This window comes from Halichoerus grypus, chromosome 9 (assembly GCF_964656455.1).
Source record: "Halichoerus grypus chromosome 9, mHalGry1.hap1.1, whole genome shotgun sequence".
NCBI classification, from domain to species: Eukaryota; Metazoa; Chordata; class Mammalia; order Carnivora; family Phocidae; genus Halichoerus; species Halichoerus grypus.
In genome coordinates this window covers 18,560,545-18,848,902 of record NC_135720.1, presented here as the reverse complement: position 1 = coordinate 18,848,902, position 288,358 = coordinate 18,560,545, and the positions used below count along the sequence as shown (strand labels likewise).

The window sequence follows — 288,358 nt, the reverse complement described above, 5'->3', positions numbered from 1 at the left end:
GGGTTCCATCCTTATCATTCACAGGCTCTCAGAAAAGACTTCTCATATAGGGATAAAAGGAAATGAACTCACAAAGTCCTTCAAAAGGCACCCAAGTCAACCCTAAGAACCCCTAATAACACTAGAGAGTCTGAAGCTTAAAGGAGAAGATATTATGTGCTGAAAAGAGGACACAGGATTAACAGTTAGACTTATCTGCATCCCGCTCCTACCTCCTTCACCGACTACCTGAATAAATTATCTAGACTTCATAACATCAGTTCTCTTATTTGTAAATAGGGAATAATAATAATTCTTGACGTGATTTTTTAATGAAATAAACTATGTAAAGCATTTGCTCCAATGCCTAGAACATGGTTGGCACTAGAAAGCCTTCAACTGAACCAAAAAAATGAAGTCTGAGCAAGATCTAAGCTCTAGAAATGAGGAACTAACTGGAAGGGAAAGGAGAGAAGTCCTCCACTTAAAAGTTTTAGGTCCTCAAACAACTATGGTGCCTTCCCACTTTGGAGATCTGCTCACCTTTCCTACTGCTGAGAAAGTAGGGCTAAGGCAATTTATGAGAACATTGACTCAATATTGCTGCAAGCTCTTTCTTCTTAAGCCATTCCAACATTTACTCTTTTCTCATATCTGAAAACTCTATACTCTACACAAGTGACATCTTGGTTCTGAAGTCAGGATTAAAAGTGAAAATATCAAATGATCAAATATACCCGTGAAAATCCCTTAGGAAGGTTTAGCATTGGAATAGTCTCTCAGGAAGTCCCCCATAGGCCATTTCTCACCCATTATTGGCACAGATTGCTGAATCTTCAGTTGAGCCCGGGTGATTGAATTGGCTTGACTTTAAGATCCATGTCATCTCAAAAATATCTGCATAGACATAGATATAGATATAGATTCTGATAGTAGATTCATATTCCAATTAGCAACATTCTCATAATCCATAGGAGGTAAGTGGAACTGAGGCCAACAGATGAAAGGGCAGATTCCCATCTCCATGCACACATTGAATGGAATAACTGGTGGAATAGCCTACATTACTTATATATTTATTTTAGTATGTTTTTATTTTGCAAAGCAATATGACAACATTTGCATATGTTGAATATGCTTTAAACAAATGCAAGCACGATATTATGCCACATTTTGTTTTTGGGTTACTGAAATGAGATTGTAGTTAATGGTAAACCCCACTAGCCAGGCCACATATAAGGATTGGTAACTGTACCGCTCAAGATAAAAAAAGAGAGACACATTCACGTTTTAGGAATTAAGACAAAGCTTGGTCACCACAAGTAAAAATCTGGAAAGAACACAAACACATGGAGGGTAAATAACATGCTACTAAACAATGATGGGGTCAACCAAGAAATCAAAGAGGAAATAGAAAAACACATGGAGACAAATGAAAATGAAAACACAATGGTCCAAAATCTTTGGATACAGCAAAATCGGTTCTAAGAGGGAAGTTTATAGCAATACAAGAAGCAAAAAAAAAAAACCTCAAATATTAACAACCTAAACTTACATCTAAAGAAGCTAAAAAAATAACAAACAAAACCAAAACCAGTAGAAGGAAGGAAATAATAAAGATTAGAGCAGAAATAAACTAAGTAGAAACTAAAAAAATAGAACAGATCAATGAAACCAGGAACCGGTTCTTTAAAAAGATCAACAAAATTGATAAAACTTTAGCCAGACTCACCAAAAAAAAAAAAGAGAGAGAGAGAGAGAGAGGACTCAAACAAAATCAGAAAGGAAAGAAGAGAAATAACAACCGATACCATAGAAATACAAAGGATTATAAGAGAATATTATGAAAAATTATATGCCAACAAATTGGACAACCTAGAAGAAATGGCTAAATTCCTAGAAACATATAACCTCCCAAAACCAAACCAGAAAGAAATAGAAAAATTTGAACAGACAGATAACAAGCAATGAAATTGAATCAGTAATCAAAAAACTCCCAACAAACAAAAGTCCAGGACCAAATGGCTTCACACATGAATTCTACCAAACATTTAAAGAAGAGCTAATACCTAATCTAAAAAATAAAAGACGAAGGAAAGCTTCCAAATTCATTCTATGAGGCCACCATTACCCTGATACCAAAAACAGATAAAGACACCACTAAAAAAGAGAACTGCAGGTCAATATCTCTGATGAACATAGATGTAAAAATCGTCAACAAAATATTAGCAAACTGAATCCTAAAATAAATTTTAAAAATTCAGCAGGATCAAGTGGGATTTATTCCTGAGATGCAAGGTGGTTCAATATTTACAAATCTATCAACCTGATACACCCCATCAACAAAAGAAAGGATACAAACTGTATGATCATTTCAATAGATGCAGAAAAAGCATTTGACAAAGTACAGCATCCATTCATGATCAAAACCCTCAACAAAGTAGATTTAGAGAGAACATACCTCAACATAATAAAGGCCATATATGAAAAAACCATGCTAACATCATAATCAATGGTGAAAAACTGAAAGCTTTTCCCCTAAGGTCAGGAACAAGACAAGGATGTCCACTCTCACCACTTTTATTCAACATAGTATTGGAAGTCCCAGCCACAGCAGACAAGAAAAATGAATAAAAGACATCCAAATTGGAAAGAAAGAAGTAAAATTTTCACTATTTGCAGATGACATGATACTCTCTATAAAAAACCCTAAAGACTCCACCAAAAAACTGCTAGAACTGATAAATGAATTCAGTAAGGTTACAGGATACAAAATCAATATATAGAAATCCATTGCTTTTTTATACACTAATAATGAAATAGCAGAAAGAGAAATTAATAAAACAGTCCCATTTACAACTGCACCAAAATTACTAAAATATCTAGGGATAAACTTAACCAAGGAGGTGAACGACCTATACTCCAAAAACTATAAAATATTGCTGAAAGAAATTGAAGATGACACAAGCAAATGGAAATATTTCCCATGCTCGTGGGTTGGAAGAACAAATACTGTTAAAATCTCCCTAATACCCAAAATAATCTATACATTTAATGCAATCCCTATCAAAATTCCAACAGCACTTTTCACAGAACTAGAACAAATATCCCTAAAATTTGTATGGAACCACAAAAAGACTCTGAATAGCCAAAGCAATCTTTATAAAGAAGAACAAAACTGGAAGCATGACAATCCCACATTTCAAGATATACTACAAAGTTGTAGTAATCAAAACAATATGGTATTGGCACAAAAATAGACACATAGATTAACAGAACTCTGGAGAGTCTAGAAATAAACCCATGATTATATGGTTAATTAGTCTTTGACAGAGGAGGTAAGAATAATTAATGGGAAAAAGACAGTCTCTTCAACAAATTGTGTTGGGAAAACTGGACAGTTACATGCAAAAAAAAATGAAACTAGTCTACTTTCTTACTCCACACACAAAAATAAACTCAAAATGGATTAAAGACCTAAGTGTGAGACCTGAAACCATAAAAATCTAGAAGAGAGCACAGGCAGTAACTTCTCTGACATCAGCAATAGCAGCATTTTTCTAGATATGTCTCCTGAGGCAAGGGAAACAAAAGCAAAAATTAACTATTGGGACTACGTCAAAATAAAAAGCTTCTGCACAACAAAGGATTCAAAAGAAAAAGACAACCTATGGATTGGGAAGCAATGTTTGAAAATGATATATCCGATAAAGGATTAGTATCCAAAATATATATAAAAACTTACACAACTCAACAACAACAAAAAGTTCAATTGAAAAATGGACAGAAATGGCACCTGGGTGGCTCAGTCAGTACAAATCAAATCACCATATGATCCAGTAATTCCACTACTGCATATTTACCCAAAGAACTCAAAAACACTAATTTGAAAAAATATATGTACCCCTATGTTTATTGCAGCATTATTTACAATAGCCAAATTTTGGAAGCAGCCCAGTGTCCATCAATAGATGAATGGATAAAGAATATTGCTCAGCCATAAAAAAGAATGAAATGTTGCATTTTGCAACAACATGGATGGATCTAGAAAGTGAAATGCTAAGTATAATAAGTCAGAGAATGATAAATACCATATAGTTTCACTCATATGCAGGACTTAAGAAACAAAACAATAAACAAAGGAAAAAAAGACAACAAAAAACCAGACTCTGAAATACAGGGAACAAATTCATGGCTACCAGGGGGGAGGGGGGTTGGGCATGGATGAAATAGGTGAAGGGGATGAAGAGAACATTTATCGCGATGAGCACTGAGTAAGGAATAGAATTGTTGAATCACTGTATTGTACACCTGAAACTGATAGAACATTGTAGGTTAACTATACTGGAATTAAATTTTTTAAAAAAAGACAAAGCGTGGACAGGATGCACAACCTAGTCACTGTTACAGTTAAGCTAGCCCCAGAGTCATAGCTATCCGTTTCTGTTTGTCTAGCTCTCTGTCGTTGCCTGGGTTCTGTCTGTCCCATTGACAACATCTCTTCAACTTTATTTCATTTCTTTGGGAAAAGGAAGGAGAGAAAAGAGAACATTTTCCTCTGACAGCCGCATCAGATTTTGATCCAGAAAACTTGAGATACCTAATCTTTTGAATCTGTCTCCAGATCTCTATTTTGTTTTCCTGCAGCTCCCTTCCTTCAGCTCTTGACCTTTTCACTCCTTCAATCTCGATGTGGAGGGAGAAGGACAATAAACATATATGGATCACATGCAATTTTTAATATTAACTCCAATCTAAGAAACTATGCAGAGATTCTGGTGTATCGTTTTTAAAATAAACCCAGCTGCTTTGTGCTGAAACATGAAAAAAAAAATGACCATTCATTTCCTGAAAAAGGAGAAGTAAGTTGTTTTAAAATTCTTAATTTTTAATTTCTATTTTCGATATGAAATATCTAAAATGTAAAGATGCCATTTTAATAAAATAAAGAGGCAGAGATACAGTGGCTCTAAAGATTTGTTGTAAATATTTTGTAAGGAAATTGCCCTCACATTATCATTAAAATTTTAACTTTCATCATTAAAGCCACATTTAATCTTCTACAAGGACTCTGTTCCTCCTGCAAGCATAATCCACTGCTGCCTCCTCCGTGCTCTTCTTGTGCATGTTTATCATAGGTGATGATACTAACATGTGATATCTTATATTTCAAATTTATACACATCTGCTTCCTCCATGTGATGGTAGAGCTTCTTGCTTACTTTGGGGATGTAAATTCAGTTTCTTGCAAAGAGTAGAGGCTCAATGAATATTGATTGGGCTTTATTTGAATTATTCTGTTTTGAACTTTGGAACTGATGAGATCACCTTTGCTTCCTCCACCCGTGGCCCATCCCTCACCCTCTTAATTCGCTGTTTATTGCTGTTTTCTGTATCCACCACCTCTTATACACCAATTCACAAGCTCTCGGCCTCATGTGTATTTTGTTTCAACTGCTCCTGCAGTAACCAGCTCTGCATGGGTTGGGAATGATTTCATTCATGCAGAACTTGACAGAACCTTGCTTTAAGGCCAAACCACGAGTTTTTTACCAACCCAGAATTTCTTTGTTGACACTGAGGTGTGAGTGCTCTTGTTTAGTGTCCACAGTTGCAGTCTGGACCTTCTGGGGAGTTAAGTCCCAGGACAGCAAACTTTTAACCGATGGTCAGCAACAGCAGCAAAACAAATAAATCCTCCCTCTTCCTCAAATGTCTATGGTCCTGAGATGCAGTTGATGTGGCCTTTCAGAGGACACCCCTACAATATGAAGCAGTCTACATCAGTGTAGCACACCCCCCAGCTGGCTCTTTCTCCCACCCTACCTCAAAGTCTTTTACATTCACTCCTGCCTCTCTTAATAAAAACATTTGCATAAATTCTTACATCGGACTCTGCTTTCTGGGGTGCTTGGGCTAAAACACCTGCCCGCATCACAGCCCCCTGCCGAGGGGACATGGTCCAGTCTGCATCAGATAATCCTCTCTGCTTTTTAGGGGAGGATTTCACAGGAAGGCACACCTAACACAAAGGCTCCCCATCCACTAACTAAGCCAGCAAGCAAGCCTCGAGACCTGGTATGAAAAGAAGCTGAACAAGTTGAAATCCTCTCTAGGGAACTCAGAAATGGCAAAATAAGACATGAAGCTAGGAGCAGCAGATGATGATATAAAGACAGAAGATGGCAGGGCAGCCATGATGTTCTAACTGCTCAATTCGGTAGCAATTCTTACTGGCATGTTGCTTCCTTCTCTCTCTTTCAATTCCTTCTTAGATGCTACCAATACTTAAGTCAGAGAATGGTGTTCATTGCCAGGCCCTAGTCCTCATCTTAATTCAGCGCTTTCGCCATCATATCTGATTAATTGAAAAAGGGCTTCTAACCTGGCTATTCTGAACTCAGGCTCTTCCTAACTCAGTTCGTATTATTTATAATTGCCATCCTGTCCAATGGCTCTCATCATATCACTTTCTCTTCTAGGAGAAAAGATTGATAACTTTTACTTTTTTGATAAATGTAACATTAAGTGACTCCTCTCCTCATTAATCCATCAACATTAAATTCAGCTTCATTTTTTCCTCTATTTTTCACTAAAATTCCACCCCTAAGCCTTATTCCTAAAATGCAGTTTAGGGATTTCTAATTTAAAGAATACTACTTTATCTCATGTGTTCAACAACCCTGTATGCTAAAACTATTGAAATGACCAACAAACCTTAAAGCTAAAACATGTATCTATGTTAGAATATATAGAAGGTTTCCCTTAAAAGATGGAAAATTTAACAGTTTCTATAAAATATGGTGCATGACAGGTCATATTAAGGGATATACTGAGCACAATTCACAACAGCCAACAGAGGATTGAAGAAATTAGTATGTCCAGAGAGTTTGAATGACATGATACTAAGGCTAAGAAAGAAAGAGGGAAAGAAGCATAGAAAAAAATGGACAAACAGAAAGCACAAATTACGATCATAGAAATAAGTAAATATACATCACTGATCACAATATTTATGTATATAGACCAAACCTTCCAGTTAAAAACAGAAATATTAAGGCTAGATAAACAAAAATTCAGCTCTATGCTCTGTATGAGAGACACACCTAAAATATAAAAGCAGAACATGACTGAGAGATATATCCAGCTAATAATAGTCCAAAGAAAGCTGGGAGAGCTGTTAATAATTAATAATTATTAATTAATAACTATAATAATTAATAACTATTAATGTTATAAAAATAGTCTTTAAGGTAAAAAAAAGGCCATTATCAGGCAGAAGAGGTGATGCTCTGTGAAGATTAAAGTTTCAAATTACCAATAAGATTTAACAATTAGATATGTATTATGAACCTATCTCAAATTACATAGAGCATAACATTCAAGAACTAGAGAGAGAGACTGACAAATCATCATAATAATATGAAGATGAAACACACGTTCCTCAATTATCCATTGTTGAAGCAGGAAAAAAAATCTATAAAAATATCTTTGGACTACCAACCTTGACTTAATGGATATATATAGATAGAGAGAGAAAGAAAGAGAGATTCCATATTTTCCTCTCGAGAACACAATGTACATTTAGCAAAATTGAACACATTAACCCATAAAGCAAAGCTCATTATGTGTGTGTATGTGTGTAATATATTCACTACATTGTATAGAGAGAATATATATAGTCTTCGTATATATGTATGTATGTAGGAATATATAATTCATACATATATACTCTAATCCTCTAGCCACAATGCAACTAAATCAGAAATTATTTGAGATAAACTTTTAACATCTTCTTATGAAAAGGGTCTCTCACACACAAGAGTAAATGGAATAGTATATGGAATGCCCTTGTATCCTTCAGTTGTCTTCAACAATTATTCCACTCTTAGTCAATCTTTTATCACATATATACCCACTCCCATCTGAATTTTTCTGAAGCAAATTCATTCCATAAATATTTGTAACTCTATTTATAAGGGACACTTTTAATATAACCATAATACCATTATATATTTTTTAAAATATATAAAAATTCCTCAAATATCCATTCAGTGTTCAAGTTTCCCCGATTATCTCATATGTTTTCTTAAATTTGTTCAAGTCAAGATCCAAATAAGGGTCACACATTGCGTTTGATGAGTGTCTTTGAAGTCCCAAGTAGATACATTATTAAAACCCCATAGGATTGAAATTTTAAAACCACACTTCCGAATAACTCATAGGTCACAAAAGAAACAACAATGGAACACTGACAATATTTGTAACTGAACAAAAAGCAAAATATCAATATAGCTAAAACTTTGAAATGCAATGAAAGCAATAATTGGAAAAAAATGTTTACCCTTCAGTGCTTATAATAGAAGAAATGTTGGAAATTAATGATTTGAACATCCAACTTAAGAATTTGGTAGTTGGGGAAACGATAGACTATAAACAAAGAAAACAGAAGGAAGAAACAAAGAAAAGAATAGATTATTGAGGGTGCCTGGGTGGCTCAGTCGGTTAAGCACAGACTCTTGATTTGGGCTCCGATCATGATCTCAGGGTCGTGAGATCAAACCCCATGGTGGGCTCCACACTCAGCAGGGAGTCTGCTTGAGATTCTCTCTCTTTATCTCCTTCTACCCCTCCCTCCCACATGTGCACACTCTCTCTCTCTAAAATAAGTATGTAAATCTTTAAAAATAAAAACTAGATTGTTGAAATAGAAGACTAAAATACAACACTGGATCAATGCAATGGAATAAAGATAGCTCCGATTCTTTGACACTCATTCCTTTGATAGGAGGGATCCATTTCTCCTTCCCCTTGAATCTTTGTTCTGTGACTGCTCTAAGAGTATGGCAGAAGTGATGTTTTGCCGGTTCTAGGTCTAGACTTTAAGAAAACTTGCAATTTCTACTGCCTGTTTCTGTGTACATTTTCAGAGTTCTGAACTGCAGTGTAAGAAGTCTCAATAACTCTATTGAAGAGGCCATGTGGAAAGGCCCTGTGCTACATGGACAGAGGGATAAACCTATCTGAGCTTAGGCTCCTCAGTTTCCTTTCCAAGGCATCAGGCACCTGAGTGAAGCAATCTTTTTTTTTTTTAAGACTTTATTTATTTATTATTTGACACAGAGAGAGAGCACAAGCAGGGAGAGCGGCAGGCAGAGGGAGAGGGAGAAGCAGGCTCTCCACTGAGCAGAGAGCCCAGCATGCGGGACTGTATCCCAGGACCCTGGGATCATGATCTGAGCCAAAGGCAGACCCTTAACTGACTGAGCCACCCAGGTACCCCCTGAGTGAAGCAATATTAGACTCTCCAGACCACACCAACAACCGACAGAATACCACCATGTAAACCTGGCCAAGACCGCAAGAAACAAAAGAATGACCCAGGCAAACTCTACCTGAATTCTTGACTCACAAAATCATGAGATAATGAAATGGTGGTTGTTTAAAACCAGTCTATATTGAGGGTAGTTTGTTACACGGTAAAAGGTACATGACAGCAATAAACAAAGCCAAAGTTGGCTCTTTGAAAAGACTAATAAAATTTGTCGATAATCTCTAATGAGATTTTCTAAGGGAAAAAAATAAAACCAAGAAAACTAAGAAAAAATATATTAAGAAAAAAAGGACTGTGTATCAGACTATATAACAGGGAGATGATTGGATTCAAGCCTCCAGGCAGAATCAGGACAATTTGATGGAGCAGAACAAGTACTTGGTTGAGGTACGTATTCTTCCACCAGCTAACTTTGGGCAAGTCATTTAAGTCTACTGGACCCCAGTTTGATTACAAAACAAAACAAAACAAAAAATGAAAGCTCCTTCCATAGGTTGATTCCTTGATGTGATCTCTCAGTGTATGTTCATTCCCTGCTATTTAGCGGAGTTGTACTTAGAAAATGGTGGAATATAGAGCAAGGAACAAAGTAGAATTCAGAAGGGAACCAACCATCATGGCTTCCTTTCTTTGCTTAAGATGAAAAAAAAAAAAAAATAAGTGGAGAGTGACATGATTTTTTTTTTTTTTTTTACAAAATTTTAGTATGCATATTCAGGACCATCTCATGGTAATAAAGTCAATAAATATCTATTGGGAATTAAATTCACACAAACACACAAAAAGTCTTTTTCCCAGTATAAAAAACAACCACATTAGCTAGTTTGATAAACATAATGCCTATAAGGAAAGAACTAATTTTTCTCTTATATGTTCTATAAAACACTGTATAGTAAACTCTAGTTTTTGAAAGATTTTGCAAGATTTTGGGACTCTTACAAATGACTTGTGTTGTGATATGATGTGGAGTTCAAATGGAATTAAGTACTTATCAAAAACATGGCCCCAACTTCTACCTTGCTCTACATTTTTCAACAGTAACTTAAAATTTTCCTAAGACTTGAGCAATTATTTATGTCTTTCTGAGGGTTATTTACCATGGAATTTAGCTAATGAAGTTTTGTAGTGTGTTAAATCTTTGCTGATATTTTGGAATGATTTTGAAACATATGGATAGAGGGGGTGGGAAGGGCCATAGTCCTATCAGATTGTTCTAGCTTGTTACCTTAGATAAAATTAAAAGCTACATCATGTTATCACCTTAGTTTCTGGAGAGGAAGTTTATTAGTTTAAATGCCTTTTCAATTTCCAAAATAAACTCAATTCTGAAATTTACTGTATAATAAAAATCTAGACCAATTGACATAATGAACAGGTTATAGGCTCCAATGGAAAGATTAGGCCTGTCTAAAAAACGGTGTCATTGAATTTTTTTAAATTTTATTTTAAATTAGCAAAGCCATTTCACTTATTCAGTTGTTTTTTTAATGAGGATAAGCATTTGCATGGTAAAATAAACATTTATGACTTAACATACCCAGTATAAACATGAGAAGCATGCTACCCATCAATAGATACAGATTAATCTTTTTACTTCTCCACTCTGAAATATATAAAAACATCTTTAAATAGATATAGCTCTATAATATGACATATTTATATATGAGTTCTCCACATTATTATTAAAATGAAGATTAGGACATCAATTATATCCTTTATCCATTATTATTTCAAAAAATAAAAATAAAAAAACCCTAGCTATATGCTTGTTTTAACTTCAAAGTGTCCTCTTCATCTTTGTGAGCTAGCTAGTTACCTACTACAAGGCATTAGTAATTCCTTTCTTTCCAAGTTATTTTTAGGGTGCTTTAGCTTTATTAAGATGTCCACCAAAGCTAAAACATTAAATACTGAGTTCCCTCTTCTATGTCTACCCCACAGAGAGGAGATTTCTTGCCTCAAACCTCAGTGCACACATGTAAACACAATTACTCAAAACAAGGCAACAAGTGAGAAGCAGGGTTAAAATAAGAACTCAGACAATCTGACTCACAATCCAGCATTCAACTCCCTATAACTTGCTGTTTTCCTTTGTCCTCTTTGCTGTGAACCAAGATACTTGTTCTTTAGCAGGGTGTTTCTGCTGCAAATCCAGTTGCTACTGCATTATGCAATGAAGTCAGAAGCCTGAGCTTGTGACATCAATATAGGTTGCTATGGTAACTCTTTCCATAAGTATTACAGGTTCATTGTAGGCTCAAAAAAGAGGACTTCAGCACAGTAGCAAAATAGCTGGCATTAGTCAGCCTAAATTACAACAATAATTGATCCAAAAAAAATGTTTTATACTATCTATAATAAATATAGATTTTTATATTTATGTTTTGTGTCATTATCAAAAGTCATTTTTCAAATACATTAATTTTTAAAAATTAAATTCTCCATAAAAATAGCATTGCTACTGACCTTCTGATATAACAGATCCAAAGATCCAGGAAGAAGAGAGTCTCACTGTAACACAGCTTATTATTCCATGCCTTGTGTCATTCCAGAAGTCAAGTAATGTTATGCATCATCTGTTTGGAATTAATTCACAATAGCATGATTTAAGTAGTTGTCAGATTACAGAAATTATAAAAAGGTTCTAAGGAGTTGCACATATGAAAGCAATTTTAGGTGAGAAGTTTTCCCAGGTAATGTGTCCATTTTTAACATAACAATAGTAAAGATCACTTTTTATTCCACCTGTACACCCTTATCTCCCTAAAATGTTTTCTGCCAATGCCTCAGTTCAAATGATTAAATCCACCTCACTGTGTAGGAGATACTTAGAAAGAGTCTTTTGCCATTACATTTTTTAAATCTAAATTCGAAGCACATGGCCGAATAATTACAAAGCCTGAATTCCTTTCTTCCATAGCTCTTTTTTGTTTGCTTATCACCTACCATCAGCAGCATGAGGATCTTAGTTCAATTCTGTAATCATGCCTGGGCTAGGCATTGCAGTTACATGTGCTGCGCTTTAGGTATAAGATGTATAAGACACAGTCCCTTCCATGAAAAGCTCATACAGATAATAGCAACATCAATAACAAATAGTATTTACTGAGCACCTGCCGTGTGCCAGACATCATGATAAGCACTTTCCGTTCATTATCTTATTTAATCCTCACACTACAACGAGGGAGGGAGGTACTGTTCTCCCCATTACCCAGATAAAAGAACTGAAACTCTGAGGGATAGTCACTGGTCTGAAGTCACACCTGTAGTTAGGGACACAGCCGGCATTTGAATTTAGGATTAACAGACTCCAAATATTTATGTTCTAACAGAAATTAACTATAATTTCTTGTTACCATGGTAAAAATTGAAAAATGGATCATAATCCCACTGAGCAAGGACTGCTTGACATAGAATTAAAAAGCAGAAAGCAGATGATAGTCTTCAGGTGGATTTCATAAACACTTTCTATGACGGACTTTTCTGTTTTTGTAACACTCAGCAGTTCAGAAAGTGTTTGCCTGCAGACATTCTTATTCCCCCAGAGTTATAAATGAAAATATCTCTCAAAAACATTGGTTCTATCACTTTTCTTAGACAGCTGTATTGATATTCTAATATGCTCCATGATACTGTACTTTCTTGAGATCAGGTAAATATATTAGCACTTTAATGTGTATAGTGTGTTGCATTTTACAAATCCTACCAAACATTCATCCATTCAGCACAAATGTATTGAGCCACTATTATGAGTCAGGCACTATGCTAAAGTTGGATATGACCCTACAGCAAAAAGTTGAAATAGTCCCCAAAGGAAAGGAGCATGTAGTCTTAAAGGAGAGAAAGTCATTGATCAAATAACAATAAAAATAAATGTAAAATTGGAACTGTGTCCAAAGAGTGAAAAATAAGAAAGACTGAAAATAGATAACCTAAGAATTCAACCCTAAATGATAAAGAGAACAGAAGAAACACAAAGAAGCAGAGGGAAGAAAACAAGAAGAAGAAAAGTAAAGCCTAAGGAAATGTAATGCAACATACAACAGGAATATCAGCAAAACCAAACTGGCTCTTCGAGAAGATGAATAAAATTGACAAACCTCTGGCAAGATTGCTCAAGAAAACAGACAAGGCAAAGGTAAACAACATTTGAAATGACATAAAGAACACACAGAGATACAACAGAGATTAAAAAAGGAAATAAGATAAAATGAACTTTATGCCAGTACATTGGGAAGCATGATAAAAAGGACAAATAAAATTGATCAAGAAGAAACAGAAACTTGGGTAGGCATAGACACCGAAGAAAGTGAGTTAGTGTGGGTCTTACGTCAGTTCTCGTTTTATCTTCTGAGGAGCCGCCATATTGTTTTTCATAGTGGTTGCACCAGTTTCCGTTCTCACCAGCAGGGCACAGGGTTACCTTTTCTCCACGTTCCTGACGGCACGTGTTACCTCTTGTCTTCTTGATAAGAGCAGTTCTAACAGGTGTGAAGTGATAGCTCATTGTGGTTTTGATTTGTAGTTCCCTGATGATTAAAGACATTGAGCACCTTTTCACGTACTTGGCAGTTTGCCTGTCCTCTTTGGAAAAAGGTCAGACCTGTTCAGGTCCTTTGTCTATTTCTTTAGATTATTTGGTTTTGTTGTTGTTGTTGCTGCTGCTGCTGCTGTTGTTAGAGAGCTATGAGCTCCTTATTATATATTTTGGATGTTAACCCTTTATCAGATAATGGCTCACAAACATCTTCTTCCATAGGTTGCCTTTGCTGTGCAGAAACTTTTTAGTTTGATATAGTCCCACTTGTTGATTTTTGCTTTTGTTACTTGCTTTTTTGGTGTCATATACAAAAAAAAAAAAAACAACAACAACAACACATTACTGAAACCAGGGTCAATGAGCTTTTCCCCATGTTTTCTTTTAGGAATTTTACAGTTTTAGGTCTTACATTTAAGCCTTTAATCCTTTTCAAGTTAATTTTTGTGAGTAGTATAAGATAGGAGTCCAATTTCCTTATTTTGCTTTTAAATATTCAGTTCCCCCAACACCACTTATTGATGAGACTATCTGTCCCCATTGAGCATTTTTGGCTATTTTCTCAAATATTAGTTGACAATATATGGATGGATGGATTTCTGGACTCTTGGTTCTGTTGCATTGGCCTATGTGTCTGCTTTTTTATGTAAGTTTCATACTGTTTTGATTACTACAGCTTTGTTATGTAGTTTGAAATCAGGAAGTGTGATGCCTCCAGCTTTGTTCTTTCTCAAGTTTGCTTTGGCTATTTGGTTTTCTATGGTTTCACTCAGATTTTAGGATTATTTTTTCTCTTTCTGTGAAAAACATTGAAGTTTTGATAGGATTTGCACTGAATCTATTGATGGCTTTGGGGAGTATGGACATTTTTAACAGTATTAGCTCTTTTGATCCATAAACAAAGGATGTCTTTTTATTTATTTGTGTATTCTTCAATTTCTTTCATCAGTGTCTTAAGAGTTTTCGGTGTACAGATCTTTTACCTCCTTGGTTAAATTGATTTCTAAGTACTTTAGTCTTTTTGATGCTACAATAAATGAGATTGTTTCTTCCTTTCTTAAGTAGTTTGTTGTTAGTGTATAAAAACACAACTGATTTGTGTACGTTGATTTTGCAACTTTATTGAATTGATTTATTAGTTCTATGTGTTTTTTTGGTGGAGTCTTTAAGGTTTTCTGTATATAAGATCATGTCATCCATGAACAAAGACAATTTTACCTCTTCCTTTTCAATTTGGATGCTTTTTATTTCATTACCTTGCCTGATTTTCTGGCAAAGTCTTCAAGTACTATGTTGAATAGGAATGGTGAGGGTGGGCACACTTGCCTTGTTCCTGATCTTAGACCTTAGAGGAAAAGCTTTCAACCTTTCACCATTAAGTATAATGTGAGCTATGGGCATGTCATATATTGCCTTTATTATGTTGAAGTACATTCCTTCTATACCCACTTTATTGAGACATTTTATCATGAAAGGATGTTGAACTTTCTCAAATGCTTTTTTTCTGCTTCTTTTGAGATTATACTATTTTTATCATTCATTCTATTAATGTGGTGTATCACATTTATTGAATGGCATATGTTGAAACATCCTTATATCCCAGGAGTAAATGCCACTGGATTATGGTGTATAATCCTTTTAATGTGCTGTTGAATTTGACTTCTGAGTATTTTGTTGAGAATTTTTGCATCTTTATTCATCAGGGATATTAGTCTGTAGTTCTCTTTTCTCGTGGTGTCCTTATCTGGCTTTGGTATCAGGGTAATGCTGGCCTCACGAAATGAGTTTGGAAGTGTTCCCTCCTCTTTTATTTTTTGTAAAAATTTAAGCAGGATTGGCATTAACTCTGTCTCAGCAGTTTCATAGGGCTGCTGACTTGCTTCCCTACTCTGTCAGCTACAGGATGTACTCCATAGACCCCTAGCATTTCTGGCCAGGCTTCCTGGTTTGGTGGGACTGTGCTCAGCAGTCGGGCAAGGCTGGTGAATTACTTCCCTGTTTCTGTGTAGATCTAGAATGGGCTCTGAGATCAGAACAGACTATAAGTTGGGGACCTAAAGTAGGCAGAACTGCTAACCAAGGTCCCCAACCAGACGGGGCCATCCATCTTTATCCTTAAAGCCTTGTTACTTGTCACATCTGCCCCAGATCGTGGTCTCTATATTCCATTTCTGTACCAAGCTTGATTTTAGAGTTATGCTTTTTTAACTCGATTCAGAAATTCAGGCATTATTTTTAGAAGTTTCCTTTATTTTAAGTCTTCATTTTAATTCCAGCTAGTTAACATACAGTGTTATATTAGTTTAAGGTGTACAATATAGTGATTCAACAATTCCATACAACAACTGGTGCTCATCACAACAAGTGCACTCCTTAATCCCCATCAACTATTTAACCCATACCACCCACCTCTCCTCTGTTAACCATCACTTTGTCCTCTATATTTAAGAGTATGTTTCTTAATTCATCTCCCTTTTTCCCTTCGCTCCTTTGTTTTGTTTCTTAAATTCCACATATGAGTGAAATCATTTGGTATTTGCCTTTTTCTTACTGACTTATTTCACTTAGCATTTACTCTCTAATTCCATCCATGTTATTGTAAATGGCAAGATTTTGTTCTTTTTTATGGCTGATATATGTAAATATATCACTTCTTGTTTGTCCATTTAACAATCAGTGGAAGCTTGCATTGCTTCCATATCTTGGCTATTGTAAATAATGTTGCTATAAACATAGTGATGCATGTATCCCTTTGAATTAGTGTTTTCATATTCTTTGGGTAAATATCAGTAGTGTAATTGCTGGATCATAGGGTAGATTCATTTTTAAGTGTCTTCCACAGTGACTGCACCAGTTTGCATTCCTACCAACAGTGCATGAGGACTCCTTTTGCTCCACATCCTCATCACCACCCCGTTTCTTATGTTGTTGATTTCAGCCATTCTGACAGGTGTGAGGTGATATCTCATTGAGGTTTAGGATGATTTGATAGTTATCTAATCATATTCGTGGGATGAAGCCAGCCTACGGTCCATCTACTCTGCCACCATCTTCTCTCTGGGAGGTTCTTGTTTAGTGCCTGTGGAACATATCCATTTGGCTTCCATCATACTTACAATGCAAAATTCTCCTGAATTTCCTAATTCTGCTCTCCCAAAACTCTACCTTTCATCTCAAAACATTGTGTTTTTGAAAACATTGCATCTTTCAGCTCAAAATCTATTGCCTCATCTCCCTTATCCATTCTGGTTCTGGGTTCCTACCCATTCTTGCAAATTTGCCATTTCCCTCTCATGCATTTTCTTCCTCTCTTCTCTTTGCTGCTAACCACATCTGAGCCCTCATCACTTTGTGTGACAGATGTCTCAATAGCTTCCTGCAATGACTCTCTCCTTTAGCCTCTACCCTAAGAGTTCAAAGTGCAGATAACTATAGATTTACTTCCTGAAACATCTAAAAATTTAACTTAATCACATTGCAGCTCCTATACCACCCAAATACTTTTAGTCCCTCCCCTTGCCAGAAATTTGAAATTTTAACTCTTTAACCTGATATTCCAGGCTTTTAAAAATCTGACTACAGTCTAACTGTTCAGTCTTTGGAGCCATCACTAGCCTTCAAGAATTATCACCCAAACCAAATGCATGAACTACCAGACTCTAAATACGCATTTTACTTTTCCATCTTTCTGCTTTGTCCATGCCATGTCACCACTAGAATGTCCCACCTCTCTCCCCGCTTCCCTTTACCTTTTAAAATTCTAAACATTCCCCTAAGCTCAGTATGAATTATTGAGAGTTGTGCTGTCCTTTTGTTTGTTTGTGTGTGTGTCTGTGTATGTTTTATCTTCTCAGCTAGACTGTAAGCTAGATGGATATAGTTTCCTTCATCTGCTACAGTATGATACAAATAATGGCACTTAGTTACTACTAAGTTGATGTCACATCCCAGAACAACAAAAACTTATGCAGATATTTGCTCAGGCAAATATTTGCATCACTAATTGTGTGTCCATGGCTTCTTTGGAACATTGCAGATTCAGATTCTTCTGTTTGTTTTATTAAAAGCCCTTATAATAGTAGAACATAGAATAAGATTTCCTGCTTGACTACATAGAGCAAATAATTTACCTGATATATATATATATATATATATATATATATATATATATGACTTTTAGTGCACTCTCCCAAGAAAGGATAGCAAGAACTATGAGTTATTGTTTGTATTAGTCAAGATTCTTCCAGTTGAAAATAAAAGATACCTAACTTAAAATTAACTTAAGCAAAAAGGATACTGTTGGCTCATGGAATTGAGAAATTCATGGGTAAAATCTGGTTTTAGTAACAGTTAGATCCAGAAGATTCCCTGGTATTAGTAAGTCTTGCTCTCCTTTTTCTGAGCACTCACATTATTCTCTGCAGCTGCAGATAAGCCAACTGTATGTGGTAAAAGCAATGCTAACTATAATTTTGATTTCACATTATGCCAAATTGGCAACCCCAATTAAAGAAGAATCTCTCTCAATCTGTCTCTCTCCCATTCCATAACCACAGAGAAAGTTCAGGGACAACTGTTGAACCCTAAATATGTCATATACCTATCTTAGCAAAGTCACTGGGCCAGAAAGAACACCTGAGAATAATTCAGCCTGAGCATGAGTTCATGCCAGTGGCCAAGATGGTAGCCAAATATATTGACTGGCTGTGTCTCCAAGACCACATGGTGTTGAGGAAAGATAAGGATCAGCTGCTTTCCTTGAAAGAAAGAAAGAAAAGAAAGAAAGAAAGAAAGAAAGAAAGAAAGAAAGAAAGAAAGAAAGAAAGAAAGAAAGAAAGAAAAAAAAGAAAGAAAAGAAAGGAAGGAAGGAAGGAAGGAAGGAAGGAAGGAAGGAAGGAAGGAAGAAGGAAGGAAGAAAAGAAAAAAAAGAAAGAATAATAAAAAGAAAGGATAGCAAAACTAATCATTTCTCCCTTTAAGTCAGGGAGATCCTTTGGGTCCTGAATCATCTAGATTGACTTTAAATTCTGAGGTATTAGTACATCCAATTATCCTCAAATATTTATTCTGTGCCTACTATGTGTCAATCACTCTCAGGCACCATTGAAGATAAAAGATTATTATCTTTGATTTACAAGAATGAGAAATGTAATATACTTATACTAATTCTGATCCAAAGTAGGATTTGGTATGTGTCATAAAAGTGGGGCTAAAGATAAAGATTTAGGAATCATACATATAGAAGCAACAATGTAAGCAGTGTAAATGGATGACACTGAAATTTTGAGGGAGAGAATAAAGATACAAGAGAAATGAAGACTGAAGAGAGAAAGAACTTAGAATAAACTTTCATACCCATGTTCAAGTTGTATGTGAGCTCCTTAAGAATAAAACTTTAATCTCAGGGCACCTGGGTGGCTCAATCAGTGAGCGTCCCACACTTGGTTTGGGCTCAGGTCATGATCTCAGGGTCATGAGATCAAGCCCTGCATCAGACTCGGCGTTCGGCGGGAGTCTGCTTGAGATTTTCTCTCTCCCTCTGCCCCTCCAGCACCTCTCTAAAATAAATAAATCTTTAAAAAAAACTTTAACCTTGCTTTGAGCACCAAAAATATTAATAATAGAGAAATACAATTACAATGTTAATACTAAATAATATTTATTGAGTGTTTACCATGACAGAAATTGTGCTAATTTTCCCATTCAATCCTCAAAACAATCTTATGAATTAGATATTAATTTTAACATCCTCATTTTATGGATGAGAACACTGAGACTCAGTAATGTTCAACAATCTGCTTAAGCAAATGGTAGATGTGCATTCTTATCAAGTCCAAAGTGTGACCTCTTAATCAATATATTACAGTAAACATTTTCAAAGTTTGCATCTTCTCATGTGAGTCAAGGAACAGATTCAGTATAAATTACCCAGAAATGGTGTTCTTTGAGCTTTTAGTACCCTCATGTCATCTCAGCTTCTTGCCCAAAGTAAATCCCAACATCATTCTCTCCTTAGATTCATCCAGCAGACTAAAATCATTCAGGAACTCTGTTGTTTGAGAGGAGAATGAATGGGAAGACCAGAGGAAAAATACATGGTTATAGCATGGTTGAGCTTTGCCTTTGTACTAGCAAAATAAAACTCAATGATACTGTTATGGATTGAATTAATATCACCCCAAAATTAATATGTTGAAGTCCTCACCTCAAGTATCTCAAGATATAACCTTGTTTGGAAATAGGGTCTTTACAGAGATAATCAAGTCAAAACAAACTCATTAGGATGGGCTCTAATCCAGTAGAGCTGGTGTATGCAAACCAATGGGAAATTTGGACACATGTGCATTCACAGAGGAAAGACTACACGAAGAGATACGAAGGAGAACACTATGTGAATATGAAGGCAAATATTGAAGGTGATGTATCTGCAAAGCAAGAAATATCAAAGATTGCCAGAAAACCACCAGAAGCTAGGAGAGAGGCCTGGAACAGATTCTCCCTCACAGCTCCTAGGAGGAACCAAACCTGCCAACACCTTGGTCTTGAACTTCTACCTTCCAGAACTGTAAGACAATAAATTCCCATTGTTTCAACAACCCAGTTTGTGGTGCTTTGTTACAGCAGCCCTAGGAAATTAATATAAGTATCTTCAAGAACCCTTAGAACAAATCTAAGCCTCTTGCAAATGAAAAAAGCAATTCCCAGTACTTTCTTTCATGGGGGTGCCAATGTTAAGAGAGCCAGTTCATAATTAAAATAGCTGGATCAAACTTCTACCTTTGATTTTATAACCTCATGGGGAATGTTTGCAAATAATTTTACATAAATATTACATTTTGTGTCTCCTAATTTGTTGCCATCATTTGCTAAAAGAAGGTTAATATTTTTTCTGAAGAGAATGCTTTTCTTTCTTCCAGAAACCTGACAACCTGATTCATAAGTGATCAATTACATCTTTTATTATGGCTTCTAGGACACATCTAGATACTCAGAACAGATTATTTATCCATCAGTTCATAGGTCAAATTCACATTAAAATGTTCTCAAATGTCAAGAAAAAATTTTTATTTTAATAACAATCAGCAACTCATCTAATTGCTAATTTTAAGGGGTCTTTTTGTAAGCATGGTGGAAGATCCGTATTTGAGGTTTTGTGAAGAAGGTAAAACATGGCATGAATCATAATTGGAATCTATATTCATAGCCACATTACCAAAGAGTATACAGAACTAAAAGTTTAAACATTTACTATGTTCTTGAGTAAACTGAGAATGTGATGAGTAAAATGTATTAGTGTTGAATACCACAGTCCCTTGAGGGAAAAAGTCATACAAAAATGTGCCCCTGTGGGCTTACTTTTCCAGACTGGTGGAACCTGATGGACATTCTAAGCCAGCAGAATGGTCACTCATGTGCATCCTCAGGAAGAAGCATGGCTTTTAGCAAAATCTAACAGAGTCACTGATCCTGTTCCTTGACCTGATATGCTTGCTTTCCTCCCTTTCTGCCTTGCTTCTTCTTTCCTTCCTTCCTTTTCAGTATAAATATGTTTTTTCTATTATAAGATAATGCATGTTGGGAGTTGTAAAGAAGCCCCATTGTTCTGTGTTCAGGTCTATCAGAATGCAGGAGCATTGTGAAGCAGACATCCTGTCTCTAATTTTCTCAATTCTGAGTATGAATGTAGCAGCATCATATATTGGTTAGACACTGATTTCGAAGTCAAATAGCCCTTGTTTTAAACTGACAGGTCCTCTTATTAGCTGTATATAATTTTAGGGGTAGTCCCTAGCTATTCTAAGCTTCCTCACCTGTAAATTAAGGATGATCATCGTACCTCCATCACATGGTCTGAGAACAAAAACAAAACAAAACAAATAAACAAACAAACAAATGTGGTACCTGAAGAGCAAATAGCATAGGGATAAACCATCTGGTGAATACTTCATGTAATGAAGCTAATGTAAGCTAATAATTATGCTTATCAAGTAAAGTAATTATATGACATTCTGGAAAAGTCAACACTATAGCAATGGTAAAAAAAAAAAAAAGAGCAATGGTTGCCAGGGATTTGGGGGAGGAAGAGAGTTAGGTGAGCATTGAATACATGAAACACATTTTGGAAGGTGATAAAACACAATTCTGTATGATACTGCAATGGTGGATATATGACATTATATATGTCAAAATCCCTAGAACTTCCAGGCCATAAAGAGTGAAACTTTCTGTATGCAAATTAAAAAAAAACTATTTTGGAGGTCAGGGTATCACAGGATGGAATGCAGAATTTGATAAACTACCTATATTACAAATGTGTGAAACAAATCTACCCATACTGCAGATATATGAAGCGACTTTACATGAAGGGGGTGGGGGTAAAAGGTAACCTCATTTTGGAAATGAATGGAATCTGTGAACTAAAGGCAAAATAAACTATATATAAGTACTGTGGTCATGTCGATAAAATTGTTTCTTTTGGGGATACGGTTAATTTTGATAGTGCCTACCATATACACTGGAATTGAACAATTAAGTAACTGGGTGCTGGATGTTGGGAGCCAGGTCTCTCAGTGTTGCGGTGGATTACAGAGAGCAAGGGAGGAGGCTAGAATGAGCCATGTGATAACGCATTAGAGTTGGAGACATCAGTGTGAACTCATGGCTAGCTTAGGATAGACACAGATGATTACATATAGAAATAATTACAGGCATGCATATATGAACAGGCTGATATCCACACAGAGAGCACCTTGCAGGGTTCTATGCACCTCAGTGGAGAGGGCCCGGGTGCAGTGTCACCTCAGTACCAAGAAGCACACCTACCACCCAGATCTTGTTTTCTATACCATTTTCCAATGAGAGGAATCAGGGGTCCTTGGAGAAAGGGCCAATTCTAGGACTGGGGTAGAAAATATATAAGATGAGCTCAGAGTATCTTGTAGATACTAGCCAGAAAGTAAGGAAATGCCTTAAAAAAATGATGGTGTAGGCAAAGGATATATTAGACAATTAAAAGAGCCCCCAATGGTCAAAGCTACAAAATTTGAACAATACAATAAACAAAGTAGTATTGGCTTATAACCCAAAATAAAAAATAAATTTTTGATTCCATACTGATAAATAATTGAACAGATAATAAATAAGGGAGAATAAACAAATCTTCCATGCAGATGAATTCTTAATAATTAGCGTAGGTACTCTGTCCTCAAGGAGGTGAAGCGGAAGTCCCCACTGACTTCCTTCCACAGAGTACAATATAGAAAAGGGAAAAAAAGGTAATTTTACAGTGGATAAACCTCACAAACGCTAACTCAGTCACTTGGTCAAGGTAAACATCAACAGTGCTAAGTCATGTTGATAGTATGTACTCTTGATATGATGTGATGAAAATGGCACTTTACCTGTATGGTCTTCCTCCCCAAATCCATAACCCCAGTCTAATCATGGGAGAAAAAATCAGACAAATACCAACTGAGGAACATTGTACAAGACCGTACAAAATCGACCAGTAATTTTCTAAACTGTCGAGGTCACCAAAACCAAGGAAAGTTTGATAAACTACCACAGCCAAGGGGAGCCTAAGGACACATGAGGACTAAATGTAATGTCATATCCTGGAGGGGACCCTCAAACAGAAAAAAGATATTAGGTAAAAACCAAAGAAATCAAAATAAATTGTAGACTTTAGTTAAAGTAACATATCAGTATTGATTTAACAATTGCAAACAAATGTAATATAAATGTACAAATATAAGACATTAATAACAGGAAAAATAGGTATAGGGTATATGAGAATTCTGTGCTATCTTAAACTGTTTTGAGATTTCAAATTTATTTTAAAAAGAAAAAATGTAAAGGTAGAACTATTATATTAAACCTAAAAACAAAATCATTAACCAGTAATACTAAATATTATTTTTTATTTGGTAAACAATTAGTACAAGAAATACCTGGCAACTACTAGAACTTTATTAAACTTAAATGCTTTTAATCATTGTTCCAACTAACCCTGGTCTAATTCTTATACTTTATTCAACTCATGTTGAATCTCTTCTTAAAATTAGACCCTCCTTGAACTTGATCTGGTACCTTCAACAGCTTTACTGCCCACTCCAATTTGCCTATGAGGAAATCTTCTGGATGTCAGTGACTTTTATATTCAATAGTCAATTCCTAACACTCTAAATGCTCCATTATTCAGCACTCTTTGATTTATAGATTAAATGATAAATTGCCCATTTTAATCAGTGAAAAACCACCCAAAAGTAAGAGGTTAGTCACAAATTACATTGACCTACTAGCCACACAAATCCCTCCTGACTATTTTTCCTAATAAAAGTAGATTTCACATCATTTGTGTCTCCTGTGTTTAGTTCTTTGCTTTGAAAGTCAGAATTCACAGATTTAGCTTTTTTTTTTTCAAGTAAATCCTCTTCTAACAAACTTCATCATGTATAGTAGATTTTATGTGGCACTATTTTCTTTTAAAAGGCAGGTAGGTACCCAGGCTACAACATACTTAAACAGTATGAGTGGGGCGCCTGGGTTGCTCAGTCGGTTAATTGTCTGCCTTCCGCTCAGGTCATGATCTCCGGGTCCTAGATTCAAGCCCCACGTCAGACTTTCTGCTCAGCAGGAAGTCTGCCTCTCTCTCTATCTCTCCCTCTGCCCCTCCCCACTGCTCATTCTCTCTCTCTCTCTCAAATAAATAAAATCTTTAAAAAAAAAACGTAAATAAACAATGTGAGTTTTAAAATAATCATATAATAATTTCCTGTATACTCCCAGGAAGTTGCCCCTTCCCTCCCTACTACAACATAGAAATGTACGTCTCTGAATCAAAGTCTTTTATAAAGCCTGTGCTCTGGGGGCTTGAAGGTGAATAATAGAGCAGAGAGATTAAAAGAAACAATAGAGACAGGTAGTTGAGCTCCCCCCATCACACAATGTCCTGCATAAATCTCCCAGTCAGCATTTTTGGGACTTGCATATCAATATCTGATATGAGTATGACATAAGCATAATCTAGAATTTTACAGTTCTTCACAAGTTCCTAAAACATACAGTGACAATGGCCTTTGACACAGATGGGGCAGCTGGAAATACAGATGAAAGAAAATTAAGAAATCTTACCACTTCTCAAAGTGCTCAAAACCATTAAGTTCAAAGCCAACTTATTTACTCTTGAGCTCAGGGGGCTTTCGCTCCACACCAAAAATCTCCGTGTACCTACCACTCTGAGCCAACTTTATCGTACATTTGGAGGATATGGACCATTATTTTATTCAGTATGAGCATTCCCTTTGCCCTTCATAGTAAAGTATAAAGTGATGTGGTAACTTGGTGATCGGCTCAGTGCTCCTGCCTACAGAGTGTGGGTTCTGAGAGAAATGGGAAAAACAAGTGCTGCCAATTTACATACCTTATAATTCTTTAATATATCTGGTAGATCATAAGTCTCACAAAACTTTATGCACCTGAAAGTTTGGGGTCTATGCTGAATGTGTGTGTGTGTGTGTGTGTGTGTGTGTGTGTATGTGTGTGTTGGGCTGGGTTGCCTTTTCATGCATCTAAAAGTCAGTTTCAGGGGAACCTGGCACAGTCTGTTAAGCTTCTGACTCTTGGTTTCAGCTCAGGTCATGATCTCAAGGTCAGGCTCGAAGTTCAGCACAGAATCTGCTTAAGTTTCTTTCTCCCTCTCCCTCTGCTCCTCCCCACCTCTCTCGCGCATGCTCTCTCCCCTCCCCCTCTTTCTGTCAAATGAATGAATGAATGAATGAATGAAAAGTCCATTTCAGAGGAAGTTAAGCTATAATGTGGTACTCAAACTCTTTCGACTACTACTTGTGACAACAACTACTGTGTATTTTATCAAATGACACAGACTTACATTGAGATATATTTTTAAGCTGCTGGGTCTTTTTGAGTTTAAACATAAAAACAAGGTTACACACATGGGAGCTGCTGGATCCCCACGGAAGCATAAGGGAATGTGGTATAGAAGACGGCATATCTATTTAAGCCTTGCCTCACCTCCAATTCTGGAAGCTGGCGTCTGGTCTCAGGTACCTCATTCTATTCCATAGAGACCCTGTAAATCTTAGTTCATCCCTGGTCATCTTCAATCTCTATAAGGGTGAGATTATCTTACAGTCAAACCTCAGAAATGTGTCTTCCCTGGGGCAGACTGAGCAACGCAAGCAATTTAACACCTCAACTTTCCAAGCCATACCAGACCTAACCTAAAATTAACCCTTACATACAAAATGATCCAAATCTGGTGTCTGAATACAGAAAGACTCTGATGACATGGCCTTTGAAGCCGAGACCTGTGGAAGTTGTACGTATACATGACCATTCCGTTATAACGCGGTTCTGAGACTAGCTTTCCCACGGGGTAAATTTGAAATGGGTATTTATGGATATAGGTCTAACCTCCATACCTCTCTCTATGTATCTTTTTTTTTTCCCCAATCTTTTTTTTCCTCTGTCTCCCTATCTAATCTTCCTCTCTTTATAACCTTTCTGTTTACAGGTCACTCTCTTTTTTCTCTCTTCCCTTCCCCTTCTCCCTATATCTTCCATTTCACTCTCTTTCTACCTCTCCTCCACAGACCTTTTGCATCCTCTCTGCAACGTTTTCCTTGACTTCTTAAAAATGTGTCTGTCTGGCCCACTGGTTCCACTCGAGTCTCTGCTCTGACACTTCTCTTATTTCTCTTCCTACCATAAAGCAAACGGAAGCAAAACTCTGTATTGTTTGCGAATTAAACAAATGAAGTCTTATATTTGCTTCTCTAAAGTAGTTATGTCATTCTTCACTTACTTTGGTCCCTGAGTTCTCTTTTGGTGGGTCTTACAAGGAAAAAAATTGAGTATGCCATGTTATACCACATAAATAATATGTAAATATTTGAAAATTTTTACTTATTTTAATTCTCTTGAATGCATGTGAATTTATTTTTTTTTTAATTTTTTTTTTTTTTAGGGAGAGAGAGAGTGCATGCGTGAGGCGGGGGGGGAAGGGGCATGTGAACTTTAAAACACAACACTGTATTTTATATTTGGAGGAGGCATGTGGCCCAGTTAGAGATGAATTTTGACTCTGATATTTTCAGAAGCAACATTTTAGAATTTATACAAAATGGAAATGAACTTTCTTCATTGTATGCTTTTAAATGCAATCTCATTAATGTGTTTCAATTATTTTCTCTACAATAATAGTATGTAATTATCTATACTTATTATTAAAACCATCTTAATAGAACTTTTATTAAAACTGGGAAGGCTTAGACATAATAATAAGAGACACTGAAAATATTTATTTTCAGTGATAGCTTTATAAAGAACATACTTTTCCTCAGAAAGGAACTCTGTACAGAATTATTTTGTATTAATTTCATTCTAATAAAATCAAGGTACATTTTACATTTTACAAATTAATACGTAAAGTAACACATTCTAGTGGATTATTTCTAAATTTAGTTTCGCTTTTCTTCAGTGAAACCAGAAGTTTGAAATGATCCTCAAATTCAAAAAATGACTTGAAAAAGACTGAGTAAAGATGAGAAAGACCAATATTCTTTACCTAATTGCAAAAACATTTAAGCAATGTCCAATGAGACTCCCTGTAAAGGCATTTCCTGCCATTTCACTCTCATTTCAGAAATGTGGCAAATACTTGCCTCTTTATCTGGGAAAGCATACAGTGACAAGACACATCCTCAAACTGATGAAACTCCTCCTCATTTAGATGGTATTACTGCTGACATTATTCTTGAGCCAGAGACTTCCTTTCTATGCTCCTGCAGAGTGTTCGATCTTGCTGATAGGTTTGACCTATTGGAGGTTATATTTGACCTTGTAGCCTAAACAGAATTTTTGTTTTCCTTAAAAAGAAATGACCCTTTGCCTTCCGAATTTAAGGACATGCAGGTCCATTTTCCAGAAAACGAATTATTGCAAAGAGGAAGCTCTAGGTGTGAGGGGACCACAGGTGAGACAGAAGCATCAGTGGAGTCCTTAGGATGGGACAGAGATCTGGGGCATCAAACACTGGGTATTTATTTCATTCCACACCAGGGCTTCAAGAAGTAATTTTTGGACAAACTGAAGTGTTAAACAGAAAAGACTGTTTTTACCATGTTCTCAAGAAAAAAACCTACTGAGTCCTTTCCACTTGACCCTTCTGGCATAACTTCTTCATGCCTCAATCTCCTTGGCTCAAAAATGGAAATAATAAGACCAAATTCAAAGGGTTGTTACGGGGATTGAATTAGCTAATTCAATTAAAGCACTTAAAATCATACCTGAAACACATTGCTCATTCGGTTAATGCTAATTATTGTTATCACTGCTGCTGTTAGGGTAGTTAACAGCACCAAACGCAGTTAGGACACTATGTACATAGTTGTGGGGCTTAATAGAACTGGTCAATCTGAAACCTATAGGCAACCGAGGTGCTAGAAACACACAAGTTTGCCATCTTTTTCCTCAGAGCATCGTCGGATACGTTTCATAATTAAGCACATCTTCATCCCCTTCTAATTACCCAGAAAAAAAGCTTGTAAGTCTAGTCTCATTTAAGGTGACTATGTTTGAAAATGCTTTGAAGGTCAGAGAAGATAAACTCAAGCTGTGGTCCTAGTGTTAAGGAAATAACGAACATGAAAGAATATTATCACTCATGGGAGCATCCTTTAGAAACCATGGGATTTACCATATAGAACAGATTAAGGAAAACTTTGTCCATTTTGGTAAATTGGCTGACAATATGCTTCTCTGCACCATGAGTTGTCCCCTCCTCTGATGACTCTGCGTCTGCCTATGGGACTTGCTTTGGCCAGTGGAATAATAGCAAACATGATGTAAGGAAGAGAGTGAAAGGTGCTTCTATTAGGGTTCTTCAGAAGAACCGGACCAATAGGTTTTAGTATTATATAAAATCTATTAATATATAAAATTTATATCAATATATAATGTGTCTTAATATTATATTTAAAACACAATATTTTTAATATTAGAATAATAAAATAATATGTAGGTATATATTTATAATTTAACATATTATAAAATAATATTTATATATGCAAAACCTATTAGTTCTGTTTATACCTATATAGATTATATATATAATTATTTAATATGTAATCTATATATAAGATATAATCTAGAACAAGAATGAGAGAGATTTATTACATGGAATTGACTCACATGATTATGGAGGCTGAGAACAATCGGCATGATGTTCAGTCAGCAAGCTGGAGTCCCAGGAGAGTTGATGGTGTTAAGTTCCCGCCCAAGAGCAGAAGACTGATGTCCTAGCTTGAAAACAGGCAGAGAGAACTAATTCTCTTTTATCCCTCCTCTTGTTCTATTCAGGCACCCAATAAATTGGATGAGGCCCACCCACCTTGGGGAAGGCAATCTGCTTTGCTTAGTCTATTGACCCAAATGTTAGTCTCATCCAGAACCAAATAGCTGGAAGCCTGTAGGCACGTCAAGTTGACACATAAAAGTTGACACATAAAAGTAACATCACAGTGTTCATACAGTGGCTTCCCTTCTTGCTGCTGGACCCTTCCTCCATCATGTGAAGAAGCCCATGCTAGCTTGCTGCAGGCTGAGAGACCACCTGGCTAGCTGTCTTAGCAGAGGTGCCAGATATTTGAATGAACTCTACCCCAGCCCGGCCAGATTAAACCAAAAGAACCATTCAGCCTACCCATAGGAACATGAGAAATAATAATTTTTTGATGTTTAAATCACCATGTTTTGGAATGGTTTTCATACAGCAAAAGTAAACTGATTTGACAATTGAACACAACTTTAAAAGTTGATGTCACACCCACGGGCGCCTGGGTGGCTCAGTTGGTTAAGCGACTGCCTTCGGCTCAGGTCATGATCCTGGAGTCCCTGGATCGAGTCCCGCATCGGGCTCCCTGCTCGGCGGGGAGTCTGCTTCTCCCTCTGACCCTCCCCCTTCTCATGTACTCACTCTCTCTCATTCTCAAATAAATAAATAAAATCTTTAAAAAAAAAAAAAAGTTGATGTCACACCTAAAAGCGAGGCCATATTATAATCTGTGCTTAATAAATTTTAGCCTAAAACAGGAAATTATACCTATTGCTTACATATAGAAATTTTAAAATATATAAATAGTTTTGATTCTTTGTTATCATCAAAGGAATTATACAAATGGATTTTTAAAATAACAGATCAAACTTTAAATATTGTAGTTGAGTAGACACAAATATAAAGTGAATCTCAAGATCAAGTTTCAAAAAATGGCACAAAGCAGATTAAATATTATGTGAATATTGAAAATATTGGTGATGCCATTCCAATTCTAAAATGATGATCGAAACATTAATTTCAGACATCTTCAATATCCACTAGTAAAAATCTTTTGCAAAATAATTCACACACCATAAAATTCACTATTTTTAAATTGTGCCATTCAATGGACTCTAGAATATTCAGAATAGTGCAACCATCACTCCTGCAAAGTATCAGGATATTTTCATCACCCCCAAAAGAAACCCTGTATCTCTTAATAGTCACTCCCTGTTCTCCTTCTTCCCCTTTCCCTGACAACACTAATCTATTTTCTGTCATTCTGGATTTGCACATTTTGGACATTTTACATAAACAGTATTACACCATCTGTGGCCTTTTATGTCAGGCTTCCATCACTCATCCTAGTGTTCAAGTTCATCCGTGCTGTAGCATTTATCAGGACTTTGTTTCTTTTCATTACTAGATAATGTTGTATGGATAGACCACAGTTGGCTTATCCATTCATTAGTTGATGACCATTTATGTTTTTTCCATTTTTTTATTGTTACAAGTAATACTGCTATAAAAACATCTGTGTACAACCTTGTGTATAAATTTATGTCTCAATTCTTGGATATACACCTAGAAGTGAAACTGTTGGGTCACATGGAAACTCTATGTTCAACATTTTGAGGAACTGTCAAACTATTTTCCACAGTGCCTGGACTATTTTACATTCTCATCAGGAATGTATGAGAGTTCTAATTTCTTCTTATCCTCAACAACAATTGTTATTTTCCTTTTTTATAATTTTTTTTTAATTTTTAGAGAGGGAGTATGCAAGCAACAAGAGGGGCAGGGGCAGAGAGAGAAAGAGAATCTCAAACCGGCTCCATGCTCAGCATGGAGTCCAATGTGGGGCTCAATCTCACGACCCTGAGGTCATGACCTAAGCTGAAATCAAGAGTCCACGCTTAACCGACTGAGCCAGGTGCCCCCCGCTTTTTTTAAATTTTATATAGCCATCTTTTTCGTGTGAGATAACAACTCATTTTGGTTTTGATTTGCATTCCACTGATAACTCATGTGTTGAGCATCTTTTTATATGCTAAGTTTTCATCTGCAAGATTGAGAAGTATCTGTTCAAATCTTTTGCCCATATTTTAATTGGGATTTTTGTCTTTTTATTGTTGAGTTGTAAGTGTTCCTTATACCTTTTAGATATAAAATCTTTATCAGATATATAATGCGTAAATGTTTTATCCCATTCTGTGGGTTATTTTTTTACTTTTTTGATAATATTATTTGAAGCACAAAAATTATAATAAAAAACAGTAAAAAATATTTTTAATTTTGATGGAGTACATTTGTCTATTTTTTCTTGTGTTATTTATGCTTTTTGTGTCATATTTTAAAAACTATTGCTTAAACTAAGGTTACAAATAGTTACTCCTGTGGTTTGTATCTAAGAGTTCTGTCATTTTTAGCTGTTCGCATAAGTTTAATACATTTTTATCTAATATTGTAGATGGTGGAGTCAGGGTCCAGCTTCGCTCTTCTGTGTATGAATATGCAGATGTCCTAATGTCATTTGCTAAAAACACTATTCTTTCCCCCATTGAATTGTCTTGGCACCCTTGTCAAAAACTCAGTTGACAATAGATGTGTGGCTTTATTTCTGGACTCTCGGGTTAAATATTATGTGGTCTTTATGTCTGTCCTTATGTCAGTACCACACTGACTTGATTACTTTGTAGTAAGTTTTGAAATCAGGAAGTGTGAGTCATCCAGCTCTGTTTTATTTTTCCAAAATTGTTTTGACTATTCTGGGTCCCTTGCATTTCCTTGTGAATTTTAGGATTAGTTTACATAATTGCCGAAAAAGGAGTTGGAATTTTAACAATATTAAGTCTTCTGACCCTTGAACATGGGATGTCTTCCCATTTGTTTAGGTCTTCGTTAATTTCTTTCAATAACTTTGTGATTTGCAGTGTACCAGACTTGTCCTTCTCTAGGTAAATTTATTCCTAAATATGTTATTCTTTCTGATACTATTGTAAATGGAATTGTTTTCTTAATTTCATTTTAGGATTTTTCACTGCTAGTGTGCAAAAATATAATTGAATTTTGTGTATTGATCTTGTTATCATGCAACTTTACTGAACTCTTATTAACTCCAGTACTCTGCGTGTGTGTGTATATGTGTGTGTCTTCTTGGTGTTTTTATATATATCTGAAAATATAAAGATACTTTTACTTCTTCCTTTCTAATCTGAATGCCTTGTATGTCTCTTTCTTGCCTATGTCCTGGCTCAAATCTCCAATACAATGGTGAACAGAAGTGGTGAGAGTTGACATCCTTGTCTTATTCTTGATCTTAGAGAGAAAGCATTCAATCTTTCATACTGACTATGATTTTAACTGTAGGTTTTTTTGTAGATACCCTGAATTAGGTTCAGAAATTTCCCTTCTATTTCTAGTTTGTTGAGTATTTTATTCTGAAATGGTGTAGGATTTTGTCAAATGTTTATTCTGTTTTTTGTCTATTGAGATGATCATTTTTTCCTTTATTCTCTTAATATAGTATATTACATTGAATGATTTTCATGTGTTGAAACACTGTTGCAGGGGCGCCTGGGTGGCTCAGTCGTTAGGCGTCTGCCTTCGGCTCAGGTCATGATCCCGGGGTACTGGGATCGAGCCCCGCGTCGGGCTCCCTGCTCAGCGGGAAGCCTGCTTCTCCCTCACCTGCTACCCCTGCTTGTGTTCCCTCCCTCGCTGTGTCTCTCTCTGTCATATAAATAAATTAAAAAAAAGTCTTTGAAACACTGTTGCATTCTTGGGGTAAATCTCAAATGGTCATGTGTACTCTTTTTAGAGTTGGTTTGCTAGTATTCTTTTGAAGATGTTGGCTTCTATATTCATAGGGGATATTGGTCTGTACTTTGCTTTTCTGTGAAGTCTTTGTCTAGTTTTGGTATCAGGGTAATACTGGCCTCATAGAATGAGTTAGAAGAGTTTTTCTCCTTTTCTTTTTTAGGGGAGAGAGGTGAAGAAGTATGTGAAAGATTGATGTTAGTAATTCTCTAAATGTTTGATAGAAATCACCAGTTGTAGCTGTTTGTTTGTTTAGCGGCATTTCTGAATTGATTCTGTAAAGTCTCTATTTTTTTGTCATGTGAAAACTCTATATTTAGTTTAGGGATGATGGATTAGACAAAAATTTCTTAAATACCAGAACCAATAAATATCCCAGTGTTTATTGAGATTTGTGTACATGTTGCAACACACCTCCAAAACTCAGTTTACAACTTTTCCTTTGCTTCCTGCAGAGTTTTAAGGTAAACAGAGGTGAGATCCTAGGGCCTTCTCAGGTCCTTCCTGAGTATGTACACAGCACCACGCATGTAAATGAAACTCCAGATTCCCAGGTAATATGTGAGAGCTCTCCAAAGCTCTGGACACCTCATTCCTCACCTTTTTCTTTTAAGCTCTTTGGTTAGCCCATTTTTTGGGCTGATTGTTAACCATCACTTCAGGCATGGTCATTTTAAAGCATTTGCCTGGAAATATTTTTCATAAATGCCCTCTGGGGAGAAGCTTTTAGCATTGGGCAAGCTTGAGTCAGGTCAAATAAAGGCAAACTTTTCCAGTTGGGTCTTCCAAGGAACCATCTAACAGAACAAATAATATCAATTCTTTGGGAATGAACTTTGGAAGAGCTCCAGCTCTGTTCCATCCCCCTCCAGTATTGGGAAAGCCGGCTCCCCCCGACCCCCCCCAGCCAAGGCAAGGGCTGAGCTGGAGAGTGAAAGATGGGAATTGCTGTTTTTACCAGCATTTGACAGTTTTTCTTAAATAAATACTTCCTGGGTTGCTACAAGTCTTTGGCTAATTTCCAGCAATCTGAAAATGTTGATTCTGACTATTTTGCTACTTTTCTGTTGTTGTCACTTTTATGGAGAGATACATTTTTGGATGTCATTTTCACTACACAAAACTATTAGCAGTAAATTAACCATACCAAAATTGAACTGATAGAGTAGAGTCAGTTCACCAGTACTGACCAGTAATTTTGTGACAACTCAATCTTCAATACTAACAGAGGAAAAAAATAAACTAAAATAAACAAATAAAATAGTAAAGTAAAATAGATAAATAAATAAACAAATAAATAAGTAAATAAAATATACTGAAGCAAATCAAGCATTTCAACCCCTAAACTATGAAATATGACTACAGGTAACAACACAAAAATATCTTCTCTAAAGATAAAGAACTGTGAAGTATATGCAGACAGGTGATATGTACTTGGGTTACTACTTAGTGAAACACTATCGAATGACAGCTCCAGGATCTAAAAGAATCCATCGCAATGTTTTACATTAGGACAAGAAATTAGAAGATGAAGCTAATGAATTAGGGTTGAAGTCTACTTGTAAAGTGAACTCATCAAAATGAAAGCAAAGGCACTTATTAGGAAGAGGCTGTGTAAGAATATGAAACTCACTTTGCACTTAAACTCTTGTCAAGGATGATTGATGATACAAGAATAAACTAAGAGGAAACATATTTTTGTGGCTGTACTTTTATTTGCTGAGACTATAAAAAGTCAAATCTCTACTACACAAAGAATGAGTTCACAATGGAAAAACACCAAAGCACCTACATGTGCATCTATACGGTACTAAGACAAAAGCCAACTCAGAAAACGCTTTCTGTGAAAACCAAGTTGCCTTACTAAGTATTGTATTGATATCTCCTCATCTGCTTTCATCTATCAAGAAGTTTTATTTTTAAATTCAGTCTTCTCTGACTGCAACGAGGTCTTTCAAATCATATCTTTCTTGTGTGTCCTCAGAGCAATCGATGGGGTAGATGAGATAAATAGAACTATTCTGGGAGACACAGAATTCTAAATTATATTATAAAGTATGTCTTAAAATGACATGGACTAAGTGCTCTTTCAGTTGGGTCATTCGGTGTTTAAAAGGCCACTTTAATTTGGTACCTGTTGCGGCACGGATAACAAAGACAGTTAGTTAATGATTGTGCATCATTATAGAGGGCAATTTAGCAGTGTATACAGAGCCAAACCCTCCCCCGAGAGTCATCACAAACCCCATGATTATACTTAGAGGACTACCATTGTCCTTTAGATGACACCACATGGCTTTAAAAAGCTAGTGTTCCCTCTAAGAGTTTGACTCTCTCTCGGGCTATGGGTTAACCCTTAATCACTCATTTATCTGACTTCCTATTGCAATCACAGTAATTTCTACACAAACAAACATTCTGTTGTCCACTACTAGCTTTATGTGCTTTAACCTTCTCTTTTATTTAGATAATCTACTGCTAGATTCTTGGATTTCTGTATCCCCCTTCTCCTTTCCTCTCCTCTCTTCTTTTATTCCTGGACTCCTCTCCTCATTCCATCTCATCTCGTCTCTTCGCTGCAGATGCTACAGCGCCTCCCTCTACTGTAGCAATTCATCCAAACCGTCTTGAAACCATAAAGCCTTCCCCAATTGAAAGAAATTGTTCAACTTTACACTGCTTCTGCCCTGTGTAAAGATCATTTTGAGGGTTTCTCCCTATTTCTTATTTTTAAAAACTAATTGTTCGGTCTTGCATCTCTAGAAGGTCGTCTGTTTTGCTATTGCCACTCCTCATATCTAGTCACGGAAATAGAGATTCTATCCCAACTCTTCCATGGAAACAATGCACACTTTACAAACTTTATCTTACTGGAAGTTTCTGTAGCACTTGAAATAGTTGACCAATCTGTACCTTGAACAGCAGTCCTTTCTCCCACAGACTGCAGACTCATCTCTTATAACTCTCCATCTTGCACTTGCTTACTCCCGCCTTCCAGAATGTCTTCTAGTCCTTCGAGATCACCGTGCCCTGGGCTCCTCTGTGCCTTCTCATATGCTCTTCTGTCCTCTCCCACCCTAGCCCCTTCCCTATTGCTTGGACTGCATCTATTCATCTCAAATTAAAGTTTCTGTTTAGATATTCCTTCCTCAAGGAATTCTTACCTGATCTCCCAGATCTGGGTTTGAGACACATCCTGTGAGCCCTCAGAACACTCTTTACTTCCCTTACAACAGCACTTCTGTTATCATGTTGTAATTATCTCTTTGGGAGATCAGAAACCATGTCTACCTCATCTATCTCATGAATCCCTCCCATAATGCTTAGGACCACATTGTCATCATCATTATCATCATCTTCATCATCTCCCCTCCTCTTCAGCTAGCAAACAGACACTGAGCTAAGAGCTTTACATATTTAAACTTCTAACTACCATATTTGTCCATCAGGAAAATGAGGTTCAGAAGAGGGGTGAGCTAATAATGAGAAAGAAGGATTTGAACCTTCTCTATTCTTCCTTCTTGGGATAACAGTGTAACAGCACCTGCTTTTCCTCTAGAAAACCACTCCTTCTCCACCCATTCCCTACCTTCCTTCTCCCAAGATTTCACTTTTTATATTATACCCCCTCCCATGTACCTGTGGCCATGCTCATTCTGTGGCCTGTGGGAACAGGTTTGATTGTGATCTGCAGAGGTGAAAAGACTATGGCTGGTACCATTCCCAGTTCACCCAGGCATCTCCCTACCATTCTCCGGAGAGACTATCCAGGGTCTTTTCACGGCACAGGCAAGAATGGGCATACATTAGAAAGAGAAGAGCTATCCTTTCTAAGGATTTAAGTGAGTATGCCTCCCTCTAAGTTCAGAAAACACTAGGTTTCAAGAGTAAAGAGAAGTGTACGTGTACTCTTTAAATTTGATAAATTAATAAAGCTAATAGGAAAACAAACAAAACTGATCTGAAATATAAAAAGGAGACATTCTGCTGTTCATAAACTATAAAGCCCATCTCCGGGCCACTCCTGACACTTCCACACTCCTCTACTGCTACACTAGTTACCACCCTGTCTGTCTCCTCAGTGCTTGACAAGCTCTATAACTCTTGAGCACAAGGACTGTTTTTCATCCCTGAAAGCCCAGCATCCAGAACAGTTCCCGACATTACAGTGGTACTCAAAAAAAAAAAAAAAAAAAGAGCATTTGTAATGTAATCCAATGAAGAAAATATATATTTCCATCCAAGGTTTTTGTTCCCTCTTAGCAAGACAGTTTAAAAAGAAATTTGATTGAATAATGTTAAAACTAAACTTGAATCTGCCCGACCAGATGTTATTGTGAGTCTTTCAGAACCAAAAGGGAAAAGTTAAGTTGTCCTCTGTTCTGTCATCTTCAATTCTCTGAAGCAGAGATTTATATAAACTGTCACCCTGCCCCATATTCCATCCAAATTTCTTTTCGCTGCTGTCATGACTCCTCTGCCCTTGGGGTGGTGCTCCCTTATGCCTCCATCAACTTCTTTCACTCTGGGACAGCCTGTATTCAGCCTCTTCTTTTACACACAGACAGGCATCTTAACACCAGTCAATATTTCCTAGGGACCAGGGCACAAGCCCCCTCCTGCGATGGAGCAGAGGGAAAGGGTAAGGTGAAGGACAGCCCCCAGGGCCTATGTGCCATCACTCCCTCTCCTTCTTCATCCAGGCAGTGGGTGGCCCTGGAGAACCGGCACACAGATGCTTGGCCCCCTACGGGAGCAATCTATTCTTGAGACGGATGGAGTTTTTTCTAGTCAGCACTGTGATACTATAATGAGTAGACTCTGGCCTCAAAATTAAAGCTTCCTGAGAAAAGAACATCCTGAAGATTGTTTGAACTATATTACTGAAATTCTTCTTAATACATGGTGACTCAACCCTGTTTGTTCATTGCAAACATAAGCAGGGCTGATTTTGAAGGGTGTGCCTGGTTAAACATATTGTATACACCCTCTATATTAAGGCCAACACCTGGTTAGAAGCTGCAATTTATTTTGTGTAGAGTGTTTAGTTTTCACATAGAATAGAAATTGAGAAAACAGTAATTAAATAAGGTTGGCAGATGTCACATCATGAATGTCCTCCTATATCCTGCATTTTTGCTATAAAGGACATTATTAGGACAATGGACAAAACTCAAATGGAGTCTGAAGATCAGAAGGCAGTTATGTATCATTGTTAATGTCCTGATTTTGGTGGCCGCATTGTAACTATATTGGGCACCGACCATATACAGGAACTATGAAGTACCGAAGAAAAAGTACAAGAATTAACCCCGGTTGCTTACAGTGTAACAGCAAAGGTATCAGGGACGTGGAAAAGATGATGAAAAAATGCAAAGCACAGTGTCATAACAACCAAAGACCAGACAAGAATCTATAGTTCTCAGTATTTTCTCCACCAATGACACTGACTCTAATGCTCATTCTTGGAAATTCATTGAGGTCTAGACCCAAGTCACTGGGAGATGGATATAATGCCATTCCTTTCTCCTCTGCTGAATGAACATTGGAAGAGGCAGGAGTAGCATTATTCTAATATTAGTTTTGAATTTATTCTACCTAAAATGTAAGTGATTGACCATCTTGGTGACATCATCTCTACCTAATTCATCTCAAAAACATTTCATTAAATCTCTCAGTATAACTCCAATTAAAAAATGTTGAGTAAGGGATGATTTTAAATGGGGCAATAAGCACTATCACCACCCCTCCCACTCTCTCCCCATTAAGAAGTATTTCCTGCCCACTCCACCGCAAAAAGCAACACACACAAACTTTACACTGGTAAATCTTACTATCTGCCACTTTCTCAGTAGTGCTTTCCATGTGTGCCAATAACACCGTGATAATAGATTCATGGACAATTCTCAAATTTAACATTCATTCTTCCACAATTATGGAGTGTGCTAAATGGTGAGAGAAAGCTCATTCCTCAAGATGCTTACAGTTTAGTGGAGGGAGATTATAAACACGGGCAAACTCTGAAATACATACACACAAAATACATGCAAATCCCCTTCCCCTCCCCCTCACTGCAAGATTCAGAATGTCCCAGCTCACCTTCTCTCTCCTCTGACTTGTAACAGAATCCCATTTGCCCCCAGCAACCCCACTGTATGGGAAAATTAACTTACAGGGGGTCAGGGAAATGCATTTTATAGTAATAGCAAGTTTCCTGACTTCCCTGGGTCTACTTCCACATATATAAAGCTGGGACAAGCAAACCCAATACCTCAGTAGAGACTAGATTAAATGTGATCATGAACATAAAATACTACACTCGAAGTATTCCTCCCAACTCTCTTCTCTGCTTCTCTCAGGGTGGGTAGGTCTACATCCAGAAATGCAGTGTACAAATAGGAACAAACTGATGACAAGGAGGGCAAATGGGATGGGGGTTGCTGGGGAAGGTTGAAGACCTCTCTCCTCCACCATGGCTTTTGATACTCCTAACTCCAACTGATCTCTCCATTTTTCACTCCTGGGGAGTAGAGAAAAGCTTCTCTGCTTCCTGGTCTCTGTCTGCCCTCCCAGAATCAGAAGTAGAGAGGTACCGTTCACCTGTTCAGGTCCTTTTCAGTTCCTTGATTATTAAAGAGAGCAGGCTCACTCAAGTTGGGTTGATATTGATCTTCCCAAGGACCTATGGGTTTCTGAATTGGCATGTTCTCAGAATCCTCCCCATTTCTTCCCCCAGCACCCTCCAGGGCTGGACTCCAAACTGTGGTCCAGTGCAAAGAGGAGAGTCCTCTACATTTCCTGTCAAGCCACCCAAGGATCCTGGAGCCTCCTGACACCTAGACACCTGCCTGCCCCAGCCCCAACTGCAGCTGTGCTCAGGACAAGTGGATGGGCTGGATGTTGGAACTAGGTGGGAACAAGATGGTATAACCAGGCTCCCTCTTTTCAAACTCATCTGCAAACTCCCAGTAATTCTTAATTCTTGAATCTCCTTTTCCTCTTCCATCCACTTTCACCAAATCCAAGAACTACTCTTATGACATTCCCAAACTGCTAAACCCTTGAGCCCGTCTCACATCACAAAAGCCAAATGAACCCTCCTTAGAGAAAGGCATGAAAGGCAAGGAGGGAGGGAGGGAAAAAGCAAGAGGAGGAAACCAGAAAGAGAGTGTAAGTTGGGAACCCTCATGTGATATCAGATTTCAACTAGCCACAAGTATCACTCTCCCCCTCCTTCAAGTTCTGCCAGCATCATCCTCAGACCCCCACATAAGCACACACTAGTTAGTTCTCCACTGTGGCAGAATGTCCCACTCCCAGTGGGGCAACAGCAGGAATTCTTGCATAAGTACGCTAGAGTCATTTCAACAAAACAAGTTGAGAAGAAATTGATCAAGGACTTCTCTTTGCCTTCTTCGGAAGTTTCTGGATGTCACCTTAGGTACCCCTGAGAAAAACTTGTCTATAGTTTTTGGAATCGGGTAATTTCTACAGTTCACCAGAATCTCTCTTCAGCTATTTTTAAACCTTGACTCTGATATTTTGTGCTATTTTAAGGTACTTATAGAGTTTGGTTTTTTACATTGGAAAAGAAAATCTTAGGCACTATTGCGTTTCAGTGGTATATTCCTCAAAGCCTATCAATTCTTCCTTTGGTTATTTTGATCCTCTAGAAGAAATGTATGGAATTAAAACTAAATAAAGGACCAGCCTGTATAACATTATTTCAGGGACCCCAAACTTGGACCCAAGGTACATGAGCTCCAATCCTTACTCTATTAATAAGTTACTTGTTATGCAAATTTTGGGGAGCATTGACCTGTCTCCTTCTTGAGGTTATCATGAAAAGGATATTAGATGATATGTAAAAGTAGGTTGACAAAATATAATATGCAATACAAAAATAAGGTGTTATATTTAAAGAAATTACTAAAATAGAGAAGATCAATGCAAAGCCTATGAAAAAGAACCCATGAGACCTTTTGCCTAGAATTGCCTGTTTTTTTCCAAATCTTTTTTTTTTTAAGATTTTATTTATTTATTTGACAGAGAGAGACACAGTGAGAGAGGGAACACAAGCAGGGGGAGTGGGAGAGGGAGAAGCAGGCTTCCCGCCGAGCAGGGAGCCCGATGTGGGGTTTGATCCCAGGACCTTGGGATCATGACCTGAGCCAAAGGCAGACGCATAACGACTGAGCCACCCAGGCACCCCATTTTTCCAAATCTTTAAAGGACCTCGGAATGGGAAAGAGTCTCTGAATCTTAAATTCTTCCTTTAAAAGTATAAAAGGTTCCTCTTTTACCATGTAATATTTGAATTACGTCTATAAGTAAATCTAACCCAGTAGGTGTTAGATTGCATTTTTGATTATTTGGCATAAAGGTCCATACCACAATTGGAGTTGAAGCTATTCTCTGGATAATTTGATCAATTATTTCTTAAAACGACTTAGAAACAAGATATGATATAACCCAAAGACCAACTGGCTGGCTGACTGATAGACTAACATCATTGATGGAGGGAACCTAACTGGATAACTGGGGCTCAAAGTGGATATGAGGACATAGGCTCAATTTATTTTTTCTGTGCATAAAGCTTAGTTTATATGTTTCAGCCTTTCATATCACTGAAGTAACTCACAAGAGAATAAGGCCCTTACCAAAAGATATAGGACATTGTTCATGCAGCACACCATAACCATTTTAGTCTTACATTTAATGCATTATTTCCTTCAATTTCATACCATAATCCTTAGCTCTATTTTCTGAAAAACACCATACTACAACACCCTGTATTTGACATTGTTATCTTTTCTTATGTGATGCTTATATTCTCAATATTACCTCTTGTACCGTATTTCACAAAATTTCTAAAGATTAAAAACCTTTGGTTTTGTGGGGTTTTTTTCTTTTGGTCTAAATATTGAAGACCAGTTTATTCAAGCAGCATAGGTTAGATGAGTTTTCTGAATGATTTATTTTTTTTCATGTTCTTTGTAGTCTAGCCAGGAAAATTTATAAATAATCCACCAAGTCACATTACAAGTCATTTGATTACTGGTAGTTGGCATGCAGAGCAATGAAAATGCAGTTTAAAAAAATTAAATGCTGAGCTGCTACTACTAAGACACCAGGCAAATATATACAAACAAGAATCCTGTGATTTTACCATAGGGAGGCTGTTTGTCTTATTTATTTCTGACTCTGATCACAGTAGCCACTCAAAAAATATTTGTTTAACATATGCTGGTGAATGGAAACATCCAGGGGAAAAAAAAAATTAACTAGATCTGAGTGTGGACTGAAGTAAGTTTTCTTTTTTGCTGTTTTTCTTTTCTTTTCTAGAAGCCAGAAATTGTTTCTATATAGCTCATTCATTACAGCAAATTTCCAAATAACTATAAGTCTCCTTAAAATGTTACTTGGAGAAAGTCACTGCTCACAGGGGTTAGAAAGCATTTTGATAAGGCAGACCACAGCTTTTTGAAAGGGATGTGAAGTAATTTGAACCCTGCACAATAGGCTCTTACCTCAGACTGTCCTGTACAGAATTGCTTCTTACAACACTCTCTTCAGAGATGAACAATCATCAAGGAAGACTAAAATAAACATGCCACCATTTTGCAAAGTGAGTTGTTTTTATATCCTGATAGGGTTTCTCTAACAAATACCTTATAACACTCTCTAACTTCACTATCAACACTGAAAAACGAACCCTTAAATATTTCTTTTTCTAGACAATATGTAAAATTGATGTTAAGAATCTATGTTGACTGTGGTTCCGAATTCATCTAATGATATGGTAAATTCTTTAATTTTCTTCCCATTTCCCCACAAAGTGTTATCAAACAAGAATAATTTTCAACTTGAACATCATTATAAATTTAGGGGACGTGGTAGAGACAAATGACAAATCTGAATTTAAATGCAAATGCAGACACAAGGTCTGGAAAACATTGTTTGTCTGTTTTTCATTTGTTTAGGTGGATGGTTGTAGGGTGTGAGGCTAGGAAGGAAACACAGTAAGAAATGTCATGATGATCCAGTTACAGCCAGAACCTGGAGAAATCCGAAGCCTTTACCCAGACAGGTGTGGACAGGAACCACCCAGAGGAAGGCTATTCCAAGCTTTGAAAATGCTGGTGCAAGAAGGAAAAACCACAGAAAACAACTGAGGTAGAAAGATAGAGGATGATGTGTCTGAGAGACAGGAATATGAGGAGGGTGTGAAAGAGACTGAGATACCCCTGTGCCACCCCCCCCCAAAGAAAATAGAGGAGGAAAACACATAAAAATCAAAGATAAATATGTCCATTCCAAAAAGAAATTCCTGGGACCAAACACAATGATCTCACCTAGTACATGGCCAGGAGTGGCCCAAAGCCCTCCTAATTTATCTTTGAATTCCCAAGGGCTTACCTTCTCATGACCCTTTGTCCCCAACCCCTGCATCTATGCATGATGTGTTTATTTCATCCATGTCAGCCTAAACCCAAACCTTCCTATCAAGCATCATCATCAATTTTCATAAAAATAACACTCACCCTGAACATTTTTGCATTTAGTAGAAACTGACTGATGTTCTTAATCATCAGAGATGACTGATGAAGAGAATGAAATCCACGTCACATCACACTCTGCCCTTTTACTGGCCTCCACCTGTCTTCCTATCATCTCTTTCTTTTCAGGAGCAAAACACAAAATCCATTCTCTGTCTCACTCGGAACAACTTACCAATGCCTCTGAAACCTTTAGTATCAACAATAATTAGGTCTCTGGATGTTGGAGAAAGGAGGGGAAAGTTGTAGGTGTCTACTTTCTATCAATAATTGTCAATGCTTTCTTCCATAAAAAGTAGAAAGGTCTGAATAACACATCACTTCATTACATGTATCAAACAATTCTTAGAGATCCTTTGCAGTCACTAAAATGTTATTTTCAAAGAATATTTATGACTATAAAATGCTTATGATATGGTAAGTGAGACATAGGTTATATATGTAATACAACATTTTTTACAGAAGTCGTATATATTTATATTCTTAAAAATGACTTCAGAAAAATATACTAAAATATTAAAATATCTCTGAATAGTGGCATTATGGATGATTATACCTTTCTCCTTTATACTCTTTCTATAAATGTTTTGTCATGGAAAGGATCTGTTCTTTAAATCAGAAAGGAAACCATAATTCTTATTCTTAAAGATGTCTTAGAGTCCTACTCAGTAAAATTGTCTTTAGATTAAAGTGATACCTGGTTAGTTTGAGCTACAGAAAGCAGGTGAGGGAATTGTGAGTCTCCTTTTAAAAATAAAATACACACTTCACTTGTCCTTGAATCCCAAGCAATTTGATTCTTTGAGAACCTGAATTTGATTTCTCCGTGGGGAACTCAATCTTTTTCAAAATTTAAGTCACACTTTTATGAAATTAATACATTAGTTTAAAGGAAAGAGAAAAAGAGAAAGAGATTATAAAAATAACATATGAACTAAAGGTACAGTAGCATATATATTTTAAAGGCTTTCTTTCAATAAAAAAACATTTCTTAGGAAAGATTTAACCAAGTTATTTAGTTTTGGGACTTGCCTCTGATCTACTAAAATTAGGTGCCTGAGGGCCATCTTTTTAAAGAGTTGCTTTTGAAGTGCATGCTGTATTATGATGCTGTATTATGATTCAAAAGTTGCTTTTGAAGTGCATGCTGTATTATATGCCTGAGTATCTAAATCCCTTGCTAATAAATAAATGCCTGAGTATCTTTAATTTTTAAAACAAACATATTTAGGGTAAACTACTGCCATTGATTCATTTACTCACATATTCACAGCAAATATATAGCTGTGTCTAATATCTACCAGGCACTGTGTGAGGCTCTAACAATAATGAAGTGAATATGAAAACTCCCTGCCCATAAGTACTTCACATTCTATGGGAGACACTCAAGATACTGGTAAGAAACCAAAGCTACACGGTTGCTTGTTTGCCCTGACAATTAATGCTTACTTTTTACCTCTGAAAAAAATATTGTTACTGCTTTGATGGAATCATGCCCAGTTTTTTTCCTCTTTTTTTATCTCTCTTTTTTCCTTCCCTTCTTCCTTCACTCCTTCTGCCCTTCCATCCTGCCTGCCTTCCTATAAACTCCACCAGCACTGTGCAGTAAAATAGCAACGAGTCGTATGTGGTTACTGAGCATGTGAAATGTGGCTAAGCCATATTGAGACGTATGGTAAGTGTAAAATACACACTTTGTTTAAAAAATTTGGTATTAAAAAATGTAAAATATCTCATTGATAATTTTTTCACATTAATAACATGTTGAAACCATAATATTTTACATATAGTGAGTTGGACAAAATGTCATTAAAATTAAATTCACCCTTTTTTTACTCATTTTAATAAATCTAGTTAAAAATTCTTAATTTTATATGTGGCTTAAATTATATCCTAGTGCATGTGAATTGCACTAAATGCACTCAGTTTCTTACTCTAGGAGGAAAATAGAGAAGCCTACCACTTCCTAAATCATATTTGTACAAAACATAATGAATGATATGTACTTTAGTTTTAGTAGTCAATTATGAGGGTCAGCCCACGTGAACATACAAACATTCAGGAAAACAAAATCAAAAACAAAACCAAAAACACTAGTATATGAGCACTAATAGTTTTTGTGTATATTGTAATCATTATAAAATACAGCAACATCTAGTAACTTACCTCTAGTTTTTATCTTTGGAGTGGAAAAGACCTTCTTTTCTACCTTGGTAATTTGTTTCATATTATTGAAAATAAGTACTTTATTTACAAAACAAGCTTATATGAGTACTACATAAACAGATCCATTTTTGTGGGTTTTGTAATTTACACTTAGTAATAGGATTAATAGATATTTAATCTATTAATATGTAAGAGTCTACATACATCTAGACATGTACTTATATCAGAGAAGGCTCTCTTATTATAAGAAGGAAATAATATTTCTATTTTCTCCTTAAGAGTTGAATAAATCTAATTCCCTTCTTATTTGCTGTGATTCCGTGTGTTTGTAGTCTCTAGGTGAAATGTGTGGAGCTCAATGAAATGTCACTAGAATTTTTCAAAAGCCTCATTATGCATAAAAAAAAAGATTTTAGTAAGATGATTACTAGAATAATGTCTTTTATTTAATGTTTTCTTTAATTTTCATAAAAGGGATAGTCAAAATTTTAAATTTAAGCTTAGTTTAAAAAATTTTAAATGGCTTGTACTGTGTTTTTCTCAATAATACAACTTACAGTGTCTATTTACAATGTATATCACATTACAAAATATCCCACATAGCTTTTCAATGATCATTTTTATAATGATATATCTGAAATATAATAAAGGTGTTTCTTAAATAATTTTGAATATATAAGAAAGTTTGAGGAAAACACTCCTAAGTGTATCTCACCAGAATCCACTCATTATGTCTCACCTTAAAGTACTTTGCAATGCATCATGATAGCATGCAATATAGTACCATAGCCACATCTCCAGTGTATAAAAGATACATGTAAAAGGAAAAATAGGGGCGCCTGGATGGCTCAGTCGTTAAGCGGCTGCCTTCGGCTCAGGTCATGATCCCAGGGTCCTGGGATCGAGCCCCACATCGGGCTCCCTGCTCAGCGGGAAGCCTGCTTCTCCCTCTCCCACTCCCCCTGCTGTGTTCCCACTCCCCCTGTTGTGTTCCCGCTCTCGCTGTCTCTGTCTCTGTCAAATAAATAAATAAAATCTTTAAAAAATAAAAATAAAAATAAAAAAAGGAAAAATATATGCATACTTCTCTGTCTAATGGAATCATTGCCTTTAACACTAGATCACAATAAATATATTGGGGTTTTTTTGTGTTTTGTTTTTTTTTTTAACACATCCTCTCATATTTCTCTCTTCAGAAGTTCAAAACTCCTAAAATTTCCATCTCTATGCTTTGGCCATTGAAAATTTGATTAAAATATTACTTTCAGTTGCATAAACATTGAACAGAAAAGGAACACCGTATTCACTTTTCCCATGCATTCATCCACTGAATAAATTTTTATTGAGCAGCTACTATGTGCCAGACACTGTGTTAGGCCCCCTGGATATGATGATAAGCAACATATTATTTCCCTTACATTCATAGAACTTAGAAATAGAAGGAGAATTAGACATTTCACAAATAAAAGCACAGCTATACACCATGAAAAATACAATGAAAGAGAAGCATAGGTTTTATAAGAAAGCTTAGGGAACTGTATGTTCTTTCTTTGTTTCCTTTTGAATTTTGAAACATGGGAATGTATTACCTGTTCAAATTTCAGTAATTAAAAAATAAAAACTAGGAGAGCCTGAGTGGCTCAGTCTGTTGAGCATCCCACTCTTGGTTTCAGCTCAGGTCATGATCTCAGGGTTGTGAGATCAAGTCCTTCCTCAGGCTCTGTGCTCAGGAGGGAGTCTGCTTGATATTCTCTCTCTCCCTCTCCCTCTGCCCCTCCCTGAGTGCATGCTCTCTCTCTCTCTAAAATAAATAAATAAATCTTTTATAAACAAATAAATAAATAAATAAGTACTAAATCCAGCAAAAAAAAAAAGTTAAACTCTGAAGGAAACACAAGAAAATAAAAGTGGTTATTGGCATTGAGGGTGATGGTGAACTGGGAGGCTGAAAGAATCAGAGAAAAATTTTTCATTATACCTCATTTATTTTTCTTTTGATTTTGAACTATGTTAATATATGTATTCAGAAGTTTAAATAAAATATATTAAAAATCTAAAATAAATATATATATATATATTTTAAAGAAAGCTTAGGGGGATTAATTTAAGTGAGAGAAGTTAAGGAAGGCCTTTCTCAGGTAGTGAATGGTTTTGGCTGGAAGAAGAGCTAGGCTGCACTGAGACCATTGGAGGAATGTTTGAGGTAGAGGAAACCGTACATGCAAATACCTCAAGCAAAAGAACTGCTCGCCTCTGAGGTAGGGAAAGACAGCTGGGGAGTAGGAACCTCCTGAGCCGGGGGGATGATGGAAGATGAGGCTGGTGAGACTGGCAGACGTCAGGTCACACCTTGCCCCATGTGTTCTTTATTGAGACAATGGGCGCCATCTAAGTGGAGTCTGATGATTACAGAGTAGTAATGTTAATTTCATGGTTTTGATGGTTGTAGTTTGATTGTGTCAAACTACAAGGAAGAATGTCCTTGTTTGTAGGAAACACACACTAAAGTATTCAGGGTTGGTGAGGCATCATATGAACAATTTACACTCAAATAGTTCAGAGAAGAAAAAGTTCTTTGTATGATATTTGCAACTTTTCAGTAAGCTTGACATTGTTTCCAATAAAGAAAAAAGAAACAAGATTGGATAGTGAAAATTCCTTTCTCCTAATCCTCTAATAGTTTTCCATTCCATTTTTGTTTTTTTAAAACAAAACAAAATATCTGAATGGAATAATTTGGATGTATTCAAGGAAATACAATTTGGGGGACAACTTATCTTTCTTATTAGATACAGATCCATACTATATGTTTCCCATATAACCAGGAGTACGGGATTGGGAAGCAATCATTTTCAGTTTAGCTGTGGAAAGGCTACAGCTAGACTGCACTGTGTGGACAGGTGGTTTGGAACAGAGAAAAGGTAAAACAGGTTCTGCCTGAGTGAGTTACTGGTACAGCACCTTTCTTTGGCCTGAAAACTTCAGTCTCGCCTTCCCCCAGCCCAAGCTCTAGAACAGTGCAGGCACTACCAGACCTGCCTTGATATTTTTGGAACAAATAGGGGTCCACATACCAAATGTTGAAATACTTTGAAATTATAAATCAAGCTAAGAAACTGTTAAATGAAATATATTTTGTCCATATCTTGATAGTACACCTTCGTAGCCATCTAGAGGGTGAATTTAAAATTTATAAATAAAAATTCAAAATTCCAACTTCTTAGACTTCTTCCTGGAATATGCAGTTCAGGGGAGAGTGGCCCACTCCCCTTCTCTTCCCACATCAGGCTCCCACCCACCCACAAAGGCCTCCCCTCACACATGTATGGACACCTCCACAAAGAGCTGCTCCCTCTGCCACCACCCCTTGGGTCTAGGAATCAAGTGCAGGTATTCCTGCAGTGTCTCAGTGATTTTCTTGAACTTCCCATCATGTGATATTTTTATATTGTTCCAGAACTTCCACTAAACATACATCCACATCTAATATTTGCTAAACAATAGGTTCGCTAAATATCTAGAGTATTGTTGGCATAAGTTTTTCTTTTTACATGATATGAATAATAACAGTTGTATCCATTACCTTGTTTTGTTGCTTTAGAGTAAGTCTTAGAGATCTACCCAACTTTATCTATGAATTTGCTTTAAGAAATCATAGCCATTGGGCGCCTGGGTGGCTCAGTCGTTAAGCGTCTGCCTTCGGCTCAGGTCATGATCCCAGGGTCCTGGGATCGAGTCCCACATTGGGCTCCCTGCTCTGCGGGAAGACTGCTTCTCCCTCTCCCACTCCCCCTGCTTGTGTTCCTGCTCTCGCTATGTCTCTCTCTGTCAAAAAAATAAATAAAATCTTAAAAAAAAAAAAAAAAGAAATCATAGCCATCATTGTGTACGTGAGACTGAATGCACAGACAATGGTCAGACCATATACAAAAATGGAACTCTGACCCACGGTCTGCAGCAACCAGCTCAGGAACCGACTCATTCGTTACAATATCCAGCCCAGAAAGCCAGCCTGCCATGTGTAAGTCAGACTTGAAGAAGTCAGACCATTATCTCCAACAATCAGTTCAGGAAGACAAACAATAATCCCTGTAACACTGAAACCTAAATGTCCAGGACTTGACTAATAACTGTCAGCTTCCCTACCTTCTGTCCTCCTTCCATCTTAGGACCAACCAGAGAGAGCCAAATATGCACTCCTAACCTATCACATAGGATGCCCCACTTCTAGTTAGCCTACCTACAGCTAGCTTCCCATGCCAACAGCCCCCAATCAGGGCACACCTGAAGTCTTCCTTAATTCAGGATAAAGCTTTCCAGCTCCCGTGCCTGTCTTGGAGTCTCTGCCAAACACACGTAATGGTGGCTGACTCCTTTGAGATAGCAAGCTTGGGGTAAATAACTTTTGCTTGTTCTCATTGGTTAGTCTTTGTTTATTTCCACATGTAGCAGGCAATGATAGTTTGCATGCTTCACTTCATTGATTGCAATGAAGGAACTGGCAAGTTTAATTGCAATATCTGTTTGGCCAATGTGTATTTATAATTTACTAAATTAAGTAAGTAATTTAATAAATATTTATTATTTTATCATTAAAATTTCAGTTGGACTTGTTTCTTTTATAGAACTAGCTGTGGCTCTAATAAAAATGGAATGTAGACTGATTAAGGAAAATATTCACAAGGCTTTATTCATTTCCTGAGTTAGCAGCAGGAGCAAATGTTTCATTAGTAATTTATGCAGTAAGTGGTAGATTCTTTGAGTTTTGCATATAAGGATGAGTCATCACCAAAGGGTATTTTATATGGTGAAAAACAATGCTCATATCTATAAAGTCTTTTTACACAATTTAGTTAACAAAAGGGTGTTAAATCTGAGAATATAATTGATTTTATTACTGCAAAAGCATTTGGTAAGAGGAAGAAAAAGGCGTGATACTTAGAGCAATAGAATTCCTAATCAACAGAGGTTGAAAAGTGGCATAAGTTCCCAGATATCTTCAATCCTTACAGTAGGCTGTTTTTGAGGTCTGTGATGTGAAGATACTTTAAAATTCAAACCATGAATCAGAAGTCATTTTGAAGACAGATAAAGGAGCTGGTAAATTCTAATTCCAGTGTTTTCTGTTTTCTGCAGATAGCAGGAGAAACTGGAGCTCTCCGTCCCTCTCTCCTCCATTGAGTACACATCTTCCTCCCGCCTTCCGGATCTCTCCCAAATTCATTTCTCCAACCTCTTCCTTGTCCCATCATGCCAGTAATTCCTCAAGGTGTAGATGTGGGCTATCTAGAGCAGAATCATCAAAAGGCTCCTATCAAAATGCAGATTCCTGGGCCCCACCCAGACCTTCTGAATCAGAATCTCAGGAGCAAAACCAGAAGAATGTGTATTTTCACAAGCTCTCCAGATGATCCCGGTATACACCTGAAGTTGAGAATTACTGTTTAAAGCATTTATCTAACTCAAAAATCTCACCAAATCTCTTGGATTCACAGAAGGCCTAACATGCTAATGACAAGATAATCTGTATTTTTAACCTTAGCTTCTCATTTGAAATTCAACTGGTTTCTCTAACTTCTGATAAGAACAATTTATCAGATGACTTACTGTCAATCCACAGCTCAGTTAGAATAAAACCAACCTTGTATATTTGCCACAAGAGAAGATCCTCCCCTTTCTTCTATCAGTGGTCCATCAGCCTCCTACTTATTGACAATTTAAAAATTTAAAAGCAAGAGTCATCTTTGACCTTTGTTTTCACATTGCAAATCCAATTGGTCACTAATCATGTAGCTTCTTCTCTCATTAAGCATCTAACTGTAGCTAAATCTATCTTCAATGCTGTAATTGTTACCTGAGTACCTACTATGTGCTAGGAAATAGTGATATGAAGATAATCAGACCTGATTCTTGCTTTGAGACACTTAAAGTCTAACGATCATGAGAGTCCAATAACTAAATCATCCTCTGTGCTAAGTGCTATGGTGTAAACATGGCAAAGGAGCTGAGAGTACACAGATAAGAAACCAATGAATGATTCCTACGTGGTCTGTGAAAGGTACAGAGAGGAGGCAACATTTAAGCTGGTGTTTACTGAAGGATAAGTAGCTTCCCAGGCAGTGAGGAAAGGACATTCAAGAGCAAAAACAGGGGCCCCTGGGTGGCTCAGTCTGTTAAGTGTCTGCCTTCAGCTCGGGTCATGATCCCAGGGTCCTGGGATTGAGCCCCGAGTCAGGCTCCCTGCTCGGAGAGGAGTCTGCTTCTCCCTCTCCCTCTGCCACTCCCCGTGCTTGTGCTCTCTCTTACTCTCTCGCCCTCTCTCTCTCTCAAATAAATAAATAAAATCTTAAGAAAAAAAAGAGCAAAAACTATAGGAGCAAGAACACCAGGATGTGAAAGTGAGTTGGATAGAATAGTTCTTTGCCTGATGTGGGCTGGGGAGTGATTGTGGTAAAGCCAGTAAGGTGGGTTATGCCCAAGTTATCGAATGTCTTGTGTGACATGCCAAATAGCTTGGACTTCTTCTGTAGGCATTGAGAGTCACCAAAGGGTTGTTTTCTTCTTAATTATTATATTTACAAAAATATATGTATAGGATTTTAAAATTCAAATATTACGAGGCTTAAAATAAAACCAGTACATTCTCTCTGTTCCACCCTTCCCTCCCCAGGCCCTGTTCCTTTCAGGCATCTACTTTCCATACTTAAAACTGTTACTTTTAGTATGTACCTCCCTATTTCAAAATAATATGGGGCGTTGAAGAAATTTCATTGTGAAATCAACAAATATCTGTGTCACTGAGTCTTTCCTCTCAGCTGATCTCTTCTGCAAAGAGGAATTTTCTGGTCTCCTGCCTGAGGGCACAAGGTCAAGTTGAGGAGGCTTCATTACAATCACCCTATGTTCTCATTACTTGACTTTTCCCTGGACAGTAGTCTTTGATGTCTAACATGTCCAGGCAATTTTCTTTGATCTGAGGTTATGTCAATTACCTCCTATCAAATAAATCATTACATTAATTTTAGCTTTATACTTTGAAGATGCCAAGCTGCCTAAATTTTTTTGTAGCAGTTGAACCTGGTTTCTATCAGACAGATGAAGAAACTGAACAGACTGAAGTGAGGGTAAAAGTTGGTAAATACTGAAGTCTTCTAAAGCAGAGGTCAGCAATCTATAGTCCAGTAACCAAATCCAGTCTCTCACCCATTTTTGTACTGCACACAAACTACAAATGGTTTATATTTTTTAAGTGGCTAAAAAAAAAAAATCCAGAGGTGAATACTATTTTGTGATGCATGAAAATTATACGAAATTCTGATTTTAGGGTTTGTAAATAAAGTTTTATTGGAATCTTATCAGGATCAGTATTTATAATTTGTCTCCAACTCCTTTCGTGCAGGAGTAACCAGGCAATTGTGTAGTTGAGACAAAACCCACGTGGCTTGCAAAGCCTAAAATGTTTACTATCTGACTCTCTGCAGAAAAAGTTTACTGACCCTTGTTCTAAAGCAATTAGCTGAGGGAATGCAAAGAGCATCAGGTAAGAGGATTAAGCCCCGGTAGTCTGGCCAAGGGAAACAGAGAGATCCCTATTAGAGAAAGTGGGAGGAAAGAAAGCAAACGTGTTTTCTGCCTGTAGGACTTCCTTCAGTTCTGGGTAATGGAGGCCATAGAGCATTAAGCCCCAGCAAATTTCAATTGTAAATACTTCTCCATGGAGTTTCCCATTTCGGCTTCCTATCTTACACTCCTAAATCATTATTGTCTGTTGAAGATAATGATAGTCTGCCAGGCATTATCTACACTTTTCTTTCTCCAGAAAAAGAAAATAAATTCCTACAAAAATGTATTTCCACATTCAAGGAATTTTAACAGGATAGACTTTGATGCAGCTTAAGCTATTAGATGAACACAGTCTGGGAATTTGGAATTCCCATAAAACACGTGTTCTTTGGTTGAACCCATCAGTTCAAAAAGAGACCTTTAGATCGCTCTCAATTTCCTTATTTTGGGGACTCCACCTTCTCCAACACACACACTTGTGCACACACCTCAAACATCCCATCCTGATATACTCAGAATCAGAGGATAAACCTCTTGCGGTGAAATAAAAGTAGAGAGGAGATGTCAGGTGAGCATGTGCTGAGCCATAGAGCGGAAAGAAAACAAAATCCAAAAATACTTCTAGCCAATGTAGTTTGTATCTCTAAATTTCACCCAGGGCTCTGGGGAAAGGGTGAACTGTAGGTTTCATTTAATTCAGTGAGACACCCGTTCGCAGGGTTAACGTTTTCCCATTTGTATCTTAGTTGATACAAATTGATTTCATTATGGCATTAATGGGCTTCTGTCTGGTAGTCTCAATTGTAACCTGTTGCAGGAGTTCAGTGAACAAGTGGTTGAGATGCTGTTAACTGTGGTTTAATGTTAGAAAAGGAAAAAAAAAAAAAAGGAAGCAGCCCTATAAATAATTGCTTAGAAGCTGTCTGAATAGAAATTCCAGAACCTTAAGAAATCTAAACAGAATCACAGATTACACACTTTTTTAATCCCAGATGAAAGAAGTGAAGATATTCTCGAACCTTACTCAGCGACATCATCTATGCATTGTATGAAGGAACCCTTGGTGTATTTGACTTTAAAACATTTCTCTAATGTGACCAAGTAAGGGTAAATTTGGAAGAAAGGGAAAAGAAGCATGGCACATGGGCTGAAGAATTCGCCAGACAGAACACAACAGAATGCCAAAGGCTCTGAGACAGACTCTGAGGAATGAGAGGAGGGGAAGAACAAACTGGCAAATTTTCACAAAGAATAATAATGAGTACTTTCAAATCTCATCATCTCTTCCCCTGCAGTGCCAACAGACTGATGATGCAGAGATGCTAAGTGACTAGGGAGACACTTCTCCTAGCCACAAACTGTGGAGAACAACATATATCTAGGATACTTGCTCCTTTGCTAGTAATTGTGGAACTCAAACGTGAGGCAATATTCCTTCGGTAATATCGGCAACCCCATGCAAACCACAAAATAGAGCAGCGAGCACATTGAGCATCCTCCATCTCCGTAATAATTTTGACTCTGCCTCATTGTTCCAAGTTTGTAAAATACAATAAGGAAGCTGAGGAGCTGGCATGGGCTAGGCACTCAGTACATATCCTCCGGATGAACCAATAGCTAAATATCTGGAGGTTTGAGCTGCACAAATCCTGACGGTGCAGATAAAACAGAGCATAAAGGAGTTTGTATATATCATGGATAAAGGCAAACATTCCAAGGACTCAGTGAAAAGCAGACTTGGTTACAGAATTCTGTGCGGGAGAGTTCTTGGTGAACACATCTTCTATTCCAGAGAAGATCAAAATGTTAGCCAAATAAGCAGAAGAAAGTTTCCAAGGCAATATTGTAAATCCCTCTCTCTCTGAGAATGAAGTCATTGATCCTCCAGTGACTACATACCATGGTATAAAAATATTTCTTTTTGTCATTTTATCATGTAAATGGGATCCAGAATTTGGAAAATATGGTATTCTACATGAACGTTGGGGAACTTGCTCGAGGGCACACAGAAAATTAGGGAAGGGCCAGAACTATATGCCCCAAGGTTTCAATCTGCTCTTTAGTTCTTTAGCTCAGAATGATGCTCTGCATTCATCATAACCTTGTAGATATGCACCAGAAATAAATACCCCTCTCACCTAAAAAGCCACCCTTCTGAAATTCCCTTTTACAAGTTTCAGTAATTGCTTTGTTTCCATTACTCTTTGGAAACAATATTTTTTGTTCAAATGTCACAAAGTCATATGTGTACAGAAGCCCAGGCAGGTAAAATACACAAAGGAAGTGGAATGTATGAGGTGTGGCAAATGGTAAGTGACCTTCAGCCCTGGTTTCTGGGGGATGCAGATGTTGAAGACTGTGGGAAATCCGAGACAAAAACCCAATGTAGAGGCTCCAATTTTCTGAGAAAGAGGAGAAATTCAGATTGGTATATAAGGCATTTAAATTTCATTGTGTTTATTTTGGTGACTAATTAAAATGTGAAACACTGGCCAGGTCAAAACCACAGACAAAACCAAGCATGTCTGTGGGCCTGCGTCTGGTCAAAACCACAGACAAAACCAAGCATGTCTGTGGGCCTGCGTCTGGTCAAAACCACAGACAAAACCAAGCATGTCTGCGGGCCTGCGTCTAGCCAGAGGGACAGCTCACTTCCTTGCTATGTTGCCAGATGGAGCTACTGGGGGTATGTCACTCTGTTTGGATTGGTTTCTAATGTATCAGCAATCAGGCGCATTAAAGAAAGTCCAAGAACATTTTTAATAATGCCAACATAGATGGAACTGTGCAGCCTCCCAGGATGGCTTATCAGTAGGACAATTAATTTAAGGTTGAGAGTTATGTTGTGTCCTACTTAAGAACATAGGCTCTGGAACCAAGTTGCCTGGGTTTGAATTTCAGCTCTTTCACTTACCAGCTCTGTAACCTTGGACAAGGGATGTGATTTCTTCATTGCTCAGTTTCAAGACTGCGAAATGAAGATAATGACAGTTACATGAATATACACCTATTATATATATACACAGACACATATATATACACATATATGTATATATACAAACACTTAAAATAATATCTAAAATAGTGCTATCTAATTATTTGCTTTTATTATTCAGAAATCATAGCATTGGTTAAAACAACAAACTTTCCCCATCTATCTCACATTAGACAGCTACTGATCCCATGAGAGGCCTCGGGAAGCTTTCTTCTTCATATAGAACAGGTGGGGAAATCAGGCTCCTTGCGGTAAGCTCCCACTACTTTGGCCTGAGTACTGATGCCATCACCTCTCGGAAATGGCATGATTGCATATTTCAATGAGATGAATATACATAGCAAATTTTTGAAATACTAAAAATACTAGCAGTTAATGTATGTCAATCTATCTTTTCATTTTTTTTCTTTTTTGGAGATCATCCATTCTAAAGTCAGGGACATTCTGTTCCAGAGTTGGAAGGCAGAAAAATCAAAGGACTTTTATTTTCCTCTTTTATGGGTTAGTGAAGCATGAAACTTATTGGCAGATGCTTGGTCTAGATATAAGTTGCCATGCTATTTCATTCAAGTTTATTTTCACATTAAATTATTCTGGAGGTTTTTATATTTTTAAAAAAGGTACCCCATTTTTTTGAATGCCTAGAAATAGAGAAAACAGATGGTCACATGACATCTTATCTATTTTACTGAAATAACCATATGTTTGTGAATAGTCAGCGATGACACAAAATTCATTTTCTATGGCACGAGCATATTTTCTCACCAATGAAAATCGAGATACACTCTGCCCTTTAAAGATTCCATAACTTTTCTTTTTCACTTCCAATATTCTGACAAATAAATAAAAGGCCCACCATACTTTCATTCCACCAAATTCTTCCTTCCTAAGGCAGGAGAAAACAATAGTGAACTCTTAGGAATAATGCAGGTGGAATTTATTAAGATTGAAAGGAACATCAGCTTGTACTCTGATCTCATCAAGGGCTTTGTGCCCCTATGAAACCCAACCCAGGAGCTAAGAAAAGCCAAAGTGCAGAAGCACAGAATCACAAAAGATGTGAAGGCATTGTAGAAAGAATGTCGTCTACACACTACCACCACCATCCATTTAACAACAAAGGGTCAAAGCTCAAAGAGAGAATATACAAAATATGCAACTGGGTACAATAGGGGCCAGAAGCCAGACCTAAAATTGTCAATGAATTAAAATATCTTTGTATTCTGAACTCTGTGTCTATTAGCTTCTAGAAGTATTAAAATTAGAGATGTATCACACAACATTAACTGTTTTTCCTCTCATAACTATTTCAAAATTCTCAGTTTTTCTTAAATATGATGAAAGGATTACCTGCCTCAAAATCACCTGAAGTCTATGCAAATGACAGATTCCCAAGCTCACCCCAGACCTACTGGGTGGGAAGGGGATTTAGAATTTGGGTACCAGCAGTTTTAATACACAGCTTAGAGGATTGTTATAAACAATAGAGTTGGAAAACCACTAAAATCTAGAATCTGGTATGTACATTAATACAAGTGGAATTATTGGAGTAGGGAAAAACTTTCCTACTTCATTTATTTAAGAAGTGGATATCCTTTAAAATCTCAAACTTGCAAGACTAATTTGCTGTAAAGAATCCTTGGGTTAGGGGCGCCTGGGTGGCTCAGTCATTAAGCGTCTGCCTTTGGCTCAGGTCACGATCCCAGGGTCCTGGGATGGAGCCCCGCATTGGGCTCCCTGCTCAGCGGGAAGCCTGCTTCTCCCTCTTCCACTCCCCCTGCTTGTGCTCACTCTCTTGCTGTCTCTCTCTCTCTCTGTCAAATAAATAAATAAAATCTTAATTAAAAAAAAAGAATCCTTGGGTTATAAATTCCAAATGCACTTTCACATGTGCGCACTCAGTGATTTTTCATAAAGTCACTTTCTCGCCTGGCTTTGTATCCTTGGGACTGACCCTAGAATGAGTCTTATTCAATGTCAGTGAAAGCACTTGGCTTATATTAGGTGTGACAAGTTGTATTTTGCTGCCCAAGCACAGCTAGCATTTAGCTTTGATGTGTTTCTGAACAAAGACTGTATCTACAGGACTAGGGCATTTCAAACCCAAAGAATGACATAGAAAATAATGTTTTTGTATCATACCATTTTCCTTTTAATTTATTCTTTAATCTAAAAAGAAAAATAACAATTAAAAATTAAACGTGAATATAACTTAGAGTTTAAATTGTGTAACAGATTTAGAAACATGACAACTTTTAAAATGCATTAAACCAGGAAATGGCATTTCAAATATAGAAGATGCACAGATAAGCTTCTAGAATTCTATCTTAAGTTTGGTGCTCTTCCTTGTCCTGTAGCCACTCTTTCCCGCCAGCATGGTTCAGTACAAACCTGGCACTCTATGTACTATGTGGGTGAATTGAGGCTTTTTCGAGATTCTATTTTAAGACAAAAAAAAAAAATCTGTTTTAATTTAAAACAGTAATGATGGTAAATCCCCAAGGATTCGTGCCCAATGTTTCATTACAAAGGCACTATTTCTCGTTTTCTGATAATATTACATTATTGTTTTATTACTATTATGGTGCAATAACTCTACTTATCACATTTTTAGTATGCATAGTTCATTATTATTATTGCCACATTAAATTGAGTTGTGTTCTCAATGGAAGCTACTTTTAGTCAACCAAATACCCTGTACTCTACTACTCCTGATACTTACATCTTATAGGAAATTATGAATGTCCTCAGAATAGTCAAAATTAATTTAGAAATAGTCTAGAAAAATGAATAAAGTTAAAAGTATCATTCTGAACTATTGTCACCAGTCCATTTAAGATGATGAATATCTAGGAAGTAGTGTTCACTATCCACTAAGTTTTCATTACTTTTTCTATGCACTTCTTGTCCATTGTCATGTAAAACTAGATCGATATGGTCATACATTTCATTCTTCATCATATTAGGACACAGGTTAGGTTTCAATGATAGCTTTAGGCAAATATTTGTGGAAAGACTTTAAATAAACTATGTAGGGCTGGTTAAATGTTTCCTAAATTTGTACTAGATTGGTTCTACGATGATTCATCAAAACACTGGTTAGAAATCTTGTATCTAAAATTTTGTGGAAAAAAAACAGGCAGAGAAATGCCATCTGATTGGCTGATATTTGACAGAAATTAATGACCAACAATAACCGACCCCCATGAGACAAATGCAAGGAAGCGGATCCTTTCATACCTCAACTGTCCTAGGAATGCAGAGATGACCTGCTGTGAAATGCTACACCTGGGACCACTGTTTTACACCTGGTCAGCTTCACACTTCTTATCAGTAATCTCTTTCTCCAAAGTCCATGCTGAGCTAAAGATCAGAGCTAACATTTACTTCTACATTTCACATTCTTTGGGTCCTTATTTGGTGCCAGGAGTCGTGCTAACTTCTTTACAATTCCGTTTGCTTGTATAATTATTAAATCCCATTTTACAGTTGAGAAACTTAGGGCCTGTGCTTTTAATAACTTTAGCATATATTTGTAAGTATTTTTTTTTATTTTGGTAAATATTTTGATATACTATTCTTTTACATTTAGTTGCAATTCTTTTTCTTTTGTTAAAAATATTTCCTAGGTGCATATGCATAGATATATGCTACCATATTGTAGACAAATAATTTCATATGTCTCTCTTAGGTTCCAAATGTAGATATTTGTATCTTTCTGGGAATGGGAAGCATCCTTTCTTATGTAAACAAAACTAGTGGCTACTAGTGGTTACTTTGGACTGAGAAATATTTCCAGTCAATCCTAGCCAATATTCTACTGCAGAATATTAATAAGGCCTTGTTGTATATAAACCCTTAACATTTTCAAAGTGAACATTTGATTATTACAACTCCAAGGTAAGCAGGAAAGAGATTATGATCCTTGCCTTAGAGACAAGATAATTGAAGGGAGGAGAACTCCAGTCAACTGATTTACCCAAGATTATGTAGTTAAATAATGGCAGAGTTTCGTCTTAGAACTTTGGCCTTCTGATGACTCACTCAGTGTTTTTCTAGTAGAATGTCCCTCAAATAACACTTAACTTTCTGGTCATTCAAGTCTTTATAGCTCATGACTTTTATGAATATGTTCATTTTTTCCAGAAATAAACAACTCTATGTGGGATACAAAACTGAACTGAAAGGGAAAAGATACGGAGATTCAAAACAAAGATGTAATAAGTTCCAAACCATGTCATAAACAATCACAAAAATATTCCCTGGACCTGTACTTCTGAAACAAATAATACATTATATGGTAAAAAAAAAAAAAAAAAAAAAAAAAGAGAGAAGATAGTACAAGGGAAAAATGAAGGGGGGGAAATCCGAGGGGGAGACGAACCATAAGAGACTGTGGACTCTGAGAAACAAACTGAGGGTTCTAGAGGGGAGGGGGTGGAGGGATGGGTTGGCCTGGTGATGGGTATTAAGGGGGGGGCACGTATTGAATGGAGCACTGGGTGTTATATGCAAACAATGAATCATGGAACACTACATCAAAAACTAATGATGTAATGTATGGTGATTAACATAACATAATAAAATAAAATTAAAAAAAAATTCCCTGGAAAATTGGGCTTCAGTCCTCAAAAAATGTGTAAGACTGACCTTCAGAAGACAAATTCTTTAATTTATAATTTGTCTAATAACAGCATTTGAAGCAGAATATCTTTGCAACTACTTGCTTTTATTATTCTATGCTAGCTGTGAAAAAAAAAATTATTTGTGTATGACAACTAGTTTTTGGACATTCCCATTCTGGACTGAATAACTATAAGAAGATCTTAGCCTCAGTCAAAAATGATATCAATTTCGGCTATCTTAAATATTTCAAGATGAATATGTATAAAAGACAGACCAGCATCAGAATTGCTGTGGAGTTATTTTATTAATTAGTGCCATTTGAGTTTTTATTATTTATTCTAAATTTCTACAGTTAAAAAGCAAGTCAAAGTATTATGGGAACATGGTTCTTTTTTTCTGTCATTTACAGAGATTGTCTGTAAATGTAATTTACTGAAATTTTTGAATGAGTGAATCCAAGCTCTAATTCACAAGACAGCTGCTCTCTTGCTCAGTTGGATTGAATAGTCTCCTTTCCATTTCTTTCCAATCATCAATTCTATTCTCCTCTCTGAAGACCCACTTTCTCTGCTTATTCATTATCCCCATTTTTCCAAATTCTGTCTTTGGTTTTGTATCTGAATGGTCTCTTTTTTTTCCTTTCTGAGGTAAGGCATGGACTCTGGTCCTAAGTTTTCATGCTTTGCAAATCTAGCATCCATATTAACCAGCCATAGTTTTGTCTCTTAATTCAAATTTTCAATACATAAAACAAACTGACTCAGCCCAATTTGGAGGCATGTTTCAATCAGATATGATAAATAAGGTGAAGACTCATATATAAATGATGCCACTAAAGCCTAACAAGTCAGGATGGAAAGCCCACCAAGAAAAGAGTGGGCCAGGAAAACACCCTAGTTTATTATTAAACTATTATCCTAGTTGGCTTAGTTGGGTGTTAGAGATACACATAGACTGTGCACTTAGACTAGACCAGAAAGCATCATGGAAAGTTCCTAGAGGAGGTAATATGAGTTGAGATTTGAAGGATAAATGAATAAGAGTTAGGGAGAGACAATGAGGTAGAGTATTTAAAGGAATGGAATCAACATGTACAAAGATAAGAGGTATAAAAGAGTTTGACCTCTTGAGGGAACTGTAGGTTTTTCGATGTGAATGAAGCACAGGGTTTGAAGGAGAGAACAACAACAAATAAATCTGGAGAGTTTGATTAGGGATCAGATTGTGAGGTATTAATTAGGCTCACTGAGGAATGTGCTTTTATCCTAGAGGCAATTATAATCCTTTAAGGAATTTTAAGAAGAGTTTTGATATGAAAATGCTAATAATAGTATTAGCAACATATTTTTGAGTACTGCTCTCTTTCGGGAACCATAGACAATACTTGGCACGCATTATCTCAACTAATTCTCACAAAAATTTAGTAAGGTAGACACTGTTAGTATCTCTATTTTTCAAATGAGATCATTGAGCTTGTAAGTAATAGAAACAAAGCCAAGGATGACTTTGAGGTGAGCAAGATTAGAAACAGAAAAACCAGTTCTTAGATGATTGCATTAATTCTCTCTGAGATGGACTGGGACTTCATCTGAAGCAGACAAGAGGAAAGACAACAGTGAGGGTGTCAGAATCAAGAAGTTGTGGTTCAGGTTGGATATGGGCAAAAAGGGAAGGAAGTGGCCAATAACAACTCCCAATTTTCTGTATTGGTCATCTGGGAAGGCAATCATTCTTGAAAGGAGAAGCGAAGTTGAAGAGAAACAGGTTGGATTCGAGGCATCTGTGAGATACAGAAGTAGAAATATCATCTAGTGAGCAGTTCAATAAATGAGTAGGGTGCTCAAGAGAGATACACACACAAAAAATGTATTGCATTTCTTACTTATGTAAATTCCAGAACAGGTATTTCAGGTTGGTGGGTAGCTCTCCCTCAGAAAAAAAGAGTGGAAGTTTGAGGCCAGACATTTCCTCTTAGGCAAGTGAGGAGGAAGTTGCATGTATCACTTCTAATGCTAGAACTACCATGTGTCCACACCCACTATGGTGGGGCTAGGAAATGCAATCCCTAGCTTAACTGACATAAAACATTTAAAATTCTATTATTATGGAAGAAGAAAAAGTTAAGGATAGTCGTTGGAGAGTTTAGAGTCATGGAAGTGGATTAGATTACCTAGGGAGAATGTTTAAAGTGAAAAGTAAAGAAGGCCAAGAATGAAACTGACATATTTATAGATCCTTTTCAGGCTACATCAGAGCCATCAGGGAGATTTCCTTGTCTTTTTGTATATCTTGAGTTACACTTCTTATCTTGCCTCCCCTCATCCGCCGCTTTTTTTTAAGCATTTGATAATCTGACTCATGATTGTCTACTTCATAACATAAAATACTGTGGTAGGAAATGACCCCATTTCCAGTTACAATTCCAGTGTTCCCCCACCACCAACAGCTCGCTCTAGTCCTGACCTTCTGCTTTATCTGTGGAGATCAGCCAAAGCACATAGAAGGCATATTATAAAACTTTTTATAACAGATAACTTGTAGAGACAATTAGTATAAATAAACCAGGGTTAAAAGAGTTTGAAGGGAATGAATAATGGTCTAGTATTAACAAGATAAAATTTTACAGGAATATACACAGTAATGCTTCAAAAAACTAAATTCATGAGAAAAGAGGTAGCTCTGCTCAACAACAGTTAATATGAATACTTTAACTTTTATTTGACCACTAGATCAATGTTCAGGAACACTGTCATACAGCTGGTAAAAAAGTGACGCAATCTTAGGTTATATTAGTAGGCTTGGCACGCACAACAAAAAATGTTGGTACACAAAAACATTTTATACTGAACTCTTGGGAATGCTATATTAGCATTTACAACTTCTGGTCACCCGTGAGTTCCTCCTCTCCCTTTTCCCCACATCCAATTCATATCAAGTCCTATCTATTCTACCTTTTAAATATTTTGTGACCCGGGGCGCCTGGGTGGCTCAGATGGTTAAGTGTCTGCCTTCGGCTCAGATCATGATCCCAGGGGCCTGGGATCGAGTCCCACATCGGGCTCCCTGCTCAGCAGGGATCCTGTTTCCCCCTCTGCCTGCCACTCTCCCTGCTTGTGCTCTCTCTCTAATAAATAGATAAAATCTTTAAAAAAAAAATCTATTAAATATTTTGTGACCCTTGTGGTATTGAGTTGGAATTGGAGATATCAGTATGAACTCATTATATTTATAATATAATATGTATATTACATATAACATTTAATTATATAGCACACACATATTACATATATAATTTTACAGAAAAATTGTTTTTGTACAACTTTACAATTGTACAAAAATTACAAAAATTTTACAGAATTACACATATATACCTGTGTGTGTGTGTGTGTGTGTGTGTGTATGTATACATTTCTTAGGTCTGTCAAATAGGTGAGCCTAAAAGGAAAGACACCAAAAGAGCAATCAGCACACGTAACACCCAGATCTTTATTTCTAAATATGATTTTTCACTGAAAAGACCAGGGATCCTTAGAGAAATAGTTGAGCCCAGAGTTGGGACAGGCAAACTATAAAATGAGGCTAGAACTGTTTTGTTGTTCCAGAAAGTAAGAAAGTGCTAAAATAGGAACATCTCAAAAAAGACAAGATCCAGCTTAATGAATACTAAAATTAGTGGATGAAATTTTGTTGAACAAAAAATTTACATGATTTCAGAGTAATCACCAGAAATCACTTACTAATTACAAAGAGGGAAAAACTATCCTGGGGATCACTTCCTAATGTTTAAAAATATCGAATCACCTTGATATATACCTGAAACTAAATTGGATACTGTATGTCAATTACAGTTCAATAAAAAAGAAGAAACCCAAATAAAAATTTAAAAATAAAATATTCTCCCTAATATGATGAAAAAAAGGTTCATATGTAGAAAATAGATCATTTAAATCTTAGCAACTTTTGTCTTAACCCAGGAGAAGGATCAAAATATATGTGTATATATATAATATTGTATACATATACATATGTATTTGTGCATATATATTTTATTTTACATATTACTGTCAGAAAATATTTATATGGCTAAAATATTTAACACTATGCTATATATATATATTTACTGTGCAAATGTTAACAGAACAAAAATAATTTTTTTTCTTATTTTCAGGGGTTATATTTGAAATACAATCTAATTTGTTTGTTGCATGCATATCTCAGAGGGAAATTGTACATAATTTTTAGAAAGGTTAAAACAAAAGAAAAATGAAAGTACTTAAAAATTTTAAAGGGGGGGAAAATCAGTAACTTTATAGTAGATTAACCTAACAAACACAAATTTCTTTAAGTTATCAAGGTCAACATTGGTAATAATGAGGCAAATCGACATTATGTGCTTCCTGATATGATATGCTGAGGGCACGGCATTACTTTAATGTTATTACAATCAAAAATACACAAACGAAAGCTCATTGTGAGGAAACATCAAAGAAATCCAAACTGAAAGAGATTCTGCAAAGTTCCTGGCTTTACTCCTCCAAAATGTCAAGATCATGAAAAGAAAAGAAAGTATGAAGAACTGTTTTTAGATGAAAGGAAACTAAAGAAACATGACAATTAATACAACCTGTGATCCTGAATTGTATCCTGGACAAGAAAGCAAGCTATATAATCTATTATTGGAACAATTTGTGAAACTTGGAGAAGAACTATGAATCAGATAATAATATTGTGCCAATGTTACATTTCCTGAGTTTGATAAAAATACTTTGGTTATGTAAGAGATAGTCCTTAGGAAATACATATTGAAGTATTTGTGCATAAAAAGGAGACAGAGAGAGAGAAGAAAGAACAAATGCTACACTAAATGGGGCAAAATGTTAAGAATTGCTTGGTAGAGGATAGAATAGAGTTCTTTGCAATATTTCTTGTAACTTTTAGGGAAGTAAGGAATTGCGTCAAAATTTGAAGCTAAAAAGAAAAACTTTCAAATCCGCCCCCCGTAGTTAGCAATAGATAATTTCAAGAATCTAGTAAATACTTCTAATGCAAGAGGATACATTCTTAATCCACTAATCTAAGAGCTTCCATCTGCTGTGTACAAAAAAAAAAAAAAAAAGGAAAAGTAAAGTCTTTTGTTTACATTAATGCTGTGCTCTTGTTTGAGATAACTTATGTTTTAATACACACTGCGGAGATCCTCTCCTCATCCATAGTCATCTGGAAGGTCAGTTTCAATAATGGAACTTCCGAGAGTAAGGAAAGCATAACACTAGATCTAAAAGATGTTTGAGGATGCTAAGTGTGATCTCAAATAAGCTAAAAATATGCCAAAGTGTCACAACATCTTGGGCAGTTTCATCCTTAGGATAAATCTGCCATAGCTAACAGCGAGTGCTAAAAAGAGAATTCTCAGCAGATCGCTCCAGACTTAGAGTTATAATTCAACTCCACCAGTCACTAGCTTAATTTAAAAAGATACCATTTATATATTTAGTATATTTGTATCCCTAACAAGAGCATTACAAATACTATTATCCCAATTTTACAAATAAAGACACTAAAGCAAAGAGATGTTGAATAATTCTTCAAGTTCACACAGCCTGTAAGAATTTGAGCTAGGACTCAAACCCTACAGCCACCAAAGATAGTGCCTTTTCCCCTATCCCCTTTCTACTGCTGTGTGAATGACATAGAGACCCTGAAGACTGTGAACATTCTCAAGAGAGAATTTGCTCACGCATGGTAGATTAAAAAAAAAAAAAAAAAGAATATATAGAGTCAGTGTGGCTATCCTCACACCCAGGAATGCTTTTCTAGAAATCTACCTTTAAGAAATAATGAACATTTCAAATCAAAATTTATGTTCAAGAATGTATTCATTCTGGCAAATATATATATATATATAAGCTTTAAATATCCACTAATTGGTTAAATAATTCATGGTAGATACAATAGTATAACTTAGTAAAGTATACAACCGTATAAATCATTAATGACTATATGAAAATGAATACCATATAATGTTCCATAAAAAAGAGCAGAATACAAAATTATTTAGACAGTATGGTTCAAATATATGTACCTATATAATATACTTAGTATATATGTCCTATATATACATACATATGTAGGAAAAAGACAGAAGGATGTAAATCAAAATTCTAACATGTTTATCAATGAGTATTGCAGGTGACTTAGGTTTACATTTGTGTATCTTATCTTTATTTTCAAAACTTTCTAATATTAGTTTTAATCACTTTTATAATTTAAATTTAAAAAGGCCAATAAGCAGCATTTAAAAGAAGATTAAATGCAGCCTTTGAAAAGATAAGAAGGAAAATAAGAAAGAAAGTAGAAAGAAATCTGGTAAACTGGGTGCTTCCTTTTGCCTATATTCGTCAAAAAACCATGAAGTAAATAGAGTCCCACCAGTAGTAGGCTCTATAAAGAAGAGATACGGTGAGGCCCTGATAAAAAGAGAGTGAACAATATGGGGGAATTGCCTATCTCACAATCACAGTCACACAGGTTGCCAATGCGCTCCTGGTGCCATCTTCTAGCAAGGGATGACAAAAAAAAAAAAATTTTTCAGGAAAAGTATAATGCGTTCATGGTTCATAAAAATGTTCAGGGAAGGGGCTCCCAGGTGGTGCTGTTGGTTGAGTGACAGACTCGGTTTCGGTTCAGGTCGTGATCTCAAGGTGTCGGGATCCATGCCCGAGACAGGCTCCCTGCTCAGCGCCGAGTCTACCTAAGACTCTTTCTCCCTCTCCCTCTGCCCCTGCCCCACAACCCTCCCTCTCTTTCTCAAATAAATAAATAAATAAATAAATGTTTAAAAAATAAAAATAAAAACATTCAGGGAAAAAAATCAAAAGTAATAAGTCTTTGAATATAGAAATTAAAAAGAAATGAAAACAGCACATGGAAACCATTCTGTACAGTATGATAATGGCAGATACATGTCAGTATGCATTTGTCAAAACCCACACAACGAACAACACCCAGAGTGAACCCTTAATGTAAACTATGGACTCTGGGGCATAATGATGTTGTAACAAATGTACCACTCTAAAGTCAATAAAAGGGGAAGTTGTGTGTGTGTGTGTGTGTGTGTGTGTGTGTGTGTGTAGAAGCTGGGTATACTGGAACTCTCTGTACTTCCCTCTCAATTTTGCTGTGAACCTAAAATTGTTCTAAAAAATAAAGTTCATTAAGTAAAAAATAAAATAAAAAAGAAATGAAAATGGAATTTTCTTTAAAATCTAGCACAATTCTCTAATCATTCCAACTTTAAGCTATGAGACTCTTGAAGGAGATTTGATTGGATTAATTTAATTTAAATTTATTTAATCCAAGTTGATTTAATTGAGTTTAAATTTTAATACAGGAGTCTCCTCTCATCCTCACACTATCACAAGAAGGGTAAGGATAGTACCATAAGATATTTTGAGAGAGAGACCACATTCACATAACTTTTATGACAGTACATTGTTATAATTGTTCTATTGCATTATTACATAGTAGTTATTGTTACTCTCTTACTGTGCCTAATTTACAAATTAAATTTTATCATAGATATGGATGTATCAGGAAAAAGCATGTTGTGGTTTCAGGCATCCACTGGGAGTCTTGGAACATATACGCTGAGGATAAGGAGGGGACTCCTGTATGTGCCCCCACATTTTATGCTTGTATTCCCTAGGAGGTGGGAAAATTAATTTTTTTAGGAAAGTGTGTGGGTGTGTGTGTGGGTGTATGTGTGTAGGGAAACATAGATAAATGATAGATAGACGATAGATAGATGATAGATCGATAAATAGATAAGATAGATAGATAGATAATAAATAGTATGCATTTACAAAACACCTGGTTGAGCACTGGTACTAACTACTGGAGGTAAAAACAATTAAAGGCAAATCCGTGCCCTTTAAGAGACTGTAGGCTAGCGGAGAGGCAGACATGCAAACAGATAGGGCACCTCACCTCCCTACTGACATGCATGTTGTGTACTGCCTTAACCCCAGGGGGGGGCCATCCTCATAGTAAACTAGGAAATGAATGATACAACTTGGAGTTGCTTGGCAGTCCTACAAAAAATTACAAAACGGAAAGGGGTGGGTCCTGGGGGCATAAGTGACCAGGCACCCAGTTTCTCTGTGGGAGTGATGGAGCTTTCATAGGTCAGATGACACAGTACTGGAGACTAATGGGATGCAAAGAAGGAGAGCTTGTTCTAAGCATGAGCAAAAGCAAGATTACGAAAGAGAAGATAGTGTTCCATGTGTCTGGAGAGTAAAGCCCAAGGTGAGTAGTGACAAAAGATAAGCCGGATAATTAGGCAGAGATCCCATGGGGAGGATACAGAGAGTAACAGTTTTCTACTGGAGCAGGGAGTGAAGAGACCTGAAGTGCTTTGAATAAGGACATGACGTGATCAGATTTCTTTATTTGAGAAAAAATAATCCTTGGGTAACAAGGACAGACTCTATATTAAAGACAGGAGAACAGTGAACTCAGTATTGCAAGAATCTAAGTGAAAACAATGAGGGCCCAAACTAGGGTCAGGGGTGGGATTGGGGTAGGGGCAGTGAAGGGGGAGGAGGTAAGAGACCAAGAGCTATTGAGAAGGTGGAATCCTGGGAGCTGGTGTCTCACCGAACATGGTGGTGAGAGAGAAGAAAAGTTCTCCAGTGACTGCCCAGGCATGGGGCTTGGTTGCTGGATGAAATCTTTCTGAAAGAGAAAATGTAAGAAAGGGATCACGTTCCAAGGAAGAGATGAGAAGCTTCGTGTAAGACATGTTGAATTGGGAGGTGCCTGTGTTGGGCATCCACGTGGAAACGGTAAGATGACAGCTGGATGTTCAGATCGTTTCCTTTTCACTGACACAGAAAGATCCTTTCAGGATCTATAGCTCCCCTATATTTGTTATGTGGACACACATCAAAGGACCATTCAACCTGTGGAGGGAAGTGTGCCTGTCAGCTCGGCATCAGACTTCACCCACAGGGCAGGGAAGGACTGATGCTGGCCCTGAACTTAGGTGAGCAGAGTTTTCTCTCTTTAAGGCATCATCCCTTTGCTGTCAGGCTGCTTTTCTGGAGAATCCTGGCAGGACAGAGCAGGTGCCTTATCCGATCAGGAGGGCGCTTAGCTGGTGTCTTCATGCATGTGAAGAACACGAATGAAGTTGAATATGCATGCATTCAACTAAAAACATCCACTTAAGAAAAATAAAGCATTAGCTATCTTTCTATACTAGTATCAAAAAAATTTATTAATAATATGACTGGATAAATCTGTCTGATAGGCGTTCCATAAAAGTCATTAATGTCTCTCTATCATCCAAGAGATTTTAGAGAACAGAAGTTCAAATATCAAATGGCAAACAGACATAAACAACCACCCTCAGGCTTAACATGACTCAACATGGACAAATATATAAATACCAAAGTATGTAGTTTGAGGAAGGTGAGCTCAGAGAGTTACACAGGGAGGCAAAAATACAGAAAAACAGTCACCTCCCTTTTAAACCATCAAGGAAACCTTCACTGTACACAATATTTTAGCTGTGTGTAGAATGATGAGCTTGGATTTCTGGGGATAGCAGAAGTTTCTACATGGAAGAAATAGCCTGGAATGATTTGTAGGAAGGAGTGGGATAATTTGGTGATAGGAGAACTGCATCTGTTTTCTTGGGGAGAGATAATACACTGGATCTTGGAGGTAGGGAGTCGAGATCACAGATGAAACTTTCCCTGGGAAGCCATTTGGTTACTTCTCCTGCCATAATGTGTGCACTCAGCAACAGCAACCGCTACATTGCACCATGTTAGGAGCAGGTGCAAAACCATCTCCTATCCTGGCTTATTAGATAGAAGTGAATTTTTTTTTAAAGATTTTATTTATTTATTTGAGAGAGAGAATGAGACAGAGAGAGAGCACAGGAGAGGGGTTAGGGTCAGAGGGAGAAGCAGACTCCCTGCCGAGCAGGGAGCCCGATGCGGGACTCGATCCAGGGACTCCAGGATCATGACCTGAGCCGAAGGCAGTCGCTTAACCAACTGAGCCACCCAGGCGCCCCAGAAGTGAATTTTGATCATAGTTTTATTATGCATTCTTCCCAGCCTTAAGTTGAGTGTTGTTATTCCTATTGTTGTAAGTTTCCAATTTTCAAGTATCGTGACAATGTGCTTAAGCACGCATATTTTAGGAATTAAAAATAGATTTCTATTTCAGGTGAGAGAAATAAACTGCATGGGAAGAGGAACTCCTAAACAGCAAGGAAATTATTTCCATCCAAATATCCTGAGTGTTTAAAAAATAAAAAGAGACTAAAAGGAATCCAGAACATTTGCAATACTACAGTATTTCTGCCACGAAATGTTGGTGCAATGAGCACTTTTTTAACTGCAACCAAACCACCGTTACCACAGGTAACTGAGTGCAGAACAGGTTTTGCAAACTACAATTTATAAACAGAAATTTCCCAGGCTAGAATTCTTTTAATACTTGTAAATTTAATTATGATGTTTATTTTAAAACAATACCCCCAAAAAGGCAGTGATTTAAATTTTTTTAAAAGATTTTACTTATTTATTTGACAGAGAGAGACACAGTGAGAGAGGGAACATAAGCAGGGGGAGTGGGAGAGGGAGAAGCAGGCTTCCCGCCGAGAAGGGAACCCGATGCGGAGCTCGATCCCAGAACCCTGGGATCGTGACCTGAGCCAAAGCAGACGCTTAACGACTGAGCCACCAGGCGCCCCTGATTAAAATTTTTTAATGTACAAATCAGAAGGACAACATCAATCCCCATTTAGAATTGAGTACATTTTTAAGTCTTCCTCAGTCTGACCTGAGAGGGATTCATTTCTCATACTCCACTGTGTGCCAAATAATAATGAAAATAATAGCAATAACAAAACAATTATTATTGAGCACATATTATGTGTAAGGCATTGTTCTTAAGTGTTTTTCATGTGCGGGTTATCTAAACCCCACAAGTGTCTGTGAGGAGGTACCTTCCATGATGGAAAAAGTCAGCACTATCTACAGTTTCAGACCCTGAAAATTTCCAGGAAAGATTATTTAATGTGTTTTGAGTATTAGCAGGAAACAGGACACAGTCTAAAGAAACCAGTTCCATAATTCAGATATTCAAAAAGATTTTCAGAGTGTACTATAGGCTAGTCATATTAATTGGATTGTAAAAATATTTTAAGGAGGAGAGGAAAACTTGGCAGGCGGAGAATAAGGAAATTTTACAGCTGAGTTAGAGTTGGCCTAGAAGAAGACTCCACAGGAAAAAGGATATTGAAGGGAATGGGGAAAATCTGGTAGAGGATCGGGACCAATTTTTAAAGTAAAGCCCAGACAAAACATGTTCTCATAATTCTGTGTTTTGTCATTTTATAACTCGGGCTATTCACAAAGGCAGTGTGGTGCAGAAGAAAAGATTCTGCACAGACAGAGGATCCAAGGGGCTGAATATTCACCTTTGTTCTGCCATTTATTTGGTGTGTGACTTTACAAGCCACTCTTCTTCCTTGAGCTTTATTCCCTCAATCCTAAACTAAGGGCAATGATATGTAGGTATTGTTGTGAATATTAAACAGATAATATGTTTTCAAATATGTAAAATGCTATTGAAATGAACGATATTGGCTGTATTATTTTCAGGTTCAGTCACTGAACATTATTCTTCCTTTTTTTGATCTTTTGTCTTGTTGACATAACAAGGTATCTTGGCATCAGCTTAGAATTCAGTTATGCTAAGCTTTTGAAATTCTTAAGTAGAAAGGCAGTTAGATGACAGAAAGAGAAGGTGGTTTTGAGCCTGAGGCAAGACTGAATTCCTGAACTCTCACTTCAACGACTTATACACCAAGGTCATCAAGTCCTAAATCAATAGAATTTTTCAGCCAACCCTGCCCATCAACCATCATGGAAATCTACCCTTGCATAGCCTTAGGCAAAGGATGAGTGTGAATTTGGACTCAAATACAACCTAACTGGGGATAATGCCAAAGACCAGCTTAATAAATCTATATTGTGGTAAGAGAGAGTTTATTTTCTGATCCCAATATATAAATCTTGCAGGAGTTTAGGTGTACTGGTTATTCTGGTTAACTGCAGTTTACTCTATAGAGCGATCATAGGTCAATCTTCCTTCTCACCATCATGTCAAGGGGAACTCAGCTGCAACAGTGTCTCTGAGGTTTGGTATGGTACGATGGCGAGTAGGGGAAGCAGAGGTGGCAGGTCTGGGTCTCCTACTTACAGTGCTGATAGCTGGAGTCGGTAGAAAAATATGGCAAGTTGTACCAAAGGGAATGTAAGGCCAGAGCTGGGGTAACAGTAGAGAATCGTGCAATGTATCCATTGGGGGCAGAACAAATGCCTGAGCCAAGATCCAGAGGGAAATAGGACAGAGGAATGGAGCCAGTGAGGGTGGGACGTGACAGCTGGTAGGAAACCAGCCTAACAGAATTTGGGTTTGCTGTGCTGGCACTTAGAGTAGATTCATTAAAAGAGGCTACAATACAAAAGGGTGTAACTAGAGTGAAGACATATACGTATATATATTCCTTTTTCTAACACTTTTAATAAATACCTCTCTATATAAACATTCCAAGAAATAATTAATTATGAAATTATTGATAATGGGGACATCAGCATTAGGCACTCACAAAAACATCCCTATAACCACTACAGCCAGCCTACAGATATGATGCTGAACCTTAGGACTCTTATGGTCAGTTGAGTTTTCTAGTTGTTTGGATGGTGACCAGTCAAGAGAAAAAGGAACATTTTCAAAACTACCGACTTAGAAAAGTCAGTCATCAAACAATAAATAAAATATCAGTTCCAACAAAGGAAAATCATAAAGGCAGAGACAATAAGATATTAGGAGGAATGGTATTTATTCCAGTACTTGGGTAGAAAATCAACTAAAAACTTTGACCAGTGAAATACAATGAAAATCTGAGAAAAAGATAACTGACCCCTGGAGAATGGTTTACTAAACCTAGGAGGAAAGACAAAGTCAAGGTGAATTAACAGAATATTTGCTATTGATGCACCTTATAAATTTGATTGAGAATCTTGAAATTTTCATTGATAATTTGTATCCCCAAATTCTGATCATCTCCATAAGGTTACACACTAATGGAAAAATTTGACACTATGTTTTAAAACAATACTTCAAACGATAGCTTTTTAAAAATGCAATGGGAGACAGAAATTGAAAAGTGGATAAAAAGAAATAATGCTCACTTTCATAAATTCTGAGACTTATTCCTACCTACCCCTAGCCTAGGTACAATGAAAGGGGAATGATGAAGGCCTAGCGAGGTGAATGAGTTACATTCTCCAAGGGAGCATTGTTTGAGAGTTACTATGTGGAGGAGTTGGGCATTCAGGCAGAAATGACCACACTGTCAATGAAGGCAGAATCTTTCATTATTTATGTCAGAGGGTCTTGGTCTGTTATGGAAAAGGAATGGATGTTACATAGCTGACAGCAGCCCTTACCTTACCTTGAATCCATGACTTTGGATAATCTGGATGTCAATATTTTTCCTCCTAAAGGGAAAAAAAACAGAGTGACACTTTTCAAAGTATGCAGGAGAAAACTATACTGAATGTGGGTAACTCTTAGGATTTTTATGATAATATTGTAAAACAAAATTGATGACTTCCTTCTTCCTGGCGTCTATAAAAACTTACACCAAAATAGTAATAATGATATTACAAGGATGTGGAAATAATGTAATATGGCTGGATAAGAAAACTCAGATATTTATCAGCATGATTTTTTTCTCACTCATCATCCACCCCTCCAATCCCTCCCCCCAACTCTCCCCTTGCGTTTAGGCTCAGAGAAATGTACCCCTGTTTGCCCCATTGGGAGATTACAAAAACTTTGCTGGCAATCAAGTGAGACATCTCAATGTGAGCCTAAATTTTAAATAGAAAGTTTTAAGAGGCAGGCAAAAGTGGTCAGAGGAAAAAAAGAAAAGGAATTCTGTCTGCTCTCTGTGCCCTCCCCATAGAGATATGAGAAGGGAAGGCAGAAGAAAGGAGTGGAAGGGTTAGATATAAGTATGGGGAGCCCTATGCCTTGTGCCTTTCCTCAGGCAGAATGGAGAGTTGAGGATGGGCACCCCACAAACATAGTTATCTCTTCAAGTATCTTCTTTCTCCCTTTGTTCCCTTTAAGTCTGATGATCCACAAGTAGAGAACCTGCGCCTTTTGCTCTAGGGGAAGTCCAGGGAAACTGCAAGCTGCTCAGAAAAGAAAGCACCCCCCCCCCAATTCAGTTGGTGCAGACAGTAAACTGCAAATGTAGTTAGACAGTAGACTGGAGAGGGCTACAGAGAGGCCCCTTCCCCTAGTTTGGGTCTTAGAACTGGACAAAGGGGTTTCATATTGGAAGGATATGGCATGGGCATGGATATGGCATCGGCGCTAGAAATCTGTTGAGTCCACTGCTATATCTTGGCTGTCTCCTGCAGGAAGTCAAATTGGCTTCCCCAAACTATCTTTTTACATTTTGATGGATTGTGATTTACTACCTGGGTGGAGGATGTGGCAAGTCACACCAAGGAGAGAGGAGTGAGAAGTCCATACACAGTTTGCCACCATGACAGCAATGTAAGACGGGGACAGAAAGCAAACATCTTGAAAGGGCTGAGTTTAAAACCTGAAATGGCTTAAAAAAAAACAAACAACAACAACTTTAGCTTACCTAATGTGATAAGATCAATTTTCTACAACAGGTTAAAAAAAAATTGAAGGTGAGTTTCAAGTCAGAAAATAATTTAGTCTTTCAAGATGAAGAAAGTTTCATTTCTTGCACACTGTGAACTTTGTGCCTGCTCTAACAATAATGTTTCAAATATGCTCTTTTGAGGATCTCTGTCCCTCTCTCAAATATGCTCCTGGATAATTATTTGGCTGCCACTAAAGCAGCAATCTGAGTTGTATGGCAGCCAAGAAAATCTCAGATCCTATGTTTGCTAATTGGATATAACAATTCATGCTCAGGGGCAGCAAACAAAATGGGCTTTACTCTGCCAGAATTGTTTTGGCTTCCATTTTTTTTGGTTAGCCCCAATCCTTCATTCCAAGTTTTCTGAGCCCTAAAACTGCTTTCCTGGTGAATAGCAATTCTCTGCCCAGGTATAAGAAATGCTCATTCCACTGTATCTGGAGAGGTTAAGTCTTTCTGTGTGAGAAGATGAGGGTTGGCAGTTGGATAGAACTTTATGCTTCTCTGAAACTTGATCACTTTAGAATTAATAAGAGCAAATATTAGAATTAATTCACAAGCAAGTAGAAGTCATAAACACTAGATAATAATATTCAGGCATATGACCTTTCCATTTTAAGTGTCCTATAAATGTAAGTCATAAGTTGCAAATCAAATGACTAAGAGAAAAGTCAATGATTCTAGGTTTAAGTAATTAAAATTCAATGATATTTGGTTCTTAAATTATAAAAGAGAGACCCAAATGATGGTCTCTGCCTGATCTCTGCAGTGGATGCTCAGATTACTAAGAAATGTTTGGGAAAGGGGAAATCAATTAGATTGAATCTTTGTAAGATCTCTGATGATTTCAGTTTTTTTCCCCTCTATATGTAAAGTTTGAAGCAGAGAAAATGACCATGAAGAGGAAATTATTTTGGGCATTTAGAACTTTGCATAAGTCCAAGTTCTTTGACTTGAAGAGTTCTTATACTTTTCTTCAAAGGCATTAGGGTACAACAACTAACAAACTCAACTTTTATTTCTATTACTTTTTACAGTTTTTGTTTTTTTTTTTTTTTTAATTTACCATTCGATTTGATCTCTACAGCATGCCTTATTTTTTCCCATTTTAGAAAGGGACGTTTAGAATGTGAGTGGTTAAGTGAAATGCTAAAGTGTTATACTGACTTACTAGAAGCCAGAAGGAACTCCTGCCTTCTGGCCCAGAGCCCATTGATTCATTCTATTGCAAGCAACTGTTCCATGCCCCAGGGACACAGCAGGGAAGAAAACAAAATCCCTTACAAAGAAATGTAGTGTCAGTGGCCAGTGCTATAGAGAAAATAAGGCTAAGTAAGGGGCCTGGGGTGGGGATGGGAAATGCCTGACTGTGTGTGTGGGAAGTGGGGGTAGAAAGGGTAAAATTGCTCCTATTTCATGGGAAAAAGTCAAAGAAGGCCACATTGTTAAGGTGACATTTGTGACAACTGGGCAGAGATATGAAGGTGTTGGGGAGCAAGAATTTCCTATCCCCTTCAAGGTCCTTCTAGTTAGACTAAGAATCAAATTGACATGAAACAGATTAATAGAAGAAAATCAAATTTATTTTTGTACATATGGGAAGCCACACAGACATGGAAATTCTAAAGATAGTCAGGCAAAATGAGGTATATGTGTCATTCTGAACTAAGGAGAAGTGGGTAGGGATCTGGGACTTCAATGGGAAGGAATGCAATTCACAGGAAGATGAGAATGAGTAAATGTTTGGTAAATAAATGTTTGCTGGATCACAGAAACACTGGGACACAGAAGACTTTCATCAAAGAAGCCTTGGTAGGTTCCTCCCTGTCGACCATACCTAGTTCATAGAATTATGTAGTTATCTATGGTGATAACTCTCTTCCTGGAGCAGGTCCTCTATCTAAATCTTTAGGCAGTTGTGAAGGAGCTAAAGAGCTTTTCCTAAATCTGCTGGGGTTTGATTGCTTTTCAACTCAAAATAATCTTCCTACCAAAGTGGCCCATCTTGGAGTGGCCTGCCTTGGGCCCCAACAAAGGAAATTTGGGAATGTATCACATGTGGAGATCAAATGTGGGGGAAGAGAAGTATTGGCCAGGGGTGGGCCAAAATCTATCCAATGAAGTTTTATTGGAACACATCCATGCTCAGTGGTTAACATATTGTCTATGGCTGCTCCTGTACTACATTGGCAGGGTTGAATAGTTGTGACTGAGGCCATATGTGGCCCATAAAACTGAAAATATTTGCTATCTGGCCCTTAGGAAAAGTTTGCTCACCACTGGTTTATGCAGAGGGAACAGCAAATACAAAGTCCTAAGGCACAAGTGTGCTTAGTGTATTCGAAGAGTAAAGAAAGCAAGTGTGGCTATGGTGGAGTGAACAAGAGAGAGAGACGACAAGAGGACAGAAGGAGAGTAGGGAGCAGATCTTGCAGGGCTTTTCTAGGCCTTTCTAAAGGATTTTGGGCTTTACTTAGAGAGGGACAGGAAACCACTGGAGGTGACTGAGTATAGAACTGACATAAACTGATCTACCTTTTAAATTGTTCACTCTTTTTAGAATAGATGAGAGTAGATTAGTCTGGTATATAGTCCAATGATCCAGATGAAAAATGGTGCTAGCTTGGAATAAGGCACGAGAAATGGAAGTTGTGAGAATATGTCAAATTCTGAGTATATTATAAAGATTGAGCTGATGCGATTTGCTGATGAACTTGAAATAGAGGTGTGCATTTGTGTTGGGGGGTGGTGTGTGTGTGGGGAGACAGTAAGAGAGAGGGTGGTACAAGTTTACTTGTGTGGGCCTGAACATCTAAAGGATAGGAATGCCATTAACATATAAAAGGCAGACTGTGGGAGATGTAAGGTATAGTTTACTATGGGAAGTGAAGAATTCAGTACGGACATTAAATTTAAGTGTCCTTTGAATATCTAAGTGGAGATGTCAAAGAGGCACATATGCAGCACATCGGGGGTTCAGGAGAAAGGTTGGAAACAGACATATACATTTAGGAGTCATCAATGTTGAGATAACATTTAAGTCCCAAGAACAGAATAAAATCACCTAAAGAGTGGCTATTGACAACACAAGAGAATGATTTGAATAGCGACCATTTAATTTCAATATACGTGACAGGTTTCACACCTTCAACACTTTGCTTCGGTAGGTATCTGTACACCTATTTTACACATGTGGAAATGAAAACTGTAGTGTTAAATGACTTGTCTGATGCCACCTAGCTAGTGACAGAATCCAGATATGCCTGCCTCGGTGGCCTGAGCTGTCCCTTTTCTGTCATGACATAAGAAATAGAAAACCAAAAGACTGAACATTGGCCCTGCATGTTTAAATAAAGAGGCAGTCGAATTACCCAAGTGGGTTGCACATGAACTCTGCTCAAAGTTTCAACTGCAGGAAGATGCCTCTTTAAGGAAACCGCTAGACTGGTGAACCATGATAATAATATCATGGAACTTCCTCCTCAATTTCCTGAATTGAACAAACTCTCTCGTCATGAATAAGCAGAACATGTCTAGTTTATGAGCAGATTAAGAGGCAGCCACTGAAGAGGAATTCATGCATCGATGTCATGCACATTTTAAGGCAAAATAAGATTATGGAGGTTAGATGCTCGTACAGGACACTGGACAGATCCTTTATTAAATGAGAAGAAACAAACCTCCTGCCTGAAAACCAGGTATGAATTATGTGAAACAGCACAGAGACAGAGAATATTACTTAGCAACAGATGTGACTCCTCCCCCCCATCCCAATGTCATTACATCCTTATAGTGTGGCATTTACCCTCACAAATGTATTAGCCCTAAGTGAAGGTGTTTTGGTTGACTGGTAGTCTCAAACTACTCTGTTTCCACTGGCTTCTCAAAAGTACAGTCACTCCGGCTGCTAGAAAACAATGCGGAGCCACAAAACACCTGGTATCCTTTTCTTCATACACGCCTGGGCTGAAAGAAATCATCACTTATTTTTCACTGCAAGAATCAAAAGAGGAACATCACATCATGCTGAAAAGTAAATAGGAACTAACCTGTCAGCAAATGTGAGAACCTCCACTTACCCCAATTGTAAAGCCACACCTTGAAGTTACACCCTCATCGTGGTTATAAGGAAACAAAGGAAGGGAAACTTCATTTGGGGCCTGTTGAACAAGATTAAGTCTTGGTGGAAATATTTGGGTCATATTGGTCTGGATGAAACCTAGTGGGAATAGCCAGAAGTATGGAAAGAATCACAGGGAATTGAGTAATCCCAGTGTCTTTTCTCCTCCACCCCATGTTTCCCAAACCCCAGCTTTGCTTCTAGGGAAGCCCATTCTCTGGGGCAAGGTGCCACGAAGATGGGAGAGTGTTGCTATGGAGAGTTTAAAATGATATATGGTGGTAAGCCTCAGGAGAATGAAAAGATGAGTTCAGCATTGGTTCTTAACCATTCTTTTTAGGGATTTTGCACCCTTATAACTATAATGCCATCTTATCGAGTGCCACAACCAAGTTTTACCATCTTTATATTCCCTGAAACACCCAGCAAAATACCTGTCACACTGTGGGCACAGAGCAATGTTTCTGGAAGGGAATAGTAATGATCACCCTGTTGGTAGATAAGCATAAGTGCCAGGATTCAGATTCTTGATCTTCTGTTTTGGAAATCGCACCGGTACTGCACTCTCCTTTTGGTATTTCCTTGCTTTATAGACTGTAGTCATTTTGTGTCCTCAGCATCTCCGGATGTATTTCTGGACCAGGAACAAACTGGAACTAAACTACTGAGGTATACATAGTCACATTCCTCGTCCCTCCCTTGTGAAGAATAGTCTGTGCTTCTGGGCTATTCACACCTTTTCTTTCTGATTAGATGAGAATACTAGCTTCAGAGAGAAGAGGGTAGACAGTGCTACATAAGAAAGTATATGGAAAAGAACCATCTGGGAGGTTTGAGGAGGGGGAATTTGGAAGGACTGAGTAAGCCATCCAACAAAGGCTGGGCTTTCTAAGGAGCCCAGGACTCTTTCTAAGAATCAGGGTATTGGAAAAACTGTCCAGGGTATTGGAAAAACTGTCATGAGGTAGGGAAGAGTGAGATGGGGTGTGTGTGGGGGGGAGGTTATAAATAGGTGAAGAGAATTCTGAGGAAGTTGTCTTATGCTAAGTGTTATATCTTCTTTCAGAAAGTATCCAAATTATTATCCAATTCTTTGGGAACTTGGTGTGTTATTTTGCTGAGAATAAAAAGGCTCCGTTTTATTTGGGGTATAGTCAATATCTTTTACACTGACTTTACTAATGTTTTGGTTTACTAACATGTTAGTAGGTTACTGAATAGAGATATATCATTAAAAATTGCATGCCCAAAGGAACTTAGTTTGTGCCATTGGTCTTAGGACCAGATAGAGTGCAGTGGCCACTGGAGGTAGATTTGAGACTGTGGGTGTGTGAAAATAGAATAATAGAGTAACGTAAAAATAACAGATGACCATGAGGCCATAGGTTACCTAAAAGTTGAAGATGGTTGGCCCAGAGCTGGGGGAAGTAGATACAGTAGTCCCCTTTACCCACAGGGGATGTGTTCTAAGACCCCCAGTGGGTGCCTGAAACCAGGGATATTACCAAACCCTATATATATATGTATATATATACTATGCTTTTTCCTATACAAAAAAACCTATAATAAAGTTTAATTTATAAAAAAGTCTCTTACAGTAAGAGACTAATAATAATAACTAACAATAAACTAGAACAATGATAACAGGACACTATAATAAAACTTATGTGAATGTGGTCTATCAAAATTTCTTACTGTACTCTACTCACCCTTCTTCTTGTGATGATGTGGGATGATAAAATACTTGTGTGACGAGGTGAAGTGAGGTGAATGATGTAGGCATTGTGATGTATCCTTAGGCTACTATTGACCTTCCTATGCTAAGTCAGGAAGATCGTCTGCTTCATACTGTGGTTGACCACGGGTGACTGAAACCACTGATAAGGGGTGACTATTGTACTATAGCTGTAGGTTTGTGGACACATTGTTGTTTAGACTAAGTGTATGGTGTTGGCTAAAAACATAGTCAAGGAATCCATTCTGAGTTTAAATCTAGATACCTGGTCCTATTTTGAGGAACTCCATCCCAGGTTGAGACTGTGCTTACCCATCTAGATAAAACCTCTGAGAGTTAGTATCCCTTGCATGTTTTCACTGTTAGTACTATTCTCTTGACTCTGATAGGTCCTTGGAGAGAGGACTGCTTCTATTATCCTTACTTTAAGGTTTTTGTTTTGATCCTTTTTGATTTCTCAGGTGGTATTCCTTTTTTTTAAGATTTTATTTTGTTTATCTGAGAGAGGGAGAGAGGGAGAGTGAGAGAAAGAGAGTGAGCGAGCGAGTGAGAGAGAGAGCATAAGTATGGGGAGGGGCAGAGGGAGAGGGAGAGGGAGAAGCAGACCCCTCACTGATCTGGGAGCCCAACGCGGGGCTGGATCCCAGGACCCTGAGATCATGACCTGAGCCAAAGGCAGACATCCAACCGACTGAGCCACCCAGGTGCCCCGGGTGGTATTCTTTAAGGTTGACCAGAAAGAAAGGAAAGTCAGAATCTGAAAGTTCTATAGCCAAATAACTAAGAGATGTGACATGGCTCTATGTCCAGCTCAGAGCCTGAGATGGAAGGCCCTGTTACGCCAGTCAGCTGCAGATGACACTGTCTCTTTGGGCTGCCAGGTCAAGCAACACTGTCTGAGGGAAAAAGTGTTCAGTTTTCTGTTGGTATGTAGCACTTAGTTATTGACCTGGTGCTGAGTAGTGTTTAATTAAAAAAAAAAAAAAAAGTGTGGCTTGGCAATTCCCTCAGAATCACACTTGGTATGTATGCTTGATCTCTGCTAAGGGAATACTTTTTAGAAGTATTATGATATACAGTTTATTCTCTTTTTTGGTGTGCGTTGCAGGTATTGGAGGGGGCATGGGGAGGATTCAAGCAGGGTGGAACAGAAGGAAGCAATGGGTTGGGGGAAGGAACAAAATACTAACTTTAACTGCTTTTCAAAGCTTATTCAGTCACTACGGTGTATTAACCATGAGTAATGGCATAAAGTAAAATGAAGTACAAACTTTGATGCTAGCTCTTCAGTCCACAAACCAAATTATAAGGAGTTATTTGAGAAGAAGAGCTGAACTTCTGGTAAAAGTTTAGCAAAATTCTCAAAATGTTTACAGTAGTATTTAAATCCTAAAATAAAATACTGAAATTGAAAATACTATGAGTATTATTCCTTATCTCAAATATTGTGCCATTGTAGAAATAGCATTTGAAATATATGAGAATTTATTGAGGAACTCCTGATTGCCCAGTGTCTTGGTTTTAAGAATTTGACAATATTTTTCACTCATATTATATTAATGCCTCATATTTTACACTTAAGAGTTCATTTGGTTTAATTAGTTTTGTTTTGCACTTCTGGAATTTTCTCTTCACTTGAACTTACTGGTCTTTATCTAGACATTTTTATATATAGTTTAATGATAGTCGTACAAATAATATTAAATAGTGATGGGGTTATCTATGGAATAATAAAAGCTCACTAAAATCTGCCTAATTTGTTTTTCTAGAAAAGCCAGAGCTTGACAAAGAGCACAATGTAGTGGATTCTGCTTGTTCTCAGACATGGCTTGTTTATTTAGCAGATGATATTTGTCCAGTCTACTCAGGTACAAATGGTAATAAAATTATCCAGGATTCATAAATGTGGAAATTAAATTGCAACACCACTCTTTGAAGTGCTCAGGACAAAACTCCGAGGCATCATCCTTGTCTCTTCCTTTCCCCCCCATACTGTCAGCAAATCCTCTTGGCTCTAGCATTAAAATACAATCCAGGGGGATGCCTGGGTGGCTCAGTTGGTTAAGCATCTGCCTTCAGCTCAGGTCATGATCAAGTCCTGCATCAGGCTCCTTGCTCAGTGGGGAGCCTACTTCTCCCTCTGCCTGTTGCTCCCCCTGCTTGTGCTCTCTTTCTCTCTCTCTCTCTGACAAACACATAAATACAAATCTTAAGAAAAATACAATCCAGGATCTGACCCATTCTCACCACAGCCACTACTTTTAACCATTCCACTGTAAACCATCAACTCCTTGCTGGATTATTGTAGCATCTTCTTAACTATAGGGAGAACTGTGAGCAGAAGGTAAAGTTATCAGTGAAAGATGGCTAGAGTATGTCTACATTCCTTTATATTGGGGGCAGGTTGTGTCTAAATTTCTGTCAGAATATTTTGACTCTAAGAACCAGAAACCCATTCAAACTCATTTATACAAAGAAGGAAAGAAAGTTTTATATATAGTTTAATGATAGTTGTACAAATAATATTAAATAGTGATGGGGTTATCTATGGAATAATGAAAGCTCACTAAAATCTGCCTAATTTGTTTTTCTAGAAAACAAATATTTCATAAGGAATAAGGACTGGGAAAATGGAAGATCAGGAATGGGGCCTCTGCTCTCCACTTCTCTATAGAGTCACTTCTCTGTAGGCTGTGTGTCTGCTTCGTTCTACCATGTGCCATCTAAGTATGGGCATACTTAGCTTCAGTCCTGCTCCACATGACTTCCTAGTCAGACTGATTAGCATTGTCTGATTCAACTCCAAATTCCCAGAAGAAGATGATCTCTTGGCTTGGCTTACTTCAGATGTCTGCCTCAATCTGTTTGGACCAGAATACATGATTATCTGGTCAAAACACCTGGCCCAGCAATTTAGCACTTAGCAACTTTAGGGGACCCATTCAGAAAAGGGGGTCTGAACTAGGCAAGCTAACTAATTAATATCTCTCCTGCAATTTATGAATAATTTAAATTCAATATTCTGTTAAATGGTGTAGTGAATCAATTATTGTCACACATACATCCTTTGGGATTCAATAAATTGAAATGAAGTGGATATGAATAAATGCTAGCAGGTAAGGTAGATTTGGTCTACTTCCAGAAAGTTTTTGTTGGTAACATAATTTCTCATTAAAATATTTATTTTCAGTGTTTATTTTATTCCTCTTGATCAGCATCCAGCGGCCAATCACAGAGCTTTCATTAGCCTGGTAGCCTTTAAACAAGGCAATGAGGAGTGGCAGATTCTGGAATATTATGAATCTTTGGTCTTTGGCTTTCCATGCTGAGTAATTTAACGAGGTGCCTTTCTTTTTCCATGTCGATTTTTCTTTCTTTTTTTCTTTTTCTTTTCATTGTATCAGTTGAGTATTGTTTTGAGCTGTCTTGAATCAGCTAAATGTAATATAACTATTTATAATTTGTCAGTGGTATATACTATTGTATCATCATCTCCTGGTCAATTCTTCCAGCAGGTAAGAAAGAATTCCATTTGAGGGAATGTTGCTTGCCCAAAGGCAGAAGCCACTGAATTGTTTGGAGTCAACACACTGATTCATTCATTAAAACAAACAAACAAAAATAAATCTTTGTTGAGAGATTATTAAGGTAAAACTTTCTCTGTGCTAAACTTCAAAATGCATAATATAAATTCAAATTTTAATCATTTTATTCTTCAGTTAAAATTTAATTAATTTTAATTTGATTCTTAAATTTCATATTTTATTTTCTTCTTTTTTCTATCTTAATTTTTTTTTTAAGATTTTATTTATTTATTTGACAGAGACAGAGACAGAGACAGCGAGAGCAGGAACACAAGCAGGGGGAGTGGGGAGAGGGAGAAGCAGACTTCCCGCTGAGCAGGGAGCCTGATGTGGAACTCGATTCCAGGACTCTGGGATCATGACCTGAGCCAAAGGCAGCCGCTTAACGACTGAGCCACCCAGGCGCCCTCTATCTTAATTTTAAAAGTCAATTGACCAATTGAAACTGACTTACAAGAAAAACTGTGAGTTTGAGGATCCATTATTTTATTTTTGCTATCATAAGGTAAATATTTTGGGGCATTGTTGTTTTTTACCTAACAGAATTCTGGATATGTCCTGGTCTCCTTGAGCTTGGAGAGGATGGATTGCAAGTTCACAAAGCTAACCTCCACTAGCCGGTATGCTCCACATTCATCTTAAATGTTATGTGTCCTCTATGAACTGAAGTTTTAGGAATGCCAGGATGAATTCACAATCTGATAAGAGGGATGAGGCATGAAAATCAAAACAAAAATGATAAAGTAAAAAATGGGGGACTGGCTTAAATTGGTGATCACTTGAACTCCCTTTCACCTCAAGGACCCTGATAGTAGGATGGAAACACTGACATTTTTGAGTATCAACACAGTGCAAACTTTACATTTGTTTCTAGTTTTTCCTCACAAAACCCTAAGAAGAAGGGAGTATGAATTTCATTTTACATATGAGGAATCTGACCCTTAGAAAAGTAAGGAATTTGCTCAACATTGAACCTTATCACCAAGGCCTGGACTGAAATCCATGTCTGGCAGACAGCAGAGCCTAGGATTTTTCCACTGCACCACAAGTCCTCTCGGCAAGAAGCTGTCCCTTCTCCGAAGAGTTTTATAAATTTATCTCCGACTTAGATGAAAGGGTGGATCAAAAAATTATGTGGGGAAATGATCTCTTTTGCAATTTTCCTCTGTGGGAGGTTTTGGTATTTTTAAAAAGCTCTCCAGGTACTTTCGATAGCCTCCCCACCTACCTTCCGATGCCCTTCCTCCTCTTCACCTGGTCAACTCCTATTCATTTGGTTTGAATGGTGTGTATCACCACATCTAAGTCTTCTCTGGCTGGTTAAATTACTCTCTTTAGTCCTTGTGAAAGATTCCATCACTGAAATCATCATATTGTTGTACGATTTCTTTTTATGTGAGGTTTGCCCCCTTTAGGCTGTGGTGAGCTTGTCGAAAGCAAGTATTGCATTTTTGTGTCTTGTTACCTAGCGCAATGACTCAAACTCAAAATGTGCTTCAGAGAACTAAATTAGCAAACAAAAACTTCAGAGCCGTTTGGAAATAGCTTAAGAAAACCCCCAAACTTGTTTTACTGTCCGTTGTACCCAGTGAATTAACGGTTTCAATAAATATAAGCAACAAAACAATTTTACAGGTTCCAAGTGTCAGACACCGTCCCTAGATGCGGAAGCTCCAGAGAGAACTACATTCCCCAAAATCCCTAAGCACCTCTCGTAGTTGGTTTGCTGAATATTCTTAAACGCCTGTCACATCAACTAATAGCGTGCCGAGAATTTCCCTGAACGGGGTAGGAGGCGGCCAATCACAAAAAAAGAGGGCGGTGCTTCTGATTTCGGGTCAGGAAACCCTTTGTATCTCTTCCTTGTCTCTTCGCAGGACGGTCAGAGACGAAGTTATTAACGTTACCGAGAGAGTGTCCTCCCTTCCCACCTCCACCCTACGAATTAGAATTAGTCTTTATGCACTTACATCCTTCCTTACGTTTTCCCCAGTTTCCACATCCTTTCCAATCAAATGCCTCTTGCTTCCCATCTACCTTTCTTTCTTGAACATACTCTCTGGAAGGGTACCCCTAAGCATGAATCTCTGCCGTTTCAAACTTGAGCCAGACATTTGTCTCTACCTCCAAGCGAGGTTGTGCCAGTGAAGAACGTAAAAGTCTGAGCAAGCACTTCATCCATCCCTCTCCTCCCTTCGCAAGAGTGGAGAAGCTATTGGGGATTTACTTACTGGATAATCAGCATAACAAGGCGGATTGTAGGTTCTGAAAATGAGTGGCAGTGCGGTGTTTACTTCCACCTTTGCTCCCGCCTCCATCCCCACCCACCTTAGCGGGCGGACTGAATCCAGGGGTGGTGTGTCACTGGCCCGGGCAGACACCCAGCCTTCGACCGGCTCCCCTCTGGCAGCCGATTCCATTCCAGCAGCTACCTGCCATGGCCACGCTTTAATCTGACCAACAGTAACAGATTTAGGAAATAATCCCCCCCCACCGCCTCCCCCCGGCTTATCTCCTTTCTTTTTCTAGTACCTAAGTCTGTCATCCTTTTACCACAGACATAACCGTTGTCTAGAAGCTCTTTTTCAAAAATCAGATCCAAAACAATCCAAAACAAAGCCCATCAGTAAAGCAATATTGCAGCCAGCAGCCAGGAACGTGTACCTCGGTAAAGGGTGAGAGCCTAAACCCCCGCTTTAATGACCGAATTTAAAGTAAAGGCTTCCTGCTGCTCGTTAGTCAACATTTTTACTATCTCAGCTGCCAAAGAAGCAGCTGCATACTCTGTCCTGGCGACTGGGGTGGGAGAAATTTAGCCACGGTCTGGGATTTTCGCAGAGGGTAATTTAAGCCCCAGCTCCACTCCCGCGGAGGGGGCACGCGGGGGGGGGGGTTGAAATGCGAGGCGCATGCGCATGCTCAGCAGCCCCGCTCCGCGGAGGCCCAGCTGCCGCCACCGCCGCGGCCGGCGCTGTAACCGCGGCTGCCGCTGCTGCTCGGGGCGGGCGTTGGTGTCGTGTGCCGAGGCGCCCTGTCAGGCGAGAGGGAGCGGCGGGGCGGGAGCCTGGGGGGCGGCGGCGGCGGCGGCGGCGGCGCCTGAGGAAGGCAGCGGGGGCTCTGAAGGAGCGAGGGCGGGCTGGTCCAGAGGCAGAGGAGCGAGGCGGAGAGCGCGGGGACCCGCCCCGGGCGCCCTGCGTGCGATGCCGGGCGGGCAGCGGCGCTGAGCGGCGGGGAGGCCGAGCGGCGGCCGCGGACGGAGGGCCAGCGACCCCCGGGAGGAGGAGGAGGAGGCAGCGCAGGAGCGGGAGGAAGCGCCGAGGGACTGCGGGGCCGGGGCGGGCGAGGAGCGGCGGGGCCGCGGGCCATGGACGCGGCGGCGGCGGCGGGGGCGAGCCGGGGCGGCGGCGCGGCGCAGAGTCAGCCCGCGGCCAGGTGAGGCTGGGCAGTGCGGGCTCCGGGCGCCGCCGCCACTGCTGTGCCGCCGGGCCGCGGAGCGAGGCGGCGGCGGCGGTGGCTGAAGCGGCGCCACAGCAGCCGCGGCGAGCGGCGACGGCCTCGGAAGAAGAGGGGTCGCCGCCCGGGGTTCTGGTGGCCGCTGCTCTCTCGTCGTCGCAGTATTTCCTGTTTGGATTATCTTGTGCTTCTCCCCAGCTGCCTCCTTCCCCTCACACTCCCACCCTGTCCCACTCCTCCGTGTCCTCGGTGGAAGCTGCCCTCGGCCCGGGCTCGTTTCCCGCGCCGGGGGACGCCCCTTGCCTCCCCTCGCGGGTTGCGGGGGAGCCCCGCCGAGACCATGAGGAAATTCAACATCAGGAAGGTGCTGGACGGCCTGACCGCCGGCTCGTCCTCGGCCTCGCAGCAGCAGCAGCAACAGCAGCACCCGGCTGGGAACCGGGAGCCCGAGATCCAGGAAACGCTCCAGTCCGAGCACTTTCAGCTCTGCAAGGTGAAGGGAGCGCGCAGCCCCGCGAAAATTGGGGTCGTTTTAGGGGGCGGCTCGGGCTTTTCATGGGAGTGCGAGGGAATAGGACGCCACTAATAATTATATCTCGCTCGAATGAAGGGTTCGCTCCTCCTCAAGCAAACATTTGCTTAGTGGGTTATTTTGGAGATTGACATCATCTTACTCCTTTTGGGTTTTTTTTTTTTCTTCCCCTTTTCACATGCAGCAGTCATTTCAAGGTTGCTTCTAACGTATTTTACCGTATTCTTAATTAGTATTCTTTAATTAGTATTCTTAATAACCTTAGAGCCTTTATATTCAAACATTTTAATGTAATTCACCAACTTCGAAGTTTCCTTTGGAAACAGTGTCTAATGAATATTGTTCACCAAAAAGCCAGACCTGTTCAACTGGATATTTGCTTGTCACCTTTCCCTTAAAATGTGGTAAGAAGCTTAAAATACGAAATCACAGGGTCCTTTTTATCATTATGTTTGATTAAAAAGTTGGTACTGTGATTTTTGTCCATTAATGGCACCATTCCTATAGCGGTCTGTAATTCGGAAAGAATGATGCAGCGAATTAATTCACTGGCTGCTCAGTGAGAAATACAAACTTGTCTTGATATTAATACCTGCCATAAAATACCGTGTGTTCATATGTCAGCTTCTTAAAAATGTCTAAATACACATTTTTGTCTTAATGCCCTAAAATTAAGGGTTTAATAGCAAAATGCAAAAATATATGTTGTATCATTCTGTTACAATTGCAAAATTTGGGGATAGATGTTTGATAATTGCCTACTGAATCTTCGACAAAACTAATTGTAGGACAGCTTTCTTTTTTTTTTTAAGCAGTACTTGGCATTTAGCATCCAAATAAAGTAACAAAGTTATCACACTTGAAATAAAGCATGAATTGCATTTTTACATTAATTTACAGAATTTTTGAGTACCGCAAACTTTAGTATTTTGGTCTCAGACATGATAGTATAGAATGTTAATAAGAAATTTTCTTCTATAGAATATCAGTATTGTGGAAAGACAGAAATTAAAGTGTAACATTGGGAGATATATATGTATCTATATACACACACACACTTTTGATTTCAGATTCTTTTTGAATAAGTTTTGTTAATGTAGATTTCATAGGTTTTTTTTTTTTTAAGGCAGTAAGTGCGTGTGTATGTGTTCTGTATCACTTATAATTGGTTCTAGATTCTAATGCCTCTATTGACTTTTCTGTTTTTAAATTCCGCTTGCTGCCTTGGTTGCTGTGATGTCATTTGCCCATCCCTAGACTGTTCGCCATGGATTTCCCTATCAACCTTCAGCCTTGGCCTTTGATCCTGTACAGAAGATCCTGGCAGTCGGAACTCAGACTGGTGCTTTAAGGCTGTATCCTTTCATTTAAGTTTTCTTTTTTTTTTTTTCCACTTTTTCTGTATTTTCTCCATTCTTTCTATACTGCTGATTAGTTGTTTTTTCTGTTTTAATTCCAAAGAAATGGTGTGATCAGGTATATATATTGTGAAATCATGTGGTGTTGGCTTTTCTCTTGATTATGCATCTATTCATGCTAAATGTTGCTGGGGTGTTTCTCATCTCTAGGTTTATAGTAGCTAAATATGTATCCACATACAGTTCTAAAGTTTTGCTGTAGTAACTACTGTCTTTGCAAGGAGCTAGAAGTTTCTAAGGGGTAATCTATCTGCTTATATATATACCAGGGGTATTTTGAATGGAATATGCTTTGGAATGAGGTTTAAAAGCAATTAGCATAGGACACACCTTAATTGCTTTTTAAAAATATTGTGCATTGGTAGATATTGAATTTATGATCTATCATTCTAATGAATTAGAGGTTAAATTTGATTTGGTTGTTTCTGACTTGCCCATTGACAAAAAACATTTGAAGACAGATCCTGTAAATTAATTACATATAAATAGTTATGAAGGGTTAATAGTTCTAGAAGTTTTAGAGCCATTTTGTTAGTATAATGCAGATGGATAAGTATATTCTCTTAGTGTTTTCTCTTTTGTACCTACATTTGTTATGTATATGTAAAAACTGTTAAGTTAGCTGTATTCTGAGGCATTAATATAAGGAGAATTATTTTTCCTGACTGCATGAACTATAATAGTTTTGTCATAGCATAGCATAGTTTTTCCAAATACCTATTCATTTTTCAAGATCAGTTTTTTAGTCTGAACAGTGGAGACTACTTCTCACTTTTATACTATTGAGCTTGAAATAAAATTGTTTGCTTTTATCATGAAATTTAACCATACTTAACTAAAATACCTTTATTTTTAAACTTAAACATGAGACTTTTAAAAGCAAATGCTTTGTTCATCTTTAGGATATTTGCTTCCGCATATTAAAGTAATGTGTTTGTAAATAAAAAAAAATCACTAGATGATCACAATAGAATTACTATTGTCAAAAAAATAAAGAGAAGGAAGGAACTTTATCCCTCACATTTTAAATTTATCTGGCTCCTGAGAAGAGAGGAGGGGAACCTGCATTTTAGTTAAACATGTGCCTTGATTTTTCTTATAATCTTTTAAAATCTTTATTTCAAAAAGTGCTGTATATGGTATCAGGATATGCCTCAAGTTTCACTTATGATTAGTGTGTTATCTTTCAAAATACTTATAAAACTTTTCAGATGGGCCGTTGATATGTATTGAGTGAAGTCTACATTCAGTGTAAATACCAGTAGTGCACACATTCCTTTTAAAATGGTAAAATCTGACCAGGCTAGTTCTGAATCTGTGAATTTCTAAGAGTATGTCTGAAGGGCTCTTGCCCAAATATCTACATATTTGAGACTAGAATATTTTTGGCTGCAGGTGTTCAGTTGTTTTTATTCCTAAACCCAGTGATCATTACCTTCTAGTTTAGGGTTCCTATTTTAGTCTCATGAAGATGGGACAAAAGTTTAATTTTGTCAGTGTGGGTACTAGGTATTCAACAAAACTCCATGTAGTGACAAGAATAGTGCATTGTTGGATCTAGATGGACTGTTTGGAACTAAAAGCAGATTTTTTTTTTTTGTTCCCCACAAAAAAAAAATATCACTGGATTAAAAGAAAAGAAAAAAAAGAGTTAATTATTTTTAGATTTTGCTTTTCTTTTAAATGGGTTCAACTTTTACTGTTGCCTCAGTGTAGTCTCAATTTTCCAATGGTATATTAACTTTTTTCTTTTAACAGCAAGTCTGCCCTTTTTATTTTTAATACGAGTGAGTACCACCAGTGAGTCCAATTTTATAAAACCAAATATGTTTCTTAGACAAGACTGTTACCCTTAATGCATTTGAGTAATTATGCAAGTTGACACAAAGGAGTTAAAATATAGGCCTGATTCTAATTGCCAAATAAAAGTAAGGATTGGGTGTCCAAAATTCTCACTTGTACATGACTTGCTTATGCGTTGCTTATACGTTTTAATAGCTAAACACTAAATGACAGTGAACCTGTAATTATAGTTTACAGTTATACTCTAATTTTTTTTTTGAATTTTAGAATCTCTCTTACTGTATTTAGAATGAAGTCAGGAAAACTGTTTACCAAACATGTTTCTACTTTTTAATGAGATTTGTGTGAACATTCCAGAGTGATAAATTGGTTTCCCTACCAGTAATACCAGCTAGTTATTTCTTCTGTTAGGTTTAGGTATCAGATAAGCTAATGAGCTTTATTTATTGCAGCTTTGATTTCTTGAAAATGACTAAGACCTTTTTATTTTTACTTAATTTCCACGTATGTAATTTAAGATCTATGTTTTTCTGTTTTGTTACTTTCAAAGCTAAATTAAAATTAATAATTTCTAATTTCAAAGCTCTATATTGGCTTAACATGCAGACTTATTACAGGTATATTCTGTTGCTCTTGCTCTTTTATATTTTTTGCTATTTCAGTTGGTTTCTTTCAGTCCTTTTCTTTATTTTTCTTTATTTTCTTCTCATATTAGGCTCTTATAGCCTAAAAAAGTGTCTTTGGAACAGAAATATACTTGTAGATAAAGTGTTTTCTTTCCTTTGATCGTGGAGCAGAAAGTAGATGTTTTCAGAAGTAGGATTGGGCTATTTAGAATTTGCATTACATGTCTAATCTGACTAATAGAATGTCTTCCTGAATGTTAGACTATATTAAATCTACTTTGAGGTATTAAAAAAACTAGATGAGAAAGTTACATCTGATAGCTAATGTTTGCAGACAAGAATTAGTGAAAATCTGAATTTTTAAATAATCTTCTAACCAGTAATGAGGCAAGATAAATTTAATGTTTCCTGCATTAATGTATAGCAAGTGAATGATACTATAAAAATGCTTTATGTTCAATCTTCTTGGCTTCTGGAAAGAATGTGAGGTTGGAATGTATTTACTGATGGGAAGCAGGAAAACATAATTTTATATACTAAGTCATATAGCAGTGATGTGATTTAATTATCTTAATTCTCTTCTTTTTGTCATGTAGAAATAGGTATAATTTGATTCTTATGATTAATCCAGGGTTGAAAATTATTGGGATAAAATATCTAATTATCTATTTTCATATCAATATCTAGAAAGGGAAAAAAGTTTTTAGCTGAAGAATGAAGGCATTTCTAGTAATGTTATTGTTGTCCTTATCTAGACTTCTGGTTTACTAGTATAATTTTGAATTACTGTAACCATGGACTACCCTGATCTTTGTAATGTATTTTTGTCTAAATACAATGAAGTCATTTTGTGTGTGACTATTTCAAGGACTAAGCAGAAAAATGAAACTTCAAATTTATTGAATTTAAAAAAAAATTGTATGAATGTTTGTTATAATTATCAACATTATTTAAAAACCATTTATTGTCTTCTTGACTTGTGGAAGATAGAGTAAAATAGGCGACCTCTGATAAGGCTTGGATTGTCTTTTTTATTTATTTGAAGGCATGGATTGTCTTTTAAACTGCAGTGTAATGTTGCTGAATGCAGGCTCACAAGTTGATTTTTGTATGTAGGAGTTCATTTAACCAACACTTATTAAGTGCTAACATTAGATTATAAACTGTGGCCTGAATTCTGGTTCTTTTCTTGCCACTAAGGAATTAGGTGTCTTTCAGTGGTTTTTTTCTTTCAAAATGAAGATGCCATATTAGATGATTTCTTCAAGAAATAATTCTGTAATTTCAAGTGGCTATATATTGTTCTAGGTGAGTATTCAAAAGAAATGGTGAATGTGATTCTTCAGAAAGTTTCCAGTCCTAACTAAAGGACTAAACTAGTTAAACAATTGAATTTAGAGTATTATTTAGGACTCTACTGACATTCTTAAATGTCACATTGCAAGTAAAGTCATTGCATTTGATGACACATTAGTAGATAGAGATCACATAGAGTAACAGAGAAGAGGGACTGGGAAAATTATTCTAGGCAAGCAGTATGGGCAACAGTAGAGAAACGAATTAGGATAGTTAAGAGGAGTACTAAAGAGATAGTTTGGAATAGCGATCCTAACTGAGTTGGAGACAGAAATAGGAGCCAGTTGGTGGAGAACTTTGAATGTTAACCTGAGTTATCTGAGTGTTATTTGGTGAGGAATCATTGTAATTATCTATTCTTGATCAGTGTCTCTCAATAGTGGTAGCATTTTGGACTAGATAATTCTGTGGGTTTGTTCAGCACATTGCAGGCTATTTAATATCCCTGGCTTCTACCTGCTAAATGCCAGGATTGCCCCTGCTGTCAATATGGCAGCTTAGCCTCACACAGTTCCAGGTGTTCCTGGACTTAGCCCAAGTTGTTCACCAATTAAATAGGATAATAATCCTACTGAGGTCATGAGGTTAGCATCAGGATTAAATGCAGTAATGCATGTGTGTAGCTTTTAAGGCCATGCAGAGACCGTTTTGGTGAATATTCAATATATGATTTTATGAAAGTTTTTCTGTAGTTTTAGTATTCAGGTCCTTCATTACTTTATTTTAGCAAATACTTGTTGAGAGGCAATTAGGTGCCAGGCACTATTTAAGAAGGCCTTAATTTCATTTATTTTTGTAGCTAATGCAGTCTTTTAAAAAAATCTTGAAAAAGTACTGTTCTTTTTTCTTTAAGGGTCATTGAAATGGCTCTGTTCTCAATCACAAGGTTGCAAAATTGCTATTGAGATGTAATAGGATAATATATGTGAAAGTTTTTATGCATAGTAGGCAATAAATGTTTAGTGATTCTGCACTTGTAAGATAGCATTAGAATGTTTGACTTGCTGCTTATTAGTTGTATTTTGTAAAAGAATAACAGTATTGGAAAAATTTAGAAATCTGATTTTTATTCAGATTAGTTAAAAGTGAAACAGTTAAAAGTGAAATTTAGCTAGAATTAAGCCAGATTTTTATCTCCTCTTCTCTCCTGCCATCCTTTTTGTCCATGGTAGAATTCTAGTCATTTGGAATTCTAGCTCCAGAGGAGAAACAGGACTTTGAAATACTTTTACGTCTCAACTCTTAGCTCTTTATTAAAGAGGACTTTGTATAAAAGGAAGAATGAGTACTGTGTCAGCAGTAGGTTGTGATTCTCAGCATGAACTACTGCAGCAGGAGGAATAGGCACTTTTACTTTAGAAACAACCAGAAATGATTCCTGCCTGGAAGCAGTTACTTTGCAGTGAATTTCTTTTTGAGGGAAACAAGGTATGATAGAATCTGAATGGGATTGAAAATTTGTAGGGAATCAAGTCTGCTTAGTAAGCCTTTCTGCCTTAAGTAGATGGGTTTTTATTTGTTTGGTATTGTTTTCCATTTGCTTTTTAGTATCATTTACTTTTAAAATCATAACCTGACTTTGCCATCCTGAAGGGAAGAGGTAAAGGAATTTTTGAAGGATGACTTTATCTTTAGAAGATTTGTGTTCTAGTCTTCAGACTAATTTTGGTTAAGCCGGCTAAAATTTAGTCTGGGCTTCAGTCTCCTTTCCTGTAAAATGGGGAAATTGGGATGCATGATATCTGGAGTCTTTCCAGCTCTAGGATCTTAGAATTTCTTTTTCTGTGGAGGATTTGGGAATGCTCTGAACCATTTCTGTGTAGAGCGGTCTTTTGATTGATTGTTCTGAGTACCTCTTAAAGAGGATAAAGTATTGGACTCCATCCCATTGTGGGGCCCTTACTTTGTATCCATTGATTGCATTCAAAATCCAAGTCAGAAGATGCACAAATGTAAACCTTTGTTTACAAAAGGAGCAGGAAAGAACATATGAAAAACATGGACTTTTTTTCATTGTTGAAACACAACTCACGTTGAATACTTAAGATACTAGGTTATTGCATTTTTATTGTATAACAGATAAGGTCTCATTATGACATAGGAAACGTGGGTATTTTAAAAATACTGTTGACCAAGTTTGCTTACTTTCCTGTCTTGGGTGTAAATAGTAAGGATATAAAATTAAAATGGAATTACATAAAATTAATACTGGGTTGTGTTAACCTTAAAAGTAAAACTGTCAGTTTTTTACCAGTAACAGATGGGTTTATTAGAAAATAAAAGAGAATTGCAACCTGGAACAAACCAGCTGCTGAAAAATTGTAGGCAAGTGCAAGGAACAAAGGACAGGAACCCTTTTTTAAGGAGAAAAGGGGTAAGTTGGGAAGGCAGTTAGGAAGTACCAGTCCATTGGAGTAAACTGGGAGTTCAAAGTGTGGTGGCTTCTCATTGGTGGAGCTGTTGCCTGGGGGGGCGGGGGGTGATGAGGAAAGTGTCTCCTCCTCTGGCTGGAGTAAGAGAGTAATATCCACTGCCTGGTCAAGTCCGTCTCTTCCTGTTAGCTCTGCAACTAACCACAAGTGGTAGGGCATGAGAACTCCCCTGCCAAAACCTCTGAACTCCTATTTTAGTGAGGTTTCCCATTACTAATTTTCACAGTTCCTAATCACATGATTTTATTTTTATATAAGAGATTTAATAGACTATTGAATTGCTGGTATGTAATTTGAGTGCTAAATTTGGTATTGTTTAGTAACTTGGAGTAGTAGTAACTAGTAACGTATGTGTAAATAATTGGACTGTAGGGGTGAGTATCACTAAATAAAAGGTAAGCTTTGGTTGTTTTTGTTTGGCTTTAATTTCATGCATTGGAAGTGACACATTATAAAGAAAATTAATAATGAGTATCAGTATTTGTTTTGTAATGTTTAAATGAGAATTTCCTGCAGTGATATGGCATATTATCATCATCAGAAGGTATACAGTATCTTGGGATTACAGATAATGAAATGTTTTTGGTTTGACCTAAACAGATCTGTTGAGAATGTAACAATGATACATGGGAAAGGGCATTTTACTATGTATCACCTTTTATGTTTGAATGCCTTTTATTAATATAGATTTTAATCATAATAAAGTACTACAAAACTTCCTGGGAAGTAAAACAAGGTGATTATTGCCTTGATTTGCATGAAATAAACCAAGATTTCATGAAGGACTACCAAAAGGTACTTGATACATCTCTCTTCCCTTAGTCACATATGACCTAAATCATTCTAAGAAGCAGTACCTTCTGACTTAATTACTCAGACTTCTTCCTATAAAGATGGTTATGTTTGTAATATAATTATCTTACACTTTAATTTGAACCTATTTCTAATTTTTATTTGCAACAATAAAGAAGATAACCAACTTATCTTCCATATATTAATGTTATAACTTTTAACATTTTTGAAGAATTTAAATACTTAGTAGTTACCCAATTTTGGATTTAGTAATCCCAGTTGCTTTAATCTCTTACTCTCCTGTTTTATTTTAAAGAAATTTTGGACACTAGTTTTGTTTACTGCATAACTTTTTTCTTTCTTGGCTGTAGAAGGTAAGTAGGGGAAAGAATTGTTGACACAGTTTGCTTCTTACTACTTACTGTTCCACAAAGGGCCATGTGTTTAGCGATTCCTTCAATCTAGAATATTTTTTCCCTGTTAAAATAATTCTTATCTTTATAGCTTAATGCCTTTGTCTTTGTGATTATATATTTGATTTAGTTCCATCCCCAGTTCCACCCATGTAGCCATCTTTTTCTTAGTTCAGCATTTAAAATCTAAATTTCCACATTACCCTTCTTTATGAGTAATATGTAGACATTTTTAAATAGCTAAAATTAGACCTTTTTGAAATTATAGCTATAATATTGAGTGGTATTTTCTTTTAAGACAAACTGTCAGAAACAGTACCACATATGAGAAGATGCAGTGGAGTTTAAAGCAATGTAAAACAGAATTAACCAGTATCCTTTGTTTTATCACGAGTCCAGAAGCGGGACAGTAGTTGGTATACAATTCTAAAATCACAACAGAAGGAACACAGAGTCTTTTTTTTTTTTTTTTTTTTAAGATTTATCTATTCTAGAGGGGGGAGGAGGGGCAGAGGGAGAGAGAGAATCCTGAAGCAGACTCCCCGCTGAGCATGGAGCCCCACAGGAGGCTTGATCTCAGGACCTAAGATCACCACCAGAGATCAGGGGCTCAACAGACTGAGCCACCCAGGCGCCTCAGGAACACAGATTCTTAAATAATCAACTTAATAGGTTCTCTACTAAATATCATATAGAAGATGGGTATGTGTGTGCGCTCTAAATCTTAATGAAGATCTAGATTCTTAGTTCAGGAGTCAGCAAACTTCTGTAAAGGGCTAGATTGTAGATATATTAGCTTTTTAGTTTCTGACACAACTACTCAACTCTGCCCATGTAGCACAAAAGCATCCATAGACAATATGTGAAGAAAGGAGTATAGATGTGTTTTAATAAAACCTTATTTATAAAAACAGGCAGTGGACTGGATTTGGCCCACAAGCTAACATTTGCCAATCCCTGTTTTAATTCATCAGGTTGCCTTGCTTTTAAATCGGTAGTGGCGAGGAATGCTCAGGAAGGAACTGCTACAGGCATTTCTATAGTTAATGCAAGTATAATTTGTGAAACTTACCAGTTTAAATTTAACCTTTTAGTTATAAGTAGAAAATGGTTTAAGAAAAAATTAGTAATTCTTAATGATATATAGTACTTCTGTATGCCTATGAAAGAGGCTTTTTGGGTGGGGATTAATATAATGAAGATGCTTAATTAGGCATCTTTGGGGGCAGTTCAGTAATCAGTTCTATTAATGAAGTATTCAGCTTGCTTGAGACCTTTACTACCTAATTTTACTTAAAACTGTTTGCATTTGTAGCTTTTAATATTTTCATTAATATTATATAGAAATGTAGATACGTTTAGATGGGTACTTTTATTTTTTTAAAGATTTTATTTATTTGAGAGAGAGAGAGAGAGAGCGCACAAGCCGGAGGGGAGGGGCCAAGGGAGAGAGAGACGCAGGCTCCCTGCCAACCTGGGAGCCCAACATGGAGCTCTCGATCCCAGGACCCTGGGATCATGACCTGAGCCCAAGGCAGACGCTTAACTGAACCACGTAGATGCACATAGATAGAGAACTTTTAAAGATAAAAGTGGATGTAAGCATTTTACTAAAATATTGCAATTTTGTAGTAGTCTGCAAATTTTGATTAAAAAAATAACCAGTTTTCATTTGTGGAAGAAAACAACCTGAAAAATAATGTATTAAAAAGAAAACTCATAAAGTTCCTAGAAGCAAATTCAGGTGCATGGTTACCTTCTTTAGAGTTGGATATATTGCATGTCCCTTGGGAAAAATGTGTGATACTGTAATTGGAAACTGAAATTAGATTGCTTTTTGAAAACTTTTTAGTTGCTCACTGCATCATTTTCAAGTAGCAATAAGTATAGATATTTTATTCAGTAAATAAGGCTAATTTCTACTTGATTCCGTTTCTCTAACTGGCGTTAATCCTTTTGGAAGTTGTTACATAAGACAAATAAATAAAGGCATGCTGAACATATTTCTTCACTGGTGCTGTGATTTAAAAATGCATGTTGAGGGGCTGCTGGCTGGCTCAGTCCGTAGAACATATGACTCTTGATCTCAGGGTTGTGAGTTCAAGCCCCACATTGGGTGTGGAGCCTACTTTAAATAGATAAATAATATTAAAAATGAATGCTGTTCTGGAGTAACTTAGATTCCCTTAAAATGGGAAATATAAAAGGTTTTAACTAAAAATAGCTAATATTTTTGGTTTTATAATTCTTCATTTGAAAATTAAGATTTGCTTAGCACATGTTATTTGTAAAATATATAGTCTTAGCAATTATATGGTAGTTACTGTTTAAATAATGAGATTTTTAAAATTTTAAAATAGGGATTTTCTATATCCCTAGTTTAAGTTTTGTTTCCCTTTCAGTAAGCGCTATCTAGAATTTTTGAAGTTTTCTTGGTGAGATTGTCTATTGAAAAGTGATTAATCCTACCCTTTCTTGAAAGTACATAATCTTTTCTTGTAATAGCAGTACCTCTGCTTTTTCACAGCAGTGCTCTGCCAGAGGTGACTATAAATCTAGTGGCATCAGCTATTGCAGTACTTCCTACTAAATTGCTTTCCTTTTGTGTATTTTTTTTCTTTTTGTCTTTTGAAAAGGAGAAGTGTTGGAGCAGACTTTTCCATCTATTCAGTCTCTGTCCTATATTTTTCATAATGGGTTGTATTTTTCTTTTAAAATTCACTTTGCCATACTTGAGAAAAGAACTTAGCCATTAAGCATCTGAGAATGGATGCTAGGATAAAAGATTGTTTTTACCTGATATGTCAGAATGTACATTCTTTCTTGTTTCTCTAACCCAGACCACTCTTTATGCCTGTATTTCTTGTAGACTGAGCAAGTGGTTCATTTCAAAATATATTTATATATCAAAAGCTATTCTAAATAATTGCCTGTGATAATAAATATAATTCATTTTGACCCCTTTAGAGACAGTCCTAACTCCAAAACGGGGAATAATAAGAATTAATATTTTTCAACAACTCTGATTTGTTTACCAATAATAAAAAATTCTTACTCAAAATAATAGTGGAAGAGGTAACTAGAAGCCTATTTTAACCCAGTGAATACTATAAGTCTAGATGCTGCAGTTACTTTTTTGTTTTGATATTCCTTTCATTCACATGAAAGGAAAGCAGCTGACATAATTTTTCACATGCCATTGGAAATTTATTGTAAAAAGTTATGTTGCATTAAGGAAGTTTTAAATGTTGATCTATGCATCTTTCACAGTTATTTTTAACATTTTATTAAATTTTTACTGCAGAAATAGTACACATTATAGTTTTGCTTAAATAGCAGACTAGCAGAATGTTAAAATTGTGAGTCAGCAGTAAAATTTATGTCCATCCTTATAATCATGAGGATGTGGCTAACTTCATTTATTAATATATTAATTTTTAAAATAGACTATTTTTTGAGCAGTGTTTGGGCTCAGCAGAAGGTACAGAGATTTCCAACATTTCCCTGTCTGCACTCAGCCTAACCCCTCCATTATCAACATCCCCCATCAGAGTGGGACATTTGTTATAATTGATGAACCTACACAGACACATTTTCATCCAAAGTCCATAGATTAGGGTTCACTCTTGCTGTTAAATGTACTATGGGTTTTGGCAAATATATGACATATATCCACCATTACAGTATCATATAATATAGTTTCATTGCCTAAAAATCCTCTGTGCTCCACCTATTCATCTATTCCTGTCCCCCACCCCCCAACTCCTGGTAACCAATGATCTTTTTATTGTCTCCAGAATTTCGCCTTTTCCAGAATGTCCCTGTAGTTGGAATCATACAGTTTGTAGCCCTTTCACATTCACTTCTTTCACTTATTAACTTTAACTCTGTGTCTTTTCATGGTTGATAGTACATTTCTTTTCAGTGCTGAATAATATTCCATTGCCTGGATGTACTACAGTTTAGTTATCCATTCATCCACTGAAGGGCAAATTGGTTCCTTCCAAGTTTTGGCAATTGTGAGTGAAGCAGCTATAAATAGCCCTGTGCGGGCTTTTGTATGGATATAAGCTTTCAGCTCCTTTAGGTAAATACCAACAAGTGTGATTGCTAGATTGTATGTATGATAAGAGTATGTTTAGTTTTATAAGAAACTACCAAGCTGTCATCCAAAGTAGCTGTACCGTTCTGCATTCTCACCAGCAGTGAATAGGAGTTCTATTGATCTGCATTTTTATCAGCATTTGATGTTGTCAGTTCTGAATTTTGGCTATTTTGGTAAGTTTGTAGCAGTAACTCCTTGTTTTAGTTTGCATTTGTCTGGTGACATATGATACGGAGCATCTTTTCATATGCTTGTTTGCTATCTGTATGTGTTTGGTGAGGTGTCTGTTAATGCTTTTGGCCCATTTTTTAATTGGGTTGTTCATTTCCTTCTTGTTGAGTTTTAAGAGTTCCTTGTATATTTTGGATATCAGTCTTCTATCAGGTGCGTTTTATAAATATTTTCTCCCAAGTCTATGGCCTGTGTTCTCATTCTCTTGACCTTGTGTTTTACAGAGCACAAGGCTTTAATTTTGAGGAAGTCCAGCTTATCATTTTTTTTTCATGGATGGTGCTTTTGGTGTTGTACCTAAAAAGTCATTGTCATACCCAGGGTCATCTAAGTTTTCTTCTATGTTATCTTCTAGGAGTTTTATAGTTTTGCATTTCACATTTAGGTCTGTGATGCATTTTGAGTTAATTTTTTGTGCCCAATGCAAGATCTGTATCTAGATTGATTTTTGGTGATAAGGTGTGATGGGTGGAGAAGCATTCTGTTGTCCCATGATTAGGTCTAAGTCTTTTAGTGAGCCTGTGCTTCTGAACTGTGAACTTCGCAAGTTCTTAGTCACCCCTCTCCCCCCTCCCCTAGGTGAGTTAGGATGGCTAGAGTGGGTTGGAGTTGGGTATTTCCCTTCTACCACCTCAGTTCAGCTCTGATAAACAGTTCAGCTGTTTAGGCTCCTGTTAGTTTCTCCTGAGGGAAGATCTTGTTAAGAACAGAATGCTCCAGTGTATTAAAAATCATTGCTTTTCCCCACCCATTGCTGGAAGCAGGTGGGAATTTTTCTCAGATATGTGGGAGCCTGGTGGAGCTCTTGGAGGTAAAACTCACTAAAGTGTAAGGATTCCCTGCTCTTCCTTCATGACTGGGTCCCCCTGGAGTCTTCAACCTCTGAAGTGTTGCAGGTAGGTGTTGTCACACGGGTCAGCTGGAGGAGGCAGGTGAGACATTCCCAGATGAGAAAGCTGCAGCGCACATAGGTGGTCTTATTTATCACAGATCATTTGAAATATTTCCATTTTTTTGAGTAGGATAAAGGTATAATGTACTGCTTTTATTTGTTGACTGTCACTTATTTCTCATAATGTGAAATAACAGAAATGAAATCTCTCAGCTGCTTAATGATTGTTGTTTATGTTTACACTAAATGGTGGAGTTGGTCTGATGCTAAAGCTCCTCCTTTTCATTTTTAGAATGCTTTCATCAATATTCTTTGACCACATTATGGTTCTGTTTAGATTTTAACTTTATTATTGAAAATAATCACATTATGGTTAAGTTTCTTCAAGACTGAAGCCATTAACAGTAAAAATCATCCACTGAGCTTTTATTCAGAGTATTAAGCCGGTTGAGAGTAGCAGCACCTTGAAGGCTTACTAGAAATGTGAATTACTCTGTTTGCTAAAAGTATAAGAATGCACTAAAATAAATGGTAATAGAAGTTAGTGCAAATCATCAGGGTTTATGATGGATAATTTTAATCAGGGAGGAACAGTTTTACCCTTCAAAGTTGTTCTTGGTTTGTTAGCAGAATATATGTTCAATGAATGTTACTTTCACATAATATTATATAATTAAATGTATAATATTGTAGGATAATTTATTAGTCACTTAGGAGTTCATGAAAAGTTCAATTATCTGTATCCTCATCTTTAAACTTTGCAGAATATAAATGTATTTTCAGAAACTGCACAGGATATTAAAGTTCTCTGGTTGCTTTCCATTTTATATGTATTCCAGTCTTCCATTCCTAGTTTGGAAAATTGAATGTGTCACTTCTGTATAGGTTGGAATAATGTCAATACTTTCTTTGCCCTTTTTTTCATTGACAAGAATTGATGAACAGATTCTCTGAGAAGATATATAATCTTCAAAAATCTTAAAAATTTACTGAATATATACTGTCTTGATATTATCTCATTCTTCATAAAAGTAGAGGTTGCCAAAATATGCGCACAATACACAGTGGTTTTGAGAGCAGTGAAAACTTGCCTAGAAGCTGTACTCTCAGAACTTACCACGGGATAGGGTCCCATTGCCTGCTTCTTTGACTATTTTTTTTATTCTACTTTGCTGACAGTACGGTAGAAATCCCAGAAGGCAGAATAAACAGAGGAACTATTGCTGTGATTGTAACACCAGCCTAATAAATGATTGGAAGGTAAAATGAATAGGCTGAGCTTATAGATTAATTGGATTTTAAAAGCTTATAAAGGGTCTTCTCTGTTATGTCTCCTCTGTTAAATACTTCCTGTGTTTAAATCTTGAATGAAATAAAAATATTTATTTATTTATTTATTTATTTATTTATTTATTTATTTTTTTTTTTTTAAAGATTTTATTTATTTATTTGAGAGAGAGAGAGAGCGCAAGAGGGGGTAGGGTTAGAGGGAGAAGCAGACTCCCCGCCGAGCAGGGAGCCCGATGTGGGACTCGATCCCGGGACTCCGGGATCATGACCTGAGCCGAAGGCAGTCGCTTAACCAACTGAGCCACCCAGGCGCCCTGAAATAAAAATATTTAAAAATTGAGTGCAAGACAGAAGGAAATAAGGAGCTTAATTGCAAAAATGCTAAACTAGTGTGATTTTTTTTTTTTTTTACCTCTTACTATGCTGCATTTCAGTTAAGTTGCTAAATAGTTAAATTCATTCATTGCTTGTGATAGATATCTTAAATCCTAGATAAAAGGGATTTTTAAAGCTGTATTTAAGAATATGATGTTTTAGGGCGCCTGGGTGGCTCAGTCGTTAAGCGTCTGCCTTCGGCTCAGGTCATGATCCCAGGGTCCTGGGATCCAGCCCCACATCGGGCTCTCTGCTCAGTGGGAAGCCTGCTTCTCCCTCTCCCACTCCACCTGCTTGTGTTCCCTCTCTCGCTGTCTCTCTCTCTGTCAAATAAATAAAATCTTAAAAAAAAAAATAATAAAACCTTTAAAAAAAAGAATATAATGTTTTAATTTGTTTCATTAATAATTGCAGTCATTTTTTACCTTAAATTCAGTCGTTTTTACCTATTTGCATTATCATTTATCATTCATACAAACCGATTCTTCTTTTTTTTAAATAACAGTTTTATTGAGATACTTTTATATACCATAAAATTTACTCTTTTAAAGTGTATGGCTCAGTGCTTTTCATTATATCCATTGAGTTATGCAATCGTCAGCATTTCTTAACTTCCAAACATTTTCTTTACCCCAGTAAGAAACCCCATACCTATTTAGCAGTTACTCTGCCTTACCCTCTCCACCCAGTCTTTCACAACCTTTTATTTACTTTCTATTTCTGTGGATTCATCTACTGTGGACATTTCATTTATAAATGGAATTATATAATATATAGTCTTTTATGATTGGCTCCTTTTACTTAGCATAATGTCCTTAAGGTTTATCCATATTATAGCATGTATTAGTGGTTCTTTTCTTTTTATGGTTGAACATTTCATTATATAAATACACCGCGTATTATTTATCCAATAGTCAGTTGCTAGACATTTGGATTTTCCTCTTTTTTGGCTGTTAGGAATAATGCTTTGAACATTTGTGTAGAAGTTTTGCGTGTATGTATATTTTCATTTCTTTTGTTTTTATATTCCTGGGAGTGGAATTGCTGAGTCCTGTGGTAACTCTGTGTTTAACGTAGAGGAATTGCCATTATTTTCCAAAGTAGTTGCACCACTTTACAGTTATACCAACTAATTGAGACTTCTCATTTCTCCACATCCTTACAAACTCTTATACTAGAGGAGGTCAAGTGGTATTTCACTGTGGCTTTGATTTGCATTTCCCTAGTGACTAATGATTTTGAGCATCTTTTCATGTATATTTTGGCTATTTGTGTATCTTCTTTTGAGAAATGTCTATTCATATCCTTTCTCCATTTTTAAATTGGATTTTTTTTTTTTTGTTACTCCGTTGTAAAAGCCCTTTATGTATTCTGGATATTAAATCCTTATTAGATGTATGATTTACAAATATTTTCTCCTATTCTGTGGACTGTTTTTTTCACTTTCTTGATGATGTCCTTTGAAACACAAAATGCTTTTAATGTTAACGAAGTCCAATTTATTTTTTCTTTTGTGACTTATGCTTTTGGGGTTATATCTGAGAAGCCACAACCTTATCTGAGGTCACAAAGATGTATGTTTTCTTCTAAGAGTTTTATAGTATTAGCTCTTGAATTTAGGTCTCTATTTTGAGCTCATATTTTTTATATAGTGTGAGATAGGGGTCCAAATTCGTCCTTTCTCATGTAGATATCCAGTTATCCCAAGACCATTTGTTGAAAAGACTGTTCTTTTTCTATTGATTTTTTTTCTTTTTTTTTTCTTTAAAGATTTTACTTATTTATTTGAGAGTGAGAGAGAGAGAGAGAGAGCGCGTGCGCACAGGAGTGGGGTGAGGGGCAGAGGAAGAATCAGACTCCCCACTGAGCAGGGAGCCCGAAGCGGAGCTCAATCCTGGGACTCCAGGATCATGACCTGAGCCGAAGGCAGACGCTTAACCGACTGAGCCATCCAGGCACCCCTCTCTATTGAATTTTCTTGACATCCTTGACATCCAAAGTCAATCATAAATGTTTATTTCTGGATTCTCAGTTCATTCTATTGATCGAGCTGGACAGTAATGATGCTAATACCACACTGTCTTGGTTACCGTAATATTGTATTAAGTTTTGGAATTAGGGAAATGTGACTCTTCCAACTTTGTTCTTCTTTGTAAAGATTGTTTTGGTTATTCTGGGTCCCTTGCATTTCCATATTACTTTTAAGTTCATTTTAGGCTCAGCTTGTCAATTTCTACAAACAGCTGGGATTCTGACAGAGATTGTGTTAATTTTGTAGATCAGTTTGATGAATATTGCCATCTTCACAATTTTAAGTCTTTTGTTCCATGAATATGGGATATCTTCCCACTTACTTAGATCTTGTTTCAACAATGCTTTGTAGTTTTCAGTGTACAAGTCTTGCATTTTGTTGAATAAATTTGTTCCTAAGTATTTTATTCTTTGTGATATTGTAAATGAAATTGTTTTCTTGACTTTTTCAGATTGTTTATTGCCAGTATATAGAAGTACAGTTGATTTTTGTGTATTGATCTTGTGTTGTGCAACCTTGCTAAACTCATTTATTTGTTCAAATAGTATTTTTTAGTGGGTTCCTTAGAATTTTCCATATACAAGATCATGTCTTCTATGAATATAGAATAGTTTTACTTTACTTCTTCCTTTTCAATCTGGACACTTTGTATTTCTTTTCCTTGCCTGTTTTCCCCAGCCAGAATATCCTGTATATGTTGAATAGAAATCGTGAGAGTGGACATCCTGTCTCTTTCCTGAGTTTAACAGGAGAGTACTATTTCAGTCTTTTAGCATTAAGTATGATGTGAACTGTAGGTGTTTCATACTTGCCTTTTTAGGTTGAGGAAGTTCCCTTTTTCTTGAGTGTTTTATCATGGAAGGGGGTTGGATTTTTCTGTGTCCATTGAGATGATCATGTGATTTTTGTCCTTAATTCTATTAATACAGTCTTTGATTCTGTGGGCTTTTGGGGGATAGGGTCATTTACTCATTTTAATATCTTGGCTAACTTTGCTAAGAACGGTTCCTCTCTCATAGCTGAAGTTTCTAAAATGTTTGTAGGCTGTTCATTTCACATGAAAATATTTGTAACAAGGCAGTCTCAAAATTTCAACCATAATTAGAATACAGAACTCAGCTTTTTGCTTATTCTGCTGGGCTGTAGTGCTCTATTATTAAAATTAATAGATATTTATTACCATGAACTAACATGAAAGATGAGTCTAGAAAAAAATTTTTTTGATTGGTGTATTGCTTGTGCCCAACTGGTTTCATAATGTCTATTTGCTACTAAAAGTTGCATTTGGTATAGTTTTAGAGTTTTAGACCACTCTGAATTTATTTCGTACTCAGATGCAAAATATTATAAATGTTCTGTTAAGTTCCTTCTCTGGTTTTAAAATGACTTAAAGCAAGTCAGGAAGTGACATTTACATTATAACCAAGGCCTTTGGGTGCAAGAGGACCTGGCTCTGGGTGTCCCAAAAAGACTGCTGACAAAATCAAAGCAGGAAGACAAGTGGTGGTGAAACAAGAAAATAATTTATTTCAGTGAGGCCAACACCAAGAAGACAGCCGACTAACATCTCAAAGACTGTCTTCAACGTGCTGAAAATAATTCTGTGTTTATATAAGGAAAATGTGGGACAGAGACCAGTGGGTACATGCAGGTAGGCAGTAAAGGTCAGGTTGATCATTGTTTTGGGGTCAGTCATGTGAGGGCTTGCTGGTATTGGAGCAGTCCCGATTGCTTGAAGGGTAGTTGGTCCATTACAAGATGCTTTGCCCACTGGGCTCTTTTCCTGAGTTAAAAGATAAGCTGGAAAGAAGAACTTAACCAGTTAGAAAGTACAAATTCGGGTCAAAATGGAGATAAAGTCCCCCCTCCCTTTTTTTTTTTAAGATTTTATTTATTTATTTGCCAGAGAGAGTGAGCGACCGAGCACAAGCAGGGAGAGCAGGGGCAGAGCATGCAGACGGAGAAGCAGGCTCCCCGTTTAGCAAGAACCCCGATGCAGGACTCGATCCCAGGATCCTGGAATCATGACCTGAGCCAAAGACAGACGCTTAACCGACTGAGGCACCCAGGCGTCCGTAAAGTCCTCTTTCAACATGTGAAAATTGGCTCTTTTTTGTGCAGTAAGTCTTGGTCTGGTATGTGTGTGTGTACTGGAGTTAGCCTGGGTTCAAACCCCAGCTTCACTAACTAGCTGAATGGTTTTGGGCAAGTTACTTAGCCTTGTTGTACCACAGTTTCCTCTTTTGTAAACAACAGAGCCTATAAAAGAGGTACTCTTGTAAGCTAATATATATATGATACTTGCTACATATTAATTGTTTAATAAATCTTAACTACTATGATGATGTACTTAAAGGCTTTCTAATTCCTCCTTTCTTCCTCCCTTTCCAAAAACAAAACAAAAAACACCATTTAGACAATTGGATGAATGTTTTATTTTAAATTTGAATTTGATGATACAATATTATAAAAGGTTTAACTGGTTTTGGTCTTTGTTTCTGCTTATCTGTCCCACATATCTCTTCCTGATTATTCTTCAGTAATTGCTAATTTCATCATATTATTTTTTTCCTTAAATATTTTTCTCCCTGTTGCTTACTTAGAGGATCTTACTTAGAGGATGTATAAATTCAAAGATTTGCATTCAAAGACTTTGCTCTGAACCTGTTTTAGCCTTGTCTTCTGTAGCTCTTATTCAGGAGTTATGATGGTGCTTTTCTGGACAAAAGCCATAAGTAGTTTTGCAGGAGGTATGTGGCCTGTGTCATGGGCCATATAAATTAATTGGTTTATTCCAGAGACAAAGTTGACTAGTAAGATTAGGTAGATACCCTAGCTCTTGATGAGCAAGCAGTAAAAAAAATGGAGACTAAAAGTATCTATGATAGGAAGATAGCACCATTTTTAAAAGAGTACATTGGTGTTCAGAATTAAAGGGCAAAATGTGTTGACACCAAGAAATACTCAGTGGAGCCTTACAGTTTGGCTTTGTCTTACAGTTGATTAATGCAAAAGAGTAGGCATCATAATAATATTTCTTTAATAAATATCTTTGCAGAATTGTTCAGTATATAACATTTTCTTCTGGGTTTTCTTCATTTTGTATGTAGCCAACAATAGGAATAATTTACAAAGCAGATCTTTGTTACAGTGTTTGACTATTGTCTGATAAAACTGTTAACTCTTAGTAATAACAATATTAGGAAGAACCATATATGCAAGAAGCAAGAATCATTACACAAATATGAAAGGATATGAGTATTTGCATCTATGACATGCTGTTTAGTGATCGAATATAGTCAGTTATTTTCTTACATTATGGTATGTCCACTATAAGGTATCTTTAGTTCTTGTTAAAGTAATGAATATACTAGTTAAATAATGATAATGAATGGGTACCATTTGGGGAGTACACTCTCAGTAGTTTTAATTCTCACCACAGCTCTGCAAGCTAGACTAGATAAGTATCTGTATTTTATAGACAAGAAAGTGGAGAGGTGTAATAATTCTCCTCCTCAGGTCACAGCAAGTACTGGTGGAACTGGCATATGAACTGACTTGAAAGTAGATGTCTTAATTCTCAACTGTGCCTCAGATGTTCCTGTGGCACATCAACAACAACAAAACAAAAAAGGATACCTACCCAGGCTGCTTCTCAGGCAATTTGTGATTAGTAAATTTGCAGTAGAGCTGGAATTCTGATACACTGCCAGGATTGAGAACTACTTGCTCTAGAATTTGTATTATTTCGAACTAATATCTTTTGATTATATATAAGTAACTTCCATTCCTTAAAATTTAATTTTAAACTTTTTGTTACTATGAAATAATGATTTAGGATTTTCCCCCCCCAATTCAGAGGGCTTTTGTAGTATTTTGGATCCTTCAGGGCTGGCTGCAGCATAGTACTACCTTATCCAAAGGAAGAGGGAGAGAAATCAGTAGTAATCTTGAGAAAAATCACTTCTTTGAGCCTCAGAATTATAATTTGTAAAATATGGATAATAACTACCTTTCAGAGTTACCATGAGGATTAAGTACAATTGCATTTTTAAGACACAGAACCTGAAACTTAGTAGATAGTGGTTCTTCTTTATTATATTAAGAAAGTTTATTTATCATCTTAGGTGTAAGTGACTATATTAATAATAGTGTCATAAAAAAGTATAGTTTTATCTGGAGTAGTTCCATGTGTAGATAAGAATAAACCTTTCTTGACTGACTTCCTGGATTTATAGACACTTTGCAGTTTCTGTGAATAAAATATTGATTGATGCCCACAGCATACTGAAGTTTTCAGACCAGTAGGCCCAAATTAGTAGATTTATATGCTTATGTTTTACTTAACCAATAATCAGTTTTGTGTATTCCCGTATCTGTTTGTGCCTGTCATATTTGATACTATAGTAATTAGTTTACTTTAAGAATAGATAATGTGAATGCAAAATAGAGGGGTTTTTAAAAATACATAAAAAATGCAGGATGAATACTTTGGGAAGACTTCATGAAATCAGTCATTTAAAATTTTTGATGTTGTGTGGATAACAGTAAATGATCAGAAAAATAGTAAGATTGTATGTGAATGCTGCATTTAGAATGCATTGCCAATTATCTTAAGTTCCATTTAAAAAATTAAACTAGTTGAGTGCCTGGGTGGCTCAGTTGGTTAAGCATCTGCCTTCGGCTCAGGTCATGATCCCAGGGTCCTGGGATCAAGTCCCGCATCGGGGTTCCCTGGTCAGCAGGGGGCCTGCTTCTCCCTCTCCCTCTGCCCCTCCCCCTGTTCATGGGCTCCTATGCTTTCTCTCAAATAAAATCTTTTAAATAAAAATAAAAATAAATTAAACTACAGATCTTATACCTGGATAGTTATGGCTATGTTTTTATTAATTAATTAATTTATTTATTTATTTTTAAAGATTTATTTATTTTAGAGAAAGAGCAGACGGGCACATGAACATGCATGTGGGGGGGAGGGGCAAAGAGAGGGAATCCTCAAGCAGACTTCCCACTGAGTGCACCTGTTGTGGGGCTGGATCCCATGACCCATGAGATCAGGATCTGTGCCAAAACCATGAGTCGGATGCTCAACCAGTTGAGCCACCCAGGCACACCATGGGTATGTTTTAAGAAAAACAATTCTGAATCTAGTTAATAGAGCCATACTTAAAGAAGGTAATATCACAAGATTAGCAAAATTATGTATGATTTCTGAAAAAAAAAATAATAAGGTAAGTAGAATTTTTATGATTCTTCATAATAGCTCACATTTTTTATTAACTTAGTTTTACTGATCTGGTTAGATGAGAAGTTTTGCTCCATGTAAAATGAGAATTATAGAATTGCTAATTGGTTCCAGAAAGGATAATTTAGCTGGAAAGATTAGAATTAGACTCCCTTTACTAGCTAAAGAGGCATCCTGACAAAAGAAATGGATGTAGGTATTTCTTTGGCCAACGAGGTGTGATTTGTCACTACCAAATGCCAGTAGTAACAATCTGAAATCTAGCTTCCTTTAGGTGCATTTGGGTAATTGGTGTAAAACTAGTACTACTAATACTGATGATGATGATGATGATGATGAAAGTTTGAGATGTTTACAGAGTAAGGTACTATAGGCTAAACATGCACGATTAGTCTGTGAAATAATAGAAGAATTAATTGCTGGCAATAAAATGAAAAAAATCATGGAAGATAAATATCACCTAGAAAAACTTTTAGAAATCGGAAGGAAAAAGTGTATAGAAAATAGGAATTTAACCTTTAGTGTGATTATTTTTTCTTAAGAACCTTAGGGCATGTGTTAAAAGCATATAGAAAGAGTCTATACACCTGAATATGAATTTATATAAAGAAGGCTATAATCACATTATTGATCACATTTTAGATTTAGCTTTTTATTTTCAATTAATATTTATTAACTAGTGAAAAGTAGATTAGCATAGTAACATGTTAAAATAGCTAATTTAGCTAATTTCTTATTTCAAGTTTATGAAGATGTAACAGTGCCTGGCACTTAGTAAATTGTATAAGTGTCTGGGTTTTTGTTTGTTTTGTTCTTTATTTAGCATACCTTATTATTAAGAGTATAGATTCTGGAGCCAGAATGCTTATTCAAATCTCAGCTCTGCTGCTTTCTAGTTACGTGACTTACAAGTTGCTTGATTTCTCTGTGCTTCAGTTTCCTTATCTGTTTATGGGGGGGAAGGGAAATTATATATTCTTCATAGATTATGGGAATTAAATGAGTTAATATATATAACATGTTTAATATAATGCCTAACACAGAGAATGTTGTGTGTTTACTGTTATATGCAAATTAATATAAATTTGCGTATTTTGAATTCAGGTCTATTGTAAAAGATTGATGCATTCATTGGTAATATCATCACGCTATAATTACAAACATAGTTACATGGTTCTTCATTATATTAACTTACACTATTGAAAAATAACACTATAGGATTGAAAAATGCTAGTAAAAAGATTGGTTCCAAAAGCATTATTCCAAAATGACATGTCTCTGCTTTTCAGATTTGTTTGCTGCCTTGGTCAAAATTGGATGCTCTGCAGATCAACTACCTTTTCTCTTTTTATTTTAAGTGAAAGAAAGAAACTTGGGCCAGAGTAAAGTGTATTAAACCTAGTTTATGTTCTGTATATTGCTGTTTTGGATAGTTCTTTTATTTTCTAGAAGGAACAGTTATTTTAGACCTGTAATCTCTGAGACTTCTGATTATCAGCGGAAGCTAGCTGATCCGATTGATGTGTAATAAATGTAACTCTGAATCTTAATCTCAATAAATAGCCTGTATTGAATATCAGGTCATTGGAATATTTATTAGTCTGTTATGTAACTTAACAGTTGCTATAAAAAGCCCACACATACTGTAGACTCCTTAATGAAATTAATGACAGCTTTGGTCGTCCAGGAGTAGAATGTTATTGCCAACATGACAGTGGAGCTGCAGTAATCCAACTTCAGTTCCTGATTAATGAGGTTAGTGAATTGCTTTAATCTATCCTACTTATATATGAAATAGGGCCACATCTGGTCTTTCAGATTTCTTGCATGCATTGATATTTAAATATTTGAACAAAAGTAAATTTCTTATAGGTCAGAACTAATAGCAGTTCACTGTAAGGCATCATCCTGGGAAGTTACATAAATAATGCAAGATGTTTCTCAAAACAGTGTTGCAAATAGAATGGTGTAAGGTAAATCTTTTTGGTACAAGGTGCTGCATTTAAATTTTATTTCTTGGATACTGAAAGTTATGTAACACTGAAATCTATATTAAAATTTTTTTTAGAGATTGAGTTTATTATAAATAACAAAATATACTTCTCTGTGACTTGTTTGAAATACAACCGGGAAACAAAATTCCATTAGAAAAGAAGACTGGTTATTGTCCAGAATTCTTGTTGTGTCACTTACTGGTTGAAGTAATTGATGATGTCTTTCTTTTTGATAGAGTATAAAGTTAGGAAGGAGCTCAGGAAACAAATACTATTTTATCAGCAGGGTAGATAACATGCTTGCAGGTTTTTAAAAAGTATGAGCATTTGCAGTGACTTGGAGCAAGAGAGTATAATGCTAAGCAAAATAAATCAGTCATAGAAAGACAAATACCATATGATTTCACTCATGTGGTATTTAAGAAACAAACAAAGGGGAAAAAAAAAAGAGAGAGGCAAACCAAGAAACTGTCTTAACTATAGAGAACAATCTGATGGTTACCAGAGGGGAGGTGGGAGAATGGGTTAAACAGGTGATAGGGATTAAGGAGCACACTTGTGATGAGCACTGGGCTTTGTAAGGAATTGTTGAATCACTATATTGTACACCTGAAACTAGTATAACACTATGTTAACTAATTAGAATTTTTTAAAAAAGGAAAATAAAAAGTTAAACAATTTAAAATATGAGCAGCTCTGAGAATAGATATTTACTATATGCAGTGATGAGCAGGAAAAGCTGGTCATTAGAAGAAAGAAATTACTCCAGAAAAGGCTCTGCTATCTTTAGTTGTGGTGATAGTCTGTGGACATTCTTTTTGCCCTCAGGTCCTTAGGTTCCATTTAATAAATTCTTAAATGTATGTGAGAGGAAAAAAAAAAAAACACTCGATACCTCTGACCTTTTGTAAAATGTTTTTATCAGAAGATTAATATACAATTGTGTAGGTTTTTCAGGGTCAGAAGTGTTTTTAAAAACTGCAGTATTCTGTGTAGAACTGTATAATAGGCATTGTAAAATGTTAAAATTCAAAAGAAATCACAATCTAGAAAGTTGTTGAACCTATTTATGAGGACTCAAGATTATTTTTCCTATTTTTTTTTTTTTTTTAATTTTGTTATGAAATAATTCTACTGGCAGTTAGGTTCAAAATAGAGAGGTTCTCTGTGTACTTCCCCCATCTTCCCCTAATGGTAACATTATGTATAACAATAGTATAATATTAACCAGGAAAATGACATCCATATACTACTATTAGACTACAGACCTTATCTAGATTTCATCACCATGAACTCCTGTGTCAGTGTGGGTGTCTAGTTTTGTGCATTTTTATGACACATAGAGATTTGTGTAATGACCAGTATGAACAAGATACAGATCAGTTTCATCATCATAAAGGACTTCCCTAAGGCTCCCCCTTTATAACTGGGCCCCCTCCTGCTCTCAGTCCCTAATCCCTGGCAGCCACTAACCTATTCTCCATCTTTATACTTGTGTTAAGATTATTTGTTAAAGCAGTACATGAACCAGTGTAAATAACATTGCAAACTGATTACCTATACACCTAAATTTTAGAAATCTTAAGTAATTTATGTTGTCATTCATACAGGTTTCTTTTCAATAGGATTCATCATAGAGTTCTTGGATATGACTTTTATTTTACATGCTTAAATGTTACATTTTGAGTACTTAAAAATGATGTTGCTGTTTTAAAAAATGCTTAGCAAAATATGAATATTTAATTGGGGATGCTACAGAAATCTGACAATTGGGAGTAGCTATTTGCTTTTATATTTAGTGGGCCATATGTAGGTAAAGGAGCCCCGCTAGGAGGTGGTGAGCTATTATTGCCATTTTGGCTCTACATCTCTTCTTCCTTAAGATTTCAAGATGGTGTGCACATCTTGAGAAAGAAGTTGACTATGGTGGAAATAAGAATGAAGAGTACAAATCTTTGATACTCTGAATCTTTGAGTTTCTCTGCTTCAAAATGATAAATAGATAAGAGGATGCTTTCTGGTGAAAGCATATGGACTTTATTTCTGCTCCCCTCTAGTCGTGTTGTAGCAGTAGGAATTACACCATAGAGAAGCCCTCATAGAATTTTGAAGGTGAAAAGGACTTGGAGAGATCATTTAATGTAAATTTTCAGAGCTATTTTAATCCTCTCTGATAAATGAGAAACTTAGTTTAAAGGAAGGAGATTTTAAGATTTCTCATAATAACCTAGATGAATAGAACTGCAAATCCTTTTTTGAAATTAACATAAATTTTTCATGTTGTATTTTTTATCTTATTCTCTCAGTATAGATGAAAAGTATCTGACTCCTTTGAGGAAACACATGCACATGTCTTAATAAATCAACCTTAGTCTAGAGATTCTTAATCCCGTTCACATACCAGAATCACCTCTAAAGATTTTTAAAAATATACCTGTGTAGGTCCTTGCTCTGAAAATTCTGTTTGTGAGTTCAGGGGTGAGATTGAGCCTCCTGTGTGATTCTCATATAGGGCCAGAGATGCTTCCCCATACTTAATAGTATTTAGTAGTATCAGATGTTCTAACTTTCTATATTAGTTGATTGGTCAACCCTTTGGAAGTTGAAGTTATAGTGTGCTGAATGCTATCTTTATTTTCTGTATCATTCTAGTAGTAGAATTATGATCTAGGCATAGTACATTCCGAAGAATTTTTCTTAAGCCAAATGGGAAAGTTACTTCATACTATATTTTTCTTTCGGTCAAGAAGATGTACAATAGTGATCAAGTAACTTATAGTCTGACCTCTAATTTTACATAGCTATCAACCATAATATCCAACTAGATCTTAGTATATTTGTAGTTTATAAGGTACTAAATTATACTTTAAAATGAGGAAGTGAAAACAGTTTTTACATATGACACACTGTATAACATCTGCTATTTAGAATTTGGGTGAGACAAATGTTTCTCAAAACTAAATCTATTGGCTGAAAGTTTTGAAATTTGGGAAGATTTTTTTGGCAGCTCTTTAGTAGCTTTGATGTTTGTAAGATATATTCTATATAAAATATATTACACTTTATTTTTAAGGGAGCTCTTGTGAGTGCCTTGGCTGATGACACCTTACATTTATGGAATTTACGTCAAAAGAGACCTGCCATACTACATTCACTTAAATTTTGCAGAGAAAGGTAAGAGTTTCTGTTACCCTATATATATATAAGGTATTTGCTATTCTTTTTTGAAATATTTTCTTTGAATTTTATTCTTTGATTTTATTTTTTTATGCTAGACTTTATGCACAATCTAAAAAATAATTCAAGAACTTCAAGGGATATATAATAAAAAGCAAGATTCCTTCCTTTCCAGACCCATTTTCCTCTCCAGAGACAACCGCATAAATTTCTTTTGTGTCCTTCTAGAAATACCTTGTGCATATAGGCAGAAATCTTTCTAGATAGCTCTTCTTTTTTTTTTTTTTGCATGAAAGGGAAAGCATTACATATTTTTCCTATAATTTGTGTTCAGTCAACAATATATTTGATAGATTGTTTCATATTGGCACAAGCCAATTTTCCATAGTTATTTTCATAACCGCATGATATTCTATTACGTGGAAGTACCATAATTTACTTAGTCTTCATCAGTGGACATTTATATCCTTTTTGGTCTGCTGTTCATTTTGTTCGGTTGTGATAGTATGATACATATATGTCTTCATCCATTTATACAAGTATATCTCTGAGATAAATTTGTAGAAGTATAACAGTTGGTCATAGAAATCTCTTATATGACTCGTGAGTTTTATACTTTGATTGGAAAGACCTTTTTTTCTTTTTTAATTCCAGTATAATTAACATAGTGTTACATTAGTTTTAGGTGTACAATATAGTGATTCAACAATTCTTTGTATTAATCAGTGCTCATCACTATAAGTGTACTCTTAATCCTCTTCACCTGTTTTACCCATCCCCCCATCTACTCCCCTCTGGTAACCAGGAGTTTGTTCTCTATAGTTAAGAGTCTGTTTTTTTGTCTTTTTTTCATTTTTCATTTGTTTTGTTTCTTAAATTCCACATATAAGTGAAATCATATGGCATTTGTTTTTCTCTGACTTATTTCACTTAGCATTGTACTTTCTAGATCCATCCATGTTGTTGCAAGTGGCAAGATTTTACTCTTTTTTATGTCCGAGTAATATTCCATTGTGTATTGGAAAGACATTTTTTACCCTAGTTTTATTAAACATTCTCCCATATTTTCTTACAGTGCTCTTAAAATTGCATTTTTTATGCTTAATCTTTATTTTTTTTATTTTATTTTTATGCTTAATCTTTAATTCATATGGAACTTACTTTGGCATGAAATATGAGCAAGAAATATAGGCCCCCATTGCTTATGAAATCTATTTTCTGGTGTATATATGAACATTTATATATGTGTGTGTATGTGTACTTGTAAGCATGAGCAGATGTGAGTATATATGTATATGTGCCAGGGTTAAGAAATCTGGGTCTATATAGTATCTAAATGCAGTGGGGTTAGTGTCTTTAGGACCTGTCTTCGGTTAAAGTCAGACATCAGACTGCCCAAAGCGTATCCAAGGATCAGACCATTCCTCCTTTGATACATGTTGATCTGTTCAGGTTATATAAATAGGTCAGTTTGTAAGTCTGGGTTTTTGCCCACAGTGGCCCTCCAAAATAGGCAAGCTAAAAAGGCTGCTGAGAACATAGCAGTTCAGACTTCTTTAGCCAATACCAAGACCTGTCTACGTTTTATGGTGGACAGAGACCAGAGTTGGCAGGGGGGCAGTAGCAAAATTTGCTGTTGGGCTACATCTTGCCTGGGAAGATAGATTTTCTAAATAAGTTGGAATCATGGTTCTGCTTCTTCTGGGAGAGGGACAGAAGTGAAGGAGGAGTTAATGGTAGGAGGGAGGGTTGACATAGGGGAGAAAAGGCAAGCAAAACGTTAAGGTTCAGTTCTTTTCTACCTGCTCAGAATAGGGCCAGCCTCAACTTGCCGGGCAGAGTTCCTTAGTCAACTTGCCAACTGGATCTCGGGGAGGTCTACATCAACTTCAGATGCCACCAAGCAGGTGGAGATAGCGATGGGCATCTTAGTCCCAGAACACATCTTGTCAGTCTCACACCATCTCCTGGAAATGAAAGTATGGGTCTAGCAGAGTAGTTGTCATCCTGGTGTGATTTTACCATCCAGAGGGCATTGGACAATGTCTAGAGACATTTTTTTTTGTCACAGTTGGAGGAGGGTGGAATGAGCAGTGCTACTGGCTTCTAGTTGATAAAGGCCGGGGATGCTGCCAAGTATGTTGCAATGACAAGGCAGTTAGTTCTCCATAACAAAGAATTTATCTGGTCCAAAATATCGGTAGTGTCAAAGTTAGAAACTCTGGGCTCTAGCACATCAGAATGGTATCATTTGGTCCGTGTAGTGCTGTAGAATTTCTCTTACTCTCTACCACCCACTGGAAGGATTCTGTCAGGATATAGAATTCCAGCAGAAGAATACTTCTGATACCTCATTTGCCAGTGGCCTGTCCATATTTCTCATTGGGACACAGGAATGTAGTAGTATGTGGTCCCAATTCACAAACATACACTATAGGTTATTATCGTATATCTTCATGGAGAAAGGATTAAAGCTCAAGGAGTCCCAGAATAGTCAGGGCCTCATGATTGTCAGGTATGAGGTAAGTCTCCTCAATAGTACCTCTAAGGATGGTCTCCAAGAAATTCTGGTAAAAATGGGTAAGGAATGGTGAGTTAGTCTATAAGGTGCCTATAGTCACAATCTGACAAACAGAAGGCATCTTTGTGTGAAGTACAAAAAAACAGAGCCTTTCTTCTTGGTGAATGCAGCCTCAGAGTCCACCATTCCCCTCCTTGGTTGGGTGCTATTATGCAGGGCACATTCTGCACAATTGTATGCAAGGTCCTAAAAGTTACAACTGAAATAAGCTGATAGAGTTCCCAGTTTTCAGTTTTGTAATAGAGTTTACCCAGCTGATCAGTAGAAACTAGTTGGTCCCATTTGAAGTTCAGCTTCCCCTTGGCCATTATTAAGGTTAACAGTAAAGAAGGAACTGTAGCATGATACTTCTTCCTTGAGTATCTCCTTAGGATGAAATCCTCTAAGCTAGCTACAAACTTGTATGCCAGCCATTGGACCTAAAATGCTAAGGAATAGGCCTGGTGTCTTGTGGATGAACCTACTTATATTCTCTCAAGACTAAAGTTCAGATTTCTTCAGGTGGCAGGAAGGAGAGAGGTAGCACTTGGGAGGAGCCTTGTTTTCCTCAGCATCTGGCTACATGTGGGAAGAGGGGAGGGCACAGTAGGGGCTTCCTCCAGCTCTAGGAACTGCGCATGGTGGCAAGACATACTCTGCCCCTCAGCCTGAACTCTGTGTCATTCAGGACTGTAATCTGCACCCTGATGGAGACCTTCTGTTAGAGCAACTATCCTTAGGCAGGAGAAGGGACAAAATCCTATCATTCCCTGCCATTCCTTCCATCTCCCTCATTTGTAGGAATCCATCCCTTTCTTTATGTAACTGCTTTACATTCAGTTTTTATATTTGTGTCAGTCAGGATAGTTTGGGTTATGCTATAATCTTAATGACTTAATACAGCAACAGTTTATTTTTCCTTACACTATATGTCCTTTGTGGGTTTGTTCCTTTTCATTATCATTATTCCAGAACCTGGCTGAGGAAACAGCCAGTCTTTACAATATTGCTTGTCACTGTAGTAGGGAGAAAGAGAATATGGTGAGGCATGAGTTGGCTCTTAAAGTTTCTGCCTGGATATAATACATATCTCTTACACTCTCATTTCATGGGCTATGGGAACAAGTCACGTGGCCATCTGTAATTTCACTCATACAACCAAGAAGCAGAAAAGCGGGAAATCTTGTGAATATTTGTAATGACTATCATGGTGCTTATTATTGTTGACAGAATACAATAACTAATAACCTAGTAGTTTTCTCCTTATTTCACAGTGGGTTTGAGCTAACTTAATAAGTTGAATTACTCCATTTCATTTTTATGCTATTTTCATTTTTACTTCTGAAACTAGGAAAAGTAAGAAAAATACAAAAGTGTTTAAGTAGTCATTTCATTACATTTTGAACAATTGTTAAATAATATAAACTTAAGTTTTATCATAATATTGTCTTATTTTTATAAGTAAATTTTCCTAGTATAGTAGAAATTTATAAATAGAAACTATATGTAGTGATTTAAATTGTATTTTTTCATAATGTGGATTTTTTTCTAGTTTTGACTTAAAAATTGTGCTACGATACACAGAACATAAAATTTTCTATCACAACCATTTTTAAGTGTACAGTTCAGTAGTGTTAGGTACATTCTCATCTTATACAACTATATAATATGGATATTTTGATAGAATTTCACTTTTATGGGATTTAAGAAAAAAATGTGGAAATTGGAAGTTTTACATCTTGGCTTAACTATATGAAATTGGGCATGTTACTTCACTGTTTTGTGTGTTTGGTTTTCTAATTTGTGGAAAATTTTCCTCTGTGATACATGTAATCTTTATCATTTATTTTTTCTCATATGTTAAAACAGCTTCCTCTTACCCCATTTATTTTTTATTTATTTATTTTTTATTCCCCCCCCTTCATTTTTCCCTTCCTGCTATCTTCTTCTTCTTCTTTTTTTTAATATGTAATATATTATTTGTTTCAGAGGTACAGGTCTGTGATTCAACAGTCTTACACAATTCACAGCGCTCACCATAGCACATACCCTCCCAATGTCTATCACCCAGCCACCCCATGCCTCCCACCCCCCACCACTCCAGCAACCCTCAGTTTGTTTCCTGAGATTAAGAATTCCTCATATCAGTGAGATCATATGATACATGTCTTTCTCTGATTGACTTATTTCACTTAGCATAATACCCTCCAGTTCCATCCACGTCATTGCAAATGGCAAGATTTCATTCCTTTTGATGGCTGCATAATATTCCATTGTTACCCCATTTATTCTATAGGTAATTATAGAATGCTTATTTTGTGCCAGCTTAATGCTAGCTGCTAAGCATGCATTTGTAAAGAAGACAGACTTGGGCCTTGCCATTAGGATCTTCGTCAAAGTTAAGACAAGCTTAACTTCCCAGATGCCCAATAAAATGACATTTGTTCATCCTAAATAAGTCTGTATCTCAGTTTCTGTAGAATGAATTTGAGTTGGGGAATAACATAAACTTAGAAATCTCCTTCTTGGTTAGCAGCCAGCTTGTACTAACTGTCAAGTTTAGTTCTTACTATAATTGATCACTTAGCTTGAGATACGATTTTCTCTAGCTTGAAAAGCAATGTACCATAGTGGTTAAGAGTTCAGACTCTGGGCCAAATTGCCTATGTTGAATCTTAGTGCATAGCCCCATCACCTATTAACTATATCAGTTTTGTTATCTGTAAAATGGATTATTATCTCACGAAAGCCCTAAGATTCATATTATAAAGTTAATATATATAAAATAAGTAATATGTATAAAGCACTTAGAACAGTGCCTTAGAAATCACCTGTATAAAGGTATTGGATTTGGGCGCCTGGGTGGCTCAGTTGGTTGAGCGACTGCCTTCGGCTCAGGTCATGATCCTGGAGTCCCGGGATCGAGTCCCGCATCGGGCTCCCTGCTCAGCAGGGAGTCTGCTTCTCCCTCTGACCCTCCTCCCTCTCATGCTCTCTGTCTCTCATTGTCTCTCTCACAAATAAATAAAATCTTAAAAAAAAAAAAAAAAAAAAAAAAAATAAAGGTATTGGATTTACTTAAAGTAATGATTGTAACTTGAAATAGCTGCATTAGGTATACCAGAAGTTTTACTTAGGCAGTCTTTATAGAAACAACTAATTGACATTAGAAAATCATTAGAACCAATGATATTGGCACTACGTGGCTTTATAGATGTAAAGGAGAGGTTCTTTGGCTTTGGTGGAAAATGGGAATTTGACAAGAAAATTCTGTATGGTAGTTTTTTGTTTTTGTTTTTGTTTTTTATCAGAGTATGTTCCTTTAGCTTTGTAGTTTTTTTTTTTCTTTAAAGAAAGTTTAATTGGGAGGAATTCATGGATTTATAAGCAACTACAACTATCTGCTAGTCTTTTTTTATCACCTGTTACCATGACTAGTATTCTCAGCCACGTTAAGTTTTTGCATAACAGTTCTTAAGTAAAAATATAAGAGCATTTTAAGACTGAGGACTAAATTGTATACCTGGGCTTTCCTATTTAGAAACTACTATTATCTAATAATTATATCTCTAATTGTTTAATTCTTTGTTGTTCATAATACACTTTCACATAAATGTTATTTAGTTTCTTGGGTCAAGAAAAATTTCCCTAAGTGAAATTTCAAAGAATAGAATTTTTCTGTATAAATATGTTAGACACCTGAATAGCTGAATCTTTAATATTGAAATTAATACATTCTTTTAAGATATATTTTTCTTTTATTCTAACACATTTATATCTATTCATTTGATGATAGATGCATGTATTGGTTTAGAGAATAAAATAAGCATGCATGCATTCTAAACTAATGGTTAGGAGAATACAATATCATATGGAATACACTAATAATCAGAAAGTTCCTCCTAACAATTATCAATGGTGCATCAATGTCCAAAGTCCTTAAGAAAAAAATGTTTGAGAAATGGAGTAATTCATTCAGATACTATGATTGCAGTGGAAAAGTTGGTGCTTGTTAAGGTACTTCAGGAAGTGACTGCTGCTGTAGCATCAGATTTTCTTTTTTTTCTTTTTCTTTTTTATAGAGAGAGAACGTGGCAGCGTGCAGGAGTGGGGTGGGGGGGAGAGGGAGAAGGAGAGAAGTAGACACCCCCCCACACACACACCAAACGCTGAGCGCAGAGCCAGATGCTGTGGGGCTAAATCTCATGACTCTGAAATTAGGACCTGAGCCAAAACCTAGAGTTGGAGGCTTAACCATCTGAGCCACCCAGGAGCCCCACATCAGAATTTTCTTAGTAGCAAAAGTAAATTATTGTAGAAACAAAAACTAATTTATCCCATTATACTCTTATTAAAATATTACCTAAATATTGTGCTTGGCATATTTATGAGGCTTATAATTTGCTCGGTATGCACATGAACCAGGCATAGCTGTAAAAGAATATTTGGCTAGATACCAGCTCTCAAAAAATCTGTACAGGTCTTCCAAAGATTTTGAATTAATTCACTGCACATATATAACAAGAAAAAAAATTAATCATAATATTGGAACAAATTAGAGACCTAAGATTACAGTTTTTGTGGTAATTGCATCATATCGGCAAAATATTTTTCTTCAAAAGCAGCTTAATGAAAGTGTACAAGCATTAGAAATGAGAGTGATTTCGTGTGATGAAATTCAGGACTAGAACACAGAAATGGAATGGAACACAGGCTGTTAGGCAGCCTGATAGAACGATATACTCTTCTGGATCTAATTCTAATCCACGAAGAGAATTGTTTTGGAACTCTATGGATGTGATGAGTCACCTTGGTAGTTTTTAGGGAACCAGGTCCTGAGACAAAATTTAAAAAGGAAGAAGAAAACTGTCAGTGTTCAGAGGGAAGATGATTGTGATTTGACGACCTGGAGACAATAAAAGGAAAGATGGTTAGGAAGTGTTGGATAACTTCCTAGAATAAAATTATCCATAATAACAAAGAAATTGGGAGAGGCATCCAAAGAGACTGGTCTGGTTACACAAGGTCCTTACAATGTATTCAGGTATAAAAAGATTATATGGAAGGAGGGGGATACATAATCAAAGGTGAATATAAGAGTAATTTGTCTCTCCTAACAGGCACAATGACCTAAGGCATGTGAAAAATAATAAAGACAAAATAATGAATGAAAACTATTTTTTATGTTTAGGGCAAGAAAGCCAGGTAGATTAATGGTAGGTAGAGTTAGGGTATATATTATTCCTCTAACTGTATAATGTAATACTGGCTCAGACAAATTGTGTCTTAGACTGCTAAAAAAAGGGTTGGCTCCTGTAACAGTATTGATTGGCCTAGGAGGAATCTATAGAGTGGGAGCAGTGCTTTAAATTTGGAAATGAAAAAAATACATTTTAGAAGGTAAATTACTTTCAGTTCATCAAACATTAAGTGCCTTCTGTGTGCCAGGGATTATACTAGGTATTTAGGATAACAAAGATGAGTAAAATGCTTGAATAGCTTACATCAGAGGCCCAGACATAAAATAACTATGACACAATATGGGTCAATGCCATTTTAGAAGTTTAAGTTAAAAACCCATGATAGAATAACTAATCCAATCTTTCAATTTTTTTTTTTTTTTTAAGTATATTGACTTCTTTTAAAGGAAGACAAAAATCAGTCGTGAGGAAAATGCAAACTGATACTACAACCAGATATCACTACACATCCGTCAGAATGGCTAAAATACTGTCTTGGATGTGACACAATTGGAACTTCCCATAGTCTGCTGGTGGGAGTGTTGTTAGTCACCTTAGAAAATTTTTTTGTAGTATTCACATATTCCATGAGCCAACAGCTCCACTCCTAAACATAGATGTATGGTAGGCTGAATTTTAAGATGGGTTCCAAGATTTCTGCTCCCTGGTGTCCACACATTACCATACAAATGCTGATCTAGGTGACGGCATTTTGTAGATGTAATTGAGGTCCCAATTAATTGACCTTAGGATAGGGTGATTATTCTCACGAAACCTAACTGAAGCAAGTGAGCCTTTTGGGACTAGACTCTCCCTGGCAAAAGGTTCAGAACCTGAGAGGGATTCAGTGCAAAGGATATTGAGTCCTACAACCACATGAGACTGATTTCTACTAGCAACCTGGAAGAGCTTCTGAGCAGATTCTTCCCAGAGCCTCCAGAAAGGGACACAGGAATGCATCCTGGCTAACGTTTGTATTTCAGCCTTGTGAGACTGAGTAGAGGCTCTGATCATGCAGTGCCTGGACTTCTGACCTGTAGAAACAAAGAATAAATGTTTTTTTGTGTGTGTGTGGTAATTTGTTAAAACAGCAAAAAAAAAAAAAATTAATACAGATTTTGGTACCTAGAAGTGAGATGCTGCCGTTATCAAATACCTAAGAATGTGGAAATTGCTCTGGAACTGGGCAGTGAATAGAGGTTGAAAAAATTTGAGGAACGTGATAGAAATGTCTGAATTTCTTTGGGTAGGCTGTGGGGCTCTAGATTTGGAGACTGCTGCCAGTGAGGACTTAGAAGGAGAGAGGAACATGTTTTTGGAAATGAGGAAGTGGTTCCTTGTTATATAATGGTGGGAAGCATCACAGAAGTGTCCCTTACATAATGTGTAAGTGATTAACTTGGATATTTAGCTGAGGAAATTTCCAAGGAAAGGGTTGAAGGTACCACCTGATTTTTTTCTTGCTGCTTTATAATAAAATGCAAGAAGAAAGAAATGAATTGAGGGAAGAATTATTAAAGGAACCAGGACTTGATGACTTAGGAAATTCCTACCCTGATCCAGCTGGTAAAAAGATTGTTTCTCGGTATGGCTTAGAGAAAACCATGGTGTGGCTGGACAACTTTTTACTAAAAATCTCCTAAAGACCAAAGGTCAAAGTAGTCAGCTACACAAAGGCCTCCTACAAGAGATCGTGGGTGTGCTTCACAGATCTTTTCAATCAAACCAAAGAACCTCTAGAGTGCTTTAAGACGCACAGTTTGAGAAAATTGTGCAGCAGAATATTGACAGCCTGAAAGACAGTACAGAATAAAGGAGGCTGCCGCCAGGAGCAGGCTGATCAAAGTACCCGCTCCAGGAAAGTACTGTCTGGATGAAAAAGGCAGAGGGTGGAGCTGAGAGCTACAGAGGATTATTCCCAGACCTTGAAACCTAATTAAGAAAAATCCAACATTTGCCCAACTTGATTTCAAAACTGTTAAGGACCAGTGACTCCTTTTTACCTTCCACTTTCCCCCGTTTTGAACAGGACTTTCCATAACTGTTATCCTGTGTTTGTCCCACCATTGAATGCTGGGAGTCTTGGGGGCAGATAATTTGTCTCTTTAGTTTCATAGGTCTGCCGATGGAGTGGAATTGTGCCTAAGAGCTATACTTAACGGGTTACAATCAAGATTCTCATCTACAGCAAATTTAGATGAGATTTGGGATTTTTGAGTTGATATTTTAATGGAATTTTGGACTTGATATTGTAATTGGTTGAGACTTTGGAGATGTTGGGGTCAGGTGAATGTATTTTGCATTTGGGAGGGATGTGAATCTTCAGATGCTTACAGGCAGACTATTAGAGGCAGGATTCTAAGATGGTCCCCAAGGTGTTTCCCCCTGGTATACACACACCTTCTAATTATTCAATCAATTCTAATCAGGGTGCTGCTGTGAAGGGGTTTTGCAAGTGTAATTGAGATCCCAAATCAGTTGACCTTCACACATGGAGTATATCTAATTGGTTTTAGGTTTGGATTACCTGACTTAAAATGGCAGCAATTGCATCGAATTGCCCTGTTTGGTTTGGCTTACCTCTGGAACTCAATTTGGTTTAAGTGTCTCCTAAAGTATATGGGTAACTTGAGGAAGATATGGGCTCTAATGAATATCTGAATAATGTTAGGAAGGAGTGGACTGAGAAATGGATGTTAGGTAGGTAAACAACCAGTGTCCACTGTATTTCACTGCTTTCAAAATGAAGTTGATACTCTTAATACTTAACATTCTCTAAAGGGTCTTATAAGGTATATGACTCTACTTATTACCATAATTCATTTCACTATGCTTCTCCCTCTCTTTATGCATTCTAAGCTAGCCACCCTGACTTTTCCTTTTTTTAAATGAATGATCCTCTCTCCTGCCTGTTTGTATGAGCTGATCTCCCTGCTCCGAACACACTTAAGATTCTTGTTCCATGGTTAACTTGTGTTTGTCATTTCTTTTACAGGTTTTTCTGTAAATTCCCTAGTCTGGGTTTTGTGCCTGTTTTGTATTATACCATAGTATGATGCTCTTTCCCTAAAATAGCTGAAACCATGCTTACTGTAATTGCCTTGGTTCCTTGACTGTCTTATAGATTAGAATGTAAACTGTATATGTTTTCTTTTTTTATTTCCAGCAGCAGTCTCAATGCCTGACATCAGTAAATGCTCAAAAAATTGTGGATTGATTGTTACCTCATTGCCTTTGCAGAAACAGAGGGGAATCTCTTCTGTAGAAGGCATGGTGCTCCACAGACTTTGTGGGTTATCTTGGAGATAGGTTGAGAAGGAAAGTCTTCAAACAGAAAAAAATGAGAGTATTTGCTCCAGGCCAGTTCTATATATAATCTTTATTCCTCCCACTAATAGATCCCAAACTAGTTAGGTTGTTTGATTATCCTTGGAGTGCTACTTGTTCCTGGGCCCATAGCAAGGCTTTTAAAGTTTTTCTTTCTTTTTTTTTTTTTGTAAAAGTAGTGAGATGGATCACAGACCTGTACCTCTGAAACAAATAATACATTATATATTAAAAAAAAAAAAGAAGATAGCAGGAGGGGAAGAATGAAAGGGGGGAAATCGGAGGGGGAGATGAACCATGAGAGACTAAGGACTCTGAAAAACAAACTGAGGGTTCTAGAGGGGAGGAGGGTGGGGGGATGGGTTAGCCTGGTGATGGGTATTAAGGAGGGCACGTTCTGCATGGAGCACTGAGTGTTATACGGAAACAATGAATCATGGAACACTACATGAAAAACAAATGATGTATGGTGATTAACATAACATAATAATAAAAAGAATTTAAAAAAGTGAGATCAGGGGAATAAAGAACTTTGAACAATAGATTTATTTTTACTGAACCAGCATGCCTGGGAGGTACAGCAGAATTCCATCTGCAGTAATTTTGCAGTGATTTTGAAGATGAAGGTTTTATTTTCCTTTTCTTGCTTTACTGTATTAGCAAAAATTTACAGAAGTGTTCAATGATATTTTCCATAGCAAGTATCTTTTTCTTAGTAATAATTTTAATAATATTTCTTCTAGGGTTTTACTGTTAAGCATAATATAGGATGTTGGTTTGAGATAGAACTTTTTTTTCCTCTCAGAGTTGGTTGTCAATTATGTAAGTTAAATTTTACTTGAATGCCTTTTTAGCATCTTTTTAAAATTATTGTGTGATTTCTTACCTCCCTTTTTTCCTATTGATCTGTGGCATTAATAGATTTCCTAATATTAAGGATTCTTGTATGGTTGTGAAAATTTTTGAATAACACTGACAGATTTTATTGCGCGTGTGCACTCATGCGCGTGCGATAGAGAGGGAGAGAGGGAGAACACAAGCGTGTTTGGAGAGGGAAAGGGGCGGAGGGGAAGGGAGAAGAAGACTCCCCACTGAGCAGGGAGCCTGACACTAGGCTCCATCCCAGGACCCCGGGATCATGACCTGAGCCGAAGGCAGACACTTAACTGACTAAGCCACTCAGGTGTCCCAGGACTTCTACTTTTGTTTGTGAAATTAGAATATAACTTTTTTCCTGGTATTGTCAATTTTGGTATAGGGCATGCTTCCTTCCTATAATGAATTGAGTATATTTATGGTTAATATTACACTCAATAATATTTATGATTCAGAATATGATCAATTTCATTAAGATCAGAGGCTTATCGTATTATATTCTTGTGTGCTTATATTCATTTTTATACTCTTCATATCCTCTTTCTCTCTTTTACCATATTTTGGTTAATATGATTTGTCAGAGGTTTGTGTGTTTGTCTTTTAAATGAAGTGGCTTGTGGATTTATTTTATTTTTATCTTTTATTGATATCCAACTTACTGATTTTTATCTCTATTCTTCTACTGTTTTGTTTTTAATCTCTTGATTTAAAGGTAAAACTTATTTATTTTAATTTGTTTAAGAATTAAAATACTTTAGGGCATGGCAGTGATAAGATGAAGGCAGAGGATGGAGATTTGAGCCTGAGAATTGTAGGGATTTCTGGTGGTGAAGACAGGAGAAAACAGAACAATGGAGAAGTAGTGATCGAAGGCATAAAGAAAATTTTGTGGTGGGGTGCCTGAGTGGCTCAGTTGTTAAGCGTCTGCCTTTGCCAGGGTCCTGGGATTGAGCCCCACGTCGGGCTCCCTGCTCCATGGGAAGCCTGCTTCTCCCTGTCCTACTCCCCCTGCTTGTGTTCCCTCTCTCGCTGTCTCTCTCTGTCAAATAAATAAATAAAATCTTTAAAAAAAAAAAAAATTTGTGGCGCTAAAATACCTTTAGGTTGAAAGGGCTAACAAATGCTCGAAGAACTCCTGACATAATGGAATTAAAAATACCTTTATAAATTACGTTCTGACAGTGTCAACTGTGAAAGAACTCAGAAAATACGATAATTATCTGAGCATTCCTTCTCTTTGCCAAATAATCCTTCTTTCAGACCTTGTTAGAGAGCTGTGAAGTTAAGGTGTCTTAGTGTATAAGGGTAACTTACTAGAAGGATAGAAAATATGATACTAAAACTTTGAGGAGAAAAAAAAGGAAATGAAGAAAATAGAGATCAGGAAAAGAGAAAATTATAGAAAAGAGCTAATCAAGATGGAAAAAATAAGTTCAACTATATTAGTAATCAAAATTATTGTAAATATGCTAAATTCACTGACTGAAATTTTGAGATTTCTGACTGGGTTAAAAAACAGCAAAACACAGAGGTTAAACTACTTATAAAAGTTATACCGAGGGGCGCCTGGGTGGCTCAGTCGTTAAGCGGCTGCCTTCGGCTCAGGTCATGATCCCAGGGCCCTGGGATCGAGCCCCACATCGGGTTCCCTGCTCCGCGGGAAGCCTGCTTCTCCCTCTCCCACTCCCACTGCTTGTGTTCCCTCTCTCGTGTCTCTCTGTCAAATAAATAAATAAAAAAAAAATCTTAAAAAAAAAAAAAAAAAAAAAAAAAAAAGTTATACCGAAAGCATAATTACATAAAGTTTGAAAGTATATGGAAGGAAAAAAGTACATCTTACAACAAATTTACAGTGTTTCTAGAAATAACACTACCAAAAATGTGTAAGATCTATGTGGGGAAAATATTAAAACTATTGAAGGAATCAAAGAAGACTTAAGCAAATGGAGAGCTTCATAGAAAGGAATACTCAAGTTTTAAAATGTCACTTCCTTCCAAATTAACCTTATAAACTTAGTACTATCCCACTCAGAATTTTAACAGGTTGTTCATAGGACTTAATAAGCTGATTCTAAAATCCATATGGAAAAAAGAAAGGCCCAGAATAACCAAGATAATTTTGAAACAGAAATGTGAGCTGGTGGGACTTATTTTATTAGATATCAGATATTAGATATCAAAAATGATTATAAAGCTTTTAGAAATTAGCTCATTGGGAGGCCTGCTTCTCCCTCTCACACTCCCCTGCTTGTGTTCCTTCTCTGGCTGTGTCTGTCTCTGTCAAATAAAATCTTTAAAAAAAAAAAAATCTTAAGAAAAATCATTTTAGTTAGTAAGTTTGTATAAATGTACAAATAATGTCATATTTGTGTATATCTCGCTGTATATATTGTGAGATAGATATATATTTAAAGAGAGAGAGAAGCTTTAATAATTAAAAAGACATAGGCATAGATTGGAAGATATTTAGAGTATACCTGTCTGTACAATAAAGAACAGTCTAATACAAAAATGCAAAAAAAGGTGTAGTTAACAGTTGCTGATAAGACCAGCAACTTTTGTTTATCATAACATTTGTTATATAAAATACTCTGGCATTTTCATTCCTCAAGGTAAGATCATTAAAAACAACTTTAAGAAATCCCCCAAATAACAGGGACAGTTTTTTCAGATATTGTTATTTCTATATAGTTGATATATACTGTTTTCCTATTTGTTATTCACTGTTTACTTACCGATATTCAGTTGATACTCAGTTTTGTTTTTTTTTTTTTGATAGTCATTGATGATGTTAAGGTCTCATTTCACAAGAAAGGTTAATATGATTTATTTGGACATATTTTCAAAAGTTCTTAAATGTTTTATAAAAACTGAGATGTAACTAATAAAACAGTAAATCAATACAAATGTAAAATGACCTTCAAAGATCTCTGAAACTTATTTTTCAAAATATTTGTTACCTTGTACTGCTGGGTTACAGATATGACTTTTTTTTTTCTTAAAGTAGCTATGACAGTTTATCAGAAAAGATGTGAGACGACAAATAGAAAGGAAACCCTTTGAACAGATTTATAAATTGCTTTCAGCTGACTCTGCTGTTATTTTTAATACATTTCCATGTTCATTATTGCAAACTTAAGTTTTCTTCTAATAACAGGACAATATCAGGTACAGTTAATTTAAGAAAAATATCAAATACCTTCTTTTTTATTTTCTTGTGTATTCGTTTGGTAAACATTGATTGAGATTCTGGTGCATGCAAAGACTGTGATAAAGTCTCGAGACAAAGAAGTTATAACTGGCTAAGGGAGGTGAAATGGCAAATTATTATGCGATGGAAAATGTGATATAATATGTAGTGAAATTTTCTTATGAAATTTTAAAGACTAACCAGCAAAAGGATGTATCACCATGTTTTGAGAATTTAAGGTAAAACATTACAAAAGAGCCTGTGGAATTTAGTGGGAATTTCCTACATTGACAAAGGGCAAAGGGACTTTCCATTATGTTCAGATGGATAGCCATGAAGAAATCTCTCATGCTTAGGGCACTGTATCTAGTTAAACATGGTTAGGTATGTTGTCCAGAGAGGATAATTTTAGAAGGGTAGAAAAGGTCTGCTTCATGAAAGGCCTTTTATATAATTATAAGAAAGTTATATTCTCAACCTTTTTCCAACTTTAAATCTTAAAATGAATAACATTATCTGAACAAGACATATTGCAAGTGGGTATTTTTTGGTCATTGTAGACCATCATATAGATAAGCTACAGATTGGTGCATTTCTTGGTATGTGAGTAAGGGTTTAGTGCAGGAATAGAAACCAGTGTAGGTATTAAGCACAAGGGAATTCAATTCAGGAATATAGCTGTTTACAAAATACTGAGAAGGGTGCTAGAACTATTGAGTTTCAAGAATTACGATTACTGCTATACAACTGCCTCTCAGCACATGAATCTCAGGAGTAGAACTTGGAATGCTCTTTTTTTTTTATGTTCAGTTAACCAACATATAGTACATCATTAGTTTTTTATGTAGTGTTCAACGATTCATTAGTTGCATATAACACCCCGTGCTCATCACCACACATGCCCAACTTAATACCCATCATCTGGCTACCCTATTCCCCTCTCCCTCCCTTCTTTAACCCTCAGTTTGTTTCCTGGAGTCTAGAGTCTCTCATGGTTTGTGTCCCTCTCTGATTTCTTCCCCTTCAGTTTTCCCTCCCTTCCCCTATGGTCCTCTGTGCTATTCGTTATTTTCCACATATGAATGAAACCATATGATAATTGTCTTTCTCTGCTTGACTTATTTCACTTAGCATAATCCCCTCCAGTTCCATTCATGTCGATGCAAATGGTAGGTATTCATCTTTTCTGATGGCTGAGTAATATTCCCTTGTATATACGAACCATATCTTCTTTATCCATTCATCTCTGCTCCTTCCACAGTTCAGCTGTTGTGGATATTGCTGCTATAAACATTGGGGTACATGTGCCCCTTCCTTTCACTACATCTGTATCTTTAGGGTAAATACCTAGTAGTGCAATTGCTGGGTCATAGGGTAGCTCTATTTTTAACATCTTGAGGAATCTCCATACTGTTTTCCAGAGTGGCTGTATCACCTTGCATTCCCACCAACAGTTTAAGAGGGTTCCCTTTTTCCACATCCTCGCCAACATTTGTTGTTTCCTGCCTTATTTTTGCCATTCTAACTGGTGTAAGGTGGTATCTCATTGTGGTTTTGATTTGTATTTCCCTGATGGCTAGTGAAGTTGAACATTTTTTCATGTGTCTGTTAGTCATTTGTATGTCTTCTTTGAAGAAGTGTCTGTTCATGTCTTCTGCCCATTTCTTGACTGGATTATTTGTTTTTTGGGTGTTGAGTTTGATAAGTTCTTTATAGATCTTGGATGCAAGCCCTTTATCTGTAATGTCATTTACAAATATCTTCTCCCATTCCGTGGGTTGCTTCTTAGTTTTGTTGACTGTTTCCTTTGTTGTGCAGAAGCTTTTATCTTGATGAAGTCCCAAAAGTTAATTTTTGCTTTTGTTTCCCTTGCCTTTGGAGACGTGCCTTGAAAGAAGTTGCTGTGGCCGATGTTGAAGAAGTTATTGCTTATGTTCTCCTCTAGGATTTTGATGGATGCCTGTCTCACATTGAGGTCTTTCATCAGTTTTGAGTTTATCTTTGTGTATGGTGTAAGAGTATGGTCCAGTTTCATTCTTCTGCTTGTGGCTGTCCAATTTTCCCAGCACCATTTACTGAAGAGACTGTCTTTTTTCCACTGGATATTTTTTCCTGCTTTGTTGAAGATTAGTTAACCATAGAGTTGAGGGTCTATTTCTGGGATCTCTATTCTGTTCCATTGATCTATATGTCTGTTTTTGTGCCAATACCATGCTGTCTTGATGATCACAGCTTTGTAGTATAGCTTGAAGTCAGGCATCGTGATGCCCCCAGCTTTGGTGTTCTTTTTCAACATTCCCCTGGCTATTTGGGGTCTTTTCTGGTTCCATACAAATTTTAGGATTGTTTGTTCCTGCTCTGTGAAAAATGCCAATGCTATTTTGATAGGGATGGCACTGAAAATATAGATTGCTCTGAGCAGCATAGACATTTTAACAATTTTTATTCTTCCAATCCATGAACATGGAATGTTTTTCCATCTCTTTGTCTCTTCCACCATTTCTTTCATAAGTATTCTGTAGTTTCTAGAGTATAGATCCTTTATCTCTTTGGTTAGGTTAATTCCTAGGTATCTTATGGTTTTGGTGCTATTGTAAATGGAATCGATTAATTAAATTTAAGTAGTTCATGTAAAAAAAAAAAAAAAAGAACTTGGAATGTTGTGTCAGGTCCCCACTGCTGTCATAACTACCTCTTGCCACTCAGGTTTCCTTGAATGCCCTTGTCAGCAGAAACAGCACCAGAAAGATGGTCTGTGCCTCCCTTTTGCCTGCAAATCTCAAGCACATCCAGTTGGTAAAAACTTAATCTCATCTGGAACTTTAGCTATGGGAGAATCTGGGAAATAGAAGTTTTAGCTTTCTAGTATCTGTAGAACAGGAAGGCATAGAGGAGAATATGGAAGAGGATACTGAGTACTAGTTGACCAAATCCAGCACACTATAAATCTACACCCTTTTCCCAGATATACATACCACAAAGTATCACTAAAAATTTAGGAAGCATTATGGTAGAAGATAGGAAGCCATTAGGGTCTTCCAAGTAAGATATGATTTCTCTTGGCTTTGAAAAGATAACTCTGGGGGCAGCTAGGAATTGATTTGACAGTCAGTAATAATGGTTTAAATTAGTCCCAAGCCATGAGGATAGAGAGGGAGTAAGTCAGGAATATCTGATTGTTTTGTTAAATAACATAATAAGTTCTCACATTTTATGTAGTTTATTTGTCCATTTAATGAATTAAGTACTTATTAGGTAAAAGATGGTGTGATATTTGCTGAGAATATAAAAGTGATGGCATATTTCCTGTCATGTTGGGCTGATTCAATGGTGATAACAGGCATATAGATGAACTTATTGGTTCATATGTCCTTATGGATTAAATACACATGTGTATTTATGCCCTTGTTTATGGATGATTAATTTCAACATTACTTAGACTGTATGTGTTCTTCTGTTAAAATAGGTAATAATTAAATCTTCCAAATTTGGTGCTTGTTGACTATATAGTACTTGACAGACTGCTGCTAAAGCTAAATAGTGAATAGGAGATATATATCACTTCCTAACATGTAATATGTTACATTTTGTAAGTCCCTTAAGCAAATACAGAAATTGTGTTCCTAGTAACAACTTTGTGTAGAATGAGTATATCGATTTTTAAGTCCTGTAGAGGAAACTAGAATACAACTCCATTTAGTGACAATCTGGGGGAATTCAACTTGATTATCTATATATTTCTAATACATTTGATTCAGTCACACACTTTTTTTTTTGGCTCCTTATTATTCATTTTAAGGTACCTTTTCAGGCTCAATTTAATATACCATTCTTATAATATCTGATCTTACTAGTGTTTACTGAGTTTAATGTCTTTCATGTGAATCTCAATATGTTATTTTAATTATTTTCATTATAACATTACGCTTTAATATGTCAGCCCATAAACTTAAATTAACTTGGTGTCCTGGTATCAGTAAAAACCAAAGTCACTATCATTTACTGTGATCTATATTACGTTAAAATAAAAATCTTTATAATAAAAGTGTATGAAGAACAAGAGTCATGAGTTTCAACCAAAGGTAATGTTTGAGCTTCATGATAAATGCACTGGTGGCATTCTTAAAATTTTCCTGGGGTCTTTTTAATTTAATTCTAAGAAATATAAGACTTTGTTTTTCCTATATGTTTTTATAACTTTTCAAATAAAAAGATTTTGGTGGATGGATTATATTAAATAACAGGTCAGTTATCTATTGCTACATATCCAAACATCCCAAAACTTGAAAGGCTAAAATAACAGCCATTTTGTTTGCTCACTGTTCTGTGGGTCAGCACTTGGGTTGAGCTCAGCAGAAGTAGTCTGTCCCTGTAGTCACTTATGCAACCGTAGTTACCTGGCTGCTCAACTGGATTGGATGATCTAGCTTGCCTTATGTGTCTGTTGGTTGGTGCTGGCTGTGGGCTGGGCCAGAGTATCCCAACAGGTTTGTCTGAGCTTCATCACATGGCACCTGGGTTCTAAAAGCATAAGAAAGAGGGCAGGCCCCAATGTGCAAGTGCTTTTCAAATCTTTGCTTGTGGCAGGGCTGCTAATGTCTCAGTGGCTAGTACAAGTCACAAGATCCTAGAATCAGTGTTGGGAGAGACTATACAAGGGGGAGGATACAGGGAGGGAGAGAAGACCTCTTGGGGGACATTTCTGTAGTAGTATAGTGATACTTACTTTGTTGAAACTTTCTGTTTTCAGTGTTTCTTTGCATCTGTTAATCTAAACTCTTTAAATTTGAAATCTCTTTGTCCCATGGCTATTTAGTGCCATTTGTTTCATGACTGCTTTTACTGAAAAATACTAGCTTTCTATCATGGATCACTTTCTTAGAATAATTGACAACACATCTCTCTTTCTCTACACACACACGCACACATGCACACATATACATATATACATGTGTATATATGTATAGTTTTAAGTGCTCCATTCAGTGTGACTCCTTTTAAATAATATAATTTCTTCATCAGTTTATTACTTCAAAGCCTGTGCAGTTATGCTTTAACTATTCTTTAAACTTTCAACAAAGAAAGCTAAGATTTTTGTTTTATTATTTTTTTAAAGATTTTATTTATTTGAGAGAGAGAGAGAGCATGCAAACATGAGTTAGGGAGCACAGAGGGACAAGCAGACTCCCAGCTGAGGAGGGAGCCCAACATGGGGCTCCATCCCAGGACCCTGAGATCATGACCTGAGCGAAGGCAGACGCTTAACCAACTGAGCCACCCAGGCACCCAGATTTTTATTTTATTAAACAAGGAAATATAGTCATTTTGTATAACAAATATTGAAAGAACCCATTAAATATAAGTCCAGTTTGTCTCAACAACCAATTTTATATTTTGGTGACTGATTAAATTGCCCACAAATTTATGATCTTGCAGTTCTTAGTGGGTCATGTTGATTGAGTTGCTTTTCTAGTAGTATGTTTTGGGGGACCACATTTTCTTACTGGCCTTTTCCTAAATCACTGGCATGGTATTTTATTTGGTTGCAATACGGAATTTTAGTTTTCTCACTATTCCTATTCTCATTTGTTCAGAGCCACTAAAATTTGCTAATTAAGAAATTCTTAATTGTAATAAAAACCATGTGACTCCCCCCTCCTCAACTGAATCAAATAATGAGGATAGTTATGGAGCAGAGTAGTTTTTAAATATGGTGCATTGTACTAATACACTCCTGTTATTTCTATACAAGACTCATTCTAGGGACCATCTTAAAGTTTTGGTGATGGATAATTTTAATTAAGTTCCTTCTTAAAATGTTAAGTAGTAGTTTGTTTTCACTTCCAAAAAACAAAGATGCTTAAAATTTTTCAGCAATATAGGTTGGTTTTATAATTGAGAAAAAACTTATGATGGCAGCTAATATTGAAAAAGTGAATCTAGCGAAAAGTTCCAGATTTTTTGCTGAACATTGAAGAATTTATTCTTACTTTGTTTCTTTAAATATTTGAGAAACAGCTGCAGTATGCTGTTGCACTGGGAATAGAAAATATTTTATGAATATATCCAAAATCTCTGCCGTTAAGGAGATAAGTTTAAGTTTTTGAAGCATATTATGTAAATAATTTTGTTAGTATTAAAATCAAAGATGGGTTATGTAATTGTGTTAAACAAGTCAGTAACTACTGCTTTGTAGAGTGAAAAATAAAGGAGAATTGCAGAGTAATGAACAGATCTGGAAGTTGGATATTTCTGGTTTTTTTAATCTGGTTATTATTTTGGCTTATTTATGTTGAAATTATTTTTGAATTTTCAAGACATTTTGCTCCATTCATGTTTTAGTTTACAACACATTTCGAATGAAATGGCTGTTTTTAGGTTTATTACATTGTTCATTTTATACCTGGCTTGTTGTTGCTACTTTTATATACTTCAGATAATTAAAATTTGCCTGGAACTTCTAGTTAGTAGACTATCACTTAATAATAATTAGCTAACATTTATTGAACACTTATCTGTTTCAGGCCCCATTTTAAGCATCTACCAGGCTTTGTCTTATTTGATCCTCCGGGGAACACTGTCAGGTAGATGTCCTTTACTGCTTAGAAACTGAGGCTCTGAGAGATTGAGTGGTTTGCCTAAATTCTCATGCTAATGAGCGAACAGAGCTGGAAATTAAAAACAGGCAGTCTAATTCCAGAGCTTATGCCTGTGTATAATCAGAATCACAATCTATTTTCATAATCGCTAAGTCCACAAATCTCTGAAAACAAAAAATTTTAAAACAGCTTTATTTAGGGTATAATTAACATACAATAAGCTGCACATATTTAAAGTGTCAATTTGATAAATTTTGACACATATATACACCCATGAAACTGTCATTATAATCAAGGTAACAAACATACAAATCACCCCAAAATGTTTCCTTGTGGTCATCCCTCCCCTCTTCTGTTTCTAGCCTCCATCTCCACAATCTCCAGGTAACCATTGATCTGCTTTCTGTTACAATAGATTCGTTTGCATTTCCTATTGCATATAAGTTGTATATAAATGGAATCATACAATATGTCTTTTTGTCTCGCTTCTTTCCCTCATGATAAGGATTTTGAGATTCATCAATGTTGTTGCATGTATTAGTAGTTTATTCCTGAATAGCATTTTGTTATAGGTACGTAACAATTTGTTCATCCATTTACCTGTTGATGGACATTTGGACATTTGGATTGTTTCCAGTTTTTGGCTATTACCAAACTGCTATGGATCATCTGTGTATAAGTCTTGTATAGACCTATGTTTTTCTTTTTCTTGGGTAAATGCCTAAGAATGGAATGGGTCCATCACAGTAGTTGTATGTTTAACTTTTTAAGAAACTGCCAGTGACTATAGGTAATAAATAATACTGTATTGTATATTTGAAAGTTGCTAGGAGAGTAGAAGATCTTAAAAGTTCTCATCACAGGAAAAAAATATTTCTAACTATATGTGTGGTGATGGATATTTCAACTAGACTTATTGTGATCATATTGCAATATATACACATATATTGAATCATTATGGTGTACATTTGAAATTAATATAATATTACATGAAAATTATATCTCAATTAGAAAAAAGACTGCCAGAATTATACCTTAAAATATATAATGCATTTATGAGATACTCCCATTTTAGGTGATATACAGAATTTGCATTATGTACTTTTTAAAATTTGGAAAATTCAGAATTCTGAAACCTATATGGCCCTAGAGTTTTCAGAAAGGTACTGTGGACTTACTGCTGTGTGAAGTAATAGGGTACTATAAAATGTTTTTTTGATGCAGTAGACATTTCTGTGCTTTAGTTAAGCTTATATAAATCCCTTAGAAAGATGACCTGTTATTATATAAAACCCTCAACAAAAAATACAGATGATGAACCTTAAGTAATTATCTAAATGAACATTCCCTTGAGGAAGTAGACCATGAGTTGCATGTACATTTATTTTTTATAAGTATTTTCATCTTGAAAATTTTCTGTATATATAATGTGGTAATGGGAATAACACTATTGTGTGTGCTATATCTTGCCTAAAACCTAGTGTCCATATTGACAGTCTAGCACTGATTATCATTGTGTATTATTTGAAGTGGTATTCTATGGAAATTTTTTTTATTATGTTATGTTAATCACCATACATTACATCATTAGTTTTTGATGTAGTGTTCCATGATTCATTGTTTGCGTATAACACCCAGTGCTCCATGGAGATTTTAAATAGAATATTTTGAGAGACACGATAGGTAGTCTGGAAAAAAGACCATTATATGATTTCATAACATACTAATTTTTTTTTACTAAAAATAAGTGCTACAAAAAGGACAGGATAATGTCCATTCTTGATCATGAAGTCAAATGAGCTAATAATAGAAAGTGTTTGAAATTGTTGGAATGATAATAAAGTTTAATGCATGTAAATTATAATTTGTTAATGAAGGCCTATCATATCATCATGACATAGGAAGAGATAGTTGTCTAAGCCTCAGTGTGGAGGATCTCTGCCCTCCATGAGGCTTACAAGTTAGTGAGGAAGGTAGACCCTACCTGTCTTAAAAGTCTAGCCTAACAAAGATATGAAGTATTGGGATATCAATTTGAATAAAGGTGGTATTTGAACTGAAACTTGAATAGAAGAAAAATATGAACCGGCGGAGCATTTTGAGGAAGGAATAGTAAGCACAGGTGATGAGATGGATTAGTGTGTTTAATAACTCCTAAGAAATATAATAGTACCTTGGGGTCATGTGGGTATTAGACTTATAGTTTGTGACTTAATGGTTAAATTTGTGATGTGCCTCGTGATGTGATGAGCACTGGGTGTTATACGTAACTGATGAATCATTGAACACTACATATAAAACTAATGATGTACTGTATGTTGGCTAATTGAATTTACATTTAAAAAATGAAAAAAAAATTTGTGATGTGCCTAAAGTAGCACAGTGACTGACATAGATTTGAAACACTGACTTTAAAGCTCATCTTCTTTCTGTCAAGCCATGCTGTCTATTTACTGTAAGGTCTTATGTTTGACATATAAGTTGAATTTGCATATTAAATATTAATCACAATGAGTAGGTAAATCTGGTTGTATGTCATTTTCGCCTTTCCTAAATTATATATCATGATTAACCCTCAAATGCAATTAATAAAATTTACAGACATTTTTCTAATTACCTTTTTGGCTATATTTTCTCTTTCAGGGTTACATTTTGCCATCTGCCTTTCCAGAGTAAGTGGCTCTATGTGGGCACTGAGAGAGGTAATATACATATTGTCAATGTGGAGTCCTTCACACTCTCAGGCTACGTCATTATGTGGAATAAAGCCATTGAACTGTGAGTTTGAGCACATATTCCATATCTGAAATTTCAGTACCATATATGATATCTTTATATAATAGCTAATCAGTAAATCTATGTGGAATTAAATATGTCAGATATTCTTGATATTAAACACAGTTTATTAGCCTTTTCTAAATATTATTAGCAGTTCGTAAGTTTAAAGGCTTTATAGATAGATGAACATATGCATATATGACATGTGTATGTATATACAGACTATAGCACAAGTTTAATGAAAAAATTCTTAGGTGAAAAACACTCCACTTTTTTTTTTTTTTTCTGAGTACTTTTAACTTCTGGTTGTTTTTCTTTCAAATGCTGCTCATGCCCCACTAATGGGTTGCCACCAGTGTTTAGAAAACATTGATCTAAATCACTACTTGATATGTTTTAATCAACAAATATAATGTAAATGTTTGCAAGGTAACATTACAGAATTTGACAGTAATTTTCCCTAATTTTGATATAATGATTGTTTTCCTTTAACAACAACAAGAACAGGGTTGAGCTGTAAGGCCCTAAGGATCCTTAGCACTAACTTTGCACTCTGTGTTAGAATCTTATCTTTTATATCTTATCTCAAGTTTTTCCTTATATTATTTAGACATAAAAATCAAAATTTAAGGATATTGGCAAGATTCATTTTCAGTGTTTTTTAAACAAATAGTTCTGTATTGTTTCATTGACAGAATTTGACATTAAAGATAAATTTGTAGCATCTCTCTTAAGTAATGTCTTGGTGCACCTGTGATAGTGTATTAAGCCTCGTTTTCCTTCCTATGGCAGGGATGTTATCATATCTCAGTCCCTTGGTACAAGCTGTGGGTTTTTGCTGTCTGTTCTGTGAGTTGATCACAACATCTAGTGGGTAGGCCTAGTGCAGATGTCTGTACGATTTCACAAAGGTCTCTCATGAAGTGGACTGGTGTCTCAGCCCTCGGAATTTATGAATAGGGAGGTGCTTATTCCTGCTGTATGGGCGTAAGTTCAGCTCCATTCTTAGCTACTGTATGACTTTTTTTTTCCTCTGACCAAGTACAGTGGCATTACTTTTGTTCACTTTTTAAAAAACATAATAGAATTTTTCGTATTTTTCATGTGAACTATGAAACTGGATAAGATGCTCCAGTTGGAGGCTAGAGTTGAGTAAAATAAGATAGTAATATTTTAGATGATGCTTTATTTAAAAATATTAATTCTGAGAATTATACGATGAGAATAGGGTTTTTTTGTGTGTGTGCTAAAATACTAAATTGATTCTTTCCTATATAGAAAGTATACTTATAAATTTTGCTGACTTGTATCAGTGTCACTATTTTTCTTCCAATTCCTATTTTTTTTAATTTAAATTCCAGTTAGGTAACATACAGTGTAATATTAGTTTCAGGGGTACAATATGGTGTTTCAACACTTCCATACAACACCCAGTGCTCATTACAAATGCACTCCTTTATCCTCATCATCTATTTAACCCATCCATCCCCACCCGCATTTTTCTTCTGAGTCCTATCTTGATCCATATTAGGAACTATACATCTCTTATTGATCACTTACTGAATTGTTTTCCTCCTTTATAAATGTATCTTTATTTTCCATTCATTGATTTCACTGTGATGAATATATAGTTGTATTGAAATTTTTAATTAAGAAAAAAATCTTACTATTCTATTTTAGGTCATCTAAATCTCACCCAGGACCAGTTGTCCATATAAGTGATAACCCAATGGATGAAGGAAAGGTAGAATTTTTTTCTAAAAATACATATTTATTAAAGGCATGGATTTTGGTAATTTTTAAAAATATGCAAACTGTTCTAGTACCACATACATTTACCTTGCAAAATTGAGATTTCTAACAAAGGTTGTACATCAAAGGCGTGTACTGGTTTATTTATATATTATGAAGAACAAGTGAAATAATTAGAATCATTTACAGTTTTAAAGAACAAAAAACCCTAAGACAAAATTTAATAAGTACTAGTAAAAGTTATTAATTTATTTTTGGCTTATTAAGATTTTCTGGTAATCCTGGCAAAAACTGTTTTCTTTTGCTTTTCAATTATTTTTAACACTTAATTATACAATTTTTGTAGCATTTATCACATAATGCCTTATGTTAAGAGTTGTCTGTATCTCATCTCCCTTAAATTTCTCTTCATAGATAACTTAGATTAATAATGTAGAGATTTTTTAAAATAGTTCTTCATTTTTTTATATTCAAACCCAGTTGCATACAGTCAGTATCTAATTGTTGTTTAGATTTGTTAATACATTTAAAAATAAATAAAATTTCTTTTTCCATGAATCTCTTTCCTAATTCAGTCTCTTAAGTAGTTCTATTTAATGATATTTTTCTACTTACAGAATTTTATGATATTAGCCTACATAAACACCAGGATGTTTATCACTATCAGAAGTCAGTGAAATGAAATTTCTAGGTTTTGTGAAGGTTTTTTCTTCCCTCAATTGGTGGAAATGGTCTAGCCTTTATGTTGAGTTAACACTGTTCTCTTATTTGCCACTAGGAAAACAAAAAAGGATAGCTATACTGTTTGGCGTTAGCTTATAATCATACAGATGTATGTTTTGAGAGAAACTTTAAGCAAGTTGTAGTAACCTGTACCTTCACTTTATTTTCTTTGATACAAGGTACTTGTCTAGAAGCCAAGACTTTAGGTGGGAGGCATGGCAAGAGAATTAAAAACTTCCCTCTCTTCTACCTGGATTCAGTCTCTAAGTCATCTCAGTCCTTTCTTTGCAGTGTCTCTTTTCTATTGTCTCATTATGACCACTAAAGTTCAAGGCATTCCAAGCCATTCATGAGCCATTTCCACATCAATCTTCCTAGAATGCTGTTTTAATATTATTGCTCTCACATTAAAAAGCTTTCAGTGGTTCTGCAGTAGGTAACAAAATAAAGCTTCTTTAAAACATAGCCCTAGGTTTCATTGTCTTTCAGAACATCTTTACCTGAATGCTATGCTGAAGTAAATAGTTACTTCCAAATGTGAGCTGCTTATTAATGCCTCCATGCCTCCTTTATGTGAGTCCCTCCCTTTGGAATGCTTTCCCACTATTCTCTCTCTTCAGCTGAATACCTACCCACATTTTGAGGCTCAGATTAAATGTATATCTTTCATGATATCTTGCTGATAATCCTGACTAAAAATGCTTTCTGTCACTTCCAAATTCATTAGCACCTTAGTTGTACAAGTTTTACAGTATTTGTCACATATTGCCATGTATTAGAAATATGTGCATATCTCACCTCCCCTGAACTTGAAAGACCCCTTGAGCATAGAGATAATACTTATGAAGCTTTATGTTTCCCATAGTACCCAACATATAAATAGTAATGCCTCTATATATACTTGATTTATTGTATAAATAAATTGTATATAACTGCTTATTATCATCCTCATTTTTTTGAAACCTGGCATTATGTTATTCTCCTTACTTTCCAGAGTTAATCTCACTCAAACATTTTTGAAATACTAAGGTACTAGAATAGATTATATTGTCTAACCTTTGATTTCTAATAGAAAAATCCACTTTATATCAATGACTCTCTACGGTTTCCAAAGATCTTTGTGACATTGTGTTGCTAAAGAAAGGTATAAAGTGACAGGGCAGGTTCCTCCAAAGCTAACCTATGGTAGATGCTACCACATTAAGCAAAGGTCTTAGCTAGGGAAGGTTAGGTATTAGTGTGAAATTACTTATGATGGTAACAGAAATAATTACCACTTATTGAATTCTGCTTTGTTTTGGGCACTGTGCTTTCTACTTTATATGCACTATTTTATTTGATCATCTTAACAATTTTTAAGTTAGTTATCTTCCCTAATTTACAGATGATGAAGCAAAGACTTAGTGCGATTATGTGTTCCAGAGGTACAAAGTTAGATATTGGTGGAGCTGGGATTTTGAATACTGATTGCTCTGATCTCATCCCCAGAGTTATTGATGTTGTAGAGAGTTATATTCATATTCAGCATACCCACTAATGCTTTTTATGAAAGAAAAAAGGAAACTAGTCAACAGAATATAAATTAACATCTCTGAGTTATGAAAGAGCCTAATAAGAATAAACGTTGAAAGAATTTTCCAAGTTTAAATACCATGTCTTTAAGTTAGCTCTTCAATTTTTTAATATTTAGGAGATTATGTGGATTAAAGCCTAACCTGTTGGCATAGATATCTAACATTCTTAGGATGTTAGAGCTGGCTAAGGGGTTAAAGCTTACTATAACCTTCTTATGTTATTAACATCTGGATGGGTAAAATTATTTCCTTAATGTTACATGGCTTCTGAGTAACAGATGTAAGACTAGAGCTTAAGTGACCTGTGTCCTGAGCAATCTAGTGCTGTTTACACTGTACATCAACTCTTAAATTTTATCCTTTCCCATCTCTTACTTCTAAAGTTTCTCTGTTACTTCCCCATCAAAAAATGCCATGTCACATGTCTAAGATATTTAGAAGGACTAGGAAAAGGTAAAGGAAGCAAATACCAGTTTTTCCTAGAAGGAGAATATATCTCACATTGCCTAGGCAAGGACAGTTTGTGTTAGCAAAATTAACTGTACTTCCTATAAAGATGAGGAGTTTTGTTAGCTTCAGTGAGTGCCCCTGTAGTCTGAAATCCACTAAATTGCTATGTCATTAAAATTAGTGGGTCTGCCCCAACTTTGTTCATATCCCCAGATTATAGGAAGAAGTATTGGCTACCTACTAATCACTTATGTATTCATTAAACAAATATTTATTGAGTGTCTCCTGTGCACTAGGCAGGATATTAGAGACCTATAGATGAAAATGCATGTGCTAACATAGGAGAAGGAGGATTTTAGTCTCTCTAGAAGAATTGGGGGTTGGCTTACCCAAGGGAGCAACACTAAATTGAGAATTAAAAATGAGTAGAAGATCACTCAATGAATAAAAGGAAAGGAGGTTTCAAGCAAAGGGAATATTGAGATTTTAAAAATGTCAAGGTGGAGGGTTGTGGGCAGCAGAGATTGGATAGAGAGTGGACCATTTGTGAAGCAAGAACATGCATTCCATTCTGGAATTTATTCATTCACAAAAAAACATGTTAAGTACCTACAAACACCAGTCAAGCTCTGTGTCTTACCGTAGTGGTGAACAATATAAAAACAGTCCTTGCCTAAATAGACTATTGTTATATTCAGTAAGAGGATTCAGCTAAGGAGAAGGCCATTATTGTGCAGTGACCCTTCAGATTAAAAAATGTACAGAGTGCTGTTGGAGCACATAGAAATGGGATTGACTTATATTTGGTAGGTCAGGGAAGGCTTCCCAGAGGAAGTAATAGCTAAAACAACATCTGAAAAATTAGTAGGATTGGTCAGGCAAAGAAGATGACTTCAAATATGGCCCAGGAAGACAGCAAAGATAAGAGAAAGCATGAACTGAAAGATGTGCTGGAGTGTATTGAATAAGAGGGATGTGACAAGGGACAAAGCTGTAGAGGTCAGCAGAGGTCAAACGATGATAAATCTTGTAGGTCATATTACTCAGTTTGGACTTTATCCTAAAAGTAATAGTAAGGCATTAAAAAAATTTTAAAAGCATGCATTACGTGATCAGGTTTGCATTTTAGAATTGTTAAACACTAGCTACAGTAGCGAATGGGTTTAAAAAAGGAGCAAGACTGGAGTCAGGGAGACCAAGAGACCAGAAAAGAGGACTTTGTGTCTTGAACTAGTAGAGAGGTATTGGAGGTAGGGGAAAGTAGAGAGATAATAGAATGTAATTTTAAAATTACTTGATGATTTTTACCTGAGGAGGGAAAGACTAGAGTTAAGGATGACGCCCCCAAGGTTTTTGTCTGAGTGACTTAATGAACACTAAGATAAGGAATACTGAGAGAGACACTGCAGTAGTGAACACCAGAAAAAGAGGGTAGGGAAAAAATAATGAATTCACTTTTGGACACATACTTTGAGGTTCTTGTGGAGTAGATAAAGGGAGCCATCTCCACTGGAATTATGAGTCTGAACCTTATGAGAGGGATCTAGGCTGGATATAACTTGGAACTTTTTAATAGATAGATGAGTAAATGACATTGCCTGATAATGTTTTGAATTAGGAAAGTTTGTAAACTCTAAAGCACATACAAATGTTAATTTTTATTAATAATTTATTATGTTATATTAATTAATGAAAATGTACACTCAGGACTTCAAAATGGTACTATTTTCTTTCTCAATAATTAGTTAAATATGTTAAGTCCCTAATCATCAAAGACATATAAATATGCAATGCAGTGTTATTTGTCATTCATGTGATTAGCAATGCAGATGTTTAATTATAACTTTATATTTGAAGCATATGAATGATAATAGTTATCTTTATTGTCAGCAAATAAATGTTTCACATAATATCATTCCTAGGTCATGTGACATTTTCTTTTATTACAGCTTTTGATTGGCTTTGAATCAGGAACAGTAGTGTTATGGGACCTCAAATCAAAGAAAGCCGACTACAGATACACATATGATGAGGTAATATTATTTTTGCTAATCAAATATTATTTTTGTCATTTTTCTAATTAAGAGCAGCTTCTTTAAGAACTTAATTGGTGATTTTAGTTGAGGCAACCTTTGTAATTGCAATAACATACCTAATATATATATATATATATATATATATGTATGTATATATATATTTATGTAATCACATAGCTCAAAAGATTTAAAAATAATCTCTTTTCCATGCCTGTTATTTGGCCATCCAGTCCCCTTACCTCTGGTACTGGTGTTACCAGTTTCTCATATATTCTTCTAGAGGTATTCTATCATTTACAAGCAAATTAATAAATGTATCCTAAATAAATCCTATTTTTGTATTATAGACAAATGATAGTAGACTGTAGACACAGTTTTGCTTGCTTTAAGATCCAAATAAAGATTGACTGTGATTGATTGATGTCTTCTAAGTCTCTTTTAAACTATAGGCCTCTCCTCTTACTCTTTGCCTTCCCTTTCTTACTTCATTCCTTCTTTTTGGCCATGTATTCACTGAAGATAGTTTATCAAAGACTAGATTTTTCTGGTTCCATCCCTCTTGTGTTTAACATCTTTTTTTGCCCTTAGATTTCCTATAAAATGGATAGTTTACTGAGGCTTGAATAAATTCAGGTTCATTTTTTATTTTTAGCCAGACTTCTTAAATGATGCTGATGCTCTTCTGTCAGTTGGAGTGTTAGTGTCTGTGAGGTTAGCAGCCAGTGCTGTTCAAAGCCTAGATTTATTAATACAAAGGGGTTGCAAAATGAAGATGTTCTAATTCTGTAATTCCTTCTCTATTTATTAGCTCAGAGACACTTTAGTGTAAAGAGAAACTTCTCACATACTATTTGGTTAAATAGCAGTATTATAGTTAGTAAAGGAAAGCATATGTGATTCTTTCCTTTTATTTCAGTATTTACTCTAAAGGGGTTCTGTAATCCCAGTGGTGACCAATTTGTTCTTGCTTTTAGTTTCACTATGTACTTAAAGATTTAAATATATTTGATGTGCTTCAGTACATTGAAGTTATTATCCTTATTGATTTTCAAATTCTCCCGTTTTGGTCTGTGAACCTCCTCCTTTTGGTTCCTGAGTTCTTTGGTGATAATAGTCTTGGATAGCTTCCCTGCTATCTGTTATAAAAAGTATAACTATTAATCTGTATATTTTTGTTTCGAACTTAGAATAAGATTTTTTCCTTATGAAATGTGGCTTCTTTCAGTGTGAAATGGTATCTGGTAACTGTAATCTGGGGATTAGTACGGGTCATGATTTCTAATTAAATGAATAGAGCTAGGAAATGTGTAAGTGGTTTTGCTTGTTTTTAAGATAAAATATGTCATGTCTTCATACTGATGCTTTCAGTTACTTAAAACAGCAGACTATATTAACTATAATAATACTTGGAATACTTTATAAATGTTTACATGTGGTCGTTGTAAGCATGGCTAAAAGAATTTCCTTTGTTTTCATAGCTGCATACTTTTTGTTTTTATTTTTTTTCATACTTTTTATTTTTTAAGTTTTTAGTTACTAAGCACTGTGGTTCACTAATCAAGATCTTAAAAGTATAAAAAAGAATATTTTTAATAAAGGGTTCTTCTAATTTCATTGGAAGTTTTGACCTGTAAATCTGTTTTCTACACTAAAATCAGAGCAGAATTTAAAAATTCACTTTTTTTGTTTTGCTTCTTATAAATTTAAATAGTGATCTTGGCTTTAGCTGTTATGGAGTCACAGGGACTGGATTTACCCTCTTGCCTTAAACAAATACACTGGAAAAATACGTGAAACAACAGTTTTTAGAAATTAGATAGCAGGTAGTAAGAACAGAGATTCCTTAGAGAAGAAACAAACAAGGTGAGCCATTTAGTTGCCTTAGCTTATGGCCTAGAGATTTTTCCAGGTCTCAGTACATAAAGGGGAAACCTAGGTAGAAACTCAGTAGTCTCTCTGAGTTGAGGAGACAGAATTGAGAATTTGGGGAAGCCAAAGTATTTGTAGCCTATAAGGCAAGGTACCAAAGGGTAGGGAACTACCTAGAGAAAGAGAAAGAGTTAGAAATCTACAGGGAATTCCCCACCCTGAGTCTTCAGGTAAATACTGATTAGTGTGTGGGTATGAGGCTTAGAAAAGATCCATTAGAAAGGAGTAGGTAAAACAATTGTCATAGCACACAGGGCCAAGAATAGTTTACATTTGCAACAGAGTGGGGAAACCTTGTAATGCATGGGACATCAGGAAAAATACTCAAAAGGTACTGCCTCAGTCGTGGGTCTACACTAACCCTAAAGACACATCTGACTGGCCTAACAAAGCTTAAAAGCAAGCCTTGAGAAGTCTAAACTGTTTTCAAATAATATACTCAAAAAAGCTCAAAAATATTCCAAAGAATATAATAATAACCCACCATAAATTTCACAATAGTTAGCATCCAAACAAAAATTTGAGGCATAGAAAGAAGCCAGAAAGTATGATGCAAAATGAAGAGAAAATGCAGTCAATAGAATAAGACTCAGAAATGACACAGATGATAGAATTAGTAGACAAGGATATTAAAACAAATGTTACTAAATGGGTTCCATATGCTCCAGAAGGTAAATGAAAGCATAAACATTTTGGAAAGGGTTTTTCAATTCTTCCTTGTCCTAATTGGAATTTCTAGAGATGAAAAAAATAAAATGAGATAAAAAATACTCTGGGTTGGTTTACCAAAAGATTTGATCTTGCAGAAGAAAAGATAATGAACTTGAAGACATTAACAGTGAAACTACTCAATATGAAAGATGGGCAGAAAAGGAGCAGAACATCAGTGAACTGTGCTTCAACTTCAGGCAGACTAATGTATGTGTAATGGTCCTAGAAGAAGGAACATGGACAGAAAGTATATTTGAAGACATAATGACCCAGATTTTTCCAAATTTGATGACAAATATAAACCCTATAAACTAATAGGATATATAGATATCTCAGAAGTTCTGTGAACTCAAAGCAGAAGGAAAATGAAGGAAAGCTATATAAAAGCACATGTTTCAGTTGCTTTAAACTAGACCTAGTGATACAGAACATCTTAAAGGGAACCAGAGGATGTGGGAAGGGAACACATTAAATACAGAGGAACAAAGATAAAAATGACAGCAATGGTTTCCTTACAAACAGTCCAAGCCAGAACACAGTAGAACAACACCTTTATGGTACTGAAAGAAAAAATTGTCAACGTAGCATTTTATACCCAGCAAAATATCTTTTCAAAACAAAAGAAAAATGCTTTACACACATCAAAAACTCAAAGAATTCGTCACTTGCAGACCTTCACTGCAAGACATGTTAAAAAGTTTTTCATGCAGCAGGCAAGTGATATAAATGGAAATATGACTCTACTCAAACAAATAAAGGACACCAGAAATGGTAGATATGTAGGTAGATAGAGAAGCTTTTTAACTTTTTTATTCTCTTTAAAAGGTAATTATGCAAATAAAAAATGATAAAAATGCATTGTAGGATTTCTGACATGTAGAATTAAAATATAGACAATAGTAGCACAAAGGTCAGGAGACAGAATCTTTTTGTAAGGTTATTATACTGTACCTGAAATGTTATGATATTACTTGAAGGTGGACTATGATAAGATAAAGACATATGCTATAAATTCTAAAGGAAATACCAGAGCAACAAGAGTAACCTAGATAGTTAATCCAAAGAGGAATATAAAATGAAATTTTAAAAATATTCAATCCAAATGGAGGCAGAAGAGGAAAAGAGGAACGAAGAACAGATGGCAGAGATAGAAAAAAAATGGCAGGGCAACAGATTTAGACCCAGCTATGTCAGGAATCATATTAAATGCAGTCATTTAAACATCCCAAATAAATGGCAAAAATTGTCAAATTAGATAACAAAGCAAGATCAAACTCTACACTATTTAAAACCCACTTTAAATATAATGACCCAGAGGTGGAGGAGCAAGATGGTGGAGGAGTAGGAGACCTAAATTTCGTCTGGTCCCAGGAATTCAGCTAGATAGGGATCAAACCATTCTGAACATCTATGAACTCAACAGGAGATCGAAGAAAAGAATAGCAGCAACTCTCTGAACAGAGAAGCGACCACTTTCTGGAAGGTAGGATGTGCAGAGAAGTGAATCCGAGGCGCTATTTGGGAAGATAGACGGTGGGGGAAGGGGCCTCCCTTGGCCGCTTCTGGCAAGTGATAGAGCAGCAGAGCACAAAATCGGAACTTTTAGAAGTCGGCTCTGCTGAGGGACATCGCTCCAGTGGCTAAGCAGGGGGTGGAACCCTCGCCGGGACAGTGTGGTCTCAGGACCCGCGGGGTCACAGAAAGACCAGGGGTGCCTGAGTGTGGCAGAGCTCCCAGGTATCGGAGTGGGGAAGCCGGCTGCAGAGACGGAGCTGAGGAGCGGGCTCTCAGCTCGGGGTTGCCATAAACCGTGATCCGCGGCGCAGTCGGGCCACTGCTCCTCCAGCAGGGACCCAACAAGGAGCAGATCCGGGGAGACTCCCCTTCCTCCCCCGGGAGGAGCGGCGCGGGAGCGCACCGCAGGAATCTGCTGGGTTTGGAGACTCCACACGAGGTCATGTGCCAGAGATAGAAATGCTTGGTCACAGGCCGGGTGAGCACGGAGAGCAGCCGGAGACTGGGGAAACAGGAGTGATTGACGGCTTTTCTCTGGGGGCACACTGAGGAGTGGGGCCCCGAGTTCTCAGCTCCTCCAGGGCAGAGATTGGGAGGCCGCAATTTCCACTCTCATCCTCCAAAGCTGTATGGAAAGCTTGCAGGGAACAAAAGCTCCCGAGAGCAAACCCGAGCAGATTACTTAGCCTGGACCGGCAAGGGCAGGGCAATTCCACCTCCGGCAAAGACATTTGGGAACCAAGGCAACAGGCCCCTCCCCCAGAAGGTCAGCAAGACGCGCTCGCCAAGACCAAGTTTACCGATCAATGAGAACAACAGAACTCCAGCACTAGGGGAATACTGCACATAGAATTCATGGCTTTTTTCCCCTGATTCTTCAGTCTTTCAAAGTTAATTTTTTTAATTTTTTTTTGTGTGTGAATTTTACTTTTGCCCTTTTTCAACCAACATCTTATCAATCCCTTTTTTAAAAAATCTTATTTTTCATTTTTAGAGTCATATTCTATCCCTTCATAGTAGTTAACCTTATTTTTGGTGTATATATATATATATGTAATTTGTTCTCTCTTTAAAATTTTGGGATATAGTTTCTTCTAACAGATCAAAATATACCCTAAATCTCTAGGATGTGGCTATGTTCTAGTCTCCTGCCTGATCACATTCTCTCCCTTTTTTTTTTTTTTAAATCCTCTTCTTTCTTTTTTCAACTAACTTCTTATCAATTCCTTTTATAAAATCTTTTATAATTTTCATTATTACAGTCATATTCCATCCCTTCGTTGTATTTACCCTTATTTTTGTACATATATAAGCTTTTCTTTCTTTAAAATTTTAGGAGGCACTTTCTTCTAACAGACCAAAATATGCCCAAAATCTAGTGTGTGGCACTGATCTATGCACCAGCCTGATCATATTTGATCATACCCCTGTTTTTATTTGTTTTTTATCTTTTTCTTTTTCTTTTTTTCTTTTTTCTTTCTTTTCCCCCATTTCAGGTTTCTTCTGATTTGTTTAGTGTATATTTTTCTGGGGCCATTGTTATCGTGTTAGCATTTTGTTCTCTGATTCATCTATTCTCTGGACAAAATGACAAGACGGAAAAAATCACCTCAAAAAAAAAGAACAAGAGGCAGTACCGACTGACAGGGACCTAATCAATACAGACATTAGTAAGATGTCGGAACTAGAGTTCAGAATGACGATTTTAAAGATACTAGCTGGCCTTGAAAAAAAACATGAAAGATATTAGAGAAGCCCTTTCTGGAGAAATAAAAGAACTAAAATCTAACCAAGTCAAAATCAAAAAGGCTATTAATCAGGTGCAATCAAAAATGGAGGCTCTAACTGCTAGGATAAATGAGGCAGAAGAGAAAATTAGTGATCTAGAAGACCAAATGATGGTCTTTTATAAAGAAGCTGAGAAAAAGAGAGATAAACAACTACTGGATCACGAGGGCAAAATTCGAGAGATAAGTGATACCATAATATGAAACAATATTAGAAACAATATTAGAAGAATTGGGATCCCAGAAGAAGAAGAAAGAGAGGGAGGGGCAGAAGGTATATTGGAGCAAATGATAGCAGAGAACTTCCCTAATTTGGGGAAGGAAACATGCATCAAAAATCCAGGAGGCACAGAGACCCCCCTCAAAATCAATAAAAATAGGTCAATACCCCGACATCTAATAGTAAAACTTATGAGTCTCAGAGACAAAGAGAAAATCCTGAAAGCAGCTCAGGAGAAGAGATCTGTGACCTACAATGGTGGAAACATCAGATTGGCAACAGACCTATCCATAGAGACCTGGCAGGCCAGAAAGGACTGGCATGATATATTCAGAGCACTAAATGAGAAAAATACGCAGCCAAGAATACTATATCCAGCTAGGCGGTCATTGAAAATAGAAGGAGAGATAAAAAGCTTCCACGACAAACAAAAAATAAAGGAATTTGCAAACATGAAACCAGCCCTATAAGAAATATTGAAAGGGGTCCTCTAAGCAAAGAGAGGGCCTAAAAGTAACAGAGACCAGAAAGGAACACAGACAATATACAGTAAAAGTTACCTTACAGGCAGTACAATGGCATTAAATTCATATCTTTCAATAGTTACCCTGAATGTAAATGGGCTAAATGCCCCAATCAAAAGACCCAGGGTATCAGACTGGATAAGAAAACAAGACCCATCGATATGCTGTCTGCAAGAGACTCATTTTAGACCCAAAGACACCCCCAGATTGAAAGTGAGGGGTGGAAAATGATTTACCATGCTAATGGACACCAAAAGAAAGCTGGGGTGGCAATCCTTATATCAGACAAATTAGATTTTACACCAAAGACTATAATAAGAGATGAGGAAGGACACTATCTCCTACTTAAAGGGTCTATCAAACAAGAAGATCTAACAATTATAAATATCTATGCCCCTAACATGGGAGCAGCCAATTATATAAGGCAATTAATAACAAAAGCAAAGAAACACATTGACAACAATACAATAATAGTGGCGGACTTTAACACCCCCCTCACTGAAATGGACAGATCATCTAAGCAAAAGATCAACAAGGAAATAAAGACTTTAAATGACACACTGGACCAAATGGACTTCACAGATATATTCAGAACATTCCATCCCAAAGCAGCAGAATACATATTCTTCTCTAGTGCCCATGGAACATTCTCCAGAATCGATCACATCCTAGGTCACAAATCAGGTCTCAACCGGTACCAAAAGATTGGGATCATTCCCTTCATATTTTCAGACCACAATGCTTTGAAACTAGAACTCAATCACAAGAGGAAAGTTGGAAAGAACTCAAATGGAGGCTAAAGAGCATCATACTGAAGAATGAATGGGTCAACCAGGAAATTAAAGAAGAACTAAAAAAATTCATGGAAACCAATGAAAATGAAAAAACAACTGTTCAAAATCTTTGGGATGCAGCAAAGGCAGTCCTAAGAGGAAAGTATATAGCAATACAAGCCTTTCTCAAGAAACAAGAAAGGTCTCAAATATACAACCTAACCCTACACCTAAAGGAGCTGGAGAAAGAACAGCAAATAAAGCCTCAACCCAGCAGGAGAAGAGAAATAATAAAGATCAGAGCAGAAATCAATGAAATAGAAACCAAAAGAACAGTAGAACAGATCAACGAAACTAGGAGCTGGTTCTCTGAAAGAATGAACAAGATTGATAAACCCCTGACCAGACTTATCACAAAGAAAAGAGAAATGACCTAAATAAATAAAATCATGAATGAAAGAGGAGAGATCACAACCAACACCAAAGAAATACAAACAATTATAAGAACATGTTATGAGCAACTCTATGCCAGCAAATTAGATAATCTGGAAGAAATGGATGCATTCCTAGAGATGTATCAAATACCAAAACTGAACCAGGAAGAAATAGAAAACCTGAACAGACGTGTAACCACTAAGGAAATTGAAGCAGTAATCAAAAATCTCCCAACAAACATAATCCCAGAGCCAGATGGCTTCCCAGGGGAATTCTACCAAACATTTAAAGAAGAATTAATACCTATTCTTCTGAAACTGTTCCAAAAAAATAGAAATGGAAGGAAAACTTCCAAACTCATTTTATGAGGCCACCATTACCTTGATCCCAAAACCAGACAAAGACCCCATCAAAAAGGAGAATTACAGACCAATATCCTTGATGAACATGGATGCAAAAATTCTCACCAAAATACTAGCCAATAGGATCCAACAGTACATTAAAAAGGATTATTCACCACGACCAAGTGGGATTTATTCCTTGCCTGCAAGGTTGGTTCAATATCCACAAATCAATCAGTGTGATACAATACATTAACAAAAGAAAGAACAAGAACCATATGATCCTCTCAATAGATGCAGAAAAAGCATTTGACAAAGTACAGCATCCTTTCTTGATCAAAACTCTTCAGAGTATAGGGATAGAGGGTACATACCCCAATTTCATAAAAGCCATCTATGAAAAACCCACAGCGAATATCATTCTCAATGGGGAAAAACTGAGAGCTTTCCCCCTAAGGTCAGGAACGCAGCAGGGATGTCTACTATCACCAGTGCTATTCAACATAGTATTAGAAGTCCTAGCCACAGCAATCAGACAACAAAAAGAAATAAAAGGCATCCGAATTGGCAAAGAAGACGTCAAACTCTCACTCTTTGCAGATGATATAATACTTTATGTGGAAAACCCAAAAGACTCCACCCCAAAACTGCTAGAACTCATACAGGAATTCAGTAAAGTGGCAGGATATAAAATCAATGTACAGAAATCAGTGGCATTCCTACACACCAACAACAAGACAGAAGAAAGACAAATTAAGGAGTCGATCCCATTTACAATTGCACCCAAAACCCTAAGATACCTAGGAATAAATTAACCAAAGAGGCAAAGGATCTGTACTCAGAAAACTATAAAATACTCATGAAAGAAATTGAGGAAGACACAAAGAAATGGAAAAACGTTCCATGCTCATGGATTGGAAGAACAAATATTGTGAAGGTGTCAATGCTGCCTAGAGCAATCTACACATTAAATGCAATCCCTATCAAAATACCATCGCCTTTTTTCAAAGAAATGGAACAAATAATCCTAAAATTTGTATGGAACCAGAAAAGACCCTGAATAGCCAGAGGAATGTTGAAAAAGGAAATCAAAGCTGGCGGCATCACAATTCCGGACTTCCAGCTCTACTACAAAGCTGTAATCATCAAGACAGTATGGTACTGGCACAAAAACAGACACATAGATCAATGGAGCAGAATAGAGAGCCCAGAAAGGACCCTCAACTCTATGGTCAACTAATCCTCGACAAAGCAGGAAGGAATGTCCAATGGCAAAAAGACAGTCTCTTCAACAAATGGTGTTGGGAAAATTGGACAGCCACATGCAGAAGAATGAAACTGAATCATTTCCTTACACCACACACAAAAATAGACTCAAAATGGTTGAAAGACCTAAATGTGAGGCAGGAGTCCATCAAAATCCTAAAGGGGAACACAGGCAACAACCTCTTCGACCTCAGCTGCAGCAACTTCTTCCTAGAAACATCGCCAAAGGCAAGGGAAGCAAGGGCAAAAATGAACTATTGGGACTTCATCAAGATAAGCTTTTGCACAGCAAAGAAACAGTCAAACAAAACCAAAAGACAACCGACAGAATGGGGGAAGATATTTGCAAATGACGTATCAGATAAAGGGCTAGTATCCAAAATCTATAAAGAACTTATTAAACTCAACACCCAAAGAACAAATGATCCAATCAAGAAACGGGCAGAAGACATGAACAGACATTCAGACATTTTTCCAAAGAAGACATCCCAATGGCCAACAGACACATGAAAAAGTGCCTAGTATCGCTCGGCATCAGGGAAATCCAAATCAAAACCTCAATGAGATACCACCTGACACCAGTCAGATTGCCTAAAATTAAGTCAGGAAAGAACAGATGTTGGCGGGGATGCGGAGAAAGGGGAATCCTCCTACACTGTTGGTGGGAATGCAGGCTGGTGCAGCCACTCTGGAAAACAGTATGGAGGTTCCTCAAAAAGTTGAAAATAGAGCTACCATACGATCTAGCAATTGCACTACTGGGTATTTACCTCAAAGATACAAATGTAGGGATCCGAAGGGGTATGTGCACCCGGATGTTTATAGCAGCAATGTCCACAATAGCCAAACTATGGAAAGAGCCAAGATGTCCATTGACAGATGAATGGATAAAGAAGATGTGGTATATACATACAATGGAATATTATGCAGCCAACAAAAGGAATGAGATCTTGCCATTTGCAATGACTTGGATGGAACTGGAGGGTATTATGCTGAGCGAAATAAGTCAAGCAAAGACATGTATCATATGACCTCACTGATATGAGGAATTCTTAATCTCAGGAAACAAACTGAGGGTTGCTGGAGTGGTGGGGGGTGGGAGGGATGGGGTGGCTGGGTGATAGACATTGGGGAAGGTATGTGCTATGGTGAGCGCTGTGAATCACAGACCTGTACCTCTGAAACATAATACATTGTATGTTAAAAAATTAAAAAAAAGAAGATAGCAGGAAGGGAAAAATGAAGTGGGGGAAATCGGAGGGGGAGAGGAACCATGAGAGGCTATGGACTCTGAGAAACAATCTGAGGGTTTTAGAGGGGAGGGGCGTGGGGGATGGGTTAGCCTGGTGATGGGTATTAAAGAGGGCACGTACTGAATGGAGCAATTAGTGTTATACGTAATGAATCATGGAACACTACATGAAAAAATGATGTAATGTATGGTGATTAACATAACATAATAAAAATAAATAAATATAAAGACCTAGAAGTGTTAGCAAAAAGATGGAAAAGTAATGTTAGCACCAAATTAGAAGAGTGCTGAAACGGCTGTATTAATATCAACAAAGTAGATGTACAAGTGCTTTCTTCAAGACCAGAACACCATTATTTTCAAAGATACGTGGAATATTCACCAAAATAGACCATCGTTTGTGCCATAAAATCAATCGTTATAATTTTAGAAAAATTGAAATCATTAAAATCATGTTCGTTTAGTATAATAAAATTAAATAAAAAATAATAAGGTAGATGAAAAATCTACAAATATTTGAAAGTGAAACAATATATTTTAATGGGTCAAAGAAGAATCAGAAGATGAGAACGTATTTTGAACTGAAAAAAAGATGTGAAAATAGGACATATGGAAGTCTATGAAATGCTGTTAAAGTTTTCAGTAAAGCATTATTTATGTTAGAAAACAAGAAGAGTCTCAGATCAATGCCCTCAGCTTCCACCATAAGAAACAAGAAGAGTAAATTAAATCCAAAGTAAGTGGTAGAATTGAATTAACAAATAAATGAAATAGATAACATAAAAACAATAGAGAAAATTGGTAAAATCCTCATTTAGTGGAGTTCAATAAAATTGGTAAACACACAGCCACAGTGATAACAAAAAAAGAGAAAAGGCACAAATTACCTATAACAGGCATGAAAGAGGAGATTATTCAATTTCTACAGAAATGCAAAGAGACTGGTAAGGAAATATGTGCAATTTTATTCCAATAAATTCAGCAAATCAAGTGGACAAATGCCTCGAAAGACACCAAATTCCTTGAAAGTACCAAATCCCCTTCTAAGAGAAATATTTAACCTGAGTAGCTTTATATTTATTAAAGAAATTGAATTTTTAATGACAATGTTTCCCATGAAGAAACCTCCAGGTTCAGAGGGCTTACTGGTAAATTTTAGCAAATAGTACTCACTGTACCCAAACTCCTTCCAAAAATGGAGGAGAGTATACTTCCCAATTCATCCTGTGAGGGCTGCATTATCTTCATACCAAAACCTGACAAAGAAATTGTAAGAAAGCTGCAGACTATTGAACAGATATGCAGTAGAGATGCAAAGTCATAAAACTTATTCTTAATAAAGAGTAACAAATATAATGACTAAATCTTACGTTTAAATAATAATGCTGTAGATGTAAGATCTAACTTCTAAATTGACTTGTTCTAAGGTAAACTGAGTGAAAATTTCTGGCTATATTTCTGTAAGTTCATGCTATTTTACCTCTTGTTTCATATAAAAATACCTTTATATCTTATTCTTAATGCAGATCGCCAAGTGTATAATTTTAGACATTGAAGAAATTATTATAGTTCTCACTTAGGTTAAAGTTTTAAGGTTAAAACTTTAAGACCTTCACAAAATACCACCGCACACCCCCCTTCCTCCAATATTTACTTTCTATCAGTGGTGTTTTACTTCAGTCACATTCATTTTTATTATACTGGGGCAAATAAATAGCATTATGATATCAATTCTGAACATTTCTAATATAATAGAAGTTCTTGGTGCAGTTTTAATTGTTCATTTGATTTCTTGAAGATGATTTAGATGGGTGGGAGTAATTGAAACAGAAATTCATCTTTACCCTTAAGCTTTTGTTGCTTTGTGTAACCATAGTATTTTTCGAATTGACAAACTTACCTGGCTTTATGTCTAAATGATAGACTTTGAGCGTACTTGGGATAGTATTCCTAATTTTCTACAGATATTTTCTGCATAGGATATTTTAATCTATATAAAATTATATTTCTTCAATGACATTTCATTCTTTTTAGGCTATAAATAGTATTAAGATATTAGTACTCTTTCTGTAGTAACTAATGTGTTGGCAGAAGTGAAATACAGCATTATTGATGTTTTAAGACAGTAATTTAGTACTTATCAAACTATTTTAATGGTTATTCTTTGTCATGTTCAGAATCGATCAATGACTTTTGTATTCTGGTTTCATGTTGTTTTTTCCTAGTAGACTGAGAAGCCACAGATAGAAATATAGGTATAGAAAAAAATAATAGTACGTACATTGCTAGTGCATTTATCTCATGACTGTCAGTCTTTTAAAAAAGAATATTGAAATAATATGTTTGTAACTCACAGCATTGGAATCAGTAAGATTTTAAAAAATTATGTTTCACCCTATAGATATTCACTGAAGCATTTATTCCTTTAAGGTTTCTTTTCTTTTTTTTTTTTTTGTTTTGTTTTGTTTTTTAAAGATTTTATTTATTTATTTGAGAGAGAGAATGAGAGACAGAGAGCATGAGAGGGAGGAGGGTCAGAGGGAGAAGCAGACTCCCTGCCGAGCAGGGAGCCCGATGCGGGACTCGATCCCGGGACTCCAGGATCATGACCTGAGCCGAAGGCAGTCGCTTAACCAACTGAGCCACCCAGGCGCCCTAAGGTTTCTTTTCAATGTTTAGAAAGGTGCTTTTAGTTTTTAAGACAGCTTATTTTCTGCTTATTTATCTCTCTTACACACACACACACACACACACACACACTCCCCAAAGATAAAACAATGCTTAGAAGAATGAATAATTTGTTTACATTTTCGGAATATCTAGAAGAGTTTCATTTGGGTTTTATTTTTAATGGAAATGGCAGTGTTTTCAATTTATGCCTGTTAACGTCTTTGGAGAAGAGAAGCTATAAATCACTTAATATCCAGTATATAATAATTTTATCAACTATTTTCCAAAAATGTGTTGTTCTATGATTATCTTACTCAATTAAACAGTATTACTGTTGTCTCCCTTCTACAATGGAAATAATATTAAAATGTTCATAAGTTAAAATACTAGGGCCAAAGCTGTACAGTTTAATGTATGATTCATATATACAAGAAATAATTCATCCAGTACTCTAAGCATTCACTTTATTATTTGATAACATGAGAATAAGAAAACTAGAGTGTTTTCAGTATTTCCTTTCCATGTATTTGCAAGCATTATAATTTTTTTTTTAATTTTTTTATTGTTATGTTAATCCCCATACATTACATCATTAGTTTTAGATATAGTGTTCCATGATTCATTGTTTGTGCATAACACCCAGTGCTCCATGCAGAACGTGCCCTCCTCAATACCATCACCAGGCTAACCCATCCTCCCAACCCCCTCCCCTCTAGAACCCTCAGTTTGTTTTTCAGAGTCCATTGTCTCTCATGGTCCTTCTCCCCCTCCGATTTCCCCCCCTTCATTCTTCCCCTCCTGCTACATTCTTCTTCTTTTTTTCTTTCTTAACATGTATTGCATTATTTGTTTCAGAGGTACAGATCTGAGATTCAACAGTCTTGCACAATTCACAGCGCTTACCAGAACACATACCCTCCCCAGTGTCCATCACCCAGTCACCCCATCCCTCCCACCCCACCCCCCACTCCAGCAACCCTCAGTTTGTTTCCTGAGATTAAGAATTCCTCATATCAGTGAGGTCATATGATACATGTCTTTCTCTCTTTGACTTATTTCGCTCAGCATAATACCCTCCAGTTCCATCCACGTCGTTTGCAAGCATTATAATTTAAAATCAAAGTCTATTACAAAATTTTTTTCTTATCATTTCGGTGACATTTTCTAAGGTTTTAGGAATAGTAATTATACTAGCAATCAATGTTGCTTTTGAATATAATTTTAAGATCTTATTTTCTAGGGGAAAAGAAATTATTTTTGGTGTAAGTCTGCTATAAATGTTAATCAGTTTATGTATAATGTAGGAATAGCTGGACTAAGATTTATATACAACTTTTATTATGAAGTGATTCTAATCATATTGCTCAGTTTGCAAAACAAGTAAATAGGGAATTTATTTAATTTCCCCAGTATTTTGAGTTAGTGAGTATAAAATTTGATAGGTAAATAGCTAGCCTGTTATCTTTCCAGAAAATTATTCTTAAAGATGCTCTCTTAATTGATAAGAATAGCACAAAGCATCATATGTACTACTTTTGCCAAAGCCAAATAGATATCATAGTTTTAAAAAATGTATCAGAGTAGGCAGTGCTCATGCTTTTCTTTTAATTTTCACAGATGAGAATACTGTCATACTGTTAATCCATTAACTGCCTCATGAGCTTTATTACAGTTATGATTTCTTGTCAGACACTGCATCTTTTAAAGAAATATTTTTAGATTTGTATATATTGCTCCTGTGGCTTATGCCAATAGCTGTATCATCTTCCCTCCTTTTTCTCTACATTTTTTCTCTATCCTGAATTCATCATGTTTCTCTACAACTTTTATATATCTCGTTTATTACGTTAGTTTCCATTCATTTTGCTCTTGATCTCTCCTGTTTCCCTTCATCTGTATCTGTAGTTTCCCATTTTTTAAAAATCAAGTCACCTCTTAAGAATCTTCTGGAATTGCATATCTTGGAAAAGGAAGCCAATTTACATACAAAATTCCTCAACCCTAGTGGATGGTACCTACTTTATATCTCATATCATCTCCCATGAGTTATTCAGTTTTGCTCCTAACCCACCTTCTGATTGTAAAGGTGTGCCAGGTTTGGTTAGTTAGATTTGCTATTCCCACTTTGTTTACATAAATTTCTACCTCATTTTCTCAAAAGGACTAAAGAAAAAGTAAAACTGCATGTTTTATACTTATATAGTTTATATGTGGTATGTATTATACACATACTTTATATACATAATGCTACTTAAGTATATATCAGTATACTTACCCATATACTATACTTAGATGATATATACATATATACATATAATACAGACATACTTAAGTAGCATATGTGTAGTATTACATGCAGTGGTATTAAAGAGACTATTAGAAAAAAGTGATATCTTGTATGAAGTTGAATTTGTATTTAGGAAATTGCAGAAATAATTGAAAAAATCATGTATATTTATTGCATGCGTAAGTTTGTATTTGGTTATTCTTTTATGGAGTATTTTCTGGCATTTGTTTCTCTCTGTTATCCAAAATAATTGTGAACCACTGGTCCCTATAATTAGTATTTACTTTTGGAATAGTTAATAATTTAATACCATCTTTAAAGTAAATGGTACTTTTAAACAAAGGTGTATATGATTTTCTTTAGCAAAGTAGAAATAGTAATTCTTTATAAATATTATATATTTTTGTATATGATATACATTTATATGTAGGTTAAGATTAGAATGTTTTTATTTATATATTCAGACAACACTGAAGATCTCTCTTGTATTTCCCTTATCACCTTAAAAAAAAAATTTAAAAGCTTTGTATAGCTCCTTAGCTCTACTTATATTTTACAGAAATAATTTCATCTGTTAAGGCTATTAAGGGATTATTTTAAGATTGAGTTTATGGAATGTCATATATGTATCTTGGAATAAGCTTATTACTGTTGAGTAAGCTTTTATTTAGGGGGTGTCTGAGTGGCGCAGTCAGTTAAGCTTCTGCCTCATGATTTCAGCTCAGGTCATGATCTCAGGGTTGTGAGATCAAGCCCCGTGTTGGGCTCCATGCTCAGTGCAGAGTCTGCTTGAAATTCTCTCTCCCTCTCCCTCTGCCCCTCCCCTGTGTGCTCATGCTCTATCAAAAATAAATGAATAAATCTTTAAAATAAATGAGTAAATCTTTAAAATAAAAGATTGTAGGGGTGCCTGGGTGGCTCAGTTGATTAAGCGTCTGCCTTTGGCTCAGGTCATGATCTCAGGGTCCTGGGATCAAGTCCCACATCAGGCTCCCTGCTCAGTGGGGGAGCCTACTTCTCACTCTCCCTCTGCAGCTCCCCCTGCTTGTGCTCTCTCTCACTCTCTCTGTCAAGTAAATAAATAAAATCTTTAAAAATAAATAAATAAAAGATTTTATTTAGAAATTTGTTAGAGATACTTTGAACTTGAAATATTGTGTTAAATATTGGCATTTAGAAACACAGCTAATTGTCTTTATCCATCTTCATTTAAATTTTAATACTGTTTTAAATATATAAGCATATGAGGAGCCCAAATAAATGGACATTGAGGAAGATGATAGTAAATGTTGACTTGTATGTAAGTGGAACTCTTAAGGTTCAGTTCCATGGTTTTGTGCTGTCCTCAGCAGTTCTGCCTTCCAGTAGGGCAGCTTTTAAAGTCAATTGACCATTAATAACTAGAAGTGTATCAACTTGAGTTGAAAAGAAGTAATTTAAAGAACAGAAATCACCCAGGAGAATGATTTAAAAAAAATTTTTTTTTTGCAGGCAAAATAAATAATATTAGAACCAAAAAATTAAAAGGTTATATACTTTGGTCATATAAAAGTATTTTTCAGATAGTTTTTAAGTGGCTCAGAGGCATAAAATAAGTATCTAATCAAAAAAGTGTCCCTTCAGGGGCACCTGGGTGGCTCAATCCTTAAGTGGCTGCCTTCGGCACAGGTCATGATCTTGGGGTCCTGGGATCGAGCCCCGCATCAGTCTCCCTGCTCAGCAGGAAGCCTGCTTCTCCCTCTCCCACTCCCCCTGCTTGTGTTCCCTCTCTTGCTGTGTCTATCTGTCAAATAAATAAAATCTTTTAAAAAAAAAAAGTGTCCCTTCAGATTTTAAAAATCATCTCATTACTGTGAGAAATGGATAACATGTCTTGAAGCTCTCAATCTGAGGTATTTTTAATTGATCCTAATTCCAAATATATATTTTTGTCTCCTAATTTTAGTTAATTTAAAAAATTTGTTCTAGGGGTGCCTCGGTGGCTCAGTCGGTTAAGCATTTGCCTTTGGCTCAGGTCATGATCTCAGAGTCCTGGGATCCAGCCCTGCATCAGGTGGGGCAGATTCAGTAGGGAGTCGGCTTCTCCTTCTACCCTTCACTCTCCTCTTTCTCTCTCTCAAATAAATAAATAAAATCTTTAAAAAAATTGTTCTGTCTAATACAACCAGTTTTTCTGATGAGATATTGGTTGTAATTACTTGGTAATTTATGTGTAGGTGTAGTTTATTCTAAGAATCTATAAGAATACATTCTGTTTTTCTGAACTCATTAATAATACGTGTATCACTATTATATCATTCTTATGCTGGCTTAAGGAATAAAGTAAAAATAATTTAAAATAGTGTCAATACCATATTAAATCTCATTTGCATTAAAGAGGGTTATGGAAATGTAAAATTAATGTGTTGACTTCAGCTTGGAAAATAATGAAAAAGTTTAAAGTGAAAATTACAATACCAATTGTGTATAGCTTGGTTTTTAGATTTTGTTTCTAAAAATGGAATTCTTCACTCCTCTTCTATAGGCTATTCACTCTGTTGCTTGGCATCATGAGGGAAAACAATTTATTTGCAGTCATTCAGATGGCACCTTGACTATATGGAATGTTAGGTCTCCAGCTAAGCCTGTACAGACAATCACTCCGCATGGTAAGAACGTATTCCTTTTGAACACTACATAAGTTGTGATGTACAATAAACTGTTCTGAGTTTCCATTTGGATTTATTTGTTTTTGAGGATAAGAATGAGTTTTCTTTCATTTTGAGGAAATTAAGAATATGTATACATTTAGAAATAAAATGTAACAACCAGGTAATACAATCTCAAATTAACTGTATTTACAATTGAAATTTCAAATTTGAACTTTGAGAAAGTGAATGGTACATTATATTCTGAATATTGTTTGTCCAGTAGTCCAGAAAGTAAGTAATTTTGTGAATGATACAGGACTTACTTTAAGCCTTTGTCATCTTAAAGTTATCAATTGCAAGTTGCTAATACACACATACACATACATACACATAACAGTTTGCAGAAACACTTTGAACTCTACAAAAGGTAATTTTATGCATTGAAGTATTATGTCAAAGGTGTCCAAGATCACCCCAGGTTTAATGATTTACTAGTAAGACTCACAGGACTCAGCAAAAAGATGAAGAGCAAAATCAGCAAAGGGAAAAGGTACATGGGATGAAGTCTGGGAGAAGCCAGGCTCAAGCTTCCAATGGTCCTTTCCCAGTAGAGTGACACAAGACATGCTTACTTCCTTTAGCAATGAGTTATTACCAGGTGTGTGAAATGTTGTCTATTGTGGAAGCTCATTTGAGCCCAGGAGCCCAGAGTTTTTATTGGAATCAGTCCATAGCACTTTCTACTTAGAGCACGCACCAAAATTTCAGATGCCCAGAAGGAAATCAGGGATTCATCAGGAATTGTTTTGTTCATACAAACAACTTAGGCACAGTGTACCACCCTTATCAGTCTGGGAATGGTGGAAACCATCTTGAAAGCCAGTTACCAGATGCCAACCAAGAGCTAACCTTTTTAGGGGATAGCAGTCTCAGGCTTGCTTGTTCTTTTCTGTGCAAGAGCTATTTATAGAACCTCTAAAGTTTTATTAGGGTGTTTATGAACAGATTACGAAGGCCTTCCTTGAGTTTTGGATGAAGTTTAGGAATTTGCATTTCTTTATTAATCTGCATTCTCCAACCACCCTAAGAGACTCTTAGCCAGTGGATTTAGGGAGATTAAAGGAACTGTTCTTTACATTGGTAGTCTATCGAAGAATATCTTTGTGGTATTGCTAATATTTCATTGTTTGCTTTAAAATTATCAGTGCCCACTTTAAAAAAGTATTGGTCCATCCTGAATTATTGCAATGTAGAAATTAAAGAAATAGTAAAATTAAATATTTATCTGTGGCAGGATGGGTTTTTAGAGTTGTTTGTTTTTTAGAAAAAAATAGTAATTCATAAAGCCACACATTTTAGTATACTTTACCATTACCTTGTGGTTGCAGTCATCTGGAAAAGCCCTAATTTTAAATTTGCTCTGGATCTATTTGTGCAGGCATCCAGGGGATAGATAGCCCTTATGATTGAGGTTCCAGTTTTTCTTAATATATTTTCATTCTTTATTCTTTATTCATTCTTTCATTCTTGGTGATACACCTGAGAATTACCACAAATTTTAGGATTTCCTAAGACCTCTAGAACCTAAGAATCCTGAAAACCAAAAAAGATGATTAGTCTTAAAAACTTTCATTTCAAATTTAGAGAAAATGAACCTAGTATCAAAGGCAGTAGAAATATGTAACATTGGCTTTGCAGTTTTAAGTCTATCTAAATTTTTATCTTTTTTTAATAAGAATGGTACTTTTTTCTTTTGAATCACTTGAGAGTAAGTTGTTGACATACTGCCCAGTCACCCCAAAACATTCCAATACCTATTTTTTACAAATAAGAACATTATCCTGTATCACCAAGTTTTGCCTTTTATCAAAAGGGTCTATATGCAGATTACATTTAGTTGTTTCAAACTGAAACAGTTTTTGAGTCTTTTCTTGAGTTTCATAACTGACAAGTTTTGAATATTCTAGGTCAGTTATTTTATAGAATGTGTCCGCATTTGGTTTTGTCAGATGGTTTTTCATGCTTAGAATCAGGTTTGGAATATCTTAAAACGATTGATGCATTCTTTTTGCTGCCTCTCAAGTGGAACTTGCGTTTGATTTGTCCAAATTGATGGTGTCTTATACCTTGATCCCTTGATTAAACTTCTGTCTGTTAGATTTCTCTATTATAATGTTCTTTTTCCTGTGAAATTGATAACTATTTTTGATTTGTATTTGTAATCAATAAATATTTGGATTTGAAGGAGGTACTTTGAGACTCTATCAACATACTGTTCCTCCTCAAACTTTTATCCTCTGGTTTTAGCACCTGTTGTTGTTTCTTGGCTGGGTTAATTTTATTGTGGTAGTTGCCAAATGGTAACTCTTCTATTTAATCTTGACCTCTCTTTATATCAAAAACTTAGATCTTTGGGAGCAGACTCTGAGAAGTGGCATAAGTAAGTTTCTGTAGAGTTTATAGTATCTTAGCAAAAGAGGGCCACTAGCTAAAATTATTTTTAAACAAGACAAAGAATATTTGATTTAGTATTTTTTTTTCAAAATTAAAATCCAAACAAAATGTAAATACTTTTTTTCTGTGGCAGGTGTTAAGTAGGATGGCATTTATTGCATATTATAGCAGTCTAAAAATGTAGATGATCAGATGTACTCTTTATTTATAAAATATGAATTATTTTTGATAGTAGTAATGTTTACTGCTTATTTTTAGTGGTAGGTAACCTACCAGAGTTAAATTTATGTTGATAGCTGATTTCAGTGACAAAACTAAGTGCATTTTTACACATTAAAGTACAAAGATGTGTTTTTCATGCCACGACAAGGTGTCATGTATTCCATATATCTCTCTACTTTATGGTATATAATTTTGGTATACTAAATGTCTGCTTTGGATTGAAAATTAGGGTTATTTTCTCATTACTATCTTCTGTTGTGATCTCTTGCTTTTACTTTCTGGCAGTTATAGTAAATTACTTTATACTAGACTTAAATTTTTTTCCGTTTTGGGTTTTTTCTAATTTAAACCTATTTAATGGTTGTTTGAGTATCTTCTTCTTAAAAAACATTTGTAAGTATTACCTTGATAGCTAGGAACTAATTGTACTTTAAGACTCCTACCAGTACTTCATTATGTGATGTTTAGTGTTAAGAATAGTTTAAGATGTCCTTGAATAATCTGTTCAGAAGACATATTACATCAGCCTAACATGGGGTTTTAAAACCAGAAGACCTGTGGTCAAGCCCTGGTTCCATAATCTCTGGGTCTATGACCTGTGGGAAGTCAGTTAACTTTTCTGAACTTCAGCCTTCTCATCTGTAAATGGAGATAATTAAATTTAATCATCTCATATGGTTGTTATGGAGATTATTTTTATTTATTCAACAAATATTGGATCTACCATGTAATAGGCACAGTTCTACATCCTGGATTAAATAAGCAAAATGTAAGTGAAAGTACCTGAAAATTGTGATGTGCTATACATATGTGATCATAATAAATATAAATCTGCATATGCTATTAATTTGTTAGGCTACGACTGAAAGATTGTTAGTGTTCCCCAAAATATATTTCACATACGAATTTTTCTTATATTAATGAGTTTTTCGGTGAAAAGCCATGTTATAGTCAAAGATTTGGAAATGCTGAATTAAAGTTGAGCATTTTCTTCAGCGTTAAGACTTCTTAACTTCTAATGTGTACTATAAATTTCTAAGAGGGAGAATACACACACACACACACACACATAAATATTTATTATACTGGTTTATATATACATTTATTTTATGTGGCTTTTCACAAATTTATTTGACTTTAATGTCTTTCATTCGGAGAACATCTTGTGGTTCTCCAGTGCTCTATAAAATACACTTTGAAGAATGATGGCCTTGAACTATAATTGAATCCTAAGACAATTCTCCGGATTTGTTAGCTATGTTCAGTTTATCCTTGGATGTCATCTTTCATTGCTTAAGTTGTTTGATAGCAAACTCTTATTCTGAGGGGCAGAGCAGTTATCTAGATAGTGATGATAAAATAGCCAGCAAAGGAAAATAATTTGATTCATTTAAGATAATTTTTTGATATAATATTGGATAATTTTGCAATGCATATAAAAATGGTTGATAGTTATATTTTTTTCAGAAAGTTTCCATTTGTGTGTCTGAAATACTCAACAGATGATTTGTTTACTAACTAAAAGAGTGATAGCTCCCTTTAATATGGTTTTTATGAATATCAGAGAACATTTCCTGGCAGTGAGACAACCCGGAATGTAATTCTAGCTTTGCTATGTGTGGAAATACTTTCTGGAGATAATTACTGTTCTCTGGGACTTTAGTTTCATCATCTGTAAAATGGCAGGATTGTACAAGGTGATTTTTAAGGTATAAAGTTTTGTGAATATGTGGAAATTAAGCAGGATTTGTTCCACCTATTGACTGCAGAGTCATTTCATCTTGGTGGGCTGTAAATTTTGTATTTCTGTGTGGTAAGCCTAGGGGTGAGTTCTGCTTCTCTCTTTTTGACCTGTTTCCTCTGACAAAAAAACTTTCATAATTTAGGAGGGAAGAATTTGATAGTCCTGGCATAGCTCATACATTTACCCTGAAGCAATCATCATGGTTCAGTGAGTTGCTGGCTCAGGGCACCACAGGATCTCCCTTGTAACCCTGGGTATGTGTGTGTCAAAGTGTCATTTTTCTGATTGTCATCTTCACCAACATTAGATGATTCTCAAAGGAAATGGAGGTGATAGATGGTCAAAATCGATAGGTGTCCATTATAGGAAATGACAGTTTAAAATGTAGCTTCTGGAGCTTATTCATCAGTGTGATCAATCTACTTCTTAAGGAATAAACCAAGATTGGGGAACTTTATTACGTGTCGCTGAAGAAAAAATTTTACATAAGTAAAAGTCAATGTAATAGTTTAAGGATGTGACGTACAAAAATTTCTATTAATCTACTTTTAAGATTCACCTGAGCATAAAACATTCAATAAATAATAAAACCATACTGCAGTTCTTTATATAGTTCATTACAAAGTTTTCCTCAGTTTATGAATTTGAAAGGACTTACCAGACTCTACAGAACATACGCAAATAAAACTTTTATGCAAGTAAAACTTTTCTTTAAAGGCAAAGGATGTCCTGCAGCAGGAGAAACACAATGCAGGTAAGCATTCTGAGAGGCATCCCACATGCAGGCTCCCACAGACACATGTATCCAAGGATTGTGCTGAGTCTTCAGCTCCAACCACCTAGATCTAGCTTCTGAGAAACTCAGTTTACCCTTTCAGTGATCAAGCCAGTCTTGTCACACCAGTTAAGCCAGTTGCCAGCCATCAGTAAAACTGTTACACTGGGGGTCACTGGGGGAGTTTGGGGAGTTTGGGATCTTGAACAAGCATATCATAAATCCCACTGCCCTTGGCCACCGAGTCAAAAACCAGGTATCCAAGTGTCTCTAGTCCAGCTGTAAATCAACTCTGTCTTCATACTTACTAAAGAAAGAGCACTCTCCTCATTTTGGACTAGTATTATTAACAATGTCATTCTCCAGTTTGAATCCTTTTATTTTCTAGAACATCACTGTTCAATAAAAATATAATGCAAACTGCATGTGTAATTGTGAATTTACTAATAACTATATGAAGAGCAGTTTAAAAATGTAAAATTGGTTTTAATAATGTTTAACTCAAAATATCATTTAAATATGTAATCAACTTACAAACTTGAGATATTTCACATCGCTTTTTGTACTCTTTGAAATCTGTATACTTTATGCTTGGACCAGCCACATTTTAAGTGCTCTGTAGCCATGTGTGAGTGGCGGCTACCATACTGGATAGCCAGCTCTAGGCTGAAAACATAATCGCTGTGTAACAACTGTATCAGTTAGAAGATGTGTTCTACATTCTGAATGTCAAAATTAAAAACAAAGGAGACCCTTATTTTTGTCAGTGATCCTCACTCATTTTTAATGCATCTTCATTCATTCATTCAATAGACATTTACTGATCACCCCCTATGTACCAGAGATTAAATGCTGGAAGTATATTCCCCTTGAAGAACTCAGAATCCAGTGAATGAAAATGATCTATTAACGGATTACTAAAATACATAAGTGCTGATACAGGTGTACATAATATGCTGTGGAAACAGAATTAGTATGCTTTTGGATGAAGGGTGTAGGAAGATTTCACAAATTCAAGTTATATGAGCTTGGTCTTAAAGGATGAGTGGGGAGTGATAAGATGGGAAAGAGCAGAGCAAGGTTATTTTAGTCAGAAGATACAAAGACATAATCAAAAGCCAGGGTATTCTTAGAAAACTGCTAATAGTTTAATATGGCCAGAGTTTAAAATACTTTTGGGAAAGATGCAGGAAACAATGGCAGAACTGCGTATGGAGGCAAGAATATATATTGTAGTATGCTAAAGAGTTTGGACATCCTGATGGAGACCTAAATGATTTTATAGTGAGAAACATAAAATTTATCTTTTGGAAATACTACTTTGATGCATTAGGAGAGCTAGGGGCAGAAGAGGGAGACCAATTAAGAAGCTTTTGTAAATGATAAATAATGAAGATTTCAATTGTGACAGCAAATGGGAAGAAATGGACATACATGAATACAATTTTGGAATTTAATCAACAGAACTGAGGCCAATTTTTTTGTGGCTGGGTGGTTTATAGGAATGGGAAGCAGGGCATAGTAAAAGATAAGAAATCAGATGTGACTTGGAGGTTTATATGATTTATTAAGTTGTTTTATAATTAACCAGCTCTTTTAAACAACTTATCAAGGTAGTTCACAGGTGTTTGAACAAGCACCAGTTGAGTAAGCACAGGTTTTTGCTGCTCAGGGACACAGCAAGTAAGAAGTAAAATGACATCTAGTGGTGAAATCAGGTGATCTTCTAAACATCCTTTAATTTACATATGCTTTATAAAAATCATAGCAAGTGCCTTATTACTTGATTTGATTTAGAAAATGGTTAGTCTAGGATTACAGATGAATAAATTGCCTTTCTGAAATGTAAGCAGTAATTGGTGACATAATTTTAAAAATCTGAGTTGAAATCAGATTATGCCTATCAAAAGGACTCATTAATTTCCAAGCAAGATTCATGAAGAAAGATCACTATAAAAACTGCAACATTTGACTTACAGAGATAATAAAACTACTCTGTTACTATCCTTGTAGGGGGTGGGAAAAAAGTTTACTTACAAAGAAATAAAAATCAGACTGACTTTAAACTTTATTACAAGCTTAAATACTGGACATAAGAGAGGAACATAGAAGACTATTGAGCAAGACAAAAGCTAAGAATTTTGTACCTAGCCAGGTTTTTTGCATGATATATAAGCTCAAACTTGTAAAGATATACCACCCAGTGCCCTTCCTTAAAAATTGTTCTAGCTACTGAAAGATTGGTGGTGAATATTGGAATAAGTTAAATTGAGTTATAACTGAATAATTGTTTACTTCATGAAGCAAAATGCATACAAAAAATAACTTCTGAAAATAAATGTAAAATGTAAGTGTAATAAATGTAAAATTTGTGTCTGTAATCTCAAATTATATCAGTCTGACACTCCCATTAGAGCTTTGGGTAGTAGAAGGAGAATAAAGGCCTGATGCTGGCCTTCAGAGCAACCATTTAAATTCTTTACTGAAAGCTCACATATTTCTGAACAGATTGAAATAGTGGTTGAAATTCTGTGTTCCTTGTACAGTGTGAGGGACTACTTTTCAGATTTAGGCCTCCTTTTTTCCTACCTTTCTTTTTTTCATGCCTTCCCCCATGTTCAAGCAGCCCAGTGACCAGCTACACTATGTCAAAAATCTTACACGTGTTCTTAAAAAATATATTTCTAAAATTATGTATATTAGTACACATATATTTAATTATGAGGGTTTTTGTCATTGTTTTGCATACAATGGAATTAATCTTTTTTGTATTTTTTTTAATCTACTCTCCTTGAGGAAAGACCCGTCATGTCATCTGACATAGCTCTAATTCCTTCATTTTAATGGTCGTGTAATAGCCAATTCTGTTCCCAGTTTTTCACAAAGTATTCAGCCATTCCAACATAAAGAGCATTCACTTTATTTTCAGTTCTTGATCACTATAAGTTATGCTCTCTACCATCTTGTACATATTTGATAGGCCAATGCCTTTTGTTTCTATGGAATAAATGCTTAGGAGTAGAATTGCTCTTCCTAAGAATTAAAGTTTTAAATATTTCTATTTTTAATTAGTGTTCTCAGACTGCCTTCCAAAGAGACTGTACCCTTTGCACATTTCTTTCAGTCATGTATGAGTACCTCTTTGACAACGATCCCGCCAGCAGTAGGTATTAAAACTCATTTTACTTTCTGTATTTTACTTTTTTTTTTAAACTTCCTCTTTTCTTAAGGTTTCAAAGTTGACCGGAGATGAATGACTGGGGCTTTCTTTCTCAGGTATTTTCTGGGCATGCACATGACCTTGCATGTGTGTGCAACCTTTTAGTCCTGGAGTGTGTTCAGTTTTTCAGGATTTTCTTTTAATTCTTGCCCAGGCTCTTATTTGACTCACCTGAAACCACACCTTAGGCAGCTGTGATACTATTTCTGTGATGCCCTGGAAGTGGAAGGCCTTCTGTACCTCTGAGCTGATGTCTGTCAAATGAAATTGCCACAGCACCCTGGGAATAGAGGTTTCCAGGGAGCTGCGCTGGGACAAAATACTGATTGGTTTAGGGAAGCTGGTTTTAACGGAATTGGCAAAAAAAAATTCAGCCCTCTTTGTTGCTGATACTATTGCATATTCATGTCTGCCTAGCCACCTAGCTGGGGAGTGAGGAGGATGGGAATAACCCTCATCAGAATGTTCTAGTCTTCCCTGTCTTACCAAGGTTCAGTCATTTCTATTGGGTAGACAATGTTCCACTTGTTTTGTGGCTTCAGTTTATTTCCGGAGTTCTGAAGTGATTAACTTTAGTTGTTTTGCTAGTATTTCAATTTTTGTGGGAGACAGAGGTCCTTACTTTGTCATTCTGGAAATCCATTTCCTTTCCTAGTTTCCTTCACTCTTTTTAGGTCGTGAGTCTACCATGTGAACTCCAAAGTCATTTTGTGCAAATCCAAGAAAAGCTGTTGGAATTCTAATTACATTAAATTTATGAACTAATTTTAGAAGAATTGACATTTTAGGATTTTAAGTTTTCTTGACTGGAAACATGATTAAGACCAATGAAGACTTAATTATTTAAAAGTATACCTCTGTGTAGTTTTAAAATTTTTCTAAGAATTCAGTCATAAATGACACGAGGAAATATGTTTGTAACATATGATGGATACAGTATTAATGACCTTTGAATATAAAATTTATTTTTAAATGTAGAGAAGATAACATACAAGCATAGGTAAAGGACATAAGCTATTTTTAAAAGAAGACATACAGATGACCAGAAAGTCGAAGAATATTGTTAAGAGATTAAAACAATACAAATTAAAATTAGATACCCTTTCCACTTAAAAACAACAAAAAAATAGCACTGTTTGGGAAGAATGTGGCAAACTGTGGTCTTAAACAGCTAATGGAAGTATGAATTGGTACAACCTGTTTGGAAGACAGTTTGACCCAGATATTCCTTTTCCTAAGAATTAATCCTAAGGAAGAATCATTAATTTACTCACTTATTAAATAGTTACTGAGTGCCCACTGATATGTCAAACAATGTTTGTCACCAGGGATACATCAACAGAAAGCACATATACACTTAAAAATTTTGCTTTCACAGAATTTACATTCTTCTTGGTGAGTCAAACAACAATGAAATTTTAAACAAAAGTTTATTAGAATGAACTAGGTGTATTATGGAGGGAAAAAGCTGGGAAAGAAGTATCGGGATAGGGGCATGTGACTGGGATCTCCAAAAATAATATATTAATGTTGAGAATGATTAATCTCTAAAAATGAAGATATGTTTTATTTTCTTTATATTTTTCTGAGGTGTTTCTACAATGAACATGTAGAATAGCAGAAATCAAACTTTTTTTAAAATAATAAAATTCTTTATGAGTTTCTGACATTTTGTAGAGATTGGTTTATTTTAGTGGTCTTTTTGGACATTACAATGAATGGATTTTACTTTAGGAGAATAATATAAATGAAGTTATTAGCATAGGGTTTAATTTTGCAACTGTAACACTTGGGTGAAAAACGTGATTTAGATTTGTTTTCCTCAAATCTAGCTATTTTAAAACTTGAATTCATTTAGAAAATTATAATTCTGCTTGCTTATCTGCAATTAAGAACATTGGGAAGGCTATAAATTTCTTTTACAAGAATTTTGTCACATAAAGGTCATTACTAAGTTACTCATTTACTTTTCAGCACTGAATTTCAAACAGTAGATTTACTTGATTATTTTAAATATTTTATATTAAATACTTCTTTCAAAATATTTTTAAAATGTTTCATGGTGTATTTCATTGTATTTTACTTTCATTTTATATATAAACTTATCAATATAAGAATTTAGAGTAACTTAGAATTTTAGAATTTAATGCAGGAAAATATATTTTAGGAAAACAATTAAAGGATGGGAAGAAGCCAGAACCGTGCAAACCTATCCTGAAGGTGGAATTCAAAACGACTAGATCTGGGTAAGATTTTACTTCATTGCCAATATTCATTGTATATAATTACTCAAATAGCACTAAAGGCTGTTTTATCATTATATTGTAAAGCCTACTTTAGAATGGTCTAGCTCAGTCTTAAATTTTATGCATTCTTTATTTAACAAAATAACTAAAATTGGTAAGTTTAGGATAAAGTATTTCTTTGTATTCTCTTTGTCTTAGTAGTTTTATAATGTATCTTGGAAAGTTTGAATAATCTTTCTTATCAAATGTTATACATTCTGTTAGATTAATCTTCAGTAACAGTGGTGTTTATTCACTCCTGAAAATTGTGGAATAAGCAGTGAAAAAATATTTAAAACTTAACCTATTTATGCTATATATTTTAATTATGAAAGTTAGCTGTATTCTTCAAAAATTAAATCTCGTAAGAATATTTGGCAATTACAAAAATACATACAGTTTAATATTAAAGGAAATTTGTCAGTTGTATTTTATATTTTTTATATGCACCAAATGTTTAAAAATATAATAAAGGAAAAAAACTGTAAATGTTTCTTTGAAAATGCGACATTTCATTAACCCCTAAAAGAAGCCTTTTATTTATGTTCTAGTTCCCTGGGAAAAGTGTGTGGTTTTATTTACTATAGCTGTGTAAGAGAGTGAACTTATGTAGTGTATATAGTGCATCGGTTCCCAGATTGTGGTCTTTGGGCCAGCAGCATTAGCTGAGAACCTGTTAGAAATGCAAATTCTCGGACTCCACCCCAGACCTTCTGAATCAGACACTTTTATCTATGGCTGGAGCCAATCAATCTGTGTTTTAAAGATTTTTTTTTTTTTTTAATTTATTTATTTGACAGAGAGAGAGAGCGAGAGAGGGAACACAAGCCGGGGGAGTGGGAGAGGGAGAAGCAGGCTTCCCGCGGAGCAGGGAGCCCGATGCGGGCCTCGATCCTAGGACCCCGGGATCATGACCCGAGCCGAAGGCAGACGCTTAACGACTGAGCCACCCAGGCGCCCTCAATCTGTGTTTTAATTAGACCCACAAGAGATTCTGACGCATGGAAGTTTAGAACCACTGATACATGTTTTTATATACCAGTTTATGACCACTGGTTGTTATAAATGGCCCACTTCCCTTTGTAATTTGCCCTTCTTCTAATCATAATCCTTTCAGCCCTTTTCTCATTTGAGAAAAGACAGTAGGCTGAAGAATTGTCAAGATTGCTATTACTTGTCCTTGATCCTCATTAGCCTTCCTCTGGGTTTCAGAAGATATATTGTGTTCCAAAAAGAGGTTGAATGAACTCCAAAAGGAGTGGCATCTGTTTAATTGACTGTGGCACCCTCACTTTGTGACCTTTGGCATAGAGTTATTTGATGTCTTTGTGCTTCAGTTTCCTCACGACATGAATATGATAATAGGTCAGAAGCTCATTGTTATGATTTAAGTGAGACAGTCATGTATTGAAAACATTTTACAGAGTCCCAGGTACATAATAAACTTTCTATAAGTAGCTGCTCTTATTGTTTCTAGGAAACTTCCTACTACCAATTGACTTTTTTGCCATAATTTGTCGTATGGCAAAGGAATGTAAGTAGGAAAAGCAATGACAGCAAAAAAAAAAAAAAAGTGTGTGTGGGGAACCAGAAAAAACCTGTTTCTAGCTTATATGAATTCAAATGAATCATCATCAAATGAATTGTCTAAACATTTAAATTAACAGTGTTTATTGTCTTCTGAATTATCTATTCATTTTAACAAATACTCGTTGGCAACAAAGATAAAAGTCCAAGGAAGATTTTTTTTTCCTCTCTGTGCTTTACCTATTCCTGTTTTCAATTCTTATAAATGGTAATACTTATGTTTTCAGTTTCTTCAGGATGGCAGCAATATTTTTTCTTCTGTAAGATCAGACATGAAAAAAAAAAGTCTAGCTCTTTTGCATGCATTTGTAGATACCTTTAAATAGATCGATAGGATCACTCTCTGAGAACAGTCTTCACCAGCTTTCCAATTTCTTTTTCACCTGGGTTAGGACATGCAGTAAATTAAAAGGTTCTTTTTTCACCATGGCATCTTTCCTTGAGACAGTTCCCTAGAATTCCCAGTGTGTAGCCAGCATTGAGAACTACTGCACTCCCCATTGCACCTACAGCAGAATCACCCTCTATTAAATAAGCCAGTCAACTCTCACCCTTTCCTGTTCCTAGCAAGTATCTTGGGCAGGTGCCAGCTAAAGGCATTCAGGTTAGCAGTAGGTGATGTTAGCAAATCGCCAGATTTTATTAGCAGAGCTTTTCTTCCCTCCTCAAGATCTTCTGCATTTTCTTCTTTTTACCTAGAAGTCATTCTAGGCAGAAAGATTCTCTTTCATCCTTTATAGCTTAGCAGTAATATCCCTGCTTTGAGGATGTTTTGGCCATGTTGTCCAGGTTGGGTCCCCAGTAATATAGTCTCAAAGTATGCTATATATTTCCCTTCTAGAATTTGTACTTGTCATTAATAATGGAATTATGTGTTTAATGCATGCCTTCCCCTTTAAATATTAGCTCAGTGAAAGCATAGGACATACCTGTTTCACTTCTACTTGTCCTAGCATAGTGTTACTGAATGTAAGGAAGAAGAACATAGGATAGTAATTCCCACTTAATATAAGTTGTTGTAAAGACCTGAAAGAGAAATATAATGTGTTTGGCATGTGGTAGATGTTTGGTAAATTATAGTCCTTTTTTCCTCTACTTCTACATTTTTCATTTCGCTAGTAGACTGCATAAGAAGTTACAGGCGGGGCAAAATTTTCAACAAGAATCAACTCAGGGTAGGTTCAAGTTTTCAAACAGATATTCACTTGAACTCCTTAGAGTTTTACACTATAGAGCATTGGAAGTTAGTGTCTTTTTTTTTTTTTTTTTAAGATTTTACTTATTTGAGAGAGAGAACATGCAAGCAGGGGAGGGGCAGAGGTAGAGGGAGAGAATCTTAAGCAGACTCTGCACTGAGCAGAGAGCCCCATGTGGGGCTTAATCCCATGACCCTGAGATCATGATCTGAGCCAAAACCAAGAGTCGGACACTCAACTGACTGAGCCACCCAGGCACCCCCGAAGTTAGTGTCTTTTAAGAAATGGACTACCGTTCAAAGAATTACCAGTTTGAGGGGGAACATCTCTGTTTGGGAACCTAAAAGTGAATATTATCACAGTTAAAAATGACAGTTTAGTCACACTTGGAGAACCATGTCCAAGAGATTAATACTCCCTTTCCTTATAACACATACTATGGCAAACTATTTGTGTATAGGGCCAGAGAATAAATATTTCTGGCTTTTTGCAAGCTGTACAGGTCTCAATTGGCAGCTATCCAGCTCTGCTATTGTAGCCCAGAAGGAGCTATAGACAACTCATGAATGAAAGAATGCAGTTGTGTTCTAATAAAACCTTTTTTACAGACACTGAAATTTGAATTTCCTTTAATTTTCATGTGTCATGAAATATTCTTCTGTGTATTTTTTTCAGCTATTTAGAAATGTAAAAATCATTTTTAGTTTGCAGGCCATACTATACAAAAACAGGCAGCAGGCCCTAGTTTGCTGACCCCACCCTTGATATGCACACATGTACATACATAATATATTTAAGTTTATCTGTAAGCAAATTTGCTCCCCCCAACTGTGGTGCCTGAATTTGTTTTCAACTAGTTTAATAGATGATTTCTTTAATGTCATATGTGTACTAAAAGCTGTAGGTGGATTGCCTGTATAAGAAAATGAAAAAGACACAGGGGTGCCTGGATGGCTCAGTCAGCTAAGCGTCTGACTCTTGATTTTGGCTCAGGTCATGATCTTGGGGTCGTGAGATTGAGCCCCACATTGGGCTCCACACAGGGTGATGCCCTTTCTCCCCTCCCTCCGCCCCTCCCCTGCTGACATGCACACACTCTCTCTCACTCTCAAAAAAAAAAAAAAAAAAGGACTAATAAAACCTTAGGGTACATTTGTGATATTCTGGTTCTGAAAATACCTAAAAGTCTATTTCAGTAACATCCACAAACTTGCTACCACTGAGTTTCCCCCACCGCTACAAGAAGTATATCCAATGAGAGAATCCTAACTCTGAAGCTCAGAAACAAACTCCCTCGTGCAAAGATTTTTTTCCCAGAATACAGGCTTGCTCTCGTATATTTTTTCCTTCTCAACTATAGATTTTTCTTAAATAACTGTGTCTATGTAATAATCCATAATAACACTTATATGTGCTGTGCCAGACACTATTCTGAGTGCTTTATACATCTTAATTTATTTAATCTTAGCAACCAGTCTATGAGGCAGGTATTATTACCTTTGTCTTATAGATGAGGAAACTGAAATGGAGACATTTAGTAACTTGCCCAAAGTCATACAAGTCATAAGAGGAAGACCCCAGATTTAATTAAGTCTGTACTCTTAATCACTTTACTTCCTTTTTAATGAAACCTACTCTCTATTCACATTAACCACCAATCCCCAAGATCATATTCATACCTGTAGATCTCCCAGCAGCAATTGCTCTGCTAAACGATCTGATAAAACTGTGATGAAGAAACTCACCTTCAATTTAGTCACAGATATGTTGACCATTGAGAAAATGTTTTAGAATCTAGTCTTTACATTAATAAATATGTTTATATTATCATCTTCTATCATGCATGGAGCTTTCTCTTTTTATTTTCTTACCACCAGTATATTAGAGTCAACAAATGTTCCATATTTATTCTCTCTCCATCCCAATTCATGGTAAGCCATAGCAACCAGAAGAGAGACTCATTCAGATGGCATGCCCACTTTCAGAAACAAAAGTAGTTCCCTTTTGTATTGTCTTAACAATTCTCATAGCCTTGCTTGAGATGAAACTAGCTTCTTGTCTTTTGAGCTCAAGACTGTTACTTAGATGGTTTGGCTTCCAGGCACCAAGAAGAAAAAAACTAGATGAACATCCGTTATTTGCCTTTTATAAGCCAGGTATTCTGCTATGCCATTTGAATGCATTACCTTCCATAATTCTAACAACAATACTGTGAAATAGGCACTTTTATCATCTCCATTTAGGGATATGAATAATAAGTCTTAGCTTAAGTTAACTTGTCTTACAAAGTAGCAGAGCTGGAATTTGAGCTCAGGTTGACTCCAGAGATGGAGTTGTTTATCAGTACACTGAACACTGTCATGGTTAAGATGGGTTAGGATAGAATCGTCCTAATGATTCACAAGTCACTCAGTTTGCCAAGACCTGATTTCTTTTTTTTTTTTTTTTTTAAGATTTTATTTTTTTTAAGCAATCTCTACACCCAGTGTAGGGCTCAAGCTCACAAGCCTGAGATCAAGAGTCGCATGTTCTACCAACTGAGCCAGCCAGGTGCCCCTGATTTCTCTTTTAAATTTGCTAGTTTATCAGATCATCTTCATAAATTTAACATTAAAATCATACTCAGTAAAGTAATCATATTAATGTGAACTGAGAGGAGATTCTCTCTGTGTCTCTCTAATAGGATGGATAACTTACTGTTAGTAACCCTAGCTACTTAGAGGACTGGAGAGCTTCATATATCACTTCTAGGCTACAAATTTTAATTTGTTGAAGTCCAGGTTTAGGTTTTATGGTATCCCCTTGTGGTCATGGCACTTGATCTTAACATTGTTTAGGAAAAATCCATAAGTGGATTTATAATTAATTGCATCTAATGAGAAAAGACATCTTTGAGCCCACAGACTCTCAAAATTTCATATTTCTCATTAGATAATATTTCCTGTTTTCATGTTACTTTTCCCATGTTGGTGAGAAAGTTTCGATCTTAAATTGGCTAATTCTCATTTTATCACTGTCCTCAGAGGCATTCTTATGACCCACTCCAGATTTATCTGTATTATCTTCAGTTTCTCAAAACAAGAACACTTTCCCCTAGTCTTAATCTCCAAACCTCATACCTAACTAAAATAAATTACCATTCACTTTCTTGATTTTAAGGTAACATTTTACTTACAATCCCTAACACTGTAACTGTATAATCCCACATAGCTAGACAACAAAGACTACTAGATTAATGGCTCTGTCTTCTGACATTAGAATACTTTATTTAGCAGCTGTATGAAGATTGGGGTTTGTCTGTGGCTTCTATCAATTTAAAGTGGTAAGATCCCTCTATTTTTAAGTTTTTCCCTAAATTAGTTTTTTTTTTTTTTTTTTAGGATTTTATTTATTAGAGAAAGAGAGAGAGCACAAGTGGGAGGCAGAGGGAGAGGGAGAAGCAGACTCCCTAATGAACAGAGAGCCCCACGTGGGGCTCAAACCCAGGACCCTGAGATCATGACCTGAGCCAAAGCAGAGGCTTAACTGACTGAGCCGCCCAGGCGCCCCCCCAAATTAGTTTTTAACTCATTATTGTTAAGTTAAAACTGATACCACTTATTAAGTCTGCTGATAAACAAATACATTTTTACATCACTGGCAAGTTTTACTTGTTAACTTTGTGTGAAAGTAAACCTGTGTTAAGCCATTAAAGTACATTTAACCAGTGGTGGTTGCCAAAATGAAGGTGAAGTTCCTTAAGTATAAGAAAAAGGAGTGCATTCAGAATCGTTCCGACAGCTCAGAACCCTTTATACAGCTGAGGCTCTCAGCACTGGTATTTTATTTTGAAAAACACAAAAATGAAGGTGTAGAGAAAGGAGGACTAGTAGATTTTGAACAGAAAAAAAACAAAAACAACACTCCCAGGATACATCCTTGAAGTGTTTATAGGAGAGAGTAAGTAAGCCTTGTTTGCTGCTATAGAAAGATTGGTTAGAATAATAACAGAAGAAAGATTAGAAGATATTCATTGTAAGGAGGATTAATTTGTAAGAGTATTTTATTAGCATTGTTTCAAACATGAGCCAGGATGTAGGGACATTAAAAGAAGTAAAAAGAAGTGGGTGGATTAACAGAAAATGCTGGTTTATTTATTTTTTTTAAATACTGGTTTAGAACATGTGTTTAGTGTATTCAGCAGTAGATATAAGTAGCATTTACATTTCATCAGGAAGAGTAAGACACAGTTTTGTAACTTGGGGGAAATCTCCATATGACAAATGCAGAAAAGAAAGAACTGTTGGAATAGGATACACTGAAAATGAAAAGGAAATAATTTGGGCAGAAAGTTTTAGAGTGAATTTCTCAGGATGAATTCAAAGTACAGGTGAAGAAGATAATTTTCTTTCTTAATACCAAAAGTATTATTACATGATTATATGATCTGGATTCTTCTGAAATTTTTTGGCTACAGAACTAAAAGTCTTAGGATTATGATAAGTTTTGGGTTCTGAAATGGAACACTGAAATCAGTAAAGTAGCTGATGAGTAAAAAGTGCAGGTAGAGGGGGGTATGCTGGCCAAAGGATGGAGTGAAGCTGGAGGAATCAAATGATGGAAGATAAGACTTTTTGGCCCCTCCTGTGGGGATCAGCACAGTTAAGCACTTGGTAAAAGCTTGCTGAATGGATGAATCATAATAATATTCCAACTTAATTTGTGTAGCAATTCTTGAGTTGTCTAGGAAGCAGAAAATTCTTCAGCATAAGCTACATTTTATATTACATTATAATACCAAAAATATTAGTGATAGATAAAGAAATGACGTTAAAAATTGGTGAACTATTTCCATGGTATTTCAGAGGACAAATGTGGTTTTTTAAAAAAGTATAATTAGTCACAATTGTTAATATTAATTTCATTTTTTTAAGATTTTATTTTTAAGTAACCTCTACGCTGAATATGGAGCTCAGGCTCACAACCCCAAGATCAAGAGTCACATGATCTTCTGACTGAGAGATCCAGGCGCCTCTATTAATTTCATTTTTTAACCACTATTATCTTGTCTAGAGTGTTTTTGGAAGTACCTAGGTTTGTATTTTGGTTTTTTTTTTTTAGTTATAACATTAAATAAAATCTTCACAAAAGAAGTGTATTACCTTTCTAAAGGTATTATCACTATTCTAAAACAATTTTTTTTCTTTTGTTCATTTTCCCTCAATCTTTTTTCAGATACATGTCCATTTTCACTTAATTATATTCTTAGAGTATATTCAGTCTGGTGAATTTTTTTTCCTACTTAACATGTCTAAAGGATTACTAGTTTTTACCCATTTTTGTAAATAATTTTAAAGGCTATGTACTTTACTCAGACATTCTTCCCTTTTGCTGAACATTTTGTTTTTGATATTATAATCAGGTTTCTCATATTACAGATAAAAATATAGTAGTGAACAGATTCTCTTTCTTGATGTTATAGATAATTCAACAGAAGATTTTTTACCATTGTAGTATTTCTTTACAGTAAATTTCCAATGGTGAAATTTTGAGGATAAAAGATTTTTATGAATCTTGACAAGTTCCCACATTGCTTCTTGAAAGTATCTGTGTATACTTTAAAGAACTGAGTATAAACTATAACAGTTTCATCAGTCTCATCAATGGGAGATGTTTTTGTTTTATTAATTTCCTACCTTAAAAGTAAGCATTTATGCTTTGGAATCATCTTAAATTTTGTCACCACAATGTGAACTCCTAAATGACAACTCTTGTAATAGAAAAGGCAACCTGCTGTGGTAATAGGGACCTGAAGTGAAATTTGTTTCCATCTGCATATAAAGTGGTGTTTCATAAAAATTTTACAACTTAATTTTTTGCAAGCCGTCATCCAGCTGAGCTTTTATGTTTTGGCAGGGACCAAAATTATTTATATGCTTGTCCATGCCCCTGTATCTAGAAACTGATGAATTTAACAAAGTTGGTATATTAATGGTTGAGATTTGGTAGCATCTTCCATTTCTGAAATCCTAAAATAGAATTTAAAACCTTATAGTTTTTTTTTAATCTAGTAGTTTTTGATGTGTATTATTTATAAAAAGGCACAGCTTCATTTCAAACCTAATTGTTTCCAAAATTGTCCCTTACTTGTTAAGGCTATTCAGATAACCCTTTCTGACACTGCCTCTGGTGTATTGCTCCTACTTTTTCTACTGCTAAAGTTCATTCTGAGCTTTTCTATAGTATCTTCTTTTAGAGCCATCCCTTCTTCATCGTCTAAATTGGTTCTCTGTTGCATTCTTAAAGCTTTATGGCTTGTTCAGACTAATCTAAGGGTAGTTTTCCATCATTATTCATCCTAATCTTTTTTTTTTACATGCGTTTAAAATGCATCTACTTATGATCTGTATATGGACTGAATATCTTAGTAATGGTTCACTAATTGTTCTAGTACTGGGCTGCTTATAATATATATTGATACCAGCTTATATGCTTCAGGTTATGTTGTTCTAGAGGACAGGGATCAAATCCATGTAAGACTTGTCTGCAGTAAATGATTTTGAAAACTGCAATGTTCTTTCACAGATAAGCTTTGAAATCATACTTGTGACACTGTGAACTTAATATATAGTTCATTTAATTACAGATTCCACATGACAAAGACTGCATTGAAGATTTTAGATTTCTTTTTGAAAAAATGCCTAATTGTTACATAAATTCTTTCATTTGTATTGATACTAGAAAAAAAAAAGTAATGGACTAATACAAATTGCTGTGGGGCCTTATAAATCTCATGCATCCTAACCATCCTGGATTGTGAAACTGTAATACATTGAAACCCCAAAGCATAATTTTTCTGGGATTTGTATGGTTAGGTTAGGTCTACCAAATTCTGTACCTTTATCTCATTGACTTACCATGTTGATGCTTAATGTTTATTTTGCTTTCCAGTTTAATGTCAGCTCTAGAATGGATGCTTTGCCCTGGAAAGCACAGGTAGAGAAGAGCTGTGTTGCCCTAGACATGACAACTTCATTATAATAGCTTTTGTTATGACTATCAGCCTTTATTGGTTACAAGAGAGTATTATAATTCTTCTAAAGTTATTAAGATTCATGAAATGTTCAGGTTATAGGGGCACTTAACAAGTTTCTGTCTTCAAGGTTGGGAAGGTGTTCTAAGATATTTTTTTCCCTTTTCATAATTAAGTGAGGACTGTAGAATTCATGAATTCTTCTTCTATCCTTATCTCCAAATTGAGTCTTGCCAGCCACTTATTTATATGAAGATTTCAGATGTTAGAGGACATGTTATTCAGGATGTTATTGCTAAATAACCTCGAAGTTCTTATATGATTGAGGAAGACATTAAAGTTTGATGAGTAGGTCTAGTTTGGTGTCATTGCTTTGGTTCATGCTGAGATACCAGGAGTTTAATCCACCTACTATTATTTTTGTGCCATCAGTGCAAATATCAACACAGTGAAAAGGCAAATAGTGTCTTAATACCATAATGAAATGGTTTTACCCTTGACCATTTGAAAAGGATCCTGGAAACCCCTAGGGGTTCACAGACCACACTCTTGAGTATCACTGTTGTATACTTCATTGCAATTTATGGAAATGTTTGGAGATTCCACATTTTTGATAACTAAAAGGATATGTATTAAGTCTGATTACTATAACAACTTTTCATAAAAATTATATCAATAAAACAAACAACAATATTAAAATCTTAACATTTTATTCGAAGACTGCAATATACAAATCTACTAAAGCTATATCATTGTTAAATTGGTCATTAAGTGAACAAAAACTTGTCTAAATATGTTCCTTTATTTTTTCCCCAAACTTCTATCTTTTTATCTATATTAGCAAAGGAGAGTATTAAGGTTAGTCACTAGTGAAACAAAGTCTGGAGATGGCTACTCTGGTTCTCAGAGAGCCCTCTTAAAATAGGCAAAGGTACAGAGCTGAACTAGAAGGACACTGGAATATCATCATCATGATGCTGGTAAAGTAATAGTCACTTCCTGAGAATGTGTTTTGTACCAGGCACTCTAATAAGCAGTGTATATGTAATGTCACTTAATCTTTACAATAACTCTATGAGGTGTATATTACAGAAGAGAAAACTGAGGCTCACATAATTAAAGTAAGTTGTTCAGTTCTCATAAGTACAAAGTAATAGAGCTAGGATCTGAACATAGATGTCTTCTTCCAAAGCTTGGGTTATGACCCATTGTGCTTCTCTGTATTCAGTTCATTATCATAATGACTTATTCTTATGCTATCCTGTTATTTTCCTGTTTGCTCAAAAAGGTCCCTGGTGAAAACTTTTCGATACTAAGCAATAGTTCTCTTATCAAATAGTTGTTTTGGGAATCCGCCTCTCTACTCAAACATGCCCAGTTAAAGAATTACATGGCTTCTGATTTAACTTCAGAGTGTGAGGGAGTGTAGGGCCTTGCAGTGAGGTCTTCAACGACATCCTCACATTTCTCCCTGATGATGATAGGGTAGGTCAAAGCAGTATCCTTAGAAGGCTCAACTTTTTGTTTTCTACTACTAGTGCTACTCAAAGTATGGTGCATGAATGGTTCCAGTCTGCTAACTCTCTGAGACAAAATACATACAGAAATCAAAAGTAAGAGTATGGAAACTTGAATATCATTTAACATTACCACAACATCTGTGCACACATTTAGTTGTTTTTCTTACAAAACACAGATTTTCAATGAAGTGAAAAATTTTTTAAATAGTTTTTGATCACAGTTTGAGAAGCATTGTTTGAAACTATAGCATTACATGATTAGAAGAGTGCTTTTAATTCATCTCCTTATATTTTAAATTTTCTTTTTTGCTTTTCAGCCCTTAAAAAATTTGTTTTTTGAAACCCTTGATTTTGATTATTCTATTTTGTTTTGATTCATTTTTTTATTCCATTTTGATTTGATAGCTCAAAAAACTTAGCTTTTAACTTTTATGTGAAAAGTAAGCAATTTGACACCAAATATGAGATGATAGTTGCATAGATTTCTGTTAGACCATTCAAATTTAGATAATCATAATTTACATTTGGAATTTGAACTGAGAATCATAGAAATTTGATGTAGGGTCTCATAAAAAATCATATGTTCATTCATTAAAAAGCTGAGCACTGGAATGGGGCGTCTTGGTGGCTCATTCGGTTAAACAGCTGACTCATGATTTCAGCTCAGGTCATGATCTCAGGGGTCATGAGATTGAGCCCCGTGTTGGTGCTGGGCGTGGAGCCTGCTTAAGATTCCCTCTCTTACGCTCCCTCTGCTCCTCACCATCCCCCAAAAAAGCTGAGCACTGGGGTTAGAGTGGTAAAGAGAAGATATTTGTTAGCTTTCAAGAGCTAAAGTATAATTCTGCTCACCAAATATATAGTTAAGTGTTTCCTTTGAAATAGAATGGCATTTCTCCATTTGTAAAAAGTTGGAGAATTTGATAAGGTTAGTAATTAAATTAATGACATATGAGAATTTGAAGCTTAAATTCCAATTTTAAAAATACATAGAAGTACTGAAAAATACAGGTGGCAGTACTAATTATTCAGAAAGAGTATCAGAATAGCACAACACTTAAATTTCAAACTTCTTTAGACAGTGTTTATTACCAAATCTGGCCAAATATTACCAAATCCTACAGCATTTCCGATTGTAAGTCCTGATATTAGTGACCATCTGAGCAGTAGGTTTAGTGGTATTTAAATATGTATTTGATAAACACTTTTTGGGATACCTAGCTAGGGCCTGGGAATGCAGAGGTAAATTATACACTCTTGTTTCCTAAAGGAGCTAACAATACAAAGGGAAACTAGATAAACATAATGGCAATTCAGTGTGGTAAATCCTGAGAAGAAGTAGGCACAGGATGCAAGGAACACAGAAAGGGAACCCAGCACAATCAGGGTGGATGGATCAGGGAAGGTTTTTCTGAGGAGATAATAATTGGGCTGAGTTTTAAAATTTTAAAGTCAAACAGAAAATGAGGGTAAGTATATCTCAGGCAATAAACAATGTGTGCAAATGCTATTATAATAATATCAGCTGCAGGTTATTAGGGTCAGAACTAAAGTCATCATGGGGCTGAAATGGAGGACACAGGTTCTTGAGATCCTAACAGAGGAAACAGAATGCATTTTACAAGATTTGGAGTTGCGTCATCTCTTATCATATATTACTTTACTCACTGTGTTGTGGCCCCACTGACCATTTAGTTCCTGAGATAAACCAAACTCATTCCTGACTTAGGGTCTTTGCACTCGTTATTCCTGCTGCCTAGAATGTACATCCCTTTCTCCCCAACCCGAAGCTCTTTGAGTGGCTGGCTCTTCATCATTCTGGCCAGCTCATCCGTCATTACTTCAGGGATCTTTTCTGACCACTCTTAACAGTAACTGCTCTGTCGCCTCCCTCACAGTCAGCCTACCACTCCACATTGTTTTATTCTCTTTGAAACACTTGTCTCAATGTGCTTATTCATGTAGACTAGACATGAGAGCACTGTTTTATTCTCAGGAATACAGGTGCTCAAAATAAATTTGAGTGAATGGGTAATGTTGCAGAACTAAGTTGAGCAAATTGGTTATAAAAATGGCTTTTTGGGTAGAAGTGCCTCCTTTAACTGAAGAGTGCTTCATATGAAACACAACTTGAGCTAAATCATTTATCAAGGCCAGCCTGGGGAGGTTAGTCAGAAGACAAAGGAATGGGGTGCCTGGGTGGCTCAGTTGGTTAAGAGGCTGCCTTCTGCTCAGGTCATGATCCCAAAGTCCCAAGATCGAGCCCCACATTGGGCTCCCTGCTCAGCAGGGAGTCTGCTTCTCCCTCTGACCCTCACCCTGCTCATGCTTGTGCGTTCTCTCTCTCTCTCTCAAATAAATAAATAAAATCTTTAAAAGAAAAAAAAAAAGACAAAGGAATTACTTAAAAGTGGCCAGCCTCTTAAAAATTTCAATCAGATTATGAAAGGTCCAGGGGCATGTGGGTGGCTCAGTAGGTTAAGCATCTGACTCTTGATTTCAGCTCGGGTCATGATCTCAGGGTAATGAGATCTAGCCCCATGTCAGGCTCCACGCCCAGCATGGAACCTGCTTAAGATTCTCTTTTCCTCTCCCTCTGCCTGCCCCTGCATGCACACATGCATGGTACTTGCTCAAATGAATGAATGAATGAATGAGTGAATGAATGATTAAATTATTAAATAAATTATTAAATAAAATGTCCAGACACCTTTCTAATGCAGATATCTTCACAAAATGACAGTCTTGAGGACCACTCAATATCATTAAAAGAAATTCTACTGAAATTCTACTTTAAGTTATAGGATAAAAATTATCTTTCCTCAAGTCCTTATTATAACATCAAAAAAGCTAACCTTGTGTTTAAAAACAATAAGATTCTCCACCTCCATAATTCATATGCTACCTAGAAATAATCTAGATTTCTAGAATTTTTTATATAATTCTTAATGCCACTATCTAGTATTAAAATATTTATTTTATCATTGCATTTATGACTACTTTCTTGTAAAATATTCATCTCATTAATATTTATTCTTCAAAGTTTGGTTCTTTATAAAGAAAAAAATATAACCTGTTGGGTGTTCATAAGTCAGGTGATTCCTGCCTGGCAAACTTAGATTATTTTTTAAAAAACAACACATAAGATAAAAAGGAAAAAAAATAGTATTTAAATATATACCTATATGTGCATATGCATATATACGCATTTATTGCTAGATTTGGGGAACTTATGAAAGAATATTACCTTGCTATTTCTTTGAAACTGTTTCTTACTCATATTTTTTTATTCTTATATTTTTATCCTTATTTTTTTCATCATATATTTTTTCTCTCCTAAGTTTAGAAAAGAAGTGTAGGCAACTTACAAGGCCACTGAATACACACTTAGTTGCCTTTTGGGTACACCTACCTAATTGCCGTGGTGTTATTAAATATCATATTAACAATTTATCTAATGAACTGGTGACTTACCTGGCAAACCTACCTGGTATTTCCATGGAAATTTTATTCTACAATGTAGCTCAGGATTTCCCTGTTCCTACTTCTTATATTAACAATACTTTTTTTTTTTTTTTTTAAGTTGGCTATATGTAAAAACATTTATCAGACTATTTTTGAAATATTATTTATAAAATACATGGCCTGGACCTCCCATCTGTAAAAGATGAAGTTGGATTCTTCATCCTTCTTTCCAGTATTTTATATTCAATTGTATGCTATATTTCAAAGTACACAAGACAGGAAATGTATCCTATTTATTCATTATATGTGGAAAAAAAGGGAAAGAAAATTAAATATGCTTTCCTAACTACAGTCATAATAAAAACACTATGTAAAGAGGTTGAAACAATGTATTGGTATAGTTCTGTTTGGGAAGTTTAACCTTGATTACTGTCACTTAGGTGGAAAAATAAGATTAACCAAATCAGTTTAGTGGCGAAAAATCTAGATGATAATAAGCTAGAGAGTGGTTAGTGTAACATACATTTCTGTTAATTCATTTACATATTAATTCTATTAATTCACTAAGTTTTAGATACAGCAATGAACAAAATGAACAAATCTCCTTGCCCTCGAGGAACTTACATTTTCATGGGAAAAACAATGAGCAAAATAAATAAGTTTTAATGATAAATTCTATGAAAAAAATAAAACAGGGATACATGAGAGTATAGTTTTAAATAAAATACTATACACACAAGTTATTTTATATATTAAAATAGATAAAATGTTCAAGTATTAAAAAACAATTGAGTTATCTGACCTACTATTTATATTTCCTTATAAATTACACATTTGTACTACTACTATAATTTTTAGTAGAGTTTATTCTAGAGTTTATTTTAGATAAAAATAATTTGGAAATTGTAATGTTTCTTTCAACATGCAAAAGAAGGGAAACTTTCATAATGGATAATAATGGTAATTTGATGATAATAATAATAATAGGTAAATCTTACCAAGGGTGTATTGTGTGCCAGACATCGACCCCAATGTTTTGTGTACATTAATTCAGTAATTGTCTGAGTATAGATACATACCACTTGGTCTCCATTTTATGGATGCAAAAGCTAGGCACAGAGAGGTTAAGCAGCTTTTTCAATATCACACAGAAAGGAAAACCAGAGCTGAGATTTAATTTAAACTCAGACAGCTTAGTTCCAGAACAAGAATTTTTTTTAAGTAACAAAATATTGCTTTAATCTAATTGTCTTATTATTCACAGCCATATAACAGTAGACAGACAGGCTTCAAGTTAAATATAAGAACTAGCATTTTTAAAAAAATAGTAAGTAAATAAATAAGAACTAGTGTTTTTAATAATTACATATTATTACATACTACTTATACCAGATGTGAAGAGGAGGAAGGTGGATCTATTGACCTTAGAGTAAGCCTTCAGAAACTACCTAAAAAATCATAAATGAAGAGATGTAAGAAAATCTTATATCAAACTTTTAAAATCATCTGTTTAATGTACCATAAACAACTTCCCCACCAAAAAATAGTGAGACACACAGCAGATCAAAAGCTAATTCCTTAGAATGCAAGAAACTCTTACCAAACAATTAGAAAAGGATTACTAATCTAATGAAAACATGGGCAAAAAACATGAAAAATCAAGACAAAGATAAATACAGGCCAAAATATATGAAAAGATATTTTTTCTTTTGCATATTTAAGACACGCAGTTTTAAAAAGTGGGTCTAGATAAATCATTAAGTAATGGCTAATAGGAAGACAGAGTTGTGGAGGTAATCAGAAGTGGTAAGCTAGCAGCTGGTAGATGTACATGGGAGCTGTGGTTGGAGAGCATACCAGCCAAAATTCCAGAAGCCCTACGGAAAATGATTTTGAGTGACTGTTTTCTCAAGGGTGATTTATAGCTAGTACATTACTGATACATCGATGAGAAGTTAATATGTTACAAACAGTGGATGCCTCAGGCCATTAACATTCTCTCCTAGACCTTCTGTTGAGAAGGCCTGGTTATTAGGATGGAAATACAGGCAGTACATTTAGGAGACTTGACCAGTAGAAACCCAGCGAGAATTTTTTGACAATTGTATAAAGAGGATAAAGGAAAAAATTTTAAGCACCAAGGGGAGGTATGAGAGAGTCAAATGTGGTCAATGTTCATTCTTATTGTAGGTTAATTTTCATGAATTCACTTGGGTCTTACCTATGCAATTTAAAAAAATCCACCTATGAGTATTCAATTAAATCATACATTAAAATGTTAGAATTTATTATTTCACTAAATAAAAAATTTACAATACAACAAGAAAATAATCTCCACTGTGCTATTTATAATCCTGCCTATGTATTTTATTTTCAGGGAACCTTTTATTATTTTATCAGGAGGTTTGTCCTATGATACTGTAGGAAGAAGACCCTGCTTAACAGTTATGCATGGGAAAAGTACTGCTGTGCTGGAAATGGACTATTCAATTGTTGATTTTCTAACGCTGTGTGAAACACCATACCCAAATGGTAATAAGCTTTGCATTTAAAACTCATTCTCTATAGATATCTGTTATTCAAAACAAAGACCTATATGTTTTCTAAGTAGTTTCCTTATCCTCGTATGCTATAATTCTTCTGGGGGAGAGATGCTGTCTTCCTAACTTTTGCAAGTTTTATCTCAGAAGCTTTATCTGTTTAGTATGACATAGTAGTCTTTAGTGCCACTTAAGGATAAACAAAGCTGTGGACATTAAGAAACATTTTAGAATTCTATAGAACATAGTATATTAATCAAGGTTCTCCAGAGAAACAGAACCAATAGGGTATAGAGAGAGCGAGAAAGAGAGAAAGAATGAATTTATTTTAAGGAATTGGTTCATACAATTGTGGAAGCTAGTAAGTCAAATTCATTGAGCAAGATGGCAGACTGAAAATTCAGGGAAGAGTTGTTTTCTTGAGGCAGAATTCCTTCTTTTTTAGAACCTGTCTTTGCTCTTTAGGCCTTCAGCTGTTTGAATGAAGCCCACCCACATTATATCTGATAATCTGCTTTACTCAGAGTCTACTGATTTAAATGTTAAGCACATCTAAAGAATCCCTTCACCGCAACATCTGGATTGGTGTTTAGCTGAACAACTGGACACCAAAGCAAAGACGAGCTGACATAAAGTTAACCATCACAACTAAGCAAATATTCTTTCAAGAGGAATTTGAATCTGGATCTGTTTTACTTCATTTGAAGCTAATTGAAATGTAAAGCTGTAATGCATTTTATAGTTAAAACAGGTGCATATAAAATACCTAAGAAAGAGATTTTAGTAGTATAGTAGTACTCGAGTTCCTGTGAGATCCAGTAGTAAGAATTGTTCCTATGGGTGTTCCAATTTAAATTTTGGATTTGTTGCCCATGCCCTGCCTTGGATTTTGCAATACCAAAGAAGTTTTGTGAACTTCTTGTCTTACTCATCTTTACAAAACTGAAATAATTATGTCTATTATATAGATTTATCTCATTTAAAACAAAATAGTCTTAAATTACATTAAGTACAAGATCAGAATGTTACATACTTGAGAGAATGGAACAAAATAAAATAAAAAAAAAACAAGCAAATGTTTATTATCTAATTTGCTGTCTTCTTGCATATTTAAAACTGTTGTTCATGCATTGTTTTCCTATTCCAGATTTTCAGGAACCATATGCTGTGGTGGTTCTTCTGGAAAAGGATTTAGTACTTATAGACCTTGCACAAAATGGGTAAGAAATAAAATTTGGTGAGAGATTATTTTAGCATGTAGTGAAAAAGACTCTTTTTAGTATAGGGTTGGCTATTTCTTTTGTTTGAAAACGCTACATTTATATTCATAATCTTGACCTCTTTTTACAGTTCCAGACACACATTTCTTAATTACATGCCAGACTTACCAGATCTAGTATGTTGCTCATATAGAATTTCCATTTTTTAAGTCAAAATTTATTGAATTTCTGAAATTTCATATGATTCAACCTAATACTTGGACACACTGGGGGCACACAAAATAAGTCCAAAATTGATCCCATCACAGTTTACCTCCAGAGAAGCTCTGTGGTTTCCCCACCCCCATGCGCTCTCTGTGGCACTGTCATGAATACCATTGTCAGAGTAATTTTACATGCAGCACCAAGCTTGTCACTGTCCTCTTTTTAAGAATCTCAGACTCTGCTGATGGAGCCAACCGGGCACCCTGTTATTCTCCTCTTTAAACCACTACAGTCTTTACTGTTGTTTGATTTGAGAGCACCTTCTCAGCCTGCTACTCTACACAGTAGTAACTTAGGATACCTTTCCAACCTGATTTCTCACTACCTTCCTATAGGTGCCTTATTCCCTAGAAAAACTGAACTGTGATCATACATCAGTGCCTTTTCTTATATGGCTCCCAACAGCTGCAGACGTCACTTGCTTCACTGCTGTCAAAACTCCATATAGCTTTCAAATTCAGCCCTCATTTCCGCTTCCCCATCTCTCTTAACTACGCGCACACACACACACACACACACACACACATACACACACCCTGATCTGTAAATTGCCACCATAGCTCCTTTGCAACTTTTTGTGGTATTTGCCATATTCTGCTTTTTCTAACATAGATGATAGTATGTTTACTTATAACTTCTTTGAATGAAAGGACATTGCGTTATTTATTTGTATCTCCTGAGAGATAATCATTAAATATTTAATTGAGTTTACCCATTCAGTATTCAGTGTTTCTCAATTAGGGGCAATTTTACCACCCCACCCCCCCGAAATACTTGACAATATCTGTGTAAACATCTTTTATTCATGCTATTGGCATCTAGTGGTAGAGGACAGAGGTGCTGCTAAACATCAGCAGTGCACAGGAGAGTCCCTCATAATAAAGAGTTATCTGATCCAAAATGTGAATAGTACCAGGATTGGGAAACCCTGAAGTATAAGTGAACAGTATTATTTACCTTATTTTAAGGCATTCCTAGATTTACATCAACTTAGTATGTGCTACCTATAATTATCAGGTGGGTATTTTTTTCCTTTTTAAAAATTATAAGACCATAGTGGATCAAAGGAATTTATTATTTCTAAATGACAGTCCTAGGGGCGCCTGGGTGGCTCAGTTGGTTAAACATCTGCCTTCAGCTAAGGTCATGATCTTGGGGTCCTGGGATCAAGCCCTGCATCAGGCTCCCTGCTTAGTGGGGAATCTGCTTCTCCCTCTCTCTCAAATAGAGTCTAAAAAATAAATTGATAATAAAAAAATAAATGACAGTCCTAGAATAACTTATTCTTTTTTAAAAAAGATTTACTTATTTATTTTAGAGAGAGAGAGACAATGCAAGGGTGGGGGGTGTGCAGAAGGAGAGGGAGAGACAGCCCTAAGTCAACTCCATGCTGAGGGCAGAGCCCAGTGCAGGGCTGTCTCCCAAGACCCTGAGCTCATGATGAGCCAAAACTAGGAGTCGGATGATTAACCGACTGCATCACCTAGGTGCCCCTAGAATAACTTATTCTTAATAGATTTTATTTTTTTCCCTTAGCTAAGTTTTCAAATAGTATGTGAGATTTTTATGTGTGGCCTGTACCAAAATATATTTAAGTTAAAGAAAATACTGTGCAAATAACCTGTGACTAGGCATTTTAAATAAAAATAGCAAATGGATCAGGTAAATGTATAATAATAGTAGGATCATTGAGCTTAAGGATTATAAAGTATGTTTATAAAGAGAAAAAAAGTTACCTGCCATTTTTTTAATTCATGTTTTTGTTTGAGGTTTTTTTCTGTTTTATGTGTGGTTGAGGAATGAGTAATGACAGTTCGGTTCATTTTGAAATCTAGAAAGGACTTTTCCAAAATTATTCTTCTCTAATTTTTAAATTATTGTCAGTAGTAGACTGATAAATACATCTAATTTTTGCAGATGAGCCACTCCGAACTTTGTAGAATTTTTAAGACATATTCTGGTTTTCCTGATATTTTTAAGTAACCATTCTCAAGGAATTCAAACCAGAAAAGAAATATCATTGTATATTTAGTTAGGATTTTACTTTAATTTTAAGATTTTTGAAAACATTTTTTGCTTTATTTAATGAAATAATTTTATATATAGAAACCTTTTAAGGTAGAACTTTATTTAGATTATCACTGAAACAAGAGAACATCTCTAGATTAAATATTGTACTAGGCATCACATTGATGGAGAAAAAAGGAGAACTGAAAATTTGTATTAGCTCTGCTGACATAAAGATGAGGCATCTGTTGATTGAGAACCTTACACCTTAATGGTCAGGAGCACAGTTTAAATTCTGCTTCTCCTTGCTAGCTGACATGTCTTTAGCACATTACTCTAAGTGTCTGTTCTTCAGTAAAATGTCCACATCATAAGTTTGGTGCAAGAAGTAAATAAGGGAAATGTATATATAAAGCACTCAGTCCAGTGTGTGCCACATGGTACATAGCTCTAACTGCAGCTTTTCTGTTTACTGTTCTACCTGAGCAACTTGCATTATAAAAGATGCCATTTTTTTTTTTTACGTATTTGCATGAAGTAAATCTGTTAAATCTCTATGGTAAAATGTATGTAATTTCTAAAAATATGGAGAAGAACATTGTATCCCTAAAGTTACAATATAAATTCAGATAATATGTTATATGGACCTTCAGAGGATGTTATCTTTAAATTAAAAAAAATTAAAAAATTGTTTTCATTCCAAAGCTGTAAATATTTTTTTAAAGTTTTCATTGTTGTGTTAATTTTGTTAAATTAATATTTTTCTTTTCCTGTTGTTAAAGATATCCTATATTTGAAAATCCCTATCCTTTGAGTATACATGAGTCCCCTGTTACATGTTGCGAATATTTTGCTGATTGTCCTGTGGACCTTATTCCTGCACTTTATTCTGTTGGAGCTAGACAGAAACGGCAAGGTTACAGCAAAAAGGTATTGAACATGAGTTTTAGTATCTAATGTTACATTTCAGTATTTTATATTTATCACCTTGGAGTATTTGATAACATTGAAACCTTTTTTAGAGAAAATATATAGGAAGTCCTTTTTGGAAGCAAAATATGTCGTTTACTGTTGTCATAGAAATATATATGGAGATGTATGGTATGCTTGGAATTTGCTTTATACAATAATCTTTTTTTATAGGAATGGCCCATTAATGGAGGTAATTGGGGCTTGGGTGTTCAAAGTTACCCAGAGATAATTATTACAGGGTAAGTAAGATCCTGTTTTGCCACTAAATCACTAATAGCTAAATATAATTAAGACTACATGAACATTAATTAATTGGGCAAGTAGTGCTTTCCTTTATGCTATAATGTATTAAGAAATGTTATTGTCTAGAACCTGCCAACTTACCCTGAATTTTACCTTTCTTCATTTGGTTGCTATCTTTTCAAATAACAGTATACTTCAAAGAAAGAAAAAAGTGTGATGATTTTTTTTCTTTTTTTTCTTCACAATTTTAACTCATTTGCTTTTCATAGGCATGCTGATGGGTCAGTTAAGTTCTGGGATGCTTCTGCAAGTAAGTATTTTGAATATTATTTGTTACATGTTATACAATCATTTCTTCTATACAACCTGTTTTATAATAATTGTGTAACCAACATTTAATTCAAAATTTGGAGGCTATAAATTTAATACATGATTTATCAAGTACATGAGTTGGAGAATTTCTAATAGATGTAAGATATTTTTAAGGATATTAACTAGTAAATTAAGAATGATTCTCAATAGAAGTAATCAAATCCTTTGTTCAAAATTTCCTCAAACTTTCTCTTTAACTCAGAGATAAGAGAGGGAATATATTTCAAATCAACAGAAATTTGTAGAATAATTTTAATGCCTGATTCTAAGCTAACAGTAATTTGTGCTGTCTTTGTGGAATATATATATGGTGGCTACACAATAGCAAAAAAGGAAAGGATGCTTTGAATTGTCATGGCTTGCAAAACATACATAGTAAGCAGTGAGAATCCAGTTAACTCAGGATATTTTGTGTTTCATCACGTAGAAGTGTGAGATAGTAGTAGTACCTCTTATAGAGAAAATAAGTAGAAAATCTTTCAGAAAGCAAATATGTTCTTTATTATTTTCATTATATTTATACTTTTTTTTTACAAAATCTTTTCATCACTTTTTTCAGGTTAACCAAATTCATCATCATGATGCGTGTTTTCTTTTTTTTAATGAATACAATCTTTTTGGTCAATAGGTACAGTGATTGCATTATCTAAAAGTGTAATAGAGAAATGCAGACCTGGAAATAAAAACATGGTTCAAATAAATATAGGCTGTTTTCCTTAGATAATATGTCTGATTACATATTATTTTATATTTGTTCTATTTGTACTAAAGTATCTAACATATATTATGTTTTTTTCTAGTAACTCTACAAGTATTATATAAACTAAAGACATCTAAAGTATTTGAAAAGTCAAGAAATAAAGATGACAGGCCAAACACAGACATTGTAGATGAAGATCCGTATGCCATTCAGATCATCTCCTGGTGTCCAGAAAGTAGAATGCTGTGCATAGCCGGAGTTTCAGCTCATGTTATTATTTATAGATTCAGCAAACAAGAAGTGATTACAGAAGTCATTCCGGTAATAGTCTCTTAATTATTTTCAGTGTCAGATGTCTCACATTTTAAAATTTTTGAATTATTTAGATTATCTGGAGTCAGTTTTATCTAGAATTTTTAAGAACACTTAAGTGTTTACATTGCCATCTATCTTTTGTGGAAAATAGCATACTTTTCCATATCTTTTTAGTGAGCATTTAAATTTAAATCCTTATATATACTATATATTTCATTTAAGGAAAGTTAATATGAATATAAGCATACTCTAATTTGGTATTAATAGGAATGCTGTAAATTCTAAAATCATTGTATGTGTGTGTTCTCGCATACATACACACAATCATTTTTAAAAAGCTGAGTCAGAAACATGTTTTTTCTTTGCTAAATCTTTACCTTTAGAAATCTTGTTACGTTTTTACCTTTAAAAATGTTGTTCCCAGGGTGCCTGGGTGGCTCAGTCAGTTAAGCATCTGCCTTAGGCTCAGGTCATCATCCCAGGGTTCTGGGATGGAGCCCCGCATAGGGCTCCCTGCTCCGCGGGGAACCTGCTTCTCCCTCTCTCTCTGCCCCTCTCCCTGCTTGTGCACACTTGGCTCTCTCTCTGTCTCTCTCTCTCTGTTGAATAAGTAAATAAAAATCTTTTAAAAAAAAAAAAAAAGGAAAGTGTTTCTTTAAAAAAATAATAAAAATGTTCCCACTGAAGCATATGTGGGTGTATGTATAAACTGTATGAAATGAATAATTATTAAAAGTAGGTGAACTGTCTTTCTTTTACAACAGATGCTTGAAGTTCGATTGTTATATGAGATAAATGATGTGGAATCCCCAGAGGGCGAACAGGCACCGCCTTTGCCAACACCAGTTGGGGGCGCCACTCCTCAGCCCATTCCTCCTCAGTCTCATCCTTCTACCAGTAGCAGTTCATCTGATGGGCTTCGTGATAATGTCCCTTGTTTAAAGTAAGTTATTAAAAAATACAGATATTTTAGAATTATTTTTTAATATAGATAAACTATAAGCTTTTTACAGTAATATTTTCCTGTGATAGAGAAAAATGACATAAGATCATTTCTTTCTCTGTTTTGCTGTGGTTAATCTAACTCATTTTTCTGTGGCATCAAGAGGAGTATGATTGAATTCGTGATTTTTATCTTTAAAGTGCTAAGATTTGATCTTTAAACATACTGGTAGAAAAGCATGGATCTTTTCTGTATATGTAGCTCAATCTTCCAAATCCATGGATATTTTCTAGTCTGGATTCAGATGTAGATCAAATGTATATGTAGACTGCTTTCTACCACTCTGAAAATTCTGGTTTTTTGGTCTCTAGAGATTCAGTCATTTTTTTAATCATTTTCTCATCTTTCTGAATCTTCTCTAGCACAGCAGTATCATTATTTAAATGCCTTTATCGTAGCATTCCAGATTTGAATACAGTTTGCTTTTATACAGGAATAAATTGGATATAGCTTTCTTTTCCTTTTTTTCTATCTAATTTATATTATTGAGTTGTTAGATTTTTTTTTTAATGGGTATGAGCCTTAAATATGGCAGAGAAATGAAACAGTGAGGAAAGAGCTAAGATCACTGAAAAATTTTATGAAGACTGTGATTAATTACATTTACAGAGAAGTCAATTAGGGTAATGACTGGAAACGTGGTTATCGAAAATGTCAAAGAAATTCAGTACAAGAGTTGAGCAAAAGCCAGATTAGTAGGTTCAAGGTAGAGAGGCCTGGTGAGAGAAAATTTGCATTTGTTAGAAGAACCAGGGTTTGTCCTGGTTTTGTTTTAGATCTGCTAGAGTCACTTCTCTTGGTGAATAATTAAAGGATTGCTGTGGAGAATGCCTGTGTAACTAAAATTGCATGGCAATCACCCACAAAGATACGGCAGATTTTTTTATATCATAATCATTTAAAAAATATAGACTTTATGTTTTTGAAGATTTTTATTTATTTATTAGAGTGTGAGGAGCACCAGTTGGGGAAGGGGAGAGGCAGAGGAAGAAATAACAAAGATCAAAGAAGGGATCCTGAGCAGGGAGCCTGACACGGGGCTTGATCCCAGGACCCCAGGACCAGGACCTTAGCTGAAGGCAGCTGCTTAAATGACTGAACCACCCAGGCACCCCAAAAAGTATAGACTTTTTAGAAAATAAACCTTTATATGTTTATATAAATTTGAGGTTGTATGTTCTATATTAGTATTTCTCAAACAGGGATGATTTTGCTCCTCCCTATTTATTTGGCAATATCTGGAGACGTTATTAGTTGTCGCAACAGTAGGAATAGGGTGCTTCTGGTATCTCGTGCATAGGGGCCAGGGATGATGCTCAAGTGCACAGAACAGTGCCCCACAACAAAGAACTTCCCAGGTCAGAATGCCATTGGTACCAACAATGAGAAATTCTGATCTGATCTAAAAAATGTAAGTATTGAGATTAAGCAACTACATTCCTCAGAAAGGTCTCAAGGTTTTATTTTGTCTCTCTCATGTACATACATACACACCCCTCTGTTTGCAACAGTTCTGGCACGTTTAGCTAGAATGAAACTTGAAAATACAGAATTCTGCCTTCTTCTCTTCTGTTACTTATTCAGTACTACTTTGCTTTAAACTTAAATTTGTAAAATTTCATTAATGCTCTTCTGATTTTTTTTTATTTTAATGTGTATTTTTCTCCAGCCTTTTGTTAAATTTACGTCTTATAGCCTATGAAGAACAGTTTGTGTTTGACGTTTATTTTAGTGACATATCTTCGGTGGCAAAGTTTTGAGATTTTTTTGTCTAAAATTGATATTCACCAGTGACTTTTTAATCACAGACAATTTGAGTTATACCTCATTTTTTTCCTTCTTAATAGTTTTCTGGTAAATACAGTTATTTATTAACTTCACATTGTTTTAGTCCACAGTCCCAAAAACCAATTTTTAAATGTCAGAAATATAACCAAATTGATATTAAAATAACTAGTACTGAGGGTTTTTTTATACAGAATGCTTTCATATGTAATTATTCCTTTGAAGAAACATTTTAAAAGCAGCTATGTGATTTATTCTTTTTACCAGTAAAGTTTTATGTTTTTAAGTATCTTAATTGGGCTTTTGCAGTTTATTTGTCCAAACAGACAAACATTTTGAAACTGCAAAGCCTCCAAACATATGTTTAAAAATGCATTTGTACAAATTACGGAGTTTTTTTGTTTGTTTTTATTAAATTATGAAGCTTTTTATAAAGGTTCAGCCCCTTGTCTTTAAAAAGTAAAACCTTAATTTACATTTACTAAAAACATTAAAATAATTTGCATGTAAACATTGTACACATAAAACATTATGCCCACCCATCCCCCATTTTGCATTTTTAACCTATCCTGTCATTTCTTGATCCAGTTTCTAGTTTTTTACCAATTGGGGATTATGCAGCAGGCTTGGCTGGCTTATTTTTGCTGAAGAACTTTTTTTTTGTTTCTTCTTACTAAGTAAATTAAGAATTCCATGAGTTCTTTTTTTTTTTTTAATTTTATTTATTTATTTGATAGAGAAAACAAGAGAGCACAAGCAGGGGGAGTGGCAGAGGGAGAGGGAGAAGCAGGCTCCCTGCTGAGCAGGGAGCTAGATGCAGAACTGGATCCCAGAACCCTGAGATCATGACCTGAGCCTGAAGGCAGCCGCTTAACCAACTGAGCCACCCAGGCGCCCCCCATGAGTTCTGTGTGTCTTCATCACTGAAGTTTTAAATTTGTCCATATACGCACTTCTAATATTTTCCTTGAATGCTTGTTCCTGCTCTAATCTAATGTGCATGTTAAATATGCCAAAAGAAGGTGGACATTTCTTTGAACCTTAACCTAATTCATGTAAGGAGAAAATAACACAGTCAGACTCTTCTTTTCAGAAGAACACTCAGTTTTCATTTCTGTCTCTTGAGATGGACAGCTGCCACTGATTAGTGGTATTTCCCTGAGGAAAAAACAGAACTTCTGCTCAGCCAACATACAGTTCTGAGTGTGCTGCCTTTCAGACTTGGCATGAAATGACTGTAACTCAGTTCGTATTTGGAGTACCCTAATGTTTACCCTAAAATTTGGACAACACATTTGGTCAGGTGTCATGGTCTTCCTCACTAGAAGTACCAACTAAATGACTCAAAAGCATCCATACTTCTGAGTTTGGTGTCAGATTTAACATTGAGTAGTCTTCCTGCTATCCTTCTTTCATGACACTATCACTCCAGAGCAGAACCTTAAGAATTATTGAAGTAAGCGGGCTTTGCATAAGTTTTACAAGAGCGATTATTAGAGAAAGAGTCTGAGCAATCAAAAATGTTTTTACCTTAAAGTCAAAGTAAAATTTTTTTAATAGTAAAAGTAGTCACACACAGAAATACACTACTCAATTTAATTTTAATTGATTTTTTTTTTAAGGATTTTATTTATTTATTTGACAGAGACACAGTGAGAGAGGGAACACAAGCAGGGGAGTGGGAGAGGGAGAAGCAGGCTTCCTGCGGAGCAGGGAGCCCAATGTGGGGCTCGATCCCAGGACCCTGAGAACATGACCTGAGCCGAAGGCAGCCGCTTAACCGACTGAGCCACCCAGGTGCCCCTTAATTTTAATTGATTTAATTAATAAATTAAAAAAGGAAAATTTTATCTTCCAAATCCACTTAAAGTTTCCTGAGACAAGTATTACAGGTGTTGTATCTAAGTGGCTGTATTCCAGGGTGCCTGGGTGGCTCAGTCGGTTAAGTGCCTGCCTTTGGCTCAGGTCAGGCTCGCTGCTCAGTGGGGAGCCTGCTTCTCCCTCATCCTCTGCCTCTCCCCCCGCTTGTGTGCTCCCTTGCGCTGGTGCACACATTCTCTTTCTTTCTCTCTGTCAAATAAATAAAAAAATTAATAAATAAATCTTTTAAAAAAATAAGTGGTTGTATTCCTTAGAAAGTCTCACATTCTTATAAGCCTCTCCCTTCACTCCCCCTAATATGTACATAACAAGTTTAACTAATAAAAAATTTGTATGAATTTATTCAATAAAGTGAGTTTGGGAATACATTTATCTTTTTGCTGAGTAGTTCACTTGAAAACCACATATTCCTGCAAAACTAGCTCTTCATCCTGACAGTTTTCTTTTTTCTTTTTTTTTATCTTTCTCTCTTTCTCTCTATCTTTTTCTTTCTCTCTCTTTCTCTCTCTTTCTCTTCTTAACTTAGAATGACTGTCTAATTTTTCTCCCCGATCTTCCTCTAATGACCCTTCAGCTCATTCATTCATTCAAATATTGAGTACCTCCCCTGTACTAGAGTGTTAAAAGTAACTGCAAGGTTTGTGCCTTCATGAAGTTTAGAAGCATTTTTGATTCTTACTTCATAATGTGTTTCAAATCTACCTTTTTCTTATTGTTTTACATAATTACAGGCACTTCTTAATTGTTCTCCTATTCTACCTCATCTTGCAAACCTCCACCAAATTAATCTTTCCAGAGTATTTCTTATAAACCTTAATTGGCTTTTAATTCCTTAAAATAATGAAAATATATTTTGTGTAAATTGACCATTGAGAGCTCTTTCATAGGCACTCCTACTGTGATTAGGTAGTAATATTGCCACTTTTTTAGATAAGAAGACACCTGGAAAATGGCAGAGCCAGGACTTAAACTTTGCTGTAGTTTTTCAAAAGCCCTCAGTTCTTTCTACCAACATCAGACCTTTGCAGCCAGGCCTTGAAGACCCTCTAAAGTCTGACCTATGCCTATCTTGTTATATTGATTTCTCAGTTACTACACTTGCCTCCACTGTGAGCAAACTTACACACTTGTTAATCCTTGATTATGGGTTTCCTACTTTTTGTTTGCATATGTTTGCAAAAGCAATATATTTTGAGCACCTATTCAGCAATTATTGGGGAAAGAGTCTATAATCAAAATTACTATCAATTCAAAGAGTACATTTTTTTAATAGTGAAAGTGTCATGCACCCAAAAATAAATTTCTCATATTTTTTTTTAACTCATTATGTTTTGGGCCACTTTTCATTTTCTTACACCATATATTTAAGTCTACTTTTCTAACTTGCATTTTTTTTTCTAACTTGATTTTTTTCTTCCTCTTCTTAAATCTTGGGCTTCTCATTCTCTTCATTCTTCTCTCCATTCCTCCCTCCCCTTCCTATCCATTCTCTTTTTCTCCCTCCCTACTTCCAACCCCCCAATTTATAATGGGAACTTATATGTGATTTCTTATTTTTGTTATTTATGTACATGTTTTGTTTCCAGCTAGATTAAATGCCTGTAGAGAACAGGATTCAGTTTTCATTTTTGTATATTTAATACAATTTCATATATAAAGTTACTTTGTGTATAGTTATTTATGCATGACTTTATAATTACATAAGTTAATAAGATACATGAAGATGGGTTAAAAGGTAATATGTTTTCCTTTATTACAGAGTTAAAAATTCACCACTTAAGCAGTCTCCAGGTTATCAGACAGAACTAGTTATTCAGTTGGTGTGGGTGGGTGGAGAACCACCACAACAAATAACCAGCTTGGCAGTCAATTCTTCATATGGATTGTAAGTATAATTTATGTGTTTCTCAGTCTGTTCATAGTATTCCGCACATTTTTTTATTTTTAAAAATAGGATGATCTTTATTATAGCATCAATTAAAAAGTTGTATATCTTTAACTTCAGATCAGAATTAGTGTTTATTTGGAAAATAATTCTGTTCTGAATAATTTACTCTGGATACACTTATAGTGCTTCCCAATGAATTGAGATAAAGGTTTAAGGTCAGTATGTCCTCTCCTGGATATACTCTCAGAAATGATTTCCTTATTAGTGCTCAGTATAACGGAGGTCTCACAGCATCAACTCAGAAGACTTTATTCTAAGCTAATTCTGTGAATGTTGAACCAGAGCTATGTAATTTCTTCTTTCTACTTCCAAAATTCACTTGTATAAATTATAAAGGCGTAGTAATAGTTTGGTAAAGTATTTATACTACAGTTGTATCATCAATTCATACCTTTAAATATTGAGCATTATACATACTTTTTTATTATAATTTGGTAGACTTACAAAGTATTTTTGTTTGTTTTAAAAATCAGCATTGTGGTATAAGAGAATCATGCACTATTTAGTCCCAGGGCTATTTATCGGTTGTGGGTCACCGTCTTCTTCTTTTATGCTAGCCTTAGGGACTCATTCATCTTTCTTCTTCCTCCTGGAGCTGTAACCACTCACTCTGTCTCTTATAGTTGTATTCCCAGCTAAGACTGGCTATAGCCTGAGATCGTCATCTCTCAATGTCTTTCATTTGCTGCCCCACAGTGTAAGAACACAAACCTTCTCTCTTTTAATATTTCACTGCCCACAACCATAAGGAAAGAGGGAATAAGAAAAAGAACCAGTAGGAAATTTCAAAGGAAGTTGCAAATCAGTTGATCACAGGTTCATGGACTCACAGTTAACAGTTTATTTAGCTCCTCCTTATATGTTTTTAATATTTGAACTAGCTGCCAAGATTATTTAATGTGAAATCCATATTTAGAACTTTAACTGAAAAATCTGATTACCTGGCCCATTGTCTCCAATCCTGCTTGGCAGTGGTCAGCATGAATGGAATTGAAACTTTCCCTCTTTAGAAGGGTTATCTAAAGTCCTTATCTGGCCTGTTTGTATTACTTACAGAGTCCTTCTGTACATTTCAGTTTTCATCTTCTGGCTTAAGACATCTTAAAAGTCAAATCCCTTTATTCATAGTTGCTTGGTTTGTAGTTCCTGACTCATAATTGGGAAGGTATTTGGAGTACTCCAGAGGGAGACCTCCAAGATTTATGCTTTCTACTTTTTATTCTTGACTGTTTAGATTACCAAAATTTTCCCAGAGATATAATCCCCCACTTCCCTAGTGGAAGAGAATGTCTTCCCTTGAGCTGCTTGAAATGCCCTTAAGTCAGAAAAATAGACGTCACATTTCCTAGGATGGAGATTTATGTCTGTGATCAAGTTTCACTTCCTATGCCAATATTTTTTTAATGATACCGATTTTTAATCATTAATGTCTGCAGAAGATCTGCGTAGTTCCATGAGAAGGCATATGTAACCTGTATTTCCATGTCTCTGATAGTCTTTAGCTGCAAAGAGGAATTTTCTGAAAACCCATCCTCCTTCTTTTCAGCCTTATAGACTACATTTCCTTATAATTACTTATTTGTACTAAAATGTGTGCTCTTTTCCTAATCCCAGGGTAGTTTTTGGCAACTGTAATGGCATTGCAATGGTAGACTACCTCCAGAAAGCAGTACTCCTCAACCTGGGCACTATTGAATTATATGGCTCCAATGATCCTTATCGGAGAGAACCCCGGTCTCCTCGTAAATCTCGACAACCTTCAGGAGGTATAAAGAAAACAATCCTGAGTTTTAGGATTTCTATAAATACTGAGTTACTTCTGTGAATATAAATACTTCAGTTAGATAAATAGCTTGTCTGACTTAGTCTATATGTGTAAACTGTCAAAACTAGTAAAAGATTTGAGCCTTCTTTGTTTTGTGTTGTTATTAGATTTTGCTTTTGTTTTTAATATCCTAGGATTTTAATTAACATTGGGAAAGAACCACAGTGGCAAGTTTCTTCAGCTAAATTATAATGGGATGAAAATTTATCCCATTTTTATGGAATAAAAGTTAATTTCAAAGTTTTGCCCCTTTTATTGTTTGGTATTGTAAGACCAAAAATTCGTTGTTCCAACTATGTTATTTAAAGGGATCATTTCCCATGTGAGAAAAAAATGTAAATGCAAAAGTGAATTTGAATTATAAGAAAATACAGTGTTTTTAGATAGCCTTGATTCAATGCAAACCCAGATCCATTAAGAATTTTCTTTATAGCATTCTTTTATGTTTGCTAGGTAATTAGTCTTAATTTTATATTATTTTTTAATTTTTTAAAAAGATTTTATTTATTTGAGAGAGAACATGGCGGGGAGGGGCAAAGGGGGGAGGGAGAAGCAGACTCTCCGCTGAGCAGGGAGCCCAGATATTGGGCTCCATCCCAGGACCCCGGGATCATGACCTGAGCCGAAGGCAGACACTTAACTGACTGAGCCACCTGGGCATCCAGTTAGTCTTAATTTTAAATGTTTTAATATGTCTAGTTGGTGGTCTTTACCAGTACGCCTCACCTTTTTTTTTTTTATTTTAAACCTCATGGCATTGGATCTCTGGTACATAGGGGTATATTAGTGAGGCCTGCAGCAGTTACTGGCCGCAGGCTCCAGTCTCCTCAGGACCTGTTCAGCTGGACCAGGGATTGAGGGATTGAGGGGAACCCTATCTTGGGCAGACTCAGCCCATTTGCAGAACGCCAGTGTGCAGTGAAACACTGGGAAGCTCTGATCTATACTTATAACTCAGTCTCTCTGATCTTAAATTCTCTCTGACATTCATTTCTCATTTGCTCTCATGGCATAATTAGCTAATATTACCTGTATCACAATTTATGAGAGAAGAAAAAAAAAAGGTGGTGGGATATAGACCTTACTATCACTTTGGCTTGATGCTTGAATTTTCTTTTCCATTTTTGTTTTCGTGTGTGATCATTTTGTCATGTTTTATCTTCAGAAATTGTCCCAACCATACCATTCTAGTACCTTTGTCTCCTTTTTTTCCCCTTCGCTTTTCATTGCTTCACTAAGGCATGCTGACTGTGACTTCTTGCATGTGCGGCCTTTCTAGCTTATATTCTGAATCTGTGAAAAAACTCCGTTCTTCTTTAAGTAAGTTATTCCATGTCAGTAAAGTCATGGCATGTTTGTTTGTTGTCTGTAAAATCATTTTTTCTCATTTATTTATTTATTTATTTTATTTATTTGACAGAGAGAGAGACAGCGAGAGAGGGAACACAAGCAGGGCGAGTGGGAGAGGGAGAAGCAGGCTTCCTGCGGAGCAGGGAGCCCGATGCGGGGCTCGATCCCAGGACCCTGAGATCATGACCTGAGCCAAAGGCAGTCACTTAACCAACTGAGCCACCCAGGCGCCCCTTTCTCATTTATTTTTAAAAGAGCTTATTAAAACATTATATATCTAAAATGGCATACTCATTCCTAAATTAATCATCCTGTGTATATGAAAACAGCTATTGAAATGTTTGTGTCCCAATCCAGTTTCTTTATAAAGCAAAGGAAACTAATATTTAGTGTTAGACAGTTAAAACATTGTCATGAAAGAGGAGACAAGTACTTTTAGCAATTTTACCACAAACCTGTGTAAAAACTTTATTGCTCCAAAAATTAATTTCTCTTTCCTTGATACATAATAGTTTCATAAAATTGCTAGAAATTAAATACCTATGCTTAGGATAGAGACCAATTTTACCATGTGATTTCAAAAATATTTTTTTCTTAAATTTTATTGCATTCTCTATCCTGTAGTAAATCTCATAATATTATTTATATTATTATTTGCTTTATTTTGTATTGAAGAGTTAGATGTTTAGGCAGAGGAGAACTGTTTGAGTTTTCCTTTATCAGTTTAAGATATTATGCTCACTTGTAACAATATTTGATTGTGTCTTAAATAAAAATTAAAAGAAAGTTATTTTTAAATGCTCTTTAACATTTTGGGAATATTTGTGCCTTAATTCTAAAATATAATTATGTTTCAAATAAAATTAAATATAAAATAATTGGTACTAAAATTCTTTAATTGCATTGATAAAAAGGATATTCTTGCAGAAGTGTGTATTTTATAATATGTTTTGGAAATGTAGCCCAAATACCACCAAATTCTTATCTTTTTTAAAGATTAGCTTGGAGAAATGTTTTTACTACTAGTAGATTCTAATATGTTTTCATAAAGAGTGAGGTGTTACTCATGAAATTATTTTATAAACATTACTGTTTGTGTTTTACAGCTGTATTAAAATACAGTTGAACCCATAACTAAAATGTGTACAGTGTTTTCATAATAAAAATTATGAGACTGTTACTGGGACAACTAGTGATAAAGTATTTCAATTACCTGTATATCTGCTTGCTGAAAGTCTTAATTATAACAAAAGTGAAACATGATAATATGTGTCTTGTTTTGCTGACCACTTTTTCACTCCGTGAAGGACACAAAAGGGAAATTTCTATTCTGAATATAATTCTAAACCCCAAATAAGATCTTCTTAATGATGTGAGAGTGATACACCCATGAAAAGAAACTTAGTCTTGGAAGTTGATAATTATGAAGAAGGAAATTAGAGGGACAGAGCTGTGCATGACTTTAGGAAAGATATTTTCTAAAATTACAGAGAAGTGGCTCTAAAAATGAAGATTTGGGCTATACAATTGCAATTAATTTCAAGTCTTCAATATATTCAGTAGAATAGAAAAATAGAAATAGCTATTGAGCCTAGTAATACTAGTTGATATTTCTGTGTGTTTGTGTGTATTATAAGAAACAAAACACACTATATAAGAAATGAGGGATATAATCAAGGGTGCATAAGTGTGCATAAATCATTAAGTACTGTGTTGAATATAGGCTGGTCTTCAAAAAATGGGATAGCAAAATGTTTGGTTTCAGTGAAAATATAATTAAAGAAGGATTAGGACTCTAAGGATCATTTGAAATGATAGTTGAAAAACAGAATATAGACTAAATAACTTTGTTTCTCAACCCTCCATTAAGAGGAATGATTTCTCTTTCTGGAAATTATGAAAACTAATTAAGAGAAATGAAAATCTAAGCTATATTATGTATGTAAGGCAGACCTTGGTAATAAAAAGTGATAAAGTAATAAAAACATATCAAGAGAATTTGTAAACAGTACCCAAGCTGATAAAGGTCAGATCAGTAAATTTGATGTACAAATCAGTCAAAATTCTAGAATGATTTGTGTGCATATTGAAATGCCTTGTATGCATACTGAAAATAGAGTCATCAATTGAAGTCAGCAGGAATCCACTGAAAGTAAATTGTACCAAAATCGGTGTTACTTTTTTAATCTCATAACTACATTGATGGCTCATAGCAGCCTGTTGACATGTTTCCTGAAGTTAATCAGATACTTAATAAAGAATTCCATGTATATCTTTTATGAACTAAGCAGATGGAAGTGACCTAGTCATTTTGACAATTGCAAGATTGATTAAACCAGGAGTCAGCAAACTGCTGGCCCTGAGCCAAAACTGGCCCACTGCCAGGTTTTGCCAGTACAGTTTAATTAGAACAGCATCATGTTTATTTGCTTAGCTGGCCTCAAAACCGATCAGGTTTGCCAACCCCTGGATTAAACCATGGTATCCAGTGGGTCAATTTGTAGCCTAACATGAACTTTGATGTAATGTACCTCAGTAGATATATTATGTTGAATAACATATGATTATGCTTTGTTGAACATTTTAAGTAGTAAATTAAGCTTCCTACTTAAACATGTGAAAAAGAAGGTATGCTTTTTATCCGTAAGGGGTAACTACTACGTTTGATGGCAAAGACCCAAAAAGATATTTGTAGCTAGAAATCATAAACCATATACCATAGCCACATAGTATAAACCATAGGATGATATACATCAATCACTCATGTAGGGTTGGACTTGACTTTTACCCTGAGCCAGATGGAAGGCTTAAAATTTCAAAATTGATTATTTTTATTCAGTACTGGGCTCACTGTAGTACTTGAGTATACTATCACTAGTATTTATTATTGAGGTATAATTGGCATATATAATCATTATATTAGTTTCAAATACTGATTTGATATTTGTATGCATTGCAAAATGATCACCACAGTAGGTCTAACAGTCCTCATCTTACATAGTTACAAAAATTTTTTTTCCTTGTAATGAGAACTTTTAAGATCTACTCTTAGCAGCTTTCACATATCTAATACACCATCTTAACTATAGTTATGCTGTACATTCCATCCCTTATTTATTCTGTAACTGGAAGTTTGTACCCTTGACCCCTTTTACCTATTTTTCCCACCCTCCACACCCTGCTACGGCAGTCACCAATTTGTTCTCTGTATCTGTGAGCTTGGTTTTTTTTTGTTTGTTTTGGGGTTTTTTTTCTGGGGGGGGGCAGGTTTAGATTCCATTATATCATACAAGTGAGATCATACAGTAATTGTCTTTCTCTGACTTACTCTATTTAACGTAATGTCCATCCATGTTGTCACGAATGGCAAAATTGAAATATTTTATGGCTGAATATATTCCATTGTGTGTTTGAATGTATATATGTATGTATATATGTTTGTGTGTGTGTATATACACATATGTGTATATATATATATATATATACACACACACACACACACACACACCCCACCCACATTATTATATACTCTACATTTTCTTTAGCCATGCATCCATTGATGGATACTTAGGTTGTTTCTGTATATCACTACTGTTTAAAGACCTGCTATTTTAGGGGTGCCTGGGTGGCTCAGTCGTTAAGCGTCTGCCTTCAGCTCAGGTCATGATCCCGGGGTCCTCGGATCGAGCCCCGCATCAAGCTCCCTGCTCAGCAGGAAGCCTACTTCTCCCTCTCCCACTCCCCCTGCTTGTGTTCCCTCTCTCACTGTGTCTCTCTCTGTCAAATAAGTAAATAAAATCTTAAAAAAAAAAAATAAATAAAGACCTGCTATTTTAGTGTTCTATCAAGAAGGAGTTCATTTATGTAAACAAGTATTTTGTCAAAGAGAAAATGCATACCTAAAATTCCACCCATCGTCTTTGAACTATAAAAACTAGTGTTTTGGGGTTTTTTTTCCCCAGAACCATTAGTTTAATAAGTGTTAAAAAGAAAAAAAAAATTACTGGTTGTCATTCGAAAACTTCCTAGTGAAGAAAAATAATATATAAATCAAAATGGAAAACCCTTCTTATAAATCCAATTCAGTACTCCATGTTCTCTGAAAATGTTATTGTAAAAGCTTTCTTAGTGACTGGATTGTGACATCATGTCTTTTACCAAAGGATTGGAAAAGTCGGTACTGGTCATATGTGCACGTACGTCAACATTGTAGCTACCTTCTTCTGAGGCCTAAATAGGGAGCCCCTCTGTCTGTGGCCCAGCTGTCCCAAATTCCTGCTGTGTGTTTGTTTGTAATTTTTAAAGAATTTGCAGGAATTCTTTTCATTCCAGTCACCAAGCAACTTAATATCTGTGCTAATTGTTTACTCTGCGTATTGCCATGTCTTTTTTTTTTTTGGAATTTTACATTTAATTGTCTACAGCATAAAATACCTTGCTATGGTTTCTCCTAAGAATCTAGGTCATCCTGTAAGATAGATTAGTTTTATGTAATTCATATAAATCTGTGAAAAGGAAGTATTTCTTTAGAGCTCTTTAAAAATAAGTGATATAGTTTTTAAGAAGTATAGTCCTCCAAGGTAAGTAATGTACAATATTTTAAATATTGCAAATGTGGAGGCAGAAAATATTAATTATTTAAAAATATTCAAGGAAGGTATTTGAGACATAGCAGAAACCACTTTGAGGTGTGAGTTGAGAGTTTCTATGATGTAAAAATCACCAAATTTACAACCAGGTATTTATTTGCCTTCAAGAGAAATCCAGTAAGTCTGTCATATACTCTCAAATTACTGATTTTAAACAAAGTCCTACTTTCTGTCTAATGTCCTTGAAGAATAGTAAATTACCTCTTAGAAGTTTTCTTTTTGCTTAACTAATGACTATCTGTATTATTTTGAGGTATTTTAGTATCAAAGTGCTCCTGTTTCCTATCTCAAGATTAATGGGCATAGTATCAATGCCAGTACAGTCTATTCAGCTGCTGGGTTTTTAACAATGGACAGTCATTAAATGTGTACTGTAAATAGGATATAAGACTTCACTTACATAAATTTGTGTTGTGATTTGGTTTCTGGTTTGTTTTTTTTAGCAGGTCTGTGTGATATTAGTGAAGGGACTGTAGTCCCAGAGGATCGCTGCAAATCTCCAACTTCTGGTAATTTGTTTTTTATTTCATTAATAATTATAATTCTATAAAAACCAATACAGTGTATCAGAATTCCTTTTTACAGATAACCATTTAAAATAACACAAGGAATTTTATGTTACATATTCTTAACATGATAACTATTTTTTGCATTCTCACTAAGTGAAAAGAAATGCACTAGATAAAATCCCGCAACTGTTACCTGTTAAGAGTCATAGAACTGTTTACTTAGCTTTCTTATATTTATACTTTTTTGGGGAAAATATATTTTACTCCTCACCATTGGATCAAATGGTTTGGTTATTCTACAATCTTGTCTTTGGTCTAGGCTTGCCTGGTGTCATCTGGTAGAATAGTGATCTAATTCTTGAATAGTGTCCATTTAAATATTATCAAAGATTTTGAACATTTATAATCTAGTGGTAACTGTAGACAGAATAATTGTAGACTAATTGTATGTGTTTTTATTTTTGGTCAAAGTGATATTTGATATAATTTTATAGCTATATTAAAACAGTTGTCCTTTTTTGTTTATGAAATATAGGTCTTTATGTGATATATGTGTATATTAATATTTTAGTGGAACATAATTTTTAATATCTTTTCAATCTCCTTAAGATTAAGAAGATCATAATTTTATTATTATTTTAAGTGGATAGAAACTTTGCCAGTCTTTACTACAGTTGAATTCACAATTCTAACTACCATATTAAATCATTCTGGCTGGGAATATTTATCAGCTTTCGACTGAAAAGATTGTTCTTAGGATAAAGTAACACGGTTCTTAGATTTTGATCCTTCCGTAGCTGGTTCTACTACATCAGAAGTTATTATAAGCATGGGAAAATTGAGAAGTTCATTTTACTTTACTCTCTCATATTTCAGTTTAGCATTTTATTAGACATAGGACTGTAACATTTTTGTGATGTTTTCTTTTTGAAATTGCGTTTTCCTGATACTGCACAAGTTATACCTTAAGATATATCCACCTTCTGGTTTTCTTAATCTTTAAATTTCATATTTAAATTCACTCATTAATGGAACATGGAGCTATAGGAATTATGTAATTAGCACCGAATGTTAAGTCTGAACATTGGTACAGAAAAGTTTGAGTGAATAATATGGAGCAAGTAACTGTATATCTCACCTCACAGAACTAGAGTTATTTCTGAGTTTGAAATTCAGAACTGTAGTATCTTTTCATTATTGCTGTTCTTTGTCCATCTGCCTACAATACTATTCTGATCTTCTTACCTTCTCTAAAGGCCGTATGAATGCAGTTGTCAATATGTTAAGGCTAAAAGCCAGACTGGATAATTTGGACATGTAATTATCTTTTAATATATTAAATGACCATCAAAAGTGTTTTAACAAGACTCAGTCCAAATAAATTAATACTCCTCATTATCCTAAGCCAAACTATGAATAGGTATATACATCTATCAATTTGGAATAGCCAACAAGAGGTAATTATAGATAAGTATTTAAGTATATTAAAATTTGAGTATATAATATAAAAAGTGCATAAAAGTAGAAACCCTTTCTCTCAGACTCAAACATTGTTGAACATTTTCAAATATATTACATTTTTTGATCCATGTGAAAGGACAATGTAGTTTTAACATACAGAAATTTATATGACACTAGGTATTTTATTGTTTCAGTGAGTTTGAACTGCAGAGTAAAAATTGTGACTGCAAAAATCATTGATAAATCAGAAATTCTGATCTTAGATAAAAAACTCTTAACTTACTTAGTTTAGTCTTTGATTATGCCCCAAAAGATGCAAGAGTTTTCTTAAGAATTATATGCATTCCTGCATATCAGAAAAGACAGCTTTTACAAAGAACAAATCAAACCTTAGTAGATAGTAGTTGTGCATGAAACATATTTCACAGAGCAGGAGATACATGTCACTCATGCATACGTACTAAAACATACACTAGAAACTAGAATAAGATTCTGGAAAGCTATATTCTTAAAGCTATGTCTTTCACTGCTTGTCCATTTTAAAATAGTAGTAATTCTTGCTATCCATCTTGGGCCAATTGTCTTACTCTTTGCACATTTGTAACTTTTTTGCCTTCATTCTTGTTAGCATTCTAATAAGGAAATAAAGGAATAATTTAGTATCATTCCTCTCACCAATACATACAAACTCTACTAATTTAGGATGGTCAAAAAAGAAAAACGGATGGGGTAAGTTTGAGGTGAATCAGAAGAACCACAAGGTGATCAAGTTATTAAAACCATGGAAAGTAGTAATTAAATTACTAGCCTCAAGTACTTTCTGCAGTGTGGTAGGATATAAATAAATAGTTAAATGATACAATATAGATTATAAAACCAGTATAGTTAATAGAAAACAATGTATCATGAGGAAAGAAGAAATATATAAAAGTGGGTTGGGAGTTCCACTGAGTCACTCATAAATACTAAGAGGAGGACCACTATTATAAAAACGAAAAGTAGCCGTACACCCTTTATCAAAATCAATGTGTTTATTCAAGATAATAATACAAATGAAGAGCAACTTTTTGAAAAGCATTTAAGTCCCATAATCAAAATTGGTGATCTCAACAGTTTAGCTGATCAGTATCAAAGCTCAATTCAAAAAGCATCCTGAGAAAATCCAAGTAATGAATATAATTTGGCTTTTCCATTTGTTTTTAAATAAACCAGCAGTCTTTCTGAAATAAAATATTAATTCTGGCATCCTGAATTAACATAAGAAAGAACTTCTGCTATCTCCATTTGATCTTTGTATTTCAAAAAACTCAGATTGCTTTACTGAGCACTTTAATAATATTGGAATTTTGTGTTAGTACTGCATCAGAAATGTGTGTGCCTTTGCATATGTGAAAATGATAAAAAGATTTGTTAGGTTATTTTGGTTTGAAGAAAACCCAGGGCCACATAGGCCATAATATAAGTGCTGCCTTCAGGAGTTACCATTTACCCCAGAAAAAAACAAAAAGCTGTAAATATTTTCTATGTTTATTTAATCATAATTATTTGGTAAACATATACAAGTGGAATATGCTGAAAGCATTTTTGGAATTTGACAAAAATTCTGAAGACCAATGGCAGGCATTTTCAGTTAGGGGAAAAATAAATCTTTTCTTTACGTTTATGGCTTATTTTGGAAATTTTTTTTGGAAATACTAAAAAACATTTTTATAATTTTATATTCATATTTAGATATGTAGCTATTGCTCTAAGATGAAATACATCAACTAAAACAAGTATTAATAAATTTTTTTACATTCCTGTGCCTATTTAATATCAGAGGTGACTGTGATATTTTAAAATATTTATAACCTCTTATAACCGTTATCTTCTTTGAAAAACAAGTATAACCATTTCTATTCCTGAAAATATCACTGAGTCCATATTACTTACGTGATATTTTTTGATAAAGGATTTATGAGGATCCATAAATGCTACTTAGCAAAAACAACATGGTTTTGAAAGAGTAATCTTCTAAGACTATTATAGAAGTAATGGATGCTGCCCATGTTGCAGGTTTTACTTGGTCTATGGAGAGATTTCGAGGATATTTTCCACTTGGCCAAAGAAAGTATGATTTTTCTGGGGGAGGAGAAGGTCAAATTTTGACCTTCTTTATTAAGATTCAGTACTTTCACTGGGATAAAAAAAAAATACAGGAAGACTTTTTTATTTACTTCCAGTTATGTTTCAAGTATTTGCTTCTATCAGAAAATTTATTCATTCAGCAAAGAAGCACTCTGCTGAGTGCAAAGGAGTTGCAAAGATGAATCAAATGGGGGCCCAGTTTTTAGAAGTGCAGTGCAATGAAAAGGGCACATGTGTGTAAACTTTTTAAAATATGAGGTATTAAGTGATGAATATCATAAGAGATATATCACAGATAAAGGGTTATTGGAATTTAAAAGAGGGGAAATGATTTATAGCGAGGAGATTATGAAAATTTATGGGTGAGATGTCATTTGAAATGTGCTATTATGAAGAACAGAGCATTTAATAAAAGTTGTCAACTAGAATACTACTTAGGATTACATTTATAAATAAAACATTATGTTAGAAATTAAAGAAATGAGATAAAAAATTGAACACTTTTTTTAAGGAAAATGGACAAATAAAATCTTAATTATAAAAATATTAGTTAAACTTATTGGAAGTCACAGCCAGAATAAAATTAAATATTTCTTACCTCATTAGACATAAGTAAATATTTGAACATACCTAAAATTATAAGTATTATCCTCAGTATTTTAAAGATCCCTATGGTAATAATAGAATTTATATATGATTTTAAAATTTGTATCTAGAAAGTGAACCTTAAAATAAATTTTGCCAGTATACTTCTTGCACAGGATTCTTAGTTCTAGATGAACCTTATTCAGTTAACTAGTGTCAAAGAATTTTTGCATTTTCTTTCAGAAACAGTTAATTGCTGCTTATATTTTTCTTTATCTGTTCTCTAACATCTATGCCAAGATTTTTCTAAGTGGTTGTAACTTAAGGAAAAATTGTTATAGATTGAAGTTAATATTTATATATACTAGGGATCTCTCTACTGTGAAAGATAATGCACTACTGTTTGCTATTCTTACTGTATTAGTTCTAGATGAACCTTATTCAGTTAACTAGTGTCAAAGAATTTTTGCATTTTCTTTCAGAAACAGTTAATTGCTGCTTATATTTTTCTTTATCTGTTCTCTAACATCTATGCCAAGATTTTTCTAAATGGTTGTAACTTAAGGAAAAATTGTTATAGATTGAAGTGAATATTTATATATACTAGGGATCTCTCTACTGTGAAAGATAATGCACTACTGTTTGCTATTCTTACTGTAATATTATAAGAGTTGTTATTAATTATATGCATGACATTTTCTTGTGGCCAATAGTATGGAAACTTACCTTGGAAGTTACCAGATTATTTTGTTTGTACTTTTCCCTATGACAACTCTGTGTTTGTGACTGATATGTGCCTGTTCCTTCCATTGTCTTCGTTTGTGTAGGTTCTTCATCACCACACAATTCAGATGATGAACAAAAAATGAATAATTTTATAGAAAAGGGTATAGTATCTTTATTTTAAAGTATTTCTTTTAATTATGTTTAATTCATTTAGTTTACTTTGAATAGATTTTGACATTTTATATCAAAATATTATTTTCAGTGAAGACCAAAAGCAGAAAGTTTTCCAAGATGGTAGCCAGTGATATAGGTAGGAAATAGAAATTTCTCTTTCGTTTCTAATCCTTGCTATATGCAGTGTTACTCAACACCAGAAAATGATCTAATGCATTGCATTTTGTATATATTAATTTGTTATTTCTATGCTAAACAATAATCTCTTGGGCTGTTTCTTCTAAACTCATTGGGGCAGTAATTATTAAAAATCGGTTAACTTGGGATTGCAGTTCTTCTGACTTACAATGTGAACTATTCTATTTTTATTTTTGCTTTATTTAAAATAAAGCAGGGTTCAATTTATGCTATAAATAGTACAATTTTATACTTTCAGATTTTGAGATCTTTTTTTTTTATTTGCATTTTCTCCTACCTTTATTCCATCTTCCTCAAATTTTCAAAACCCCCAATTTCAAGGAAATAGTTCTCTAAAATATTGACTCTTTTGTTCTGTAATCTGCACTACCCTTGAGTTAAATGGGAATTTTCTTAAGACTCTTCCCTTCCCCCCACACACAAGTAAAAATGATTGATGGAGAGTATTTTATATTAATCCTTTTGACTATTTTTATGAATATACTTGGAAATACATTACCCAGTCCAGGGTTTTCAGTTTAAAATAGGAAAACAAAATATAATCAAACTTTGAGGACATAATCAAACTCTTTAAGACTTTTTGGTTGGTCATAAAACTTTGAATATTCTCTGAAGATTTTTAAAGGCTTGAGAAGCACTGTTTTACAAAAAGAGAATAAATTAAATTGATTTAAATCAAAATTTTTATTATACAGTTATGTTATTTCTTCCAAAATGCCTACCATATATTCCTTGATTTGTATTAAATGATATGCATTTCTAGGCAGCTGAAATAGATTTACCTTTTCTCATGATAAAGCTTAATATATAACAAAATTAAATTTCAAAAACTTAACAGAAGTAGCATCCATATTGTCTGCATGTTGTAAATTGAACCCTGTTTAGTCATATTAACGTTGGCTGACTGTTAGCACCTCTGGTCATTTTTTAAATAAGATGGTTTATTCTTGGGCAAAGGGCTCTTCATATATGGGGAGTTGATTATCTCTTTGTGGTTTTATAGTGATTCAGTTGGTAATAGTTAAATCACTTTAATTATGTGCTAGCACTATAGCATAATACTTTTTCAACCAAATTTTTTAATATTTTGTCGTAATAGTACTTATTGTCATGTAATGTAAAAAGTTAGAAGGGACTTTCCTACATACACTTAATCAAAGAACTTTTAGAATTTAATTATCTAGGGATTTTACCTTGCATGAAAGGAACCTTGTATATAATTACATTTTTAAAATAATTTCTCTGTCCAGTTTTTGATCCTGGGGTTGTATTTGCTTTGTTAAATGTGGTGACTAGCTCTTCTCTTTTTTCTGTGTTTTGAATAGAATATGTAACATGAAATATCTGAGCTTGAATATTTGAAAGTCTTCAGTTAACAAATTTCTTAGACGAGGAACATTATTGGAAGTTCTTTGGTAATGTTCTTGCTTGCTTTTTATGTTATTGGCAAGTTTTTCTTTTTGTCATGCCAGTTTTTATATTTATAGTTTTTGGGAAACATGTTAACTTTATTCAGTTTTTCAAACTTAGGTTAGTTACACAGTTATACATAATTATTTTGCATCTTCAGAAACTACTGCTCTGTCTCCTATTTCATATATAATTTTGTTTGGTTTTGGTGGAACCTTTCAGTGTGGTTTTTAATCCCAACATAGATACAAGGAAAACTCACTTCTCAATTTTTTTCTTCATTCAAATGGAGACTGCTCCATTTTAGACTATAAAGTTTTTACAGTTAAAAAAAAATGAGTTTCTCTCTCTACATTAGTGTCTAGTTTTATAATGAGAATTATAAAATATGCTATTGAAAAACACCTAAAATGTCAGTGAAATATCAAGAAAAAAATACATAGAATCTCCTGAAGACCTCTCTGTCAAGACGTGTTTTCTGTGTAAAGTTTATTGTGTCAAAAGTGCTAGGATTCCCTTATTATGCAGCCATCAAAAGGAATGAAATCTTGCCATTTGCAACAACGTGGATGGAACTGGAGGGTATTATGCTGAGTGAAATAAGTCAATCAGAGAAAGACATGTATCATATGACCTCACTGATATGAGGAATTCTTAATCTCAGGAAACAAACTGAGGGTTGCTGGAGTGGTGGGGGGTGGGAGGGATGAGGTGGCTGGGTGATAGACATTGGGGAGGGTATGTGCTATGGTGAGCGCTGTGAACTGTGTAAGGCTATTGAATCACAGACCTGTACCTCTGAAACAAATAATACATTATATGTTAAAAAAAAAAAAAAAAGAAGAAGATAGTAGGGAGGGAAAAATGAAGGGGGGGGAATCGGAGGGGGAGACAAACCATGATAGACTATGGACTCTGAGAAACAAACTGAGGATTCTAGAGGGGAGTGGGGTGGGGGGATGGGTTAGCCTGGTGATGGGTATTAAAGAGGGCAAGTACTGAGTGGAGCACTGGGTGTTATACACAAACAATGAATCATGGAACACTATATCAAAAACTAATGATGTAATGTATGGTAATTAACATAACAAAAAAAATTTTTTAAATCCTAAAAAAAAAGAAGAAGTGCTAGGATTCCTTTAGGGGCACCTGGGTGGCTCAGTCGGTTAAGCATCCAACTCTTGGCTTCAGCTCAGGTCATGATCTCAGGGTCATGAGATCGAGCCCCACATCGGGCCCCCACTCAGTGGAGAGTTGGCTTGAGATTCTCTTGCTTCCTCTCCTTCTGCCTCTCCCACGTGCTGTCTCTGTCTCTCTCTAAAATAAATAATTTTTTTTAAGAAAATGCTAGGATTCCTTGAGCATTCTGAGCTCAGTGTTTCCTACCATCCAGTCCTGTACTTGCTCTGAAGTATCCTAAGCCTCATAAAATTATCACCTCTCTCTTCCTCAGTAGACAAACATTTTTAGCTTCAACTATAATTGTAGTGATGCGGTGGCCTAATAAGGGAGGGCATAAGAATAAATCTAGACCCTCAAGATTGACACTAGTAAGAAAGCCACCTTGCTTGGAAGGCTAACTGAAATGTCTTGGCTCCAAAACTTTGTTTCTGCAGCTTCACCTTTTCTTTGAAAGTAATTGCTGCCAATATTGGAGGGGTGAGGTGCAAAATGTCATTCCTTAACACTCTAACCCAAGCTTGGAAAATCAACCCCTCTTTTACTGCCCGACAGTACAGCTGAGATAGCTGAGATGATAACAGTTTTTTAAAAATATAGATATATATACTTAACAATTACAAATTTTCTGACACCATGCCAGCCCTTTATAAGTAATATTTCTTATTTAATCCATTCAATGTAACTACAGTGAGCTACCTACTATTACTTCCCTGTTTTACAGATGAGGAACAGAGAGGTAGAATGTAAGTAATGTATCTGTTGGTTACACAGCTAGTGAATGACAGAGCCAGGATTCCCACCCAAGTAGTCTGACTTCACTGTTTGTCCTTTCAATGCTGTACTACTATATTAGTTCTTAAGACAATTTACTAAAGTGTGTAAGGATTTAAAAACAAATCCATTGTGTGATTTGTAACTAGATATTCTGGTTATGGCCCTGTTCTATCTACATAGTAACCTAGGAAAAAAGATGTTTCCTGTTAAGTTCTGCCCTAGCACCAGATCATGGTTGTGTTGGTACCTATTACCCAAACATAATATACAGTGCCTGGAAGTCTACCTTCCTCAAAGACCAGACTCAAGTAGCTACAGCGAACAGTAGAGCCCCTAACCTATCTACCTAAAGCCTAGCTTCCTTGTTTCCTGGCTGACAGCTAATTCAGATGAATGAGGCTGACAGTGACTTCCTTGTTCATGCCTAAGAACAGCAGCCTCAAAAGGCATAACTTTAGTCTTGTGAGTTTAACAGCAAAAATATAGCAGAATATAATGCAATTGCAGCATCCCTAAAGAAAGGTGCATGCATGTAATACACATACGGAGATTTGTTTTGCCTGTTCATACTTGATGATTAATTTTTGTTAGTAAAATCTTAATGACCACCATTTCCAAAATCAGTCTTTCCTGTAGTGTTAACCATTTCTGTAAATCATTTAGAAAATAAGAGTAGCTACCAATTTTTAATTTGCTTATTATTTATATTTTATATAAAACTTTGGAAATAAAAAATTCTGTAAAGCTTTTTGTTAAGTTTGTAAAAAATAGTCCTAAAATGTATATCTTTTTTAAAGTGTTAATCAAATTTTTCATGATACCTTATGAATAAAATATGGTCCAGATGCTAGCATTGTTTGGTAGAGTTTGAAACTACATGAACCTTTTCTGAAGATTGTTAATTCTATTTCATTGATTCTATTTCATTGTGAAAGTAGATTTCTAGCTGGATTCTATAGTCTACAAGCCCATATCCCATATTATTACTAATTTTTATATAGAAGAAATGATTACATGAAGCTGTGAGGGGGAAATAATAACTAGAGATTAAAATATAAATATTCAAAAATACAGTAACTTAATGAGCATTGGGTCAAAACAAGTAGAAAACTTGGCTCCATTTAATGAGCACCTCCCAAGTTCCAGTCACTATAGATATTCTTCAGATGGTATCTGTAAACCTAGGGAGGATTGTACCTCCATGGTCCTTTTAATCTCTCAGATTCTGGGTTAGCAGTTACTTGGGTAATGACTAATTTTCTTTTCTAGCAAAAACTGAAGTAATTTTTAAAGTCAGTTTAAATGAAGATAATGATCATTAGTCCAAATACTGTTTTCATTAGTTCTCCTTTACCTAAGTCCCAGTGTTTCCTTTTTTAAATTAAAGAGTTATAATGCAGCTTAAATAGGTTCTTGGTCATTATATTCTAAATCACTAATTCATTAAAACCTACAATTTTAAATCTGCTCAAGCCCCCTTATTCTTCAAGAAAAGAGGTTGAGCCTCAAAGAAGTTAAGTTGCACATCCAAAGTAATGTTTCACAGTAATGACCTAGTCAGGACCAGAATCCAGGTCTCTTGACTCTTATTTTACTATAGCATGTCTCCACTCTCATGCTATAAGTTCTCTTTTTCTTGTGCTGTCTTCCCAATTCTTTTATATTTACATGTTGAAAAAGAAATTCTCAGAGGTCCATTTGGAGCCTGCAATATGAATAAAAAGGTATGTATCAAATTAATTAAGTAGAATTTTAAGTTAGAAAATTATTCTAATTCATTATAAAACTCAGATTAGTACTGATATTTCTACTTTATATTCCCCAATACTCAATCCCAAATGTGTGGCTGTTACCTCTATAGAAGTTCATCTTTATATTTAATCCACAATATGGCTATTGAAGAATAGAAGATCATCTTGAAAGAGATGATGAGTCAAGTGTGCAGTAATACCATTTTTACAGGTAAAATTACTCTTAATTTGTGAAGAACTAAATTTCACAGTCAGGTACTTTACAACCGTTATACAAGTCTGAGGTTTTCTAATGAATTCTTTTTCTTTTTTCAGGATGAATAACATCTGAATGTATTCATCAGTATGGCATAATGTGTGTTGGATTTTAATTTTATTTCAGCATGTATTTTCTATCAAATTTCATAATAAAATCTCAGCAAGGTCTGTTTGTCTTTTATATCACAGTACTTCCTGTGGATGCATTTCTTTTTCCATAGAACCGTCTTTTTCTTACATTGGAAGAATGTAAAAAGATCTTTCCAGAAATAACTTATTGTTTGATTCCTAATATAAAGTAAATTAATCCAAATTAAATTACTGAAATAATTTCTTTGTCAAGTATTGTTTGAATAGAACTGCTAATATGGCAGTCCTGTTCACGAAGATGGCACTGAAGGCGAAGAAGGAAGCTGCTGACCCTCCCAAAGCTGAAGCCAAAGCAAAGACTTTGAAGGCCAAGAAAGCAGTGCTGAAAGGTGTTCATAGTCACAAAAAAGAAGAAGAAGATCTGCACATCACGGCATTCCGATGGCCCAAGACACTGCATTCTCCAAAGGCAGCCCAAATATCCTCAAAAGAGCACCCCCAGGAGAAACAAGCATGACCACTATGCAGGTCCCCCTAACTACTGAGTCAGCCATGAAGAAAATAGACAATAACACAACTTGTGTTCATTGTGGATGCCAGGGCCAACAAGCACCAGATCAAACAGGCTGTGAAGAAGGTCTTTGATGTTGTGGCCAAGGTCAACACCCTGATTAGGCCCAGTGGAGAGAAGAAGGCATATGTTCAACTGGCTCCTGACTGTGATGCTTTGGATGTTGCCAACAAAGTTGGGATCACCTAAGCTGAGTCCAGCTGGCTAAATCTAAATATACATTTTTTTAACAACAACAACAAAAAAAAGTGACATGTTCTACCATTACTTGCTGTATTAGTTTGCAAGTAGCTGCCATAACAAAATACCACAGACTGGGTGACTGAAACAACAGAAATTTATTTCCTCTAGAATAGCTCTGGAGGCTAGAAGTCCAAGATTAAGGTGTTAAAAGGTTTGGTTTCTTCTTGGCTTGCAGATGGCTGCCTTTTCATTGAGTCTCATATAATCTTCCTTCTCTGCAGGTGCAGCTGTGGTGTTTGTGTGTTTAAATTTCCTCTTCCCGTCAGATGAGATGAGGTGTACCACTAATGGCCTCATTTCAGCTTAATCACCTCTTTTTAAAAGCCCTGTTTCCAAATACCTCAAATTCTGAGGAATTGAAGGTTAATGCTTCAACATACAAATTTTGGAGGAACAATTCCGCATATAACACTTAGGGTTTTGTAACATCTTTTATTCTGTAGAAAATGCTGCAGAGTTTATTATGATATCCTAGACATTAAGTTTTATGAATTTATGGGAAGCAAATAGAAATGGGAAAAATATTGAAGACTAAAGCTATAAGAGTTCAAGAATTAGAAGAATGTGCTTCATTTCAGGTAATGGATATGTGTTCCATATTTCAAAAGTGATCTATTTGATGAATAGACCTGTGTTTAATTTGCCCTTTTTTTCTTTATTTCATTTGTGAGAAAATTCAGCTTCTTTCTGTAGAAGTAAAATTCCATTGACAGTTTGTGTTCATTTATTTATTCATTCATCACCATGCTCATTGACCACACATTGTTATACACATACACAGATGCAGTATTTTGCAAGATAAATATTATCTCCAAACTCATGGAATTTATATTCTAACATGGGAGATAGACATTGATAGGTATTGATATTATTAGTTCTAATTGGCTATTAAAATAATGTGTGATAAGTGGCAAGAATTTCTACTTCGTCTCACTTGCCCTTGGATTCTTTGCCATATCATATAAGCTGATTTTTAGTCTTGTTACTATTCTGATTTTTAAAATTTAATATGCATACATTTCAACATTTGCTTGAAAAGAGTGGCATTGGCTCTCTGCAGGTGGTGGAAAAACTGATATTGTCACCTCCTTTTAATTATTGAACCTCATAAACAAAGATTTGGTTTTTTGGCATCTTCATACTGCCATAATAATAAGTCCTTTTACCTGTTATTCTTGGTATACTGTTTCTGATAAAAGTCACATTCCAAAAAGCAGAAATTATACTTCTGTTTTCCTTTCTTTTAAGAAACCTTCCCTTAGAAAAATAAGATGTGGAACACAGTAGATAGAAAAATTAAAGCAAAATTATAAAACAGATCCCTAATTTCAGAGAAGCAATATGAATCTCCATAATTGAGAAACTTTACAAAGATTTGTACAGTGGCGAAGAACTGAAAAGTATCAGCCATGACAAAACTGTCATCTGTGGTACAGAGGTCCAAGCAGTGCTCTTGAGATTTGTTTCTCTCCTTGCTGTTGAAACTACCATTGCAGACATGATTTGTGATCATGCATCAGTTCATTTATTCCTACCAAGCAAATGAAGCTCTTTACTGCTTACTCAGCCAGTCAGCTTGATATCTTCATTCCAGTTTATAAGAAGGGAGTAGAGACTCAGGTTTACAGCCTGCCAAGACATATCTCTAATACCAGTTTTCTTCAGATTGAAGAAACTGTTGTCATTTCCGTCGTTTCGGCTGTGGACAAAGGCATAAGAAAAGAGAGCTAGTTTATAATCTCTAGTAACAAAAGGTTTCAAAACTAGGAAGATATTGAGTACAGGGAGCAAGAGTTGAAGAATACACAGTTGAAGAAGAGAAAAACAGACAACTTAAGGGTCTTCCAAGAATGCATTCAAATCTTACGTCTTCAGTTTGAAAGCCTCACTGGGAGTTGAGTAACTTCAAAGCATGAGCAGAAGTTTCTTTATACATGCAATGAAATCAGCTGACAAGGTAACTGGGTTGGCAAGTGCTTCTGAGACTCCTAAGAAGTAAAAATATGATCACCAAAAATTGCTGGATAAAGTCTACAACTGCTTCATCCACAGAATTATACTAGGGTACAGAGTATATGCTAGGAGGACTGATCTGCCTCTTGTGGGCCGGCCATCAAGGAGGTTGACTAAACAGACCTGAAAACAAGTATATTCCCTAGAAGTCACAAAATTAAAAGATAAAAATATATGGCCTAAATTTCAACTTTAGATCTTAGGTTTGGGGCTTAGCCTCCCACAGAAGACAGCTGTGAAACTAGTCAAAATATATCGGCTCTTTCTAGGCGTTGAGCAACAGGCAAGTCTAGGGCTGCCATCCTTGAGAGAAAGGAAAAATACAAGGTGAGCCGCATGACCTCCTCGGGTTTCTGCGGTGGAACACTTTCCTGTTGCAGGGCAGGGTGGGTGGAACTCAGGAGGGGCTGCAGTCTCATCAAGCTAAGGAGGCAGAGAGTGGTGTTCTGGGCTGCTAAAGTGACTAGAATTTGTGAGATACTGTACTTGAGAGGAAGGAACTTCACAGAGGAGATTTCCTAGAGGTCTGGGGCAGAGCGGGGGGGGTTAACTCAGGTTCAACTCCAGGCTAAAGCTATACCTGAGCTGGGCAAGACTCTCTAAGGCCTAGCAGCAACCACCTGCTATGAGTCTGAGAGCTGGCAAGGATACCAGCAGTCATGCAGGGCCCGGAATTGTTGCCATTAGACATTGCTGAACACCTTGGTCATTCTGGATATCCCAGAAAGGCCACTCCATAAGAGTAAGGATCACTTCTTAGCATAAATGCCGTATCCTAGAACTAAATTCAAACTGAAATAGACCTACCCTAACAAAGAATAAAACCTGATAAAACCAAGGATCCACCAGTAATTTAAGAGCAAGACAGAGCAAAGCTCAACACCTACTAAGTTGCATGATATAATACAGACTCCATTCAACACATTATCCACTCTGCCTAGTATCCAATCAAAAGTTCCTAGGCATGTGAAATAAAGATTCAAATTCAAAAGTAGGGAAAATGTGACCCATAATTAAAAATAAAAATAAATTAGTAGAAACAGACTTAAAGATGACCTAGATGCTGTAATTAGCTAAGGATTTTTAAAGCAGCTGCTATAATATGTTTTAGTACTGAAAAGAAAAAAAATGGTCACAATGAGTGAACAGATAGAGAATTAGAGAATAGCAGCAGCAGCAAAGAGAAAATAGCAACTTTATAATGAATAAAATGAAAATTCTAGTACTGAAAGTTCAATATCTGATACAATAAAATTACCCAGATAAGTCCCTATCACGGGATAGAGACTACAGAAGAAAGGGCTATGGAACTTGACAGCAGATAAATACAAATACAGTGTGGAATGCCGAGGATCTAAATCCTTCCCCACCCCCTCCTTTTGCTCTTCCCCTTGCCATAAGTGTTCATAAAAAATAGACAAGTTACATTCAAAAGTAGGCAATAATCAGTCTGGCTTTAGATTTCTTAGCTATTCACAATGCTATAAGAAAATGGGACAACTTGAGTTTTGAGGGGATATAGTTGTAAGCTGGGACTTGTACATGTTACCAAATTTCTCTGATCCCTGTTTGTCTTTGTTTTCAGCTAAACAAAAGTTTGTAAAATACTGTGTTCATATGCCTTTCTTTTAAACTTAAAAAAAAAAAGCTACTTCTTAAAGACATACTTTAGAAGACCTTGGGGTTTGGGGAAAGTTGTACTAGAAATGATTGTCCCCTATGGAACGCTCTCCTAAGGAAATAATCAAAATATATGAAAATATTTTTGTACATTTTTATTGCCTTATTTATTGGAAAACTTATTGTTCAGTAAGTGTTCGTATAAATAAATATGCAGCCATTAACATATACTAACAACTGAGGAAAGAAAATGTTTCTTTTAGTAGTGGAAAAAAGTAGGATACAGATTTGTATATTACATAAAATGGATATTAAAAAGTAGCAGGAAATATGCAAACATCTTGCCTCTTGATTATGGGCATTCATGGTGGCTATATTTTCTGTTTCTATATTTTCCAAATTTAAAGAACACACAAGTCAAAAAAGCTTAAAGATAAAATGCATATGTATGAGAGGACAGTTAGAAGATGTTAATCTATTAATGCCTGTGAATCTATTGATTAAGACTGTGTTTTTCATCTAAAAATTCTAATTTTATACATTGAAGAAAAAATGTAAGCTTTAAAATATTTGGGAAGAAGATAAAGAACATCGTCCCAAGTGAAGGATGCCTTACACCGAAGTTTATACCATGTAATTTCATGCATATGAAGTTCTAGAATAGGCAAAATTGATTGATGGTGAAAAAAAAAATCAGAACTGGATATTTCTAGGGATGAGGACAGGATTGGGAAGAATATGCATGACCTTTCTTGGATGTTGATGAATTTCTATATCATGTTAAGGGTTTGAGTTACATAGGTGTGTACATTGTCAAAACTCAATAGGTATTTAAGATTTGTTCATTTGTATGTATATTCTTTTACATCAAAAGAAAAAATACTGTCAACAAACAAGTGGGGAACATATAGTTTTGTGAAAATGTATGAAGTCTGAGTTACTCCTTGCTGGCTTTATCTTTTGTCCCATGGTCTTACATGGGTATTCCAGGGTAAAAAAGTTACAGCTTCAATGTACTCTAATTGGCACCTTGTGCATGCATCTGTTAGTACTTGGTACATTGCAGTGGAGTTATTTCATTCCTCCAAGGGGCTGTGAACTCTTGGAGGGCAGGAAATCCCTGCCTTCTGGCACGTGGCTGGTGTGTGCCCAATAAATATTTAATAGGTTAGTAAGTATTCCTCTGCCTTTGTCTCCACCTCTACATGTAACAAAAATATTTTTCTATTCATTAAAATTATTAGTTCTGTATCTTTTTTATAATATTAATTGGTAAGTGGAATTAACACAAAATAACAAAGGTTAATCTTTTAACATTGTCATTTCAGGTTCTTTGTTCAAGGAGATTGCTCAAAATTATATCAAGGTGTTATAGCAGTGTGGCTTAAATATTTTGAACACTGTGGTTGAGTTTGTGGTCAGGTTGTGGGTCTCCAGCTGCAAAGTGTTCAGGAAAAAATATTAGACCCCATAATTAAATCATTTTGTAACATTTATAGTGAAGTCAGAAAATCTGCCTAGTCATTTTTGTGTGTGATTTTAACCTCAATAAAATGTCAAAATTAGACCAACTGAAGAATTATTTGAAAGTTGGTTATATTCAGTTTTTTTAACATGATAAAGAAATTAAGTAGTGCTAGACCAAAAAAAAAAAAAAATTGTATTTTATGGGAAAGATTAACTTAAATTTTTTGAATATTTGAGAATTTATATAAAAGAATTTCTAGTAGAAAATCATGAAGGAGATTGAAAGCATACATTTAAGAAATTCAAAAGGAAATTTCATGCTAGTGAAATTTTTTGGCAGAAATATGTATATGGTTACTGAGTGAAAGCTTCAACAGATACATTTCTAATTAACAAAATATTTACTTAATGTAGTCTGAAATTAATGAGGAATAAACTTGATCTAGCTTGTAAATTATTCACGTTATTTCTCCTTTGTTATGTGTAGCTGTATATTGAATTTAGTTTTTGAAACAAACAAGGTTGAACTTACAGTGGTGCATACCATTCTATACTTAATGTCCTCAGGTTTTTTTTTTTCCCATTTTCTTGTTTTAGTTACTTGGAATATTATCATAGAATAAAGGAACGCTGGGTTGTTTACAAATGTATTAATAGCTCATTTGTATAGCATTTTGCAGTTTATTTAGAAATCATATTTCATTTATTATTAATAACTAACTTTTATCAAATTCATATTGTGTGTCAGGTATTATGCTCAGTGCTTTGCTTACATCATCTTGTATAATCTTCACAGCTAGGAAATTGGCATTATTATCTATCCTCATTTAACAAATGAGGAAATCTCAGGTTTAGAGAGGCAAAGTGATTGGCCTAAGGTCACACATCTGGTAGTTGCTTGAAGTGGATTCCCCCTAAGGTTTGATCTGATGCCAAATCCAGTCCTAACCACTATACTTTACCCTTCCACATTTTACGAACCTAGATACTGAAGCTTGTTCAGGGAATGTTTGTTATGAACTAACTGCATATGCATACTGGGTTTGCTCAATTAGTTTTGGTTCCTATCCTGAAGTTTCTTTTAGTCTAGGGACCTGGCTGCTCAAAGTGTGGTTCATAGACCAGCAGCACTGGCATCTTCTGGGAGCTTGTTGGAAGTGTAGGATCTCAGGCCCTAGTCCACTAGTATAGAATCAGAATCTGATTTAACAGGATCACCAGGTGATTGGTGTGTACTTTCAAGTTTTTGATAAGCTCTGGTCTGAAAGAATAACTGGATCAAAGCAGAGTAGTCTAGAGAGGCATCCATACCATCTGATTAATGTCTTTAGACTCTACCAGACTGATTTTTATACTTCAGGTAACATATAATATTGTATAGATACTATTAGTCTGTGTACATTGTACCCATGGTATTTGGTGAAAACCTCTTTGAATTCTCTTGAAAGTGTTTAATATTGCATTTTTAGAAGATGGTTTTGGGGGTATAATATCTTCTAATTTTAGGGAATTGTATATTAAGTATGATGGCAACCATTTATATGAAATCAACTAACCACAGATTTCATTGACTAGTTTTGTTTTGTAGTACATTTTATCTTTTAACTGGTACTGATTATGTCTGGGTGAAAATGGGATAGGACTGATTGTATATTTGACTCATTCTTGATTTTTAGAGGATGATGATTAGATTGATGAAGCTTAGAAATGAAAACTTGAATCCCCCACCCCTTCCCAGTTTGCCTAATGCCTCTTTCCTAATACTGGATTTGTCATTTTTTTAGATGTGGAAGTTATATACTATGACTGGATTTCTCTTTGTTTACATGGCACCCTTATGGACTAGCAGGGTCTGTGCTTTAAATATCTCTTAACAGCCCAAAATTTAACCCAATATATGCATTCATGTATTAACAAGTGCTTGTTCAAAATTGTGCATAGGAAGCACTATTCTGTTACGCATGCATTGCCACTAACATGATATAGTTAAACAACTCCTAACTCTAAATCACTTCCTAGATTAAGGCAGTAACTGACTTTGAGGATGGAAAGTGAATTCCCAGTAAGTTTATACAGAGGCTTTTTTATTCTGGTGCAAAATAGAAATTGACATATAGTTTACATTTTTGTAAATACCATAATTTTAGATTGGCATGACTTTGTTTCGTTTGTTTTGCACTGACATGTTGTAAATAGAGGTGTTAACTTGTATCAAGAATAGGTGAATTCTGATAGTTGTATGATGTAATCAAATACTTAAATTTATTCTTAGATAGAAGTTGTCTTATATTCTAGAGATTAACTTAAAAAATAATGAACACAGTAGCTATGAAGATGAGGAACTGGAAAGATTTTATTATATCAACTATCCAAACTCCGTCTTCTGCCTCTATTGTCCTTACCTGCAACACCTGCCTTCTGAGAAATGACTCTACTTCTCTTAGAAAAGCCTAACCCTTTCCTGTGAGCCTAAGAAATAATTAACAGTTAGAATAAAAAGCTTTCTTGAAGTAACAGCTTCAAGCACACAAAGATATTACATCAAGTAAGTACAAACTTTTAAAAAGTTGAAAATAAGATTTACTTTCAACCTATAATATTATTAATCATATTTTAATTATCTTAGCATCTAGATTTAGTAATAAAAGCATTTACATCTACCTGGAGGAGAGTTGATATTAACAAATATGAATCAAATATTCTTCAGAATTTTAAAAATGTGTTTTATTTTTCAGCAAAGATGTCAAGGAAGTTAAGCTTGCCTACTGACCTAAAGCCTGACTTAGGTAAGTAAAATAAATAAATGAATGGGGTGCCTGGGTGGCTCAGTCGTTGGGCGTCTGCCTTCAGCTCAGGTCATGATCCCGGGGTCCTGGGATCGAGCCCCGCATCGGGCTCCTGCTTGGCGGGAGGCCTGCTTCTCCCTCTCCCACTCCCCCTGCTTATGTTCCCTCTCTTGCTGTGTCTCTCTCTGTCAAATAAATAAATAGAATCTTTTAAATAAATAAATAAATGAATGAATGAATGAATGAATAAAATCCATAATAGTTAAACTCCCTTCAAAGGGAAGACAAGGAAATCAGAAGATTTAAAATTACCGTAGACTGGATTTTTATCAGAAATCAAGTTTAAAATGACTAAGATGTTTAAGGATTAATAGCCTCTAGAATGTCATCTATAAATTATAAAAGATTATAAATTCAAGCAAACCAAAATAATATATTTTCTCAGCTCTCATACTTTATATCTAAACAAGATTTGGTATAAGACTAAAATTTGTACAATTTCAGATTAATTTCTGTTAAAAGTTGTTATATCCCATTTAAAAACCATCTGAAAACTTGCTTGAACTTTATAATTTATAAACTTACAAGAATTTAACTTTTTCACAGTAAATTAGTTTTCTGTATTACAATGAATTTCTCATATCAAGAATCATTATTTTTGATGATAATAAGTTGGGAATATTTCTTTTTCTATAGCACTTTCTATGCAACTAATCCCCTAGGAAAGCAGAGTGAACATATTCACACATTCCTTTTGCTTTAGATTCAGCTCAAAAACAGCTCCCTGATATCACAGATAGAGACAAATAACATTTCAGTAAAGATAAAAAGCTTGCAGTGTTTCTTTTTAAACTCACTTTTTTTTAATTTCAGAAATTTTGATGGTCTTTAATGAAATAAAAAGTGGGCTGACTGAAGATGGTTTCACCCATCTTTGTCTTAGAAATATCTAGATTTCCTCCCTTACATTTGCTCACCCCTGTCATCTCACTATTTATTCTCTAGATTCCTTAACTGCCTTTTTATGCATAATGCAAATTTAGGTATTGTCCATTTCACCATACTAATTTTAGCATTTCCAAATCATAGTCTTATCTCAGTTATACCGATAGAAGGTATATAATTATCAGTGAGTAGGCATAATGTCTTCCATTGTCAGCAGTACAAGTTTCCATTCTTGAACATAGGAAAAACAATTTCATAGAATCCTGTAGTAGGACTGGTGTTAAGGGAACAAGAATTAATCCTAGAATATCAGATAACATATGTTTTGAGAAGGGAATAGCTCCCTTTACTATATAAATGGAAGATGTAATTTGACATTAAGTGTATCTGAGGGGCCGAGTTTTCATCAGACTCTCAAAGAGGCCCGTGATTTTAATAACACTAAATACTGCTAGTTAAAATGGTTTTGTACCTTCTAGTATCTTAAAAATCTGAGAAAACACATGGAGAAAAGTACTTGTAAAATTAGTAAAAATACTGTATATTAATTATTTTTAAAAAGAATATCACACTTATATAAGTAATTTAATCAGTGGGTATATCCCATACTTGTATAGATCATCTTTATTCAGTTCATGTTTTAGCTTACATGCCCATGTATTTCAGTGCCCTAAGCCAATTACAACTGATTGACACATACCTCGGAACAGTCTCTGTGCTGCTTAAGTAATTTCCCTTCAAGTCATTGTACTGCTAAACTATTTTCTGGTAGAGATTCTTAGCTGGTAATTGTTTTATATTGGCTGGGGAGTCAATGGGGAAAAACAATTCTATTGATAGGCTCAAACTACCAGATGTTCCTAAAGCAGCTGAGGCTGTTGGACTACCCTGCAGCTCTGGAAGCTTCTGTGACTAGAATTCACCTTGGCTTATGAGGAAATCGTGTAACGCTGCACTTTGTCTGTGGCTTCACCATCCTAGATTCCATGGCCCAGCCTCAGGAACCATGGGTGATATTGTTAGGCTTCTGATGTTACTTTTCAACTGGCAACAACCAGAGGAATAAAAATCAGACTTTTATACTTTAATGTGAATTAGTTTTTTGTCCTAAAGTTTACCCTGACCAAATTCAACTCTTGGCATGATGTTTTGACTGGGGGAATAAAATATTGTTGCATAAGGCTCTCTATGTGGGAAGGAAAGGGTAATATATAGAGGTAGAATGTTCTAGGCATCCAGAGAGTAACATGAAAGCAATGATGTGACAAGCTTGTAACACCTACAGCTGGATAGAGGCATTAATGACAAATTTTATCTGAGTTAACAGCTTCCAGAAACCTCACATGTTCAAATATATTTTTGTATTTAAAGACTGAACTTTAATTCTCAATAATAACCAAACCCTCCCCTTTATTTTGGTGGTTTGACTAATCCCATGTCTACCTGGAGTTGCTGGAGAAAGTTTTAGACTTGGACATGACACAAGTCCTGACTCTTCCACTAATTATCTTTGTCCTCCTGGGCGAGTTATTGTTATTGAATCTAAGTGTCTATTTTATTATTCATTAAATTGTGATGATAATACTTTTCACTTGTTATGTGGATTCAATAGAATAATAAATAGAAAGTGTTATGAAAATGTGTCTTACATGGTAGGCCTTGCTTAGTGGTAGCCATTTTCATTTCTGCTCTTCTTACTAGAATTAAAATTGAAATTTCTAGTCCATTTGTTTAGCTTGCCCAATTTCTAAAATTTAAGCCACAAAGATCCACAACATCTGACTTAACAATAGTCAGTACAAGTTGTAATTCATGAACTGCTAAAAATTCTAACTTGTTTTCAAACAGTTCTAGGCAAATAGAATTTTGTAAGTTTAGGATTGATTCTGATTCAGTTCATTTTCACATACTGATCTATACTTAAGAGTTTCTTTGGTAGCTAATTTTTATAAAGAAGTCATAATAAAAATGCAGTTGTAGTTTATGAATTTTATATAGTTAAATTAGTCCATTAAATTAAAACACTGTTTATTTGGCCTGTGAATTAACATTTGAAGTAGATTGTTGTGAATCACCTATTGTAATTTTAATAGATAAGAGTAAGAATTTTTACACAGATTAATTTATAATGAAATTTATATTATCAAATTTTCTTTTTTTTTTTTTTTAAAGATTTTATTTATTTATTCATGAGAGACAGAGAGAGAGAGAGAGAGAGAGGCAGAGGGAGAAGCAGGCTCTCAAGGAGCAGGGAGCCCGATGCGGGACTCGATCCCAGGACCCTGAGATCATGACCTGAGCCGAAGGCAGACGCTTAACCATCTGAGCCACCCAGGCACCCTATATTATCAAATTTTCTTACCAAATTTATATTACCAAATTTTCTTTTTTAAATTTTTTTAAGATTTATTTGAGAGAGAGAGCGAGGGGGAGGGGCTGAGGAAGAGGGAGAGTGAGTCTTAAGCAGACTCTGTGCTAAGCACAGAGCCAGATGTGGGGCTCGGTCTCATGACCCTTGAGACCACGACCTGAGCTGAAACCAAGAGTTGGATGCTTAACCAGCTGCGCCACCGAGGCACCCCTCAAATTTTCTTATCAAATTTTCACTGATTTCTATCTTTGTCCCTGGGTCACAACTGAAAATATATGTCCAATCACCTTGTATGTGTATGACTTATTAAAGTAACGAATATTTTTATCATCGGAAACTACATTTAAAATTTCTATTATTTGGGGTCCCTGGCTGGCTCAGTCAGTAGAGCATGAGACTCTTGATCTTGGGGTTGTAAGTTTGGACCTCATGTTGGGTGTAGAGATTACTTAAAATCTTAAAAAAATAAAATTTCTATTATTTCTAGAAATCTTTATAACTTTGAAAACTTTAGAGTTAGCATTTGGAATCAGTTTATATATTTAATATTACACACTCATCCAGTAATGAGCTGTTGCTTATGGAAAGTTGTTTCATTTACAGGAAGTAGTTCTTTTTTGCCATGTCAAAATCTTTAAGAGGAATTACAGGCAAAAGAGAGACATTTTTAGGCACTATAGTTAGAAATTACCCATGTTACTGCCATAACTAGTAGCTTTATTATTTTCAGAGGCTAGCTATAATCAAAATTCTGTTGTATATAATTATCATTTGGGGAAATATTTGTCAATCTATTAATTTAAATTTTTTAAAGATTTATTTATTTAGGGAGAGAGCATGCGGGTGCCATCAGGAGGGGCAGAGAGAGAGGGAGACAAGCAGACTTCCCCCTGAGCATGGAGCCAGACATGGGGCTCTATCCCACGACCCTGAGATCATGACCTAAGCCAAAATCAAATCTGATGCTTAACTCACTGAGCCACCCAGGCGTCCCTGAATTTAAATTTGATTACAAAAGCTTTTAGGTAGTATAGTTAGGATTCAGTTATACCTTTTCTATTTAATAAAATGCAATTTAGAAGACTTGACTGTGTTTTTTTATTTTTTATGACACGAAGTCATTTCTTTCATGATAGCATTGAAAGCATGTGATTTGAGGACCTATTTATTAGATGTGAACAGTAGAAACGGCTGAGAATTTTAATATATCCCACAGTTGTGGCAGCAAGACATCGGTTTAGATACTTTCAACTATAGATCTGTCTTCAGCAAGTATTTATTGGATACTTTTATAAGCCAGGCACTATGCTCAAAATGACACAGCTCTTGTATTCAAGAAACTTAGAGTCACTTTAGAGTGAGGCCTAAGACAAGTCTGGAAGAACTACAGAACAAATGTACTATTAGTGCCATGGGAGAGAAAAAGCTATCAAGATTCAAAAAAAGAAAAACCATATATGGTTTTAGGAATCAAGATAAAACTTCATGAAAATGATGGTACCTGAGATGACAAATAAGCACAATCTTGATAGAGAAAAGGATGAGGCACAGGAACCAATCAGAAAGAAAATCACAAGCAGAGAACAATGATTTACTCAGTTTTTTCCCACAAGGTCCTGAAAAGCAGGGTAGCATCGAAGATAGGGCCAGAAAGGAGAGTTGAAATATTTTGTGGAGAGTCTTAAAAACCTGAGTAAGATACTAAACATCAAATAAAGAGGAACTACTGAAGATTTTTTAAATAGAGGTGGTAGAATTATGACTGTACCTTATAAAATTCAGTTAAGTTGTGTTAGAACAGTGACAGAATGAAGGTGGGAAGACCACTTGTGAATTATCAGCAGTCTCCATGAATGATGAAGGCCTGAATGAAGGGTAATGGAAGTTGATTGGTAATGGAAAGAGGGAAACAACACTGGAGTAAAATAACATTGGACGTGGCATTCCATCAGATATGTATAGGTAAAGTGTAAGGGAAGAACCAAAACTGAGACTCATTTTAAGTGTTGTTCCCTAGAACAGGGTTGTCATGAAAATAAACAGTGCCATTAGATGAATTTAGAACTTTGGAGAAATAATGTATTTTGATTTTGTATAGTGAGACATAATAGGAAAAAATTCCCATAAATTTGGAAATGCAGTTACAAAAGAAAAGAGGCCAAGGCTCAAGGCAAACTTGCAATTGGCCACAGTGAAGAAGGCAGCTAAAGACAAGAGAAGGTTTATTAGTATAATTTTGAAGTATCCCTGTCATTACAGAAAGAGTCAAGTAAAGGGAATACACCTGGTATGAAATTAAGTATGAGCCAGATACCAGTTACATGTTTTGATGTAAAATGCCTTGGATGAATGTTGATTACAGTTAAAATGGTTTTCAAGAAAAAGGAAGGCTAAATTTTTATGGATTAAAAGCTTTCATATGGACAGATTTGAAAAAAAAATCTTCAGATTTGAAGGTAGAATCAGTACTTCTAAATGGATTTTTTTAATGTAAATAATTGAAAGTGCAACAAAAACTTGTGATGTACTATATGCTGGCTAACCGAACATAATAAAAAAAAAAGAAAGAAAAAATGCCCACAGTTTTCTAGTTCTACCCAACCATGGAATTGCATTACCAAAGGAAGTAACAGCATCATGAGAAAAGAAGTTGGTGAGGTCTAAGATTAGAAAAGCAACCAGGATACTAACAAAGAGCCACACCAAAAACCATATAGATCACACATCCAAAAATTCACTGGAATTACACCCAACTCACTTCTGAGAAGTGTGGATTTATCTGTTTGTATTTTATATTTAAGCAAAGGAAAAAATTATTAACATAAAAGTAAATTGTTTTGGGGACGTCTGGGTGGCTCAGTTGTTAAGCGTCTGCCTTCGGCTCAGGTCATGATCCCCGGGTCCTGGGATCGGGTCCCGCATCGGGCTCCCTGTTCAGCGGGAAGCCTGCTTCTCCCTCTACCTGCTCTGCCTGCCGCTCCCCCTGCTTGTGCTCTCTCTCTGTGACAAGTAAATAAAAATCTTTAAAAAATTTTTTTAAAAAGTAAATTGTTTTTAATTAAAATATGCTATAGGTTTTGTCTTTTTGCAGATTAACTCTTTGGCCAAATTTTTATGATATTTTATAACAAGCAATCTCACAACATTTTAATTCATTTCAGATATAAAAGATAATTCCTTCAGCCGATCACGGAGTTCCAGTGTAACCAGCATTGATAAAGAATCTCGAGAAGCAATTTCTGCTCTTCATTTCTGTGAAACTTTTACTCGAAAGGCAGATTCATCTCCCTCCCCGTGTTTATGGGTTGGTACTACATTGGGAACAGTGCTTGTCATTGCACTGAATCTTCCCCCAGGAGGAGAGCAAAGACTTCTTCAGCCAGTAATTGTCTCTCCAAGTGGTATGTATGCTTTCATGCTGTACTTATGTTGAAGATCTAACTTGCTATATTTAGTAGAAGCCTTCGCTTTTCATTTTTGAATTGATCTATGAATTCTAAAATGTAAACTAAATGGAGATGTAGTCTTATGTTTTTAATGAAGGAATACATGAATAAGATTCCAGAATATCGTTTATTTATACAGCCATTCAGGTTTTGCATTTTTTTTTAACTCTAGGATCATATCTAAAATGATTACTACATTTGAAAATGAAAAAAAAAAAACTGTTCTTCTAATGCATTCTAAGGTACCTTAAAATGCTATGTTCTATAAGCAAAAGGATGGTACCATATTTAGGAGAAAAAGCAAAAAGTATTTTTTTTAAACATCATGTACTTGGCTGTTTTTAATATCTAAATGTGAAGTCTTAAAATATGTTATCTTTCTCCTTTGAAGTATTAGGAAAAGGTGATTTAATAGCAGATCTTAAGAAAAAATTTATGACCTTCATATATTGAAAATGAGATTCAATTTCATCAAATGTATGTGGAGTCTGATAGATCTGGAAATAACTGAGAAATCTGGTTTTCATTACTAATTTATTCTGATTTAGGTAGAAAAAGAACATGATTGTGCTCATTAGTGTATCCCTTGTTTATACAGTGGACTTTAACATTACTTGGAATTTAAAATTAAAATGTAATTATGATTTTAATGGTTTGTGAACTAGGTTTACATCAAAGAAACAGTTTGATTTATTCATTCAGCTCAATAAATATTTGAGTATGTTCTGTATGCCTAGTTGTTAGAAAAGGTTACATAATGATAATATTCTTACTAAGCTCCTTTCTTCATAGTAAGAATGTGTATAAGGAAAAAAAAAAAAAAAGCCTGGAAAGATAAGCCACATAAAGAATGTTCTGGTAGCCATATTAAGAAGGTAAAAAAAAAAGAAAAACAAGGTGAAATTAATTTTAATAACATTTTATTTAGCATATCCAAAATGCTGTTATTTCAGCATGTAACCAGTGTTTTTAAATTACTAAGATATTTTACTTTAAATTTTTTTTTTTTTTGGTACTGAGTCTTCGGATCCGGCATGTATTTTACTCTCAGAATATGCCACAAGTTGGACAGGCCGTATTTCAAGGGCTCTGTAGCCACATGTGGCTAGTGGCTGCTGTATTGGACAGTGCAGCTCCTAGACACCATCCACTTGCTCTCACACTTGTTGGTAGTACACTTGGCAGATATGAGGTAAGACATAGTTCCAGGCATCCCAGTATTTATCAGTTTGGGGCATGTATTTCTGATTTCTTTTTCCGGACTCAGATACATGCTTGAAGGTTGAATCCCTTCAGTAAGCCGGTGTTCAATTTCAGTTTAATATACATTCTGCATGTTGCTGAATGTCTACTCTGTGTCAGAGTTGGAATAAACATATTTGCTGTGGGGGTTAAAATACTTGTTATCTACTAAACTTATGTATTTTAGGTACTATATTGAGGTTAAAAGGGGCGATCCTGAGAATGGCATTCCTGGATACCACAGGCTGCTTAGTGCCACCTGCATATGAATCCTGGAGAGAACACAATGTTCCCGAAGAAAAAGATGAAAAGGAGAAATTAAAGAAACGACGGCCTGTCTCCGTATCCCCTTCCTCTTCTCAGGAAATTAGTGAAAACCAGTATGCAGTGATATGTTCTGAAAAGCAAGCAAAAGTCATCTCACTGCCAACTCAGAACTGTGCTTACAAGCAAAACATTACAGAGACCTCATTTGTGCTTCGTGGAGATATCGTAGCATTGAGTAACAGTATCTGCCTTGCCTGTTTCTGCGCCAATGGACATATTATGACTTTTAGGTAAGAGGTACACATTTTTAAAAAACACAAAGATGGCACTTACACCCTTAAAACATAACACTACAGAATTATATTCCACTTAAATGAAATGCTTTTGTTTATAGTCTTACACACTGAGAATTTATTTTCATTCAGTTAATAGTGAACAAGTTTATGAAGAATACAAGTCAGTTTTATCTACCTCTCAAGTATACTAAATCATAAGGTTTATAAGGTACTGCCATTTTTGCCTTCTATAATACTTTGTTCAAGACTAAAACCTACCTTGTTTATTTATGTTTTTTAATTCCAGTTAGTTAACATATAGTGTTGTATTACTTCCAGGTGTGCACGATAGTAATTCAACACTTCCATACATCACCTGGTGCTCATCATGACGGTGCACTCCTTAATCCCCATCACCTATTTAACCCACCCCCCCCATCGCCCTTCCCTCTAGTAACCATCACTTTGTTCTCTATAATTAAGAGTTTGTTTCTTGATTTGTGTCTCTCTCTCATTTTTTCCCTTTGCTTGTTTGTTTTGTTTCTTAAATTCCACTTATGAGTGAAATCATGGTATTTGTCTTTCTCGGACTTATTTTACTAAGCGTTATACTCTCTAGCTCCATCCATGTCATTGCAAATGGCAAGACTTCATTCTTTTTTATGGATGGATAATATTCCATTGTGTGTATACACACACACACATATATACACATGTTTATATATATATAGATACGTACAATATATATGGAAGAAGATGTAGGTCTTCTTTGTCCATTTATCAGCGAGTGGACACTTGGGCTGCTTCCGTATCTTGGCTATTGTAAATAATGCTGCTATAAATAAGCATAGGGGTGCATGTATTCTTTGAATTAGTGTTCTTGTATTCTTTGGGTAAATACCCAATAGTGTGATTGCTGGATCATAAGGTGGTTCTATTTCTAACTTTTTGAGAACCCTCCATACTGTTTTCCAAAACCTACCTTGTTTCTTATTAATGACTTTTTAATATTTTTCTCAAGTTTGCCAAGTTTAAGGCCTCTACTGGATGTCTATTACTTGCCCCTCACCAACATGCGGATAGCCAGAACATTCTGCTTCACCAACAATGGACAAGCATTATATCTTGTTTCACCTACAGAAATCCAGAGACTCACTTATAGTCAAGAGACCTGTGAAAATCTTCAGGTAAATAACAAAAATATTACTATAATTTCTTCAAAAGTGAAATATTCTCTAAGATCCCTTACTTTTGTTCATCTCTTACACTCTCAGGAGTATACAATGAGCCTATATGGGAAAATCCAAAGCCTGACTTTCAGAGCATATGCTTTGAGACTTGTGATAAAGTAATTTCATCAGACTTTTGTTATAAGAGGGACTTATCTCCCTGATCCATATTTTTTCTACTCAGTGATGGCACAGAAATATGAAATATTACATACATTTTATACCCACTCTCCAAGTACAATAAATATCAATTATACACACAAAGAAATCATTTTTAAGGAAGTGTGTTAATGTGGAAATAGTTATATCTGCACATTGTGTCATCCCCTCTCATATACTATGTATTCACAAGGATGTATATACATATAAGAAAAAATAAGGTTTTCTAGTTTTACTCTGAATATTTTTTGTTGATCTGTTTGCAAGAGACTACATTCTTTAAATACAAAACTATTTCTTTCTTAATATTCAAGTGCCTTATGTGCTTGCATATACAGTTGACCCTTGAACAAGATGTGTTTGAACTGCACAAGTGCACTTATACTCAGATTTTTTTCAACAAATACAGTACAGTACTATAACTGTATTTTTCTTCCTCATGGTTTTCTTAACATTTTCTTTCCTCTAGCTTACCTTAATGTAAGAATACAGTATGTAATAAGTATAACATATAAAATATGTGCTAATCCACTCTTTATCAGTAAGGCTTCTGGTCAGCAGTACACTGTTAGTAAATTTTGGGGGGATTCAGAAGTTACACATGGATTTTTGACTGTGCACGGCGATTGGGCCCCTAACCTTCACACTGTTCAAGGATCAACTGTATATTAGAAATGATCAGTTTAGTTTCACCTTTTAAAATAAAAGTGCTCTTATATTGAGCTAAAATATTAAAAATTAAAAATTAAAATATTAAATATATAAATATTAATTGATACTTAGAGGAAACCTTTATCTAAGGGAACTTTAAGGGAACGTTTTAATGAAAGTTTTTACAATTAGCCCTATTTTATTTGTTTGTAATGAATTTGTGGCTCATTTTGAGAAGATGAGCTGTAGAGTCAAGACTGAATTTAAGTCCCATCCTTGCTAATAATTACACAATTATGTGATCTTAGACAAGTTACTTACTGTCTCTGAGTTTCATCGTCTTTAAAAATAGGATTAAAAATAATATCCATGCCATAGGATATGGTGTGGATTAAAGAAGACAATGCATGTAAAGTGTTTAGCATAGTGCTTGGTACAGAGTATGTGATCACTGTCAGATGTTAGTATTATTTCAGTAAGCTAGACTGTCCTGGAAATGTCCTTCTAATGACATTATTACAAACCTTGAGAGTGAAACAGAATTACAGATCTGTTATTTTAGATATAAATTTACATTTACATTTGGGTGGAGATGTTTTTTCAAAGATTCCTAGGTTTCTGAATTAAACCTTTGCTTTTTATGGGGAAGATAAAATTTTTCTTTAGTGTTTCCTTTCACTAGTAAAATGGTACTGTATTAAGAAGTAATACAGTCAATTGAATATATTCTTTATTTTCATCTGAAATATGGTCATAATTCAATTACTCAAAATTTTAAACTTCATCACTTTTTTAGGATCAAGTCTGTTCTTTGGTCAGTGTTTTATTTTAGTAAAAATCAATAGCAGCAGCAGTAAACTTTACCTATTTATTTTTAAAATGAAATGGTCATTTAGTAACTCAATTTACTTTAATGACTGTCTGCTATGTACCCTCATGATATAAATGAAAAGTAAACTCTAAGCAGTTTGTGATAGAATGTTTTCTTTGAACATTATTGACATTTTAAGCTTTGCGCAGTGGCAGTATCGTAGCCAGTGAGGTTTATCCGAGGTGCGATTATTGCTAATTGAACATTATTGACATTTTATTTACCTCTGTATTTTCAGTGCCTAAAAATAATGCTTTGGTAAAAATATGTTTTAAGTACAGTGAACTTTATAAACACTATTCCTTGGTTTCCAGAGTGCCCTAATTGTGCATTCATTTAACTTTAACCAAAAAAATAAAGAAGATGCCTACAAACATTAATGGAGTTTCCAGCCCAGATGGAATAATAGGGACCAGATTAACCCTCCTGCCTGAAGCAGCCCCAAAAAAGCAGACATAAACATGAAACGACAGTTTTCAAGATCCTGAACATTGAGCAGTGAAGGAAAGTAATCCCTGAGAGACAGGAAACAAAGGAAGTGCTCCAGCTTTAATACCTTGATAGAGTTTCCAGAGCATGCACAGAGGGAAGGTCCTGAGGCAGAGTCTGACCAGCTTCCTATGTTGAGGAGACAGAACCAAGAGTCTAGGAAGACCAAATAAGTTAGAGTTCTTAGAAGAGAGTATCAGAGAGAAAAGAGCTATACAGAGAGAGAACCCTGCATATCTGCAGAGGGTCTGCCAGGAGTATTCAGTAGAGTACTGTTGAGCACATGCATGTGGATACTCTCTTGCCTGGGAAAGAACCATCTGAAAGGAAGATTAGAGGGAATTGTGCCTGGTCCCAGGGCCAAGAACAGTGCCTGCTCCCAAAAGCCAAGCTAAAAATATTTATAATTCATGAGTGTGTTAGTTTCCTGAAGCTGCTGTAACAAATCACCACAAACTTGGTGACCAAAAACAACATAAATTTATTCTGTCACACTTCCGGAAGTCAGAAATCTGAAGTAAGTTTCACTGAGCCAACATCAAGGTGTTGGCAGGATCATGCTTCCTCCAGGGGCCCTAGAGGAGACCTTGCCCCTTCTATCCTCTTGTACCTGCCAGCATTCCTGGACTTGTGGTTGCATTACTCCAATCTCTGCCCTCATGGTCACCTTGCCTCCTCCTCTTGTGCTATGTCAAATCTCCATCTTATAAAAACACTTGTAATTGGATTTAGGACCCATCTAGATAATCAGGATAATTTCCCGTGGCAAAATACTTAATCACATTTACACAGACACCCCCCTCCCTTTTTTTTTTTTTTAAGAAGATGTAACATTTATAGGTTTCAGGAATTAGAACCTGATATTTTATTTTTTTTAAAGATTTTATTTATTTGAGAGTGCTAGGGGGGTGGAGGGGGGAAAGGGAGAAGCAGACTCCCCACTGAGCAGGGAACCTGATGCAGGGCTCAGTTCCAGGACCCTGGGATCATGACCTGAGCCGAAGGCAGACTCTTAACCAACTGAGCCACCCACGTCCCCTAGAACCTGATATTTTAGATGGCCATTATTCAGCCTACTTCAGTGGGTAATTGGGTAGAGTACTCTGGAGGGTCTGGGCTCATTAGTTGGGGAATAATTAGCCTTACAATGAGCGCTGCTTCTGACCTGCCTAACAAATTATGAAAGTGAGACCCAGAAGGATCAAAATGTTTCCTATTATCCCAGAATGAAGCTCAAGACAACTTAGCAAGATGAGAAATACCCAGTACTCAACAAGGTAAAAATCAAAAGATCTGGCATCCAGTCAGATTGTCAGGAAAATATGACCCATAATGAGAAGAATAATTAATCTTTAAGAAACCAAACCAGAACTGACAGAAATATTATAATTAGTACAGAAGGACATCAAAACGGTTACTATAAATGTATTCCATACATTCAAAAAGTTAACTGGAGACATGGAAGATACAGAAGACCAAAATCAAACTTCTAGAGATGAAAGCCTACAGTGCTTGAGATGAAAAATATACTGGATGGGATTAACAACAGATTAGATGTTGCATAAAAAAAGATTAGGTCACTTGAAAGCATAGAAATAGAAAAAACAACTGAGTGTTTAAACTTGACAAATTCATAGCACTAAACCACCTGTATTAGAAGAGAAGTTCTTATCAAATCAGTGACTTCAGCTTCCACCATAAGAAACTGAAAAAGAAAAGTAAGCAGAAGAAAGAAAATAATAAATATCCAAGTAGAAAACCATGAACAGAAATAGAAAACAAGGAAACAATAGAAAAACATCAATAAAACTAAAAGTTTGATCTCTGAAACCAATAAAATTGATCTCAAGCCAGTCCGATTATGAAGAGAGAAGTTATAAATTACGAGAATCAAGAATGAGAGGAGTGGCATTACTACAGATTCGACAAATATTAAAATGGATAATAAGGAAATACTATGAACAACTTCATGCCAACAAACTCAAAAACTTAGATGAAAATGGACAAATTCCTGGAGAGAAATTACCAAACCTCACTAAAGAAAAAATAGATAACCTGAAGAGTAGTACTGTATCTAATTGAGAAGAAAATTCTAAGCCAGATGACTTCACTAGTGAATTCTATCAACGTTTTAGGAAGAAATAATACCAATTCTACACAAAACTCAAAAAATTGAAGTGGGGAAATCCTTTCCAATTCATTCTAGAAGTCACAATTAACATGATATGAAAAATAGACAAAGACATTACAAAAATTACATACAGATCAATATATGTCACTAATACAGATGTAAATATTATGAACAAAATTTTAGCAAATTGAATCCAACAGTATATCAGAGGGATAATTCTGGTCATGATTAATTATCATAGCATTTATCTCAGGAATGCAGGGTTGACTTCACGTTTGTACATCAATCACTATAATTCACCATATTATTTAACTAATAGGAAGCAGTTAACAAAACCCAACATCCATTCCTAATTTAAAAAAAGAAAAATCTCAGCAAAGAAGGAATAAAAGGGAGCTTAAAGAACATCTAGGGAAAATCTACACCTAATACTTAGTGATTGGTTACTGAATTATTTTTCCTTAAAATCAGGAGCTTTTAGAAAGGGATGTTTATTCTCAACACTTCTGTTCAGTGTTGTACTTAAGGTTCTAGCCAGTGCATTCAGGCAAGAAAAAGAAAGAAAAAGCATCTCAACTGGAAAGGAAGAAGTAAACCAGTTGTTATTATACAGATGACATGATCATCTATCTAGGAAATCTATCCAGAAAGCTACTAGAAATAATGACTGAGTTTGACAGGGATGCAGGATATGAGATCAATATTAAAAAAAAATTCTATGCGAGCAGTGGGCATTTGGAAATTGAGATTTAAAAAACACTGAGCCACCTGAGTGGCTCAGTCAGTTAAGTGTCTGTCTTCAGCTCAGGTCATGATCTCACGGTCCTGGGATCGAGCCCTGCATCTGGCTCCCTACTTAGTGGGGAGTCTGCTTCTCCCTCTTCCTCTGCCCCTTCCCCCCACCCCCGCTTGTGCTTGCTCTCTCTCCCTCAAATAAATAAATAAAATCTTTAAAATAAATAAATATACCATTTATAATAGCAACAAAAATATGAACTACTTTGGATAAATCTGACAAAAATATGAAAGACTTCTATATTGAAAGTCACAAAAACACTGAAAGAAATTTTTAATAACCTGAATAAATTGTAATATGTACCTTGTTCATGGGTCAGAAAATTCAATATTAAAATACCAGTTCTCCCAAAATTGATCTATAGATTTGAGGAAATCTCACAAAATCTCAGTGGAAATTTTTTTGGGGAAATTTATTCTAAAATTCATATGGAAATGCATGGGACCTAGAATAGGCAGAACAACTCTGAAAAAGAATAAAGTTGAAGGGCTTGTACCACCTGATTTTAAGGATTACTGTAATGCTACAGTGATCAAAAGAACATGGTATTGGCATCAAATTAGATAAATAGATCAATGGAACAGAGTATAGAGTTTAGAAATAAACCCACACGTATATGGACAACTGATTTTTGATGAAGACAATGCAATTGAGAAGGGATTACGTTTCCAACAAATTATGCTGGGAAAATTGGATATTAAAATGCTTTGATCCATGCCTCACAGTATATACAGCAGTTGACTCAAAATGGATCGTAGACCTACATGTGAATCCTGAAACTATATAACTTTTAGGGGGAACCTAAGAGAAGATCTTTGTTAACTTGGGCTTGGCAAAGATTTCTTAGCTACAACACCAAACTCACCATCCATAAAAGAACAAATTGACAGCTTCAACAAAATTTAAAAATTATGTTCTTCAAAGATATTTAAGAAGTAAAGAGATAAGCCACAAGCTAGAAGAAAACCTTGGCAAAACATGTGTCTGTAAGGGACTTATGTCCAGAATGTAAAGGGCTCTTAAAAGTCAAAGAAGATAACGCAATAAAGGCATGGGCAAAATATTTGAACAGATATTTCACCATGAAAAGATGTTCAGCATTATTAGGCCTTACAGACTGTAAATTAAAACCACAATGAGATACCATTAAACACTTACTAGAAAGGCTAAAATTAAAAAGAATACCATGCCAGGGCAGTTGGGTGGCTCAGTCAGTTAAGCATCCAACTCTTGATCTCAGCTCAGGTCTTGATCTCAGGGTCGTGAGATCAAGCCCCATGCTGGGCTCCATGCTCAGAGGAGTCTACTAGAGATTCTCTTCTCCCTCCCCCTCTGCTCCTCCTCCTGCTTGCACTTGCGTTCACACTCTTTCTCTCTCTTTCGGTCTCTCTCTCTGTGTCTGTCTCTCTCTCTCAATTAACTTAAGAAAAAAAAAAATACTGTGTCAGGTTCTCACAAGGATGTAAGGGTCCAGAACTCTAATACACTGCGGGGAATGTAAAAAAATAAAAACAAAAAAACAGTACAACCACTTTGGAAAACGACTTAGCAGTTTCTTTAAAAGTTAAACATTCATAAACCAAAGATCTAGCCATTCTATTCCTAGTTTTTTTAACTCAAGAGAAAAGGAAATTGATATTCATAACTGTTTTATTTGTACTAGCCAAAAAACTGGAAACTACCCAAATGTCCATACAGATGAATGAATAATCAAATTGCAGTATATCCATAGTAGAATACAACTCATCAATAGAAAGGAATGAGCAGTTGATAACATTCAGTATCATGGATGAATCTCACAGTAATTATGCTGAGTGAAATAAGCCAAGCAAAAAAAAGTTTAGAATATTGTATGATTCCACTTATATAAAGCTATAGAAAATACAAATTAACCAAGGTTGAGAGAAAGCAGGTCAGCATTTCCTTGGTGATGGGGGTTCGAGAAGGAGCAAGAGAAGGTTTTCCAAAGAAAGCACAAGGAAGCACGAGAGATGGCTATGTTGATTATCTTCATGGTGGTGATGATTTCACAGGTATATATACATATGCTAAAATTTTATACTTTAAGTTTGTGCAGTTTGTCATATGTCAGTTACCTCAGTAAAGCTGTTTTAAAAAGTCATGGACTCCAGAACTTTTTATTATCATTGAGAGGCAGTCAAAAGCATATGTTTATAGATTGAAATACCTAAATTTATTTCTACAGCATTATTCTAACCATATCTGGAGTGAAAACACGAACAAAATGTACAGGTTATCTTTTCAAATTGACAATTTGTTTTTATTTTTTAATTTAAATTAAAAAACAATTTTAAAGAGGTGGAACATATGAATTATTTCAGTTTAAACAATTTATAATTGCCCTAAGCACCTTAATATTATAATTTATAAACAAACTCCCAAGTACTCACTGTACAAAATTTTTGACAGTTGAACTGTTTAGCCTCTCTTAAATGTCATACATTCAATATTGAAATTTATTGCTGTGATCATCTTCTAAGATATTTATTTAAACTCAGTATTTTTATAACATAGGGTTTTCTTAATCAAAATTGTTAAAATCTGATTATTTGATGTATTAAAAAGAGTTTAGTGATAAAGCACATACATTCATCCATTCATGAAATCAGTCTTAAATTTTACCCCATAAGCTTATTAACTCACATGATAAATGAGATCTAAGAGTCCAACATCAGACAAGTATATTTGTTTTTGTATATTCATATTTTGGGGTAGTTTAAAAGTTCCAGGTACTATTTCAGACATAGAGTTTACTATTATTAGATGTAAAAAGATATCATAGAAAATACAAATCTATTTTAGATTTATTAGTCATTAAAATTAATCATTGTAAATAGTAAATTTAATCATAGGTAAAATCCTTATTTAAATACAAGCAAAAAAATTTGTAGATACTATTTAATGTTGTTGTAATATATGCTTTTTTTAATATCACTTTTTCTCCCCAAATTTTAATACTGAGATTGCAGATTCTTAGAAACCAGTTCTCTGAGAAACTTATTTGCCTAAAGTGCCTTTGGGGGTAAAAAGGCAGAGATGAGAATCAAACCCAAGTCCATGTGGTTCCAAAGTTCATACTCTGGACCAGTCATTCCTACACTATAAATGACTCTTCATTTATAAATGTAATCTGGTTTTTTTATATTTCTTACTTTGCATTTGTAAAATTGTAAGCTCAATAAACACCAAATAAGAGCTGTAATTCTAAAATAAATTTTAAAATCATATCTTTATACCATCACTTGTTATATGTCATGTTACTCTTTTGATTTAGCATAAAAGACACTCAAATGGTAGCTGTTTGCCATGTTTGTTGTATCAATTTAAAAGATAGTTTAAATTGGAATCTGTTGTAGTACAATATAAAAAGGATTGGGAATATGCCTAAAATCATCTTTGTTATATAGTGTAATATAAATTTGAATTAAGTAATAGTTATCAGTATATTCTTTAGTGAGCTTTAACAAGTTTGATTTATTGACTTCAGGAAATTTTTCATTCCAGTTTTATTCCACTTTGTAGAATTTCAGAGGAAAGAAAATTAAAATGTATAAGCTTCAATCCACTTCAACATTTTAAATGAAACTCTTGTTAATATTGTGTTAACAATTATCTATTCCCATTTGTAATCTGGTTGGAGAAAAAACATTAATATGAATATACTTAAAAGTAAAATCTTTGGACATCCTTTATTAACTTTCTTAGCCCAGCCCTAAGGAAGAAACTCTAAAAAATACATGCTTCATCTTCAACTATAATAATGTAAAACCAGATAACAGCAGAACTCCTACCCAGAACCAGTAATGTACTTGTCTTTTGTATCATAGCTACTACTCTTAAGTGGGCAGAAATGCAATCCCAAAGCCTCACTATACTTTTATTTTGATTCCAAAGCTTCCCAGAGCTGCCTTATAAATAATGTTGCTACCATTCTTCTCTTATAGAAATTCCTTCTCTCTCTCTATGTATTATTTACAAAGTCAATAACATATCAGCAACCTTTCTTGTCTCCTGAGTTAGTTTTACCGTTTCTGTGCTCTGAAGAATAGTAATTTCAGACAATACAGAAAGAAGCCTTTCCATCTCCCTGCCACATTTCTGGAATTCCAGGTGTATGTTGGCATAATTCTCTTCCTAAGCTATGTTTATGAAAAAAGAAGTTGATGTGTCTTTCTAGATTACTAATTTTCTGACTCAGCTGAAAGTGATAATTCCAAAACTGTGTCATCATCATTACACTAAACTTTTCAACTTACTAATAGCTTTTCTTCTTTCTAATGTAGGTATCAATTTTTGATGTTAAGAATTATGGGGGGGCGCCTGGGTGGCTCAGTCGTTAAGCGTCTGCCTTCAGCTCAGGTCATGATCCCAGGGTCCTGGGTTCGAGCCCCACATCGGGCTCCCTGCTCAGCAGGAAGCCTGCTTCTCCCTCTCCCACTCCCCCTGCTTGTGTTCCCTCTCTCGCTGTGTCTCTCTCTGTCAAATAAATAAATAAAATCTTTAAAAAAAAAAAAAAAAAGAATTATGGGAAAATTTTGTCTTAATGATTGGAATCTTCTTAAGTTAAGTGAGAATATCATCTTTGCTTGAAATGTAAGGAAAATAATCTAGCCAAAGTAGCAAGCAGCAAGTTAGTCAATTTAGTCTTAACTGTTCGACTAAGTCAGTAGGTACTGGATCTAGTCACTTGAAATATGCTCATTAATTGTTTGTGAATCTCAACAGGTAATGTTATAAGCTTAAGTTAGAGTTTACAGTGATGGTTTTGTGAATTATAGTTTAGTTTCCCTGTAACTTTACCAATTACAATTTGTTTTGATTTTAAAGGAGATGTTGGGTGAACTCTTCACTCCTGTAGAAACACCTGAAGCACCAAACAGGGGATTCTTTAAAGGCTTATTTGGAGGTGGTGCGCAATCTCTTGATAGAGAAGAACTGTGTAAGTTGATTTCTTTAATTTGGGTATTGTATCTATAAAACTGAAACATGCAAGCCATTTAAATTCTTCCTACATGTATAAATTATGTTCACCTTTTTCCTCTTTGTCACATTAATATATCCATGTTTTTAGCAAAAATACATAAAATTGTGTCATTCTAACCCAAATCAGGGGAGTATTTTACTCAAGGAACCAAGATCAGAATAGCTTCAGGTGGTTAAAAAGGAGTATTCACAACTTTAAATGAATAGTTTAGAAAGTATTTTATTTTCATTAAATGTGATCCTTATTATTCTTTCAATTCCATGATTCACCTTAATTGATGACCTTAACTTTGAAAAAGTTTTTAACCTAAACATTTATTTTACAAAATCTCCAAAACTATTATCATTGCACCAGAAGGTTATTTAAAATAGCAAAATCTGGTTTATTTACTACCTTCCACATAATTGGCACAGAGTAGAAATTGGTCCTTGAAGGAGCCAATGAGTCAATGATTGTTTGACCTTTCTTTCAAATAGCTGTTATCTGTCCTTAATTTTTTTTCCTTTTATTCTCTTTCTGTTTTGCTAAAATATTACAGAATTTTCCTTTTGTGTTTATTTGGCTAATTAGAAAAACTCTAAGATTAAATATCAGTAAGTAGCAGTGCAATGTAATTTTCCAAAACTTACCCAGATTATTGATCAATCATCTTGCTACTAAGGATCAGTCAGTTTTAATTCATTTTTTAAAATGAAGACTGTTGTGGGGTGCCTGGGTGGCTCAGTCGTTAAGCGTCTGCCTTCGGCTCAGGTCATGATCCCAGGGTCCTGGGATCGAGCCCCGCATCGGGCTCCCTGCTCGGCCAGGAGCCTGCTTCTCCCTCTCCCACTCCGCCTGCTTGTGTTCCCTCTCTAGCTGTCTCTCTCTCTCTCTGTCAAATAAATAAAATAAAATCTTTAAAAATAAAAAAAAATAAAAATAAAAAAATAAAATAAAATGAAGACTGTTGTTTAAGTTATGAGGGACTGATAATTTGGAATAATATTCTCACCAAGAATAATTGATAAAGTTACACAAAATAAAAAATGTTTATTTTAATTCTTAAAAACATCAAAGAGCTAACAGTATAGTAAGAACATGGGGAAGGATGGGAACCCAAAGTGCTGAGTCTGGCAAACTGAGGCCAGTTTTACCCTGGAGTACTTTGCTAATCTGAAGCAGGAGGCTGATATACTAAACTGTGTTCATACTAGCAAGGTGGGCTCCTAGAACGGGCAAGGGTAAGGATCTTGTTAAACAACTTCTCCTTTTTGCAAGGACCCCAAAGGCCAAGCTTAGGAGTAAAGGTGAACTGGAAATAAATCAGCCCTCACACACACAGACTGAGCTCAGCTTTAAATTATCTGAGTGTCCCAGAAAACTTTCAACCTTAGTTAAGTACTTTTACAGACTGTTTTAAGTCCCTAGCACCTGGCAGAAGCAAATGAAAATGTTCCCTAAAGGAAGATAACATATTCCAAGTCTTCAAATTATTTGTAGAAATAATTTTTCAAATATGTCATCCAAGTTAACCAGGAAAATTAGTAATCAACACCATGAACAATGAAACAGAAAAGGCAGAAGCAGAATTACAGGTACTTCAGATATTAGAATTATTAGACATAAACTATAAAATAGTCATGTATATTATAAGTTCACATTCACCATGCCTAAACATTTTGTCAGATAACTGAAACCTATAGAAATCAGTACAAATGTGTAAAATCTAAAATTAATTTCTAGAACTGGAAGATTCAAAAACAAAAAACTGGATAAATTTAACCACAAATTAGACACAACTGAAGAGAAAATTATATAGCTTGAAGACCATCAAAATAGACCATCTAGAATGTAGTACAGAGAAACAAAAAAGATGTAAAATACAAGGAAAATAAAAGAAATAGAAGTTGCAGTGAGAAGATCTAACATATGCTGGACTTCTAAAGAAATAGCAAAGCATGTAAAGAAGAATCAATATGTAAACATACATGGCTGGAAATTTTTCAGAATTGATAGAAGATACCAATTCACACATTCAAGAAGCCTAATGAATTCCAAGAATTTTTTTTTTTTAATTCACAGCTAGAGGGGTGCCTAGGTGGCTTAGTCAGTTAAGCATCTGACTTTTGGTTTTGGCTCAGGTCATGATCTCAGAGTCATGGAATTGAGCCCCCCTTCGGGCTCAGTGTGGAGTTTGCTTGACATTCTCTCTCTCTCTCTCCCTCTGCCTCCCCCCCCCAACTCACACACACACTCTCTCTCTCTAAAATAAATAAATCTCTAAAAAAAAATTCACAGCTAAATATGTTAACATGAAAATAGAGGATATCAAAGACAAAGAGAAAATCTTCAAGGTGACTAGAGGAAGCTTAACAAGCTGTAGACTGACTTCTCAACAGCCAAAGGTAGAAAATATCCTTCAGGAATGAGACATTTTTAGACAAATGAACAAATGAATAAGACTTGCCACCACAGTAAAGGGAACTCTAAATATTCCTTCCTGGAATGTCAGAGATGTGGGAAACAGTGTTTTAGAAAGAAGGTAGCAAGTGCATGCATAAATATCCTCTGTACAGACTGCAAAGCGAAGTCTTGTGGTATGTACATGCACATACAAGTGAACAGTGTGTGACCCAAAATCACATAAAATCAAGGGAGTCACAAAGGGTAATGGATTTAAGGTGATCTGAGATCATGCAATTTTTGAGAGACTTTTTAAAAATATCTAGTAGCATTAATAAGTTAAGGATGCATGTTAAAATTTCTAAGGTGACTTCTACAACCTAGTATATAACTTCCAGGTGAATAGCAGGAAAATCACAATCCTTCCAAAATAAGGCAAGAAAGGAAAAGAGAAAGAACACAAAACAGGCACATAAAGGACTGTAGACTTAAATAACCATAGTAATTATGTCCCATTTAAAAGGCAAAGGTTATCCAACTGAATTTAAGAAGAAAGAATGTACATTGTTTACAGAAGACATATTTAAAACAGAAATATTAAAATTTTAAAAGATAGAAAAACAGGAACACAAATGAAGAATCAGCTGGTTCAGCTATATTAATATCAAAATGTAAACATTAAGGCATTATTGAATGCACCTTATATTTTCACTTCAAAATATATAAAAAACAAATATTGACTAATTGCTAGAAGAGACCATTTCCCAATCATAGCAGGGGAACTGCAAATATGCCCATTGATTGAGATATAAAAGCAGGCAATAAGTCTTATAGTTAAGGATATAGAAGACATGAACAACACAATGAACTTAAACCTAATAAACAGATATACAACATTGCAGAATACATTCTTTTCAAACACACACAGGATGTTCATAAAATATATTTGTATAGAAATTACAGATGTATACCAAATTATTTTGGGATAAAATATTATGTCTATAATGAATTTTGAATATTATATTTAAAAATTTTACATGTAAACACTCACATAGCAAAAAATGTTATCTATTACCAAAATTAGATAATGAGTGTATGGATATTTATGATACAGTTCTTTTACCTTCCTGTATGTTTGAAACTTGCATTTTAAAAAGTTGGGGTTTAAGTTGACCATATGTTAAATGATTTTTTAAAAAATCAAATTTCAAAGGATTAAAATCAATTAAGGGTTTGTGATCTAATCACAATGCAGTTATACTTGTAATTAATAACAAAGTTAATTTTAAACCCCCATGTTTGAAAATTAAGAAATAAACTTTTGAATAACCCATGGGTCAAAGAATTCATAACCATTGGTATGCATCTAAAGTAATAGTGGTATTTATAGCCTTAAATATATATACAATATTATTAGGGAAAAAAAACCCAAAACATGAAAATGAGTGAACCGAGCAGCCATCTCAAGAAGGTAGAAAACACAGCAAAATAAACCAAAGAAAATAGAAGATAATAAGATAGTAATGACTTAGTAAACAAATTCAAAATAGAAAAAAAATCAACAAAGCCAAAAGTTGATTCTTTAAAAATCTAATAAAATTGATAAATCTCTGGTGAAACTAAGCGAAAAAAAAAAAAAAGGAAGACACAAGTAAACACTATCAGGAATGAAGAAAGATAAGAGAATGTAATTGCCCTAGTTAAAGCATCAAAGCCAGCAACTTTGTTGAATCTATTTTTCTGAAGCCATATCTTTCTCTGCCCATAGCTGGAAAGAGCTCTTTGCTTGTGTGATTACATTGGGTTTACCTGGATAATCTATCTCCAGCTCCTTAACTTAATCACATCTGCAGAAAAGTTCCTTTTTCTGTGTAAGCTAATATAATCACAAGTTCCAGGAATTAGAGTAAGGTCATCTTTTAGAGGAGTGGGGGACATTATTCTATCTACCAACACTCATATCAAAACAAACAAAAGAAGTCAAATACTTAGAAATAAATTTTAACAGAAGATGTTTAGGACTTTATGGGGAAAACAGATAATTATATAACTTTGTTGACAGAAGTTAAAGACCCAAATAAAAGAAATATACCATATTCATGCAGTAGAAGATTCAGTAAAAGGCATCAATTCTCCCAAAACTGATTTATGCATACACAGATATACACTTAATGAAGTCCTTATCAAAATTACCTTCCCCCCAAAATTTTATAACTGATACTAACCTTTAGATGGAAATTCAAAGGGTCTTACCTCTTCTATTTAGCCTTATATTAGAAATTTTAACTAGGACATGGGGCGCCTGGGTGGCTCAGTCGTTAAGTGTCTGCCTTCGGCTCAGGTCATGATCCCAGGGTCCTGGGTTCGAGCCCCACATCGGGCTCCCTGCTCAGCAGGAAGCCTGCTTCTCCCTCTCCCACTCCCCCTGCTTGTGTTCCCTCTCTCGCTATGTCTCTCTCTGTGAAATAAATAAAATCTTTAAAAAAAAAAAAAAAAAAAAAAAAAAAAAAAAAAAAAAAAGAAATTTTAACTAGGACAGTTAGGCAAGAAAAGGAACTAAACATCATGCAGATTGGAATGGAAGAAGTAAAAGTCTATGTTTGCAGATGACATAATCTTGCAAATAGAGAATCTTAAGCCGCACCCAAAAAAAAAAATTACAGCTAACAAACAAGTTCAGCAAGATTGCAAGATATAAGATCAATATAAATAATCAATTTTATTTCTTCTATGTACTAGCAATGAACAAAACGAATATTAAGTTAAGAAAATTCCATTTATAATAGCATCAAAAAGACAAAATAACTTGGGAATAATTTAACAAAAGTGTAAAATGCACTAAAAACTTCAAAACATCATTTAAAGATATTAAGTCATAGATAAATGCATTGACATCCTATGTTCATGGATGGGAAAATTTAATATTGGGCAGAAGGCCATGCTCCCCAAGTTGATCTGTGCATTCAACACAATCCCTGTCAAAATCCCAGCTATTTTTTTGAAGAAAGAAACAAACTGCTCCCTAACAAACATTTATATGGAAATGAAAAGGATCCAAAATAGCCACACATACACAAAAATTTTTTTAAAGAAGAAAAATGATGGAGAACTCACATCTTTCAATTTCTGAAGTTACTACAAAACTATAATTATCAAGATAGTGCAGTACGGGCATAAGGAGAGATGCACAGACCAATGGAATAGAAACTGAGAATCCAGAAATAAGTCCATACATGTATGGGTAATTGATTTTCTGCAAGGATGCCAAGAAAATTCAAAGGTAAAAGAATGGTCTTTTCAACAGATGGTGTTGGGACAACTGGATATCCACATGCAAAAGAATGAAGTTGTATCCTGCCCTCCCACCATTCACAAAAATTAACTCAAAATGGATCAAAGACCTTAATGTAAGAGCTAAAACTGTAAAAGTCATAGAAGAAAATGTATATATAAACCTCTGTGACCCTAGATTAGGCAGTGGTTTCTTAGGTATGACACCTAAATCACAAGCAACCAAAGGAAAAAATAGATAAATTGGATTTCATTAAAATTAAAAGTCAAAGAACACTATCAAGAAAGTGAAAAGACAAACTGCAGATTGTGATAAAATATTATAAATCATATACCTGATATATCTGAAATCTGATAAAAGTCCAGTATTCAAAATATATGAAGAATTCTTACAACTTAACAATAAAAAGACAAATAGGCCAGTTTTTAAATGGGCAAAGGGTTTGAATAGATATTTCTCCAGACAAAATATACAAATGGCCAATAAACACATGAAAAGATATACAACATCATTTCTCATTAGGGATGCACAAATCAAATATGTTTGCAAGAATGTGGAGAAATTGAAACTTGTACCTTGCTGGTAGAAATGTAAAAATGGCGTAACCTCTTTGGAAAACTGGCAGTTCCTCAAAAAATTAAACATAATGTCATCATGTGACTCAACAGTTCCACTCCCAGGTATATACCCAAGAGAATTGAAAACCCATATTCACAGAAAAACTTGTACAAATGTTCATAGCAGCATTATTCATAATAGCCAGAAAGTAGAAACAACTCTAACGTCCATCAACTGATGAACTGATAAACAAAATGTCATATCTCCATACAATGGAATATTATTCAGTCATCAGGAAGAGTGAGGTGCTGATGCATGCTACAGCATGGTTGAACCTTGGCAACATTAAGTGAAGGAAGCCAGACACAAAGGTCACATATTGTCTGAATCCATTTATATGAAATGTTCAGAATAGGAAAATTTATAAAGACAGTAGATTATTGATTGACAAGGACTGAGAAGGAAGGGAATGGGAAGTGACTGCTAATAATTAGCATGGGGGTTTTGTTTCTGTTTTTGTTTTTGAAGAAAATGCTCAGGAATTAGATAGTGATGATAGTTGCACAACCTTCTGAATAAACTAAAAGTTACTAAAGTGTTCGGGGCAAATTTATGGTATGTGAATTATATTTCTAATGAAAGAAATGTAGGCTGAGGGAGGAGGGAAAATCTGACCTCATTCTTTAACAGAATTTAAGACTTTTGCAGTAATCTAGATATTAGGTAATCAAGGTCTGGATTATATAAGGAAAGGAAGCAGTGAATTCCTGAGATCTTTTGAAGGAAAAGTTTGTTCTATTTGTAAGTGACAAGATAAATGGAAAGAAAGGGATGTCGCATATCTACAACTTATGGAGACTGAAATAGAATAATGAATAAATTCTTCATTTTTCTTCTAAGCTTAGGCATAGTATTTAAAGTATGAGAAAGCATGGAATAAATAAACTAAATCAAATCTGTATGTTTAAATTATCTTTAATTTTTTGCAGAACTAATAGCAGTTTTTACTGTTATGTAAACTGGTGTCAGTATGCCCGTTATTCATTGCAACAAATAATTACTAGTCCCCTTTTTACACAAATTTTGTTACATAAACTAATATAGAGTAGAAAATTAATATACATTCTGTCTTTGCATGTTTCAAAAACTATCTAAAATTATTAAAATGATATAAAAACAATTACGGAGTGAAATATATAAATATTTCAACTACATTGTTACTCCACCTAAAAATTGTGTTTTAATATTATATAGTAGGATTTTTGTATTAAATTTTCATTTGAGTTACTCTTTCATTTATCAAATTCATTCAGTTGGAGAATCGTCCTCAGGAAAGGCCTCAAGGAGTCTTGCACAGCATATCCCTGGTCCTGGAGGCATTGAAGGCGTGAAAGGAGCAGCATCTGGAGTTGTTGGTGAATTAGCACGAGCCAGGTTGGCGCTAGATGAAAGAGGGCAGAAGCTTGGTGATCTGGAAGAAAGAACTGCAGCTATGTTGTCCAGTGCAGATTCGTTTTCTAAACATGCTCATGAGGTATATCAATCAAACAAATATTTAAACAAAATAACCTAGGTTAAAGCAAGTATGAAAATTGTTGGGTTTCTTTTTTTTAATAGCTATTGTATTTCTACGCAAGAACTTTCATTTATCCTCTGTACAATTGCAAATTCCTGATTTTTGCCACCAGAGGGAGCCATTATAAGAATATGTTTCAGTAGCCTTTGGTTTCTTACTGAAGTTTATAAATTATGAAGGAACCTGCTCACATTCAGCCTTCTCGTAAACAAAGCCAATGATTTTGCAGCTGTTTTTAGGGAATGCAGAGGACTCAGATTTTACTACTAACTTCTAAAAAAAGGAAATAATTTGCCTCTCTTGATTCTTTAGGTTGATCTAAATAACTAAAATTGGCAAACATTTTTATTCAAATAGACAGTACTAAATCTATCTGTAGACCAGTTCATACAGAGGATGAATGAGATGCATTTTTGCAACGAATTCGTCTTGATGAATTCAAAAGTCATGGTGGACCTTAGAAACGGATACTGTAAAAAAGGGATCCCTAGCTGGCCTTACAAGTATGCTTTGTTGACCAGCATTGTAACACTTTAAAAAACTGACCTTAAAGGCCCTTAGGTAGAATATATATCTTCATTTTGCCACGTAGGTCTGTCACTCCATGATGTTTTACACTGGGCTGCTTCACACACTTAGTTCCTAGCCTAACCCTTGAGGACATTTTTAGTTTGTTATCTGAAGAAACCATATTAAGGTTATTTTTGTATTTGAGTACCCAATCTATCATTAATAGCTCTTTAAATTTTTCAATCAAAAGCCATCTTTTCCTTGCTCAAGAATAATGAAAGAGGTCACTTGACCTGGGAGAGATTTGTCCAGGGCTTCAAAGAGATTTGGAGATCCCTTGTGAGTCCTTGTACTAGGCTAACACACACCCAAGATAAAGGCTAGTTACCTTGGTCAAGAATTTTGTTGGCCTAACCCTGCATCTGACTGTGATCTCTAATGCATCTAACATTTCAGCCAATTTCAAAATATATTCACACTCTAAGTATTTAGCAAAGAGCTCAGACTCAAACTGATAGCTTTTCCCTTTGTAGTGAAATATATAAATATTATATATCCTTTTTCATCTACCAAATGATATTTGTGAGCCATATTTGAGAGTCTGTGGAGATAATATATTGAGGTGGTTAAGCTCATGGGTTCTTAAATCAGACAGTGTGGGCTCTAATCCCAGGTTCGCCATTGTGTTACCTTGGGTAACCCGTATAAGCCTTATTTGCTTCATTTATAAGATGAGGAGAATAATAATCTCTAACCATAGAGCTGTGAGGGTCGACCAAATGAATTCATGTAGGGAGGGTGTGCCATGCAGCGCCTGTCTCAGAGTAACTGCTCAGTAAGTTTTGGATGGCAGCAAGAGTACTGTTTTCAACCTTTCATTCACCAGGTTCTTTAACCATTATTTTTAGTTCAAATCAGAGAACTGAAAATTACCTTATTTCTAAGGTATTAGCTTAGGTCACCAAAGAATATACTGAGCCAAAGTTTAATTATGTCACATTTCTAAAAATAAGAGGACCTTCTAGGCTATAGTTCTTAATAGTTATGGTCTTTTCTCTAAATGGAACAGTTCTTACTTATTGCTTTCAATATAAATTGATTTGAAGTAAGCAATATAGTAACACTATAGAACGTTTCAGGATGATATAATGTTTTGGAAAAATACAGAAATTGATTATAACATAAATATTGTTGTTCTGGCACTTTTAAAACATTTTTTGTGTTTTCTCCCCTTTAGATGATGTTGAAATACAAAGATAAGAAATGGTACCAGTTCTGACAACCAGAAATCCAACTAAGTCCAACTTCAGCTGGAAGGAAAAAGAATTTTCCTTTTTTATTTCGTTGATTTCAGTTTAGGAAAGTTAACATTAAAGGGATGTTCATCACTGGATACCGTTCTTTCCTAGCACAATCATGCACTGTTTTACCTCAGTCATGTGGCTTTAACTGAGGAGTGTCCACACGCACTCAAAGTGGAGTAGGTGGTATGTACCGGCTAGGAGTGAACAGTGTGGGAACTAAGCAGGTCACATGTTACAGATGAAGAAACAAAGGGGGATGTTGAGGAGACCTGGCAGGGACTATTCCTGGGTCATTCCTGTATTAAACTTTCATAGGCCAAAAGATTGTATGCTATTGTATCTGCCATCAGTGTTTGACCTCTTTGAGGGAGAGGCAATAAGTCAGAAGTCCTGAAGCTGAAATAGTTATGTTTGTGTCATTGACTGAATTATAAACAGCTGTCTTGGACTTTCCCTCCCTTAAACTGAATGGTCATCAGTGTCATTAGTGAAAAAGAAACAAACTGTTTGTTCCATATCTGTAGACAGATAAGCTGAATGGTGGGCTTTAAATAATAAAAACATACACATCATTGACTTGTGTATGGGCTACTCTTGGATTCTTGTTATTGTATACTTGTGTTTAGTCCATATTTTGTCAAAAGCAAAACAAGGCGATACATCACTTTTCATTGAAAAGAAAAGTGTAGAGCATGACTGAACTGCTCATCATTCTGGGAGTTTCCATGTGGCTATACAGTGTGGAAAGTGAGAAAAACCTCCATTGTGGTGAGGAGAATACTTCAATGTCCCTTGTCCTTGTTCTCATTAATTCAGCTAAAGGTGGATTTGACCAAAATAGTTACTGGTTAAATTTGTAGAAATGTTGAAATTGGCTAAGTTTTTAATTTTGCTTGAATTTTTATAAAATGTTTAACCAAATGTACCTTTGCATTATTTAATTAAAATTGCTAAAAAAAATGTTTCATTATTTCAGTAAAACGCTCAGCTCCCTTTTTAAAATGCCCTTTATTTGCTAACAGTTCCAGTACACTCAGGTGATGAGCCAATTAAATCTTAGTGCACATGCTGTCGCATGGAAAATTAACAAGCATCTGTTGTCAATAATTATCTATATAAGAGTCTAGTCTGATGACCTACAAAATATTTTCTGTAGAAATATACTATAAATCTGTACATGTCCTTTCAAGGTTTTAAAAAGCCAAAAGGAAAGGAAAATATGTGCATTTTGGTAACTAAATTATTTCTGTATTGGAGTATAATGCAAACGAGACCATCAGTGGACAATAAATGATTGGTTCCTAGAATAGCATTGCAGACAGGGAAGAGGTAACTTGGTAGACCTGGAAGTAAGTGATCTCGTAATACAGGCTCATCTGAGATGATTATTGGTGGTTCTTAAAGCAACAAAGGAAGAGCAAAATAGAAGCATTACACTTACTATTAATGAAATTTAAATATTTTCTTCTATAAAAAATTAAATAATTTTTTTTCATTAAGAGATAATCAGAGCACAAATTGATAGAAACTTGATGGTTGTTTTTTCTATTCCATATGATCATTAAAGGTATATATAGAACACCTTAATTTCATACAGTCTGTTATGCATCTTTTCCTCTTTATTCTTTTCACTAATAAAGCTTTTATGTTTACATTTTATAATGTGCACTATGGGATACAAAAGTTTACATTAAAATTTACTTTGAATGTCATCAGGGAGGGACTAAATATATGTGATAGAGATAATTGATTGAGCCAAAATAAATATTTTAAAAGTAATCATTTTCAGAAGGTTTTGAATTTGTAGAAAATACCTATGGATAACATGTTTCTGTTTAGTTAATGTCAGCTATATGATGAACAGTCAGCAGTTTACAGATGGCTTAATTTGTATCCTGTGTTACCTAATAAACCCGTTGTTCCAAGATCTGTCACAGGAAGTATTAGGCCCTTTTTTAAGGTACAGTTTTGAGAATGTCATCAATAAAATCAACAGTTATGGATTTGAGGTTGAGAAGCATTAAGTAAAATAATATACTGGTTGATTCCCCATTATGTGGAAGGGCATATTAACTCCAGTTATTTAATTTGCTGTGTTCCTTTGTGTTAATTGTACATCAACTTTATTTCTATGGTCATTTTTCCTGTTGTATATAAAATGAACTAATCTTGTAATTATTTTCAAATAGAGAGGTAGATACATTTATCTGAGATGGATTTTATAAGAAAATGTTAAATCAATATTTTGAGTTATTTTGTTTTTAAATTAATCTACAGATTATGCACAGCAAACCTAGAAACTCACTTAGAACTAGAAAGCTTGAACTATTTTTGAGAATAGAAAATAGCTTCTCTGAGTTATACTTGATTCAGTCTGTAGATAAGAGACAGTCTGCAGTAATAACTAACCCAGGGAATTTATTGTAATTTGAGAGATAACATCTCTATTTTTTTCTTTTTACGTGCAAAAAGTAACAGTCACCAGCAAGCCAGGATTTCAGGAAAACAAACCAAAAAAAAAAAAAAAAGTCAAAAATAGAAAATATTAGAAAAATGAAAGATTTGTGTGTGCTTCCTTCATATCCTCATTTGAGGACATTATTCTTTGTTGCATTTGTCCTTCGCTCTAAAATCATTGAAGTATTCATTAATTAGCAGCTTATCAATAGGAAGTTGTTTCCCTATATGTACCACATAGCCAGTTCACTCTTCAAACTAAAATTCATATATATTTCCTTAGAAAGTTATTTGAAATCTTAATACTCTGACAAATTCTATATATTACATCCATTTGAACTTTTGCATCATCTTAATCCCCTGGGTTTGCATTTCAGTTGTACAAAGTGTTTCCAAAAATGGTTATAGATATCACTGAGCTGTGATTGACTTAATTTGCTTTTCTTTATGGATGTGAAAAAAATGCTGCTACTTGTCTATGTTATGTGTAGTATATTACAATTTAAGTACAGTTCTTTATAGTAAAGAAAGAAGCATTTCTTTTGCTTAGACCTTCTTAATTGTAGGTTTCTCTGAAGTTCTTTTGTGTAGATATGTGAGTGTTCTAAACAAGTCTGAAAGTGTTACACATTTTTAGGTTACAGGGGGTGGTGGGGAGACAGCTGAGGAAAGGGAAGACAGGGGGAGACCCCCACAGAGTGCAGAGTTTTACCCTGAGTTCCAGATTCCATATGTTTTGCTGAAGGCATTTTCTCAATGACATTAGAAAAGCTATATCCAAAGGTAAATTTTTTGTGGCAAAGATTTATTTTACATTTTAACTTGGGGATTTTGTTTATTTGTTTTTGCAAAATAAAGAGCACTGAACTTTAAACTTGAATTTTTTCTGCACTTTTTTAGGTAACAAAAACTTTTTATTATCATTTAATCCACATTTCTCAGTTAAAATCAAGTGATGCGTATGTATAAAACATACCAAATCATGAATATGCTGCTAGCTGCACCTTAAACAATTAAACTGATCATAGTCTTAAAATCTTTAATAGGGCTTTATATAGTTTTCAAGGAAAAAAATAGTAAAATCATTTGCTGTATGTTTCAGTGTTCTAGGTCTTAAATTATTGCAACACTTTCAGATTTGTTTTAAGATCATACAGTAACATGTTATATTTATACATACTGCTAGAGAATATACTTTTAATTTTAAAATGAAATTTTTATAAATGTACTCTTTAATTTTAAAAATGGTGAACTTGTTAAGTTTAAGTCAAAGTACTTAAAAAGTATGTATATTATCCATACAAAAAGTTATGTTTTACGCTTATAATAAGAAATATTGGTATCTCATATCGAGATACAATTAATTTTAGAGAATCATACATTATTCAAAAGTCTTCATGCATTGACAGGAAAGATAATCATTACTATGGTTTAAAAAATACCCTCTATTGAGCATTTTCAAATATTAATTTTATTTTGGGGAAAATGCCCACAACAATAATTGCAAGATCTTTCTCACTAGCTGCAGCTTGCTGTCGGATGCCTACCTTAACTATTGTTTTAAAATATATATATATTTAAAATAGTTTTCGAGGTATTTTCTTCTACCTTTTTTAAAAATAAATTTCCAAAAACGAAAACAGAGTTTATGTATTTTTGTCAATGAAGGTTTTTATTTTGTAGTTTATAGAATTTGTTCCTTATCAGTTTGATACTTGATCACTATTCCTAGACTTTTTAATCTGTATTTACTTTGAAAAAGAGCACTTCTCTATCTTAAGTGTCCTCCTTTTTTTCTTTTTCCTTTTAGAGTGTTTGTTCTCTTGGATTGAAATTTATGCCCACAAATGATTTTTTTTCATTTGAAAATGAATGTGAAGATACTGTTTACAGCTTTTGTTAATCACACTTTTCATCACTGATCAATTTCTTGTAAAGTGCTATGGGGATTATTTTTCCTGTGAATATTAATGATCTTATTACTGCCACAGAAGTTTTAAAAGTTCTGTGGACAGAAAATAGTTGTAACAACAACAACAAAAATTAAAGGGAAAACTTTACCTTTCTCAGCTGAATTAAATGGTTTTAATAACTTCCCAGTTATCAGGGTTATAACATGGCTTTCTTCAGTTATTAATACAGTCTTAAATTACAAGGCACAATTCATTTACAAATTGAGTACAGTAGTCCAGGACTACATGTCATTGCTCTTTTTATTGCATATTGCATTCTTTACATCAGAAAAATCATGAATGTCAGTTTTGCCGGTATTTTGCAATGAGGCTCATAGTTTAAAATTTTATAGTGTATGAGATGTAAATAAGTCAGTACTAATTTATTGTAAGTTGTTTGGCTCAGGCATTTAAAATGGACATAGGCTAATGGCAATGGAATCCTGTTTGATTGGGAGTTTCATTTTTTTAAATATACTTTTGCTAAGTGTTTTATGTTGTTCGAACTTCGCTTCAACTGAAGACAACGTGAGGAGTTAAAAACAGACTCAACATGTCAGTAGAAAGCAATGCAAAGAGAGTAAATCATATTTTAAATTTTTTTAGTTTTTTTTTTTTTTTGTAAATAAACGGTACTGTGATACTTTAGGTGTGACCTCTGCTTAACATGATAGTTAGAACCAGAAAAACATTTCTTTCTAGTTATACTATTGGTTCATTGTAAATGCATCACCAAAATACTATTAAAAAGAGCAAGGATAAGTTTTTCTAACGTTGTCCACTTCAGGGGCAAGCATGCTTGGTATAGAGCTCTAGCTTGTGTCTACCTTAAACCCGCAGGCAGTTTTCAGTTGCTGCACCTTTTTTTTTTTTTTTTAAATTTTGCTCAGTCCAGTAACTATCTCAAAGGTAATTGCTGGAATATGTATTTTAAATACGGTAAAAAAAAAAAAAAATCTCTGTGTACTGTTTCATTTTAAACAAAAACAAAAGCACTATTGCAAACACTAAAAATGTGTTAAACTTTGTAGTTATTTTGCATTCCTGTACTTTACAAAATGTCATCACAGCAAAGGTTTAAAATTAGGTAATGAAATATTTTTGTAAATAAATACCGTTAAGCTGGTATTTTAAAAAAATGTATTATAATGTTTCTGGAAAATGTTCATATATATGTATATGAATGTCTTTATGCTGAAGGGCTCTGATTGGGCAAAATAAAATACTCTAATCTCTCCTGAAACTAAACAAGCCCTTTTTTCTGGAAAATCTGTTTTAATTTTTTTCTCTGAATTGTGGAATTAATCCCATTAGTTTAACCTAAGCAAATAATAGATAAAATAGATTTCTACATTTGCAAAGATAAAGTCAATTCAAGTAAGACAAACTATTTTTCTTAACTAGGTGGGCTTTTTGGTAAAAGTCACCTCCCCTGCATTGGATGAGGTGAGATCCCCTTCTGTAGGCATTTAACTGTAGATGAACACTTCTTGGCCTGTAGTGTGTATGGAATCTCCCTGGGCATCTTGTTAAAAGGCAGATTTGGATTCAGGGTATCTGAAGTGCGGTCTGACTGTATCTCTAACAAGCTCTCAGGTAGTGCAGATGCTGCTGGTCTGTGGAATGTACTTTGAGCAACAAGGATGTAGATAATTTACATAACTGGCATTTTGCCAGTTAATAGTAGCGTCCAACTACTTGTACCAAGAATGAATATTACATTAATGGATTTAGAATAATATAATTCAAAGAGGACCAAACAGTACTTATTGTTTTCCATTGTATTTAAAGAATATGATAATTCTTTTATTAAATTGAAGGTTTGATTTTGAAATCTATCATTTTACTGCCCACATGGTGGCAGTCATGTCTCAACTTATTGTCTGAGCCTTTAACAAGGGAAAACCAGACATTGCAAAGACTAACTTTCATTATAATTAATTTTTATTCAGAGAATTATTAAAGTCTTGGATATGGAACAGAAAAAAATGTCTTCCTAAGCTATTTGTTATAAAGTGATGTAGAGCATTTGGTAGAATGATCTAGTTTATTATCAAAAATTATAGTGTTTTTCCAGAAAATCTAGGCATAAAGTGATAATTTAAAAAAGTAAAGCAAGATTGTTTTCATGTCTCTGTTCCTGGTCTTTTAAAGAACCTCAGTTAGGGTGTGTCCTGTGTAAATAGTACAGTGCCATCCACCGTTTTATAGAAACATACTTGTAACTCTTCACAGGAGTTTATAGGAAGATTCTGATTATTTTTCATTACTTTAAAGATAATACGATTGCTACATCACTGTACTTTTTTCGGTTTTTGTACAAACATAATATTTTAAAGAAGAAAAAAGTTCTCCAAGTCATTTTATTTTTCAAATTTTATCTGTTTAAAATCAATACTCTATATTCACTTAAAACATAAAAATATTCTAACCCTTAGTTTTGGTCAGATTATCTAATTTTTTACTATTTATAAAACAAAGCACCATAGTCTTTCATAACTTCTTTTTAAACCAACCTAATAGTAAGATACACATTTCATTGATAAAAACAAAGTTTCAGGTAACACAGAATATATTGTTAACTAGCAAAGGAAAGTAGAGAAATATCAAACTGAGGTTCTTCATTTTCTTGTCTGTTGCAATTTTCTGTCATCCATGGAAGACCTAAAGCTCTGCTTAACAGCTATTCTGAGGGACAACCAACAGCTTTATGATTTCAAAATGACTGTGTGTGTGTGTCTTCCCAAACAGAAGACCCTTTTGTGCATCTCTCCCTGATGAAGTTTATCTCTGAATCTTCTCTCCCTCTCCCTTCCTCCCTCCCTCCTTTCCTACCTCCTCCAGTTTAGTTCTGTCCCTCTATCCCTGATGCCTGTCACCCCAAATCTCTTGTTAGTGTTTATTTTAACCAAGCACGTTTTGCCAATTTAGGGGGTGGGAGGGAACACTATAGTTCTCAGAAGGTTCCCTCCTAAATACTGGGTGGATTTGTAAATAGTTTTTATAAACAATAACGCTATCCCTATTCCTTACTATAACCTCCAGACACTCAAAATCTAGGCAGATAAAGCAAAAAACAAAAACAGTGTAGCACACAGAAGACGTGCACTGAAGCAGAGATTCTGGAAGCTAAGTGCAGGAGTGTGAGGTGATAGAAAGCACTGTGCTGGCAGCCCTCAGGTCCAATCCCAGCCACTTCACTAGGGTGTTCAACCAGATGATTTCCCTTTCAAGACCAAAGTGTCCAAGAATTCATTAGCATGCATTATATTATGCATGGGGATAGAAGACCACATTTTAGAAAACGTTACCCTCCATGTTCCTTTAATAATAATGTGACTACAGAAACAATTAGTCTAAGCAGGGGTTCTCAAACCTGAACATCAAAATCTCCTGGAAACCTTGTTAAAACACACATTGCCTGGCTACACCCCCGAAGTTTCTTGCTGAGTCTGGAGCAGGACCCAAGGACTTGTATTTGTAACAAGTTCCCAGGTGGTGCTGATGCTGCTGGTCCGCAGACCACACTGAAAACCCCGATCTAGAGCAATGCTGTAGAACCAGTTTTGCCTTCATAGCACAGATATTTTGGATGTTTCTTTTACGATGCTCTAATGAAACTCAGGTAATATACTTGCCTGTCCATGTAATCTTTTAAAATGGACATAATGTCCTAATACACCAAAGATATGAAATGAATGTGGTTTGTAATTTTTAAAATGGTTTATAATTTTTAAAATGGATTTCAATATGTAAATCCCAAGGTTACACACTAGAACAACAACAACAAAACTTCCCACAAATGTACAAAACACTCCCAGTAGGATGATCCCTAGCACTCACCCCCACCCTCTACCATGTGAACTGTTGGTCAAGAGAGTAAGACCAGCAGCAGGACATACCCTTTTTCATATCTGTTCACATCCAGAGGGGCTGTCGAAAAAATGTTCATAAATGTTATGCCATGATATATATAAGAAAGTATAGAAAAGAAGTTGACTTAAATGCTAGGGAAATTAATTTGCATTAATCCCTCTTATAAATTCATGTTCCCTTTCACTTAATCCATGCTTTTGAACTGGTCAGAGTGGATAAGAGAATAGGACTTTCCTTTGTAAATTTGTGCCTGATACTCACAAATTTCAATACATTAATGGTGTGGTTCTCCTAACAAAAACTCCTCTTGATAAAATCCATATATAAGATTCTATTACATAACCTTACTAATGGTTAGTCTATCAGAAACTTTACTCCTGATGACCAAAACTCAATGAGTGATTGATTATTGGTTAATTGTTAGGCAAGTAGAACTGCCTTATATTTTATTCCAAGTTCATTAAAAGGGGGCATTATCTACAGCCCCTTTCAAATGCCAAGCACCTTGGCCTGAAGGCCAGTACTCCATCCTTGAGTTTAGTACCGAGCCACTCAGCCTCTACTTACCTGTTTCTGTATGTGTAAAACTAGGGTCTGAATATTGGCCTTACCTACCTCACAGACTTGTAGGGATATAATAGAATAACCTCTGAAACTCATTAACAAACAAAATTAGGCCACAGACACAAGGCTTTATGATCTAAAGAATATCAGTTCCTTGGAAGCTCTGTGAGTCATAAATATATTTGAGTAAGAAAAAATAAGTAGCGAGTCTTATATCAGGATCAGCAAATCAGGGAGTATTAAAAGTGCTATAATGAGGATAAAACCCAAAGACATATTTAATAAAGTAATTGATGGGGATCAATAAATTTAAAATGTGTTTGAATTTAATAAGCACCTTTAATTTCAACTGAACTTCTTCTTTGTGGTATGTTACTTCATGATGATTTATTGCCAACAATCATCAAGATATAAGATCTTATTAAAATTAATATGCAGTTGCCTTTCAAATAGAATCCCAGTGCCTGGCAATTTTTTTTAATAAATACAAATTTATAAATGTTAATTTTTTCTCTCTGGTATAGAAAGTAAATGCTTTTTTGGTGTTTAGTCATAGCATAGTTGATATTTTTCAAAGGTCAGTGACAGACTATCTCTCTAAATAAATATAAAAGTTGTCTGCGTTTAGGATATCGCTTTCCCATTATTTAACGGAGCAGATTGCCTTTAAAAGACTGTTTCTCTTTAGCCAGTAAAATAGACTGGATCAAGGTCCAAGCCCTTTACCTCTGTGTACCAGCAGTATGACCCTAAGTTATTTAACCTTTTTAAAACACTTCCCTCAAATATGAAATGGAAATAAAAGCAGTACTGATTTTATAAGACTGTGTTAAGGGTGCCATGAAACTCAGCAGAGGAACCTCGTTGTAAAGGGGCCACCTGCTGTCCAGCAGAGCGTACAGACAAGCACGGGCTCTGAGGGGGGACTGCTTTCAATCCCTGCTCCACGCTATGCGTGTCAGTCAACCTCAGCAGGTTATTAAGCTTTCCTTGCCTCAGTTTCCTTGTCTGTCAAATGGTAGTGATTAAGTCAGTGTATGTGAAATGCTCAGCGTTGTATCTGAAGCATACAGTACTCTTAACTAAGGGACCACTGATAGTAACATAACATTATTGGTGCCACTAACAAAAATGCAGATGATTATAAGACATCCTAATTTTCAAGATGTAAACTACATGAAAATGGGTCTAAGAATTGATGAAATATAGTAGTAAGCACTCAAATAGTTACCATTATTAGGAGAGCTAGGAAATAGCTCTTGTAATCACATGTAATTCCTAGATCAACCACCTTGGGGTGCAGGACAGAACTTCTAAAACTCCCCCTCTTCAGTATTTTCCCAGGCACAGGTCTTGTTCATGAGACGCTCCTGAAGCTAGGACCATCTTAGAAGGAAGGTGGTGTTTCGGAAGCATAATACAACATAATACAATACTACATAATACAACAATTGTATACAACAATACAGGATGAAAAATAATTTTAGAAAAATCTCATTCTTTATTCAACTCTCTCAGAAGATGCTAAAAGAAACCCAGTTCCTAGCCCCAAAACACTTTTCATGGCAATTCACTCTCTGAAGACCTTCAGATGCCAAAACCTTCAGTATGCTCTCTCCTTCTCTTCCCTTAGACTCCGACGCCCAGATATGCATGAAGAAGAGTGCCCTACGTCCTCTCTCCCCATCCTGAGTCTCAGGTAAGATGCTCTCCTGTGTCACTCGGGGCTGCTGGACACCTGGGGAGCTCTCTCGGTCCCTCTGCCAAGCCATGCCATCTGGGCATCTCTGCGTGGGCAACTCCTCTGAATTCCAAAGGAAAATGGAACCTCAGTCCTCTCAACTCATAGACCCTCAAACTTTTCAGAGAGTTCTATTATTCCTCTACCCTCCTTGAAGCTAATCCCTGATGGGTGTCAGTTTCAGAGTCCTGTCTTCTCCACTGCAGCCTGTAGGAGTATTGTCTTGTCTCGACAGACAAGAGAAAGTCATTCTGCATGCTTTCTGTTTTGACCAATCCTCAGCTCTTAGGTTTAAGCCCAGGCTGTCATTTACTCAAATTCTTTTTTTCTTTTTTTGCCTCAACTATTATCTGTGCATGAGCTCAAAAATTCCATTTTGAGGGGTTCCTGGGTGTTGCAGTCGGATAAGTGTCCAATTGTTGATTTCGGCTCTGGTCATGATCTCAGGGTCGTGAGATCGAGCCCCGTGTCAGGCTCCGTCCTCAGTGAGAAGTCTGCTTGAGAGTCTCTCTCTCCCTCTCCCTCTGTCCTCCCCCCTGCTCGCTCGCTCTCTAAAATAAGTAAATAAGCCTTTTAAAAATACTGCATTTTGAAATTCAAACATAGACTTAAAAAAAACTCAATAGATATTTATTAGACACCAAGATGTGTCAGATTCTGTTTTCAAATATTGGCAGTAGAAAAGCAAACAACACAGAGACCCTGCCCTGGGGTTCACACCCAGTGACAGTGACACTTTTTCTGTTTCCTCAGTAATCGTCCTAACTTGAGGACAAGGAGGGCGATGTGGCTTTGCCACCTGAGCAAGGGAAAAATGGGAATTTTGTTTGTGGGGTGAGGAAATACATCATTTAAAACATCGCAGCATTATCCCCCCAAAACATTTTTTAAGCGCCTAATCTCCCTTCCTCAATACCCACATCTAATCGGTCACCATGTGTCCTATTACCCCACAAATGATTCTCCAGTGTGGCCTCTTGCTTTCCTCCCTGCTCTGTGGTGGCCTCGGCTTCAGCTTCCTGCTGTTGATTATCCTCCTAACTCATCTCCCTTTTCAGGCTACTCCCTCTCTAGTATGTTCTATCCCAGCTCCAATTAAGCTATTCTCCTTTTAAATGTTTCTAAGGCTCCTCTGATGACCTATAGCGAATTGCAATGCTTTAATGTGGCGCTATGGTTCCTTACCATTCTACCTGCTACATGCCATGATTCTGGTACCCTTTACCGTTCCAAACCCATTTCCTGCAATTACCTCCTGCCCTAACAACACGTGCTGTCAATTCTCCGGACTCTTGTTCATGCTTAGAATGCCCTTCCTTTCTTTCTTAGCCTGGAAAAATCCTACTAATCCTTTATGGCCAAGCTGCAATGTCATTTTCTCTTGGAAGCCTTCCATGCCCCCAGGAATGATTAATTACTCTCTTCTCTCTGCTACAATAACCATTTCCTCATACCACTAGTTGGATCCTTATCACAATGGGGTCCAGTTCCTTGTTCATGCATCCATCTCTTTAGATCATAAGCTCCTTGAGAAAAGAGACAGTCTTATCCAGATACTGGAGATAATTCTGGCATGCTATCTGTTAAGTAGGAGGTGTTAATTAATATTTGTTACTAACTTGACATAACCCAAGAGCTTATGTGTACATATACATATATAAATAATATTTATACATATGCATAAACTTTCATATCAACCCAAGTGCACATATATTTTTATATATTTCATATTTTATCCAAATTTTAGTATCTCTGTATTTCTGCCACAAATGTTTAGTAGCTGCTATTTCCTTTGAAATTTCCTTATAAATATAAAATTGCCTTTATTTTAAATGCACCAATATTCTATTTGGAGGCTTTTATAGTTTTGACAGTTCTGAAAACCTGACTGGTTTCTGAAAGCTTATTATTAATTCTGTAATACTTTATATTCTGTACCGTGTATCTATATTTAATACTCTGTTTAACTTAAATAAGATTTCCTACATGGTTAATAAGACACAAGTCAAATGTATGAGTCAGAGGCAGGAATCCACGCGATGTCTAGTCAAGTGATATGACGGTTTGAAGTAAGCAATCAGACACTCATTCTGTTTCATAATCACTATTTAATTCTCAGAGAAGAATATTTAAATTTAGCTTTTTAAGATGAAAAAATTAGAACAGTATAATCCACAGGAGAATCATTTTAGTCTTATTTCTCTTATTGTCTGTCTTTCTCATTAGTCTGTGAAATACTTTCATATGGAAACAATCAAGATCCTCATTTGAAACCATAATCTAAAAAAAGGTAGAAATGTAATTAAGTAAACTAATAAAAATGGGTATCATGTGCTAGGTTAAAGATACCTCGCTTTTAACAAACCACAGTTTCCCAAGTGACTAAATTCACCTCCAATTGCTAGGTTGGGAGTGGGGGTCATAATACAAGATACCTTTAGCTGACTAGAAGAATTTTCTATAACCCTGGGTATCTAAAATCTGGGTAGTAACACAGCTTCTTAAGAAATTCATGTTTTGTCTCCATACATAAAACTGACTTATTATTATGATTATAATTAATACTAAACTAATTTTTTAAACCATAACTTAGCTAATGCGAGAGGAACAAAATTACTCTGCAGCTGTGTAAGCGGAGGATTCCAAACCTCACACTGGGAAAACCCTGATGTCAAAAGAATTCAGAGTAATATGCCCAGAGCCACAGGGCTAGTTGGTGGCAAAGCTAAGATTAGAATTTCTCAGAACAAAATCCAAACTCCCCATGGCCTACAAGGCCCTACAGACCAGCCTCTTCTTGTCCCAGTACCCCTTCCTCTTCAACCACACTAAACTCATTGCCACTTAAGTGCTTCTGAGCCTGCAGTTCCTTCACCCAAAACATTCTTTTCCTGTCTTTTCACAGGGCTGGCCCTTTCTCATCTTTCAGGTTTCCTCCTCAAACAGGCCTTTCCTTAATTCTGTGTCTAAACTCGAGATTCGAAAATAACCTCATCCTGCGCCACCCTCTACCACCTTATCAAATCACCCTCTATCAGGGAACCTATTCAATTTCTTCAGACACTGACCACAATCAATTATCTTGTTTACTCATTTCTTATTTTGTTTACCTGTCCCTTTTAACAGAACATAAGCCCCATGACAGCAGGAGTTTGGACCATATTGTGCCTTGCTGTGTTCCTAACCGCAGAAGGGGGCCATGTGCACAAGGCAATCTTATTTACTGATGAACTCAGATCTCTTTGGTTCTGTTTAACTGGGAGAGGGAACGAACATTGAGCTTAGAATTAGAAGAAGAAGTTTTGTGTTCTGGGCAAGTCACAAATGGTATCATTCTCGCTGTTCTCATTTTTGGAACAGGAACACCAATGGCCTCCTATTACAGGGCTGTTGAGAGAAAAAAGCAAATCATCTATGTAAAAGTGCTTTAAATAGAAGCATATCTGTATACAGATAAATCACTTCTCCCATGCCAGATTTACTCACTTCTTTAAATCTTCTGGAGCCCAAGTGCTATTGTCCTCAGTGATCTTTTCAGATCATACACACTCGTTACCTTCCCTGAGGCTTGGGCAGAGCAAGCAGGTGGATGGATCCAGCGAGATTCCAGCATCAGCCTACATTTGCCTGGAACTTACTGTCCTCTTCAGTTGCAGAGGGTCAATGCCTTCTTGGTGTCTAGAGATGATTATTACCTCACTTCTTTTGTCATTGCTTGAGGAAAGAAAAAAAAAAAAGGAAGCTTACTGATACCCCTTACTTCTGGTCCACATCTATATGCCTAGGGAAGCTTACCACACTGTGAGAACTGTTCATTCTGAATGTTGAGGTACAAAGATGGAATCAAGTCTCTCTATCTTTGCCCCCTCATTCCCCCATCCCCTAATTTTCTGGCCTTTAGCTTACAGATGACCCTTGAACAATGCAGCGATTTGGGACCCCAACCCCCATGCAGCTGAAAATCCACATATAACCTTTGACTTCCCCCAAAACATAACCTACTAAAAGCCCACTGTTGACTAGAAGTCTTCCTGATAACATGTGTTCCATGAACACATGTTCTGTATATTACATGTATGACATACTATAGTCTTATAATAAAGAAGCTACAGAAAATGTTAAGAACATCATAAGAGAAAATACATTTACAGTACTGTAAAAAAATCTGCATTTAAGTGGACCCATGCTCTTTAAACCTGTGCTGTTCAAGGGTCAGCTGTAATTGATTCCCAGAATGACTGAAATGGGAACATTTTTTCCTTCAGGGAAAAGCTCTACTATCATCAGGGTACACTCTAATCCCCATGGCTTCAACAATCCCCAATGATCCCCCCTTTTTTTTTCAATTTATTGAGGTCTGGGCCATAAAATCTTTTCCCCAGTGACATAATTACATAAATAAGAGTAAATTACTATAGAGCTTAATACACATAGATCTTAGAAAACAAAAGAGAACAATGAGGAGATGTTAATTAGCAATGATCATAAAAATGTATATGCATTTGTTTGTTTATTCTTTACAGTATGCTAAATGGAACTTAAAATGCCTTTCCAAAATACATTTAAAATAACAACTATTTTTTTGAAGTGCAGAAATTCAAACAAGTGTCAACTTTGAATATCATTTGGAAGGATGATATGAGCTAAGAACAGCCCAAGGAGAAGACAGTCATGGTGAGCAAGATGAAGTGGTATGTAGAGAAACTAAAGGAAAGAAAGTAGACTTGTGTAGTCTATGCTGGGAGCTTGGGAAAAGCAGACTATGAGGTGCACCACTGGGCTGGGAGATACTGTTGGGACAGAGTTCAGGGCATTCATATGCAAAAATACCCTGGGCTATCTCCTATCTCTTCTGCCTGTCCCGCTTTTCTTTGTTCTCATTTTTACCTATTTCACTATTGCCTTGAGTCTTTTTTCTTTTGCCATTTAAAGTACTGTGGATTGGGTTTGGTTTTGCTCCATTTTTAGCTATTTCTACTTATTTAAAGGCTCATAAATTTTCAGGCCAGGATCTGAAGTTATCTGAAGGAAAGATGACATAAATCTGAAGATAAAGTATAGAAAATGCCTAGGTTGTTGTAAAAAGCATGGTAAAGCAGAAAGAAGTGCATTCACAAAAGACTGGAGTTTAAATTTAGTCCTCACTCTGGATATTCTGTATATATTGTGCAGCTTACATTCATTCAATTATTTATTTACCCAAATTATTTATTTACTCACCAATTCATTCAATAAATACCTAAGCATGTAATATGTACCAAACAATACACTCAAACATAAACATATACAAATGGTTAATTAGACAGAGCTCCTGAAGACATGGAGATCACAGTCCACTGGCAGAGATACAGAAGTGAATAAAGTATAATCAGTGTCAGCAGTGAATTGATAAGGGTAAGAACAAACACAGAGGAAAGGTACCAACCTGGCCTTAGGATGTAAGGTAGTGCTTCTCCAAAGGGAATCAGTATAAAGAGAATCCAAGAGATGAACAGAACTGAACTAAGCAAAACCTGGAGTGTCATAATGTTATTCCAAACAGTTAGGGTCAATTTGGGAACTGCAAGTAGTTCAGAGAGACTGAAATGCATGGAAGGAGGGAAATGGGAAATATTGCCAAACTATGGAAAGAGCCAGATGTCCATCGACAGAGGAATGGATAAAGAAGATGAAATCTTGCCATTTACAACGACATGGATGGAACTGGAGGGTATTATGCTGAGCGAAATAAGTCAATCAGAGAAAGACATGTATCATATGATCTCACTGATAAGAGGAATTCTTAATCTCAGGAAACAAACTGAGGGTTCCTGGAGTGGTGGGGGGTGGGAGGGTTGGGGTGGCTGGGTGATAGACATTGGGGAGGGTATGTGCTATGGTGAGCGCTGTGAATTGTATAAGGCTGTTGAATCACAGACCTGTACCTCTGAAACAAATAATACATTATATGTTAAAAAAAAAAAAGAAGAAGAAGAAGAAGGTAGTAGGAAGGGAGAAATGAAGGGGGGGAAATCGGTGGGGGAGATAAACCATGAGAGACTATGGACTCTGAGAAACAAACTGAGATTCTAGAGGGGAGGAGGTGGGGGGATGGGCTAGCTTGGTGATGGGTATTAAAGAGGGCACATACTGAATGGAGCACTGGATGTTATATGCAAACAATGAATCATGGAACACTACATCAAAAACTAATGTTGTAAAGCATGGTGATTAACATAACATAATAAAATTAAAAAAAAAGGAAACATTGAACCTTTAGAAGATAGATCATGAATTTGGAATTAACCTAAGAGGGATGGGAAGCCACTGAAGGTTTTACATTGGAAAGAAAGGAGATGACATGATGGGTTAGAAAGATTGCCCAGTGAATTCAATACAGAAGAAAATAAAATCTACTTCTGGCATCAGTATGAAATTCTAGCCTATTTTATACGCTGTGTATAAAATGTGCTGCGTTACTTTTGCTTGGGATGTAGAAAACTGGAAAGAGTATGTCTCCCACCCTAAACAAGGAAAGATACATAATCTACAAAATCATAACTTCTCTTAAACCCACCAGAGAGCTAAGGTCATAGGGCAACCCACCAGTCTGAAATCTGAGTAAACACAGTTACCTTCAAGGAGAGACAGGAGTCAGACACCAGCTTTCCTGGGCAGAATGTGGATGAAAGATAGGGCTGACATACATGTGGGCAAGATGACTTTAGCTAAAGTTTTTAAGGCATTGTTAAAGCCTAAGTGTGGCCTGCCTCCAGAGTATAGAAGCCCTGGAAGCCCAGAAATAAAGGGAGTTCACACCCACTTACGGCCTCTTCTCCACAGACCCCATCTTCTGCTTACAACAAAGGCTGGGGGTAGAGGAAAGAGACATGAAAAAGTTTCCCTCCTAGGACAGATCTAGGAAGTGATGAGAAGTCATCACTATGAGAAAGCACAAAGCCCCACCTGGATCTTTATTCTCTATGGTGCAAAAGCCTTAAGCAAGTGTGGAAAGGTCATCAAATCCTGACCAGGAGATAGATGAAAATACTGCATCTGGAAGAAGGAAAGAGAAAAAAAACTCTGTCTCTGGGAGGGGGGCAAGAAACAATTTTTGGCCCCAGATATTTGATGTTCTCTACAGATGCAGGAGGAGCAGGATTGCTAGGAAAGCTCTACCCCAGAGACTTAGAGACACAAAGTCTACCAAACACTGACATTGAACTGGTACAAGAGAGAATAGCTACCACTCCCACAATACAACCATCAAGTAAAAAATAACAGCAGTTTACTACTGGGAGAGAAGCAAGAACATGGAGAGAAATATTCATCTGATAAAGACTTGAAAGCAGCTCTTATACAAATGCTCCAAGAAACAATCATGAACACTTAAAATTAATAGAAAGTTTAAAAAGTTCAACAAAAATACACAATGACAGTTAAAGAACTAAAGAATTTAATAGCAAAAAAACTCATTAAATGGAATGAATAGGAGAATTGTAATAATAAAGGAAAGAATCAGTGAAGTTGAACATAGATCAATAGAAATAATCCAAGACGGTAAGTATACTTGTGGTGAATACAGCATAATGTGCAATCTTGTCAAATCACTAAGGTGTACACCTGAAACTAAGATAAGTTGATTGTGTATCAACTCTACTCAGATTTTAAAAAATAATAATACTTTTTTTAAAGTAGAAATAATCCAATCTGCACAATAAAGAACTCAGTCTAGATTTCAATATGTAGGAAAAATATCTTTTAGGACTGAAAGTGAAATAAAAAGACATTTCCAAATGAAGAATACTTTTCAATGAAGTATAGAATTTGTCACCAGAATTGCTGAAGATAGAAGGGAAATGATACCAGAAGAAAACCCGGAGCATCAGGAATAAAGGAAGAGTAACAGAAATGTAAATATTTGGGCAAATACAATAGACGATTCTTCTATTATGTTCTTTAAAATATGGTTGATGATAGGGCGCCTGGGTGGCTCAGTTGGTTAAGCGACTGCCTTCGGCTCAGGTCATGATCCTGGAGTCCCTGGATCGAGTCCCGCATCGGGCTCCCTGCTCGGCAGGGAGCCTGCTTCTCCCTATCACCCTCACCCCTCTCATGTGCTCTCTCTCTCTCATTCTCTCTGTCTCAAATAAATAAATAAAATTTAAAAAAAAAATAAAATAAAATAAAATAAAATATGGTTGATGATTGAAAACAAATTATAACATTTTCTAAGAGTTGTGTCAATGGATGTAGATATAATATGTAAGACAATGATAACAAAAATGGAAAGAATAAAAGTTCTATAAGTGATAACATTTCTACATTACACTTGAAATGGTACAATATTAATAATAGTATATTGATAAAAGTATTGTAATTCCTAGAGCTGTGATTAAAAGAACTATACAGAGAAACATAAGCAAAATCACAATAGATAAAACAGAATACTAAAGTTTGTTTAAAATAACCTCCACAAAGGAGCACTTGGGTGGCTCAGTCGGTTAAGCATCCAACTCTTGATTTCAGCTCAGGTCATGATCTTGGGGTCGTGAGATCAGGCTCTGCACTGGGTGTGGAGCTTGCTTAAAATTCTCTCTTTCCCTCTCTCTCCCCTACTCTCTCTCTCTCTAAAAAACAAAATAATAATAATAATAATAATAATAATAATAATAATAAATAAGATAAGATAAAATACCCCCAAAAAGACAGAAAAAAACAAGGAAGGAAAAACTTGGAAAACAAATAAAAGCAATTAATAAAACAATAGTCCTAAATCCAAACATATCAATAAACAATATTAACTGTAAGTGGTCTAAAAAAATAAAATAAATGTAAATGATCTAACCACCATTTAGAGAGAATTTAGAGAGAAATTGTCAGAAAGAATAAAAACGTGACTCAACTATTTGTTGTTCATAGGCACTTCAAATTAACGATATAGATAGTTTTAAAAGTAAAATGTGAGTCAAAAAAAAACCAGGGTGGTTATATTAATATCAGACAAAATAGACTTCAAAGAAAAAAAAAATCACCAAGGGTCAAGAAGAACATTCTATAATTATAAGGGTGGATTCTCCAAGATGACATTATAATCCCAAATGGACATGCACCTAACAACAGAGCTTCAAAATACATATAGAAAACTGACAAAACTGAAAGGAGAAATAGATAAATCTATAATTATCATTCATTGGACATTTCAACACCCTTGTCACTGTAATAGAACTAATAGAAAATCAGCAACAAAATAGAAGAACGAAACAACACCATTAATGACCTGGCTATAACTGACATTTATAGAGCACTCTACCCAGTAGCAGCAAAATACGTATTTTTCCTCAAGAGCCCATAGAACATTCATCAAGATAGACTATACCCTTGATTTTAAAACAAATTCAAATAAATTTAAAAGAATTGAACTTATTCAAAGTGTGTTCTCTGACCCTAATATAATTAGACTAGAAATCAATAATAGCAAGATATAAGAAAAATCTCCAAACCTTTGGAAATTAAACCACACACTGATTCCAAAACCAAATGAAAAATACAGACAAATATCTTTCATGAACATAGACACAAAAGTTAGGAGGGAATAAAGAACAATCTAGTCGGTGTTTCCAATGTTCCCTGAAGGACCAGGAACTCATCAAAAGAGAGGTCATTCGTGTGGGCAATTTGCTGCTTCCACTTACAGAAGGGAGAAATCTGAACTAGATCCCCATACTTCCATACACACTATCTCCCTTAATCTCACGTAATCAGGGGAATGTCCAAGAGGACCGCAGAAGATTGCTGCTTAACCCCAAAACCAGAAAAAACGGGCAGTGAAGACATATTTCTGAGAACTGCAGTCTTGTTCAATATGGATGTTTTTACTTGAGGAAATCACCAATCTGGGAAGCAGTAAGTGAACCTACCTGTATCCCTGATCATCTGCCCTGTCAGTGCATTCCATCTCTGGACAGCTTTAAGCAAGGACAGTCGTGAAGCCTTTAGAATTATGCCATGACTGTTAATATTTATTTAGTACTGTTATGTGCCGAACACTGTGCTAAGCACTTCAAATACACAATTTTACTTAATTGTTCACAATAACCCTACAGGGTAGGTTAATATTACTATTCCCATTTCAGGGACAGAGAAACTGAGGCTCGGAATATTTAAGGAGGAAAGGTGTTGACTCCAGATCCTCCAGTAGCTTAACTCTGAGAACCACTAATGCTTTTCTTGTACCATCCCCCACAACTGAATTGTCCCCTTTACAATTTGCTTTAAGGAGATGAAATTCTGACGGTCCTTACAAATCTTAGTTAACAAAAACACAATACTTCTTTCATTCTAAGACTGTAGCTTTTGTCTGGGTCAAGAGTAAAATTGAGCTTCTTTTCATGGCTCTTTTTACAAGTGTAGACATTTCTGTTCAATGGCAACAAACAAATCACTATGGACTTAGCTTAAGGACTAAAGTTGCATTCAGTAAGAATTTTGATCAGTAAATAAATGTCTCAGGCATTGTGATGTCTTTGGCATGGACCGCACAGCCCAGGGTTCCAAAAGAAAATATAGCTTAAAAGCAAAACGGGACAAATTTTTAAAAATAAATAAACTTCTCACTGAAACTTGCCTCTGACCAGTGTTTTGGGACATCCAGGCCCCTGTAAAATCGACTCTTCCTCTCCCCAGTTTTCTCTTGAACTGTCCAGTGGTATCTCAAAAGCAAGTCATGAGACCTCCTTCAAGCAACCGTCATTTTCTTTCTTTCCAACTTAGTAATTTGATAACATGTGGAACCATCCAAAAAACTGCCCCCCAGGCCCAAATGCTGGCGCTCCCTAGAGTCTGTGCAGAGGTCTGCTTCTCTTGCTGCCTTTTCTGTGCTAGATGCTGAAATGGGGGCCACATGCTGCCTCTTCCCCAAAGTCTTCCAGAATTCGTGGTAGCAACAGCTCCTTTCTTTTCTATTTGCAGCCCTGGAGCACAGGTTCACACCCAGTCCTGTGGGTCTGAGTGAAGGTCATTCCTTGAATTTGACATCTCATCGGCCTTCCCGTTCCCTTCTTCCGTGGAAATCTTACTACTCTTCTTGCCTATTATCCACCTGCTCTAGAATTTCATAATCAACTATTTGACATGATGCTTGTGCTTCATTTTGAAGCTACCCTACATAAGTGCGTAAGTCCTGATGCTTTCTTTGGGATCTGAGACCCAGAATGGAGAGGGGAATGTTCTGGCAACAAACAAATCACTATGGACTGTGTGCACCAGAAGGGAAGTGACAGGTTTTTCAGATGGGCTAGTTATCTTTTCCTTAAAGCCATCTTTCTCTTAAAGGCACATGATTACAGCACGTGTCTTCCCACCAAGAATCTCCTGGTGGAGTGCACCGTGGTGACCCCTGGGCCTCTGCAGGACACGGAACCCTGGTCCCTCAGTCATTCATGTTGCTAGTTCCAACAGTTATTCCCCGACAGCGGAAGGGGGAGGGGGAACTCACCCGTGTGTCTTCTCTGGGGGGTGGAGGGTGCAGGTCATAATGCTGTGCGGACCTGCTCAACTTCAGGCTCTAGGACGGTGGGCTGGGAGTACCCCTCCCCCAAGGCTGCCACTCTCTTTTCAACTCCCCAGCTATGACAAGAGCTGAACTATCCTACTGTTTTGACTGGGAAAAATCCAAGAGCAATAGTGATCAGCTTTACCTGTCAGCTTTAAAGATAAACAAGAAATAATGTTCCAATCCTACTATTCAGATCCATTACTAATACGTTTACCTAGGCTTGGACATCATAAATTCAATGCGTCATAGCAATTCCATTGGAACCACCTACAGCCCCCTTGCCTTTCCCTGGTCTGGCTGTGGAGCCATGTGTCTTCAAACACATCGGGAGTCCTGCTCCCCTAATTCACCCCCCCTGCCCCGCAGGGGTCACTCTGACTTTGAACGTAAGCATGTATCCTGATCAGACCTCCCATTCTCGCTTGGGTCACTTAATGCCTTGTATGGGTCCTGCTTCAATTGCACTTTCCCAAATGCATTGCCATGGCTTGAAATATATGTGTGTGTTTAGCTTCCTCTGCACAATTAGCTCTTCAGCGCCTCTTCCTTCATGCTTCCCTGGGCCTATTACTCATCCTCCCACTCTGTGCCGCCGGCAGGCCTGACAGCCCCACCTCCCCCCTTCCAAGCTCATTTCAGAATATTCCAAGAGCTTTACTTGAGAAAAGTTACTCCTTCTGGGTGACTCGTTCTTTATTTCTTCCGTGTTTTTCCAAATCTCTCTTCCAACATCCACATTCAGAACCAAGAAAAGCCAATGCACCTTTATTATGGGCCAGGTGTTTGCCAAGGTCCTCATTTAATACTCTATTCTACCAGAAAGCAATTATTGAACAGATAAAGAGACTCAAGTTTTAAGAGAAGAGATTTCGTAGCTTGTCCAGAGTTGTACAGCTGGGCCCAGAAGGTAGATTTAAACACAGAATCTGTACAACAAAGATGTATACTACTTCAGACTCAAAACAAAACAAAATTTCCAGATTTGAGTTCAATCTAAAATCATAAAGATAAACATAACTGTATTAGAAGAAAATTTTAAGCATGGGGACGGTTGTGAGGTGATGGATATTTTCCTAAGCAACAGAAGAAATGAAGGTTATTAAAGAATAGACAGACGTACTTATCTCTACACACGTATAAAAGTTTATTGTACAGCAAACACACCATAGAACAAAGCCAAGCTTTTAAAAGTATAGAGAGGAACATAGATGTGCAACACATATGACAAGAAAAAAAGTGGTATGTCTTTTTTTTTTTTAAGATTTTATCTATTTATTTCGGGGGGCACAAGGTGGAGGAGGGGAAGAAGGAGAGGGAGAACCATCCAGGCACCCCCAAAAGTGGTTTCTAATATATAAAACCTCCTACTAATTATTAAGGAAATGATAAGCAACTCAAAACAAGCTAATATACAAATAGGAATTTCATAGAAGAGGTGGTGATGCAAGTAGCCAACAACCATACAAGATGCTCATCTTTACCTAGATTCA

General features: G+C 35.5%; 1 protein-coding gene, 1 long non-coding RNA gene and 1 other non-coding gene across 8 annotated transcripts; 2 read left to right on the top strand and 1 right to left on the bottom strand.

The window, feature by feature from the left end:
* Window positions 1-69,431: 69,431 nt before the first annotated feature.
* On the bottom strand, window positions 69,432-88,376 carry LOC144379037 (uncharacterized). The gene is made up of 3 exons (XR_013441061.1): window positions 87,365-88,376; window positions 74,459-74,504; window positions 69,432-69,651 (listed from the first exon to the last, which is right to left on the bottom strand). It is a non-coding gene; the product is annotated as an uncharacterized LOC144379037 (long non-coding RNA).
* Window positions 88,374-270,402, top strand: STXBP5 (syntaxin binding protein 5). 6 transcript variants are annotated; one of them, XR_013441060.1, is made up of 28 exons: window positions 88,374-89,079; window positions 90,376-90,473; window positions 113,802-113,883; window positions 117,196-117,296; window positions 141,735-141,869; window positions 143,550-143,613; window positions 148,318-148,401; window positions 166,639-166,762; window positions 177,327-177,405; window positions 194,602-194,756; window positions 195,912-195,984; window positions 199,038-199,185; window positions 199,399-199,466; window positions 199,740-199,780; window positions 200,643-200,863; window positions 201,622-201,800; window positions 207,286-207,411; window positions 209,089-209,240; window positions 215,742-215,807; window positions 220,808-220,867; window positions 220,969-221,016; window positions 235,193-235,243; window positions 241,721-241,960; window positions 243,435-243,804; window positions 244,811-244,976; window positions 254,964-255,075; window positions 260,807-260,909; window positions 262,666-262,786. XR_013441060.1 is itself a non-coding variant. In XM_078054602.1 (28 exons), the coding sequence occupies exons 1-28, from the start codon at window positions 88,927-88,929 to the stop codon at window positions 264,715-264,717; spliced, it is 3,456 nt and encodes a 1,151-aa protein (XP_077910728.1). In that variant the 5' UTR covers window positions 88,374-88,926; the 3' UTR covers window positions 264,718-270,402. The 6 variants fall into 6 exon arrangements, 5 of the variants coding, with proteins under 5 accessions (XP_077910728.1, XP_077910727.1, XP_077910729.1 ...); XM_078054602.1 differs by lacking the exon at window positions 260,807-260,909 and adding an exon at window positions 264,676-270,402 and having other exon boundaries at window positions 215,745-215,807; window positions 262,666-262,886; XM_078054601.1 differs by lacking the exon at window positions 260,807-260,909 and adding an exon at window positions 264,676-270,402 and having other exon boundaries at window positions 262,666-262,886.
* Window positions 246,837-246,972, top strand: LOC118537854 (U4 spliceosomal RNA). The gene has a single exon (XR_013441520.1). It is a non-coding gene; the product is annotated as a U4 spliceosomal RNA (small nuclear RNA).
* Window positions 270,403-288,358: the final 17,956 nt, after the last annotated feature.

Excerpts from the sequence above, each read along its gene's own strand:
- STXBP5 (XM_078054601.1), top strand. The coding sequence starts at position 88,927 with ATGAGGAAATTCAACATCAGGAAGGTGCTGGACGGCCTGACCGCCGGC. Across the intron at positions 195,985-199,037 it reads ATAGACCTTGCACAAAATGG|ATATCCTATATTTGAAAATC; the intron begins GTAAGAAATAAA and ends CTGTTGTTAAAG. Across the intron at positions 199,186-199,398 it reads GGCAAGGTTACAGCAAAAAG|GAATGGCCCATTAATGGAGG; the intron begins GTATTGAACATG and ends CTTTTTTTATAG.